Consider the following 288,358-nt stretch of genomic DNA (forward strand, 5'->3'; position numbering starts at 1 on the left):
TATCTAAGGAAAGGTTAACATTGTGTTTTTTCTTTGGAACTTTTAAGTTCCATTTGTGTTCATCGGAATTCCTTTTTTATCAAGGCTGCTGAAAGAAAAGAGGTGGCGTCAGTATTAATACGATGCTCTATGTCTCATTCCTGGCCTCACGACAGAATTTAGACAGTAAGCAGATAAGCATCTTCTCATAAGCGCCTGTGCAGTTTAAAAAAAAAAAAAAAAAACAACAAAAGAAATTCAGACAGAAAGCAGACCCATTGCATAGAGAAGAAATATCTGAGAATAAGGCCCATTTTTTGAGACATGTGACACACAATTTTTTTCCCCCCTCAGAAAACCTCTTTAACAACATCCACAATGTAGCACTGGATTTCAAAGTGCTTCCAGCCACGTTTACAGTTCACAGGCAGCTGCCTTGCACTTGCTGCCAGAGCGGGGTGCGACAGGAGAGCCCATGTCCCCTCCGCCTCTCAGTGCGCCCTTGGCATCCCGCTGGGCCTGCGCCTGCCCGAGACACGAGCTCTGTCCGTCCCCAGCGACGCTCAGGGCAATGACGTATTTGCCAAGGACACCATCTTGACAACGAAGACACGTGCTCCCCCCAGCTGCTGTATTAAAGCTGAGCTGAAATGTTTTTGTGCTTTATAGATTTTTTTTTTTAAATGGATTTTCCCATATAGACACTAACTTCTTTTTACGGAATTTTGTGAGGATACTCAAATTCGCCCTAGGGAGAATTTATTCTATTTACTCAAATGAAAACCAACTGTTTCCCTTGGGAACTTTCTGCAGGTTTCTCCCTAGGATGAAATTCACTATTTTTACATGAACACAAAGTTAACTGTTGCCAAAGTTGCTAGGTTTGTTTGTGTTTTACAAAACAACTGTTTTACATGACAGTAATAAATAGCTTTTATTCCAAGAAAAACAGCAAGCAAATTGAAGAAAATGTGAGAACATATACTTCTAAAATTTTCTAGAGACCAAAAGCACTTCAACTTTCTTATACAGGAATAAATGCATATAACCTCAGAACACTCCTCTCAGAATGCCCTTTGCAGCAACAGGGAAACTAAAGTAAGACAATTTATTAGACCAAAATTTTCCAGAATGATTTAATCTATTTCATGGACTAACAAGGCATAGCCCAGCATCATAATACTACTATTTTTTCTCCCTGTAAACAAAAAAGTGGGTGTCAATAGCCTCCGGGGAAAGAATAGAGGTTTTTCACAGAATTCTAATCGCTGCCACACAGCTGAAATTTCTTACCCATTTGAAAGCACACTAAACTACACCAGTTGCTTTGGCAAGACAACACACAAAGCCAAAGTTACAGGTATTCATGCAGCCACACAAAAATTGCCTCCAAAAAGAGACTAAAGTTGATATTGGGAGAATGGGAAAACATGCAAATCTAGAAGCAACCACACAGCGGTTTTCAGCTTCGGTCATCTCAGCTGGCAGGAGCGCGTGCGCGAGCGCCCGGTTGATGAACGCAATGAGCTTCCCCAGCTCATCAGCCGGCGCAGCCCCAGCGGGGCAGACCCCACGAGCAGAGCAGGGACGCGGCCAGCTGCACACCTGTGGAAGGTCAGCAGTAATTTCGTGTCCACAAAGGCACCGCCCGGGAGGCTGGCAGGTTGTTCTAGGCCCTGTTTCTGCATAGGTTTCAAAGCAGCTCATTCAGAATAGCCACCGCTCATGAGAGGGCTTCACAGACTCATTCTGTGTGAGCAGCTGAGCTGCCGCAGCTTCCCTGCAGTAGAAGACTATGGCAGCAGGAGTCCATCATGGAAACTGAACAAGTTTTCAGCTTTTCAGTACCGTTCCTGGAGCCAAATTTTCAGCATTCATTTCAAGAATTCAGCCCAAGGGAGGGAGTGCCAGACTCCAAGTGCTCCAGTAAAAACTGTTCATGTATTTTTTTGCATAACCTTTTAATGTGAAATCTCTACGTGGACAACAACAGCTCTGCCGCAAGTTGAAAGAGAGCTGCTCTCCATTAGCTGCATCTCAGCATTCTCATTCCTCCGCTCCGAGTCACACACCGCGCCTGCTGGCCACTGGGAGAGAGCCTTGGACCACTGCGGGCGAGGGCTGCCCCAGGGCCTGGCCCCGAGCCCTCCCCATGGCGTGAATTGGCCCCCAGGGAGACACAAGGTCTGCAGGAGCCCATTCCAAAATGCCAAACAAGGGCTGACTTGGTAGTACCTTAAAATTCTGTCTCCCTGCTTAAATTAATCTGATTTTTTTTCATGTTTCAGATTGCAAACATCTGCATTTGCAAGGCTTCTGCTCATACTGAGAAGCATCTTTCTGCCACTTAAGATCTGCATGATATATTTCCTCTACAAAATTCAAACTTTAAAGGCCTTTGCAAACATAATTTGGATAAAAAGATGAGTCAGGATTTTCAGCACTCTAGATAGCAACAGGTTTGTGACTCACCAGCAGGTCGTCTTATGACTGAAGGGCTTTCAGCTTATGGTGCAAGAAAATCTTGCTCCCAGGCCATTTCATACTAATTTAACAGGTTGATTCTGTACATCCACAGTTCCCAGTGGTGAAAGTTGCAAGAACTGAGGTCCAATCTGCACCGGACTTTTAAACTGTGAAGTGCTTTGGGATCCTCCCGAATCAGAGCAGATAGACCGTATCTGATAACATCAACTCCTGAATGTCCTTTCCTCATGCAAAACTACAAAACTTACAATGGAAAAGAACTTTTTCTTCCTACTTTTTCCTTGAACTGTTAAACTGACCTTGTTGCTGAACATCAGTATTTGGCAGACAGGAGGTCAAATAATTTTTCCAGAGCTTTATTTCCCACCTGAAAGGATGTGACAAGCAACAAGTCACATATCGGTCCAGTATTCCCTTGGATATCCAGGAAGTTTGGGAAAGACTCTGAGGGTTCCCAAGGTTAGAAACACAGCCAACAGCAGCATACTGCACATCTTGTCAAAAAGCTCCTAAGCTATACATTTTGCTTTAAAATTATACCCCGATTTTCAAGTTGTAGGACAGTGGTTTCTCTGGAGACAGTTTGGGGGTGTCATACTTTCATCCCTCATTCAGTTCAGAGGAAAGGAAACAAAAGGCAAGGAAAGGATTTTGTTAAATGGCCAAGTCCCCCTTATTCCCATCATATTGCAGAGTCAACTACATCCCATTTCAAAGTGAAAGAAAGGAGATACTGCTGTAAAGTGCACAGACTGAAACCCTGATTTAATATTGGAAAAGGCTAATGTACTTATCGTGGGAAATATAAAAATACAAAGCTTAAAATAGCTCATACAGTGCACTGTAATATGAAATGTGTTCAGATATAAATATATAAAAAAATGTTTTGAAAATACAAATGAGGAGAAACGTACAGATACTGTGTATTCCAAAACTTCTAAATTTTGGTCATTGCATGATTTTTTATCATCGATCCCATATCCAGCAAAATTAGATTTACTGTCCTTGCTTCTTATGAAATTACACAGAGGCTGCTGCTTTATTCCTCTCCAGGACAGTAAAAAGCAATAAAATTCTTGCAGATTTCGACAGCAGGCAATTCAATAAAAGGCTATGTATATTTTATAAGTACAATAAAGACAAGTCTATAGCTGAATTGTAAATGGGTTTTTGTTTGGCTGGTTTGTTTTCTGTTAGCATCCTTGTCAGAGTCTGTTTTCAACACAGGTTGGTCTTCTCAACACACAGCCTTCCCGTTTTGGGGGAGAAGCAGAATGAAATTTATATCTTTATAATGTATTATTTAAGTTTTGCTCAAGGGATTTTGCAGTGTGTGTCTGTTTAAAATTTAAAGGTGCCGTGGAACTCAATACTTTCCTGGTCTTGATTAGTGCTATAAAATTTTACATATAATTTTTGTTACATTGTAAAGCGTATCTATCTTATCATTGTGGCATTCCCTTTTTTATGAGCAAACAATAAATATTTGATACATACATAATTATTTCCTAGATTTGCATCAACACTCAGATTTTTTTTAATTCTGCAACAATATAAGATAACATGGAAATTAATGGATTGGTGTATTTCTGAACAATAGTGCTACAACAGATTTTGTGACAGTGCTTGCCTGCTGAAATATAAAATTTTATACAAATGTAAAACACAAACTTAACAACACGCAAATGAACTGCCCTGCATAATTACAGATGTATAAATTGTTTCTTCTTCCTTGAAGAAAGAAATTTAAAAACTATCAAGAAGCTGACTCAGATTAAAGAGAAAATGTGCTCCCTATTCCCAGTCTCTAGGACAAGGTCTCCAGCACATAAAATCAGTAAGAGGTTCATCTGAGCAGGGACTGTGACACCAAACCCCAAGTTTCCTGGAGAAGGAAACTTTTCTATGCACCTAGATAGAATGTGCAGATACCAGAGGCTGCCCTTCTGAGCAGTTTGCTAGTTTAAGTCTGGCTCATACATCAAGGTACTGACTTTTGTCATCGTATTAGGTTAAATGAGGATACAAACTTTCAGAGTATTTGAACTCTATGGGACAGACCTGAATACATTTTTTCACCATCATTGTGCAGCTAAAGCCGTTGTTGTGCTTACTGTAAGAATTATAAATAAAGGTGTTTTGTTTACCAACAGAAGGTGATGCAGAGTATCTGTCTCAAATGCAAAATAAGTATGCCTTGGAAAGACGCCTATGACAAGGCATCAAATGTCAAGGAAGAATTCCTTTCCAGTTGACTTATTAGAAAATCATATTTCTCATTATAACAGAAAAAGTGCGAAGCCCACCACCTGAAAAATAAATAATTTAAATGAATCACAGCAGGGAGTGTGGAGGAGGAAAAAAACATGCTATCATAAAAAAAGCATTCGAGGGAGAAAAATTATGGTCTCTAAGTTTAGAATGATCAAGACATGAGCGGGGGATAAAAAAGAAAAGAATGAGAGCTATGGGCTTGTCTCAGATTTCTGTTTCCAAATTGTTGGTGATTTGAAACCTACTCCTAGATACCACCCATATCAGACCCAGCACTCAGACCTTGGCAAGTAAGTGCCAACCTCTTCCTAAAATAATTGCAGCCTTCTGCTTTCTGCCAAAACCTAATGATAAAATTCTCCTTTGGCATTGTCATTTTGCTATTTCAAGACATGTAATCTGGTGACTGTATATTTCTATATCTTTGTGACTTTGGTGGTTAAATGTTAGGGGATTTACATCAGAAGTGTTAAACCTAATTGCTTTTCTCCTTTCCAGGTCATTTTTATCTAGTCAAAGCAGATACACCACTAAAAAAACACTGAGCCACAGTGGGTCTATACATGTACTGGCACTTACATACCATGCAGGACAGCAGTGGTTCGGGCCCAGATCCGGGAGATGGGGCTTTGCCGGAACGTCTCACTAACTTGCCCGAAGAAGCAAATAAAACAGAGCAATTGAACATACCCCTTGATAATTACAGGACTCGTTTACAACTTAATTCAATTTTAAAAGCATAATAACCCATAAATGGCATTTTGGCCCACAGCTGATGCACTGGGGGTAAAAAAGAGGACCTGGTGAAAACACGGTGATTGCTTTGAAATTGGGATGTGTCCCACGCCATCCCCCCGGGCAGGGGCTCCGTTTCCTCCCAGGGGTGGTTCTCCCGCTCTCCTCTGAGGGAGGACAGACTGACTGCCAGCGCGGGGACCGGAATGATGTAGACTGGCTACAGTCGCACACTGCACACCCTCTAGTACCATTGCAGGCTGTTTATACAAGTTACAAAAGTCCTGTAGACATAAGAGCTGCTGTCGTTTCAATTGTTCTGGTGCAAACTCACCTTTCCCAAAGATTTCCCCACTAGAGATGTCGTGGTATACCAAGTGCGGGCTGCAGCTGCCCGAAAGACAGCTGTTTCTATTCCCTGTTCAGGCAAAATTTCCTCAGAAGAGAAAAACTTGACTTTTATTAGCAGGCTGCTACAGAACTGTACTCAAAGCTCTCAGCCCTGCCCTGTGACCGAGCAGAGGAATGAAGGAGCCACCGGTGGCATATGGGCAGCGGGCATCCAGCTTCCCAAAGCCTCTGCCCAACCCCTGAAACAGCGGTGCCCATGTCAAAGGTTTTGTATGATGTAAAAAAGTATAATGAAACATTTTCTTAGCTATAGTGTTTTCAGCAGAGGATTTTTAGGCCATAGAAATGCCCCATGTAATGCCCGAGCTCCCACCTCGTGGAACAGCAACTTCCACGAACCTTGCCCAGTCTGCTACTGAGCATCTATCAGAGGCACCACCTGAGCAGGGAGGGTTGTGTGGGTTTGCAGCGGGTCTAAAGTTACTCATTTTCACTGGACCGGTTCTTACAATGATTGGTTCAAATTAATTTGGGGTTTTTATAACCTCTCACAAGTGCACATTTCCAATACTCACAGATGTGGAAACAGGTTGATGCTGGCAGGGTTACACTGAGTTCCTCCTCAGCATCAAGTTTACCTTGTTTGCCTGTAGAGTACTCCACTGCATTAAACAACTTGTATTCGGTGCACCTTAAAAAGCCAGACACAAGAGGACCAGTTCCAAATAGAATGAACTGATAAAGCCATGTCCTAGCAAGAAAAAGGAGGGGAAAATGGGGGGGGGGGGGCAAATAAAAATTCCTATTCTATTAGCCACCACCGGACCATCAGGGTGTACTGTATATAAGACATGAAATTATTTTCTTCAGGGCGCTGATGAAAATGTGGCAGCACAGATCCAGCCTACCAGCTCAATACACCTGCCCTGATATGAATGAAACCTCCCATGCCTCTAACAAGGTGGAAGAGTACATGCTCTTCTTCGTTTCATTTTGTACTTGTACATGAATTGCCTGTCTCCATTGGAAAAGAAATGGATCCTCTGAGATGAAGAACTGTCCATAATGACTGACACCTCCCACCAACGGACACAGCTTCACAGAAGTACATGATTTTTCCCTACCTGGAGTTCAGCCATAGGTCTAAATTCCACTAACAAAAGATGGAAGTAACAGATTTTCAGCACCAATATTCTCTCTCAGTACTGTAAAATAACATCCATGCAACTGCATGCCAGGACACGAAGCCCTAACCCATAAGTCACAGAGTCCAACTTACTCCAGCAATCTATGCCAAGCAAGTAAGAGTTTTAAATCAGACTCCCATCCTGGGAAAATTATTGGGGGTGGGAATATCTTTTTTTTTAATTCTTTTTAAGAAACACTTAAAAAGGATTTGTTTCCAAAATGAGAGAGTTTAATGAGTATTTCCTTTAAAGAGCTAAGCAGTTGGCAGTGCTATTTCACAAAAGGACTATTTCAAGTATTTGGCTTTGGGAATCACAAGCATCACACTTGAAAATAATTTCTTTTGTACAGATAGGTGTTTCTATTTTCCAGTAGTAAAAAGAAATGCTTTACATTATTTTTGGATGGTTTCAAACTAGGCAAAAGCAAAAATTTCCAACTCCTCGATTCAATGTCAAGAGTGGCCAGATGGTGCCACCTGGGAATAAAATAAGGGTCCCCTCAACAGCACAAGCTTCTGGATGGTGCAGCCAAAGCTCTGGGAATGACACCATCTGTGGTATCCTGCTGACCTCGGAGGGCCCTGGAGACGTGTGGGACCATCCAGGCTCAGCACGCGAGCAGCAACCGGGCAACATCTCCAAAGGCTGCTAACAGCACCAACAGCCAACAGGCAAACATTCTTTTAAATTGAGTTCATTCTTCTTAAAAAAACATGAAGAGAGATAAACTTGTGAACCACCTGCAGCCTCCATGCAATTGGTATCCAGGGAATAATCAGTCTGTAAGGTGGGCCAGTCATTTTCTCTCTGCAGAAGATGCTCGGTAAGAGAGAGAGGCCAGCTGAGCTTCCAACCAGATTTTTAGTCGGTATTCTGCTGCGTGCCCTCTCAGCACGCTCATTTAGTAAGCACCAGCAGAAACAAAACCAACTACCAAAAACATCCACAACAAAACCAACCTGGATGGGAATCTGACATATTTATCAAACATCCAACTTCTGAAGCAGATGAACAGTATTAGCACCACATCCGCCAAAATCCGGAGAAAGGAGGGAGGCTGTCAAATATGCGAGCTCCAGTGCCCCCAGCTATGGGCAAAGCTCTTCAGTTGGACCTGTTAACACGAATATCTCACTAATTGAAGCTGCATTTTTGTGTAATACTTTACAATTCTATTATTCCCATGGTAACACTGGTTATAACAACCGCTAGCCTTAGGGCCCTTGTTTGTGATGTAATTAAAATGCAAAGTAAACTTTGACATGCTAGTAATAAACAATAAAATTCTAGCATTTGGTTTGGTATCCATGAGGGGTTTATATTTTTGTCATGGCCGCAGATCCCAAACTGAAGCTTCACTATTTACAGGTGTCTGGAAACACCAGAAAGTGCCAAAAATGGTAAGATACTTGCTTATATTCATGTTTGATCCAAACTTTTATAACCTCAGGAAAAAATAAAAAATATAAAAAATGGTTACTGCTGTTTCCATTTGCTTCCTTTGTAAAACAGAAATCTTGATTTAATAAAATAGCCTTGACCCCACAGCTCTGCTCCTGGAGTCAGTGTGATTACATGGTAGCCGCAGAACTAGCCACGCAAAGGAAATCCAAAATGCTTTTCAGGCCACGCTCACGGTTTATCATAACTGGCAATGCAGGCTGATTTTACCTTTAAAAACATTATTTTTTTCTGAATAAAATGCAGGAGCAGGAAATCAGAAGCAGCTAGCAAAAGTAGCTGTTAATTCCCCAAATCTTCCAAAGTAAATCATTACAGGAGTTCACAGCACAGCAGTTCTGATACTAGCATGAGAAGTGAGTGCTGTCTGTCTTTTAAAAATATAGAATGATTTTGTCCGTATCTCAAATCATAACTGTATATTCCTCATACCACAATGCCCTTCTCCCTCTTGTTCCATCCACTGAGGGTGCTGCAGCCAGCTGCCATGCCTTGCATCCCTTTTTCAACAAATATTTGGGTGAGAACATCCTTTGTTTAGTCATTACTCGGCACTATGGGATCCTGAATCTAACAGGGACTGCCAGCGCTAATTCAGTGTAAATGCTGAGCCAATATAATATTGCAGATCTTGACAGTGTTATGCAAAAGAGCAATGTAGTGCACATTCCTTAAACTTAAAGAAAATACAAGACTGACTGGAAAAGAATCAAGCGGGACAGAGGACAATGCCTTTTTTTTTTAATCATGTTTAAGATTCTGTATCACATAAATGTAGAAAGACAGATTAAAAGAATCTATCTAAAGAAAAGGTTTTAGTAGCTTCCAAATTTATGAGGGAGGAAAAGAGGGTTTGATTTGATACTCTGCGGCACAGTCTCAGAGTTCTACTCCTTAGTTCAGAGCGGTATCAGCCGTAACCCGTTCCAGCTGGCTCTGCAAGGCAACGCAGAGTCAGAGCCCGTTTCAAGGAAAGGATGGGAGAGGAGCCCATCAGGTGAACAATCATTAGCACCTGACTAATTTAGCAGAGAGAGTAGCAGGAGCTTTAGGAATCTCACTGAGGTCCCAGTTTGCAGTATGAACCTGGCATTAGTCAGGGTATCTTGTGAGCAGTGAGATTTGATGGTGTGAGCTCACTGCTGGAGAAGTGTGGTGCTGTTGTGACAAGAGGATGGAGCTTGGCGAGTCAGGTATCAATTGCATTTGTGTTGTTGACTCTTTGCAGAAATCTGACATTTAAAAAGTGGAGGGTTGTTTTTAAAACAAACAGGGTTGTTTTCCTATCCAGACGCTTAGCAAAGAGACCTGGCAGGCCAAGCAAGGTGCAGAGTTAATACCATGGTAGTCCAGAGAGAAATGCCAAAAGTAGTTTGTGAAATCAGTTACAGTGGAAAATAGATTACCCTTGTGGCAGCACTCTGAGGCTGTGCCTGAGCAGCTTGCTTGCCCATAGCGGGTATTGACTCCCATGCCAAGAGCAAACGGAATCCTCTCTCAGCTGGGTGCTGAACAGGCAACAGGGACTGTCAGGGCAGCCCAGGAAGCCTCTCCTGCTCTTTGTGCTGCTGAAGGTTGGGCCGAGTTCTTTTCTGTTGTGAGTTCCCTTCACATTTGCTCTATGCATCATTATCCACTATTTGCAACGCTTCGCACTCCTAACTGTGGGATTGCAGTGTCCTCTACACAGGCCAAAACATTGGCTTCAGTTAGCTGTTTGCCATTTCATCTCTCAGCTACAGTTCTTTTGTCATCTAAAAAGAAATATGGAAGGTGGCATAAACTTGCTCCTTAACAAATTGTTTTCTGCTTGTAAATCAGGAAAGAAGATTTTGCTTCTGTCATCTTGACTGAAAGCAAATCATATCAAAAGAATTCTTGATGGATAGCGTGAGCAGCAAAATACCACCTGGCACTGCTTGGTACACAAGCACATACAAAAGACTTTCTGACAAACAACTCTTTTTCTTCTTGTCTTTGACTAAGAGCTGAAAGTGTTGGCATCTGCAGCCAACATCTGGTATTTGGTGCAGAGAAGCTGATTCACTACCTGTCCGGCAAAACCATAAAACTTGACGTCTTGAGATAATCATCCCCATTAGTTTAATCAGAAAGATTTTTTGGTCAAGCAAACAGCAGAGCAAATAACAGACAACTTTCAGAAGAGATTACAGGGAAAGATAGGAAGCTTCAATTAAAAGCCATTTTAAATGTTACCAGTAGCTTGATAGCCTGTCAAAGGTGGAAGAACCCTTTTCTAATCACACCAGGGCCTGCTTTCTTCATGGGAATTTTCCCTCTGCTGTTAGCATGAAGATTCGGTCCACGAGATGGCCCACCAGCATCAGGGAGCAGTACAGACCCAGCAATTGTCAGCTGTGTGCTCCAAAAATTAAAAAAAAAAAAAAAATGGTGGGGGACAGGCATGATACATGGGTATCATCTGAATCGACACCCTGTATAAACTTACAGGCTTTTAAGGCTTCTTCATATTTATGTTCTGATTTTTAGAAATACTGTAAATCCCACATAAATTGGAAGGGGACTCTAAGAGTCCCCATGGGCCAACCTTGTGTTAGACAAGTGGCAATAAAACTCAAAGTCCAGTGGTAAGATCACAGCATCCTAGCCTTGCCCTTGTGTCTTTAGTCATTTCAGTGCCAAGTTAGGAAAAATGTCCATGTAGCTGGTAACTCTTCAGCGTTTAACTCTGATCCAAGAACTCATTTTTGAGCAATTTCTAAGATTTTAGTGTTAGATAAGGCTAACTATGAAGGTCTGACATAGTGAGGATCTTGTATTTGCCTGCTGTCTATTTCTAAACATCCCTTATAAAACATGAGTTTAATGTGTAAACCTCGCTGATCTGCAGAAAAAAAATGTGGATGGAAAAAATTAATCTAATGCTCTGCATGCTCTTGATCATTCATTGACACTGCAAAATCTATTAGCCTTCCTGCTCCTAGTGTGTTGAAAAAGGGTTTATTGCACCTTCTTTCCTCAATGTCTTTTATTTTGACCTGTCTTCTTGTACTTTGAGATCAAATTGACCTGAGTTTATGGTCTTTTCTATTTTCGCCATTTAGACATTACTTCAACTTTATGAAATTATGTCTTTACTGACAGCCTCCTTTAGTCTACTGTGCAGCCCTGATAGCTTTCTTCTGGTCCAATAGGGCATCTTTAATAACATTCATGCCACCTGGAAACATTTTGCCCTTTTGAGAGTCAATTTTAGTTTCATTTTAACAAGGATTTGGGGGGAGTTTATATATTATTAAAAAAAAAAAAAATCCTCCTGTTACAGTATTTTTTGGCTTTAAAGTTCCTGCAAAAACGTGAAACACAAATACATTTTGGTCTGCGTTACAAACTGTCTCTTTGACAATAATATTCTCACCCCGGTCTCATACACTGCTCATTACTGAGTCGAGAGGCGCATCTCTAGCGGAATACAAGCTGTCTGCTCCACAAAGCAGTAGACAAACTTAGCAAAGCTTAGCAATGGTGTCATATCCTAAGGTGTCATTTACTCAATCTACGTGGTGGTAGGAGGAATCACTAATTGTTTCCTGCTCCTCTCAGCCAAATTTCCATCAGCATGTCGCCTTCACTGTTACCATCCTAATCACCCAGTGAGTAGTACAGTCCTGGTGCTAGATTTTTCCTATTTAGGTTTCAAATTTCAATGTAGGGATTTTATACTTTGTGTTGAGACAGCTCAGTTTATCTGATTTGATCCTAAGCTATTTTTGATATATTCTGTGCTCATCTGTAAGTTCAACAGTTTTCCAAAACACTGTACAATGGCACTGTACAATGTTCCTCTGAGAATTTTTTTCAACCAGGCTTCTAACACAAATGTTCCAGGGTCTCTCCTATACCTTGTTTCACTTGTCCCCATTTTCATCTGTCCATCTTCAGTATTGAGGCTTTCTCCCTCCCCTACCCTGCCATCGCGTTAGAGGCTCTTCTTCTGCAGCAGCAGCAGTCACTGTTTCCTTTTCAAATTTCATCAGAAAATAGGTCTTTCCTCATTCAAAACTTCCTTGGCCTGCTGCTTATCATTCTTATATCTTTCTTAATTTGCTAACGTGTTCTGATAATGACTACAAAGGACAACTAGCTAATTATGTTGTATTAAATATTGGCTTTCCCTTTTCTCATGTTTGTATTAAAGTTCTTATTATTAGGGTTCCTATTAATGTAGGAAGGACATGGGCTTAAACTCTGTGAATGTGCACTATTAGATTTGAAAATACATGCACAGACCGAATTTTGTTCAGATATAGTACTTGATAAAATGGGTATGGTTTCCCTCTCAAAGAACTCATTTAGTGGCTGTGGAACAGCGCGCTCCCGCTGTCTTCCCTTCTGTGTTTTAACATGTTTCTCCTCGAGCCAAGGCAAAGGAAACCTCTCCTGGTTTGGTCTGGGGGGAGTTTTAAGGAGTCGGGGACGAGACCCCCCCAACCCGTGAGCGACGCCGGGGGCGCGATGCTGCGGAGCTCCGGCCCGTGCCCACGGCCGCCGGTGCTTCTCGGCCTTAACGGTACAGTCGGTTTCCGGTTTGGGGCTGTGACGATGCAAACGGGGGGGAGATGGGTCCCCTCGGGCTGGGAGCGCGGGACCCCCCGCGGCGCTCCGCCCACCCGCTTTCCCCCGCCGACCGGCGCGTGCCAGCGGGGGCCGGAGCCCGTTGGAGCCTTTGCCATGGACTCGGATACAAACATCACCGTCTGCTTTCTTTAAAAGAAGACTCATAGTTAAAAACATAACGAACACCGATTCTGGGGAGCTCCGCCCCGAGGGAACCCGGCGCGCTCGCGGCTGCCGCGGGGGGCGGCGCTGGGGCGCCCCCTGCTGGCCCCGCCCGCGCCGCGGGGTGCGCGTGACCGCGGCCGCCAGCGGCGGAGCGGACGGGCTCCGGCAGCAGCGCGGGGGACGGCGGTCCTGCCCCAAACCCCCGGCCGCCCCCGCTCTAAGCTCCCGGAACGGCACCGCCTGAGGGGTATTTGGAAGCCGGCAGCACAAACGTCAACAAATTCGGCTCCGTGACACACAGCTTTACAGACGCACGTAATTGCAATTTCTTATCCTCGAAGACCATTTCGTAAGGAACACCAGGTACTGCGTGTGCAGCTAAGATTAAAATCATCATTATTGCCAGGTAAACTCGGAGAATCTGAACAGCACAAACGTAGAGAGTCACTGCTTAGGCCAGATACCTCCAAGACTGAAAATTGTTTTGCTGGATTTTGACTTGTAAAGAAGACTCTGTCACGTTTGCTTTCTAATAAAGTCGTACTGAATGAGAAAGCTCTGAAACACAAATAAAGTTGCACTAGCCTTGCTTAGCTCACCAGTTGCCTACAGAGAAGCAAGACAAGTCTTTTGCTGCACCCTTAACAGCTGCAAGAAAATGCTATATTCAAACTCCCTTTCTTTCTTTTAGAGCAAGAGTCACAAAGTTTCAGTAGTTTACTTTCCCCAAAATGCCTGGTATTCGGTTGCTTCTCTTACTGTCTTAAGATACTGTCCAAAACTGTACTAAGTTTTTGTTTGGAGGCTTGATTCCTGATAGAAATAGAACAACTAGCTATAGAGTTATGGATTCCCTTAATATGCTGGCGCAATAACGCTATCATGAAGGCCACAGGTTTGTTTGGAGAGTTCAAAGTAAGTCTTTGGTCTGGTTTTACGCTACAAATCGTTCTTGTGGAATCTCGTCTTAATTTTGAAAAGTCCGTATGTGTGTTCGTTGCGTGGCCAGGGGCAGTGAGCAGGCAGAGCCCCACCAGGACAGGGGGATCGAGTACTGCTCTCTGATGGTCCCCTCCCGGTAGTGCCTGCAGCAGCGTCGGAAACACTGGAACGGAGAGCGTCAGTGGAACAAAGAAAAAGGAGGACTCTTCAGGGAAATTTTGTGGTGACAATATTATTCTTATTGACTGCTTATAGTAGAAAATACATCAACTCCCAAATCAAACCATAAAAAGAAAGTCATCTTTCAAGCACTTATGCATTATCACAATCCCCGAGTGGCAAATGCATCTCTTCAGTATACTACATGTGATGCTGGCAACTTTCCTGCTACTTCTTTATTTTCCTGTGCTCGATTTTGCATTAAATTTGCTTTCTGAAGTAAGTGCAGCTAGACGTGAACTGCAGAAACTGAGCCCCCCTCAATCGTTGTCATTAAGGCCAGTTTTCATCCAGGATTCAGTAGATACACTCCGGGTAATATGAGAAATTATACGCAGCACGCTGTACAGGTATTCTCTAAATTCTAGCTTAATATATTCTGGCTTTTGATCACTAAATCAACCTCTCCATTCTGACAGTATAGATAGAACAATGCTTATCTAAGTGTATATACTATACCTTAATACCCAGGCAAAACCAGCAGTACTGTTGAAGGACAGAGTTATTGCCCTTTGTATTTTTTCAATCGTCATACACAAACTTTGCTCAAAGACTCCAAAAGGAAGGTATCTGTTCTTCCTTATATGTTAAGTTTGGAGAATGATCTTAGAAAGCACATTTGCATTTGAATTTCCGTTAAAAAAGGAAGAAAAGAGAAAAGTCCATTAAAAATCAAATGAAAGGTTCCATTCTGAGTTAAATTAGAGCTTCTCCTTCATCATGCGTGAGAGTACTTTTCCTTCATCCTGCTACTTGGAATAAAGCTACGTGTATCTGCTTCCCCCTACTTTTTAAAGCTCTGAGATGAACATTTGCTGAAACCGACAGCATAAGTTACATTCTTGACCAATCTATTGCTTTGAGTCACTGTTTTCCCAATATAGCACTTAGTTACACACCCAATATTGGTTCAAACCCCAATTTTCCGAAGATGCAAAAACAAACGCATCTTTAAACTGATATCGCCAATAAGAGTGTTGACAGCTTGTTCACAGAGTCTGAGAATGCTGTCCCAGGGCAAAGAATGCAACGCCTCTTCCTTACGCCTCTTACATACACTCGTGATGCTGCTGGTACAGCACAGGCACCTGTACATCTGGCACCCACAAAATGTGCCATCACTCCTCTCCTTGCGGCTTGACTCCTGAATGCCTCCTATCTTGCCTTCGAACTCACAGGCACTTTCTCTTCTCAATCTACCTACTGGGCAGAATCCTTAACCTTGCGAAATAATGCAGGGCACCTGCCAGTTTTGCCCACAAGCGCCTTCAGAATGAGCGGAACAGCCGCCCCTGCAGCCCTTTGAGACCACTTTCACAGCCACTGCCTGCCTTGCTGCAGAGGCGAAGCCTGACTCTGCTCTCAGGCTTCATTCTCGTGGCCAGTAGAGCAACAACACACAGTACTTCAGGAGCAGTTCCTGAACCAACTGTTCCCTTAATCCAACTATTTCATCTTTAACAGAATTCTACAAATAATATTGATTTAAATCTCGCATTGAAATAGTTTAGAAAGGAAGGAAAAACTTGAAAAGGGAGGCACTTTACCAGGATGCATCACATCTGTCTGTCATTATGTATCTCACACATACTAGCAGATTGAGGGCAGGCCAAAAAATATATTTCTCCTCTGCCAATATGTAAATGGCACCTCCAGTGTATATAGAGTAACATTACTCTATTTTACACAGAAAAACTTGGAGCTGAGCTTGCTATCCATTCACCTCGTGCTGAATGATTCTGATTCGAGATCATCAGGAAATCAGAAAGGCAAATGCCATGTTAATCCAGAGCGCCAGATTTGAAGAATGTGAAGGATTGAAGGATCTGCTCCAGGATCTTGTCAGGCACAGAGGTGAGACTGACCGGCCTGCATTTCCCCGTGTCTTCCTTTTTAAAAATGGGTGTGAAATTTCCCCTTTTCCAGTCGTCAGGATCTTTTCTGGACTGCCACGACTTCTCAAATATAATGGATAGTGGCTTGGCAACTTCATCTGCCAGTTCCCTCAGGACCCAGGATGCATCTTATCAGGTCTGATAGACTTAAACATAAAATTTTCTTGTGGGTAAATTCCTACAGAGTTGCATATTATAATTTGTTACCCTTTCCTGCAAAGCACATTCACCTGCCAAGGGAAAAAAAAAAAAAAGGGAAGGTGGACGGGCAAAGATTATTGTTCTGCTCCAAAATGTGTCTCCTTTGGTCCTTTTCAAGACATTAGATGGCGTTTGTTCTGTGAGATGTGTAGAGAACCTGCTTTTGGCGGCTCGTTGGGTTGTGCCTCTTTTCTCGTGCAACACAAACAACCTGTTTTAGAGACCTGGTGCTCGTTAAAGAGTTAATGCTTTCCATATTTTTCATCAGAAACTACAGTGCGTATGTTAGTCTCAGCCATGTAACAACATTTTTCAACAACTGAGAAATTTTGATGAAACGATGACGCTCTCTCTCGTTGCTACCGCCAAATGTCAGTTCAGCTTCACGCCTGCGAAGCCGATGCGGGCACGGCGGGGCCGACCCGGGGCCGTGACCGCCCCGCTGCCCCCCGGCGGGCTGCCCCTCCCCGGGGCGGTCAGGCGGGCGCTCAAAAAGCCCCTCCCGCACTCACGCACCGGTCGCGGACGTCACGCCACTGTAAAGAATAGAAATTATCGTTTATTCCCCCTCCAGGGGGTGCCAGGAACAGTCAGGCAGCGCGAACGTTCCCAAGGACCGGCGCTTTTTCTCCCCTTTTATTGCGGTTTCTGGCAACACAAACGGGCAGCGGCGGGGGGGGCGGGGAGGAGGCGGAGCCGGGGAAGAGCCGGGGAAGAGCCCCGCCCCCGGACTACGCCCCCGGCCCGCCCCCTCCGGGGCCGCTCGGAAGGTCAGTCCCCGTGCCGTCATGTGATCGGGATGCGGAAGCTCGCCACAGGAAGTGAGGGGGCTGCTTCCGGTGTCGGGCGGGCTGAGGTGCGGAGGCAGTGCCGGTCGCACGGAGCGCTGAGGCCGGGGTCGCATTCCGGTATGCGAGAGACTCTGAAGCCCGCAGGTGAGACGCTGCCCGCTCACCGCCCGCGGGAGGCCGCACTGCAGCGGGGCCTTGGTTCCGTGGCCCCGCTCTGGGGCGGGGCGGGGCGGCCAGTGAGGCCTTTCCCGTCTCTGCCGCTCCTGGGGGCTCCCACGCCGCTTCCCGGCTCCCCCCGGCGGGCCAAGGAGCCGCGGGAGGCGGGTGCTGGGCGCAGTCCGCTCCGGGCTCGGGTCCAGGCAGAGCCGGTCGGCGGGAGGGGGCCGGCAGCGGGATCTGGTCGGGCCGCGGCCGTGGTGTCACGGGCCCCACGGTGACGTTGTGGGGGGCTGCTGAGGCTAATGTCAGAGATCAATTTCTTCAGAAGCTCTGTGCACGGAGAACTGAAGTAGTTAACTACTAGCACTTTTTCAAGTAATTTTGGTTTTAAGCAATATGTGCCTTGTGTGTTTTGCTCAGTGTTGCAACATGGAGAGTAATTTATTAATTAAACTAGGAAGACATTGTTATAGCTGGGATAAAGAAAATGCAGAAGCAGAATGGATTGTAAAGGGAGAAAGGGAGACCTCTGGAAAAAACAAAGTTTTCTTGACGTGTATGGTTTTACTAATAGAAAATGTTTTAACTTATGTTTCGATGGCTTTGGTCTTCATGAGAATTTAAAATATATGAAAGTCTGCTCTCGCCTGGAATTGTTTTTGTGGTGGCATGCTGAGCCCTAGCTGAAAGATGGCAGTTGAGACTAGCAGTAATTTTGTAAGGTCTATAGACATGTCTCTAAGCTTGGGTTGAATGTATCCTGAAAGCTTGTCTTTTTTTGTAGGTAAGTATTGAAAAAGAGAGTCTTAAATCTGAGAATATTCTGAAGGGAGGTAAAGAACTGCATCTGCATTAAAAAAAAAAAATCTGATTATGTTGCTGTGATTACTTATGGTTACAAATGATTTTCATAAATAACAAGTTAATCTTCCCAGTAGGTTTTCTTCAGAGAAAGAAACTGACTCTCTATAAGAGTGAGATTGATACTGTGCTTCTAGTGAAAAATTAGAAGGAAATTTGCAGAACTGTGACAAAAATCCTTTTAAAAGATGCTGGTTTCAATGTTTACAAGGAGTTTGGCCTTGTATTTATTGAAAAGTCTTGGAGGCTTTCTGACTTCTGTGCTCTTTTCTCTATGGAAACCCTAGCCACCTTTATGGAAGATAACAGTGAATAATCGGTGTTCACCAATGCTCCATATGCTTGTCATCTTTTCCTAGCTCTGAAACTTTGGAGATGGAGCACTGAGGTTTTGGGGCAGTGGGGGAAGAGTTGTCAAGAATATGAGTTGGTGGAGAACAGATCAGGATGGTACGGGATTATGTAATCATGAGCTGCTGATTAAACATTGAGTGATTTACATAATCACTCCTGTGGGGTCTGCGTTTTTAAGCAAACACTGCTGCTTTTCCTGCACTTAACAGTCATACGTTTGTGCCAACGTGCCAGCATTTTAACACAGTGTGCCAAACGAACAGTTTCCTATCGGTGGTTATGTAACTGTATGGAAAGTACTGTCGTTATTGTACAGGCTTTCTGTAGCAAGGATTCATAATTATATTTTGTCAACTCCATATTTCCATAGAAGTACCTTAACTTCAGAGTCCTCCAATTGTTTGTAATGCAAATTCTGATTTTGCACCCTATTAACAAAGTGCTTTAAATTCTGTATGTATACACTACCTGCTAATTTACTAAGTATTCTCTCTCAGGTGTGCAGCCCCATCTGTTAAAACTGTGGCACTTTCCCACTTACGAAAACCAGAACTTGACAGAGGAAAACTGCTTGCTACTCCATGGCTCTTCTGGAATTCCTTTGTATTCAGTTTACACGTTATCAAATTGAAAAGTTGCACAAGTTTAACTGATTCTGGCAGTTAATCTTGGTCTTTTGTAGTTGCATTTAAATTTCTGTCATTATTTGTAATCATAATAATGTGCAAATATATCTCAAATTCAATTTCAAATTTAAAGTAGACATTTTAAAGAATTGTATAGTAATACAGTAGCTTAAATAAGCAGTAGCTTAAAAGACTGTTAACTTTGGAATAAGACTTCTGAATCGTGGGAATACAAATATTAAAATCTGAGCTCTTAACTGAGCTTCTAGCCTATAATTGTTGCATTGTTACAAATATGCAAGGTGTATGAAGAAAAAATTCTGTACAGCAGAGGTGTCACCTTCCTAATTAACATCTTGAATTCTGTAAGGTTTTCCTTAAAGTAAGGAATGTTATAGTAACATCTGAAAAAGCTCAGAATTAAAAGGTTGGATTGTAGTCCTGCAGCTGTACAAGATGTTGCTATTCTGCCTCTCGATTAATAGAGCGATGGGGAAATATCACTACAAGAGTCATAAGCCTCATTCTCACTATTCTTCTATCTGTGCTGCCTTTGTCATTGTGTGAATCAGTATGTTGGCTTTTGAAAACTTCATTTAAAGTGGAATATTTCATAAGAGTACAGTCAGTATTTATTGGGGCATCGATGAGATGATTTTGTTGGCAGTTGAAACACGGAATCTTTCATGTGCTGTTATAAACTCTGGGACATCTTGGAGTGAGAACTCTAGTGCTATAATTTCATCAAATATCTATTTTTGTTATCCTAAACTTATGCTTTAAATGCTTAATCTATCTCAACTGGGTAACGTGCTGTTCGTAGCTCCTGCTATAGTTGGTGAGTTCTCTTGGATAGAATAAACACAACAAAATGTGCTGGCACAGCCATTTGTAGCCTCAGTACAACTTTCAGAAAAGAGAGAAATGAGGTGGGGTAGGAGAAATAGAAGTACAGCAGTGACATAAGTTCCAAAAAATGTTGGGTTGAGTTCCATATAAGTCTGCTCAAGTGTTACTTGTTAAAGAAAATATAGAAATTGTAGAAGGAAATTGAAAGAGCAATACTTTACTAAGCAGGTGTTCTGACTTTTTTTTTTTTTTTTTTTTTTCTTGCAGCACAACACTAAATTTGTAATGAAATGGAGTCTGGGTCAAGCTCTTTTCGAGTGGAATTTCCAGATTTTTCTAGCACCATTTTGCAGAAGTTAAACCAGCAACGCCAGCAAGGACAGTTATGTGATGTGTCCATTGTAGTTCAGGGCCACCTCTTCAGAGCCCATAAGGCTGTTCTTGCAGCTAGTTCACCTTACTTCTGTGATCAGGTTCTCCTAAAAAACAGCAGGCGAATAGTCCTGCCTGATGTGATGAATCCCAGAGTATTTGAAAACATTCTTCTGTCTACCTATACAGGCCGGCTGGTAATGCCTGCTCCAGAAATTGTTAGTTATTTGACAGCAGCAAGCTTCCTTCAGATGTGGCATGTAGTGGATAAATGCACTGAAGTGCTAGAGGGGAATCCAACAGTTCTCTGTCAGAAAATGAACCACGGCAGTGATCATCAGTCCCCGAGCAGTAGTAGTTACAATGGCCTTGTTGAAAACTTTGAACTTGGCTCTGGAGGACAGACGGAATTCCACAAAGTCCAGGAACTAAGGGATGGTGAAAATGAAGAAGAGAGCTCTAAAGATGAACTGTCATGTCAACTGACAGAACATGAGTATCTTCCCAGTAATTCTTCAACAGAACACGATAGACTTAGCACTGGAATGACAAGTCAGGATGGTGAAGAAGGAACTAGTGATAGTGCGGAGTATCAGTATACTAGACCTATGTACAGCAAACCCAGCATAATGTCTCACAAGCGGTGGATCCATGTGAAACCAGAAAGATTTGAACAAGACTGTGAAGGTGTTGATAATCCCTATGATGAACACCAAGTTTCTGAATCCATGAATGCCATTCAGGCAGATCATCCAATCCAGTCTTCAGGTGTTGAAGACTTTCATATAGGTGACAAAAAGATGGAAGCAGAATTTGATGAACAGGCAGATGAAAGTAATTATGATGAACAAGTTGACTTCTATGGCTCTTCTATGGAAGAATTTTCTGGTGAAAGGGCAGATGGAAATTTAAGTGCTCACAGACAGGACCTTATGATGGCAGCAGGCTATGGCGAAGGCATTGAAATGGCTACGGGAATTAAAGAAGAAACATCCCTCACTGGATTCTCGCATGCTGATAAGCTGTATCCTTGTCAGTGTGGTAAAAGCTTCACACACAAAAGTCAGAGAGATCGGCATATGAGTATGCACCTTGGTCTTCGACCTTATGGCTGTGGTGTCTGTGGTAAGAAATTCAAAATGAAACACCATCTTGTAGGCCATATGAAAATTCACACAGGCATAAAACCGTATGAGTGTAACATCTGTGGGAAAAGATTTATGTGGCGGGACAGTTTTCATCGGCATGTGACCTCTTGTACCAAGTCATATCAAGCTTCTAAAACAGAGCAGAGTACTACTGAGATGAACTGAGACATTAGTGCTTACATTTGTTTAGTAGAGTAAGCAAAATAAACTAATTATGCAAATAATGTCTGGTACTTGCTATTGTAAATTCTCAAAAAACTCCCCAAGTTTTAATCATTATGCTGGTGTAAGCTGACCAAACGTTTATTTCATTTTCCACAGTATTACTCCAGGTGTTTGATGTGTGAAGTGCAAATGGTCTGAAAGGTGCTTGCAAAATGAAGTCTGTATGGTCTTTGTGACATTGATTGTAATCACAGCAGTATTTAGAAGCCCTGTTGTTATTTCTAAGTATTCTAAATTCACAGTAAAACCCAGCTCTAAATTGACCCAAATCCTGCAAATACTTACACAAAGCAGGTATTCCAAGTAGCCCTATTTAATGAAAAAGAGAACTAGAGTGATCAAACCAGGTTATATTATTCACATTTTAATGAAAAAAAAATTAGGATTCCACCTCAAACTGAAGACTGCTAACATACGTAACATGCATCATCAGATAGTCTACATCATTAAATAGCCTTTGCTGTATTGCTTAATGAAAGGCTGTGTTAAAGATGGTTTGGCTTTCCTTTATCTGTCTTCCATTTTTTATTCATCTTCAGTAAAACAAATGTTGTCTAACTTTGTGCCGATTTCTATTTAGAGTCTGTAAAGCACTTAAATATAGTTGAGCACTGTATAAATTTCAATCTGTATTAAGTATATTTTGTCTTTGCTCCTCTAGGGTCTAATACTGTATGACTCTTGGCTTGACTTGATTTTGCTTGTTACATCGTGAGAGCTTCTAGAAGAGTGTGTAATAAGTATATCTTGTTTTTAAAAAAAAAAAAAAAAAAAGAAGTAAGATGTAACATTTGAAACTAATCCAAAATAATCAAACATTTAAACTGTAGTTTTCTGTTTTGGATTATTGTGGCTTACTACAGTAGCAAGTACCAAACTCTGGATTTACAAATTGGCTTTTTATTGGTACTAAAACTTCTTTGAGAACTTCTTTCTAGTTTTAGAAACCTGCTTTAGGAAAGTGATTTAGTCATTGGTAGGTATTTATACTTTTAGTTCTTTACTCTTTGAATAGTAAGAACTATAATACAGATTCTTGGTACTGAACTACTGTGACTAGTTACATGTGACCACAAGCAGCCAGAGTTGTTTACCTCTTTAAGTTGCTTGTGGAAAAAAGTAATAAGTATGGTATTTGGATCTATTAATTGTACTGCAGAACATGGTACCGTACTCATGTCTGAAGTCTGGATTTTTGCTGGGAAAGTGGCACTTTTGCCTCATTAGGATGAGGATCTATATCCTGGGCTCTCATTCTTGCAGATAGATGGAGGAGTGTTTGTAGTTCTGAGAGATTCTGCCAGCTCTGCAGGTAGAGTGAATGCATCAATTGTAAAGGTGGCAACAGGATTTGGGGGTTGAAAGCTTAATGCAGCCCTATGCAAAAGCAATTGACCCTTCTTCGTAGTTTACTGAAACATTATAAAATGAAAGGAGCCTTTAGAGCATACATAGACTATAATAGAAAGAGGTGGTGTCCAAGTTCAGTGCTGGTAACGTGGGGGAAAAGTTAGCCAGCATTGAAGGCCTAAGTCTGTCTGGCCCCAGTTTAGGTACTAGATGCTGCAATATGCAGGCTAACATACTTAAACAGATGACCCTGTATGGTGAAGCAAAAACACACAAAGATAATTACTATTTAGATGCTTTTTTTGAACTCCCAGTTACAAATTGTCTTAAGATACAACCAAACTGTATCTTGAACATGAATGTCTGGTACAAGCTGGGGGTTTACTACTCAGTGGGCTGTAATTACTGTAACTTATTTTCTGGCATTCTACTTACAAACTTTAATTTTTTTAAGAGGCTCTTAATTCTTAATCTTCTGATGCTTCGAATATTTTTCATATGGAATTTTGTTAAAACAGATATTCCCAAATATGATGAACCCATTGCTGGCAATGGGCATGCATGGTCAGCACCACAGAGTTCCTATTCTTAGCACTTAATTGAACTCTACAATATACCATGGTGGCCATATATAACCCTTGTAATCAAGGTAACTAAACAGGGATTTGCTCACTAACACTGTAACCTGCTTAATGTATAGAAGCACTTTGTATTTAAAAAAAAAAAAAAAAAAAAACCATAAAACTTTATAAGTATGTTTTTTAAACTTAGAAATTATATTCCCTTTATGGTTTGTTTCCATACTGCTAACACTGTCTTTTTTAATATTAAAAAAAAAAAAAAATTATAATGCTTGCCTGTTTACATGAGTGTAGAGGAAAGGGTTCTTGCACTCAGTGGCCCTATTTTTCCATTCTCCAAGGCCTTACTGCATACAGGGTATCATTTCTGCAAGTACCATCATCCATTTGGGGGAAGGTTTCTCATACTCATTTCAAGAATGATCGTGTATATTACATTAGTTCTCAACCCCTTTCAAATTGTCACTTCAGTGTTGCATGAAAAGGTTAAGGGTACCTCTTCGCATTTAACCATAAAAAAGGCTGGTCAGAAACACCAGGCTGAAAAAAGCAAAACATTATTTCTGGCAAACCCAGACCATCCTACAGAGCTGCCAGCAAAACTGTTTCTTTTACCAGCTTGGAATGACTTTTATATGGGGCACTTCGAAGTTAAACATTACTCCTATTTGCAGTTAGAGTACTTTGAAATAAAGCTTTAAGATAAAATGTACTGCGAGAGACACTTTAAAGGTTTTATAACAGGTACCGTAGATCACATTATAGAACCATGTCCTTTTTTAATGACTTAGCATGAATAGTAACTTTTTAGTATTTGCCTGTTGCTGTTTTACCCCATAGTATGACATGGTCTTGAAAGTCCAACAAATGTTGCTTTACTAATTTTGTAGCACTTGGCTTTCTGATGTTCATTTATATGAAACCAACTGATTGCAGGAAAATACTGATGTGATTGTTATGAGATCTAGTTGAGAGGGTTGATTTAAGGGAAGCTTGCAATACATGTCTAAATTCCTTACTTTTGCTTATCACAGGCAAAACGGTTGGCTTGTGGTGTTTTCCCTGAATTTAATTTATTGCCCTTTGACAAAATTCTAATCACTGATTCAGGTATTGGGGTAAAAAGATAACAAAAAATTACTTAAACACTTAACGGAAGATCTTGACGCCCCCTTCCTCAGGCTCAACTTAAATCTAACACCTCTCCTCCCTGCCTTTCTAGTCTCCCTTTCCCTTGTTTTCACTGGGAGTTGCACTCAGTCTGTGCCTGTTCTTGTCATGAAGGTGACAGATCACACAGGAGGTTGGGCTTATATGCCTACTGGCTCGTCTGACCCTTGTCATTTTGGTGGGTGTCCTCTGCTGCTCTGGGCTGGTCAGTGTCACTGTTAACAGTGGCACAGGGCCATAGTCCCTTTCAGGGATGTGCCTGTTCCAGCCTGGGTCTCGTACGGGCCTTGGTTACTTCAGAGGAGTACCTGCTCTGGCATGGCTTGCCTTTGGGCCAAAGTGCCCTCCAAAGGGAATCTCCTCAGGCATGGAGTTGTTCATCTGTGAGTATCTCTCTATACATGTCCTCAGTGTCTTCTCCATGTGTTTTCCCAAGAGCAGCTCTGCAGTTTCTTTGCATGCGTTTCTTCCCCAGGAGTATCTTCTCCTTATGTTTCTACCTGTGCCTCTTGCTAGCAGCTGCCACTCTTTCTTAAATATGTTTAAGCAGAGGCACTGTACATGCTTCTGGCTGAAGTTTTGGCACTCATTTACGTCAGTTTCAGTGCAGACTAGAACCTGTTTTGACTAGCACCAGGGCAGTTGGCAGCCTCTCACCGCAGGTCACCCTTGCAGCCCCCTGCTACTGAAACCCTGCAATTTATGGCCAATACAGTTGTACGTAGTAAACCAAGATATGCAGATGCAGCTTCTGTCAGGCTTTTAATCTTTGCTAATGGAATGGTCTTGTTCAAGATACAGGAAATTATTTCTTGCTTGTGGGGAGGAAGGAAGCAATCCATATATGTATAAAAAATAGGAATGCATATGTATATGATAAATTTCATTAATTTTCCCTTAAGCTGCTTCACCTTTAATGATATGGCTTAGAAACATTTGTGTGTTTTTATATTGCTCACTGTTGGCTGTAGTAAAGTGAACGTCTTCTGAAAACCAGAATCATTGTACACACAGAAGCCTTTCCAAATTTCCTGCTACTGTGAAGCCATTCATTGTCCTATCGGTGTTAAGAACGCTTAATGATACTACAGCTAAGTTCCTTTTCATTCCATTTTGTAACTAAGATGTTAATTACCATGGAATCTGTGTAACTGACATTCTGGAAAATTCAACTATTAGCAGCGTTAAGATCTTAGGTGTGTATCTGACCCTTTTGAGAAAGGAGGTTCCTATTTCACACATCACTGTTGGGATTTTTTGTTTTGGTTTGTTTTTTAAACATTACCTTGTTTGTTTTATGGGTGAGCGGGTAGAGCCTAGAAGGTACTGTCAGTACAATTTTTGGTCTTAGCTTTTTTTCATCTGAGGTTGAGAAACTTTGCCCCGTACCAAAAGCAAGGCAGATGATCAAAGGCTGATGTATTTGGTTTCTCATTATAAAAAGAATACCTGATGTCCCTGTAGTATTGAGCCTGAAAGAACGGAGGTGTGTCAGATCTTGTAATCTCAACTTTTGCGTTGGTGCCAGAAAGGTGACCTGTCTCTGAATTATGAGAGCCTACAGCAGTATATTGAGTATTTTGCTTTAACAGAATTAGAACCTTTCTTAAAACAACAAAGGAAAGTTGGATTTTTGTCATTTAAATGCTTCATTGGATAGCTAGGCTTCTGTAGCTATAAGCTGTGAACTGTCAGTGCCCTAGGGAGAGATGCTGGAGAACAAAATAGTATATTTTTAATGTGATTAAATTGTAAGTTCTGATTTTTGCTTGAAGCCTGTGTCTGTCGATTGCTGCTCCTTTTTTTTTATTAATCATGGGATTCCATATTTCTTCCGAAAATGTAACTGTTTATGCAAGTCAAGTGAATCTTCCTTAATGAGCTATAAGTTTTTATTCTAAACAAGTCATTTATAATAGTAAATTTGCATATCTTGATATTTTGTGAGCTGTTATGCCTGTATTGCAGAGGTTGGATAGTTTTGTCTTTAAATATTGCTGTCCTAATTGTACAGCATGGTTTTAATTTAATGTTACTGTTCAATATTTTCTTCTTATAGAAGAGTCCCATGCCCTTTTTTGTATAACATGTTTTAATAAATGTTATCTGTCAACTTTGTAAATGTTTTCTTAAGCTTGAATGAAAGGAATGCATGTCTAGTACTAGTATTTAATATTTCACTTTTGCCAAAACTATAAGTGCTCAAACAAAAGTACAAATCCAAAAGTTGTTGATATATAACTTTATTAAATATATAAAGAAAAAGTGTATCTAGTAATGTGTCTTCTTGCAATATTGAGAACATGCCAACCTAGCCTAAGAAAACAGCTGATTTTTATAACACAATAAGCTGAGGAATTTGTGGAATCGGGCCCATTTCTTTGGTGCTTAGGTAATTAGTTCCCATGTTACTTCAAATTTATCAAACAGGTTTTATTATAACTGTTTGGGTTTGGTTTTTTGTTTTTTTTTTTTTTTTGCAGACTGGTGATCTCTTAAAGTTACAATACAGAATGTACAAGCTGATAGGAATATTCCAGAACACACACTTTATAGTAGCAGCAATTGCATGTCCAAAAAGCCTACAGGTAAATTTGAAGTAGGTACAGATAACGTGTAGATCTTGTCCAAGTATGGAAGAAATTTTACACTATGAAAAAGCATTCAAGATTAAGATTCCATTATCTTCCTGTGAGGATTCCTCCTCTCCCTGAATAAATTTAGGTACTTTTACTGAACAATTTACTTGACCAGCCTCCATCTATTCAGCCCTTACGGACCTGTCGTAGCTGATGTGTCTTACTCAGCAGCTTCACACTTGCTATCTAAACAAAAAATGAGCTCACTCTCATTTAAAGCATATTCAGCTAATTCCTGGAGGAATCAGTATTTGCGTACCACACTCCTCCGTCTTCAGCAACTTTAAATGGAATACGGTATGAGCAAATTCATTTCCTGTTGCTGTTGGTTACGCTTACTGAATGCATATAACAACAAGCCCAAAGTATTCTGTTTAGAATTAGTTGTTTGATTTTCTTTTATATGGGTGAACAAATACCATTTGTGCGTCTGTTACTTGTTTATGCCCTGCTCCGGACGCTCCCCGGGCTGCCGCTTTAACGGCCGTTCGACGCCCGACTTGTGACGACTGTCTTCCACACTCTCTATCGGGAGAGAGACACCTCCGGCGGACGAAGCGCGCTGCCCGGGGCCGGGCGGTGGGGATGTGCGGCCGCGGACACCGCTCCGGTGAAGCGGCGCATCGCTGCGAGCGCGCGCGGGACACCCTCGAGCCAACCGTTCGTGTCGGTCGCACGGACAGCGTGCCGCGGGGGACGGCCTCGCCCGCCGCTCGCTGAGGGCGGGGGCTCGCAGCGGCGCCGGGGCCCCTCTCCCGGAGCTCTGGGGGGTGGGACCCCGCGGAACCGGCCCCGGCTTTGGGGGCTGACCGCCGCCATTGTGGGCGCTCTCTGCTGCCGGTACCTCCGGGCGCGTGTGACGGTGCGAAGCGAAACGCGGTGCGAGTTCCTGGAACGGATCTGCCCGTGCGCGCACCGGCACCGCTGTCCCGTGTCTCCGCCGGGCAGCCGCGCTGCACGGGAGTCGGCCGCCTTCCCCGTCCGCGCCGCGGGCCCCGGGATCGGCCGCGGCGGGTCGGGCCCCGCGGGCTGAGCGCCGCCGCCGGGGCGGGCGGGCTCCTGAGGCCCGGCGGGCCCGGCCCGGTGCTGCCCGCCGCTCCCGGGACGCGAGTGGTCACGCCTCCGGCGCGCGTCAGCAGGAAGCGGAAGCGCTGCCAGCGGAATCAGTTCCGGGTGCGAGTGGCTGCGGGAGCGGGCGGGAAGCGGCGGTGGGAGCGGGCAGGAGACGGGCCGGGCCGGGCCGGTTACCCGCCATGTGAGAGACCCTGACAGCGCCAGGTGAGCAGCGGGCGGGCCGGCGCGCCGCAGCGGGCGCTGGCCCCAGGGCCGGCGCGGCGCTCCCGTGCGGGACGGAGGCCGCTCTCTGGGGAGGGGGGTCCGAGCGCCCTGACAGGCCCCGCCCGGGCGGCGGCGGCGGGACGGGCGGGCCGGACGCCGCACGGGGTTTGGCCGCGGGCCTGTGCCGGCAGGCGAGGCCTCGGATCGGCGACCGCCCGGCTGCCGCGGGAGGGGGCGCCGGGAGGGCCGCGGGGCAGCGGCTGTGCTGCCGCCACCGGCCCTGTCAGCTGGGCTCGCTCCGCTCCGGCCTCGTCTCGCCAGGGGCTGTCGCCGCGCGACCCGAGTCCGTGTCTCTGGTGCAGTTTTGGCTCGCCGGTGGGGAGGGCGGGCGTGAGTGTGCAGGGTCTGCTCTTAACCCTGAGGCGGGATAAAAAGCCCGGCACGGCGGGTTGGAGCGGGCGGACACCGGTGCCCGTGGTGGTGCCGTTGCAGAAGTTGTTGGACGCTGCAGCTGCTGTGCCGTTAGAGGAGCTGGAAGTTCTAGTCAAGCCCCAATCTCTGTAATTGAGAAGCCCCTTGAAAATCCCTGCAGGTGTGCGTAGCATACAGAATTGGATTTATTCTGTAATAAACCAAAGTTGAGAGTGAATCTGGAACAAGCTTGAACAGCCTCCGAAACGTTGATATGGGAGAGCCTGGTTACCAGAAAGAAAAGGTGGTGTAATTTAGCTGCACTACAGTTGTTGCATGTCACAGAATTCTCGACACCTGGAATCGGGACGTGCCTGTCCTTCATTGCCTGTCCAATGAGAGCTACAAAACATTCGGTCTACCAGAAGTAATGGATTGGGAAAATGCTATGAAAATGTGTTCTTCAGAGCTACTTTACTGCAGAAAATGTCGCTGATACCTAGAGGATATAGCTACTTCATTGCTTAGAAGAGACATTGGAGCCAAAAAGTTACGGTTTGATGAAGAGTGACTAAAGTTTAAAAAAAAAAAAAAAGAAAAGGTAGATGGATTAAAATGCATAATACTAACCAAGTATTACCTTGGTAGCAAATCATTTATTATGGTCGTAGCAGAAGGTACAAAAGCCCTCTCCCCCTCTTCTCCCTCCCCGCTTCTCAAAGCTTGGGTGTATTGCAGGTCTCATGCTATCAGTTGGGGTTTGTTTATACTGACAGTGGCTTCTGAAAGCCTACATCTCAAAGTTGTCAGATATTCAGAAAATGTGGACAGTAAATATTTAGGATTATATACAGGGCATATTATGAAATTTTTGCACAAACTAAAAGTTTGTGATCATTACTTGTAAGATCTTGCTGGTTTAAAGTGTATGTATCATAAATATGCCCCTTTATTTTATTTATCTGACATAATACTTTTGGCTGATTTTGCCTATTTCCAGTTTACCTTCTAGTAACTTTTTTTTCTGTATTCAGAAATAGATACGTACATGTAACTGCTTTTGTAGCAACTTGACTTATAGAGCCAAAATTTAGAGATTATTTGTATTCAGGTTTCTAAATGTTGGGTGGAACTTTGTTTATGCATCGATATTTGTTTTATTTTTACTCTTTTAATCGCTTCCATACAGGCAAGCAATTGTGAGGAAGACAATCTGAGAATAAGGGACAAAGGTGGCCCTTGGACTTCAGTTTCACAACTGCTTTCTTTGGCTATTTGCTCAAAACAGAGGCCTCTGGGTTTTTTTCTATGAAATGCTAAATATGCAGCTCAAATAATTTCCTTGCTGCACCATACTAAGCATTGAGAATAGGTTTGTTGTTACTGATATTAGCGTGTGTGTATATATATACATACATATAAATTAAAATTAATTGTTTTTAATTTTGATGTTAAAATCATCCAATCCTTCAAGTGGTTTTCTATTCATCATGTTGTGATCATTGGTGAGGTAAAAATAAATCCTTTTCAATTTTTGTTAGACAAATATCTGAATTATTAAAAAATTTTCTGCAAAAAGTGTAGGGGTTTAATGTATCGCTCACCTATGCAAACAATGGGATTGTGTTCTGCAACACTTTAGCAGTGCTTGCCTGGCAGACGAGAGTTTTACTCTCGATTTCACTCTGGATATTTAGTACTTTGAGTAGAGGGTTGCCTCTCTGTCTGCAGAGGAGGAATAATGACATTGACTTTCACTGTAGTGTTCTGATATCTACTGATGAAAGTGAGCAAGAGCCAAGTTTTCTAGAAACTGCATTTCTGCCTGTACTAACTGGCTTCACTTTCTGGGAAAACTGGGGGGTTCCTGCATTTTTATCACATAATGTAATGAAGTTTTAAATTGTTGTGTAGTCTCCACTACAATAACAGACTCTGTATATCAGTCTAAGATAGAAGTGAAGCAGACTCATTTTCAAAGCTGTTTTAAAATGAATAATAAGTGATATGCACCTTTTATTGTATGCTTTACTACAGATGATACACTATTTCAAGTTTTGGCCAAACTGTCTGTATTTCCTTTGATTCCAATGAACAGGGGTTTTAGCATAGTTCAAACTTTCCCAAAACTTAACACACCTTGTGAGTTAAATCCATAGAGTGATTTGTGAGTGGTTAACCTTTGGAGGAATGAGGATTTGAAATACTGTTTTGTTAAGAAAGGAACTAATTGCTTCCAAAACCATTTATTTTTGAGACATGTGGTTGGCTCCATAACTTTTGCATTACTCTTATTAGACTACTAGAAAGGTAGCCTAGTTCTCATTTGGGGATTTTTTGGGTGGCTTTGGAATCAGGGATATATTGTCTATACTGTAGACTGTCAAAAAATGGTACTGAGCTCAACAAAAGTATGGGCAGTGAGTTTATATGCAAACATAGGCTTGTGCTATCTGTTTTTAATCATACTGGCAGTTCTGTTTGCCTGTTAGAGGCAAATCTAACAGAATGGTGTGTTGAACTGAGCTGGAAGGTGTTTTGAGATCACTGTAGGTATAAAACATGCCATAAATATAGTGCATTTTATCCTTTTGGAGAAGCTGCAAACAAAGCAAAACTTCATGCTGCAACAGAAATATTAACAGAATTTTCTGTTGTGCTGTAGCATCTCTTAGAGTCTGCATATCAACTCTTTGTTAAACTTCCATCTGAGTCCATGACAGTCATTTATTTATTCTGAGATACCAACATTTCATGTTTATATGCAGCAACCTCTCTAGTTGTATCACCAGTGTGTCTAAGTTTAAATACATTTGAGTGAGTTTAAAAACAAAGAATACAAATCAACCTAAGCAAAGATTGTTGCTTGATTTATTCTTCTATGGACAATAATGCTGCTAGAATTCAGCTTTGTAATTCTCTGGAAACCAAGAGCTCACAAAAGAAGAGTATAAATAAGAGTGATTTAGGAAATTATCTTGTTTGACATGACAAATACTTGAGCAGCAAGTCCATACTTGGTTAGTGTTCCATTCAAGGGAAGCTTTGAAAGAAAATGCGTGAAACTATCACTTTATGTGGTGGTAAAATTGTAAGTATTTGCTTGACCAATCTTAAAGCCTGTTGCTTTGTGTCATTAATTTCTTTGGGGTTAGTTAACAGTCATGTGCCCGTGAATTACTGCTACAAGATAACATGTAGGAGACCAAATTCAGAAAGACTAAAGTTTTCAACAATTTTTTTCTTACTGTAGTGCTATGATTTGTTTGATAAATGTTAGGTTAAAGAGCTTTTAAATGTTAGTTCTATGTAGTGCATTCAATTTTAGAAAAATCTAGTTAGTACACAAAGACTTATTTTATATATCCCTTCCATTAAGCTCCAAGTGTTTCCTAAAGTATCAAGTGGAAACATTCCCCCAATCATCCTTTCTCTGGTTTAAAGGAGTTGTTTTAAATTTATAAATATATATGTATCTGTATGTCTATGATTTTAGTGCATAAATTACATGGAGAAGTGTGTCATTAGGTATATTTTCTGTCACCAGGAGGATGTCTCTGTCAGTCTGTCGTATAGACCACAAAATAGACTGCGTGGGTGAGCTGAAAATACACAAGGCTCTATTTGTATTATTTATTGTGTGTATTCTGGAAAAACCTTTCATGCCATTGATTTTTAATTCTGTAAAATACAGTAGTACCTGATTATCTCACTTGAGATAAATACAAAATAATTTAGTGTCCTTCATGATCTTTAAAGGGTGGAGAGTTCTTAAGAAAATGGCTGCTCAAATTTAAGAAGAATTGAAGCTAAAACCAATGCTATGTATTTACATAGTACTGCTTATATTATTATAAGTGTGTTGTAGTTCTGCACAAAATTATCTCAATTGTTGGGAGAGTAGATTTTTTTCTTCCTTTTTTTTTTAATGACTGTGATATTAAAATCTGTTTTCTAGCTGTGGGGAAGTTTACCATACTTGAGGGGGCAGATTTTCAGGGAAGCAGCAGTGCAGTGTGTCATGCTACATAAGGCTCTCCTAGGGCACTATATGTTGGCTTTTAAAAGAGAGTATAATACATTACTGTTATGAGAGGTATAAGCTGTTGAAAGATTATATGATCAGTTTCTTCCTTGTTTTCAAAGATTATTTAAAGAGGACTGTCTTAGAAATGCCCCTAGGCTGTGACATAGCTGATAGCAGCTTTCCTTCGGTACAGCTAGCGTTAATTATTGTGGCTGCTGTAATCTGAGGACTAAGGCAAATGCAAACTGAAAGAAGTGAGAGTGATGAAGATTTTTGCCTTAAAACTTCCATGATCACAGCTTATAGGGTTACGTTCCTAAGTTAAAATTCTCCTGAATGATGATATGTTTTTGCAATTATGTCTGAGGTTCTCACAGACGGTGTAGTAAATACCAAATCCTAGCAAAGGCAAGGGAGCGGCACACTGATTTATATGAATACTTGGGGTTTTTTCTTGCTTTTTCTCTGTATCCTGAGTGGTAATGTATGGAGTATCCATCTGTGATGTCACGGAGCACTTTTTTTGTTTTAGTCTTAATTTTCATTATGATCCTCCTAACTTTTCTGTGTATTTCTGTTTTCAGACACATGCTACAACAGTAATGATTTGTAATGTGTGTTTTTTTCCCAAGGAACCCATGTTGCTGAGCTAACTAAAGAAAATGCAAGGGATCTTTTCTCACACCTTTGTATGAGTTAAAATGAGCATAATTTGTATCATTCACCTGTCTATGAGAACGACGAATCATACATCAGTGAGTGAATGAAATTAAACAGGTGCAGACTTAGAAGCAGAAACTAATACGACGTTGGCAGACGCAGAGCTTCGTGTTGTAGTTATATGATGCTTCCCTGCTGCTACTGTATGATGTCAGTAAAATTAAATACCGAATGTGTTTTGTCACCATCTATTCTTGTTTGTTTAAGTAAAATAAGAGCTTTCATAGAATACAATTTTTAAAGTAAGTTTCTTTTGAAATCTAATGAGAAATGTTAAATGCATATCACTCTCATGTTCACAGGTTACTTCAATGAACACTTTTGTTTGAAGACAGGGCAGCGATCCACTGCTAGTAAATTCATGCTATGGCCTACGTTTGCTGTATAAGACCCTGATGAATAAATGTAATGCAGATGCAAAGAGAATTGATACGATTCTTTTGAGTGTGACTGGATCATCTCCTACAGAAATAGGCAGGAGGCTCAACACAGAGTGCTGCTAAGACTCAGTGAACTTAGTGTCCAGTTCTGGCCTGTGCTTTAAAACTAGAGAGGCTTCAGCCAATTTCTTGGGTGCATAGTGTCTATGGAAACCTTTAAACACTTTGATCTACTTATGCAGGAAGGTTAAGAGAACACCTGTTCACAGACAGGTGCCCAGAGGTGGACTTAAATTTTTCAGGACTTTAACCTAACATGACTCTATCCCACAGGCAGGGGTGGAAGCTAAAGCAAGACAAAATGCATTACTTTTTAACAGTGAGAATACCTAGCATTGTTATGAGTTGTCTTAGTTCTCACTACCCCCCAAATGCTTGAGTTTGTATAATACAAGTAAAATTGTCTTAATTCTGAACTATAGAGTGGTCTTGGACCTAAAGAACACAGGTTACCTCTGTGTGTGCTGAAATATCATGGAAGGTACTGGACACATTAAATTTTTTTTCTTCACCTCTCCTAATTCTATAAGGAATTATTATGTGAATTAAAGTAGTTACATTCTAATTGCTTTGGGAAGCAAAGCTTCCTTATGACTGTCTGGTCAATTATCTGGAGATAATTTTTTTCTTTAGAGCGTACAGTGGATGCATTCAAAATTAACTTGCATTTTAGAGTACCTTTCTGCTTCAGTTTAATGCTACTTGCCTCACCCCACAAGAGAAGAGGTTAGGGAGGCATTTCAACTTGGAGGAAGCTGTTATAAAATTGGGGGTTTCTTATTAACCTTTTTGAACTGTAGTGATCTTCCAGGACTTGTTTCAAGAATACTTCAACCATAAGTCATATTGTCTTGAGAGAGCTACTGGCCTGCCAGCATTGATGAATAATTGAGTATTACTATGGTACCCTGCTGAACAATATTTTGGTTAACTACTGGAATTTGATTATGGAACTGCTAACTTCATTCTGTATACAAATAAAATAAAACTTTCTTGTGTATGGGAATATAATCTAAAGATTACTTTTATTTTCTAGATAGTGACATTGGGGATTTATGTGAAGTTTGTTCTTCTTCTAACCATTATTTATCAATAAAGCGTTGCTAGCGGTGCCTGCTTTCCTGATGTGTGTAAGGCCCAGATTTTTCCTCGGGTCTTGCTTTCCCAAATCAATGGAAGAAAGCCGGGGTGCACTAGCACTAACCCCAGCAAAATTACTTCAGTCTCAGTGCTGTTCCTGCTACAGTCCTGCCTACTCCTGAATGTGGTGTTTATTGGCAACCTCATCAGTTCCAGGACCTCTTCAACTGGAGATTTCAGTTTGGCTGAAAGCGAAAGAAGGGTTTCCTTCTGTCAAGTGCTGCTGCTGTTCAAAATTCTTGTTATTTAACCCCAGCTTTCCACAGATATTTTCAAGATCACAGGAAGCATGTGTCTTCAAAGGAAGAAACTAAGGTGGAAAAGTAGTCACAACAAGTGCGTGCTGTAGCTTGTTCACTTTCTTTTTTAAGAGCAGATGGGTATAGAAACTCATTGTCTACTGCTTTTTGGACTGTGTTTTGTGTACTGTATATTCCCTTGTTCCCTATTTCTGCTTTTCACTGCTTATCTGCTACACTGACAGCCAGACTTGCAGACCTTTAACTCCACCATCCACTCCACTCACTACCAGGATTTGTGCTGTTTACTCCTAACATTTTAAGGACAATTAGCTTCTTTGTTTCCCAAAAGAAAGATTAAAGAACTCTGAGAACAAGGATGTAAAATTGCTTATAGATAGAGATATATGTATATGCCTATGGAGATAATTAGGTGTTCTAACAGAGTTGTGATGTGCAAGGATCACTGAGGATCTCTTTCTTCTTGGTGTCCCTCTCTTCCTGGTTCTCATGGTATGTGTTCACGGTCGATTTTCAATGTGTAGCCATGTCCTAGGGAGTGTGAATTCATCTAGAGATGCTAAGATGCCATGATCAAAAGAACATATTTTTTTTTCTCCATGGTAAGGAATAAAATCTCCATCTTCTTTCTACTCAGGTGCTTATCCTTAATTCATTCCTTCTGTCTGGACTAGTGCTAGTGGTGACAGTGTGTATTTTAATATTTTGTCTAGGACTAAATTGTTCTCCATTTTGCTAAGTAAGAGCCCTTAGGGTAGGGGCCACTTTCTATATATGGCAAACTTTCTATATGTTCTAAACACAAAAAAAGGAGTAATGTCTGGTGGGATTTGAGTGAGGCTCGACCAAGATATGGTTCCTTAGCTCGAGGATCCGAAGTGATGCAGGAATGGCAAATTATTGCTGCTGGGGACTGGTCTTGTAGTTTGTACACAGTCCTCAACCTAGGCAACTTGTCAATTCATGTCTCTTCCCCCACTTAGCAAAGAGCAGCTTAATCGGAAATGTCCTGATGTTGCATCTGTGCATAGTTCATAAACCCCACAAAATAAAGGTAGTGACCTATGTTGGGCTTGTCAGGAAGCCTGCTGCCCTGTCAAATGAGAGGGAAGTTGACAAACACGCATCCTAACTGCTGAGACTTCTGTCTTCCCAGCGGAGTGGGTGCATCTGCTAGGGACTTGAACAGTGCTTCAGTGCACAACATGCAGGGGTGCTCAGAATAACAAGGTTAATCTTGCCATTTAGCTACTCCACTGTTAGACTGGGTTTTATTTGTGTGTTGTAGTGTTTGATTTCTGACCTACATCTGACTTGCATAAGCTCACAAGATCTGAGTCATTTTGTAGCTTTGTTCGTTGAATAAAAGAACTATCCCGCCAAAGCTATCTTTGTGTAGATAACTGCGATCATATAACTTCTGTTAACCACCATTTAGCCCTTATTTCCCTCATCAGATGTAAGAGCATAGAAAACGTCTTTTCCCCTGCTTTTACATAGCAACTGTAAAAACTCAAATGAAATCTGGTTTACCCGTTTTAGTCTATGACGCATTAGTAACTTACAGAACATGTTGAGCAACTCTGATAACCTGATTTTGAATGCTCTGTGAGTTTTTGACAGTTTTCTAAATCAGACGTAATTTTAGTCAAGTCAGGAAGCTGGCTGTCTTTTTTCTCTGCTGAAAAGAACTTCCGTTTGTGAAGATTATGAATGTTAGTTTTAAGTGACAGCTGATATAGCTCCAGTTCTTCCTTGTAGGGTTTTTATCATATTCCTACCTGTTGATTTTGTTTTTGGAGTGCCTAAATTTTCATAATTTGATTTAAATTGTTCATATGTCCCATTACAGCATGTAACATAAGACATAAATAAAAAAAAAAATCCACTAGTATGTTGTGATACATTGGACATGCTTCCTGCATCAGAAGTCAATGGATGATGTTGAGATCTGTTTGTTCAATTGGAAAAGCAGGTATGGTGGCAATATTATGTGTTTAGACTTCAGCATTAATAAGAACAAGAATAGCAATAAAAGTCTGAAGATTCATGGGCACTTTATTAGGGGCCCAATCTTGGAAGTGTAAGGCGATGTCTGCTACAGATAAACACTCTCAAGGGGACAAGTGTGTGTGTGCTTTTATGGTAATACTCTATGAAAAAGTGCTTTTCTTTAAATTTTGTTTTGAAATGTATACATTTCTCTAAAGCCTCTTGGAATATCATTTCCCAGTGTGTTGGGCAAGTTTGAGTACCCGTGGATTTTGAGTTAGGTTAGAATTTAAATGTGAAGTCATTCTAGCTAGGAAATCACTGCTGTGTCAGATGAGCTTAAAAGTTCATATCATGGTGTGTGTTTGTTTTGTTTTGCTTTTTAATTAAAATCACAAAAAGAAATTTTAAAAAATTGAAGGTCCATGGGTGGCTCAAACACTTTTCCTTCAAATGCTGCCTCGCATATTGACACAAATTCATTATTATCTGGGAACCTCTGACACACTGGGTAAATAGTTTAGAATTGAGTCCACACTTAAATGTTTCCTTTCACTAGGATTTCATTGGTTTGTGATGTGAATATTGAAAGGTTGATTCTTACTTTTTTTAAATAATTATTGAGATTATTTTCTATGGAGGTAAATGTTTAAACAGAAGTGTCACTGGTGTAGTATATTCATCTCCTCTGAAATAAATTTGACATATGGAATGGTTTTTTTAAAATATTTGTGTGTGTGTGTATGCACACACACATATGCGCCTGTGGCTTTTCTTTAGCAGGGTTTTCAAACTTTATGAAGTATCTTCCAGAAATCATTCTTGGGCAATTTAACAGTGCAGTTCCCTGCAAATATCAATGTAGTATCTGGCTTGGAGACCTACTAAAGGTTCTGAAGTTTTTAACTTGCCTAGTGACTATAAAATGAATATTCTTTTGGGAGGGTGGGGGTGGTGTTCTGCACTTCTTACCAGGGAGTGAAATTGCGAAGTTCCTTCTAGGACATAGACTGTCCCAGGGAGCCTGTAATGTATTATGAGCAATCGCATTGTGAATGTTGCAGAGGGATAATTCAAATTATAGAAATACAAGAAATGGGTAGATTAAGGCTCTACTTTTTGTATTAAGTATTTATACCAGCTGTTTTATTGTAATGCACCTTAAGCCGATCAGTTAGGTGATTTAACTTCAATATGTTCAAGCATTCATTTTTGAAATGGAAAACTCTGTATTCATTCTCAGTTGTAAATCTTCTCATTTTTCTTTCAGATTACTCTTTACATCAGTAGAAATGGACAGCAGCAGTTTCATTCAGTTTGATGTGCCCGAGTACAGCAACACTGTTCTGAGCCAGTTAAACGAACTCCGCTTGCAAGGAAAGCTATGTGACATAATTGTGCATATTCAGGGTCAGCCATTTCGAGCCCATAAAGCTGTCTTAGCTGCCAGTTCTCCGTATTTCCGTGACCATTCAGCATTAAGCACCATGAGTGGCTTATCAATATCAGTTATTAAAAATCCCAATGTTTTTGAACAGTTGCTTTCTTTTTGTTACACTGGAAGGATGTCCTTACAGCTGAAGGACGTTGTTAGTTTTCTAACTGCAGCTAGCTTTCTACAGATGCAGTGCGTCATTGATAAATGCACACAGATACTGGAGAGTATTCATTCAAAGATCAGTGTTGGTGATGTTGACTCTGTCACTGTTGGTGCTGAAGAAAATTCAGAAAATCGCAATGGAGTTAAAGACAGCAGCTACTTTGCCAATCCTCTTGAGATATCTCCCCCCTATTGCTCTCAGGTGCGACAGTCAACAGCAGGCAGCGATCTTAGGATGGAAACTACTCCAGGCAAAACCCTACGTAGTCGTCTGCAAGAAGAAGGGCATTCAGATCGAGGAAGCAGTGGGAGTATCTCTGAATATGAGATTCAGATTGAAGGTGATCATGAGCAAGGAGATCTGATAGTAAGGGAAAGTCAGATTGCAGAGGTGAAAGTTAAAATGGAGAAGTCTGACAGGCCAAGCTGCTCTGATAGCTCTTCCCTTGGTGATGATGGATATCATACTGAAATGGTGGATGGAGAGCAAGTGGTGGCAGTAAATGTTGGTTCCTATGGGTCTGTCTTACAACATGTTTATTCGTTTACCCATGCCTCATCCCAGGCTACAGGTGTGTCTGAAACCTTTGGAAGCCTGAGCAATACGAGTCCTTCAAGGTCAATGCTGAGCTGTTTCAGAGGTGGTCGTGCACGCCAAAAACGGGTATCCACTGGTCACTTGCATAGTGATGTTCAGGGCTTGGTGCAAGGGGCTGACAGTGAATCCTTGGTGAGTAACCCAGGATATGAAAACAGTCCACGGGAAAGAAATACAAGAGGTCATTGGTATCCGTACAATGAGAGGCTAATTTGTATTTACTGTGGAAAGTCTTTCAACCAGAAAGGGAGCCTTGATCGACACATGCGATTGCACATGGGAATAACTCCTTTCGTGTGCAAGTTTTGTGGGAAGAAATATACCCGCAAGGACCAACTTGAGTATCACATTCGTGGTCACACAGATGACAAGCCCTTTCGCTGTGAGATCTGTGGAAAATGTTTTCCTTTCCAGGGTACACTAAACCAGCATTTGCGAAAAAATCACCCTGGGGTAACAGAAGTAAGAAACAGGGTAGAGTCTCCAGACAGAACAGAAGCTTTTGTGGAACAGAAAGGAGATAATGATGCTTCAGCTTCTGAAGCTATGGATTCCAGTATGGAAATTCATGCAATGTCTAACACATCTGATTAAAATATTACATTCTAAGTGCAACACAAACAAGCACATTGCTGGTGTATTTTTTTAAATCTGTTATTCTTTTAGTAATCTTCAGTACAAGTATAACAGCCTTTTAATTTTCCTGACCTTCTGGAAGTCAGTTTGGAATGGTTTCTGGAGAACACTACATAAGTATTCTTTGTTTTTGAAGGAGGCTGGGTTGTTTGGTTTTGCTTTTACTTTTGAAGATGCTCAAAATATAAAAGACAGTGTGCTGGGGAAGGGATAGGAAGAGTCTAGCTGCTAAAGTGTCCCTATTGGTTGATCTGGCAAGACACCAATTCCAGTGGAGAAAGATATTAGGGTAAGATTGGCAGCTCTGGGGGATACACCAAGAATCTGTAATCTCCCTTATTTTATTTCCTAAATCCTGTTGCTGGTAATGAGTTACACAGCAGTGGGGAGAGAGAATATTAGAGCTTTGATTCCTTCCGTGTGTCACGATGAAATCTGTTTGCTTTTACTAACTGGTTTTGGTAGTTAGTCTGATTATATATATAAATTTGCTTTATATATATAAAATGCTTTCACTTTTCCTATTCTGGTTGAGGTGAATGTAAAAAGTATGTCAAGGTTTATACTATGTACGACTTCCAACTGCTAGGTCTCCTCTCTGTTTAGGATCTAGGACTTCAGACTTTGGGAGGATGGTTTTGGTTTTAAAAGAATGTTGTTTGGTTTTCATTTTATTAAACTATTACTTTGTGTGCAAAAGTGAGCAAAGTGAACTACCTTGTTTTAATAGCTTTGCTTTATAACATATGTAAACCAAATGCCATAAATCTATTATATTATGGTTAAATTGTTGAGGGGTTTTGTTAGTTGTCTAGAATGCAAGCTGGACAACCTGTGGTGCTGACCTTTTTATATATATAGAGATAGATATATCTATATATATTAAAAAAAAAAAAAAAAAGGCAAACCTAAAAGTAGCATTGTGGTTTTAAATGTGTTTTTACTGGCCTCAGAATCTACCTTCATTTCGTACTGTAGAACCATACCAGGTAATTAAATTTTTCTTCACTCTTCATGGTTGGTTCAAACCTGAGAGAGATGATGTAGTTTAAACTACAGTATTTCCAAGCAGTGTTTTAATAGGTCTCTTCACAGAGAGCTGTTTTCAGGTGCACATTGACTTCCTACTTAAAGCTCCAAGTGATATGTCAGCACTTGGAATTTGTACTTTTTTTTGTATAAAAACAAATACTCTGTGGGAATTTCGAGCAATATGTCTGTTATTTCATGTGTGAGTATTACAGAGTTGCTATGGCTTCCCTACTATTTTCAGTGGTTGTTTTCTGCATAAAGGAACTACCAACAACTTTAAAAATACTCTAAATCTTTTTGTTTCACCAAATGTTCTGTTTAATATGGTGCTAACTTCCTCATTTAGGTCAGTATAATATATAAAATGTGAAACCTAATGGTAACAGTTAAGCAAAAGAAAAAAAAAAGAAAACCAACAAAATAAAACAAAAACAAACAAACAAAAAACCCCACCCCAAACAAAGAAACCGCAACAACAAAAAAAAAAATGGCTTAAGAGACCTCAAAAGCATGAACTGGCAGACACTACTGTGTAAAATTCTACCTGATGAACAGAATTAAATGAATCATGTGCTTGATTAAAATACAGGTTTTATATAATTGGGCCTTATGTTTGTTAAGCAAATATTGAAAATACATTCGTGAACATGCTGTTTAACCCCTGAAATTTAGAAAATAAAAGCTCATTCCTAAATTACGGGAAAGCAAAAAGGTAGGTTTGCTATCTTGTAAAGCTTTTTTGGCTCCTGTGAAGATGGGGCATATTTGAGCACTAGCTCTATTAAACACACTAGCTCTTAATGTTGTGACAGTCTGCAATAAGAATTAATTTCACTAAATACAGATTTACAGTATAAACTCCGCCTGCTCCGTTGGAGCAGTTTCCATTAAATTGAGTATGTAATTTGCCTCTTTGTCCTAAAATTTAATAAATAAAGAGAAGAGGCAGAGGGTGGGGAGACGTTTCTCTCCTTGAAGCAACAGTAGAACTTTTGTTTCCAGTAAGGGAAAGTATATGTCTGTGTCTAGGGAAGGTAGTCTATATGTTTACCCACTGAAAAACACGTTGGTGTTTCTGATACTGTTTTTTTCCTAAATGTTTGTTTTAAGTAACTAAATGCAAAAAAAAAAAAAAAAAGTGTTTTGATAAATTAAGGTTGGGACATTGGGACATGCAAAATCCAAGAAATGTACAGTTATTCTTAACCCTTTATCTTGGAGCTGTGCTGTGGTGCCTTTGGTGTGACTTTTTCCATGGAAGTATGAGTTGAGGATAGCAGGATATGGGTACTAATTTTATATTTCTTGAATTTCTCTGTGTCACAATCTTACTGTTATTTAAATCTAGTTCTTTGTATTCGTAAATGTGTTAAAATGGTTTGAGTTTACCAAAGAGTGACTTATCCAAAATTGTCTCTGACAAAAGCAAACAAAAAACCAACATCACTTTGATTGTACAGGTTCAGGTTCAAAACATTGCAACGGGACTGTTAAGGGGCAGGAAATGATCGCTTTTTCTACAAAATCACGAGTCAGCATTTTGCAAGTTCTACTTGCTCCTATTCACGTGATAGGCCATTACCCTTCCCACTGCGAGCAGTGTTAATAATTATCAAGCCATAACACAGTACTGTAAAGTTCAGCAGTGCTTCAAAGGATGCATACGTAGGTGAGCATAGAACATCGTCGAGCATTACATTTACACTGACCAAGTGTGTGACTCTGGTAGAAAACGAACTTCAAACCTGGCAACAGCAATTAAATTGTGCCTTGTCACATAACGGTATGCCAGGATTAGCATTGTCATGAAACGCGAAGCATTATCTGATTGAAGTTCATTTCACAAGTCCACCAAAACAGAGTATGCTGTGTTATTTTAAGCGAATTATGGAAGTACTGTACGGTGTCTTGTGTCTGTACAGTTTTAAGTTAGCACAGAGCTGTTACACATTTCATTTACAATAAATGCAGAAGTCAATAAAATATGTGAAGAAATATTTGACAGCAAAATAAATCATGAAATTATATAGGCTGGTTCATAATTGAGTCTCTTCTTAATCTACCTTTTTAATTATAGACAAATGTGAAAGCAGTGACAGTGTCCTTTCCTCTAGATGTTTAACCTATTATGACAAACTGTGAAAATAAAGGATTTTATACCTTTGCTAATGTTTGTGGTTTAAAACAGTTATTTTAGTTTTCTTAATCAGTTATCTTCCATATTATTTCTTTTAAACTTGTAAATACATGTAGAAAATAGCTGTGTAAATACTTAGAGTATATTAAGAGTTCAGTTTGGTCAATAAGGCCTCAAGATTGGCTCTGCTTTTTTAGTGTGAAACCTTTCAATAGCATAAAGGATACTGTCAATTCACTGTTCAGCAGAATATACTGTAGGCCTAAATTGATAATTCTTAATGCAGTCTTCCCAAGCATAACTTCGTGGTTTATGCTGAAGCCTTTGCTTTACTTTTAGACAAAACAATGAGGCCTCTTAATATGTTTAGGCTGAATTATGGGAAGAACAGCAGGAGTAAAATCAAGGGCTGGGAAAAGATTGAATGAGCTTTACCTTTAAATATATATATATATCTTATTTGAATTTTTGTATTAGTTTACTGTGATTCTCTTATTGTCATTTTTCTAAACAGGTTTCACGTGAAACCATTGAAAGGGACTCAAATATGCAACACCTAATCTATTTTCCAAGGGAATTTTACCCTTGAATGGTGCTTTTTGACTGGTCAGGGTTATTTATTAAATTTTATATTTGAAAGTATTTGGGGAATTATGTAAATTCTTTATATGAATCTGTTTATTTCATGAATTGTAAATTTCATAATACTCAGTGATTGAATTGGAAGTTTAGTAAAGTCATTCAAAATGTTCAAAGTTTATAATCTGTGTGCATTTTACATATATTTTAACAAGTGCCAGAATAGTTGTATTTAATATTGTAGATTTAATACTACTTGCACATCCCTGCAACAGCATTAACTTAAGTTACGCAAGTTTACATTTAAAAAAAAAAAAAGCTAAACAAACAAGTAAGAGGGACACGTGTCCCTGTATTTCTTCAGGGGATGTGAAGCTGAGTACCAGCACCTGAGCAGGTTTGCTTCTCGTTCGCGTAAGGGACTCCTGCTGCGGTGGCTGCAGTAAACTGCTGTCTCCCCCATTTACGCGTGTATGAATTCAGCCCTTGGGCTGGTATCGCCAGCGCCCGGCTGCCTGTCTGATTAGAGGTAGAGCTCTTGCACGACTTTAGCAGTGTTTGTTTCTGACTGAAAAAAAAGAGTATTTTTAAATAACTTTTATTTGTATGGTTGTTTTTCATGATAAATAATTGAACAGTTTGAATGACTTGACTTGGTGTCATTATCTTGCAATATAAACCGGTAACCTCACAACTCCACACTTCATCACCATATGAAGTAAATGAAGCTAGCTAAGCTGATGCTGTAACAATTAATAACTTGCCATTAAGGATTATTTTATAGCATGAATTTTAAAATATTTATTCAAATGATATTTTACTCTTGTATTCACTTTGTTTTTAGATTTGTGACATGAATATTTCAGTGCTGCTTTATTTTGTTCTGATGAATTTGTTTCTTGCTTGTAAATTGCTTTTTTTATGGTATAAAGTCAATGGGAGTTGCTGTTTGTAAATTAAAATGCTTCTAGAGCAAATCTATGGTGTCAGTGTCTACGTTTCGATATTTAATTACTAGGGGACTTGCATTTTAGATGCTTTTCCAAAAGCGTTATAAAAAGTGGCAGTTTAATACTCATTACCAACTAGGAATCAAAAATCTTCATAGAGGCGAACTACTCTTGAAGTTTCTCTTTTTTGCCCACATTGCTTGTTTAGTTCTTGTTTAGATCGTTCCAGTTTTGTGCTCCAAAACCTCGTCCAACTGTCGAAGCAAAGAAAAAACCCGGCCGGGTGGTGGCCATCTGTCTCGCACCAAGCCAGAGGCAAGTCCGTTGGTTAGGGAGGTAATGTTTGATTTCCAGAGCAGCGTTTGCATTTCATGTTCTGCCGTAGGTAAGAGTAGAGCTAGCGCTGCTCCCAGCGAGCGTGGGGCGCAGCCCTGCCCCTGCAGGAGTGGCCCGAGGCTGCCGATGGTGCGGCCGATGGCGCAGCCTCCGCTGGTTCCACATCAGCTGGCTGTCGACAGCTCTGTAAGTGCCTTCCTAACGAGCAGCTTCTTGGAGGAGTCAATATGTCCTCAGCCAAGCTGCGTGCGACCGCTGCTTTGCTGAGATAGTCTTATCCTTCCTGGGACAACTGGAATTTTGCAGAAAGAACTTTTGCTTTTACATTCATGAAAACACAGCTGGTACTATTGAGTTTGGATAAAATTTACCAACATTCTTGCCAGTTTTTCATTGCGTCTGAGACATATGCTAGCAAAGACTTCTGTTTTACAACAAAGCTGAATTAAACTGAAATGAGTTTTAAACTCACATGGCAGCAAAGGGTGTGTTCCATAACGCTGGTGCAGCTGCAGGAGATGGTCATCTCCGCCGGCTCTGGGGGTGGGTCAGTCCCCTGAGACCCTGTGGGCAGATTCAGAATGGACTGTTTTGGCAAAACATCTGTTCAAATCCCCTCGCTTGTAGGGTCTGAAAACTCGGGTGATGCAGAACGGGGTAAACAAGACGTGACCCTTAGGAGAGGAATAAGGGTAGTGTTGGTCTTACCTGGAAAGCAGAGAGACAGAACACAGCATACATCTTATGTTCCCCTCCACACCGTTTTGTTTTGGTTTGTTTCGTTTGAGTTGGTAGAATTGTTTCATCTTGTCAGGTGGCCATCGAGGTTAGCAATAAGATGCAGCAAGGTCGTCTCCATGGAACTTGACGCAGTTAACTTCTAGAGCCAAGCTGCTCACCAGTTCCTTCAGAAAACATTTGCGGTTTCCTCCATTATACGTTTCTATCCACAGACCAGTAGTAACAGCAGCTTTAGCTGTTTCCTGTGCAGACTTGTGAGTTGGGAAGAGTGTGAGCTGACAAGATCCTCAACAACTGCGTTATCAACATGGTCGATTCGTTCCCAGCAGGCAGTCTGTGCCCTGACTGCAGGCACAGACACTGGCGCCGTGCGGAGAGTGCTGTTAGGATGCAGGGATGCGGGAGGGGCTGCACCGCAGCATCAGTCACGGCCCCCAGTATCTCTTGGTGGTATCTGCTTGAAGGCAAGTGTAAAGTTTCCTCCTTGCTGCGGCTGGCTGCTTTTTACTCTCTTTAGTCAAGCAAAAAACAAACACGCTCTATCTTATTTACAATACTGTGCAAGTGTAATCTAAGTCATGGAGTTCTAGATAAATTTACCCTTTACAACAGATACTGTTCCTAAGGGCACCAAACTTTTGGGGATCAATGAGGGAAGGGAAAGTAACTCAAGACTTGTTTCTGGTAGAAGTGGTACATGTCTGGTGCTCCTGGAAATGTGGTTTTGGGAAGAATGGGATGTATGTCTGTGCACCATCGCAGCGACGTCCGTGCGTAATGTGTGCAACAGCATCTGGATAGTGTGCCCTATAGCACAAGTGGTACTGTGAATTATAAAAGTAACTTAAATTGTTAACAAAATAAATATTCTTTCCTTTTAATTGCATATTGGTTTTGGTATATTTTAAAATTGTATTACTTTGAAAAGCACAAAATTGTAGTGCTAGCAAAATGCAAATATGCCACTGTGGATAGCAGTAATCTACTGGTCCTGGTCACCTCTCCCTGAATGTAGTGGAGTTTGGCCAAGGGCATTAGAAAAGTTGAACTTTTATGAAAGCTCCTACTTCTATGTCCACTGTGCAAATTGAGCTTTTTTTCCTTGTTACGTAAGAACTATGTGTATAGGAGCTAATTAATAATGCTAAGCAGGCACAAGAGATCTCCCTTTCTGCCAAACACCTTAAGTTCTGTCATCAGAAAAAAAGGGTAAAATGATATCAGGGAGGATCTTCTGTATGATAGGGTGTAACAGAAGGCTTACAAAGGCAGTTCAGGGCTCTGGAAAAGTGTCTGTCTGTGCTGCCATGGTACAGTAAATCAGACTCATGTTTATAAAGACGTGTTCCTATACAGCTTCCCCAGAGGTCTCGTACTGCGTAAAAGAAAAGACAACAGATGCAGACAGGAGAGGAAAAGATAAAAGGGTTTTGGTCACCCACAGCAGACCTTTTCTGGCATTGAAACAAAGGAGGGTCTTGAAGGATGGGGTTTTGAGGCAATTTTGCAGGGCTGATGGAGAATTCATCCGTATGAGGCAGTATCAGTGAAAGTACAAAGGTGCTTGTTTGAAAACATAATAAGCAGGCAAAGGACAGTGACCCTGGCTAGATATAAGTGAAATGTGATGATAAGAAAATAGATATATTGAGGATTGATGGAAAAGCTTTTAAAAATGAAGATGCACAATTGCTTTTGGAAGAGAGAACTTGGGAAAACGATGAAGAGATATGACCAAAGCAACAAGATTAGAAAACTGCCTTTGTAGGTTTAATGAGTCAAAACTCTTCAAGCCAGTCAAATAAATCTGAAATGGTGATGTTATGATCAAATTTTCACACCATGTAAAACACAGCATCTGTCACTTCAAGAGCTATTCATAATACATCAGAAGACTTCTCAGTGTCTGGATAGTCTTTCTTGAGGTTGGTTTCTCTCCTTTTATAGAAAGGAAAAATCTTCTGCTACAAAGACGGGAAGTTCCACTGTGCTCAGATGTGAGATGACATAGGTCAGTCGCCCATGTAAACTGGCTGGCAGCTTCAACGCACCACTTCTTTGTCTATTTTGTCCACATGCAGATGTGGAAATAAGAGAAATTGCAGTGGTGTATATCAGATTATTTTAAGATTTAAAAAATGTCTCCAGACTATCAGAACAATTCTGATATTCTTTGCACTTGACAGTTAGAAATTATTCAGGTTTTTCTTTAACTCCCTTTTTTCTAGCTAACCTTGTGCTGCATTTTGGCTGCATGGGATTCTAACTTAATCTAGTTCTACGTAGGGATACACCATTGGCCTTGGGTAGCTCATATTTGCTTAAAGTTGCAATCCATGGCAATAATTACAGTGCCATAGTACAGTATGTATGGTTAAACTTCAACTAACCTGCTTGTTTAGGGTTTGTCCCTAATAACTTGGAAAATACTTTACGCTATTTCAGCAGATATATACAATAAAAGAATTGTATTGCATAAACTGAAGTAACATTTCCAAAGCACTAATTTGGTAAAGCCTGAAACAGGTTTTCCTCTCAATCGGTTTCAAGCAATGCTGACAGACAAATGCACGTACAAAAAAAAAGTTTGGTTATTGAAACTACTTAATTGTTCATCATTTTAAATAAAAAACATAACTTCTTGATCCAAGATAACACTAAGCCTGGACTGCTTAACAGAACTACTTTCATTTGGTTCATTTTTTCTACTTTTGTACATAGTATAACTTGCTTCCCTGAATCGTGCCTGTAATTTCAGTAGAATAACTATTATAAGCAGGGACTTACCTTTTGGTTTATGCTTTTTTTTTTTTTTTTCTTTTACTCTAGCTATTGTGTATAGATGTTCTTGTAATATAAAGGATGTTGCTCGGCACTGCACTGCTCTATATCTCCTTTGCTGGGAGTTACCATTTACGTAGCAGAGTCAGCAGAAGGAAAGAGCGGCCATTCCCATGCAAAGCCTTATGTGGGGATGGGATAAATACCAGAGGATAGTAGAATTAAAAAGCAACAGTAGAAATCTTGACAGAGGTTCTCTCAAAACCCCTTAAGAGATGCAAAGTTCTGTTACTCTAAATGGAATGTTAATTCTGAATTTAATTACTGACAGTTCATCAATGTCAGTTTGTAGTCATTTGCCCAGGGCCAGTATATCTGGTGCATTTTGATGTTTGCTATTTATAATGCCATTATTAAAGCTATTTATAATAACTTATACTTCCCAGTATCAATACAGGCTGGGGGATGAAGGGGTGGAGAGCAGCCCTGCCGAGAAGGACTTGGGGGCACTGGTGGATGGATGAAAAGCTGGCCATGAGCCTGCAATGTGCACTGGCAGCCCAGCAAGCCAACTGCATCCTGGGCTGCATACCCCGCAGCGTGGCCAGCAGGGTGAGGGGGGGATTGTGCCCCTCTGCTGCGCTCTGCTCTGCTCTGGGGAGACCCCCCCGCAGTGCTGCCTCCAGCTCGGGGGGTCCCCACAGCAGAAGGCCACGGAGCTCTTGGAGCGGGGCCAGAGGAGGCCCCGGAGATGCTGGGAGGGCTGGAGCCCCTCTGCTGGGAGGACAGGCGGGGAGAGGTGGGGGGGTCAGCCTGGAGAAGACAAGGCTCTGCAAAGACCTCAGAGCCACGTCCAGAATAGCTGAGGAGGGACTCTTGATCAGGGAGGGGAGCAATAGCATGAGGGGGAATGTTTTTAAACTGAAAGAGGGGAGATTTAGATTGGATATCAGGAAGAAATTCTTCCCTGTGTGGGCAGTGAGCCCCTGGCGCAGGTTGCCCAGAGCAGCTGTGGCTGCCCCATCCCTGGAGGTGTTCAAGGCCGGGTTGGACAGGGCTGGGAGCAACCTGGGCTGGGGGGAGGTGGCCCTGCCCGGGGCAGGGGGTGGCACTGGATGAGCTTTAAGGTCCCTTCCAACCCAAACCATTCTATGATTCTATGAAATACCTAAATTTTTTCTCATCTTTGCTGGCACATCTGAATTCAGCATCAAGGGAAAAACAGACTCTGAGATTGAATACTTGTTAAAAAGGTGCTGTAAAACACCACTTTTAGCAAAGTGGGAGAGTGAAGACAAGGATTATGTAAAGAAGTTACATTAAGAAAGCTGAGAAAAAAAAAGGTTTAGGTTAAAATAAACCGGTTCTCTTCAACTGATCTACTTTTCACGATGTAAACTTCTTGAAAACAGCTTGAGGTGAAGGTAGAATAACCTATGAACATGACATATCATAGAATTTATTTTCTTTCAGCAATAATCAGGCAGGAAAAATGGAGCCTGATCCCATGGATGCTACATTTCATTAACTATTTGAAATGGCATGTTGTAATTGTACTGCACATGGATTTAGGACAAAATTTAATTGAATATTCAGTCAAATATCAGTTGAACTAAAGACAGAAACATTTCATCAAAATTTTGGGAAATTATATAGATAATAGCATTGTTTAAAGTTACATTATTCGGCTATACATTTTGCCAACCTTTTCAAATAATTCAGTACAGTACAACCCTAAATCTTGTTTCCAATTTTTTTCCACCAGAGGGTGCTGGCCAATTTTTTAAAGTTTACATTACGTAGGGATAATTTAAGGTGCTGTACATAGCCAAAACCTGAAACAGGAACTAAAAAAGAAGTTTCCAATCTTTGTTTATTATGTCACCTTCAACAAGGAGCAGCTGCTGAGTCATTCCATCCTTCACAGGGCAGTGTTTATACCCAGGATTTCAGAGGGTCTCCTGCTGTAATGCACAAGACCTATTCGGCAGTGGACAGTATCACTTTGCAGTACTTAAAGCATCAGTTTGGAAACTCTGACTTAGAATCTCATAATTATTAGGACAAGAAGTAACCAGCTTTCAGATGGGTTTTGCTGAATCCTTGTGGAAATACCAGTAGCCATATGTATACACACATTTATATATATATATATTTTTTTTAGGGGACTGTAGCCCCTGAACTGCTGTTCTGATGTCCTGCCATAGCGATATAGGACAGAGTGGAAAACGTTTCGCCAGAGAATCCTGTACTCTTGCTTTAGTGGGAGCTGACGCTAGAATTTTTAGAGGTAAGTATATGCAGCTTGGCTGTACCAATAGGATAAACTCTAATAAGTGAAGAATAGTCTGTGCCTATGAAATGATTGGAGATCAATATTAAATTAATTCTTCAGCCGTTGGGGAGGTGTAGGGAAAATACCTTTCTGTATAGTGCATTTGGCTTTGATGTGGATATTGGAATCGTGAGTATCAGTATTCACAAGCAGATCCCAAATCTTTGTTTAAAGTTATTTATACAGTTTATTCTCAAAATGAATCTTTCTTTTGGAAAGAAAGCTCATACGTATTTCATCGGGATGCCTGAAGAAGTTTAAACTGCTCTGGGTGTGATGGTCACTGAAGACCTTTAGTAACCGGGAGACTGGAAAGAACCTCTGGACACCCCGCAGCCCCTCCGAGTGACCCCTCCGGCCGTTGTTCTCCCCCGCACCACACTCCGGAGGGGCTGAACCGGGCGCTGCCATCGGGTCCCGCCGAACGCCGCTGCGGCCCCACCGGTTCCCGCACCGCTCCCGGGAGCTGAAGCGTTCAGCGCGTGGCAAATTCAACCGCGCGGAGCCCGGTGGGAACGCTCCCGCTGCCGAGCGTCTCAGGCAGCCGCAGGGCCGTGTCACCGCCGTGCGAGAGGGGGCGGCGGTGGCCGCCAGTGGCACCGGGGGGCACACGCGAAGCCGAGCCCGGGTTTGCTCCGGAGGACTTCGGGATCTGTCGGTTCTTAGGCATTTCGGGAGGGATGAACTCAGACCCGCACCGCAGCGCGCCATGAGCGGACAAAAGAACGGGCGATGCGTTCCCGCGCGCCGCGCCCGTCCCGCCCGAGGCCGCCTCGTCCCGGGGACCCGCCGGCCCCCCCGCCCGGCCCCGCCCGACCCCGCGCACCTGCGGGCGGTGGCGGCTCCTGCGCAGTGGCTGCGCGCTCCCGCCCCGCCCCTCGCCGCGCCCATTGGCCAGCGCTCGCGAGTGCAGCAGCGGTTGGCCGGCGGACCCGTCAGTCCGGCGCGCCCCGGCCCCTCCCCTCGGCCCCCTCGGCCGGACTGGGCCTCGTCCTCGGCGGCGGTGGCGGCGCGTGGGGGTCGGTGCGGCGGGCGGCCTGCGGCGCTGGGGGCGCCCCCTGCCGCGGTGCCGCGGGGGCAGCCGGTGCGACGCCGGGGCAGCCGTGCGCGGACAGGTGAGACGTAGACGGAGCCCCGTGTGCCCGCGGGGCAGGTGGGACCTGGCACGCCTGCCCCGCCCCGCTGCGGGCCCCTCCGCCGCAACGCTCCCTCCCCCCGCCCACCCGCCACCGTCCCCGCTTCGGGCGTGCGCTGCGGGAGGAGCTCTGCGGCGGCGGGCCCGGCCGGAGCCCACCCTCCAGGGCCGCGCCGCGCCGCTTGCGGGGGGCCCGCGGCGTCCGGCCCTCCGGAGCGGCGGCGCGGGGCGCAGCCCGTCTCTGCCGGTGACGGCGACGCTCGGGCCCGGCGCGGCCCGCGGGCAGGTGCGCGGGGCGGGGCGCGTCCTCCGGCGCCGGGCCCCTCCCTGCAGGCGCCGGTCCGCGCTCAGGCTCCGGCGGGGGGCCGGCGGCGGGTGCCCGGGGCCGCCGCGCGGCCTTCCGCCGGCAGGGCAGCCCCCGGACTCGGCCCCTCGCTGGTGCGGGGCACGGACGGCGGCGCTGGCGGTGGGGCCTGCGAGGCGCGGTGGGGGGACGGGACGGGGCCCGCGGCCTTCGGGGCGTCCGCGCTGTGTGGGGCAGCGGCGCAGAGCGAAACCGCCCCGTTTGGCCGCGTCCGCCGCCGGACCGCCGCAGTAAACTTGGAAACTCTGTGCGTGTCGCGGGAATGGCGCCGTGCAGGTGCCGTTACGGAACCTTGCTCGGCTGAGATCCCTTTTCACATCACTCCGGGTAATTTCTGGTCTGGCCTCGGCAGGCTGCGGTGCGCGTACGGCTTTGGCGCGTCGCGGGGAAGGAGCTGCTGCGAAATTCTCAGTTCAACCGCAGCGCGCCTTTTGTCTTCAGCCTCTCGCTCGGAACCCGAGAAAAGGGAACATATGTAGGCCCTTGTCTTTTTTATTGTTGAAGAAAAATATCTGGGTTGGTCCCTCTTGCTGTGTGGAAATACATTCCTTGTCTTAAAGATCTCAGTGTTGAACGTAGCAATCTGTGCCTTTTAAGTCCAACAGATGCTTTTAAAGTCAGAGTTGTTTTCATGTTGAACATTCACGTTGTGCCTAGTAGTTATCCTTCGTGTGTGAGAAGGACAGGGAGGGTGTAATATGGACAGAACTATGTGCGCTTTTTTGTGCACTGTCTGTGTGTTGTCTGTCCTGTGCGATGTAGCACCAGTTTGAAGAAAAATGTTAGAAAACCTCTTATTTTAACCAAGTTATTTTATTCTTTTTTTCTGTTTATTTACCTTATTTTAGTAAAGGGGTGACATCTAGAAATCAAGATGGGCAGTAGTTACGAGCTTTGCTTTTTGTTCCATGTAAACTTTATTTCCAGGCTCTTAGCACATTTCATAACCAAAGTTTACATGTGGATACGATAGTATATTTAAAAGCATTACTAATGAGCACTTTAGAAAGATATTTTAATTTATCGCATATGCAAATATAAAATATCCTTAAAGCAAACATATAGGAAGCACAGCTTTTGTTGGACTACAAGACTGAGAAACATTCTTTAAAAACAGTCTTTAGGTGACCATATTTGCTGTATTTTCTATCCCATTCACTGTTTTCTGTGACTAACAATGATGAAATTGAATTGTGTTTATTTTTAGGTTTTCATTCTCTTTGGTTAAAGTAATGTGTTGTATTGATAGTCAGCAAATGCTCATCTTTTTCAACTGCCAAAACCTGTGGGGTTTTTTTAATTAAACTTTAATTTTCAACAACATTTCTCTGTCCAAAACTTTTATTTTGCACATTTTGGCTCCCATTTTTCATCATACTTGTGGTATTAGCCAATATGGAATGGGGGGATTCAACAAAGTGACCGTTCCATTTAAAAGTCATGCTTTCCAGTCATATGGTACTTGAGAAGATTCACACTTTTCACCAGCAGCTCAGACTGACACTTTCAAAATGGAGGTGTATAGAAGCAAAAATGAATATATAAAAATGGGAGTAGGGGAACTAGGTAGCAATTGTATAAATTGGAATTTTTGAAGTACCATAGATGAAAAAGTAACCAAAGATTTTGGAGCCACTTGTACTTACTGGAGCTCAGGACAGCAAGGAATAATTGGTACCTGTTGTGGACGAAGCTCATCAATATGCTTGTCTATTGCTAGGCAAATTTGGGAAAAACATTAATGTCTGTTTAATTTTTTTTTTTTTTCTGGGAAGAAACAGGGTGTCTTATCAGATAAGAACTATGAAATATTTTTCCAGTTAATAAATGTCAGATGGTATCTCCTAAGGATAAACAATTTGAAAGTCTGAGAACCAGGTTTCTTCTTACATTGCTAGATATGAGTTGAGATCTGTGGCTTGCCAGTCCTGATTTTGAAGACTGAGAATTCTAGTGTTGAGCTAATGAAAGGCAAGTGTTCCATGAAGCTTATTCCTTAATGTTGCCTTGGTTATCCAAATCAAACAAAATAATAGGGGAAAACAGGATGGGCTTTATTTAATAATATGTCGAAGAACAGAAATACTGGGGTAGTTTGGCAACATGGTTCTACAAGAAATTTGTCTTGCTAACCAAACCTTTGTTCTTGTGTGCAACTGTAGGTTTAATTGACCAAGGTGACTAGGTAAAAACTATAAATAAGTTTACTTAATTGAGCACTCTAATACTGTGTGATACTCAGGTTTAGCAAATTACAGCATATTATCCTTTTAGTAACAAACGCAATAAACGGATGGTTTACTGTCTATCCAATTGGTACTAACTGGTTATGGAAGAACCATTTTTTAATAAGAACACATCTACAGGGAGTTACGCTAGGTCTGACAGTGCACAACTTCATCAGTCAGCTGGCAATGCATTTGTTAATGCTGTGGGTAATATCTGTAAATGACATAGATGTTCACATTTTTAACAAGTTGAGACAGTCAATCTGAACAGGGTGAAGTAGACCACTGGACACGCTCTGTACGAGTTTGTGTTAAGGTCAAACAGATTTTATATTGAGGAAGAGGAACTGCAAGCTTTGTTGAAAGCACAAGGGAATGTGTTTTGAGCAGACATTCTGCAAGTGATGCAGGCAGTCAAAATAGGTAAGCAACGCAACAAGAACTCTCAATGCAATGTTACAGCAGAAAAGGATTAATTCTAGCTCTAAATAAATAGTCAAGGAACTAGTGAACAGAATTAGGAAGAAGATTTTAAAGTTCTAAAGTGTTTGGTGAAAATGATACTGGATTATAATGCACAATTTTGATATCTTCCTTTTAAGAAGGAAGGTAAAAGCTCTCAATGCCCCAAAATTAGCATTAAAAATGTTTTAAGAATTTGTGGTGAGAGACTTAAAGAGCAAGATCAGCCTAACTGATTAAATGCAGGATCAAGGGGGGTCTTGAACATGAAAGAGAAGTGTTTGCTGCAGTCAGCCTCTTAAGGATAGGCAAGAGGGATAGCTATGAGAACATCAAAGTGCTCAGAAAAGTGTTGGTAGTGATTTATATGAGAATACCAAAGACCAAATATACGGTGGGTGTATATCTTGAACAGCGTGTGGTGTTCTTCTATCCCCATCCTCAAAAGGATGTGAGAAAATTAGAGGAGCTACAGAGAGGGGCAGTGGGGCAGAGGTGAAGGATGTGGTTGACTTGCAAGGACTAACGTAACCTGACTAGGAGCCCTCAGCCTACAAGGGATGTCTGAGAGAGGGTATGGTATCTTTCTAAAATCATGAATTGTAAAGGTAAACAGGAAAGATTTGTGTTTTACTTGTCACCTTTAATGAAAGAACCAGAGGGTATAAAATAAGATTAACAAAAGCTCGCTTCAGGAGGAGATGTTTTTCACAAAAACATTAGTTTTCTCACAAGCTGCAGACTTTCTCGTTATAAGATGTGGTAGAGGCTCCAAAATTTGAAAAAAAACTTTGTGTATTTGCAAGGCAACTGGATAATTTTGCAAGAGGGATGTCTAGAGGCAGTATTAGGTGCAAAGATTTTTATCTGTGACTTAGGAATAATTCCCTGAACTGCAAATCATGATAGACTGAAAAACATATTTTAAGGAAGTAATGCTACGTGGTTTGCCTCATCTTGTGGTTTTGAGTACATTCTACCTATGAACCAGTGCGGGGTTGGGAAACTGCTGCACAGATTATTAGGTTATCTTGGTACAACTGCTGTTATGTTCAGAGTACAAACAAATGAAACTGAAGCTGAAACACTTTAAATAAGAAATTAAGATGCAGTTCTGGAGCAAGAAAACAGGAGACTTCAGAGCTCACCATTATCTTTCAGGAAAAACATCCCAGGTTCATTTTGAGATAAATTTTTGAGGCCAGCACATAAACAACTGAGTGAAATTTGAAGACCTGTTGCTAAAACTGGAAGATCAGACTAAGTGATTTTAATGATCTCTTACAGCTTAAATTGCTGTGAGTAGAAATTTAGGCATAATAGTGGTGTAACATAGAATCATAGGATATCCTGAGTTTGAAGGCAGCCACGAGGATCATTGAGCCCAACTCCTGACTCCACACAGGGGAATTTAAAAGTAAAACCATACATCTAAGTGTTGTCCGAACGCTTCTTGAACGCCTATGCAAAACTTAGTCTAAGACATTTAGGGTGGGATATGGAACAGTATGCTTAGGTATGCACAGACTCTAGGTTGGACTGAAGTGATGCTGAGGAAAACACGCAGCTCTTAGAATAAGAAATTACTCTAGTCATAGAGTAATGTAAACTGGCAGGAATCACCAAAGATAATCTAGTCCAAATGCCTGCTCAAAGCAGGGCCAGGTTAGAGCTCAGCGTCTATCTGCGTTTTGAATTTCTCTGGGCAACTTCTCCCAATGCCTAAGTATTTTCATTGGGAATATTTTTTTTTCCTCATATGTGATTGGGATTTACCTTCCTGTGAATTGTCTCTTTTGCCTCTAGTCCTTTCATTGCTTGCCTTTGAGAGAAGTCTGGTTATGTCTTCCCTGTGATTTCCTGTTAGGCAGTTGAAGCTAGCAACAAGATCAGTCCTTAGTGTAGTTGCTTTAACAAACCCAGTTTTCTCAGAGCTCAGATGCAAGAGGAGAGGCTTTCTTATTTTTTGTCAATGAAAGCCTAACTTTCAGTTGGCCCTTATATCATATATATTCTGTTTTCTGAGCAATGTGCTAGATATAGTCTTCAGCCAGATTTGTTTTCTGAAACTACGTTAGGATGGCTTTCAAGAAAATTCTCTTACTCTAACACACTAATGCTTGGTTTAATATTACTTTAATACCTCTAGGTTTATCTTATAAGTGCCACTTCCAAGTGACAGAAAATGAATAGCGGAAAGTTTGGGTGGTTTTTTTATACCAGTTAGTGTTTTCAGATTTTAAATGTTGAATAAAAAAAATCTTCAACTGGTATGTGAATGTAGACTCCACTTTTGTGTTTTAGCAAAGTGTAGCTGATCCTTTACCAAAGGAAAGAAGAGTGCTTAAATAGCAGTTAAATTATGTTGCTTTCAATGATTTTCTTTTATGAATACACCTGTTGATTTCATAAGCAATCAGAAATAGATATTCAGAAGTATCACATCTCTTAAGTAAGTACAAGTATTTTTAACTAAGAAAGTAAACTAGTTTAAGTATTAAAAAAAAAGGTGTATTTTCTCATGTTGGGTCTGAAACAATTTCCTATTTTGCAGAAATTTATCCATAATAAACATTTAGATACTCTCTTCTAGAACACATTGCGCCAAAGACATTGAAGAAGATGGAAGGCTAATGGAAGCTTTAATAGTTCCTTTAGCTAATAATATGAAACAAGGATTTTGTGCTATTTTACAGTTAACCTAGGATGTGGTTTGGGATTATCTATTTTTTTTTTTTTCTGATTCCTGTCATTCCTTCATATATGTAGTTCTAGATACTTTCCTTGGCTCAAAGCTTTTCATCAACTGTAGTGGATAACTGGATTATTGTAAAAAAAAAAAAAATATTTTTACTGGGTTTGTTGTGTGAAACACATACTTCAGCTTGGATGTTAGTCTCGTTAGCAGTTGTTCAGTTATTTTGTGGTGAGAAGCAGAGGTCCTCTTTAGTGCAGGTTTCTAAATATTGATGAATTTTTTCCAACAAGAGGCTGTTTTTTTTCCCCTGTTACTGTTTTCATGGACTTCTGTTTGCTGACATCAGGTGGCACGTGTGTCTGTTTCTGGTAAATTCTTTCTGTCTGCCTAATTGATGTCTGTCTTCGATACTAAGTGACCTTTGACTACTAGCAGCATGGGGGAGGTGGAGAAACAGGAAGAATTAATGCTGCCTAATTGAAAAGTTCAGATATGCTGGAGACTGCCAACACAGATTTTGCAAAGACCATTTTTTCAGATGTATCAGAATTTTACTTGGAAAGTTATTTTTCACAACCATTCAGAGTGAAAGAAGTAGATAAAATAGAGCGCACCCACAGACACTCACACAAAGCAAAATCTTAATTGCCAAGGAAGAAATCTGATTGACAAAGCTGAGATGGGATGTGAACATACATCATGTCTGTAATTTTGGTTGAAATACCTAAGTTCTGAATAAATTAGCATCCGCTTGTCATTTTGATTCTTTTATGAACTAGGATCATTTGCTCACGCAGGGAGTGCCTGCTGTATGTATACTCAGAGTTTGGATGAGTTTTGGGTGCATGAAGAGCATATTACTTTTCCAGCAAAAGATAGCTTTCTTTGATGCCAGTAGGAATTACATGTATTTAAAGACTAGAAGATAGTAATTTTTTTAAGTGGAGGTTCCTTGACAATAGGAGGAGAATAGAGACTGTAATAGAGGCGCAGTAGTAACAGCGTGTGATCTGCAGTGATTTTTACCTTTCTCAAAGAAACATGGGATTTAATGGGATTTTCATGTCAGTTTCCACATGAAACTATCTGTCTTTGAGATTGTTTTCTTCTCATTTGATGTATAATTTTCTTAAATATTGGCTGTTATAAAAGTTGGTGTAAGGTGAAAGAGGAGAAAAGGGGAGGGCTATGTCTAAATATCACCGAAGTGAGTTACCTAAATAGTATTTTCTCAGGTTTGTTGCTGATTGTGTTTGGTGGAAGAGCTGTGGTTTAATTTGCTGATACAGAGAAAGAAGAATGATTGTATTTGGGTTCGTGTCCATTCTGCTTTGTTTAGTTAAGTCTTGAGGAGAATGAAATGAGTAGCATTTGCCCTTTATGAAGCATCTTGAAAGAAGTTATTAAAACCAATAGGCAAACCCATATCAACTTGGACGTTGTATTGATTGACAGGGTGAGGAAGAGTTACAGGTACATATTTAGAGAATATTTAATTATGAAATTCCTAATATGTTGCTCTCCCCTCTGTGATGTATTCTTTAGTTCTTTTGAGTTTTGGAATTTGTCACATACCAATGAAACAGTTGAACTCGCCATCAAAGCTGGGAGGGAGAGCTAAGAATAAAAATACCAGAGTGCATGTTTCAGATAAGGAATGCAGAGGTTGAGAAGAACTGAGTTATATAATAAATGTCACCGTAATCCTATTTCCTGTTAATTTACAGGAATGTCATGCTTTTAGACAAGAGAGAAACCTGCTGAATAGCCACAGCTAGACTCAACAATGGACTGATGGTGGTGTGCAGCAAAATGGGTTGAGTGAGTGCAGCACTACCTTACTCCACTGTAAGTATCCAGCTGTAATTAAAGTAACAGGCATTTTCATGTTTTCACTTATGTTTGATACCAGAGGTTACAGAAGTGTCTGTCAATTCTCTTCTGTTTAGAGAACCTAGAGTTGTATTAGAGTCATGATAGTATTATACTGTAATACAGCAGGTATATATTTCTTTTTCTGTGACTGTTGTATTGGGATTCCCTAAAGTATAACTCTCCTAAACATGTATCTTGTCCTTCTAACCTATGCAAGGCAGCAGACTTGCTTGAAGGGTAATGGCTTTTGAGGGAGGACTTCTGCTGGAGAGAGCTGCAGCTCTGTCTTGATGTGGAACAAGATGGTATTGGGTGGGTTTTTTACTATTTGTTCTTTGTTAAGGATGAGTATTGCTTTTGTAGTTACTGTTGCTAACCTAGAAATATTTTTCACTTTGTTCCCTTCAGCATTATGCATCAGTACTTTCTCCCTTTTTTCCTCATTTTACATAGTTATTTTTCAGTTTCTTAGAATTTGCTAAGATGGAGTTTGTGTTCATGTTTCATTTACATGAAGTAGTTGCCAGTTAACATAGGGTAACTATGTTTACATGGTTATAAAAGTTAATTTCCCACCCCCACCCCCCCCAGCTGCCAACAGGCAACCTGCATGAGCTGTTTTTGTAAGGGTGACTGCTGCAGAATATCGAGTGCATGTAGTCTGGACTAAGATAAAGTAATGTAGTGCATCACAAGCAAAACTCCTCAACTGCATTATGGGAAAGAAGTCGCCACTGAAATAGCAATATAGTGTTCTTTCACTGTTCCAGGAAAGTAAGACCAGCAGTTCAAGGACATTACTTCTAAAAAGTGTCAGTGGGAGACTAGACAGGTCTGATAGCCTGCTTGAATTGATGTGTGTATTGCAGTCAAGATGTCTTCACACAATCAGCTGTTTGGAATGAGGATTGCTTCCAGACCAATTCATTGTAAACCAGTCTTCTGAGATGCATGGGTGGATCTCTATGCTAGATTTAGTGTCAAAGTCTAGAGGAAGCCTGAGACAATTGAAACTGGTAGTCTGATGCTCTTGAGGAGTGTCTTAGCTAACTGAACAATCAGCTCTGGGACCTGTACACATAAAACATTCATATTCTTGCACCCAGTGTTTAAAATTTTGGAATGTGCATTTCTCTATTATATCTACATTGGATTTGTTATCTTTCTTTCAAAGACCATCAAGGCATTAAAGGCTTTCTTTATCCAAAATTTTAAGATATGATACTTTCTTTTAACCTCAGCAGGGTCCAAGACACAGCTCTGTTGTGCCACTGTTACCTCCCTCCTATAAACGCACATCTTCACAGCTCTGGGGAGATAGCTTTTTTTTTTTTTTTCCCCTCCTGTATCTGCTACTGCCCTGAAAAACTGCTAGTACTACATACGTGCTACTGCACCTGAAAGCCAATTTGGAGAGGATGAAGCTTTTCTGAAGTTGATGCATATTCTCTGGATAATATATATATATCTATGTGGCTTGTGATGGCCAGCCATATTGCATTCAGTCAACTATAGGGATTCTATCATATGGAATATAAATGTTCTGCTAAAGTAGTTTTTCTGTCATCTAGGAGTATTTGGAAATCAATTAAGAAAATGAAGCGGATTGAATTCTTGGTTTACAGTGTTGGGAAATTATTCAGGTACCTAGATTACCAGCTCTAGTATGTACACTGTTTAAAGCATTCACTGTTGAGTTTACTGTATTGGATGTGGTGATTTCCACTTCTTTATAGTTACTTCCACTAACAGTGCTGCTCTTCCATACTCTTCTCGACTTTTTTTTTTTAAAGGACAGACTTCTATAATTCTGGGCTATGTATTGCTTATTCTTCATCTCTGAACTGTTCCCACAGTATGCAGTTATTTACATGACAAAAGAATTATTTAATCTTTGTATTTGATATCTGTTGCAGACTTTATGTCAGGTTGGCTGTGGACTATTCTTATTTTCTTTTTATTTTCTCATTTCTACTATGTAAGTTTGTGGTTTTTTTTCCGCTAGTCAGGGTTTCCACACACACCCCATTTTCCTATCAACTTTTTACTCCCGGTACCATTTTTGAGATGATGATTTATCTCAGTGGATCTTGAGCAGCATCACTGACTGGCTTCTTTTTGTTTAGATTGAAAATTCCGGATAGTTTTTGTAAAAATTCTAAACCTCTAGTGCATCTGAACGTTGGCATTCAGGCCATCCAAGCTCCTTGACTGTTTTCTGGTGAAGCTAACTTGCTTTTCTTACTTTCTGGCAATTCCGTCATTAGATGACAACTTGTTCTACAGCAGAGGCAGACCGATTCCTCTTTTTTCCTTCACCAGTATGCTGTCACTTTCTCTGCTTTTTTTTACAGGGTCATATTCTCAGATAAGTCATTTTCATGCTGATTTTTCCTGTCCTTCAGGATCTGGTTTTGGCAGTTTTCTACAAACCTTGAGTTTTCTATATAAATTCTTTCCCTTCTCACGTGTGTTTCTTAATCCCCATCTGTACGTATCCCTGGCTCATTTTCCTGATTTCAGATCCTCTCATGCATAAGAAAGTACACATACAAATAACTTTTGTCACATACCTACTTGGGTAAATGTTTTGCAGTTTCTGTTGTATAGTACTTGTTTTCCTTCCTCATTCTGTCATCTCTGTCTCCTCAATAGGTGGTTCCTTCATAGGTCCTGGGATTTAAAGACGAATACAGGAATGTTCGTGTCATTCCTGTAAACTTGCAGACAAGGAACACAATCATGCATCCTTTGTTTGGTAGACTTTAGTGTTTCTGTCAGCTGCTTTTTTTTTTTTTTTTTTTTTTTTCTTTTGGTACAGACTCTATTTTGTGACACCTTCTTGGAAGCAGAACCCATGCAGTTGCAGTGATTGTAAGTCCTATAACCAGTAATGTTCTCTGAGCTCCTCCCTTACGCGTGTGTTTTTGCTGAGTTCTCTGTTGCAGGAGCCTCAGATTTGCAGTTACCTTCTGGAATATGTTAACTGAAATAAGTAGATACTCACACTGTTTAAAGTCTTCATTGTGCTTAAATACTGTCAAAGTAATAAACATCTCTGTACCTTAGTTTCTACATCATTTGTGATCTTTGTTTACCTTTCCGTTGGGACTTCTAACAGTTAAATTCTCTCAGAGTCATCCAAACTCTTTCCTGTGCAGTAAGTCTACTGATTCTGCTCCCTCCTGCCTTCCCACCCCACGTAAGAGAGTGAGCATTCCTCTAATTGAACTGTAGTCCTCTTTGTCAAGGGTATTCAGAATAGGCCTCATCAAATACTCAGAAGTCCCCTACCCAGCAATTTTCTAGTTACCAACCTAAAGGATTCAGACCTGAAGAACTGATTGGTTCTGGATAGCAACGTTTATTTTATTTGCTTAAATGGATAGTCATCAAAGCTTTTGCTTCTGTTTCCCAATTTACTGTTCCTTTTATTTCCTAAGAAATAAAGCTGCCATATTTTTTCAGAACTCAGAAGTGCTCGTGTCACACTGTGATCCTCTTCTGTTCTCTTACATTCTTGCAGTCTGCAAGTCTATCCGTTTCTTGTTTTATGCTGTTCGCTCATGTCCTGATAGCTCTGTATAAGTTCTTGTTTTGTTTGTTCTTGTACTGTGCCTCACACAAAGACTCTTGTTCCTTGGTCAGTGATGAAAGGTCCTTAGAACTATTGTAAATCTTCCTCTGCCACCACAGTGCTCAGCATTAGTTTAATGAAAAAATGGGAGGGGGAGGAAAAGGGAATTTGTTTCATCCATTTGTCTTCAGTTAAGGCACTCTTCACTTTTGTCCTGCCTTTTTCCCCCCTCCTTACTGGTTATTTGTTGGCTGCTGTGATACTGTGGAAAAGCACACTGCACTGCACCAGGAAGAGCGTGGCTAGCAGGTTGTAGGATGTGATCCATCCTCTTTGCTCAGTACTGGTGAGGCGATATCTGGAGTGCTGTGTCCAGTTCTGGGCTCCCTAGTTCAAGGAAGTTACTGGATTTACTGGAAAGAGTCCAACAAAGACCCCCAAATATGATTAAGGGACTGGAGCATCTTTCCTATGAGGAGAGGTTGAGAGAGCTAAGGCTGCATAGCCTGGGAAAGAGAAGGCTCAGGGGAGATTTCACCAACATAGAAATACCCGAGGAGAGGATGTAAAGGGGATGGAGCCAGAATCTTCTGAGTGGTACCCAGTGAATGGAAGAGGCAATAGGCACAAATTAAAATAGAATGGAATACGTGGAAAACACATGGAATTCCACCTAAACACAAGAAAACACTTACTGTGAGACTGGAACAGGTTGCACAGAGAAGTTGCATCATCCAAGGAGATAATCAAAACCCAACTGGACATGGTCCTGGGCAACCTGCCCTGCTTGAGCAGAGGCATCGGACTATACAATCTCAAGAGGGACCTTCCACCTTCGGTGATTCTGTGAAAAGGTGGTTACTAAGATTGTGGGTATTGCAGAGTCTGAGAAAGACAGCAGGCTTTCTAAACTGACTTCATGCAGGTGAAGCGATGAAGGAACATGGCAATAGTTGTGGTGAATAACTCTTTGTGCTAAAGAAGGAATATTTATCACAGTCCTACATGAACATCTTGGTCATTGGAGTATAGGTTAAATCACCGGCAACGTAGTAATCACTGCCTCCTACACTTTGCACATCTCTTTCAAAATATTTGCTTTTTCAGCCAAAATTATTTGACAAAATTAATAAAAGTATGAAAGTATTTTGGTATGATGGAAACTGAGGGGTAAATTATTGTCTAGCGCTGAGTAAATTCTGTTCTTCTGGGCTTAGGACAGTACAGTGCAATCTAGCATTGTCTGTGAACCACGTCACATCAACAAAGTTGTGACACTTATTTCCATTATTTTTCTAAGGGATGCTGTAAAATAGGTTCTTGGAGTAATTGCATCAAAAACCTAAAACATAGAAAGCACTTTCTTCCATTTTCATTTCTTAATCTGTCAAAGATGAGTAAATATTCTTTTCTGAGTTACAATTACATATTAAAGCAAAAAATTTAAGACATTTTGCAAACAGGCCTGTAATAAGTTGAGAATCACTGCCACCTAGTGGAACGTTTAAAACTTTGAAGTATTCTAAAACTTGATTAAATAAATAAGGTTTGGAGATGTGGGTCCCCAGGTTTTTACGGTTGAGACAGAATGAGAGATTCCAAGTGGCAGCAAAAGATACTGGGTTTCTTTTTTTTGGAGTAGCTTATAGTCATTATTCTCCATTTAAGAAAGGCAATTTTTTTATTTTCCTTCTTTATTTATAGTAGAACATGTGAGATACTCCTGCTGACTTCCAACATTTGAATAAAAAACCAGCTTATTATTAATGGAACACTCAGAAGCCGCAAAGGCCGTTATGCTTTTGTGGCAAGTACTGCAAATACTAGTCCTTACTAGTTCTCCTCTGCAATATAGTTTTTCTATACCATTTCAAAATATGTTAATGATGTTTAGTGTGACAGGCAGGGTGTCTTCTAATCTTGAGATTGGTGCTAATTATGAAACTTCAGCTAGTTTTGCTGAGAAATTTAAATCGGAATGCAATGTTTGACAAGAAATTACTGCTTTACTTGAGAGGCATTTTTGTCAGTTGCACAATGAAAATGGAAAGCTCGGTTTGCAGAAGCAGAAAATACGTTCCAGATGCCAATAACTTACCATAATGCAGCTTTTATCTAATTTGGGGAGGAGAATCTGCAACACTAGGGTATGGAGTGTCACACCAGTCAAGCTAAAGGAGGGCTTAAGTCACCTTGCCATGCTTAAGTCACCCACCAGCAAATCTGTGTTGGTATGACAAATTAACGAACTGTTTACTGGTTCCCCCTTTTCTTACGGATGTTTACTGCAGAGTCTGGGCTTTGCAGTGACAATTTCATTTTGTCAGTGCTGCTGGAACTTGCCAAGTATAGTTGTGTACTGTTCTTAGCAGCTTTTGTTGCTCAAGAAAGTGATTTTCAGCATTACAGTTTTTGTTGATATGTGTCCTGTCATAATCTAATTAATAAATTGTGAAAACAGGAGAGGACTCTGGTAATAAGCGCTGGTGTTATCTATACTGTATGTGATAAAACTTCCTCAAATTCTCATTCGGTCTTGTTGTAGGGTGTTGTTTTGCATTTTTATTTAAACAAGTAGGTAAATTCAACCTTGATGTAAAGATTTCCAGACATGGGTAAAATTCCACAGTCTATGCTGAGTTCTTCAAACAGTTTCTAATTATTAGAACCCTGAAATGTATTTCTTGTCTTAATTTGTCTAGGTATCCAGCCTGAGATCTTTCTTGGCAGGATGTCACTGTGTGATGTTTCTTTTTCATACAAGTAGTGTTGATCATAGCATTACTTTACTTCTTGATGCATTAATGATGGTAGAGGCAGCAGAATGGAGAGCGGAGAAGAACCACTTCATAGTTGACTTTGCAAGTTAACTATGTAAGTTATTTTGAAAATCCAGGATTTGGGCTGTTGTAGGGCAACCTGGCTATGACAAAGGAGTCTGTGGCAGTCTAATGTAACGTGTGACTAGTCAAGTAGAGCATATCATAAGAGCATGACCTGATCTTTGTATCCTGTTTTTAACCTACTGTTAGCTATAATTCAAATCAGTATTCATAAAACCCAAGGAGTTTGGGACCTGGATTCTGAAGTTGTTTCTCAAACTCATCACAGCAGCTGCTTCTCTCCTCATGATAGAACTCATTTTAGTGTACGTGCACTAGAGGGGTGGAAGTAGGAGAGTTGAGGCAATTTTAGTAAATCAACTTCGAATCTGCTTTTTCATGAGTTGGGCTTCGTTCCTTGGCAGCTATCGGGAGGTGCTGTGAGAATCAGTTTTTCAGCCTGTTTGCTCAGGAATGATGCACATTATTGAATAATATTATTTTATTTCAGTGATTTCAGTTTGTGGTCATCTAAATCTGTGGGGTTAACACATAGTTAATCTGCAGACTTTTAATAATATTTATAGTGGTTTGGTTAAAATCCTATTTCAATCTATTGAAGACTGACAGGTCTAGTGATCCTAAATCTGGGACACACTTTGCCAGTTCTGCTCAACTTCTGTATTTGTGCTGGTAGTATAACAGTGACTGGTATAAGTTGCTGCGCTAAACTTTAGAATCCTGTTTCCCTTCAAGAAATGTGTGTATCGTCATTGGATCTTGACACAGCCCAATATAAGGATTTATGTACTAAATTATAAATATTCTATTGCATTTTCATTATTAGTCATTAACTATGGTAAGGAATTTCTCAGAAAATAATGTGCATGAAACTACCAAATTGTTCATAGCATATTTTATCTATAGGTGGTACTGTTGTCTAAAGCATAATGAAATATATTAGAGACTTTATGGTGAAACAGATACTGAAAATACACAAGGCAGTTTTTGCTTAGGAAGATCTTTGGTCATATAAATTTAATGGATTTTTAATCTTCTGTAGCCTAATTGCTTTTTTATTACTAAACTGTTAGTAGGCAATTATTATTTAAATCCAGGCTTTTGAATACTTTGGAATTTTTCACGTTGTACAAAATGGCCACCAAGGTCTAATGTTGAATTATTTCAAAAGGACTTTTGAAATGAAAAGACTTTTGTCATATAAAGCATTGTGAGTACTTAGACAACTCAGCGGTCCAGTTTGTGCATGCAGTGTGTTGTGAAAGGGCTCAGAATGGCATACAAAAGATTGTTATTTTCTGAAGGAAGTAGGGTTCGGATGGATCATTTCTGCCTTTACTGTGGGAATTTTTCCTCTCCGTTTTGCAGAAACCATATATGAGGGGATGAGAAATGGGGTTTGAGAGGTGATACATGACTGGACAGGGGCACTCAGGAAAGAGAAGACATGATGCAGTGTTTGAATGTACTAAACTTTTGGGAGGGGATGCTGTCAGTCAGTAATAAAATGGTTTTACACCAGTGTTGCCCGGTGCTTCTGAGGTTTGTGCATTAACTTAATTATCCACATAGCACTCAGCAGCTGCTTCTTTGGAAGATTTAAAGAAATTCTCCTCTAGAAATCCCTCCAGACTGGCTCACTGTGTCACTGCAATGACAAACAGCTGTAAATTCCTCAGACTCAGAAGGATTTGGAAAATTTACTTTTTTTTGTTTTTAATATTAAAATGATGGTACTAAACAAAAGAAACTTAGTGGGGGAGAGGGGAGCAGGTATGTAAATATTTAGATATGGAGAAAAAAGCAACACATGATTTTTAGATGCCTTGATGCTAGTTGCCTTTTTTCTCTGTGTTTAGCAATAACACAAAAAGATGGGACTTTCCCCCCCCCTCCCTCTTATGAGCCTCTGGGCTGAAGCTGGATGGGATGTAGATGGTGATACGCATTTCACATCAGTGGCTGAATGCAAGCACAGGGGCACAATTATAACCACATGATTGTTTCATCCTGTTTTGATAATGCAGTCCCATTTTCCTCTTCCAGTACGTTAACTGTGCTAACATACTCTCATTTGTACTCTACACCCACAGCATCTGAGTATGACTTTGTTCATGGTTCATCAAGGAAAGAAACATGCTAATGGTGAACATCTGGAGGAATAGTTTCGGAGTGAAGAAAGAGGAAAATGAGTGCAATGATAAAAAATAATTCAGAATTTAATATGGAGCTCTATATGGTCTATTGTAAATGTGTCCTTAGGTTGTGGCAATTGCCAATGAAGTGGAACAGTATATTGTTGATCTTGCTGGAGACAGAAAGCAAGGTTCTTCCCGTATTCTTTATTCCCTTGTCATGGCTAATGACAGCGAACCATTCTGGTGTTTGATACAAAATTCTGGAAGGCATGTCCTGTGAGGAGCAGCTGAGGACTCTGGGTTTATGTAGTTTGGGGAGAAAGAGGCTGAGGGGCAACCTCATTGCTCTGCAGCTTCCAGAGGAGGGGACGTAGAGAGGGAGGTGTTGAGCTCTTCTCCCTGGGATCCAGGGACAGAGCATGTGGGAATTGTTCCAACATTGAGTCAAGGGAGGTTCAGACTAGATATTAGGAAGCATTTCTTTACCAAGAGGGTGGTCAAACCCTGGAACGGGCTTCCTAGAGAGGTGGTTGATGCCCCACGCCTGTCCGTGTTTGAGGCATTTGGACCATGCTTTAACTTTTGGTCATCCCTGAAGTGGTAAGGCAGTCGGACTAGATGGTCATTGTAGGTTCCTTCCAATTGAAATACTCTATTCTAAATTTATTTTTTTTAAAAAAACCAGCTACTAACTTTTGGTTGTGACCAAGTTTAACAGTGCCCAAACGGGGCCCTAGTGTTCTTTGTCTCAACTGAAGCAGTTGTGCAGCTAATTTAAGCTTAAGAAAGAACAGTTAACTTTTGGTAGAATACTGAAGTATATTTTCTTAAAAGCACGCTGCAGCTGGCAGCTCGTGAATCAGTGTGATACTAGGAAAACCATAATGAACTAATGAAAGTAGTAAGTAAATGGGGTTTGAAATCAGCTAAGACAGTTAGCTTTTGGAGCCCAGAATGGCCGTACCAGGTCTGATCAAAAGCCTGTCTAGCTCAATGTTTTTTCCTCCAACAAGAAAATCAATAAGAATGATGGTCACCAGTGCTTGCTAACATGGTTATTCTCATATTTGCCAAGAGCAGTGTGAACAGTTAGTAACTTCCCCAGATTCCTCTGCTAGCTTTCAGAAATTAGGGCACAGGGATTTCCTTGGCCAGAGGTGGTATCTGTGCTTAGAAGTTTTTTAGTGACTTTCTTGTGAGTTGGATAACTAGTAATGGGAATGAACTTATGCTCATTGTAACTGGATTACATGCATATTGCTAACAGAAATGGAAAATTTGGGTTTCTGCTTTCAGAGAATGTCACTTCTGTGCCATCAATGACAAAATTTAACAAATGCTGTTAAAATAGTGGCTATAGTAGTTTCTTTTGTGCTCAGCTTTGATGGTGGTCTTTTGTTTTTTGATTATTTTTTTTTCCAGTTTAGTTGTTCTTGCACTGTCTTCACTTTTGCTTCAGAGAGAACTACATATCTAAATGGGTTTGTTAAGTTGGCAAAGAAGAACAGACAACCTCTGGTGGTATGTATGTTTGTATCCTGATTTATCCACTTCACTTTTGGCAATCTATGAATGAGATCTGCTGTAATGTACCTGTGAACCTTCTGTATAAGATAAAGATAAGGTGTTTTCTTTGTTTTCTTTTTTTTTAGCAATGTTTGTATAATGCATCATTTTAATGATTAACCTGAGCAAGTTGACAGAATTTTTAAGAAACAAAAGCTGTGAAAAGAATTATATGTCATTTTGATGACTCTTACCTTTTATTGCCAACATATTGGACCTTTGATAATTTTCAGAATTTCAACAACTTCTTTTTAATCTTGTTGGAGTGAAATATTGCAAGTATGGGGGAGCAGCTTTTCTATTAATTATTTTTAATATCTTTCTGTATGTAGTCGGACAACCTTTTGTTACAGTACCTCTTGTGTTAGCAGGTGTGGAAATACTTCAAATCTCCAGGTCATTTCATAAGACTAAAAAGTGTTTCTTGGATTTGACTTGAAAGGATAATTGCTCCCTATGACTTTCCTCAAGGCAGCAAAAAAAGTGGGGGCGTAGGGAACTATTTTTTCATAGGAGATGTGAATCTTTGAGAGAGCTACGCACGTAGGAAAAAACAGTGCATTTTTAACGCTTATGTTGTATTTGAAACCTTTGGGGTGAAAAATCTATTTTGGTCCTTTTTAGAATGAAAGTATCTAACCTTGCAAGCTTTTTCTATGTACTAGATGTTGAAAGGCAAAAATATGTTAGTGCTTTTGGTCTCAGATAATAAAGCACTTTTGTCTCCTTTTGGTTTAGTGAATGTTAAAACTTGGAGTAAAACTGAGCTTGGACGGGGTACAAGATCACATATGGGATTTTTCTTTCCCCTTTCAGAGCGTTTTTGAGCCCCCGCACACTGGAAGGCCTAGTCAGAAAGGCGGCGAAGGAGGAGACGAGAATATTTTTGTGGCCTTGATGTAAATGCCACGTTTTAAAGAAATTACATCATGAAAATTGCTTTCCACTTCAGTATCTCTAAGGACTATTAACAGGAGCAACTCCAGACCTAGAAATACTTTGCCGTCTATTAGTGCTTAAAATATCAGTTAATTTTATCAGGACACAAGATAAAGGAAATTGCTTCTTGACTAGTTTAACTGAGGAGATTCTGGCGTTGTTTGAAACATTTACTGGTTTGTTCTGTGCATGCCCATGAGGCGGTGTAAGGACTCATAGGGATGACAGGTGGGGTGAAGGCCTTGTCTTTCTCAAGGCAGTAAAATAAGAAGTTATTTTTGTCCTCAGCTGCTTGCTTTTCCAGTGCATTCCTGTTCACATGACCAGGGGTACCCGGGGGCGGCAGTGTCCCCAGTGGCATGTTGGAGCTGCCGCCGGCTGTGTGGGGAGCACGCGCGGGGCTCTGGTGGCCATTACCATGGGGAGCTGTGGAACAACCGCGCTGTTGGTTTGCTTGTTTAAAGTGAATCGGAGCTTGAGCTGACTTGGTAGTTCTGTAATCAGTCCTTGGTCAGTCTGTGCACATGCTCATAGCTGTCTCTGAAAAATTTTACTCGCCGTCTAGTAGCAGTACGCTTAAACTGTGTGTGTGTGTGTAAAGTTCTTTCTTTTGATGAGACAGGTGTTTGGATTCAGCAGTCTCTTCTGTGCAGTCCTGCGGGTCTCAACCATGTCAGCTTTTCTGTGCCCATCTCGGCAAGCTTTCCCTTAAGGTTGCCTTTTGACTCTCAGATCTGAATCGCACAAAGCGTCGCCATCCTGACAAAGTGAGGGGCAGACCCTGCACTATGGCCTTCTCTGTGAGGAAGGCCAGCAATGGGTCACGTTGAACATCATGACTTCAGTAAGGCTTGCAAACGCCCGCCACTGTCCCCTTGTCACTTCATCAGCCATTTCGTTGTAGCCCTAAGGGTCTGTTAATGTATTCCCAGAAGATCGTTTACGACATAAGAGCAGTCTTAGATTTGAGATTATGTGGACTCTGATTCATGATTTAATGAACATAAACTTCAAATACATCATTATGATGTATTAGATGACAAAATTTTCAGTGGTTAAGATAAGAGCATAACGTGTTCAACGTTTAACTGAAGGACTTTGGCAGGTGCTGTGTCATGGAGCTAATTGTTGTTGTACCATTAATGAAAGGGCAGCTTTAACCTGTTAAGCTGCTAGTTAGAATGGATGCCCAAAATGGGCTCAATACGGTATCTATGTGAAACATGTTTTTGCTGAGAGTAGAGTTTGAATTTTGGTTCTGTCTTTTACTTCATTTCAGATAAATACAGAGAAAGCTTGTCTCCAAACAGTGTCTTCTATAGGAACAATGAATTAATTATTAAGTTTTGCAGCAATAGTCAGAGGTCCGATGTGAGGGAGGGATCAGCCATGTCCATTGGTGACAGTTTTTTAAGTGACCTGAAAAAGCCTTCGGGGCGATTTTCTGAATTAGCCAGTTGTATGGTCAGATTTTTCTTTGCTGTGTAGATTTGAAAATAAAGTTGTTTAGGATTCCCTTCATTTCCCCTTACATAAAATTTTGACCAAAAGGAATGTTTTTGTGCCTGGAAGTATCTATCGTCATTGGGTAAGTGATTTTACTTAAAAATGTGTGCGATTCTTTTATGAGCACCCTTGCTATCTGAATTAAGTCTAAATCATGTCAGTTGTTCTCATTTTAGTTGTGCCTATTTATATACAAATGTTATTTTTTCTGAATGAGAAGCAACTTAATTAGACTTGTGGAGTTATATATCCACCTGTGTCTATATGGTACCTGTCCTTTAGTGTGTAATAATTATCATATGTCCAAGAAGACAAAATCTGATTTCCTGATACCAGGGAGATAAATATTTATAAATACTTAATAATTATCTTTGTTTAATACTCAGGAATATGCTGTCTCGTAATTATTTGTGCTTTATTTCAAGATTGATGGTTCTTATAGGTACGAGTTGTGATCAATAGCTTTGTTAATTCAGGACTGCAATATGAGGGGCGGTGGGTGTTTTTGTTTTGTTTAGTTTTTCTCAGTTTTCATTAAGCAGTTTGTATTCTGGAATGGATTATTTGACCCAAGTGGGCAGAAGCAGCTTCTTTGTGGTACCACGTACTCATTTTTTTTGCAGTCCAGTCTTTTGGTTTCTGGAGGAAGCTTAAGGTGTATTACGTATGTGGAATCCAAAGCCAATTTGGGACTGCATACATCTGCTTAATGTAGTTTGGAAAAAGTCTCACTTCGGACAGCGCTGTTGCTGGATTAGCCGAGGTCCTTGAGATTCATCCTTCCAACTAAGAAGGATGATGTTGGCTGCTTCTCTTCTCTGGAAAACTTCTGTTCTTTGGGGCCTGACACGACGCTTTGAGGCGCACCTGTCTACTGATATTAGCTGAGGCCTAAGCAGATGCAAATAGGATTTGTGCATTGGAAAGGTACAGTGGGGCTTAAATCACCAGTTATGAGATGAATTCAAGTGATGAGCAGGGCAGAGTGAGGAAGCATCTTTTTTTTTAGTCAGTGAATAGCTTGGATTTCTTATTTTAAAATATGTTATGGTAACCGACAGTTTATGGATGAATACCACCTAGCATGAACTTCATATAAAACCTAATTCAACATAAATGAGAAATAATACACTTCCCCTCCCTGCATTTCTTGAGTTGATTGGAAGTGGGGATAAGGACTTGTCATGGGTTTAGCAATATTCAGTTACACTCCTTCACAGTTGGTACCTGAAGGAGAAAAGAGAATCTAGCTCCTAAGAACATCTTGTTTCTGAAATTCTTTTCTCTGAGAAAGAGCAGTGAAATCTCTTTTATTGTTGGGGGTTTTAAATTTTATTATTTATTTGCACAAAAACGTTTGCTTTGCAGGAATTCTGTTTTCATCATGTTGTCATACTGGTGCTGGATGAGCTGAAACTTCCTGTGTCTTGGGGAGAGCATGTACAAAAGGAATGACCTCATGGCCAATGTGATCGTCACCTCCACCACTCCAGAGGTACAGTACCTTGGCTCTTGTTAGCTCCTGTATCAAAATGGAAATTTTGACTTGTTTCAACTTTCACAGGAGCCCTTTCCACTACCATTTATGTCTGTCCTTTTTCTTATCAACAGCGCAGTATTTAACAACAGAATAGTTTTAGAACACTCCGTGGTTCTGGGTGTTCACAACCTATTTTTTTATTGTTGCTGATGATGGTTACTCATTTAGATTAGTTTAAATAGCATTTTTGATCTGCAACTCTGTAACTTACAGAAGCTGTTTGAGTTAAGAGCAATGTAACGTACCATCTAAATGGAGGCAGTCAAAAATACTCCAGTTGAATTTTTTTTCAATTTACTAGTCTACAAGTAAGCAAGTGCTCTGTAAGATTTTGTTCATTTTAACCCCTTGTAGCCTTTGGAGACCAGGCAGCTCTGTTGTGATGTTTCCAAAAACTACCTAGTTCTGTGTTGAGCTGCTGCCTGTGTTTGGAGGTCCAGGGCAGTCAGCTGAGGGAATTAGTCACTCTACTCATTTTTTCTGTTTTTTTTACTTTCATATAATAGTATAGTGAAATATTATAAATCAGCTATAGCAAAGCTTGCCCAGTAAAGCACACATTGTAAATGTATGTTTGGAGATACTTTTTGCTTTTTTAAAAGGGTAACATTTTGATGAAATTCTTCCCTGGTTGAAAAATTCTACTTCTTCATCTCTTAAGGAAGCTGAAGAGCTGTGTGAATCAAGTTTTTCCATTGTAGTGGTGCCTTTTGCATGCCCAACTTGATCCTATCAAAGCAGCTGAAACAAATCAGCTGTGAGCTCATCTTTAAAAATCGTATAATAAAACAAAAATACGTAATACAGCTGTGACCTGCAGAAGATCATTTTCTCAGACGTAGTATAAATGCCCTAAGACTAACAAAAGTAGTTTTTTATTCTCTTAAGATGGGGGACATTTTGAATTGGGCACGTAAACACACAATTTTGAAATTCCTCTTCAAAATAATTTAAAAAAGACTTTCACACACCATTTTCTCAGAACAGAAATATCTGTCGTAGATCAGAGCATAAGAAGTCTCCAGGGTCGTCAAACCAAAGATTCTTCTAATGCATTATTGTGCCTCTGATAGTGGCCAACAGCAAATGCCTGAAGAATGGCACAAGAGCAGTGCAAGCACAAGAAACATCCTGGCCACAGCTGTTTGCAACCCAGGGACTTCCTGATGGGAAAGTCCTGTTTCCTATCGCTCAGTATATTTGTCTTCCATAAATTTACCTGGTTTAGCTGTTTTTCACAGAATAGTCAGGGTTGGATGGGACCTCTGGAGATCATCTAGTCCAACCTGCCTGCCAGAGCAGGGTCATCTACAACAGGTTGCACAGGACAGCGTCCAGGTGGGTTTTGAACGTCTCCAGAGTGGGAGACTCCACAACCTCTCTGGGCAGCCTGTTCCAGCGCTCCACTACCCTCAAAGTGAAGAAGTTCCTCCTCATGTTAAGATGGAACTTCCTATGTTCAAGCTTGTGCCCATTACCCCTCGTCCTATCAATGGGCACCACTGAAAAAAGACTCCTCCCATCCCTCTGGCATCCTCCCTTTAAGTATTTGAAAGCATTAATAAGATCCCCCCTCGTTTTTCTTTTCTCTAGACTAAAGAGACCCAAGTTCCTCAGCCTTTCCTCATATGAAAGATGTTCTAATCCCCTAATCATCTTCGTAGCCCTTTGCTGGACCCTCTCCAGCAGATCCCTGTCTGTCTTGAACTGGGGAGCCCAGAACTGGATGCAGTACTCCAGATGGGGCCTCACCAGGGCAGAGTAGAGGGGGAGGATGACCTCCCTTGACCTGCTGGCCACACTCTTTTTGATGCACCCCAGGATGCCATTGGCCCTCTTGGCCGCCAGGGCACATTGCTGGTTCATGGTCATCCTGTTGTCCACCAGGACTCCCAGGACCCTTTCCACAGAGCTGCTCTCCAGGAGGTCAGCCCCCAACCTGTACTGATGCGTGGGGTTATTCCTCCCCAGATGCAGTACCCTACATTTACCCTTGTTGAATTTCATTGTTCCTCCCTGCCCAACTCTCCAGCCTGTCCAGCTTAACTGTATGCTGTGTGAGGACCTGTATCCTCTTATTCATCTAAAATCCATCTCTAATTTTAACTGATGACCTGGTGGTAGATGAAGCAAAGAGAGACCATTCCTATCTTTCCTCTCCCTTACTTTGTTGGTTACTGTACTTCCTCCCCACAACCCACTGCCCCTTTTCCAGGTTGAAGATTTCTAGCATGGCCAGTCTGTCTTTGTAAAGAAGCCATTCCATACCTGGGATCATCCTTGTTGCCTTGTTCTGAAACTTTTCCAGCCCTTTGATAGCCTGTGTAAGACAGAGAATAATACTGCATATGTATTCCAAGTTTGGGTGTACCATGGATTCATAAAGGAGCATATTGATAGTCTTATGTATTTTCTCCTCACCTTTTCCAGAATTACCAAATCTTGTGAAGTCCCTTTTCAGTTTTTCGTTGTCAGGTTTTGGTTTTTGTTTTACCACATTGAATAAATAAAATGAAGATCCATAGTCATCAACAAATTGTCACCTCATTGTTCACTGTTGAATAGGGTTGTTGAATATATGATAATCATCACTTATCCATGTGTAATTCTCTGCTGATTCACATATTCTCAGTGCTTGTAACTACTGTCTTCTAATTATTTATTGTTGCAAGGATAGTCTCTGTGCTAGGGCTGCATAGTTTCCTTAAGGTCTTTAGAGTGAGGGACTACGTCAAAAATCTTTTGGAAGTCCAACAAGGTTGTGTTAATCATGTTCCTTTACCCACATGTCTGTAGACACCGAGGCAGCACTTCTCTTTCTAAATACTAACTTGGCGATTTCCCGATACAGCATACCCGTCTGTGTTTCTACTAGTTCCCCTTTGTTCTCTTCTTGGGTTTGCCCAGTAGAAATGTCAGGCTTCCTATCAGTATTTTCCCATATACTTTGTAAGGAAAAAAACCCACCAGCATCTGATTTACCACCTTCTAGTTCTTTGCAATCAAGTCAGTTTTAAGTGAGAATTACAAGTCACAGTGTTAAGATGCCAAAACATCTTGTTTTGACAACAGTGTTCTAGCAAACAAGTAACTTCAGTAAGGTAAGGGCTTAAGTTTTAACATGCATATATTTTTATTTAATATGTAGTTTTAAGATAAGAAATAGAAAAGTAATGCTATTATTATTATTATTACATCGCATTATTCCTGAAGAAAGGAAAATGAGCCACAAGTGCATGCACCTGAGCCCAAGGACAGAAACTTCAAAAGGAAGGCAAGGCACCAATTTTTAAGACAAGACACAGTACTGTTCTACAGTATGCTGGAGCTAACATTGGGTTAAATTTCAGTATGTGTCAGTTTTTCATTTTTTATAATGTTATGGGTTGAGCAGCATGATTTGGATCTACCCACTCTTTACCTTGCCTATTTAATGTAAAAATTTCCATTGAGTATGAATCTTCAAAATCCCAACACATTTCCTTTTGTGTGACAGCTCTTTTATCTAGTCTGTAATTTTAAAAATGGCTTTCCAAAGCTGGAAATACTATAGAGCTAAAATTGTACGTCACTCTAGTTTGTGCAGAAGAAAGTTAGTTGGAAACAATTGTGAACTGTGCTGACCTAAATTTTAGAATTCAGTGTCTGAAGCTTTTTGAAGTTCATACATTTTCTTGTCATTTCTTAATATTTTTACACGTTTGTTTTCTGAAATTTACATGAAATTCATCATTCTGCAGATAAGCCTACTAATTTTTTCTTTGTAGGGTAGTAGCAGCTCAGATTCTCTGGAAGGGCGAAGTTCAGATTATGCCAATAAAAGCTACGATGCAGTTGTATTTGATGTGTTGAAAGTAACTCCTGAGGAGTTTGCTGTAAGTAGAAATGTTATTTTTGCCTTTAAGCTTGTATAATATTCAGGGTTTGCAGGATATTAAAAAATACAGAAATTTCTTTCTTAAGGTAAAATATTTTAAATGAACTACCAATGTTCTCAGAAAGAAATTTTTGATTACATAAACTTTAACAAAATAAACATGTCTTGGGATTTAATCATTCAGTACTGACCTGACACAGCATATTTGTTTTTCTGTGTAAAACCATTTGAATTTTTTCTAGTGTTTTAGAAGACCCTAGCATAGGTTTCAAGATGTTAGTTATCCACAGTCTGATTCATTTTTTTTAATTGAAACCACAAATACTCATCTTTTCTGCCGAAACATCAGTTTCTCGGAAAACTAATTTTTTTTAGAAGCAGGAAAGAAGCTTGTAGAGAGGAAACAATTTACATTCCTTGATAACAAGTTTTCAGTACTAAACTGAAAGCAGAACTGCAGTTTTGGCAAAAGTCCAATACAGTTGTTATGCTCAGCCCCTTGTTTTTAACTTAATGTTAACTTGCTGGGGCTCAGGAAGGAGTCAGGATGAAAACCAAGTTCAATGTTTTCATTAATATTCTCGGCATCAAAATGATGTTTCCCTCATGGGGCATAAGGTCATTTAATACCTGTTCACAAAAGAGTCTATGAAGAGTCTATGCCTACGTTATTCCTGTAAGTTTGTCACTTTGGAACAAATCCTGATGTTTATTTTTTAGCACGAATACAGAGTACACAGATGAGAGCTGCTGTTAGGTAAAAATATAAAATACCTGGTTGGCGAATCTGCATCAACTCGGTTAAAAAAATGGTGTGATGCTTTTGCTCCTGTTGGTCCAAGTTCAGATGATCCGTGGCCAAGGATTACCTTCAGAAATGAACAGAGCCACAGTTTAGACAGGTCTATAAAATCACACAAAAATAGAGATGTCTGATTTCATCAGAGGTGCCTGAATATTAAGCCCATAGACAGCCCAGAACATAGTGTGCAGTCTACACCAGCAAAAGTGAATTTGTGGCGATCTCAGAACTGTATTTATAAAATGATCAAGTCAAGGTAAAGTTGCTTGTAACTTGCCAGTTACAACTCATCAGTTTTATATTATGTTCATAATTCCTACTGCTGTTGGTTTGTGATGGAAGCTTGTTGATGGGGGTCTGGATTTAACGGTACACTTTAAAAATATGCACATATGTGTCCACACACACCCCTTATGTCATTGTAACATACCTTTTAACTCTGAAATAGTCTGGGTTTACTGTAGTTAGTACAACTGGGTTAGTGGACATCAGGGCAGAAATCTGTAGTAGATGGGATTGCTGTATTGAATATAAATATTTAGAGAAAGGGAATGGAGCCAAGTTAAGTTCACTTCCAAATTTTGTGTGTTGTATGTTGTGTGTTGTATTCCTTTTTTAAAATTTAGAAGCAGTAGAGGAGAAATTCCCTGGTGGTAATCATCTATATAACCAAAAGATCAGCAGCTTCTCAATACTACTTAAATTTGTTTTAACCTTGTTAGTGATTTTTATTGAACCCATATCTTGTTGAAACGATTAATAATTCTCACTGAAAACTTTTTTTATTAATGTCACATAATATGGCTTATAGTAAGCTTTTTGAAGCTTCCGCTTTACATCTTATTAGGAGACAGTCAAGTTGCAAACAGTCATTTGTGACTGCAGTTTTCCTAGGAGCAGAGGGAGATCTTAATTACATCTGAATTTGTAAATACCCAAACATTACTCAGAAGTATAGATTGCAAAATTGAGTGCTGCTAAGAATGTTCAGCTAGGGCTTTGTGACACAGTCTTTGACTTGACATAATATAAAAGCAAGAAATAGTTAGATGGAAAGTTCATGGAAGGAAATTTTTTTCACATCTATCAAATTTTATGGGCCTCATTAACTTTCCTAGGCTCATGTCTGAGCAATCATACTAATAGTAGAAACCTTATTAAAATTATATTTAGATAGTTATCATTCTTAATTGGTGGAATCAAATGAGCACTTCAAGAAGGGATTAGCAAGTTTTTGCTGTTTTGGGTTCAGCATAACAAAATCGCCAACGGAGAAACTTTGCTGGGGAAAGACCCAAAGAAGTGTTCTTTGTTACACATTAGATCATGCAAATTACAAAATTCAAAGCTTTGTAGTACATAATATACGCTCACAGTATAATCGAAGTACCTATTGGTTAAACATAATTTACTTAACTTCCAAATGTATAGTGTCATTCAATCACTGAAGCAATTCAAATATCTTATCACTCGTATGCTACAAATGTTCTATAAACGCTTTTTTCAAAATCTTTGGCTTTGAAACAGCATTACAATGTCTTATCAGAACATACTTATCAGTGACTGAAAATCTGTGTATGACCCCTTTAGAGCATATTCCAATCACAACTAATTAACACACCAAATGCTTTCTTGCCTTTAAACCCAGTGAATGTAAAATGTACATTGGTCTCTGTGTGAAAGGCAAGTAATTCTTCCTGCCGTTTCTGTTCTGTCGATAAAGGGTCAAACAGTAAGACCCTGAAACACGGGTTTTTCCTCTTAGACTGCTGCAGGTACTGAAAACTGTCCCTTGGTTACAGCCAGAAATGTCAGAGAATGTAACGCCATGCCACCCCTGAGGGTGGTGGAGGTCCTGATAGTGGAGTGCCAGCCTGGGCAGCGCCGCCCCCGTTCGGGACTGGCCAGGGCTGGTCTGTGGAGAAACGGTGATTGTGTGGTTTGTAGTTACTAAAGGACAGATGTAAATATATGATTGTTAGCTCTTCGTATTATATTATTTAATTTTTTATCTATATTGCAGAGCCAGATTACGTTGATGGATATGCCAGTATTTAAAGCTATACAGCCTGAGGTAGGTTTTCTTAAACTATCCATTTACATCTTTGAAATTCAGTGTCTGAGGAAATGTAACCGTTTAAATAATGTTTTTTCATTCAAAAATGCTCAACTTCTTGTACTGCGTTAATATTCTTCTAGGCTCATTCCTTACTAGCGCTGTGAATCTGTAACCCAGCCTGATTTACTTTGATTTGTCATTGGTTGCCAAAAGAGATGACTATGCTTTTCTGGGAGTCTCCCTGTCCTGCATTGTGTCGAGTGTTTCTTCAGGAAAATTTATCACATGTCAAACTTCTCTACTCTCCCTTCTGCTCCTGTTTTTCAGTTCACATCTGATTTCAGAGTTTGACTTATGTCTTTAGTTATAACCTGTATTTTAGGCTGCGTGAGCTGCTTGGTAAACTTTTTAATTTGTACTGTCATGTTTAAGGTTCAGTTCTGAGGGAATAAATAAGCCCAATCCCTTAAAAGTTAAGATAGTAGTGTGCTTTAATGTTTTAAACTTTTAAGAAAGACACAGAAAAAACTTGAGGCCTGTTGAGAAAAAGCAATTGAAGTTAACATAGATATTTGAAAATCAGAAATAAGAACTTCGAAAATAGAGCATGAAGGTAGTTATCAGAATATGTTAAATTTGCATAAAAGTGATGCGTTATCTCTGTTTTGATGAAATAAATTTATTTTCTGCAAAAGATACAAGAATTGTGTGTTTCCAGCTTCAAGTTCTTTAAGGCCATGTCCGTAGATCCATTATGGTTTTTCATCTTCTTGTGCCTAGGTGGAATATGATTAACACATAAAGGGGAAAAAAAGCCCTGTAATATTAGCGGAACTGAATTTTTAACAACATCAGAACAGTCAGTCCAGTTTAGAAGGTTCTTAGTAGAAGCTCAATTCACCTAACTTGGTCACTAACAAAACAATTCGTTGTATATTACAGTGGTTCAGAGAGAATAGCAGCTTTGTATTTTGAGGAAGCATAGGAAGGAAAATAAGAATTCATCTATTTAGTGTTTGGACTTCCTGTCAGATAAATTAATTTTGTTTCAAGAACACCAAGACAGTTTTGTAGCTGAAAACACTTTTCATGCTTCTGAAATTACATGTCTTCTCCAGGCAATCGGGGAGTCTTTACTGTGGGGAAAAAATGTCAAATGAACAATGAAATAATGAATTTTGTGTTTGGGGGAAGAGCAAAAACAGAGTTTTTTTTTTCTTCAGGTTTTAGTCTTTAACATGACCTTATGCATGGATGGAAAGACTTAAGACTTGGCAGCCAGAGCTGTAAAATCGTATCTCAAACACACAAACATCCTTTAAACCTAGCACTTGCTGAGGCTTTTTTCTGCTTTTCAATTGAGCTGTTACTAAAAAACCCGTCTGCACGTTACTTTGCAAGAGTTCAGTAAGCAGACATCTCATTAATAATTCTGATTAACAATTCTCTGTAACTATGCTTACATTCTAGATTTCTGTGTAACTTTATTTAGTTGTTTGGGTTTGGGGTTTTTTTTTTCCCAAAGTCATGGAAATTGCAATCTCCACAAATTTCAGGGTTTTCTTGCACACTTGATTGGAAAGTTTCTTGTGACTGTGCATTGAGGAAATTGCCTGCATCCTTCCATAACAAAAGATGAATTGTAATGCTAGAACACAGTATATTTTACCAGTATAAAAAAAAAAAATCAGCAGGGACTTGTTACTTACTCTTATCAACCTACCTATTCAGTCCAAATTTTAAAGCTAGTCAAATGATTTTACCACGCACGGGATTTTCCATTGTTGCTTGCTAGCCCTCTGGCAACTGCTTAATATCCTTAGGTTACTGACCTCTTCCACTTGCGAGACAAATGTAAATTTTGCTGTCCCTAGTAGAATGGCTGAGATTTTTCCACATAAACATGTAATTTCCGGACCCTTAAGACGAGACGTGCACCCGTCATGTGGAGAATTGGTGTCTTGACGGATGTGAATTGGCATTTTTATCCACAGAAGGCTTAAATGCTGGAAGACGGGAATACAAAATATGTTTGGAACTGGAAATGCTTTTCCTGGTGCTCACACTGGAACACAGAGACCTCTGCACCTCAAGAGCGTGTTCTGTTTATCAGAATGTACAAAGTACTTTTCAGAGGCAGAGTTCTCCTTTGATGACTCTCTGCCTTTTCATGTGAAGGCGTCAGAAGTTAATAGTGTACATTTGGAAAGTTGAATGGCATTTTGATTGAAACTGAAATTTGTGGTTCTAAAAACAGAAGAGTGATTTAGAACTGGTGTTATGGAGAACTCGTTTCCAGTATGTATGTATCTACCACTTGTCAGATCTGAATATAAAGACGGTATAGATACGTGGTGACTTGAATCTGTAGTTAGAAAGGGCCAGGCTTTCTAAATATATTGGGAACCGCCCGAAATAACTATTGGAAAATGGACACTTTCTTTCTGGCTAAATCAAATTTGTAGCTATAATTTCAATTTTCTTTTGATGCATAATTTAATACAGTTTATTGAAGGAGAAAATCATTAATCTGCTTTTCACCTCTTCTGTTTGTTTTATACTTTCCACAGGGATTTCTACTATTTATTTTGCAGTTTAGGTGAAATGTTGTTTTTTGCCATAGAGAACTGGCATTTTATCATGCATTGAAATTGATTAGTTGTGGTTACGGGTATACTACAGAATTTGTGATTATTTTTTTTTTTTTTTTTCTTACTATTTTGAACTGGGTTGGCTTTGAAGTAGTTACTGTAATGAAAGAGCATTCAAAAAATTGGTTCATATACTGTGACTGAACTATGCAGCCTACTGGCAAATTTTTGTTTTATTAGCACCAAAGTACTGGTCTGTATTTTTAAGTACGTGCCATGTTTCAGTCAAGTCTGGCTCAACTCTTATAGCTTAAAAAACAGCCAAAAAAAAATCAAAACCCAAAATAAAACAAAGAGTTCTAACCCCAACCTTCTGACCAGAAGACCAGATGTAAGACTGTTACTGTTCAGCCTTTTTCAAAGGATAGATTCTCTCGGTCTGAGTATCATGTACAGAGATTTCAGGTTTTTTAAAATTAGTTTGTAACTGCTGTAAAAAATAACTTTCCAATTCCAAAATTGTGTTCTTCAAATGCTTTAGATCTCACATTTTAATTAAAAAAAAAAAAAAAAAAAAAAAAAATGAATATGCTAAGCTGTAGTGTATTCATGGAAGTTTTACTAACTGTAATGAGGATGACATTTGGGAATAATAGCTATGTTACTAGCTCTAATTGCACAGCTGAATTTTGTACTCTTTACTTCTAATATTGCTTATTGATATGTTTTACTTCATTTTTGAACCATATAAAATTATATACTAGTCGTTACTCCTGTGTCTGCTGATTTTCTCGTATGAGTGAACGCTGGACCAAAATAATCAATGCAGAATGAAACTTCAGCGATGTCAGTTGTGGCTGATTGCTTAGTCTCTCTATATCTGAATATTAATAATGATGTCTATATCAGGAGAACATATGAATCACATCATTTATGTACATCAGGAAAACACAGAAGTGTTTGGTTAGACTAGTTGTCATCAAATTGGTGCCTTGGATTGGTTTTTGCACTTACCTGATAGATGCTTGTGTCATGCATCAGTTTTTACGCTTTTTAAATGTTTTTAAACATTACTGTTTTCTAAGGAGATTTTTAAATGTGTTTCCTAGGAACTAGCCAGCTGTGGATGGAATAAAAAAGAAAAACATATCCTCGCTCCAAATATTGTTGCCTTTACTAGGAGGTTTAACCAGGTAAATGTTTTGATTACTGTGATGAACAGGTACTGTTTGACAGTTGTCTTCGAGTACAACGTTAAATAGAACTAGTCCTGTGAATTAGAATTTAATAATATTTTTCTAAACAAAGATTAAGATTTTTAAATGGCAGTTTCTGTTCTCAGTTGTTTTGTCCACATTTTTTTGTTTTTCCTCTAGACCATTAGTTCCTAATAATTTTTGCTGATGTGTCATGGTGCAATGTTAGCAATTATTTTCCTTATTTTTGTGTTTCACCTGATCATTTAGTTATCTTTGTGTTGCCTCACTGCTCTACCTACTTATTATATCCAGTGGTAATGCTTTTGGGTAATTGCAGCTATACAGATGAGAATTCATGGGATCAGAACTTTCTTCTTTCCTTACTCTGTCTTCTTCCTGGAGCATAACGAAAACTTACAAATATTTCATCTAATAAAGTCCTTTTTTTGTAAATAAATTCAGTTATATGTGTTTACTTTATAGGTCAGTTTTTGGGTTGTACGAGAAATATTAACAGCACAGACCTTAAAAATAAGGGCAGAAATATTGAGCCATTTTGTGAAAATAGCTAAAGTAAGTGCAAATTTCTTGTACTGTCATTCAAAATCTTATTTCCTTTTTATTTGTTTCTGCACTACTCCTATGAACTGTTGTTGGATTACTGAGGGTAACGTTCTTTTTTAGCATATCTGCTATGTTGTACTGTGTGAATAAGATAACGGTATGACTTCTATTGTTTTTACTTGGTTAAATAAAACTACCCAGTTCCACGTGACTCGTCTTGTATCTTTGCCTAACAAGTTTAAAAGTGGTTTGTCTCGTTGATGGCCAGCTACGTGCTGCCAGCACTGAACATGGTTGTTGTCCTGGTTTGAGGTAAAACAGAATCAATTTTCTTTTCAGTAATTTTACTTTCCAGTTATTTTATTTTTTGTTTAAGCCTCTTCTGACTGAAATTAACAGGACGTTTTTCAGACAGTGTCCGCTTCTAGCAGATAAGGTCTGATGTTTATAGTTAATACCAAGGAATAGTATGCAAAGAGACTCCTGCTTATACTTATTGCTGTAACACCAAAGGCCAGCTAACTTTGTGTGCCCCGTTGGAGGGTCAGAAGAGGAAAAGCATAGTGGGGTCCCACCTGCAGGGAGGAGCGGACAGGACGAGCAACCCAAACCTGACCAACGGGGTATTCCATCCCATCTGCCTCATGCTCAGTATAAAAGCTGAGGCATCAAAGGGTCAGCCTCTTTCTTCAATGGCCGGTGTCCAAGGAGGACTGTCTGTTCTTCTGCCTTTGATCCCAATCCATGCATTCCTGAATCCAGATCTGGAATCCAGTTCCCGTCCATTGCTGAGTCCAGTCTGGGACTTTGCCACTGCCTGCTGGTGACATGATTGTCATCCTGAGAGCTTGATCCGCCTTTGTATATATTGTGTATATTTCATTATTTTTCTTATTGATATTATCATATTTTCCACTTATTATTGATATTTCATTGAAGTAGTTTTAGTTTTCAGTTGTTTCAGTTATTTTCTCTCCCTTCTCTTCTGCGAAGGGAGAGAGAGGTTAAAGAGAGCATCTGTCATTCGTTTAGTGGCCAGCCCGGCCCAAACCATGACAGCTGTAAACTGTTCTGTTTTTTTGTTTCCCCTCATTCAAACTTAACTTTTATGAAAAGAAATCTCTTGCTTCTAAAACAGCTATTGTGAGACTTGTATTCCTACTTTAAACCAGCAACTACGTGTTACAAGTTCTACTGTTAAAGCTCAGTTATTTTAATGAGTTTGAGCACTGCATTTTACAAGTCATTCTTAACACTTTTAAAAAATATATTTATTTGAAAAAGTATTTTTCTGTTTCCTGACCTGTGGTCATTCTATTTTATATGACCCTGTGTGACCCTTACTAATATTAGTAAGAAGACAGCACTTGGATCAAAGGCCTGAGTGCTAATCTTGCACATGTGAAATTGTGTGTGTGTAGGTAATTAGAATAATGTTTTCCATGTAATAAGAAATAAATCTTTTTGGTATTGTGAATATTTCCGAAACATTTACTTAGCAGTTTTGTGCTTATGCAGAAGAGAATGTATCTGAATAAGTTCCTGGGACAAATATGTAATCCAAGTTCAAGCAGAATGGTCAATTTGGACGTGCTAGATTGTTCTTAGAAATAAGAGTCTGGGTTTTTACCCCCCTTGCAAAAAGGAGAACACTGTCCTCTTTTTTTTCTTTTTTTTTCCCCTTTCCTTCTCTTCCCTCAATAAAATCCAGATCTCAACTTCTCCTGAGCAATGAGTTAATCGATCACTCAAGGATGAATCCAGCCTCTTTAAGATTTAGAAAGAAGCTACATGACAGCAGTTTTCGTTTTTCTAAATTTCTGGAAGTATGTTGCAGGAAACTTTATCATCTAAGACAGCTTTATTCCAAAGTAGTATCTCTCTTTGAGATAAATGTGTTTTGAGTAATTGTCAACAGAGTGAATTTAAAGTACATTGAGTTGAGAAAAGTGTATCCTGTAAAACAGATTACAAAATAAAAAGTTGTATTAAATCTGAAAGGGTCATCAGCATCTTTAATGTTTTGTGGCTTGATTAAATTTTTAATTTCCAAAATTATACTCATTTTCAAGACTAATGCATCAAATAATGTTTTCATATTTTCTGTTCCTGAAAGAACAGCCTCAGAAAATAACAAATTCTAATTAAATACAGTTTGTATTCTCACAACTGAGATGTCTATTGTCTTGAGGGGTCTATTTGGAAAATTTGCAACTCTTAAGAATTTTGCACATTGACAGCATTGGGTAATGTTGTCTCCAGTCATTGATGAAAACTTTTTATTTTCTTAATGAAAAAAATTTTGTATTTTATTAATGCAGCTTTGATTAATCCTGCTTCCCTTTTCGATGTCCTAAAAGTTATTATTCCCTTTTTTCAGAAGCTTTTAGAACTGAATAACCTTCATTCTCTTATGTCCGTGGTGTCAGCACTGCAAAGTGCGCCTATCTTCAGACTGACCAAAACCTGGGCTGTAAGTTATTCCTTGACCGTTGTCTTTTCTGTCTTGTTTGAATTGTGAGGTTTTCTGAGCTCCTCTGAATTGTGGAATTACGTGCTCTGGAAGAAGATCCATTTATATGCTTGTTTTTGTGGTACCATCGTAGAAGAAGTAGTGATCTGTTACATGTTTTGTGAAAGTAGATTTTAAATGGCTGCATATTTTTAAACAATCTTTTTTCCTGTAAGAGTTTCCTGTTTTCCTGTCTGTTCTAGATGCCACTGATTATATGCTCAAGAGGACTTGAGTTGTTAAGTAATCTTAGAAGACCCTCATATAGGAAGTGTGTCAATATCCCATTATTCAAGTCATTAATACATTGCCTAAAAGGAAAGGAAGAAAAAAAAAAACACTATTGCAAGTATAGAGGCATTAGTTCTGTGATTATTGCACAATGCATTTCAGTTTTCATTTATTTTAGAAATTGAAAGCATTGATAATTCCATTTTCAGAAATTTGCTCTCTTGAGGGCAGAATTTGTCATTTAAATTTAGTGTAAATTTTGCTATTTCTTTTAAGTGGAATACACAATTATAATGTAGTCCTGCTGTATGTAACCTTTACATATACAAAATATTTGGTAATTCTCATTAAATTAGCATTCCACCCAGCATGGATCACATTAACTGTTCAGAACTGATACATAAGCATGGCTGTACTTAACTCTTTCACCTAAGTTTATTATGTCTTTAAAATGCCTGTAACTTTTTTTATGGTTTGATTGCTCAGAATCAGGCTATAGGCTAATAAAGGTGTAAGTGCCTGCTGTTTTGAGCAGCTTGACCAAGTTGGAACTGAAATAGGGAAAATAATCACTCTCTGTAGGCACAGTAGTTCAGAAATACAATACAGTGCAGAGTTAGGGCCTGAAGGAATTCTGTACTGTTCAGAAAGAGAACAGCAAAATTATTCTGAAATCTTTTCACTCTTGCACCTTTTATGTTACTTTATATTCTGCACTGTTATTTAACTGTGATGAGGTGCGCGCTGTTGCAGAGTTGCAAAGGACCTCGGGGCTCCCATTGACAGTGCTGTCTTAGTGATGACTGCTGTCAAGCCCTTCCTCTTCTGAGCAAGACTGAATGAAGCCGTTAACTCATGCATATCCATTGCAGTATTTCTTGTAACAACGGGCGGACTCACGGTTCTCTAGGGACAGAACAGCAAGGTTTATGAGCTCTGTAGTGCAAGAGTTGGAATTTTACAGAGGAAGAGGCATATTAAGAAACATTCTATGGAACAGCTGTCTGTCATCAGAAAGTACAACTGCAAAAGCCAGTGTACAGTGCTGTAATTCTCCACTCCCTCTGAGTTAATTGGCTTTTAAAATAATCTCAAAAATATTGCTGACGTTTCCAAAACCAGCTGAAATATGGAATGCGTTTTTATAGCTACAGTTATGTATTTTGTGTTTACCTTTCAATCTTCTGTCACTATAGGATCTTTTACGTTGCTAAATATTCTTTTGATTTTTCTGTATTAAGTCCATTAGTAGAAAACAGACAAGTTTCATAGTGATTTAGTTTCCTTATGCTTTTTTCAAAAAGGTTTTGTCATACTTTTAATAATGCACTGTTGAAATGACATGATTTGCATTTATTTAGAGCATTTTCCATTGCTATTTCTACTTTCAAATTCAAAAGGATTTTTAGCAATTCTGATAAACTATGAGAATGTTGGTGACTGTATAATAACAACATATTTTTCTTCTAAAAATTTAGTATTGTTGAGGTTATTCAAAACATTGAGGTAGTGATGTAGATTCTTGATAAACTATTCAGAAACAACAATCATATTTGTTCATAGCTTAGACATATGCCAAGTTACTTTTTTTTTCTTTCTTAACAGGTAGCACGTTTACAAATATTAAAATTTTATTATCTCCTTTATTTTTTTCTATATAGCTTTTGAATCGCAAAGACAAGACCACCTTTGAGAAGTTAGACTATTTACTGTCTAAGGAAGATAATTATAAAAGGACACGAGAGTACATCAGAAGCTTAAAAATGGTTCCTACTATTCCATATTTAGGTGAGTGTGAATAATTACCTTATTTATCTGTAGCTCATTTTGACTGGCAAGCACTAATGTAGCTTGTTGTGCACCTGAAGAACACTATATAGACAGTAGGATTCACTTCATTTCTCACTTAGAAAAATTAGATCTGGTGGAGATGTTTAAGCTATACACTCTCTAGGATCTCTGACTTGTAGAAGTTTTGTGCATTACTGACATCTTTAACTACAAGTATGTCTTTGTTTACTGTCCTTTTCGTGTATTCGGAATTTATAAGAGCATTGGGTTTCAGAAGTGTCTTTTGAGTACAGCATTGAGCACAAGACCCCAGTGTCATAGCTTTCAGTTTTGCTGGACTGTTTTCAGATACTGTAGTTGTTGTTTTGTGTCAGTTTCTTGTAAGTGCTTTGAAGAGATACAAACTGAACAGTCAATTCAGGTGACTGACTCGTCCTTTCAGTATTGCCTTGCATTATTCGTGTAGACACACTATGTCATTATTTCCTCAACAGCTCTTTTAATTCGCAGTTCCTGCCCATTACTGAACTGTGCTAGCATTCCCGAGAAACACTGCAAAAACCAGATTCCTGTTAAACAAGGTCATTCAGACACTGGAATGTCTTTCTAGTCATGTATTTTTAAAAAAAAAAAGTTAATCTAAGAAGTACTTAACCATGTCTTTTGTAAGCTGTATAATAGAAAAAATAAGATAATTTATTGTAATTATTTTCTAGTGCTCAATAAAAGACAAAGTCCATGTATGCAAAGCATGGTTCTGGTGAAGTAATTGTTTTCAATGTTCCGTAAATATGACTTCCAGAAAAAATATATTTTAAAAAAAATCTTAAGTCTGTAATTTCCATCACAGATATTCAGTAAAGTCACTAACGTTTGAAAAAGTTATAAGCAATAGAATACCCATAAAGAGGTGTCTTAAACGTTTTAAAGTATTGGTATAATCACAAACTCCACTTCTAATGCAGCTTTTTTCCTCCTCTGACATCATCTGCCTTGTGCTTCAGCCACATGAACTCCGCAAAATCAAATGTGAAATATACCTTTACCTAAAGTTCTAGGAATAACTGTTATTCCTGACATAGGGATTCCAGTTAATGATCTACAATTACAGCCACACATATGAGAAGAAAATTTTAAGTGTTCTAGGAATGATATATAACAGTTCTTGGAGAACCGTGTTGTATTCCTGGAATGCTTCTCATCGTTGTGATACTTCTTACTCAGCGTAAGCCAACCTGACACATTCATAGAATTTAAAAGAGCTATATGAGGAAAACTCTTTACTTTTTGCATAGGCTTTTTAGCACCACAGACTTTTTTGTAGTCTGAAAGTGTTCAGGGGACTACAAAAAAATCCCCTTTCATTGGATGTGTAAGCGCTCAAACCAATTAGTAGCTTAATGTAGTTTGCAGTAGGCTTTTGAGAATCTCCATCCCTTTGGCTTTTTCATTGTTTATTCTGTTTATTTAGTGCATATTCTTTAGCAGAAATCCATGGCACATGGTAAGGGTTTGAAGGTAGTTTTTTGTTTGGGATTTTTGGTAAAGGCCCACCCCTTAAGAAAGGGGTGTAGATCCGTAAAGGTAAGATCCTTTCCAAATTGTCATTTGCAGAACTGCTTTTGTTCTTTACCAAGAGACAAACAGTCTCTAACAGAGAAGAAAAAAGATGCACCAAGCTTTGTTCACAAATATGTTGTCAGGGACAGCCGGATTTAAAAGCTGAAAATGCAGTTTATTAGGTTAATATGTAGAGGATATGAACAATTGCTGGGAATGTTTCACTTATTGTATTTGTATCTGTGAAGTGGAAGACTGGTATAAATTCAGGACTGTAACATTTTCATGCATTTATATACTATTTGTAAACAGCTGTCCTGCCAGTTAGTCTATTAAGCTGTCTTCATTCTTCTTTGAAAAAATTAACTTTGAATTTGGTTTGATTTGTCAAGGTTAAAATAAAATGCTGTATATTTTCTGCTGATCTTCTCCTTAAGGTTGTTTGCGTAAGTCGAAAAAGGCTGTGTCTACATGACACCAGGGCTCACCTCCATTTATTTCAAGCATGTTCAAAATTGTCATCTGGACAGACTTTCCGTATCATGCAACCTCTTTGCATTAAGCCTTTCTGCATGACAGCAGTTTTGCTAGTGGTTACAGTTGATGGTTGCTTTTGTATTGATTTTGTGTTTGTGCTACTTTTTGTCTGGGTTTTTTTTTGGCTGAAGAATAGAAGTCTTGGTGTCTTTAATGACCACTGAAAGCAGAATTCTTTCTTTCTTGTGGGGCTTTCTCGTTACATGTGCATAAAACATAACTTATTCTTAATCTGCATCTGTAATGAACAGTAAGTCTGGGGAGCATCTATCTGGACGTTTGAGGGGAAACAAGGTCGTGGGGTTTGTGATTATCCTTGAAGAATTTATATAGTGATAGGGACCATATGTTCTGCATTGATGAGATACATGCCTGATAAGGATTGTCCCAGGTACCTCCAGCATCAACTGTAGCGCCGCTGTGAGCATTCTAATAGTTTCTTAGATGTAACTTGTTTTCTGTTTATGTTGTGCAGTTGGCGTACACCGACAAGGCCTGTAAGGTTCTCACCCTTGGATCCCTGAGGTTAGGTGGTCCTGTGGCCTGAGGGAAGATTTTGGAAAGCTTTAATGGTAGCTAAGCTAGGTCTTAAGCCCCGGAGTTTATTACACAACATGAACACGTGGTAGAAGAATTTTAAACACCTTTTCTGCAGAAAGTTGGAATGATTGCCTAAAATTTGTGCTAGGTCTACAAGAAATAAGTAAGAATTTTAAATTTTTTTTTTTTTTTTTCATAAAGTTAAAAAATTGGGTCTATATGCTTTCTTTCAGTCTCAGAAACAGTTTTTGGTGATGGTAGTAAGTATGAGACATGTGAAGACTATGCACTGAATTATAGAGAAAAATTTATTTGGAGACTTTGGTATATGGCCACAACAAAACCAGACCCCCAAAACCAGAAGTCTGAACAAGAGACTGTGTCTTCACAAGCATATAGGTGTTTAACAGCCTGCAGATAGTATCTAAGAGTAAGACACACAAGTATTTCTGAAAACCTGCCTAAATGATCCTTTTACTCATACGTTTTTCTTCTCTGCTGTCCTGAAGCATTAGACTATCTATTAGATCAAGAAAGCGTGCAAATCATATTTTCAAGTACGGCTTTCAACAAAGACAAAACATAAGGTTCTGTCATTGGTATAACTTGGAGATTTTGAAAAATCTGTCCAATTTGCACATACCAAGCAGACCTCTTAGGAAAATAAAAAACAGGAAAGGGTATCCATGAACACTTTTATATACATAAGAGAAGAGGTGTACAGACTTTTGGAATGAGTATTTCTCTCAGGTGCTAAATAAATATATGTATAGTTCAACTTGATGATATACTGAAAAGAGAGACCTACAGTTAAAATGCTGTCCAGTGTTGATAATCTCCTTTTCTTTTGTGACATGTACAAAGTAGCCATTTGATGAACTGGGTTTTTTGTCAGTATTTCACCTGGGAATATTTCTGCACACAGGTGGTTGTTAGTGAATGTAGTCATAGAATCATTTAGGTTGGAAAAGACCTTTAAGGTCATCGAGTCCAACCGTTAACCCAGCACTGCCAAGTCCACCACTAAACCATGTCCCTCAGCACCACATCTACATGTCTTTTTCAATGCTCCCAGGGATGGTGACTCACCCACTTCCCTGGGCAGCCTGTTCCAATGCCTGGTAACCCTTTTGGTGCAGAAATTTTTCCTAATATCCAATCTAAACCTCCAAGTGGTTTTGAGACTTTGTGTACTCTCTGGCTTGCTTGATCTCCACAGGCAGCACCAGACCTACTATCCTGTCAGAGTGGGGCATTTGTGACTTTAAGGTTTACCAGTGGGAAAATGGAGGTTTGGTTTGTGTCAAATCCTTCACTTTGCTACTAAGATGGTAAACAAAGAACTCTGGAAGTAGCAAAACCTTTTCAAATAGGACACCCAAAAGGGCATCCACAGATTACATACACTTGCTGCACTGCGTTTTTCTTTTATCTTGGAAGTTCTGATTCAGATTAAATCTGAATCCGGGAAAAAAAAAAAAATCAGAATTCAGAAAAGATTAAAAAAAAAAAAAAGGCAGAAGAGCTTAGGACATTTTTGGTTTATTTTGTGAAAAAACTACGTTACATGTTCATGTAACAGATTATTTTCTGGCTTTATTAGTAATTTAGGATGATGCTAAGCTGGAGCTAAAAAAGGTAAATGTTTTTAAATCACTGAACCTGGAAAACTAGAGCCTGTTCTGCATAGGTTTCCTGGGCCAGAATCAGTGTCTTTGTATCAGTGACCCTCAATGGATTCCTCTTCCGTGAACTCACGCACTCTCTCTTTAAGCACTGTAAACTCTGTGTGTCTACAGCACTCAGCTGGGAAGGATTTCCTCAGCTCTGTCCAGTACCACATTCTTTTGCTGGATTTGAACATGGCATTTTCCACCTTCGCTAGGTAAACCCTACCTTGTTCTTTACACAACTTCTTGAGGCTACTTCTGACATTATGGACTTCAGTCATTATCTCTGTTATCTTCACACTAAATCTTCAGTTATCTGTCTTCCAAAAGGAAGAGTCCATGGATTACTTGATCATGCCGTGCACAGATGCCACTTGGCGTCCTTGACAGTCTTCTGTGGCAGCGTTTCAGTTCTGTATCCTTTTTTAGGGGAAGAGAGTGCACATGGACTACACATAAAATTCAAGATAAAAGGGCATGTTAGATTTATACAGTGACTTCAGAAAGTTGTTGTGTTTTGCTTAGTAATGCCTAACATTCTGTTAGGTCAAAATTTAGTAGCAATAAAAAAAGCAGGTTGTTTTCAGGAACTGTGTATTGTAATCCCGAGATCTTGCCTTTATTAGCAATTATTTGATCTTCTCATTTTGTATGGAAATCTGGGACTTCTTTTTTTCCCTGGTATGTGTCACTGTCTGTAGATTTTTCATCTTCTGTCTTATTGTCCAAGCAGTCTGTCTCATAAATCCTTCTGCAGTTCCTCTCAGTCAGCCCTTCTCTTTGCTCCCCTCAATTAGTTAATATCATCAGCAGATTTTTGCTCCATTGTTCACTCCCATTTTCAGGTCACTTATGAATATGTTGAACAGCATGAGTCCCAGCACAAATTCCTGTGGATAACAGTCAGCACTGCTTGTGTAAAATATTTTTTTGTTAAATAAGTTTCACGGCCATCCCTAATAGCTGTACTTAAAGTGTTGAAAATTGAAATAATTCCAGGTTTTGAAGGAATGTTTAGCTTATCAAAAGAGAATATTCAAAGGGGATTTTTTTCAGTGAATAAATATCTTCTTGGAGGAGACAATATGGAACAGTTTTTTTTAATCTGTCTGCTTAGGTGAACAAGTAGACTAGTAGATCTACGTTAGAAGTAAATAGGGAACAACACTGAATGAGAGTGACGCAGTCTCTGAAGATTTGCAGAGTTCATGGGGCTTCCGTTTCATGCTGTAGAGCCTCTTGTCTCTCACTGCAAGACAGTTAGTTATGCGATATCAGTTCTCATTTCATCTGGGGCAGTCTGAGATATGCAGGGGAACGTGCTGGGGAGTTACACAACTGCTTGACCAAATACTCTGGTTTATAGAACTGGCTCACAGCCTTGTGTAAGAAATGCTTTAGTACTATCCAGTTACCAGGATATCACTCCAAGCCAATTTTAATTAAATTTTAAATCAAAGTATGTCTGAAATGGACAAAAGTCTTACAAGCCTAATAAAAGACATAGGTAATGACAATGAAAGGAAAAAACCTGCATGTTACTGAGTTACAGGGTTGAATCTGAAATTGCTGCTGGTGTCTAGCCAACTTCCTTTAGACTTCTTATCCTCGTGCATATGTTGTACCTCAGGTTTTGTACATCATAGAGAGCCTCTCCCTGGTGATTGCGAAAGACTAAGCAGTGTTGCTGCTCTGTTAAAGTAAGGGTTTCCCTTCTGCATAAGAGGTGCAGTTGAACCTTTGTGTAACCAGATGAATACAGGAGACAACTACTGTTATGTTTACAACCTCAAGCTATAATATGAGAGATTAATATACTCCTTATTATGTTTAAAACTACTGTGTTAAAACATCCAACAGTTGTTTTCTGTTCAGACAGATCTCCCAAGTTTAAAAAGAAAAAGAGAGAGAGAAAAGGAAAAAAATCATGAGATTGGCAAGGCTGTGGCCTGGAGTGTTGGAAGCCTTTAGCCACGGTGTGATCTAAGGAAAAATAGCAGTCGCATTGTCTTGAAAATTCATGGGTGCAGTGACTAGCTACGGCTTTTTCCTGTCTTCACTGTAGGTGATCTTTTAGGTTGTATCTCTGTGTTATAGAAAGGAGAAAGATGGATATGTTCTGTTACAATCTACAAATTTCACTGAGTTGTGCTGTTTTGTTGTGTTGTTTTTCTCCTTGGAATGTAACAGTGGGGATAATGCTGAAAACTATGAATGATAATAGAACAGTGTCAGGAAGGAACTCTTACGAAATATGTGTATGAGAGAATAATCAGTTGTCTTCTGAAGTAACTTAAATCTTGTGAGATAGTCTGTTGTCTAAATGCTATAGGTGGAGCCCCACTGTTTAGTTCCTGATAAACAGATGGTGTATTAGTTAATGGCATTTTCTTTACTGTTCTGAAAAAGGTAGAGATATTTCAAAAAATCAGAAGAGTAAGCTAAGCTTTTAGGAGGTTTGCAGTTGCAGGACTACTTCTACAGTACTCTTTGAAATGAAGGAGTAGTACAGAAGAATTGAAGCTGTTAGAACTCTTCTCCATTGTGCTGTAATTCTCTCCTGTATAAACGCACTTCGTGCTTTTTGCGAATAATAGGAAAATGGTTTGTATGTGATTTTTAGACAGCATAGTGTTATCAGAAATGTACTTCTTTGGGGAGTGATGAAACAATAATGTAACTGAAAGAATTGGAAATAATTAGAGAAACAAGAGAAAAACTAAGACCTTTCACAGTTTATAGTAGTGAAATGGTGGATCTAGTGCAAACTGATTTCTGTTGTGTGAATCTGAAAGAAATAGGCATAGTGAAATTTTGCAAATCTGTGATTCTGCCAATGTACTTGCCAATACCTTCACCGTATAAGTTCCAAATCCCCTGTTTAATTTTTTATGTGCCTGCCTCTGGGTTTGTTTGAAATTATTTTATGCAAATTTTGTGGGAAAAAAAAAAAAAAAAAGGAAGCTATGTTAAACATCGGGATGTGGGTTATGGTTTGGGGTTTTTTTTGTGTTTTGTTTTTTGTTGGTTTGGTTTTAATATTCTAGAGGGCTTATCTGACCAAGCCTTGGCTAAATTATGAAATAGTGATATGGTTCTTACTGTTGTCCTACTTCAGTTGTCTTTGCTGAACTTTGCTGAGCCAAGCAAAGTTCCAATCAGTAAATACCTTCCCTGAATAGAATCTGTGTAGTAACGTAGACAGCTTTTTCCAGTCCCTCTAATTTCTAAATCTGTATGTTTAAAACGTTGCCCTACAACACTTCTGCAAAGTATTTTATTATGATGTAAATATGACTTTTTAAATATGGTAGGAACTAACTCATTAGGTACAACTGGACATAGATTCTTGTTCATTTGGACCTTGTTTTCTGCATCCTTTCCTCTCCCTCCTACCTACCTCCAATTGGTTTGAACATGTCAGATATCCTCAGCTCTTCTTTGTCAGCCAGCTAAGCCACAGTTCTTGTTGTGAACATCACTCTTGGCCAATGATACAACAGCACAATCTTTTATTCTCTCCTTCGTTTTCTGTTCTCCAACTTTTTTTTTTTTGCCAGCAAATTTGTTAAATCTAAGTGTAGATACACCAAGCTTTCTTGTTCTACCCACACTGCCCTATCACCCAAAATCCTGGTTCTTTTCTCTATTTTAGGGCTTTTGACACTGTTTACCACAATCATCAGTGACTAAATTGTAGTTTGGTATGGACTAGGTAAGTGGGTAGCGAGGTGGACCGAAAACTGGCAGAACTGCAGGGCTCAAAGGGTTGTAATGAGCAGCATGAAGTCCAGCTGGACACCGTTGGCCAGTGGTGTGCCTCAGGGCTCAATATTATAGAGTCTGATATTGTTTGATATCTTTACTAATAACCTGGGCAATGAAACACAGTGTGCCCTCAGCACATGGAAAATAGCATCTGCGAGTACTATCATATGAGCTGCAAGTGTGGAGAAGAATGAAATCCCTATGATGAAGCATTCTTTAAAAGGCTTTTTCTTCCTCCTCCTTTTCCTGGGAGGAAGGGTGTAGCACAGATAGTCTCATTTAAGAACTTAGCTTGCTTAAGTTCTTTTCTCAGATGTGGTATCTCCAGAATTAAAACACGTCTTCATACACCGACTTTTGTGCACTATGTTTTTTTTAATTACATGGACAAGACTCTAGGTAAATCACTCGTCTTTTCAGTAGAAAGGTTAAGGAATATGGTTGTTTTAAGAAAAGACTGTCAGCCTCGACATGGGTTTAAAGCCTGTCGTGGGTGTATACCGAGGAGATGTCTCTGTAGCCATACCTCCTGCTACAGAAAAGCACCTGTAATAGCTTGTGTAGCCAGTGCCCTGTTCTTGAGATCTGCACAATGGATACCCAAAGTTCTCTGCATTCCTTCACCAAGCCAAGCATGAAGTAGCACTTGGAAGAGTATCTTGAATTTGCTATCTTCATAAAGCTCATGATAGTCTTTTTCATGCAGCCTGTGAGTGTAGGGAGGTAATGTACCTAGTGACCCATGTTTTAAAAGCGCACAAACACTCCAGAGTAGGTAGCTACCAGTAGTGTGAAGTTCTTCCAAACCAATACACGTGGCTAACGCATTGTTTGGTTTTCTGCCCCGGTATCTTAGTCTGTGGGTTCTGTGTTGTGCTCTATCTGGATGTGCTGTGCTGCCGTGTTACCAAAGGATCACAAGAAGAGGGTGGTGTGTGAACGTGACCTAAGGATATTGTTATGCTAAAGTATTTTTAGGAAGCTTTGATCACTTATTTATAGACATATAACAAGTTGAACGTGTATACACACCACGCACATTGAAGAACTCATAAGTGACTCTTCTAAGGTAGGTGTGAGTCTACTGTGTGTGTTTTCTTCTAACAAAACTAGTGGTTAGTTGTTGTAGATGTCAGCAGGTATTTTACTGCCTTAATGCTACAATCCTAATTGTTAGAGCACTGTGCCCGGGCTGTAGAGCCAGTAGATGCACTTAACATTTCTTACCTAAAACTTAGTTGTTTTCCAGAGTCCAGTAGATAAACCAGTGCAAGATAAAGCTTGAATACGGTTTGAAAATTTTGGGGTTTTCATATGACCTACAAAAAGTTCTTCCTCCTTGAAAAGTATGGAAATCTAGTATTTTTCTCAGCTGACAGTTGCTGTGCTTTTGATGTTGCAGTATTTAGACACTTCACACAGGTTAACAGTAGTTGGTGTATCAGAGTTGATTTGAGTCATGAGGCCAGAGAAGTGTGAAATTAATTATCTGTTCTTTGCTATGATTAATCTGAACTAAAACAGGATGGAATCTGAACATGTCAAAATAACATTTGTTGCTTTATTAAAGGATTACAATATTGCCGGGATAATCTAATGAATTAAAAAAACTACTTTCAGTTATATACAACACATGCTACATGACACGTCAGTTTAATGCACATCATACTGTAGTAAGGAAGTGATGAGGTAATAAGGGGAAAAGTGCAAGAACATGCACACAGACACACAGTAATATCTTACAGCCTTACTGAAAAATATATTGAACTTCTAGAGGCTTTCACTCTCCCTCTTATTATTGCATCCTTTATTTTCTTTATTCATTATATTATTGCATTCTTTAACTTATATTTTTTGTATTAGTTGCTGTTTTGAAATGGGTGTTATAACAATCTGTTCTAGAAATCTACCTCAGAAGAGTATTAGAATTATCCAAGTCTGTATTTCATAGTTGTGACTGACCTCTAAATATAGATGAGTAAATCTATTTAATAATTTGACAGTAATAAGTTATAATTGTGAAATATGGTACATATAACTTCTCTTGGCTACAGGTAACTTCTTTATGTAATTTTCATCTACTGGCAAGGACATTAAATGGCTTATGTATTGGTATCCATCGTTTGCCTGCAAAGTTGGAGAGTCCCTTTAGTTTATATCCAGCAGTTTCTGATTACAGGGGCTACGCAGCAGGTAATGACTGAAGTCAGGTATAAAATACCGTGACAGTTGTGTAGTATAACATGTTGGCTATACAGCACGTTATATCTGTTGTAGATCTGGATCATTGTCCATATGCAGGTAGTTACTTCATTTTGGTAAGAAAAATCGTTAGTGTTTTTAATCTAAAATATTTGAATGGAATGTGAATTCTAATTTATATGAGCAGGTTATTAAAATGCTCAAAGTGAAGGGGAAAGACTGGATTTATCACAACAATAATTGTTTGAGTATCTGCTCTCAAAATCAAATTACATAGTACTAACTTTATTCATGTCAGTTAACAAAGATTAAATTAGAATACTCACACTAATGTACATATACCAGCTACACAGTTCAAAGGATGTGTTTTCCTGTGTCAAATGATTGCTCATAACAACAATAATAATAATAAAACTCTTGCTGTACAGTTTGTAATATTTCCTGTATTTGAGAATATTTATACATAATATAACATACAAAAATATTTAAATGTTGCGGCAGTATTTTTACCATCCAGACTTAATTTACAGGGAATAAAACCCAGAAAATTTATCTACAGTCCATCTAAACTGCCACTTCTAAAAGGCTTCATATAACTACTTTTAGTACCAAGAGGGGTTCTGAATGTTATGTCATTTCAGTTCCTTTTTTTTTTTTCTGCTTTTTTTTTCCTGGAGTGATTCTTGAAAATACAATATACAAGCCCTCACATCTCAGCAATAAATGTACAATATCTTACATTCCTCATTTTTTAAAAGATAATTCCAGCTAATAACATCATAGCCTTATGTGATTTTTAGAACAAGAAAGCAAACCAAGAGAAGAATTGTTTCAGTGGAATGTGTTGGGATTAGGTCTTATCATCATAACAACTTTCTTTAGTGAATATGATCCTCCCCGGAATTCAGCCCAGTAAACACCATCCTGATACCGGCTGCGGTAGTGTCCTCCACGATACCAAACTCCATTGAGATTTGAATGAGCACATGCATTGTACCACCATCCTCCCTTCTGGTAATGGGCACAATTGCCTGCAAAAGAAAGCTCCAATTCAGTCTTAGGAGCAAATGAAAAGCCTTATAGCAAGCAAGCAAGCTAAGCACAAAACAATTTATTTTAACTGTGTGTTTAACATGTAGATGCCATGTGGTACAAGGTGAATTTAGGTTTCTTCGGGAACCAGCTCTGTAGTTAGGTTCTACAGATAGATTCATTAAAGTTACCCTCCCTTGATGGAAAATTTGTTTGCATTACTGTCTCAAATAACCCCCTATAGCATATTTTACAGACCCTTGTTTCATGTAAATGACAAATATTTCAGTGAGAGTTTTTGTTTCAGTGTTAGTACATACAAGCATTGATACATCAGTTTGTGCTTCATAAGTTACTCATTGACAAATCTCTAAAAATGTAATTTATTTTTTGTGTGTGTGTATCACCATAAATATTTTTCCTTTTTAAAAAAAGAAGGAAAAGAAAAGGGGGGGGGGGGGGGGGAAGCAAGGCGACTGAAAGGGACTCTGACTCTGTACCTGTGTATACGTCATGATCCCGGTCCAGCGTGGTGAACTGTTTACCATTGTGCCAAGTGAAAGAATCTCCTGCATTGCCATTGTAGCGTCCCAGTCTCAACTTGTAGTATTCGCTTTCTGGCTCCAGTCTGAAGCTAGCGTACTCAGCAAATACTTTTCGACCTGACCAGTCTTCCATTGTTATGAGCAGTTTGTAGTTGCCTTGGTTTGTTAACCAATAAATATTTTCTAATCCGAGCCAATATTCTCCATCTATATTACCAAATCCTTGCTGTAAAGGAAGCAAGAGAAGCGTGTTAATATTATGCATCTGTTTTAGTGGTAAATCTGAGTGTATTCTTAAGTAGAAAACCACAGTAACTTATTTTATAGAGACTTCCCCTTCTGGAAGGGTGAACACACAGGTTTCTTTTCAAGTAAGCTGTTGGCCAGACTCTAAAATCACCCTTTGATTTAACTTTACTAGTAATTTTTAGAGGGTGGAAAACATTGAACTGCTCACTTGTCCTAACCTTGTATGTCTCCCAGTTCCTGAAAAAGTTGACAGACCCATCCAGCCGTCTCTGGATGACTGTCCAGCCACCAGGGTCATGCCGTTGATCACACCAGACCTGCATAAGCCGGTTCGTGTTTTCTGGTTTTACAAGATAGATGGAGCTTGTATCATGGCCATCTTCTAATGCTTGTAGACAGTCTCTCCAGGGCCCTGTATCAAAACAGAAGGACTCTGCATCAAAATGCAGTTGAGGAGATCTTCAATGCAGGGCGGTATTTGAATTGGTAGCTTTTTACAGTAGATTTGCTTCTGCTGACTAGTACTTTTGTTTTTCCTCTTACTGAAGGTACAGTGTCCACAAAGTGTTTTCAAACAGATTCATTTGTAAGTTAGTTTCTGCAACATTTCACAATGAATTACTGATAAAGGTAGATCTCTTTATTTATTTTATTTTATTTAAGGCAACTGCACTTATGAGATTGATTATATCTTCAAAGAAACTAAATATGAATGACTCCATAGACAAGTATTAATATTAAATTTCCTTTAGAAAACAAAATGGTAAGTTTGATTTTGTTTCTGCCTTGGAGAAAATCAGCTTTTTAGATCTCCAAAAATGTCATTGGCTCTGACATTGACAATGGACCTGGCAACATAAATTAAGAATGTAGGTGTTACTGTTGTCACCTTAATAAATGATAACACAAAATATAAAGTAAGATTTGTAACATGGAGTACCCACTTATATAGTGAGAGAAATTGTAGATAAATGAGAAGACTTTTAAAATACTTTGCATTTACAGAAATTACAGATAATGCTCTCCTATTTTCTGAAAGAGACTGCATTTTTCCTTGAGGTTGGTAGAGTCCATAAAGAGCTTACTCTTTTTGAAAGTATCTTACATTCATGATTTTTAAAGAAATTTTATCCAATAGGAAGTTGGATTGAATTTTGATGAGTCTGAGAAATTTAGATCTAAACGATTTAGGAGTCTGTGGTGATATCTGCAGATAGACTCCCCCAGCTGGTTTGCTGCTATTCTCATGTCATCTTGTTATCTAAACAGAAGAGTGATGTCAACAAGAATCCTCAGGATTAGAGACCCTTGACTGACTTACACACACACAGAAAAGGAGGAAGGTTTGTCAGATCTTCTCATGAGGAGTCTTACTGAAGCATATGACGCTATCGAGTAATTTATCTTTTAAATTATTTCATTTCATCTACCCTTTTTCATAATTCACTGTCCAGTGCTGGTAATAGTAGAGCTACCCTTGTACTCAGTAAATGAGTTAGTGATAAATTAGTTTATAGAAGCAACCTCAGTGTCTTGGGGGGTTGGCGTTATTTTGCTCTTTTTAACTAGTTAATCAAAAAGTCAGTGTACCAGGAGGCAATCCAAGTTTTTGGTCTGTGGCCATGCTGTGTTGTTCTTGTTTCCTTAGTCATATTCACAGACTGTAGCTAGAGTGCTGCTTCTAAGCCCCTTCTCCATTTCTGTTGTGGCTAACCGCTCAGATTTCTGGCAATTTAGATGTAGAGAGGTGGAAATGTAATGAATGCTGGTAATTCAAATTGTTCTTGTTTATTTTATCACAATGTGGACGGAGTGGCACTAAAAACAAAGAACAACATCTAAGTTCAAAGTCAAAGTCATTATTGAAGAAACTCCTAAGATAGTCAACCACAGGTCCTTGATCTTGTCTTCATAAAAATGAATATATAGCAGTAGCAGTATATAATGTAGTATTTACAGCTTTCATGGAATCACGGAATTTTCAGAGTTGGAAGGGACCTCTAGAGATCATCCATTCCAACTCCCCTGCTAAAGCAGGATTGCCCAGAGCACATCACTCAGGACTGCATCCAGGCGGGTCTTGAAAACCTCCAGAGAAGGGGACTCCACAACCTCCCTGGGCAGCCTGTTCCAGTGCTCTGTCACCCTCACCATTAAGAAGTGTTTCCGTGTATTTAAACGGAACTTCCTGTGTTCTAACTTGTGCCCGTTACTCCTCGTCTTGTCCCTGGGAACCATTGAAAAGAGCCTGGCTCCATCCTCCTTCAGCCCACTCTTTAGATACTTGTAAGCATTAATAAGGTCTCCCCTCAGCCCTCTCTTCTCCAGGCTAAAGAGTCGCAGCGCTCTCAGCCTTTCCTCATAAGGGAGATGCTCCAAGCCCTTAATCATCTTAGTTGCTCTTCACTGGACTCGCTCCAGCAGTTCCCTGTCCCTTTCTAATCTTTCTAATCTTGCAGTTTCTTTCTAGGCAGCCTGGCAACAGTGCTCTACAGCATGACTCTTTTCTCTGAAAGTGCTTTAAGATGAAGATAAACTATTACAAATAGTTCAAAGCAGAGTTTGCTACTACTCTTCCATGACAGGTGTTTTTTTTGTCAGATAGTAACTTTCCAAAATTTTGACTAAGGTGTGTAGCCTGAGCTTTGTCATTTGGCATCAGAAATGAAAGGGAAGATAACTGCCCCCCCCCCAGATCTCTGTAAGACACCATGATTAACTCTGCCTGATGAAAAAAATACTCAATACTCAAAAATACTCAAGGATTTTTATGTTTATTTATGTCAGGCTTTTCTTTGTATTTTGCAGCAGCTTAATTTAAACAACTTGACTAAAAAACCTGGTTCAGTGCTTTCTGGAAATAAATATGGACTGCGTGTCAACCAGAATTCTATCTGCATAGGCACTGAGCCCTTCAAATATCTCTAAAAGTGATACAAAATTGGCATTACAAAAACCAAGTTGATTCTTATTCAGGGGGATTGGATGATGATACATGATTCAGATTTGTTTGCTGCTTGTTCTGCTGTTGTTAGCATGTTTTCTACCAGTTAGTGGAATTTGGGGTTTGAGGGTTGTTTTTGTTTTTTTTTTTTTTTTTTCTCAATGTCACATTTGCCACCTTTCATTCCTCCCTCACATACTAAAGCAATTTTTGTTGAGAGATTACACAGTTCTTAATTGCTTCATATTCAGTTTCCTTTAGAAGTCCTGGGGAAGGTGCTTTCCTTTTTGTAGTTTGATAGTATTCACTTCTTTCATTGGCTTTATAACCTCTTCTACCAACATTTCAGTTTGAGGAAAATCCTGCAGAGTATCCTCCTTGCCACTACCCTAGTCAACACAGGAACCTCCAAGTGTCCCCTCATTGAATAGTCACATCAAAATTAATTTCGATTTTTCTACTGTTGCCTTGATTTCTGAGTATATCTTTTTACCTTTTCGTATAACTTTTAGTCAGGCTTCCTGTTCCTGATGTGTTAGAAATCAGATTTATTATGTCTTTTTTTCCTTTTGCTAGTCATTCTTACAATTTTAATGTGTCTGAGTGTCTGATTTAACCTGGCAGAGTATGTTCTTTTCTCATTTCCTCATTTGGACATGACTTTAGTACTACTTTGAATTATGTTGTCTTTCTTAACAATACTGCTTTTACCAAGCTGCTTAACCATGACAAGATTTCCTAGACCTCTCAAAATCTTTTTTTTTTTTATTTTTGATGGATGGATGGATAGTTCTGAATTTCCAATATGGTATCTTCAAGTAGTCTCTCTGGTACTTGAAAACATTTTACCTTTCCAGCTATCACTTTTAGTTGTGCATTGGTATTATAATATTCTGCTATCTTGTGTCCTTTGTGTTTCCCAAGTTTCTGATAGGCTATTATATCAAATCTTGCTAAAACCCCAGCTTTCTAGTTCTTGTATTTTTATTTTGGTTTTGTGGTGGTGATGGTGGTGTTGGTTGGTTGGTTGGGTTTTTTTTGTTTGTTTGTTTAAGAGATAATAGTTGTTTAGAAGCATATATATGTTTGGCTTGCCCTTGCATATATATATACTGGCCTAATATTTCTGTGCCCTGTTTAAACAACCTGTTTTGCAGATTACATTTCAGCATTTCTTACTTGAATTTTGTCCACTGCTCCTAGCAAAAGATTTTACTTGCTGGTACAAAATCTGCATTGCTGCACCTAAAGGATATATCAGTTTAAACCATCTGCCTCATTAAGCCATAATTATCAGTATGAATATATTGTCTGTCTGTCTTATGTTATTGTGTATGTTTATTTTTGTATACTAGTAATGCCTTTTTTGAAAAAGTGTGTGACCATATAAAATTAGCATACACTGTATGTTAATATTGCGTTAACCTTAGCATTGCTGTTTGCTGTTTATTATTTAACTATTTAACTTTATTTTTTTATAATGAGCACAGGATTAAAATGTTAACTTGCAAGTTTTATGTGGTAGAGTATAATAAATTGGTTTGTGTGCATGTTCTTATAGGAATAGTATCTTCTGTAGCAATTGCACAAGAAAACATACATTTCATAATTGGTATAACTGGCTACTAAATCCTTTGTTCCCAGAAAAAGATTTGTTGGGTAAATCAAATTTATTCTGGTTTCAAGTTCAGCTTTCATTTGTTTTGACTACTGTCATCTTCCAATGTTGCACTAGGAAATCTATACACAGGAGACTATTTTGATAAGCTGTTCACGTCAGTCTGTTTCATACAGAAAATGTAGCAGTGCTTCACGTAATAGTGTTTGTCCTGTGGCATGTAGAATTCTACGCTCTAATAAATTGCTGTTTCAGATCTACTTGAATTATTGACTAATAATTTAAATATAATTGACTAATGTGGGCTAAACTTTTTGCTCTTATAAACTAAAACCCATTGTAGGCAAACCACATCTGCTTTTTGCATTGGCATATTAAAGCTTGTATTTGATGAGCATTAATGCATGCAAAGTCGTTGGGGTTTGTTGTGTCATACCGCTACACCCCTACTCAGTTGTACATTTAAATCACACTACACAGTAAATTTATAGTAGCAGGAAGGGAAAGACAATTCAGACATGACAGAGAAATACTTCTAAATAACTGTCTTGTTTTAGATCATACTCATAAGAATGTGTTGATCTCAAGTCCCTTCCTTTGAGTGTAGGCATAGGGATCTAGTGTCTCAGTACTGAATAATGTCATTACAGGAAGGTTCACTGCTCTGAAGATTTTTAAATTGTAAGTAACTTATGAAGTAGGTTGTTTCAAAAATACTCATGTAGAAAAAAGATGAGCACTTTATTTTAAGACAAGTGATGTGTATAGAACTCTCTGTAAGTTGATTAAATTAATTCCTGTGGCAGTTCTTATGCTCTCCAATTCAGATTCCTGGATTTTGACTGAGGTAAATGTGACTGCCAGTCATATTATTGATTGGCCAGCAATAACAGTTACTGTGTGACCGTCCCATGTGTGTCATCGTCGTCCCCCCCTCCCCTTTTTTTTTTTAAACTTCCCCTATAGCGTATATGCTGCTCTTAGGAGAAAAGGAAAGTTCTTTTACTAGGTCTGTTTCGGTAATTAAGTGTTTCTATAATAATAAAATGTAAATCTTCCTTCTGAAGTATTAGCGTACTTTACAAGCGAAGGTCATCTTATCTTTCCTTGCAAAAGTGAGAGCATCCTGACTTGCAGTACCTTTATAATCTGAACAGTGCCTGTTCACTGGCAGAAACACATTCAATTACAACAGTACTCTTGTAGTACTGGATGTATACGATGGAGACATAGCTGTATAATGAAGAGACCACACATTTATGTTACATAAAGACCAGAATAGATTTTGGTAACTGATTGTGTGAGATGTATTGTATTGTTTTGGCCTTGCACCTATCTATGCCAAGTTGAAGAATGTGAAATAAGTTTTTAAAATTGTCTGTAATCTGGCTAACTAAAACCACATGATTACTCTTCCCAACCACGTCTTTTTGTCTTGCAGCTCCTGAATGTCTGTCTTCTACAGTCATTAATTCTGTTTGGATTCTTACAGAATTTCTCTAATAATTTTTTATTTCTTGACCTTAACTTGAACAATGAAGTTGTACTAAAAGAGTATTTTGTCATTTTTATTTTTTTTTAACATGTAATTAAAAAAAAAAAAAGGTGGGAGGGAGCAGGCTAGGATTATCATAGAGTGTTTTGGGTGGGAAGGGACCTTTAAAGGCCATATAGCCCATCCCCCCCACCATAAGCAGGGACATCTTCATCTAGAGCAGGTTGCTCGGAGCCTCGTCAAGCCTGATCTGGGATGTTTCCAGGGATGGGGCATCTATCACCTCTCTGGGCAACCTGGGCTAGTGTCTCACCACCTTCAGCATAAAACATTTCTGCATTATACCTAAGTCTGAATCTTTTAGTTCAAAACTATTGCCCCTTGTCTTATCACTACAGGCCCTATTAAAAACTCCCTCCCCAGCTCTTCTGGAGCCCCTTTAGGCACTGGAGGGGGCTCTGAGGTCTCCCCAGAGCCTTCTCTTCTCCAGGCTGACCCCCCCCAACTCTCCCAGCCTGTCCTCCCAGCAGAGGGGCTGCAGCCCTCCCAGCATCTCCGGGGCCTCCTCTGGCCCTGCTCCAATAGCTCCATGTAATTGCTCTTATGAATTAGAGATTCACCTAATTCTGCTTTGCACTGATATTTTCACACTGCATGATGTTTTGCAGAAATGAGGTGTCGTATTTCAAGCTCTTCCTTATGTCGTTTATGGATTTGGTGGGACTCAGTAATCGTACATAGTGCTTCATGGGGAACTGGAAGCTTGGATCCACATACCTTTTAATTAATTTAAAATCATTAATACAAATGAAAAGGAAATATGAGATTTGTTTTAAAAAAGTGAAGTAACCTAAGTCTCGCTTTCTATGCAGTTTGTGTGCATAATTAACATAAAAGTTGTTTGGTTTTTGACACTTGTTGCCTGCCTCTTCCAGTGACTTACCAACTTCCAGCTATCTCTCAGTCAGGAGAAGAATACAGCAGATAAAAAATATATAGCAAGTTTTTGGAATTTGGCAGGGATAGGTTTCTCTTAGATACTTAAAATATGGAAAGCAAAAAAATGCAGGATATATTACATCTGAACCTAGTATGTAGGGAAGAACTGATTGAAAACGTGAAATGGAAAGCAGTGTAGGTGATCTTGATCATGAAATAATGGAGGCCACAGTTCTTAGGAAAGTGAAAAGCAAAACAAAGAAAATTAAATATAACAGGCTTCAGCGAATTCGGAGAGCATGCAGAGAAAATGCTTTAGACAGTCCAAGCAAAGAGTTTACAAGTTTGTTAAAGAGTCTCTGAGGACATTGCAGTGGATTTTGCCATTGTAGAACGCAGCTGGGGAAAATGGGCCGAAGCTGGCTTGGCTAAAACATGACCTTTCTAGTAGCTTTGAAAACATGAAGAAAGCTCAGACAAAGTAAATGGCAGCTCAGAGTATTAGGCATGGCTGGTTGCTTGTGGGGTTTGTTTTTAACAAAACAACAAAAAAAAACAGTGTGGACAAAATGTACAAAATCAAATAAGGCTACTGAGAGTGGTAAGACTGTAGTAAGTTTATGATCAAGGGAGAATACTGGTCTGCTGTGTTGTGAGGAAGGAGAGCTGTCAACATATTAAACTGAGAAGGCATTTAATATTTTTCTTCCATTTTGCTTGAGTTTTCATTGCACAGGTTGGCTGTGATCAGATGGTTAGTACAGCCAGCAGCTCTGGCAAAGGTTGAGAACTCAAGACACAGTACAGAAAGGAGTGGATAAAATACAGGTAGATTTTTTTTTTTTTTTTTTCCCAGTGGCTGCGCAGTTGTGGTGGTGGTGGGTTTTGTTTGTTTTGTGGGGAGGAGGGTGTGTTTTTTATGGGCTTTTCTTAATTCATTACAGACACCTGGCTGAAGCATCACTTACGGCGTTAATTGTGGGGAGGGGTTTTGTTTGAGAGGTGTTTTGTGAGTGGAGAACGTTCTGGAGGATGAGTAAAAGGTATTACATGTTCCTTGCCCAAAAAGAAAGGTGGGGAGAGGAGAAGAGGATACCCTGAAAATAAAAAGTTAAATAGCTTAACTTCAGTTGTTGGAAATTTGCTTGAACAAATCAAACTGCTGTAAATGAGAAAACAAGAAGAGAAATTAATATTATAATGGATTTGTGCAGAAGAAATGTGAAACTTCTTTTTTTTTTTCCTGATAAGTTATGTATATAAGGGAGACGTAGCAGATGTCAAATCTTGTCTTAGAATCATGGACTTTGAAAGGGACCTCTGGAGAACAACAAAAAATAGCTGGAGAAGCAGCACTTCTCCAGGGTGCTTCACCTAGCGGTTCTACAGGGTTGCAAGTTGGTCATGAGTCAATGTTCTACTTTGCAAAAAAGGAAAATGCTAAATGAGGCTAGATCAACAAAAGTACGATGCACATGAATTAACTTTTCTGTTCAGCTGTGGTGAAGGCTCAGCTCCAGTTTGGTTACTTAAAAGCATAAGGAGGATGTGGACCAATTAATGAGTTTTCAGAAGAGTATAACTGGGAAGGGAAAGGTCTTAAAAGAATGCTTGAAAGATATTTCACTTACAGAAAGATAGGGAAATACTGTACTAAGCTTGAACCTACTTTGAGATCAAAGTCAAAATGTAGTTATTAAAGAGGCCATCCTGTAGTGTATTGCTCCAGAGAAATTGTAATAGACCTGATTTTCTCCTGATTTTTTTTTTTTTTTTTTTTAACATGGAACATTAGAATCATAGTTTTGGCTGAGGTTCTACATGCCACAGTACACGGTTTGGTGAGTTCATCTCTGGCAATATTGTGAAATAACTGCTTTGTAGCAAAGTGTGTTAGAGATTGTGCTTTAGACTGAAACACCTGCTCAAGTTTCTTTTGTTGTGGCTATTTCCATGGAGAAAGAAGTCCTTTTTTCCCCCTTTTTAAAATGTTGCATTGTTTGATAATTCTAAACAGTCTGACGATGTCATTTGGAATATGTTGCAAATAGCCTTGAAATGTATTCTGAGTGCAGTGCCTTAGTCTGTCTCAAGTGTTAGTTTCAGATGTCTGTGGGTCCCCTATCATTTTTCTGAGGCAAGTACGTGCTGTCCACGCACTGAGCAGACTTCTCTTGTATGGGACTCATAATATTCGAACTATGTTTTTAAAATACATGAGACCGTAGGTGATACTGGATTCTTTACCTGTTATTTCTTTATCATGTAGAACAATTGATCTCTAATGTGATTTCAGATGCCTCTAATCTTTCTTATGGCAGAATTCTTAGGACTCGTAATGTGGGCTGTATAATAACCCTTACTATTCCACCACTTGCTTCCCTTTGCTCCTGACTTGGAGCGTAAGTGCCCTGTGTGAGGTACCGAGCAGATACGTATTACTTTGAGTTACACAAGTACAAAAATTACCACATGCTTGATCAACAAACTTGTAATAACTTTATAAATGTTTACACAGAATGTCTCAAACCCCTTCAGATGCCATGAAGTATAGCGGTTCTGTCTAGGGCACAAGTAAATAAAATTTAGATGATTGACTGTTGATTAGTAAGATTTTTCTACAGTGCCTTTATCTCATACATCTTATAAAAATGGTGGGTTTGTCTTGGCAAAGTAACATGAGAAATATCTGTGGGGCTAGTGTGTCTGAATCTTAGACATTCAGAATTCATTTCTTTGCTTTCTTTCTGTGCTTGTACTACAACATGTATATTAAAAATGCACAAGATAAATACACAGACAACATCAGATCTGAGAAATCTCAATTAGTTCAAAATAATTCTTTTGTATTTATTTTTCTAAATAAATAAAGTCTGTCTGCATTTCTGGTACTGCAATTAAAATGTTGCCCACTGCATATTAGCCTAAACTAATGTAGACACATCAATAATACTACTTACCAGATGGCTTATCTGTTGAAGTCGGAATACTAGTAACTGCAGGCATGGTTGGTAAGGTAGGTGGCAGGACCTTTAAGTTCTGATCACTCTGAATCTCGTTAGTAGATATCTGGTTAATAATGCGATTGTAAGTAGGAGGCTGGTACACTTTATTTGGTGGCTGTGGAGTTTGTGGCAGTGGCTTTATGGATGGCATTCTTTGACAGTGTTCTTCCAGTTGGGCAATTATTAATGACTGATTATTGGCAATTGACATCAAATGTTGGTACTTGTGCTCCAAGTCTTTGTATTTGCTTGCAAGTTGCAACATATCTGCAGTTTGGTTCAAAATCTTATTCTCAAGTTGAGAAAGTTCTAAGGCGTTGTCACGTTTTCGGATAATTTCATGTAGTAACTGCATATAGAGTTGCGTGACACGAGAATTCATATTTCTGCTCTCTTTTCTTAACAGTTTAACCTCATTAACAATCCCGCCATCCACCTCAACCAGTTGCTGGAGAGTTTCTATTTGTCTCTTTTGTTTAAGAAGTTCATTGTTAAGTAACTGTAATTCTTGTTTGTTTACCCTGTTTTCAAGTAGAACTTCAGGCTCCTTAGAATTAACACAAATGGCACCTGTCACTCTCTGTTGAGGTACAATAAAGGTGTAAGTGCATTTGTCCTGTGTGTCACTGGAACGCTTATATCTGTTCATATAAATGAATTCTTGTTCTGTTTCCTCATCATTGCTGTCAAGTTCCTGTGTTTTGCTTGCAGTAGCTCCCACAGCAGCTATTAGCATTAAACAGATGAATCTTGTTGTCGTCATGATCCTCTAGTTCTGGTCAAATATTCTTCTGCAAAGAACTTTTTAAAATCTGTTTTAAAATAAATTTAACAGTAAGTAACAGATAGGAAATCAATGCAAACTTACAACTCATAATCTGTTCTAAAACTTGTAAATATTACATAGTAACTAGTGTGTCTGCGTACAAATGAGAGATTTTTCAAGTCCAGCTTGAATTTGTGTTGGCTCAAGGGGACATCATTGGGAGTAGTTGTATCAGGCTATGGCCAGAACTGTAGTTACTCGTTGCTAGTTTATCTAAAGCCTGCTAAGAACCAGAAGAAACTAAGTAATAAATACCACGATTTGAAGAGTCCTTTCTTCCAGGCAAGTACCAGAAGGGTTTCCGAGATTGGTGTTTTCACTTAAATATGAATTACATTTTCATTTCTTACAGTTACAAATATAACCTCTAAATGTAAACAGAATGTAAGTTAACATGTGCTGTTAAAAGTTCTAAAAGTATCAAATAGCTCATTTGCAACATTTTATAACTGCATGTATATTGCAGGAGATACAGCTTAGATGAAATGTAACGATTTTACTTTAGTCAGCAGTATTGAACCCTATAGGTTGGTGTGTTTTTTTTTTTTTTAAATGGAAAAACTTAGCTCTACATTAGTCCTTAATAATCAGAAATTAAAAACTCTACTGCCCAAATATCATAGACAGTAAAATTATTGGTTTTCCAGACCAGTAGAATTTACAACTGTGACTTTACAATTGTGACTTTCACTGGAGACATTGTCTTTACACTCAGCCGGGTCATTTCCTGTCATAGTCTCTTCTCGGAAGGAGAAAGCCACATGCGTACGTGCTTGGTGGGCAAAGATGACCCCCGGCTATTAAAATTATCTACTAGTGTTTATTGACATACTGCAACTACCCTTTTGGTGAAGTTACACTAACTTAGTTCTCAGAGCAGATTCATATTCAAGGTGGAAATTTGAGGCCATCGCAATCTCTTAAAAAAATAAGTCAATACCAGAACTTTATAGGTAACAGTCATTTTGGAAACATGAGCTTAGCACTGTCACTACTGCCAGGAATGTTCTGGTCACAAATCACTCTCGTGTCAGCTGCATGAACAGCACTTTGATATCGTGTATTTCATAACAGCTTTTTGTTGTTGAATTTTAATAGGCACGTGTATATATAACCTTGTTTTCTTATTAAAATGGCAGGAAAAAATGCAGTACGGAGCTTTTTCCGTGCGTAAAGCCTGCTTGATGCTTTTTAAGACCAAGGTGGTGTTACCACCGTATTTTTCTTTGCTTGTAAGGCATTGCACACAGAATAACCATTCAGTGTTTAAATAACTGTCACCTTACTGCTTGGTCATCTTTATATGATGAACTTTTTTCAATGACAAGAAATTATGATAGTAACAGCTGTGAGAAACTGGAATGAGTCCAGCTGAGCGCAGCCCACATGGATAGCTAGAGGCTGGCAGATGTGATGTATGAGGAGCAGCAGAAAGAGCGAGGTTTGTTTAGCCTCCAGAAGAGAAGGTGAAGGAGACATCTTACTGCTGTCTTCAACTACTTAGGTGTTTGTAGAGAAGATGGATTCTTTTTGGAAGTGCGCAGTGAAAGTATAATGGTCAATGGATACAAATTGCCTCAGGAAAAATTCATTTTGGGTTTTAGAAAAAAAAGAATTTCACAATGAGGGTGACCAAGGACTGAAGCAATCACCCACATAGGTGAGGGAATTTCCATTCCTGGAAATACATAAAGTTTTGATTTAGGCAAGGCTCCGAGCAGCCTAATCTGATGTTGAAATTAGCCTTGCTTTGTAAGACGAAGGTGAGGTCCCATCCAATCTGAATTGTTCTATGATTCTAGGCAGCTGCTAGATTTAAGAATTTAAGAATTTAAGAAAATTTTTTTAGAGGTTCAAGATAATTATGGATATGCATGCTTACACAATTAGTCATACTGAGAAGAGATATGTTGTCAGTCATTCCCATTTTTTTGTTCTTTTGAAATAAACCACAGAAGTTTCTGTAAATGCTTCTGCACGTGATCAAGACTTGATCCTTCTTAAAGTTTTTGGATATACATTTTTGTCTCAGTTTCTTATTTGGAATAAACTCATTTTTATTTTGCAAATGGAAAGGAACTGTGCTTTATTCAACTTTCCAAGAATCTTGAAAACTTGTCAGATAGAAGTTTGGAGTTTGACATGGTTTCTGTAAGTAAAGGAATGTTATTTGGATCCCTGGAAAACAGGGAACATAAATTCACCCCAGACAGCTTTAACTTGCATAATCAGCATTTGCACAGCAGGTCACACTTGGAAACCCTGGCGGTTTTCCAGGCCTCATATTTCTGCACAGATGGACTGTTTTTGCAAATGTCTCTTGCATATAGGTGTAAAATGGGGTTTATTTCACTGTTTGAATTGAAATATCTACACCCCCCCCCCAAACCTGTAATTATTGAGATCACTGAGAAGAAACTAATTTTTTCCTGAGAGTTCACCTGTATCTTTGTTACAGCATCTCATGTCTTTAATTGAGCACAGGATTTGGGGTGCACAATCTTTTCCAGGCTGAAGAAATACAGAGCAACATACAACAGTTGGATTTTTTTCTCTGTTTTTCTAAGAACTGTTTAAGAAAAAAATGGAACAAGGTTCATCAGCCTCATCTTAACATATCCGCTCAAATATCTTTCAAAATACAATAGAGTATTTCAGTTGGAAGGGACCTAGAATGACCATCTAGTCCAACTGCCTGACCACTTCAGGGCTGACCAAAAGTGAAGGCATGGTCCAGATGCCTCAAACACGGACAGGCGTGGGGCATCAACCACCTCTCTAGGAAGCCCGTTCCAGGGTTTGACCACAGTTTGCAGAAGGTCAGCCATTCAGTGAATGACATCAGCATGATTAGGCCATGCTGAAATGCTTCTCTCTCATGACCCTGCCTGCATGTCACCTTTCCTGAGTTCTTCCTATAAGAAAAAACGTTGGAAAGAAAAGTACGTTGGTAGGAGAATGCTCCTGTACAAATAGAAACAAGAATCATACTGTCTTCAGATGTCCATCTTCCTGTAGAGTCTGTGTATGAAGTGATCTCTTAAGTCTTTTATTGTCTGTGCTTGTTCAGTTAAAAAAAATGCGTTCAGAATGAGGCCTATTTGTTGCATATTGTGATGGACTGCATAACATAAATGGCATTTCTTCTTTTCTGCAGCTGGATTCAAATGACGTTCACAACAACATGCTTGTTTGAACAACTCTCGATGATTAATCTTTCAGGGAGAAAAAAGCTTGCTGGGGGAAGTGGGGACGGAAGCCAGAGAAACAATTCTAAGGAAGGATTTAATGCTTTTTAGTATCTTCCTCTTATTTTTGAGTAGGAGAACATCAGATTCTTAGGACATCAGAATTCCTTCCCATGAGAAAGGAAGATCTTATTTATTTGATGTCTAGCACACTAGCTTTCCGTTTTCTCCTGTTGCAGTTTTGCCAAATAATTGCTCATACTCTTTGTACTTAATTAGTGCCATTGCTTGCTGATCACTCAGTTTTTCCTGTTTTGGTGGCTCAGCCCCCCTCTTCCTCTCTCCCAGTAGCCCCTCTGCAGTGCAATGGGAGGGAACTATATTACTGGGGCCATATTTGGCACCAGTGCAAAATTCCACTTAGATAGCTGTAGACTTTTCAACCTTGCCATTGCACAAAACTACATTATATAAAAGCATGCTTGCCAGTTTGGTGCAAATTCTCTTAATTACTGGAAATACGGGATGTCTGCCTTTATAACTTCAACAAACCAGCATACAAACAAAAAATGGGACAAGTGAAAGAAGCACACTTAAAAAGAAGGATATGTGTCATTTTGACTAAAAATCAAATAGAACTTCTACTTAGAAAATGTATGGAAGTTTGAAGTAATTTAATTTCTAGAGTCTGGCTGTTCAAGACTTGTATACTCATAAAAGCACTTTTGATGGGAGTTGAGTTGGGACAAATTTGCACTAGTGCAGATGCACCTAAAACCAATTTTATGTATGTTGACCTTACTTGGCAGTGTATATATTATTTTACTCAGGCAAAATATTTTTTTTCTGTTTGTCTTTTGCCAGTATAACTGCATCTGTATGAAAACTTTTGGTGGCATTGTTGTGTGGGTTATAATTATTTTTCATGCTCTAGGCCAGCATAGGCGCTTTGGTTAAAATTTCAGTTTGGAGACCAACTGTTGGCCTATCTATGTATACAACTGGAAATGGGTAATAATAAGTTGGTTTGTGTGCTCATTCATTGTTTGCCGAACTGAGGATGTTCCCATGATCTGGTGAAAAAAAGAGGAAGTAAACTTTCTGAAAGGAATATCAGATGTTTCAACATTTGATTGTTTTTTCCTGTCCCTTAAAAGGGAAAAAGTAAATAAAATCTTTCTTTGGCTTTACTTTGAAATATTTTTCTGTCCTGTACTCTGCCATGCTTATATGGGACTTTTGGTTAATCAAATCATATTACTTTTTGATTGTTACAAATTTCTTGACATTTATACGTAATATTTCAACAAGATTTGAGAATTTTACTGTCTAAAATTATACAAGTGTTTCATATCCTACAGTTTAATCACTGTCATGATGCTGAAATGATAAAGGTAAACATATTTCTATGTGCAAAGTGTTACTGTTTGTCAAATGTTTACTTTTTTTTTTAATCGGCTGACCTTAAGAGGAAGCATTAAAGGGTATCAATGTCAGCACTTTGGCCTTTTTTTTTTAAGCTACTTAAAACAAAATACACGTTTCATTGTGGATATTCCAACATGTATACCTCTTTTCATTATTTGTTGTTTCTGATGCCGTGCTTCAGAGGATCTCATTCTTCCAAAATAGACTGGTTAACTATCTCTTTCAGGTTTTATGAAATATTTTACCTGTCCTTGGGATTTTGAGAACAAAGGTATGTTTCCATCAGATGAAAAATACGACTTGTAATAACATAATAAAGCATCATTAAGCTTATTTGAAAATGCTACCAGTAGCCTTTCAACGCTATGACTGTGTTTTGTTGGATGAAGTTTGTTCGTAAAAAAGACATTTGCAGTATTACTCTGGAAGGAAAGGTGTCTGGAAGCCTTAGATAGGTTGATATATTGTCAACACTGTTGCGTCGAGATCTAAAGTGGGTTCACCACTTTGAGTCTTTCAGCCATTGAGGCTCTGGCATCTTGTCTCTGGGAGTTTATACTATGTTCTTTTTACACCTGCGCTTTTCAGTGTTCTGCAGAAAAAGAGCTGAGACCACAGGAAGGCCACTGGATGGTGGCTGAGCGCTGAACTTCATTGTGCTTTACTTTGGATTACAAGTCAGTTCAAGGAGGAAACGTTTTGAAATTTTAAGGAAGACATCACCTGTACCATAGCGTTTTGGAGAAATACAAAAGCAAAATAATGATCTGCCTAAGTCTTGTGTGGAAAACCGTAACTGAGATAAATGTGGAAAATTATTGTCTGGATTTCATACCAGAATATAAATTTTGTATCTTAAATTGCATTGGTATGGGTTACTCCTACAGATGAGGAATGTAAAAGAATGTAGTAGGTAAAAGCAGTGGAGTTGCTTCTTGCTGGTGCTCTTGTTTTCCTGTATCTCGAAAACTGTAACTAAGCCGGAGGACTGTAGGTGTGAAAGTGTGATGCACTGAGCTATCTAAATGCAGGTTTTGTACAAGTGTTAGGTGACACTGTGTCTTGCCTTGGACACCGCTTTACAGAGAAGGCGATGTTCTGTGCTAAAACCAAGATGTTACACAAAGGGATTTCTGGGGACTTCAGTAACTATTTGAATTGCAGCATACTTGAATTTATTGCAAAGATAATCTAATTAAGAAAAACACACTACCAATTTAGTTTGAGGAGCTGACTCAAGCTCTGACTTAAGGGCTTATAGTCTAGAGGCTGAATCGTTGAGTGTGTGCAGGTCTAACATACCAGAATTGAATGCACCGTAATTAAACTGATGATTCAGAGCCTTTCAGAAATACCCAGATAGATGAAAAAATGCATATATAAGGATGATGAGATACGTACTTTTTGCACAACGCTGATATTTTCTGACATTTCCCTGTATGGTTGTTTCGACTTAGAAGAAGAAAGTAGCAGTGATACCTACATACAGATGAATTTGGTTTGCTATGCTAAATCACTCTGTTACAAAATCCAGTTCTGTGGGTTAATCAGCTCTTGTGTGCTGGTTATATTTAATATAATGAGGCTGGTAGTCATTTGATGGCTGGCTTTTCCTACGTACCTTACATGCTATGGCATCTTTTGTGCAAATTCCTCAAGCATTTAGACATATAAATGAAGGCACATTCACAAAAGGCGTAGTGTTAGCTCTTACAGCATTTATTCTTGAAAAGATAAACTATTTTATTTGATCATGAATTCACACATAGGTTGATAATTGTTCATTCTAAAGAAGAAACATGAAAAACTAGCATCAAATCTTCACTGTTTCTTAAATACTTATGTCTAATATTAAAAGGGGGTTTTAGAGTAGTGCAGTTTTACATTGTCAATGGATTGTAAAAGCAAACGGAGCAAGGGTGTCAGAAACTTAAAATCCTATTATAAAAAGATCAGAGGGTTTAGTTTTGGGTTTTTTTGTTAACAAACATTAGTTTTTGCTTCTGCAGAGTCCTTTGATAGCCAGTGCTTGTGAACTTAAAAGATTTCACAAGACCATTGTGATAAGAGAGATAAGCATGAATTTTCTGAAGCTGCTTGCTTTCTTAGTCCCTACCCCTTTTCTCAGAGCTCATGCTCTGTTCTTACTCCTTCTCCCAAACGTTCTCTTGCATGGAATTGTATTGATTCATCCTCTCAAATTTTCAGGTGGTCTTCATATTTAATGTGATTTATTAATTTTTGCTCTTTTCTAAGGAGAGGGACTTCCACTGGTACAGGTTTTCTTTTAGAATTAACTCATGTAGTTTGATTTTTATTATTATTTTTTTTTAGATGAAGAGTACTGCTGTGAAAAAAATGAACTTTTTTTTTTTTTTCAGTTCCGTAAAAGGAAACAGCAATTCACAGTGAAAATACAGCACGGTAGTATGCATGCCACATGTATTAGGAAAAGCTTTAAAGTTTTGTTTGAAGTTTTAAAGTAAATGTAATAGGGGATAGGGAAGGGCTGACACATAATAGCATGCAGTTTCAATTATGGAAACATGATGTAAAACTAAGTTGAAAAATTTAACTCCAGACTTATGGGGGGAATGATTTTTGGGTTTTTGCCGCTAGTTACTTGATTCCATTGTACACAGTTCCATCCTGACAGAAACCATTAATTGCTTTAGATACTTTTATTATAATGCGTTCTGTACTCAGCTTTTCTGTCCACTTAAAATTGTGGTGAAATTTTGGTTCAAGCACTGGTTCATTTTTCTTAAAAGGAAATCCTTTTTTCACGGAGGGGAATGGATGGCTGAAGAGATTCTAAAGAATGAAAGTATCTTAATTAGCTCTTGGATAACTTTTCTTTTTAAATACTATCAAGTGTTGCAAGAAACTTAAAAAGATTATGTATCTTTTGCTGCCGTGTAACTTTTTTTCAAGTTTTGGCAAAAGATAGCTTTTTGAGTTACAAGAAGTACAAATTTTCCTTCTGGATTACCAAGAATTTTAGTCATGTTGTTTGTGGATTGTTCTTTGTGCTTTACTGAAGTTCTGTCATAGATATGGAATGTAATTACTGAAAGAGAGCACTGCTTTTGTTACTTCCCTTAACAGTGGCCTCACCTTATTTTCACTTAATCCAATCACTACCAAAAAGTGCTCATACTGTGCCTGCCTATATGTGAGCATGCACATCGTACACAATAGCCCTTAAACAGATTGACAGTTTAATAAACGTGACTCATTTTGCCCACAGAGAGATCATATAGCAAATATTTCGTGCTTACACAAAGGTACTCATAAATGCGAGGTTCTGTTTGAAATGAAATTTCTGTGAAATCTTTCGAATATTTATTGTATGGACTCTGTTAAAGTTCCAGGAACTTTCTATCTCCTTGATCGAACACGACTGTAAGAAAGGCTAAATGGACATTTCGTAATTTTTAATACAGGTACTCCTTTGGAAAAGTTACCACAGAAATTAGCGTGTCCTAGAAAGTTTGGTGAAAGGCGTATGCGTTTTCGGCGCGTTTGAGGAAGCGCGGAGCCCAAAGTTACATGCAGAATTACAGACGGTAAAAGAAAGATTTCATATTCTTGTGAGTAACGGCAGAAGGCTTTTCCCTGCCCGGCGCCGCACCGCTCTCTTTCGCTACCCCGCTCCCTTTCTCCAGCCGCCGCGGGGAACGCGGGGCTCCGCGCGGTGACCCCTCCGCCGCCGCCCGCGCTTACCCGCTCGGCGCCGCCTCGGCCCCGGCCCGCTGCTCCCGCCTCGGCCGCCGCATCGCCCCGCGCCGCCGGCGCGCGCTGTGCCGGGGCTCGGCCGGGGAAGGGCGCGGGGGCGCGCGCGGCTCGCGCTCCGCCCCGCCGCGGCTCCTCTCGGTGGCGCTCCCCGCGCGCGCCCGCAGCCTCTGGTCGGGCGGCGGCTGCAGCGGCCGTGTACGAACTGCCGCTCCTTTGTGGCAGACGTACACCGCGCCGGGGGAAAAAAGGCGAGAGGGGAAAAAAAAAAAAAAAAAAAAAAAAGCAAGGCTGCAGCGAGCGGAGCCGTTCTGGTTGGACGAGCGGCCTCCCCCCGCCCACCGCACCGGGGAGCGGCGGCCGCCCGCGGGCCCCGCCGCAGGCCGCGGGGCGGACCGGGCCCGGGGGGGGCCGGGGGTCCCTCGGGGGCCGGGCCAGGGGCCGGTGTCTCCCACGGGACCTTCCCGGCCGTCGCGGGCGGCCCTGCGAACGCCGCGCCCGGCCGAGGGCCGAGCGGGGGCGGGTAACTGGCGGTAGTCCGAAGTGAGGGCTGCGGATGGGGTACGTGCGGGAGCGGTGATCGTCAGAGTGAGGAGGAGGTTCTGGAGGCCGCGGTCGAGGAATGCGGCTTTGGGCTTCCCGATCGGAGGAGATGCTGCAGTGTGTAGCTGCGGAGGGTTCGGCCCCAAAATGTCGGGGGGGGGGGGGGGGGGGGGGGGGGGGGCGGGGAGCGCGCTCCCGCCGAGTCCTCTCGCAGAGAGTGTACCCATCCGGAGAGACGGAGCGTGTTCGGTCGCGGACACTGACGGGGTCTCGGCTGGTTTGTACTGACCGCTCCTCTTTACCGTTAAAAGAGAGAAACAAAGCCAGGCTGCTTCGTTCAGAGTAGCGCTGTATTCTCTGGTTTTACCGCTTTTTAGGTCATTTCTATCAGGAAAAAGCATGTTCCCAGAAATAAAGGAAAACAGCGTTGCCCAAATTCAAGCAAGCTCTAAAAATCATCTAGTGCGGATTGAGAGTCCATAATTCGGCTGAACACCAGTGTATTTTGTAAAGCTTGCTTGGTACTCGTGTTAGTAATCCAAAGCATGTTTCTCCTTTGATTGCTGTTAATTCTTACTATTTCCCTAGAACCTTTCTAAAAATTTGCTTCGACAGAATTTTCTGTGTGTATAATACTTTTGGGTATTAGCTGTCTCCTCTGGTTTTAAAAAAGATTGCTTGAATTAATGTAAAATTTGTCTTTTAGATGTATTTGTAACTTGCTGGGAAACTTGCGAAGAAATTATCAGAATTAAAAGTGAAACTTAACAATATGTTCATTTTTTAAGCTACTTTTTATCAACAGTTCAGCAAACCAAACTCTTATTTCACTGCTATCGTATATCATAGCCATATTTAGAAAGCTGTGCCATGTTGAAATAATGTATTTGTTTGTAGTTTTTCAAGGAGTTTTAAAGATCTTTGAATTTTGCAGAAACCAGGGAAGCCGATATGAGAACGCTTAGATGAATCAAAGGACAAATAAAGAGGTTTAAAGATACTGGATTAAAACAAGCTCTATTTCTGTTCAAGTTGAAACATGGACCAATAGTGCCTGTTCTAATAATAAATGTTTTCCATCATAAAAGCGAATGTCTACATTGTTGGATAAAACATGTCTAAAGATACTGCACTGGTAATCCAGGAGGCCTTAGACTTCTTAATTTTCTTGTACCTTCTCTGTATAAGTGGCCCAGGATTCCTGCAGGGAATGTTCGCACCTCTTATTAGTTACTGTCACTATGTTATCATTATTTTCCAATTTAACTCAAAAGCTTACTCCTTTCTATATCCGGAGAGAGAACACACAAAACTAGCGATGACTAAAGCAATCATTTCAATGCTATTAAGTAGTGTAGTCTGGATATTTGGGACTAAAGCGGTCCAAAGCTTTTCCAGTTGTCCTAAACCACAACACCAGTGCACTCGTTTTATACTGGAAAAAGTGGTTTAATTGAACCTGAATGTGATAATTCTGTTCATTTTTGACAGATTTAGCAATAGGCCCATTATATTTTCCTTCAGCTTGCCTGTGATTCACACTCCTTCATTTCCAGGGTGCCTTCTCAGCCCACAGACACAAGAGCTGCTCCAGGGAGAGAAGTGGGGAGCAGAGGAGTGAATGGAGCTATTGAGGTGGCAGTTCTCTGTGCTGATCAGTTTCTCAAATTCCTGACGGCTTGCAGAGCTAGGAAGGTGATTCCCTACCTAGATTCCTACTTGAGTTGGGTCTTTCATTTTAAAATGAACACATTCAGATTCTTTGCTTTTGTAGAAAAATACAGTTTTCTAACTTGGTGTTAAGCCCCAAGGTTCTTGGAAATACAGGATTTCTCAAGGATAAAACTCTTTATTTAGGACCATATGTATAGATTATCCGTAATCGCTTTTAAACTCTTTAACATATGCTTAAGCTCCATTGATTTTAGGGCACTTAAATAGGTGCAGTTAAATGCCTTAAAATTTTACCCAATGAAGGAGACTAAATAGAGACTTTTTTAGTCATTATTGTGCTCTTACAGATAATTGTGTTATAAATAAAAATATTTGAAAGATCATAAATAGCCAAACCCTATTTCTTCGATTGTCCTCTTTTCTGAACAAGAAACGACATATTATTACACAGATCAACTTTCTGGTTAACTGCTGAGTGCTACTTTGTCTTTTTAAAGCTGTCTAAATAGCCTGATCCTGGAAACTTTTGCATATGGGTCATTCGAAATTGCGTATGGCAAAGCTTTCTTATTTCTTCAGTTTGTTGCAGTTTTATCTGTTGGGAGATATAAAGTTGTGCCAATTGGATAGGTGTCAGGGAGCTTTTATTTGGATGCACCAGGTGTTCGTAAGATATCTGAATTACATGTGTGGGTTACACTAGGTGTCAGCCCTTTGGGAAGGATTGAAGAGAAAAATGGGATTAGCCTTCCTGGGGGCATTCTGCTTGGAATGGGAATGCCTTTTCCTTGGATTTTAATACTGTGAAGTGGAGTTCATTGCTTTTGTTAAAGGCTTTAGGCTGAATGACGTGATTTTCAAAATGTTTCGTGGTTGTTCCATGTGCTCTTCATACCAAGAATCTCAAGAGACCAGCTTATATTTGAACCCATGATTGGAGAACTACGGTTCCTACTAATAGCAGGATACTAATAGCCAGTTATTTCTGGCTGTGAAAGCTGACAGTTGTCTTCACCAGAGTAATTCAGTCAGCAAGGAGTGGTCTAATGTTAGACTTGGCTTTGAGAAAGAGTGAAAATACTGTAAAACAGCTGGTCATGGAAGTTAACTTTGAGTCAGCGATCAGAAGCTCAAGGTAAACAAAATAGATAAGAATGCACCAATCTTAAAAAGGCAAACTTTGAGAAATCAAGCTGAGTAGTTTTTCAGACAGTGTACGGTTCAGTTGCTGAATTCGTTTGCCACAGGATCTTTTGAAACCAAAAATTACAAAAAATAAAGAAGCGTGTGTGGCGGAATAGCAGGAAGAAGAAAAAGTGGACAGATTCAGAGAAGAAACATTGTAAAGAAAAAATACCACCCAAACTTAAACACAAAAGTGTTTATACAATAACTATCTAAGGAAGTCCCTAAACCACAGCTCACTGCTGACAGGAAGCTACATCTGGAAAACAACTACTTTACCTTTGCCTTTTTCCTATATTCTTTTTTGAAGCATTCTCTGCTCTCTGACACTGGATGAGATGCGTTTTAAAACGTTGAAATGAATCACTATTATAACATTAAATCTTCTGTAATATTTTTTTTCCTGATCCATGGGAAAAGCATTAGGAAATAGTTGGGTTTTGGGGAAAAATGAAAAAAAAAAAAAATTGACAGTACTCTTGAGAATATCTGATATGTTCAAAAGAAAAGCTTTGCTAGGAATCTTCAGACAGCTTCAGCATTTTTTAGGCTGTTTCAGTGGATAAGAGAATGATTCGCACCAGTCAGAGGTGATTTGGGGCTTAAATTCCTGAACATAATTCTAGCTGAATCACTGGTAACTTTTTCTTTCACAGACTGATATCCTGTTTTCAAAATTGCTTGATTTATGCCCCACTTATTTGTCTGTTTTTCTATATTAGGCTTCATTGCTACAGTGACAAAGGTGGAATGATTAGTTCCAGTGATCCATTAGGGTGAGGTTCTTCAGGAAACACCATGAGATTGTTTCCTTCTTTGTGTTTTGGGATGGCTGAGTATGAAGCAATGATAATATTTTCTTTCTTTCATTAAACATAGACAAGAGGAATGGCTGAAAGTGAGTTCGTTGAGTTAAACAGGTTCCCTGGTTTTCCAGGTGATAGTGACTTTCTGAGAAATCTCAAATGTTTGCAGACACTCTTAAGTGGCCTTTTGGATTAGCAGCCCTGCTGCTTTTGAGCTCTTGTCTTATGAGGTCACCAGTGTGCTCGAGTGAAGGAGAGCAAAACTTGCCGGCCATCTGAGGAAAGGCTGAGAGAATTGGGTTTGTTCAGCCTTGAGAAAAGAAGGCTCAGGGGAGACCTTATCACCACATTCCTGTATTTAAAGGGTGACTACAAAGAAGATGGGGATGCCCTTTTCACAAGGAGTCACATGGAAAAGATGAGGGGTAATGGGTATGAGTTAATCCTGGGGAGATTCTGATTGGACGCAAGAGGAAAATTTGTCACAATGAGAGCTATCAGCCATCGGAATAATCCCCCCAGGGAAGCAGTGGATTCCCCAACGTTGGACACTTTTAAGATTCAGCTGGACAGGGTGCTGGGCCATCTTGTCTAGACCGTGCTTTGCCAAGAAAGGTTGGACCAAATGATCTTTGAGGTCCCTTCCAACCTGGGATTCTGAGGGTGTATGAAAACTATAGAGATCAGTGACAATTGTCGTTTGCATGAGGTGCAATGTGGTGGCAGGCTGCTCAGTTGAGGATTTGATATATCAAAAGGTAAGAAAGAATGGCTTTTAGGAATTTGTTTTTGTTTTCTGTGAAGCGCTTTAGATCAGCTGTCAGACTGAAAAGTCAGTTCACTGAAATTGTGCTACTTTCATTTCCTTTAAAACTTGTGAATTTTTAACCATGCTGAAATGTCCCTGTAGAAGCGCTAGTGTTTCCAGCTGTCTCTGCCAAGCGTTAGAAAATGCTTGTCATATTGAGTCACTGTTATATCAGGACTGATGTTACCCATTAGTTTAGTTTAAAGTCTCTTTGGAGAACAAGACTCTGTACAAATAAACGCTGCCATGGTAGACCTGAGAAACCGTGGGACGGTTAATTCGGTTTGAAAGGGAGAGTCTGTATCTGTAACACTCACAGAAGTAACACCACTGCAATTAAAAGCATTAGCGCTTTTGTTAGTGATGTAGCTTCTTCCACAGAAAGACTATTTCTGTTCCTTTATTTCTAGAAAAAAATCCCAAACTGTATACAACAATGTTAAATACAAAAAAATGAAGTGCAGTTTAATGGTTTAGGTTAGCAGAGTGCTCTGTCTGAGATAAATGTTTCAGCGTTGAGCTCTTGGTTAAAAAAGTAAATTACAATTATTCTTAGCAAATTATTAGCAATTATTATTAGCAAATGAAGCTCAGGAAAAGAAAAACTTCTGTCTAAAACTACTTAGTGAATTAAACTCAATTCACAAATAGTCTGGGGCATACTAAAATGATGTTTTTTACTAATTTATTATTTGGTGAAAAATAATTAATCCGGCCCAGACTTACTCTGTCTTATTTAATGTTTGTTAATATTTAAAAGAATTTAAGATTTAAATTGAATGGTTTGAGACATACACTTATGTTGTGCTTTGGTTTTGTTCTTAATCTTTGTCTTTATGACTCAGGACACAAAATAGATATGACTGAGAAAGAAAAACGTAAGCATTATACAATCTCATTTGTGGATAGAGCTATAAGGAACAGGCTGTTGTCACACACTTGGATGACGGAAAAGGCTGATTCTTTCTAAACTCATCCAAGAACTAGAATGCTCACAGCTTGCAGTTTACCAGCTTTCTCAGAGAAAACTTCAGTGAAAAAAAAGTCAATTTTTTTCTGTTTGATACTGCAGTGAATCTTCAGTAAGGTGCCTTATATCTGTTTTCCCTTCTTCTGTTTATTTATCCTGATCTTTCACTTTTAACATATCATACCACTGCAGTATAGCATCTGGTATAAGATACTTTTGAATCTCTCAAAGTAATTACAGATCTTAATTTCAGAATGTACAAACGTATGCAGGTTGTTAGGGTAGAGTGAATGAGCAAAAATGCTTAGTCGAAAGGAAGCGAGCTATTACATGGCCTGGAAAGGATTTGTGTGTTTTAACTGTGAATCTTTTGTTAATAGAGTTTTCTAAAGACTGATGTACTTACTAAAAATATTTTATTATAGAGGCAATAAAAGACAAGAAAAAAGCTCTTCTTGTACTAATGACTGTATGAAACAGGTATGGGCTTCAGGCTTAAATATCAGGTGGTTGTATGAATATGTCCTCATTACTTATAGAGCTCATTAGTGGGACGGTTCTAACGTCGGAACTAAGTCAGGTCTGGATACACGATACACTTTGTGTGGCCATAGTAAAACCAGAAACAATTTATGAACCACCCAAGTGAGTACCTCGAGGAAGCCGTTTTGGTAAAATGTATAATTATTGTTTTGATGCATCTTTTTTGCTTATCTAAGTATCTGTTAAATGTCGGTTTTCGTTGATACTGATTACAGCTTTTTTGTAACAAAACACATACACTTTATTAAAAGATGCACATTTCTTATTCTTAGACTCCAAAAACTGAGGGGGAAGTTTGTTGTGGGATTGGATTTTTGACTAACCTATACCTCTGGAGTGAAAGGGGTAGACTAGTATTTAATTTCCTACTTAGGTTCTTTTTAGTGCTCTTTCTGTAAATTTTTGTAAAGAATTTTGATTCCTTTGTGATGCACACATCAAAAGTAAAATTAATTTCACTGTTATGAAAGAATATGTTCTTGTATTGTGCAGCTATTTTGTTTGCTTATGCTGAATTGATTCCCCACAGCATACTAAAGTTTTACCTAAATATGCATTTTACAAATAGCATTTCTCACCTTCATATTGCTATAAAAAGTACAGTATTTAGTAAGGGCATAACCTGCTAAAATATCTGTCCCCGTTGGTATTCTCTGTTCAGGTTTTTGTCAGGATGCGTGTAGCGCAGTACGCAGGCCAGTTCCATAGCCACATCAGCGAGTTCGAGGGGATAGGAAAAAACCCCACAGAAAACGGGGCCTCCGGAGGTTCAGCCTCCTCCTCAGTAGGGGCTGAGTAAGGACTGGATGAGGTTACTCGGGACGTTGTCCAGCTGAGTTTTGTAAACCTTCAGAGATGGGGATTCACATTGATTTCTGCGCAGTGGTGTGGTGCTTGACCCCACAAAAAAAAAAAAAAGTAAGTGATTTTTTTGGGGTGGTTGGTTTTTGTGTGTTATTCCTTTTCCCTGTTCTAAAGGGCATTCGCACTGGTGCAGCTTGTGTCAGTTGCTCCTTGTCCCGTCACTGTGCATCTCTGAGAAAAATCTGTCACTGTTCTCTGCAGCTGCCCCGCACGCTCCCGTTTGCCAGGGAGGTGCCTGGAGTTGCCCCTGCGCCGCGGCCCCTCTGCCCTCCGCTCCGCGCTGCCGCGAGTCCCGTGCGAGGGAGACAGGAGAAACTTCTCGTTAAAACCATACTGAAAATTAACGGCGTTCTGTCTGGTTGCCACCTCTGTGCTCTCAGTAAGATTGCATTTTATAAGAAAGCGTGCAACTAAGCAGCGTTTCCTGCACACTGCGTGTTATAATCTACCTTAAAACTAAGGTTAAAATTGTAATGCTGCTTTCTTAACTCTCTAGCCATCTATGACTTTTACTTTTCTCCTCGTAGGTCAGATGAGGGATATCTAAAGAGTTGATGCATTTGAGTTATCAGCTAAGGCTTAGGTAGTGCTGCAGCTCCTGAGAAGGTGGTGTGGTCCGAACCATTTCTCTTTTTCGGGAGCTGGTGATTGTTATTTCTTTTTTTAGGTATAGAGGAGCCAAAAGAAACAGGGCAGTATAGGAGGTGGTCTTGGCAGAGGGTGGAATTAAAAGATGTACCAGCGCTAGAATTTTGTTTTGATTTTTGTTGAACAACACTTGATATTAAAGGTGCTCCTGCCTCCCCAGGGACTTGTTTAGGAATAACATAGTTGCTCATAATATCCCGTTGTTGACACCATGGCTTGTGAGTGGAACTGCTTTTGTAGTCATGCACATACTATAGTCATGACAGTGTAGTTTCCATTACTATTGTTACCCATTTTTAAAAAATGTATTTGCCATTACTGTGTGGGTGGGAACAAATCCTTTATTACTTTATGGAAGTATTGTCTTTCTTAAAATATAGTTATAAACTGATTTTAGATTCTGTTCTGACAGAGGTAACACACTACAATGATTTTTACTTTTTTTTTTTAGTAATTGTACGTAATACCATTTGTTGTTTGCAATTACATCTTCTTGTTTGCCATGAGCTAAAATAATTTTCAGAACGTTCACTCCAATTATTGAATTATTTGGGGTTTTGTGTTTGATTAGTAGACATAGAGTTGTATTTTAGGGTTACACTATGCATAGCTGTTCATTGACACAGATTTTGAACCCATGAAGTATGTGTGCCTGAATGATCCCTAAGTTTTATTCAAGTGAATGCTGTCTACACCAAAAACTTACTGAAGTGGTTATTCCGGCAAACATCTCAATTTGGATGTGATCATTCTTGAGGAATGCTGGGTCTGTAACGGACTATCTGTTCCAGAGTAAATATTCCAAAATAGTTTGTCTATGCTTTCCAGGTATAGACAAGCCCAGAGCTTTAATGTGGCCCTCCAGTACTGTTTTCTGATTCCGAAACCAGAAAAGAGATAAATTAACGTTTGTATAGTAAGCATATGCATGATTATTGAAAGCAGAAGTTAGTTAGAAGTTAGTTTGTTTCAATAAGAAGTTACGTATGATCTAGAAACAGCCCGGTGCAGAATATTTTTGGAGTTTTGTTTGACATATTGCTATTTCAAGTCAAAAAATAACACTGCTCAGCCTCGTTATAGTTCTGCCTTTGTGCGTGTGTGGTACTGCTGCTGTGTCAGAACACGGAGCGCTGGCGTCAGACGGCGGTGATAAACCTGCTCATAATCCCACTTTGACTTCCCTGTGAGTGATCCCGTTCACTTGGCCACTGTGCCGGCAAGATGTATTATGGATCACATGTTGTTGCCTTGGCAAAGACTTGTCTTCAGTTTTTAGAGTACTCCAAGTCCTACCAAGGTTAACCAGTACATACATTTGGTTTTGTAGAAAATTTTTCCAGCCCTTAGTCCATGGAAAATATCCAGTCGTCTTGAAACCAGTGATACCACAAAACTGTTGGCTTTTCTGACTATGAGCTAATCTCCTAAGAATGGTGTCTTTGGTTTTACAGACTGCCGACTGTAGTGATTTGGACTTTCTGCCACTTAGTTAATTGATAAGTTGCTTCGTCTCTGTCCTCTGCTTTATTTAGTATGATGAAACCACACTACTGTATGTGGGAAAAGGCTTTCATAAATATAGCTGACTACAGACTGGAAACATATTTTTGTGTCTTCTGGTTTTCCTATCAAATTAGTGTCATCATTCAACTTTTGGGGAGAAAAAAGGGAAAATAATTACTTTCCATAGGTTCCCTTCTGTTATGTGTGCCAGTTACTGCGTGTCTTGTGGACACTGCTTCCTGCGCTAAAGGAATGCTCTGTACCCAAACATCTGTTCCACTGCAGCGTACGTGGGCTCAGGGGCTTCTGGGCTGTGAATATCTTTAGAAAGTGTACGTGATGATAAGTAGGGAACTAAATTTGTTCATTAAAACATTTAACTTTTTTTTTCTCCTTTTATAGCATGTTTGTAGTTGTCACAGTAACAATACAATTTACGAAACAAATGTGGAAGATTATTATAGTACTTGATCAAAATGTTAAGTAAGAATAACAAATTGAAGTCCCCAGGCTAATCTGAAATACTTCCCCATCAACTAATTATTCTTTGTTGCAAAGTAGTGAATGTCTGACTAACAAAAATACCATACAGCAGCTGTTTCCTAACATATTTGCATTTGCAGGTTTGCACAGACACTTAGCAGAGCACTATGCACCAAAGTATATGTCAGGTGTACAGTAGTGGTGTGCTTTACCACTTAATTTTGGGTTTGTTGGCCCTACTATTTCATAGGATGGTTTTATAACCATTACAAAAAAGAGAAAAAAAAAAGAAAAAAAAAGATACAATTGAGAATGATGCAAGTTTTCAATCTTTATCTGCACTGATTTTTTAGGATCAGTTTTGCAACAGTGTGTATTTGTGAGACAGTTTTAGGTACTGTAAGTTTTGGATTACACCTTGTGCCTGCAAATTGTCGTAAGCCCCCAAAAGAGATTTAAAATTCTGAATTGTTAAGAATAAACGATGATGATGATGCTTCTGCAGGCTGCACATTGTTGCATATGTTCTATAAGGAACTTAAATCTCACTTTTGTTGCCTTCTCAGTCATAATATTTATTTTCATGAGGTCTTTCTGATAGAGAAATGCTCTCTCTCACTAAGCTCGTGGAAAATACAGGATAACAATAACTTGCCCGGGTTAAAGAAATCTGTGACAGAACAGAAAATTTGAACCCAGATTTTTTGACTTCCAGACAAATGCCTTAAAAAACAGATTTCCATTTGTTTCTGCTACTGCAGTTTAAAGTAATACCATCCCAGCTTTTCTCATTGGTGTAACTTTGCACATGTGATTTACTGGACTGAAAGAATTTTGTCTTTCTTAGCATATTATGTCAGTCTTTCTTTAACGAGGAACAAATCACACACCATAGCTGTTCATGAAAATTTTAAAGCTTACGTGCTTGAGCTGAGGTTCATCAGAATTGGGTGGTGCTGAATAACCACTGATTTCAGAAGGCTTGAGATTATTTTTCTTAAGAGCGTTTTGTTAGTATCCATCAACTCCAAGTATGCTGATTTATTATCTGCCTCAGTGCTATCTCCTCTTTCTCAGAAGCCTTGTGTATCGAATAAAGAAATAATAGGAGAAACTTAACTGTGAATCAAGACACAAATATACAGTCTTAGGTTTGCGTCCTGCGCAACACTGCAGGTCTTCATAAATACTTTTTCAACAAAGTTTAGCCTTGGAAGTTGTTGTCTGGTGGATGGAGCAGTCAAAATGCACAATCTGGGTGGCACTGACTACTGCATTTCAAGGCCACTTTTTTGTTGTACTTCAGTTTCTCTGTCTTTAAACTGTCAGTAATATTACTGCTTTGTTTGAGCTCTGCAATAAAATTTAAGAGCTGGGTATTATAGTTCTTTTTGCCAATTAAAAAATAATCAGTCCCCTTTACACAGTGTGATTTCCATTGATAAACTAGGTTCTGGATTATTTGTCCGTGCTTTCCCTTGGTCTGTGTTATTATTTCCATGATACCATAAACTAATTAATACTGTGTTGTCCGCATACAATATCCAGCTGCAAAATTAGTTCTAGTAACAATGGAGAAAAGTCAGTATCATTGGAAAATGTTTTGCCTGTGGAAGCAGCTGCCCATGAGCTCACCCTCTGGAAAATATCCTGATGGCTTCACATCTTAGAGAGCTTTTTTCAGTGCACAGTAGCACAAATGTAAGCCAAGGTTTGAAAAGCTAGTGCTGTGTGTTTTCTTTGGCATATGGCAACCCTGAGCCTTTCCTTTGAGAAGCAGGTCTTAAAGTCTTTTGCTGAAGGGAATGATTTTGTGATTCCTCTGAGCAAAATAAACTGATTTTCATCTGTTCCTATTATCACATCATATATATATATATAAGAGTTCAGAATGCCACTGCCCAGATGAAGGCTGGTAACACTAAAAAAAAAAATCACAAAAAAATAATCATCCTGCTTGCTTTAAAAGGAGGGAGGGAGGGAGAGGACACCACTGAAAAGCTGTAGCTTGATGTGTATTTACAAAGAATATGTTCTGTTACGTTCAAGCCTGGTACATTCAGTTTATTTTTTTATTGGCACACATCAGTTTGGTTTCTTTCTTCCTGCACTCCACTACTCACAAAAAGCCCACCTCCTTACACTTTTATTTGGGATTTACAGGACCTGTGCTAACACACCCCCCATCCTTTTTGTTGCTCATGTGTCTCATCGGTCCTTATCTCTGTGTTTTCCTGGAAAGTGTACTGCTTGTCCTGAGGAAATGCTTACGACTACTGTTAGAGATTGAGAGGGTGTTTATACCCTTGATACCACTGAGAATAGCTGCAAACTTGCTCAAAATAGCTAGAAAGTAGCCTTGAATCAGGCTGCCATAAGGCTTGTTGCAGCATAGAGGCTCAGCAAGTAGAATTTTTACAGTCTTTAACTACATTTTGATGTGCCATTTGACAAGAGGGGACAGTGGAGAGCTGCTATATGGAATCTAAATGTAGGTGGGGTCTCTGGGTCATAGAGAAATTTTGGTAACTTGGTCTGGTTTTACTCAGCATCGGACTGCTACGGAGCTGTTCCCATACTGGGGAAATCGGGGTTCTTTCCTTCATTCTGGTGTGTAAGGTGCCGGTCCATGTTGGCACTATGTAAAAGTTAGTAACTCTCGTGTGTTGGAGGGTGGGTGAAGCAGCTCCCAGTATGGTTCCACCCCTTGTAATAGGTAAGTTCAGAAGAGCTGAAAATAGTAATCGGGGCTTGGGAGGTGCTTTCCCCCCCCTAAAATGTAAGTAACACTGGGATATGGAAACAAAGCAGATATAAGCAGGACCGAGGTGCTGCTTATGTTTCTCTAGTATGACATGTGAAATCTAATATGAGATGTGAAATCTACTATGAGGTGTAACAAATGGGTATGTGTACCCATAACTTTCACAAGAATAAGAAAGGGCGACGGAAGAGCAGGTGTTGCTAATCTTGACAAACCTGTAGGAAATTGTCCTCTAAACAGATGAAGTCTTTTTTTTTTTCTTTTTCCTTTCTTTTTCTTTGCTTGTATATATACTGTTTTAATCAAGGGGTTCTTATAAACAGCAAAGACCAGTCAGATCCAAACAAGAAAACAGAGAGCGAGAGAATGGAATGAGCATACAGGAGAGGGACAAGCTGTGTTCAGGCCACACTGGGGAAAACCGTGTGTCCAAAGGAGAGATTATTTCTTGTAGGTTATTTTTTTTAATAGTCAAGCTCAGGTCATTCAATGGGTTACTTATGGGCTAGACATACGTGCAGTTCACTCACTCACTGACTTGGCAGAGACTGTGAGTTTTCCTGCAAAGCTGAGGAAATACGGGGATGTGGAAGCTAGGCAACATGGAAGGAATGGAAAGAATAATGCTGTAGGATTTTTAACATGAAGGTGGCAGCCAGCAGCAGCAACCATCAGAAATAACTCTTGTTGTAGTCATCAGTAGGCAATCTATTGGGGAATTACCTGTGAACTTAGATTTAAAATACTGTCCACGATAATGCATAAATGTACAAAACTAACCATGCTGACCTTTTCAGCTAATATTCTAAAGTGAAACTCTAATTTTCTCCAGTTTCCAAGCATGTGGACGGAGACAAAAATATACTGCTGTAGGTAACAGAACTCTTCTCAAAGAACACAGAGAAAGCAAACTGAAGCACTCCTTCTTCCTTTAAACATCACTCATCTTTTGGCTTGGGAGATTATTGTATTTGAGAGAAGCAGCAGCAGCATGCTTCATCCATAGGTCCAGAACCCCAAACTACTATAATGGAGGCTATTTTAGTTGGAAAATAGAACAAATAAAACGGTTATTGAAAACATACATAACTTTTAAGGATACACAGATCTGTCTTTCTAGAGATAGAAATGTGTAGAGATGGAAAGGAAGACAAATTCAGAATGGTTTTTAGAAGGTACTTTTTGGGAGCAAGCAATAAATACCTGAGGTTGCGCTTAAGCTAAAAGCATTAAGGTAGTCTGAGTCGTGTGAACCTCTCCTTTATAACCTATATGCATATCTATATTATTTCTTCAAGAGAGATCATTTTTAATATGGGAAGACATTTTTTTAAAGGACTGGTCTGGGCCAGTGAAGGAGGTGAGACTAAAACTTGACATGTTTTCTAAGCATCTTTTTTCTTTGTTTTCACTCCAGTGTGACTGGAAATTCCAGTTGGTTTGTATGTTGTTCTGTTGTTAATCCAACTCTCTGCCACTCCTTTATAAGGACTAACCATCCTTTTTGGGTTTGGTGGGGTTATCAAATTACCTTTGGCCACTGGAACACTCTCTTAATCTGTTGTGTCAGTGGGTCCGACAGGGATATGGTCGTTTCTTAGTTCGATTGGTGGGGGCTGGAGAGGCAGTTCAGTCATGGCCTTATGGTTTCCTAGCAAAGCATTAACAGTTCATAACGAACTGAGTTTGTTCTTGCTTATCGCTGCCTCTGTGTCTGTTTCTTCATTTTTCAGTGGCAGTTCATAGAATTTCTTCACCCGTTCCTTCCTAAGCAGTAGAAGGATTTTCCAGAATGCATGAATAAATAAAAATTAAAGAAATTATGTAGGCACTTGGAGCCTGGCTAATGCTGGACATAATCCAGTGTGACCCAGTGAGCCACTTATTTGTCAAGGTGGCAGAGATCGGAAGAAACAGGTATGTAGCAAGCACAGCACTAGTGAAACAGTCTTGCAAGGGATTTCCATAAAGTATTCCTAAGTCTCAGAGCAGAAACATTAATGGAGGTCTTCCAGGCAGCAGTTGAGGTATGCAAAATTCCACAGCAAGACTGAATCTGACCTATAAAACTATGTAGTAGTGAAGTATGGGGTGCATTCAACATGTGAGATTTTGCTCATGCAGATACTCAGTAGTTACTGAAATCTAACAAAATTGCCAGGTCTGTCTTTTTTTTTTCATCAGCTGTAAAGAAGAAAACCTTAGTAAGCCACATGGCTTTTTCTAAATTTGCAAGACTATTGCTGGTGGTCTGTAACTTATAACTCTACACGACAGTAGTGAGATATTACTGGAGAACACATAAGAACATTTTAATTTCAGGAAAGAATTTCTGTTTTCCCAGATGGAAATCTTATTTCCAGGGTTTGGGTTTTTTTTTTTTAATCTGAGTAAGTTTGAGGCATACTTACTACCAGGAGATTACGTGAGAATAATTTGTTTTCACTGCACAAACTTAATACACTTCTAAAGATCTGATTATTATAAGTAATTATCGCAAGCATACTGAAATTCTCTCAGGAGTGTGTTGCTTAGGTGCGCTGCCTGCATTTCATTGCAGTGGCTTTCCTTCCCTTTTAAAGAATTGCTCTTGACTAGCATAGTTGCATCTTCTGTTGTTTTAATAGGTGGAATTTATTGAGAAAATGTAATGTTCTAAAGCTAGAAGAGTGAAAGTGAGCCAGCTAGGTATTTTCCTGAAACTAAGAGTGCTCTTTACAAGGCAGGGCAAGAAAACGTGGGGCGGAGGGGGAGTCATTGATTATAAACATGCACAAAAACCAGTATGGAAAATCTTATGTGGAAATACGGTAGATTTTTATGCTGCACAAGTTATTTTCCTGCTCAAAAGAATGTTCCTTTCTTTGTTATGCAACAAAGAAACACTAACTTCCCTGCACAGCTCATAGAATAGTTTAGGAATATATTAAATTAAAGTCTGCCTTTTAGTTGACCCTAAATGTTTGAGCAATCCTTTAACAGAAAATCAGACTGAGATAATGTTTTTGACACGCTGTAGCACTAGCGGCAGTGATCCCTGAATGGAGCACATACAGTGATTTCCATTCATTCTGTTTGAATATAGTGTTCATAGCAGACTCGGTACATTTTGTACAGCATTTTCTCCCCGCATTCATAAAGGGTTTCCCTTCCAGGACTACTGGGGTCAGTAAAAGTTTTGTGAATGACATCTAAGACTAGGAGGTTATGCTGTTCCTCTTTTTAATGAAATTACAGCGCCAAAAAACAGCAGCACTTAAGCAGGCAAAGATGTCTGTGATGCTTGTTTTTTCTGCTGTGTGTCATCTTATAGCAAATTTTCTGAATACTGACTTATGAAAAGTATTTAATCTGTATATCGTGCATTCTTTCAAAAGATACTGCATTTACTAACCCTCCTTCTCAAGCTCTGGAAGTAAAAATTATCTCTTTCAAGGAAACAATTTGGGATTTATATATTAGGAGCCTTCAGGCAGGCTTCAACAGAGGTGGAAGAGCAAATAGCACAGGAATGTCAAGTCTCTGAGACCTCCTGGCGATCAGGTACTGGGAATGAGTTCCAAGACTTGGACAATCTGTAATAACTTGCAGTCTGAGCAAAATACGCTTACACAGAAACCTTTTCTCTAATGGGTATTTTGGTTTGGGCTGCTTGCTAACTTAAGAGGAACTGAATACATCCTTTGAATGTATTTTCCGAACTGGAGTAACACTGTGAACTGGCAATGCTCTTGTACTCCGCACATACAGAAATTGTGCAAAGATGTTCCTGAGAAGCTATGGTGGTTTTTGGAAAGGATAAAATGTGTCGGGTTCCGCCCTCCCTGCAGAGTCTCACAGGCAGATTCTGTGCCCGAGAGCATCCTGCACGTGCCCGGGAGCGCTGCGGTGTTGTTACAGTCACAACACATTTCTTCTGCAGAACTGGAATCGTGTCATGCGTTCCTGAGGAAGTTCTCGGCTGAGTTTGGCGGGTGGAACGGAAAACCAACAGCCAACAATCAGGAAGGCACCATTAGTGCTTACTTAGGCCAGAGAATTTTGATAGTAGGTTGCTTACGTGCGCCTGATACGGGATTTGCTGAAAAGCCGGAAATGTTTGTGTGTGTCAAGTTCTCAGGCTGACTTACCTTTTTCTTATTGAAAAGGGTTTGTGAAGCTGATTTAATTTTCTATTTTATGTTGTTGGTCAGGACATGCAATTTTTCTGCTCTTACTCAGTTTTTTAAACTGGTAATTTTAATGCTGTAGAAGAACCTGTGTCAGGTTCTGGATTTCACCCATCAATCAGATGAAAAATTTTTTGTTCTGTCCGTTAGAGTGTGTTAGTGCATTTACTTCTGCGCAATAGAATTTCCTGTTTGTTAGTCTCCTGATTTTATTTGGGTCAAAATGAAGGACAGTTCTCCAGCCCTGTGAGTCTAATTCATTATTTTTACTACACGTTTTGTTGTCGGGGAGGGGCAGCTTATTAAGAAGACGAGCCATATTCTTCTCAGAGGTGCACAGCGAAAGGACAAGAGGCAGTAGTCACCAGTTGTAACATGGGAAATTACAACTGGATATAAACAAAAAGAAAAAATTACTGTTAGAATGGTTAAGGAGCACTGGATTAAGTTAATCCTAGTCTCCATCCCTAAGATTGTAAGGCTCTTAGCAACCTTTTCCAGCTTTTGTGTCGCCCTGCTTTGAGCGGGAGAGTGGACTAGATTGACCTCTGCAGGTCCCTTCTGACCTCAGTTATCCTGTGATTGTTCATGCCAGCACAAAGCGCACATAAAATGCCGCCAGATTGGAATTCTGAGATTCTAATTCTTCTCTAAAAAAATACCATTGTGGTGTTGTGAAAAGGTCTTAGAGAGTTTATAGATGTAACGTGTTTTTACAAACACGTATCTCATCATTCTTCTTTTCTAAGCTTGAATTTCACCCACCTTCTTTGCAGACTGAGATCAGAAAAGGAATTATGTATGTGAATTAATAATAGTATGAAGAAAAAATAAATGTTATTGGGATAGAACTTTAATTTTGGGAATTCTGGTAGTGTTATCAAAAATCATTTTATCTAGTTAGTCCAGAAAGAGTGACGTTGTCACTCCCAGGAAATACTGATTTTTACTTGAAACAATTAGTATTTGTGTAATATTTAGCTAATAGTAAAACATTATCTTCCACAGATCACTCAGTAACTCCTGGTACATTCGGTGGTTTGCAAACACATAGAGCGCACTTCTTAATGCAGTCCCTAACGTATACATAGGGGACTAATACAGTCTTTTGTTTCTTTAATCTACTACTTTTCTTCTACCAGTTGAATTTGCACCCAAAAAAGCGTAAAACCGAGACTTACATCAGGTTACCTTTCTGGGATCACAATACTGTGTTTGGGCTCTTAGAGGTTTTAGTTTGGTTTTGATTTCTTCTGTGATTTGGAGGAAGGTGTTTTGGGGGATGTTTTGGGAGGATGTGGATGTTGAGTCAGACTTCTGTGACACTATTCATAGCTATTCTGATATTAATGTTTGTGTTCTGTGATGTTCTAAGATGTTTTTCTGTAGTTCACAGGGATTGAAAAGTGTAAGCCTTAGTTTATTGTGGCAAGTGTCAGAAAGCGTATTCTGACAGTACTGTTGCTGAACCATTAGAAGGATATGTGAAAGGAATGATAAGGTGAGATGTTGAAAAAGCTGCAGTTTACAAAGCTGTCTCAAAGGATCATGCATTACAGTTGCCATGTGCTGTTTCCAGTGGATTCTGTCTCAATAGAAACTCTCTACAGCGTAGTTTCAGAATGATTCTATTTCACACCTAACAGAAGATTAGAATATTTCTACTTAGCTTGTTTTTAAATAAAAAATGTTTTTGATGAAACATAGTTTGTTGCTAACTAACGTTCGACATCGATAGCCATGAAATTTTAAGATAAGCAGAGAAAGGGCTTGGTAAGAGTGGGTTTTAATAGAGCTTTGTCTCAAAACAGGTAGGTAATATCTAGCTACAAAATGTAGTTTGACCATGTTTGTATTGACGCAAAAAAATTGATTAATGTGTCTCCACCGTTAGCTAGCAGTTGTCTTCATATGATGTGTGAAAATCAGATAAAGGACTGCTGCCTCCACTGGTCTGAGCTTTCACACTGTCTGGACCCCTTAGTGGAATCATAGCAAGTGACAGACATTGTTGCGCACAGAGGTTTTCATTTGTTTGGTTTTTTTTTTAATTCGTATGGAATCATTAAGCTTTGAGATGCAAAAAGATTTAGTCCTGCTAGAACTTAGTTACATTTTGCTTTAAGCTGACTGTGAAAACTGTTTTCCTCTTTGAAATGCACATCCAGCAGAATCTGACCCGCACTTCGTTTTGTCAGTAGAAGTAAGAATATTGAAGACTGTATAGAAAAGATTTCTGCTGTAAGTGGTATTACAGTATTTGGGTTGCATCCACCTCATTATTATTTATCACTACTGGCAATGGCTTTGTGTTTGTGTAAATTTTGTATAAATTGCTTGCAAACCTGTGTTCAAAGTTACATGATTACAAAATTAAGCACTTTGTATTTCCTGCAGATTGATTGTGCAGTAATGGGATGTTTTTTAATTAAAAAAAGTAAAACCTACGTTAAGAATGGATGAAGCTGCACTTTCTTTCTTGTATTGTGTAGTTTGGGTATGTCTGGCTGTCTCATGGCTCCATGAAGAGGCAAAGGAACAGCAAGTCTGCTTTACACGGTGATTGCTCTCACTTACTTGAGGAGGTCTTAGTCACAGAGTGTCCATGTGGCCAAGGGCACACTGAAGATGTCGAAGTGTATTGTTATAACTCTGCCTCAGCCCACTAACTATTCCGCTTCCCTAAGCGATGAAGTACTGCGCATTACAACTTTATTCATTCCTTTGATCTGCGCCCAAGGCCCGATCAAAAAAGAGCATAGCTAGAAATCTAAAATAAATTTTACACACGTGCTCAGAGCCTTGCACTCCTTCCCTGCATTCATACCACTGAAATACTAAAACTGAAGAAAGCATCCTCACAAAAGGCAAGTGTTACTCTTCCTCAACTTCATTTAAATGCATTCAATTAGTTACTGAAGTAAGTAGATGAGCCTTGTATTACGCTTTCGTGATAGCTTTCATGAGCTTTGCAAGACTGTGTTGCAGGATTATCTTTCCATTTTCCAGAGTTAAAAACTAAAACTTCCGAGGCAATTTCAGTGATGGTTCAGTTGTCCCAGACTTGAGGATTGTATATTGTATGTACTTCCCAGCCAATATTTTTCCCTTGGTTTGTGATTGCTTTCTAACTGTTCTAGGGCTGTAACAGAAGACCACTACAAATCATAACAGTACATGTGAAACCGAATGACGTGCGTTGATAAAACGCAGTTGGGTACCATGCAGGAAATGTTCTGCTGTATCACGAATTCATTTCAGCCTTAAGCCTGCCTTTTGCTTTCTTACATATTTCTAAACATAAAGTACCATACAACAGAGAGTAACTCTGCAAAATACCTGCCTGCAAACATTGGATATAGGTATATTTTTGATGATGAAGATAGCTGACATCTTGCCACACGTGACTTTCTGTATATAATGTGCTTCTTTACCAACCAAAAAAGCCAGTGCTTTGGAAAAGTACACTATAAATAAGAACAGTCAGCATTTTTGGCAACTACAATAATCACCGTCTTTCCATATTTACTGAGAAATCCGGGCCTAGGCAAATAACTATGCCATTTTTTTTCAATTAAGAAATTCATAAATAAAAACCTTTTCCTTACGCTTTTTTAAATCGTCACATAATCAAAACCTCAATGTCATCTCCTGTTGTCTTCCAGCAAGTGCAGCCTGGAGCCTCAGCCAAAACACGCTGTAATATCTCAATGTAGTAGATAGCGGCAGACGCAGAAGGCGCCACAGTGCAGTGCTGGACTCCCTTCCTGGTGGCCGGAGGCAGCGGCGCAGACTGCTCGCTCCTGGTCAGCGGCCCGTGGCAGCTGCCACTCTTCTTTTAGCTCCTTGTTACGGCCCTGCGAGTTGCTCATACTCAACATCAGCCTGGATAAGTGCACAGGAGCAAAATCTTTTCTGTCCTTTTTTAAGAGGTGTCATAGAACTCAAGCACCAATTGTGAAATTTTTCAACATGCAAATCCCAAACTCTCCTTCGTTTAATGGGCCCAGACCACAGTGGGGACAAATAGTTGCTGGCTGTTATATTTGTTAAAAATTGGGCAACTATTTTCGTTTCAAACACTAGACCAATTGGTTGATTCATTTGTTTGTTTCAGGAATTTATCTCTTGGATTTAATCTACATTGATTCTGCATATCCCGCTTCAGGCAGCATTATGGAGAATGAACAAAGATCTAATCAAATGAACAATATTCTCCGAATAATAGCTGATCTGCAAGTCTCCTGTAACTATGGTTCGTAAGTTTTATTATACCTATTAAGCCTTAACTAAAATGTCTTTAGTGCAACGTTGTGAAAGCAGGTTTTGGCCCTGTGTAAAGGCAACACGAGGCTGACGCTGGTAGAGTTGAATGCTAGTAAGTGGTGTAGCTTCCACTTCTGTGCAGTTTAATCTTACTGGTAAATTAGGCAAATAAGCATGTGTTCTAAATTACAAGAGCATAACAGAAGGTGTGCAGAGCTTACTGCTACACATGGACTACAAATGACGTGCCTTCAAGTACAGCTATTGCATTTGGGTTATATTCTGTTTCCACTAAAGGGAGTCAGAGAGAATTATCTTAATGTCTTTCCTTTCCTTTGCAGTAGACATGATGTCTCTGGAGTGTAGAACGTGTTAATTTCATTATCGTTTTATGGTTAATATCCTTATGACATGTTTACAATACAAAATACAACTATTTCAATCTATACAACAGTTGTTAAATTGTATGATTAGCTTTTCCACATACCTCACTTGTTGGAGGCTGCTTCTTTTTGTTACCAAGATTTTACTGTAAAATTCATTTCTGCAATTCTAGCCTGGTAGCGAAGCCTTATTTTGTGGTCTTGACAAATATTCAGTGTACTGTTGGTGGCCTAGCGTGACTTTTCATTGCTTAAACATGAAACAAGCTGGAAAACTTGAGAGCAGCTGTACAGTTCAATAAGTTCAGAACATTTATATGCTATGGTTTCGGAGAGTTTTGAACAGAAAAAAATTAAATGTTAGATTGTGATAAAATGGGGTGAGAAATTACTTGTATATGCTTAAGTGTCCAGCCCTTGTCCTTTGTTATTAACTTTACATACTTTATAATACCAAAGTTAAAGGTAGGGGCTAGGCATTATAATGATTCTGAATAGCTAGATTATTCAGCTATCATGTTCTTATTGTGAGTTTCATTTTGTGTTTGAATACTTTGAATGACAATTTCCTTTCCTGTTCCTTTCCTTTTTACAGTTTTGGTGGCTTCGTGCATTGCTATGTGTTAATTTTGAGTGCTTTTGTTAAAATGAGAATGAAAATTAAAATCTGGCCTCGAAGAAACAATATTCTGGAATAATGGGTGCCTTTGAAAGAGTTGTCTTTATGAAAGCATAAAAGTTAAGTTAGATACTACAAGACATGTTCCTGTCCATGGACCAGGCAACAAAGGATTTTTCTGGCATTCTGAGTTTAGTGTCGTTCTTGGTATTCAGCATTGTAATTTTTAAGTCTCTTCACTTCACGTTCATATGAGAATCACTAACAGCCATGGCTGCAGGCTTTAATTTCCCCCAAAACAGTGAGCACAAAATTCAAGCAGGGTTTGCCACAAATAAGTATTTTCCACTTGTGAGGTGGCGTATAATGAAATCTTCTAGCTTCCATGGTGATGAAAGGCAGCTGTGTTCTTTAACAACTGAGCATCGCTTTTGCTCAATCAAATCTTTAACATCTTCTTAAAGTCAAAGTAATATTTCTGCTTGTTTTATTCTTTAGGAAGGTTCAGATTCTCTGTTTCTGTTAAGATAACCATGAGAACCAGGAAAAAAAAAAAAAAAAAAAGAAAAATTCATTTTGAATGACATGAATGTTTGGGGTTTTTTTTTTTTTGAACACTCCACAGATCATCTTATGATACTGCCCCATGTGCAAAAGTATTTGAAGTCTGTCCGTTACATTGAAGAACTCCAGAAATTTGTAGAAGATGACAATTATAAGTAAGTAGTGTTCTTTTCTTCAGGTTTTGGGGAACTTAACGGAAAGATCACTTGGCTGTTAGCTTGATTCAGTGTTGAACAAAACCCCATTGGCTGAAGATGTTGTGAGGTTTGTCTGGTGTTCTTAATATTTTATTACTGGAGCTGGTAATACCAAGATGCCTGAGTAAAATTCAGAATGACAGTCTTCCTTCATGAATCCAACCAGATTTCCAGAATGAAATATCTCTGTAAAAGTTAAAAGCAGATGAAAATCTAGTCTTTATTCTAGTACGTGGTGGTTGCATTCTGGGAATTTTGTTCAGGAGCTCTAAAGCCATTGCCAAGGTGTTCAAGATTGACTCTATGCTATTGTAAACAATACATTAAAAACACCATCCAATTTCAAATTACTATTTTTAATAAGCTGGTACTTAAGAAATAAAACTGACAATTTTGGGGATTTAAGCATGTTAAAGCAATGCTTATGAAAGAGGTGGAGAAGAGTCAACTCCCACAATGTTGTGACATTGACAGCAGACAGCACATTGGTCAGTGTGTGAATGTGCTCCATTTAAAGGAGATAATAATCCCTGGCCAATAATTCTGAACGAACTAGCACATTAAATCATAAGTTTAGCAGCCAAGGTTTTAAATAACTCAACCAAGGTAGGTGCAATGCTATATAATTAGTGACTGACAAATATAATACCTCTATTTAGGTGAGCAGACTTAAAAGTATTCAAGGCAACCGGATGCTCAGTAACGTGATGGTGGTATAAAGGATTTTAGAATATGTTTTGGAGAATAAGGTTGCTAATGAACTTCTTTAAAACCAATCTTGTTACCAGCTTTAATAAATACTTCAGTTAAGAACTTTGTCTCAAAGCTCGTGTGTACTTAGACCGTACGCTGATAAAACAGTGTTGGAAGGGTTCATCAAAGTAGAAGATGATTTGAATATCACAAAAGAAGAATCGGATGGCCTGATGACTAAAATGATAGCGATGCAAAAATCAAAATGTTACATATTTATTCTAACAATAATTATGGTGTTGATTAGTAGATGTCTGTCAGAAATGAGATACAGCCATGAAAAGAGAAATTCATCCCTACTGGCTATCAAATATAGTGTTTCTTTAAAAAATTAAATTGTTAATACTGCTTCAAAAGGAGCTGGTGAGACCTTATGTGGAGTACTGTAAGCAGTTCTGGCCATCCATGCTTAGAGTGGGTTTAAAAAAATTCTGGTGCAACCGGGTGAATGAAGTCTGTCTTGTAACACCAGACTTAAAGAAATAGGTTTGGCTTTAGCCTACAAAAGCAGAGGTTTAGCTGATAGAATCATCACATGTAAACACAATTAGGAGAAAATAGGGAGGATAAAGAGCAATTTAAACTAAATTGTACTGGTAGCACAAGGATAAATGAATACAAAAATTTAGAAGCGAAATGTTGAAGAATGGTTCCCAACCATCAGAGTGATGGAATTCTGGAACAGCGTCTTAATCAGAGTAGCAAGATTAATAGTTAAAAGAGTTTAAGTTGAAACTTGATCAGTCAGTGAAATGAGAGCTACCAGTTAGTGTTTGTGAAAGGAAAGGAGCAAATTCAGTGAATCAGAAGACTGTAATAACAGTGTGGAGTCATGTCCTTGTAAGCATAAAGAATGACCTACCCTAACCATTCCTCATTTCTCTGCAGTGACGGCCAGTATTGCGGGCATACAGATGCCAAATGCTACTGAGACAGTTCAGGAAAAAAAAAGGTGTCACTGTAACAGAGACAAAACCCCGCATGTCTGAGCATAGCATGAGTCAAGCGATTTCTCTTTTCGATTTTGAACTGAAGTGCAGTTGGTGATAACTCCCTCTGCCAAAGCTGTTCCACTTAGCTCTGGTTCGGGCCACTGTGCATACAGCACTATTCCTCAGCCAAATCTCGCAATACAGATTCTTTCACATTTTTCTCTCAGTTTTCCCTAATGGATCTTCAGTTTCATAGCATTTTCTGGTCCTGTGCCAGAACAAGCTGTAAGCATTAAAAACACAGAGTGCACTAAGTTTTTATACTGGGAAAGAGTCTTCTCTCTCTTTCTCTTCCCAGTGACCACTCTTTTTGGGCCAGGCACAGCATTAGTGTACTCCAAAGAGATGTATGCTTGACCTTTGGCAGGGAGAACAGAACTATCTCACTACCAGGCTGTCGGGGAGAGCAGCTTAGATAGTTGCCCTAAAATGCATTGGCAGGATTCCAACACGCATTTCGCCAAATGAGAACCTCAATTACACTGACAAGGAAAATTTGGCAGCCACTTTATATAAACAAAGCTTTTCTCTACAATTTTTTGTGCCAGCCCAATTGCTTGCTTTAGGTCCCTGCTTGTCAGCAAATAAGAACACTCCAGAAAAACCCTGACAATGATGTTATATCCTAAAAATAATAAATCTTTCTCACTCAGCCCACGTACTGTTTTCTGCAGAAGCTGAGAAATTATAACATCTGCTAGTTGCAAGACTAAGGGGGCAAAAATAGGACCTAAAGCATCAGGATTCCTTCTAGATATACCCAAAATGTATTGCTAATCATTGTTATCTCAGGGCATCACTGGCAGCCAGTGGGCTGCAGAGATACCATGGTACAGCTGCTGCAGGATCTTCCTCCTCCTCCAGGAGTGCAAGAAGTGATCTGAGGAGAGTGCTTGTCCCCAGGTATGCAGTTTTCCCCTGAGCTAGACAGCATTATCCAAACATTGTGGCACCATGCCACATTCTTTCCTAACCTGCCATGCCTTGCAGCAGTTCCAAAACTTTTTTTTTTGCTGATCTTTTGGTATCGTTAGGTCAGGTCTGGTATTCTCCACAGTCATTCTTTGAGTAAAGTCAGTTTAGGAGTGTTATTTCTATTATTTTATCTGGACAGGACAGTCAGGATTGGAATCCCATTCTGTAGGCTGCTATGTATACATATGATTTGGTTCTTCAGGGCATGTTCAGCAAGACACTGATATTCCAATATACCAGTAAGGTGCTTTACAGAAAGATCAGCTCAAATTTAGATTGACATGAGTAGGGTGCTGTGGGAAAGCATCCAAGATAAATTAATAGGCAATCAAAACATTATACTGACTCCTAACAATGATGGTGCTATAAAAGTGCCAGCTGCACCATATTGTTTTTAGTCTTATAGTAACAGGAATTGTATTGCAGGTGCTTAAAATATTAGTACTTACAACAGTGAACCTTGGCCACAGTCCATCTTAAATAGGTCTCCCAGGCAGCTGTATTCCCTGGACCTTTTTCACCAAGAATTGTTGTCAAAGGCAGGGGTAGGGGGAGAACTTCACTGTTCGTCTGAGATTTGTAGTGATCCAGTGGCCATATCGATCGACAGCTGTAGTTGTGACTTGGCTGCCTCTTCCACAGGACGTTCTCAGGGACAGTGAAGCTTCCAGAGACTGTTGGACCTACTGTTTAAGTGCTACAGAGGCAGCCCAGAATGGTCCAGATACATCAGACCCATTTTGCTTTGTACACAAATACTGGTCGGAAATGCCCTGAGTGACATCTTTGAGGACGGCACTGCTTTACTGCAGCTTAGATCTTCCTTGCCTTGAGAAAGATGAATAAGTTTCGTTCAGCCTCCTTGCAGAGCAGCTAAATTGCTTGTTCGTGTAAGGCTATTCTCTGTCTTTATTCCATTGCGTAATATCAGGAGAACTGAGTATAAAAGTAGCTTTACTGTCCCAGCAGTAGTTTAATCCTGTACTGGAGAGCATACTCCCATGAAACAGAACCATGGTCAAGACTAGCTACCTGTTTTGTTTTCTGCGTTATCTTAGGTTCCTCTTTTTCTGCTTGTCAGGAATGTCACTCTTGACTGAGCTATATGGCAGCAGTCAGTAGCAGTGTTATTTAAGACTGGGTTGGGATAGAGGTCCAGCTTACTTGACGGAGTGTACCAGCCCTAACACGTTCCTGAACACATTTGGAGTATCAGCCTTTAAAAAAAAAAAAAAAAAAAAGGAAATTGTTTGTATCATCTTTTTGGCATCCAAGAACAAAACCTTCACATACCCTTCCCGTGCCTTGTTCTTCGAAGGCTTTGTCTGAATTCCCAAAGGTAAAATCGGTGGTTTGTTAATTCAGTAAATCTCTGTGATGTTTTTTTTCCTAGAGATTTTACTTCTAGTTTTCATTTCACCTTAGATTGTTAATACTAACTCCTCAGGTTTGGAATTTCAGTTTCTAATGGGACGTTTCTGACACTGGTATCTAGGATCTATCCTGGCATGTCTCTTAGCTGAACTCCTGCTGTATAATTTTGGAATGTTGAAATTTCCTATGTCAGCACTTAGACCTTTCACTAAGACTAGGCTTCCTCACCATGGTAAAGCCAAGATTTTGGTTTTGAAAAGAATTCCTGAAAAAAAAAGTTATAACAGTGCTGTAATATTGGATGAATATAGTGACTTGTAAGATGAATTTCTGATCATATGCAGGTGCAAACACAAAAAAGAGAATGTCTTTACTAGTGAGATGAGCATGCGTGTGCATGCATGTAACCTGTGCTTCACAGTGGAAATTGCAGTGTCAAAGTAACTGCAAAAATGAATGTGGGTGGTGATAAACAAGCCAAGACTGGTTCAGACCATACTGACTGTCAGTATCTCTTCTTTGAAATAAAAATAGGTTTGATTGTTTCCAGCCTTCCGGGGGAGAGAGGGAAGAGGAGAGAAGGTGTCCAGGAATGTCATCTCACTGTCAGAATATATTCCCTTTTGCCACAGTTTTTGTTAAACATGTCAGCATGAGTATTTCATATTTACCAAAACTCAAATTTAGGCTAAGACTTATTTGTTGTTCTTTTCATACATCCCGTATTTTCCTAAGTAGAAGAGCCAAGTTGCAATTTTGCTATTTTGAAAACATTGCAGAATTCTGGCATTGTTGAAGTCAATGACCAAACTGTCAGAGACTTAAGCAAGGGCTAAGATTTCAGAGTGTACTTGAACATAACCAATCAGGTAAACAATATTATTTAACGTTACATTTTCCGGAGAGTTGACCAGTGGAGAGTGATGTAATCTCATTTGATAGCACTGAAGACTCACTTGTTGCTGTCGGTGAACACACACTACACGTGCTTTCTAGATTGTGTCACGATACCGTGCCTCTTTCTAAAACCTTGTTAAACGCATGAAGTTGTTAGGTCTTACTTTCTGCTGTTATCTTCCCCTTTTCTTCTTTACAAGAATACTTTTAAACAGAAAGAGAGAAATAGTACAGTACAAGTAGTTGCACGGAAGTTGATCTTACTCGCTTTTGTCAGGTGTTCTGGTCGCCGCAGAAGGCGTAAGTACTCTTGGCTTAAACCTGGTGGCAGGTCATGGCACTGCCCCTTACGTACAGATTCACAGGCAGTATTTCAAACATGTAAGAGTTGTATGGGGTCTTGGAGCTTGATACACAGGAAGCTAATTAAGTTGACAGAAAATGTAAAGGTGGATAAGTGGTTTGCGGCCCCCTCACGTACGTGAGGTAGTCTTGCTGCAACTGCTCTGAAAAATACCTTATTCTGTAAATAGTTACCTGAAATGATAATGCTTAATGAGCACGATTCAGTTCAGCGTGCTTAAGAATAAGAGTCTAGTCTGTAATACTTACATACAGATTTAAATTCCTTTTAGTCTAACAAAGCGAGAAATTTTCAGGAGGAATGCGATACAAGTCGCATTGTTGTAAAAGGGAGAAGCTGTTTGCTCACGTGGACTGAATTGCAGCCATATCTTTAGATGATGGGCTTATTAGACAAGTGCTTCCACAGTGACCAGATAAATTGTGGCTGTTGCCACAGGGTGCTACTAAAACTGAACGATTTATTTGATAACAGGATAAAGAAAGAGCATCAGAGATGAGTTCCTCAAAGCTGGCAGAAACTAAAACACACGGTTGTCACACATGGCAAGGATGGGCAACAGCTCCCTTGTACAGACAGAAACAGAAGACAGAGATGAGCAATTGCGGAGCAGTGAGGGGTTTGCAGGAGGAGGGTTGTCTGCCTCTCTTTGGAGATCACCTGTTATGTGAAACAAGTTGAAATGAGTGTTCCGTTTTGCATAAGGACTTTGGGTCATCCAATATGAGCTAACCCAGTATAATGAGCTTAATACCCAAATTTCTCAATGTCTGTAAACAGCACAGTTCTGCAGGAGATTCTTGAAACCAAGATATTTTTTTTTAAAAAAAAAAAGCTTTCTGCACAAAAATCAAACTCACAGCATGGGAACAATAAACCTCTAATATAGTGAGGAACAGATCAGCCTCAAAAAGGAACAAAGGAGTAACTGCTGTGCAAGGGATGCAACTGGAACATTCCAACAGGAAGACACATTCACACAGTAGGGCCCTAATTACAGGGAAAGACTTCATTAAGTTTTTTTGCCCTTTTTCCTTACTGACAGGAATTCCCATGCGATTAACATTCGAATTGTGCACTGAGTTATATTACTGTAACTTTCTCATTGTTGGCTTCTAGGAGACACATGTTCCACTTCCTGGTCACGGAAGTCGTGTTGACAGAAAGAAAAGAAAGTCTGGAAAGGAATGATTCATTGCCTACTTGAAATACTTTACTTTGGATGTTAAAAGAATCTAGTATTATCAGAAGAATAGGAATTCTAAAACATGAAAAGGGACCATAGGTTTGTTAACTAACTTCACACTAAAACATAGTTGACAGTGTTTGAATACTGCGGAGAATGGACTGGAAGGTATTCCCCATAAAACTTATGTACATGAAAGACAAAGGTAGTAAGGAAAGTGACTGTGAAGCCATACCTGATATTTTGAAATGCGGTCATAGGTTCCTCCACCCACCCCTTTGCATGTTTTTATCTAAAGTTGAAAAGACTTTCACTGGTGTTTGTATACAGCGGAGTACTGCAGTCTGTAGCTTGAAACCGTCACAACGTTGTGTGTCTTTAATGCTGTGCAGTGGCAGCAGTTATTTCCTTTGGTTTTATGCCATTTCCAGTAGAATTTACTGAACATTGTAGTCCTCCATACTTTTTTGTCAAACTGGTACAGAACAAAGGACCCGTGAATGTCAAGTTAAGAGTGCGTAAACTTGAGGGGTGGCAGAAGTCGTATCCACTGGAAGGAAAAGACGTGTTGGAGTGCTGAGAAAAGGGAACAGTGAGTGCATTGTGAAACACAGAGTGAGGCAGAGAAGCTTATAACATTATAACGTTCTTCTAATTATCTTCTTTTACTGTTAAGTGTTGATCACTTTACCCACTTATGCTCCTTTTCTGTAGGCCATAGTAACTAATATTTCTTAATAGCTATTTCTGACTGCACGTTTCCACATGGTAACAGAATAAATTCACTTTTGATGCACAGAGGGAATAAAATGTTTGCTATTAGATTTGTATCTAAATTTACTAACTTTTGGAGGGTTTTTTTTCAGGTTGAAAAATGAAACTATATGAACTTATATTTTTACACTGATAGGGAGTATAAAATATCAATTTCCATTTCTGTTTTCATAGACTTCCCTCACAGTTTCTTTCTTGGATGTAAGAGGTAGCAATTTACTTTAAAAAAGGTATTGTTTTGTTACATAACAAAATAAATAACTGCACTTCCAACAAAGTAAAATTCCTGCTTACCACTTCCAAAATAATTGCTTTCTTCAGTTTCTTTAAAATTTTATTGAGAAAATGTTTTTGTTAATGTCTCTAAAAATTTGTTTTTCCAGATTATCATTAAGAATTGAGCCAGGTAACAGCTCTCCTCGACTGGTTTCCTCCAAAGAAGATCTTGCAGGTATAAAACATCATTTGAAAATTTGAGTAAGGAAATAATTTTACTTACAGAAATCCTCCACTGAAGTATATGGGAAAACCCATTTTATATCAGAGGAGTTTTGGAGGAATTAATCAGTTTCAAATATGGGCTTTTATTGCAATTACAGAATTGTCTTGTAAGGGCTGTCAGAGAATTGATCCCTTTCCATGCGTATGCCCAGTTTCAGAACATCCTTGGTCCAGAATGCTGCCGCTCTAATAGTTGTAAAGGATCTGATTTTATTGCAAATTTCTACACAGCCAGCTTGTACTTGGGTTAGCATGTCCTTTTTCTTAAATAATTTTCTTCCTTTATGATATTCACCCTTGGAGATTCTTACAATAACAAATTATATCCTATATGTCAAGATTGATTTCACACATATCAGCATTCATTTGACTAGGCAAAACAAATCCATTGATCTTAAATGAATGAAAACAATTTGATTTCAGAAGTAAGACTTAATTTGCAGAGATTTTAGAGAAGGAATGTACTGATATTTGCCTTTCTGGAGAACAGGTTTACCTGTATGGCAAAGAGGAGCGTTTTTAAGATGATTTATTAGTAGGTTTCACATTTTTAATATGTAGCACAAAACCTATTGGACTTTCTCTGCTGTGATTAAAACCCCAGCTACAGCACATTAAGTCTAAAATTAATCCCAGGAATTGACCAGTGCAAATTGCCAAGGTTGTCAGTATCGATACCAAGTCTCCCGCTACCCTGTTACCATATCAGAGTCTACTGAGTGACCACGATTCACGGTAGGAGCATTTGTCCAGAAGCCAGACCTGGTCATTCAGAGGTGTCGTCAGTAAAGATCACTGATTTGTATACAAGCAATTGCAGTTTGAGGGATAGCACAGGGTGTTTGTTAACATTGGAACAGAAATTAGATTGTGTGATTTTTTTTTTTTTTTTAGAAATGTTTGCATTTTCATTATTATTTAATAAGTGAAGAAGGAAGAGTGCTCATTCAGTACAAACGAATCACTGCAGTGAATAACAAAGAAAGTTCTCCTTTCAGGTTTCTGTGTGAACTGACACATAAATTTGAGACAATTTCATTGTCTAAGGCGGGAGGACAAAACGTTTGTAAAAGCTTTTAGCAACAGCTAAAAACTACAGTACCATCCCTAAACTGATCAAAACAAACCTGCTGTACCAAGACAATTTATTTCAATGAACAGACTAAACAAACATCGGACTATGTGAAATGTACTTACTACTGTACTTACTACTATAGGAGTCATTATCTCAAAAGGTGTTCTATTTTAATCTCTTAAACCCGAATGGCCAATTTTGTGTCTCATTATGTTAAACCATGTGTGAATGTAAAAAACCCAAGGGGTCCAGACCACATCTGATAGGTGATTTCATTTGGCATTCAAAATGTCTTTTCTTCTCACCAAATGAGAGAGAGTCAAAGCCAATGAAAGAAAGAAAAAGGAACACGCTAAATATGAAAGGAGAAAAATAAATATGGGTGTTTTTCCTCCGCCTCTCAGCTCTTGGCGTTGGCTGCTGCGAAACCCTTTCTAAGCGTCAAATGGCCCGTCGTTTGTAGGGACCCTCTCGTTTGTCTTGGGATCATGAACGCTATTCCCATAGTCGGGTAAACATTTGATGCGGTCTTCAGTCCATACAGTTCTAAGGAAAAAGGAATAAAAGCTACAGAAATAATAATTTGGAAGAGAACGTTTCTTCAGGAAAGCGCTCTCCCCCTCCCCTCTCAGCGCTCACTAGTATTAATTGCTGTGTAAAATATAAGTCGTTCACAGCCTAGGTAAGTTCAAAGGGGGTTCTTAGAATCATAGTATGGTTTGAGTTGGAAGGGACTTTAGAGATCATCCAGTCCCACACCCCTGCCCCGAGCAGGGCACCTTCCACTAGACCGGGTTGCTCCAAGCCCTGTCCAGCCTGGCCTGGAGTAGGGACGGGGCAGCCACAGCTTCTCCGGGCAACCGGAGTATGTGATCGTGTGGTATCTGGCAGTATTAGGAGAGGGCGAGCTTTCCCCTCTGAACCTGCAGTGCCCCTATATGCTCTGTAAGGTTGATTTATTCAGCGTGAGAGTTAACGTGACAACTAGAAGCCAAGCCCCGCGTCGTTCCTATTGCTTCATTCTTCTGTTAGTATTTCCTTCGAAAGCTTAACACACTTGTGGGCTGCTGTATTTCTTGCTCAACTAGAGAGCTCTCGCTTGATGGCAGTTAGACAACGAATGCCAGCAGCATTTTGTAATACCCACGTGAATTTTTCAGTGACCCGCACCTATGCGGCTGCAAAAATGCTACTAAAGGGAATCCAGTGTACTTTATTAAAAAAAATAATTAATTTCTGGAGAAGGTTAGTTAAGTAAGTTAGCATGAATTCAAACTGAAGTTTAACTAAGCATGAAGGCAATAATTTATTGTTTATTTCACAACATTAATAAATAGAATATAGCCATATAGCCTTGAATAATTCCAAGCTAAAGTACTCAAATATCAATAATGAGATATGTGACCATGGAGATTTAAAAATAGCACATACAAAGGTATTTGAGTCAACTTTATTTGGATTTAAATTGTAGTTTGAGATTATTTCCACTTCAGCCATTGTGTGCCGGGGGTAAATCCTTTGCAGTCAGCAAACTGTAATGATAAGAGATGATCTCAAAATAGCTTAGGCAGTAGTTTCATGTTCCAGTCAATAGTTTAAGGCATAGGAGTCTGAGTATAGTGATTTTATGGTAAAATAAAGGTTCTTGGCCCATAAGGACAAGTCATCAGTTCAGTTCTCCTGATAGTCAAAAAGTTAATATGTTACTAATAGCAATAAGTCTAGTTGAGTTCTGCCTGTGACATACTGCCTTGCTTACAGGTTGCCGTGTGTTTCCAAATGTGGAGAAAAACCATGATGTTGTGGTGTTAATTCCAAACTCTGTAATTGACTTAAGCGCAGGAAATAGCATCGTCTTCATGTCCTAAAGTGTAATTACTTGCCTTGATGATGGAAATGGATTTTACTTCCCAGCATTTTGACTTTATCTTCGACCCAACTTCAGTTTTCTCTCGTTCAAAAGAAGATTAACAGTATACTCTAGGCAGGGACATTGTGGGTTTCTCTTTTTCCCCCTTAAAGTACCTTTGTGAGTGTGAGGCTCAATAAAAACAGTTAAATCCTTCAGTATTTCTGTTTGCAAAGTACTGGAGAAAACCATGTGTCCATTTTCCACTCTGGTTGCCAACTGGTTTTCCAGTAAATTCGAACAGGAGGCAGACATCTGATTAAAGTGAATGTCTCACAACAAGCTATGTTTGGTATATTAGTGGCTAGGATGGTCTCATTTAATTGCCAAATGCTTATATAATTGTGAATAGTGCTTTCACAGCAAGATTTCATGCCTTCCATAACGCTGCAGAGATTCTTGTCTCTTGCAAGTAGCATTTAAAAAGGAGCTTTAAACAGCTTAATTGTATGCTTTCAGGAACTCCGTGATTCACACAACTTCCTTGGCAGCAACTTAAGTCTGTTCATTCTGCCTTGCTATGGTTTGGGAGAGAGAATGTAGCTGGAGAGCGTGTAGCATGCTAACTGTTCGCAGTTTCCAGTTGCATTAGCTGTAAAAGACATCTGTGTTCCTGCAGGGCTGGCTAGGAGGTGCCCAGCGGTTATGGTACAGCTATTAGACAGGTTGTTTTGGAAGGTATAACTCAATACACTTTCCCAGAACAAAAGAAAAGATTTGATGTAACATATGGTAAATAAGTTAGCCTTCTAAGCAACTGAAGTTTCTCAGAATTTGCACACCAAGTGTAGCTCAGTATAGAAAACTTTGTGCGTGTTCTTTGTCATCCTCACGTTATTTTGAAAAGTTCAGGGTGCAGTGCTAATTAGAATATTGAAAATGGTTACTTGTCTGAAATTTCCATGTTTATCCTGTCTTGGAAAGCAATATAAAAAGATGAAATTATGTTAAAATAATTAGCTTACCCAGAAAATTATATCTAATACTAAGTGACTCAAAGACTGGTCTTTACGGTTCTGTGATTTTTAACGAACCCCTTCATCAAAGTTAGCACTTAGAAGTCCTTTTTAGCAACAGCCAGGCCTCAGCTGTGGGCAGCCCTTGTTGCTGGCTTTGTTATGCAATAGTCAGGGATGGACCCTCACCCCCTTCTGTTTTTTTCCAAGCAGGTCTTGGTATAATTCTTGAGAGGAGAATAAGTGGACCAGAGGTTTTATGTTACCACCCTACCGGGAATCTGGAGTATTCTCTTCTTTGTTATTGGGGTAAAATTCAGCCCATTGTGCTGAGTCCGTTCAGCTGTTGGAATTGCTAAAGAACTTTTAGTATTTATTTTAATTAATTAGAAGCAGTAGGTTTATCGGATGTAAAGTATGTGATATGTAGGAGTTAAAAATGTAGAAATAGATGGAAGAAAGACTGGGATGTTTGCATATTTGTAACCCTCTGGAAGTAGGTATACTACACTGGTGATGTCTGTACAGCAGTCCCAGCATTTTAGGATAAAAAACCCGCACACCATTATTTTCCATGTAAACACGGAGTTGACATTTAGTTTTGCCATTTGTTTTACTGGTTGCTGTGGCAACTAATAAATAGTTTGTGCTAAGTGCTTTAGCAGCCAATCGTTCTGTGGAAGTGAGGATTGTCTAATCCTCCTGCAAGTGCTTGGTTGTTGCTTCGTGTGCGTGGTGTCTGCTTTTCTTATACTGTACTTAAGGGAGAAATGGAAGAACTAAGTTTTCTTCACAGAAGTTTACAGACCATCGAGAAAACTCTGCTCTTCGGTTTCAAACTTGTAGGTGTTTCCAACCTCTTCCTCTGTAATACTTCCCTACAAATTTTTACAACTCATTTGAATATTTTTGAAAAAAATCAATACCAGACAAATGTGTGGGATTCACATGCTGTTATCAACCACTAAATCCAGCCAGAATTAGTGTGCTGTGGTTTTTTTCTTAACAGACCAAAGCTTCACAAAAATTGAAGAATATTCTGTCAAAGCAAATACAAAGTTATCAGGGAGAGAATGATCATGCTCATTTTTTAACTTTATCACTTTCTATTACTTTCTGTGACTTCCTTACCAAACAAGTCTCTTTAATATCCTAGTTTACTGGTGCTTATTTTAACTACCAAGCTATTACTCCCTAGGAATGTTAGGAACATACAACAAAGCCAGAGGACAAGGGGCTTTTCTGCTCCTTTTTTTTTCTTTCTTTCTCTCTTTCTTTCTCTTTCTTTCTCTCTTTCTTTCTCTCTTTCTTTCTCTCTTTCTCTCTTTCTTTCTCTCTTTCTTTCTCTCTTTCTTTCTCTCTTTCTTTCTCTCTTTCTTTCTCTCTTTCTTTCTCTCTTTCTTTCTCTCTTTCTTTCTCTCTTTCTTTCTCTCTTTCTTTCTCTCTTTCTTTCTCTCTTCAGAACAGTCACCTGAAATGCTTTCTGCAAAAAGTTGTTTTTTTTTTGATGGATTGGTTAATGTATTTAGTTGAACCCAAACTTCAGAGTTTCCCTGCAGCTGTGCTCTCACCGTGGGTATGTCTTCACAGCCGTATGGATGTCATCCAAGCTCATGAACTACCATGCAGATCCAGCTGCAAGAAATTCAGCATTTTTGCTGAAGTGTAAGTCAAGGTTTTGCACATTCCACTGGTGCAGTAGAAGTAACACAAATGCTGACAATTAGTGATTCCATAAAAGTAACACCTGAAATTAAAAGTATCACCTCTGTTCAGGAAGCTTTTGAAGGAAATATTCTCAAGTGTGCTTGCCGTGCAGTCAGTAAACATTAGAAGTATTTATAATGTAATACTGTAAATAATAATAATAATAATGTAAATAAATATATTGCATTCTAAGTACATTAGAAATATGGCTAGTTGTACTTGATAGAGTGGCACAGACAAAAGTGCCCTGGGTTTCTGGTGCACTTGTCTGGTTTGCTGTTGCTGTTGTCCTTGCTAACTGTATTAAACTTGTGATCTTGCCTTTACTGTAATTTCATCTTTCACTACATTATTAACATATTTCTACAGTCCTACTTTTGGAGATACTGAATTGAGTACTACTGGGCAAACTGCTCTAGGATCCATTTGGTATGGATATCTTCATATATTAACATCAGCAAAATGTAAACAGGTTAGCAGGATGTTCTTTATACATATTGGAAGTAGAAGGCACTTGAGAAAGTTGTGGTTCATCTGGACTGTCAGTGAAAGAAAAACAGTCAGAGAAGAAAAGGACAGTGCAGCAAAGCCAGACAGTTTATTTGCAGCAATCTTAATCGTGATTTCTACTGAATGTTTCCCTAGATTTAATGTATTCTTCTTAAATGCAAAATTGAAAGAGAATGAGGATTTGTGGAAGATTAAAAATATATAGTCCGGAATGAAATAGTGAATTCATCTTTTTATTACTATGATATTTCCAGATTAGAAAGTCTCGATTGCCAAAGTAGACAGACTTATACTCTATACCAATTATTGTCCTTAGGGGAAAAAAAAAAAAAAAAAAAGGCACTGCAGAATAAGGTTTCCAAATTACTTTTTATAAATGTATCTGTACCTTTTGCTGTTATGTAGAGTGGAGGTGGAGAGTAGAATAGGACGCTAATTACAGCAACAGGGATCACGTGGCAGAAATACAAAATCCTATTTATGTTCCCTTTACTCCCAGGGCATAGTATTAGAAGTAGTTCATAGTCCTTTTGAAAAAAAAAAAAAAAAAAGGAGTACTTTCATTTAATAACCAAAATCATCTTCCTGACCTCTGCAACTACAGGCCTTTGCATACTGATTCCAGAGAGAACAGGCAGACTTCAATTTGTCTGACCTCCTCTCCTCTCCTCTCCTCTCCTCTCCTCTCCTCTCCTCTCCTCTCCTCTCCTCTCCTCTCCTCTCCTCTCCTCTCCTCTCCTCTCCTCTCCTCGGGCGCTTGGGGGAGCACAGAGAGGTGCAGCCAAAGGCTTTTGATTCTTGTTCTTAGTTTGCTGTTGTCTGAGGAGCAGCCATAATAGGCGTCTCTCTGTCTCTTGCATGTTGTATGCATTAATAGGCTTTAGGTGAATTGTAAAGTAATACTCTGAAAATTAAAACTATGCTTTTACAATAGCCATCGTTCTAGATTTTTTTTTTTGTGCATCCTTGGTTCTGTGCACAAAATTCTTCTTAAATTCTTTATTGTGTGTTTTGGAAGTAGGTCTTTCTATTTGAAAGTTCTAATTATCACCCACTGACTTTGGTTACAATGGCAACAGAACAGTAAAAATTTACAGCGAAGATTTAACTAGAGAGTCTGTGGCTTGGAATGTCTTTTTTAAGTTTTAGAAACAGAGCTGGTAAGTATCGGTTTTACTTCTTAGCTGCTCACCAAAAAATAGTAAACAGTTTTTTCCTGAAAAATCACTCTGTTTTTCAGCATATAATAGGCAACTCATTTTCAGTTTTCTGTTTGGATGCCTAGTATTGGTTTATTGATAGATTTTTAGTGGAGAAAAATTGTGAACTGTAACTCCTTCACCCGGTTGCTTTTTTTTTTTTTTTTTTTAAAAGCTCTGGAGACTGTAAATGTTCACATGTTCTACTGAAGGATTGCAAAAGTAACATTCATTTATAACATTTGAAGGATTATTCATGGAAAAATTATGCAAAGGAAAAAACAGTGAGATCCTTTGGGATATGTGTAAACTTTTCCAAATGTTCTTGCCACAGATCTCTGAACAGCACGCAGCTCACTGATGAAGTTGTCTCACGTTCCCTAACGCAAACAAATTTTTAATAATGTTTTAATATTTTTATACATTATTTTTGTGCATGTCAGCATAGTCTTGAAAATGATGCTGAGAAATAATGAAAACCAAACTAACCCTTGTTCATGCCAGCTGACTGGAAAATCCTACTAAGAGTGCTTTGTCTCCATGAAAGGCAAAATAACAGAATAGCAATCATGGTAACAGTATGCACTAGGAATGGAGCCAGGGGAGTGAAGAGGAGAGTTAGCAGTAGCAGATGACTTCACTTATTGGAAAAAAAGAGGCAAAATAACTCGATCTCAAATGAATTTAAATATTGGAATTCTGTTATCAGCAGTATCAGGCATAGCTTCCCCAGCTAATTGCTCAGCAGTCTGGTATGTCCATAAACATCCCTTGATCTGTGCAGTTTTCATCAGTATCTCACCGCTTGCCCTCTTTGGCATCCTTCTTGGCACAGGCTTTCCCGTCTCTTACCCCTTTACAGAAATGAGGTCATCTCCCCTGTGCCCCATCGCTCTCCCTGACACCCTCTGCGCCCCAGATGTCTTCTGAACTGGCACCCTGCAGCACAGGTCCTGTCTAAGGAGAACTCGGAACTTCACAGTTCTTCTCCATCAACATTTGACAGCAGAGCAGATGCAAAGACTTTGTAAAGGTTTTTAAGCTCAGATTCTTCTTACCTTAGTGCAGGGTTAACAGAGCCGAACTGTATATATCTCCTTCTCTCAGCGTGCAGATGAGGAAGGTGCAGAATTACATATAAAATGGCCACTCCAGACAGAGTAATACCAGCACAGCTGATACTTCCGTCTTCACCTTATCCCACGAAGCATTCTGTTTTCTGTCATCAGGATCTTCACTGAAGGCACCTAACTAGTAATCAGAATAAGTCCGTTACCTCCTTTCACAGGACTGATGAAGGCAATTGTGATTGCCGTGTGTGATAGCAAGGAAGCCAGACTGGAACTGTTGGCTTAAGTTTTGAGGCTTCTATACCTCTGTCCACAAATTCTGTCACCCTTGACACATCTCACCTTAACCAGGCAGTATTTTAACCTGAACTGAAGACTGACTCTGTGATCTTAGTTTCAGTCTGAGATACGCAGTCCATTCAAACACATTACATCATTTTTTTTTAATCAAACTTTTTCTGTTCTGAAGCTGTCTGGGTAATAAAAGCTCTTGCTAAAATCAAGTTATAATGATCAATCTTTAAATATTTTTGTGTTGTATTCGTATTAGTGCAAAGTTCACTTCGTGCTTCCTAAATAGGGGGTCTGATTTCCAAAAAAAAGGGAGTGTGGAGTGAAAACTCCCAAAGAGCTATTTTTGTTGGTAGACAACATCTCTTATTTTTTGTAGGTTCTGATAGTGATAACATTTGAACCTATAAATACTTTGAAATACCTTGAGTCAAATCCAGCTGACTTTGATTTTGTAATGGCTTGATTGTGTCAAGACTTGTTTTGCTGTTCTTTCTCTAGATAAAGTAGTTTTGGTGTGGTCTCCATGCTTTGTTTCAATGAACATTGACTTAGAATCAAATTAATCAAATAGTCTTACTGCTTTCAGCTCTGTGACTCTTGACGCTGAGAAACTTAAAGCTTTAAACTTGTATGTATTAGAAAATTTCACAGTTATTTTGACATGTGGCATAGCGTCTGTGTGAAAAAGCACTGCACCGTACTGGTACTCATTTAGGGCTGTGCTTTGAGATTGCTGCTCTTTTACAGGCTGTAGTTTCAGCAGTTTGTTAAACAATATTTCAGTAGCTCTCAGTGAACTATAATGTCATCCACTTAAAAGGACTTAATGTGAATCAGGATTTAGAACTGGCACCAGAGAGAAAGAGCTGAATGACACAACAGGAAGCAATAGAACACTGAACCAATCCTGCAGCCAGATCCAGGGACAAGTAGTGACTTAATGCATTGCTAGGTGTGATGGTGATCTCAGAGTGGCCTCATTAACACTGAGGTTTATGCTGAGTTTCAGACTAAACTCTTGCTGATACATGCTTATGATTTTCAGGAAAATCCTCTTTCAGCTGCCACTATCTTCATACTGGGTCTCAAGTCCAATATATTTTAAGCTTCTTAGCAGGTAGTAAACACCTCAGTAGTCCTAAGTATTTTTCTGCTCACAGGTTGAAAAATGTCTGACGGAAAGGCACTACAAACAAAGCATGTAGAGAGAAATCCTTTTTGTGAACCTAGTTCATCAGAAGGGCTGGAGGTTTTAAAATGAAAGAACTTGTAATCATTTCTGAAACTTCTAAATGCATTTAGTTTATCTCTGCATAAATTTTAAGAATTTGTAATGAAAACTTGCAGTAAAAGACTCCAGTGAAATATATGTTCTTGCTAGTAAAGCCACAGTCAGGATTTTCAGACCTAATGGTGAAGTACTAATTCAAACAGTTTTTACACTAAACTAGTGACCACCTAATTTTGCTCGGACTCATACTTTTTATATTCTAAATTGTGCATAGCCTCCATGGCAGAAGAGGAGGATGAACCCTATTGTCTTTAGGGAAAAAGCTTCCAATGTCCTCTTACAGCCCAAATGCAACAAAAATTTTAATTTAAAATGCAGCAGAACATTGTCCTCAGCCCTCTTCTGACCTCCCAGGCTTATGGTTCTGGTTGAATCTCTGGATCAACTAATGATTAAAAGCGCACTTTTTTAAAACTGCACATGGCCCTTAAACATAAAAAACTTCTCTGAATCTGCACGTGCCAGTGGCTGGTGCTCCTGGTGTCACGTTTGACAAATTCTCTATGGTGTGACGGTAGCAAAGACAGGAAGGCAAAAGTGCCGTCCTGTATGAGATGGTCTATAGGAATAAGGTAGAAAAAGTGAAATCTCAGCTGTTTATTGTGAAGCCAGGAATAGCCTGGCATTCCCTGAGGATGATACGCCATGTTGTTCTCCACTGTATTGCAAAGTTCACTGCCAGCCTTTTGCAAGCAGCATCAAGGAACTGGAACAAGAACAGCTTGTCCATGTTTTCTCATAAAACCTGTGAAATGAGAGGAAGAGTAATTGCAATGAGACATCTCTAGAGTTCAGAGATGATTGAGAAGTATCGCATCTGTCTGGCCATTAGATACGTGAAAAGCCCCTGCTTTCTCTTACATGCTCAAGCTGTGAGTCAGTATGAGCAGATAGTTTACAGTTTATTCACAACATGGAGTTGTGAACAAAATTCAAAACACGTGTGAGCATTCCTGCTCACACCCGAAGTACAAACTGACTTTATGGCTCTGCATATTACACTTTGGCACGTCCAGCTGTTGTAAGGGTGCCAAGACTTGTTGTAGGAGTTCATTGTTAAAAGTATGTGCAAAGCTGTTTTTAAAATTGCTTCCAGACAGTTCAAGAATATAGAGGTGAATTCATAACAGAAATAGATGGTGTAACCTTAATGCTCAAGAAACAGTTCTTCAGAAATGGTGCCTCTTGGTTATCTGTAACAATTTGTTTTTATCAGTGGCTAAACGCACCAGCCCATGAAATTTCTGGGTTTTGCATCAGTTCAGTGTTAAATGATCTCTGCCTTTCAGGTCCGTCTGATGTGTCAGCAATTATGAAATTCAGCAGGAGACCCACGTGTCCTGATGCCTCAGTAGCAGCAAGTCTACCTACACCTCCAGTACCAAGGCACAGGAAGAGTCACAGCCTGGGAAACAAGTGGGTGCTGCAGGCTGTCTCGCGCTCAGACAATTTCATGCATCACAAAGGTTTAAGATAGCAGCAGAACACTCTGGTATTTGTCAACACTCTGGTATTTGTCCCTTCCATTTCTTGTATTGCAAGAGTGCTTCAGGCTTTACTGTTTATTCTCTAGGCTTTCTCTTGACACTTTATTGTTATTATACTGACTCTATTCTCTGCTCGTGCCAGACGTTGGCAGTACTTGAAAGCTGTGCATCCACTTTGGTCTGTGGATTCCTGGTGTGCATAACTGATTTTTTTTTCCTTTTGATTTTTAAACATCTTATAATTTTCCTTAGATGTATTACAAGCTGCTTGGCACACCTTAGCATTCAGGAAAGGTGTGACCTTTTGCACTGTTTTGCCTGGGTAATACGGATTTCTCCACCCAGCTAAGTGAGAGCACCCGCTTCCCAGTTAAGGTTTTGACATCTACCAGGTTTCACAGTTAGGGAAGATGAAGTTCATGTGACTCCTCCAGGATCGTAGAGCATTGAGCTTAGTGAAGGACCACTAAGCAGGGGCTTAGCTGGAGTCTGCTCTTTCGTTTTTCTACCTTTGCCTCCACCCAGGGTGTTCAGTTTTTGTACGGAGAGGTGTCGAAAAGCTTACAACTGGCCATCTGCAGAAATTTAGTAGTTGTTACTTACAGAGACCCCTAAAATCTGAACTTTGTTTTGGTAGTGGAGGAGCGTGTGTGCAGCAGAGGGAAAGAGGAGCAGTACCATCTGACCGCCCGCTGCCTCATGACCTGCGGACAGGGCAAGGTCGGGGTGGACGTGCGGGCGGCCCAGGGCTGCTGTTCCCTGCGGTGCGAGGGGTTTCGCCTTCTCTCTCCCCTTTTCCAGCATGATGTGTCAGCTCAGCGTGGTGGAGAGCAAAAGCGCCACCTTCCCGACGGAGAGGCCGCGCCACCTCCTGGATGACAGCGTCCTGGAGCCCCACAGCCCGGCCCGCGGCCACCCCCTGGGCACCCTCCTCGCCAACGGCCTTTCCAGAGGTAGAGTGGGGGGCTGGCAGCCCTGCGCCCCCAAAGCCGCGGAGGTACCCCACGGTAGGGAGTGAGGAGCATCGTTAGCTCCTGGGCAGAGGCTGGTCCCTTTCGTGGAAGAGGGTAGATCAGAGCTGCTGCGCGGCTGCCCGGTCGGCTTTGTCTCAGCTTTGCTCAGTTACCTGCTGATGGTTTGTGTAAAAGTGGCGTGAAGGAAGATTTTCTCTGTATGTGCTCTGGATTTGACACAGAGAGTTTGTCAGCTTTCACCAGGAAAAAATAAAAGTGCTACAGAAAAGTGGATGTGTATTTTGAAAGTTACCTTTTCACAAAGAAAACTTTAATTTTAATGATATATTTTAGAAGACGGGAGAATAGTTTAGCTGTGCTCTCGGAGGCTTCAAAAGAAACGTAAAATGAACTTGTGAAAGAGAATGATGACAATTACATGATGGTATCATAATTAATAAAATACCTATTATAATACAAACAAACTGATCAAGAGTCTGTGTTCTAAGCATGAGAAAGCCACCTTTTAAGTGACTCAGGCTACTTCTAGAATAGGAGGTAGACTGTGAAGGATAGCAGGTTACTTGACCAAGAAGAGTTTGAGACTGAGATGATCTTTGAACTTTGGAAATTACAGGCACAGCTCACTGTGTTATACTGAGCATTAGAAGATCAGTCCTGGGCAAATTAAAACTGTGAGCTAAATAGCTGTGCCAGGGAAGGAGGGACAAATCGGTCGTGGGCTTGGAGGAGAAATAGGGACTATTGTTGTGAATACCATCGTATTGACGTGTTACGGCTCCTAACAGCAGCTTACAGCTGGCGTATCCTCTCTTACAGGTGTGCTTGCTTGTTGAAAACAAACAATGATATCGTGTCTAATAACTTTAATTGATTTACAGATGTTATGTAGAAATACTGTCTTACAGAGTAACTGGATTTTGTGTTCCTGAAGTGGCCAGCTTTTGAAGGAAAAGCAGCATAATGAAAATTAATGTAACATGTAGATGTCTGGTATTTAAATGCAACGATAACAATGACTTGGTTCACCAGTGAGATATTATAAATGAGAAGGCTCATGTAAGCCTCTTCCAATTTTAAGTTCTACCATGAATTCTAAAGGCTTCAATTTTAAAACATGAATTGAGTAAGCAATTTCCATGGTACTATAAAAAGATTATTCTGGTGATCCACATTCACTGGCTTTGCATTTTCCCTTGGGTGGTTTTCTTACTCCTTCTCTGTACTACTCTTTTTCTAGATAGCAGTGAAAGCTCAGAATTTAGTGAGGAGCTGCCGTCAGGGCTTGAAAGGTGAGTTAGTCTTCATGTACACTCACTGAGCACTCTACAGACTTAGCTAAGAAGTTTATGAATGATCCCTAACGTAGGTAAGCCCTAAATCAACAGTTATTTTTATCAAATTATTGATTAGTTAGGGGAAAATGGCAAACTTCTTGTAATCAAGCACTGTAAAGTTACTGTGTTTTTCTTCCTGTGGACCTGAAAAGATTGGGAACTATCTCTGTCATGTTTACCAAACCCTATCTGTTGAAGTCTCAGACTAGAATTTCCCTCATCAGATATTTGCATTCACGAACAGGGGTCGTTTATATGCCACGCTGGGGCCTAACTGGAGGGTACCAATCCGGAATTCTCCTAGGAGTCGAAGCTGTGTCTACAGGTACAGTTCAGGGTCTGCCTTGCTCAGTTCATGGTGCTAAACTCTCATTTGGGTCTCTACACTTTCCTAGCGTAATGTATTTTGTGTCCAAAGTATCCTTGTATGACTGTAGCAACTCATGGGAGTCTTTCCCTCCTGCTTCTCAAAATTCCTGTTGATGCTAAGGCAGAGGTATGGCCCATTCAGATGAAATTCATTTTAGCTATTGATTTAACTAATTATATCTGGCTTCCATATTGCAGAAAACTATTGCTTGCTTTGGGTTTTATGACATTACAGAAGCAGGTTTGTCATGAAGGCCATCTTTGCCTTCTGTGGCAAATAGTGATGTTAGAAGGATACCTTCTTGACCCTTTCTCACAATTTATTTCCTGATTTGAAGGACAGCTACCCATAGCATCTGTTTGGGTCAGAGAGCTGTAGTATGATGTGTTGATTTTGTACAGTAAAGAGGTGTTACCTCAGACCCCAAGTAAGAGAGGGAACATCTGCGATGCCATATGTAGCAGGCACTCCCAATGTTGCTAGTCACTAACACATGGACTTTTCAGAAACAGGTGATCCATTTGCAGCCCGAAGAGAGATAACATGGAAAATTATATATAGTTAGCAGGATAAAAATCATTCATTGCATCCATACCTGACTGGGACTTGATAAATTCTGTGGTAGTGGGAAATTAAGAATTATATATGAACAGTAAAGAAAATACGGCCCTGAAACAGAATTCTGCAGATACTGAGATTTAGTTGGAATTTAAATCCAGTTAGTTTTTATTTTGTATAGTTTAGTTTGCTTCAGCTGTTGTAGAAGTGTTGATCTAATGTGTAAATGTAAGTATAACTGTTTTACTTTAGTCAGTAAAATCTGATAGCAGTGCAAGCTAGAAGTTAGACAGGAATAAAAGTGCATACATTATAAATAAGTAAAGGAATAAATTTTCGAACAGTATTTCAGCTATTATACCTGTTTCTGGAAAATACACTCATAACATGTCCATGGTAGATTTGCTTCAAAAATGTATGCAAGCTAGAAATATAAAATATAAGAAGATAAAAATGTGAAAAGCCTATGAAATCCCAAAGAAGAATTATTCCCTAAAATACATTTCTTATATTTATCTGCTGTCAAGTCATTCTAATGCTTGTGTTCACTCTTCCTTTTCTGGAATCTTCTGCTGCTTCCATCAGAAAACTAGAATTGGCAAGAATACACATTAGCACAGACAAGGCAATTCCATTTATTCAAAGAAGATGCACCTGCCAGTTTGAAGTGCTGTTCTTGCATAGGTGGTGTTGCTGTGTATATCACCTTCACTAGCGTGTATTTATATGACACCGTCATACTCGTTCATCGACAGAATAGTGTTCCTTTCGCAACTGAATAGTAGATCATACACATGTCCTTTTCCTTGTATTCATTATTAGATGCAATTTAGTTGGCTCTGGTAAACTGAACTGGCCCTTATAAGAATATCAGGACTGTGATAACATGGCAATGAAGAGAGGTTAGCAGCAGATAATTCTAACAGATCATCATCTACCAATCAGTCTTTGGTTGTTAGTTTCTTAATGGCTGTTTACATTTCTACCTTAGCCCGTACTTGGGTTCTTTCAGTACGTGGGGAGCTCTATGTTCATCCTGGGAAATGAAAAAAGATTTTAATCACTGTACAATAAATTATTTGGCATTGTTGTCTAGTTTTCCCAACTTTTTTCCAATTAACTAAGGTAATTTCCAACATTCTTTTTTGATAGCTAAAGTTTATTTTAAGATAAAATTACATTTGTGGGAGCTCTTACTGCCAAAATGTTAAGCCGTACGTTAAATAGAAAATTGCCTGTTTCCCTTTGACTTTGGGTCTCAATATTTATTCTGTTTTGTTATATTTTTCCATGTCTAAGACCCCAGAATAGAACCTTTTGTTGATTTACTATTTTTCAAAGGTCCTGGTTCCTATTTGTCTAGGTTTGGAAAATAGGTATTAGAGTCAAGTGTCAGATGATACAACATATGTAAGGCAATGCAGGAAAAATTTATTTAGAGCTAAATTACATTGCTTGCTTCTTGTCCCTATTTGTCTCCTCAAGTACATATGGCAATGTGTTGTCTCTCCAGCCCAACAGGGGCCTGCAGCTGCGCATTAGGTAGTTCCACAGGAGTCGTTACCATGGAAGGACCGCTAAGAAGAAAAACATTACTCAAAGAAGGCAAGAAACCTACTGTAAGTGATTCTAATTCTGATTCTTCCTGTGATTCTAATTCAGTAGTGGCTGGTTTCATTTCCAGGATTAGATTAAAACTGCGGCTTGATACCACGCACAAAACAGTGCTCCTTATTAATAATTGTAAAATTATTTTCTGTTTGAAGTTTTTATGGGGTTATGACAAGGTTGTGACCTTTGTATGTCGTTTGCAGCAGTTTTGCTTCTCCCTGCATTTGCATGTCTCTAGGTTGTGACAGCAGAGCAAGAGTAAAGCAGCTCTATCAATCAGCATGCATTTCTGTGAGAGCAGGAATTTAGTGTTGTGGTGAAATAGGAAGGCTGCGGGGCATCCACCCGTAGCACCAAAGTCATGGTAATTCATACTTAGCCTGAATTCACAGGTTTCACATGGTTCTGGTCCTACACATTTGATAATTTTTTGTTTTCTGTGGAGTTCATTGATATTTTTTATGTGCAGCCCTACTGTTCAGTGCTAAAAGATTTGAAGAATTGCAGAGATGTCATGTCATTAAATTTATTGATCAAATGCAGAAGTCTAAGATCTGTCCCGTAGAAGGCAGCACACTATTTTGTTGTGAAGCAATCAGTCCTGATATATTTATGAAATACCCAAGTAAGATGGATTGTATTCACAGCCAGCCATCCAAATTTGAGTAGCTGGGCTGATTTATACCAGGAGACAGTCTTTATCTAACTCTCCATTCCTTGCTTCTGAAATTAACTTTGGCAGTACTTGGACTTGCTTGTGAAAAGATTTTTGAAATGTCGGAGATATGCAGGGTTTTTCCTATTTTTTTTTCCTTTCTGATTCAGCTCTCCTCATGGAGTAGGTACTGGGTTATGCTTTCGGGATCAACTCTTCTGTACTTTGGAGCAAAATCTTTAAGAGGCACTGAAAGAAAACATGTAAGTCTTAAATTTGTTCTAAAAACTTATGAATTGCGTATTCATAAGCAGATCTGGAAGGGTGTTTGAAGTGTACTTGCTGTTCCAGGCTAAGCCATATGTCTGCACAACTTTTACAGTCAAAAGGTAATCCCTAGTACAGTCTCAGCTGTGTCTGACTTGTCTGTCTCTTCCAGTTTAAATCTACACCTGGTAAAAAAGTCTCCATTGTGGGCTGGATGGTGGCGCTGCCTGATGACCCTGAGCATCCTGATATTTTCCAGCTGAATAACCCTGACAAAGGTAGATGTTGCAGAATGGACATTGCCTGCATTATATTTCTATGACAGGAAGTAGATTAATTTCTATGAATGAGTTTGTCGATTACAGAACTTGCAGTGGCACTCAGATAAAAGGATGAAGAGGGAGATGTTCAATATAGAATTTTCAAGGGAGGGTACAAATGAAATTGAATGTATTTCTGTAATATGCTGTGGTGCCTACAGAGGTCTTGCTGTATCTTGACAGTTACTATAAGTTTCACAGAAATTGCCTGACCAATATGAGATTGCTGCATGTCTATGTGCTGCGTACCCCAAGCTCCAAGTTTCTGAATGGCTTTATTAAAATTGGTCAATACCAAATCTTGACTTCCACCGAGGCCTATTAAAATATTATGAAAATTCTTCAAACATGAAACCATGTACCAAAAAAAGCGTTTTTAATAGTTAATTTTGAAGTGCAATAACTCTTCTGCCTTGATTAAACATCAAGAACTTCAGAAGATCAGAAAGCCCCTAGAGTTATTTTGCACTTTGAGTGGCTACATAAAGATTTTTGAGGCTTCCTTCCCTTTTCACATTTTCAGCTTTGGTGCTGAATGGATTTGCATCTGCTGTGTGAAATGCATCTCCTGGGTGTTGACTAAAATGCACAAAGTATTTGATTGCAAGAAACAATTTGCAAAATAATGAGGCATAGAGGAAACTTGCAATAGGATATTGAAGAAAGCTAAGTTCACAAATACCAAAAATGTGCATAAGAAGTTTGACAGTAACCACAACAGTCTCAATGGGAAGAAAGCCAGGAGTAAATTGGATGCGACCTAAGTGGTCTTTTCTGTGGCTGTAATTCAGCCTCTCTGCCTGTACAGTTCTCCTAGCTTTGCAGGCCACAATATGTTCTCAAACTCCTTTCACCCAAGGATTGTTGGATAAAATGCCTTACATGGTCTCTGTTATATGAGCAACATCCTGTTTGACTATTCGAGGTGCAAATTAATTTAACGGTTTACTTCAGGACTTTGATTTCTGCACAGAAATTAGAATCCCTTGAAACCACAACCACGTGTCTGTCTGCTAATGCAGAGCCTTTGATTTTCTTATTTTTGTAGGCAATGTTTACAAGTTCCAGACTGGTTCAAGGTTTCATGCAATATTATGGCATAAGCATTTGGATGATGCATGCAAAAGCAACAAGCCTCAGGTAAGGTGGTGAAACTTACTTCTGCCCACTTTTTCATATTTTCCAGAAAATCCTTACTCAAAAAGATACGTCTCTTCAACCTGTGTGCACACGTAGTCCTGTGGGAACAGGCGTAACTCTTCATTTTGTACATTGAGCCAGTTTTTCAATAGGAGGAATAAAAAACTATTTAAAACTACAGGATTTCCACCAAATCAGGATTTGTGCAGGTCTAGATGTAGGTTTGGTTACCTTAACAGCATATAACCTCTACGCTTACTGCTTCAAGTGAGGTAACCCCATCCCTATGTCAGAAGGGGCTCTCTCATGGACAAAGAAAGCAAACATGCTAGCATTTACAGAGCGTTATGACTGGGTCTGTAAGTGCCGTTGAAGAGAGCGTCCTATAAAATGTTATGTTTGTCCTTTATTTAGCAGCCTCATTCTTCTCTTATGGAAAATGTTCATTCTTAAAAGGATTTCCAAAGGTTATTTTAATAGGATGCCGATCAATATAGGACCTAAAACAGGATGCAGCTTGAGAAGCTTCCTTACACACACACATTCTACCCATGCATGCTGATGACTTATTAGAATACTTTGGCTGGATTTGGTCCATGAATAGAAAAATCATCTGAGTCTTTATCTTTCCTTTCAGTTATGGGGTTATCCCTCTTTTGGGCCTGTTTGGGATTGATTACGCTTTTCGCGTTGGATCATAAATTATTAGCCCACTCTATTTTGTAACCCTGCAGTTTCCAAATGCTGTAATAGGCTCAGGAGGATTATACTGCTGAATAATTTACATTCTCTTCCAGGTACCTGCTAACCTAATGTCATTCGAATAATTTGCTCTCCTGCCTGGTGCAACTTCAAGTGCCAAACTGAAGAAACAGGCTATTGTTCTTTAAGGAGGAAGAGGAGTATGGTTTTCCTGACATGAGCCAGCCACAAGTATTTCGGCACTTTCCTGTGTAACTTGAAAGTGGTTCTGACACAGCTTTTAAAAGCAGAAGGTGAATGTTGTCCTTAGGACCAGGTATAGTCTCATGCACTGAGTGAACGCAGACAAGTTAGATTGACAGAAGATTAATCCTGACTCCTGCAGGATTCTAGAGCCCTCAACTTTTTGTGGTCAGAGACTGCCATGAACTGATGTTTGACCACAAACTAGGCATCGTATCTTCTGCCTATTCTTTTTTAAATGGTTCTTTTTATTGTTAAGCTGCTTTGTGTGACTGAAGAATATTTGGCCCATGTTGGGTTTCAATTCTTTCTAATGCACAGAATGATAGACAGTGTTAACTTGCTGCAAAGTGTCAGTTAGAATAGAAAATTGTGGAACAACATTTTTATAATCTAAGTGCACTGAGTTGCTTGGCAATGTGGCTGCCTCAGATTTTGTATCAAATCTCTGGACAATTCTGCTGTTCACATTTGAGCTATTTGGGAAAAATGTATTTTGGCACAGGACAGCTGGGTTTTTTTTTCATTCAGTTATGTTACTCAGGAATGCCCTGACAATGGATTTAAGGCTGTTTAAATTTATGTTGTGCGGAAGGTTGTCTTTCATTCTCTTACTAGTGGCATAGTTGCTTGCAGGTTTGGTTTTTTCTTCAGTCTGAGCATTGTTCATCTTAAATCCCTTGGTACAGGGGAGCAGGTAATCGGTGTTCCCTATCCCACGGCCCTGGCTCCTCAGAATGAATCTGTGTCATTGTTTCTGTTCTGTCTTTCTGTGGATGACTCGGCTCCACTCAATTCTACTACATGATGCACCTTTATGACATACAGTACTGGCGTATGATGCTGCTGTTATGAAATCGTGATGGCAATGAAAGCTAGGCAAGGCTGTCTGACAGTGGAGCAAGTACAGGAAGCTTCCACGCCAGTGTCTAGAGAACAACAGTAAAAAAAAGAACGTAACTGAACCTCCTCCTCTGACAGAACTTTCTCCACTTCCAGGGCTGTACCCCTGCTGTGCCCTAGAACCGCCGTGATCAGAGTTCTTTTCTGTTCCCATGCTAAGTACAGCACTTTTTCTGTTTGAAACTCTTTTGCCATAAGGCATCAGTATTCAGACATTATCAATCACCAGAAAACCTCTTCTGAGAATCCTAAGATTGCGTAGAGCAGAAATTTGCGAGCCAACCTCTAGCTTACAAACCATGCAACAAATGGAAGTCAGTTTAATTGAGCAGAGCCTGTATTAGAACAAGCTCCCTGGCATTAGGAGTATTTATGCTGGGGACTTGCATGTTTTTCTAAATTTTGGTTTTGAAAATTCTCCAACAACCACCACAAAAAAATACATGTATTGTTAAATGTAGGTCACCTGTAACTTTTGTGTTATTTTAATTATTCATGTTATAATCGTGAGAATGAAGCCTAACACATAGCGGTTTTTCAAGAAAACCAGTTCCGGACAACAACTGCATTAGATCCTGGGACGTGTGAAAGTGTATGTGAAGTTGAGATTTTATGCTGTCATTTGGTACCATTTGCTGCCATCTGGTACTTTTAATGTGAATTGAAAGCCGCTATTGAAATACAACATACTGCGTATCAGTACTGATTAATACAGCCTTTTCACAAAAATGTCACAAACCGTACAAGATGCCATCCATCAAAGAGAATAACTGCAATATTTGTGTAGAAATAAACATTTTCTCAGAATTACTATTTTCAGAATTGTGAAGATATAAAATGTATGTAGGCAATATTATTAATTTATTAACGTGCAATTTTGATGTAGTTCAGTGCCAAAATGCATGTTTTTCCAAATAGCACTAAAATGAGGCGAAGAAAGTAGTTTTCAAATTGCAACTTACTTGTCACATTACAGTGTAAACTAATTTCAACATTTTGGTTTGTTTTGCGTGAAAACTGTTGCACTATTTTTGGCTGTATTTTCCAGCAGTCCACTGCATGCCGTTTGTGTAAGGATTCTTTCTATAATTGTTGTGAAATGTCTCACCCATAATAACCCTGGTGTTGGAATCTAGGTTTTTGGCAAAGTATTTTGTTACCTCAGTCTTGTATCAAGTTGCTGTATTTTTCAGTTTGTTACATTGATAATGATTGTTTCACTAATTAAATACTTTAATGTTAAAAAAAAGTTTGTTTACTTCAACAGCGATTGCATTTAGTTGTAAGTTTAAAAATGTGCAGAGTATGTATGCTGTTAATAAAATATTCTGAAAAAGAATAGCAGAGGTATAGAAGGAACATTTTAGCTCAAAGGCAGCAAGCATGTTTTATTTGTGAATGAATGATACATACAGTTGAACAGACTTCATAGTGCACAGTCTGTAGCCATTTATCAGTATAAATACAGCAGAATCCAGACTTCTAACAGAAAAACTCTCCAAATTTGCAGTTCTTTCAAGTGGGATTTGGCAAGTCCAAAGAAGTAGAGACGAACCTATCCTATTGTTTTCCTAAGAAGTGTATTTTATCACTGCCAAACTTGCATGTTGATTTGGATAGCAAGGTGGATTTCTTTGCACTTACCATTAGATTTTATTTACATGCTTGGATTCTCAACACCACCCACTGAAATCAACAGGAAAAAATCCTCTTCCATCCCCTAATAAAATGATCTGCCCTGCATTACACAGTATGTCAGTGTAGACATCTGTAATAACATCTTCTGGTGTTAAAATCTGACATTTCCTTTCTTATTTCAGTGATGAAGTCAAGGTTCAGTCAGAACCTTGAAACGCTGAGCACAGCTGACAGGGATAGCCTGGCGGTCAGATGTTCAGTAGAACTTGCTCTTGGACAAGATCGATGTGGAAATGTTGACCAGTGTCCGTCTTCTTTGATAACTTCTCTTCTTATATGTATCCTTCTCTCCATCCCCATGTGTAACAAACCAGGAAAGGAAGGCAAGAGACGGGCATGACTGAGTCGAGTCCTGCGGGTCACACTGAAGGGAAGAGATGCGCAGGCAGTGGTCACAGGGACGAGTGTCCTGGGAAGAGCACAGGGACAGTGCCCGGGTGTGCGGGGATGGGGTCAGGAAGGCGCAGCTGGAGCGGAACTTTGCAAGGGACGCAAATAATAACAAGAAGGGCTTCTACAGGTATGTCAGCCAGAAAAGGAAGGTCAAGGAAAGCACAACCTGCTGATGAGCAAGGCTGCCAAACTCGTAACGACAGACAAGGAGAAGGCTCAGGGGACTCAACAATTGACAGCTAAATCCCACGTCCAAAGTGGGGAGGGGGAAGTAAAAGCAATTGTGGATAAAAAACAAGAACTAGAACTTGAATTGACTATTTTCCCATGTTGTTTTCCATGTTAATGCTCTTATGAAAAAAAAAAAAAACTACTTCACTCTAAAATATTCTTTCTCTTAGTTTTCTAATAGACAGCATGTTAGTAATGGCAAATGGTTTCCAATACAAAAATAGGAATAGCAGTAAGCATTTGAAAAGCTTTGGTGCAAGACGATGACTGATGATGCAGCCCTACTTTTCTGTATATTGTCATCTTTTCTATGCAAATACCACTTTCATAGTGGTAGTCCTTCTTAGCTACTAGTGAGCTAATGACAAAATGCATGTTTGAATTTTATTGGTTAATTGAGGAGGCAGTATTAGAAGTTTTTAAAGCAGATGAGGAGACATCTGCAGAACTGAGTAACTTTAAACTTTGTGAGCATATTACAAAAACTATTCTGCACAAAAAGTTTGGTGGTGCGTGTGGTCCCAGTGAAGGGTCACAGTATTCACACAAAGTCCTACTGAAATGAACTGCTGATTTAGAACTGCGGTTTGAGACTTGACATCTTAAGTGGCAAAAGCAATTTATATTAAAGGTAATCTCAGCCACCTAAACAAGTGAAAAGGTCATTCTTTTCAAACCTCTTTTCCTAGATAGTGTTGAATACCGTAGGACCCTGCTAGGCTCTGAAAACATTTTCTTTGTGACTTGGGAATCAGGACGCAGAGATTACTCCTACCCAATACAAAAGAATGCAGTCTGAATTTGTGTTTGCAGAACCTTTTTAGGAAAAAGAGGGGAAAGGATAACTGTAGTTATACAAGCTTCCGAGAATACCAAAAGATAAAAAATGTGCGTGAAATTTCACTAACATAAAATTCCTTCCAGATCCAATTGTAGAATAAAATACAATAAAGTTCAGAGTGAGGAGGTGTAAGAGACTATCTCCATTTTTTCCAAACCTCTGTGGAAAGTCAGATCTTCATACTAAAGTTTGAAGTATCAAAACAGTAACTATTGTGTTTAAGAGAATACAGTTCAATACAAAACATTACTTCTTTTTTTTGCAAATCACTGAAAGTCTGCTTTTTTGTGTGTGTCTTTTATTTTAGAGAAAGTGAAGAGAAGACTGAGTGTAAAGGTCTGCTAAGTTCCAAATTGTGAAATTCAGCAATGATACACTGTGGAAAAAAACATACTTGTGCTGTTCTTGCGTGTATTCTTATTTTTACAAGCATTTTAATCTGCTCCTGGAAAGATCCTCAGCTACGGAATAACATAACTAGAAAAATCTTCCCCCAGGACCAAACTGCCAGTCCAGCAGGTGAGCTTTTTAGGGGAAAACCTGCTCAAAATGTCATAACAGCATTAAAAGATAACAGAACTTTTATTATATCCCCATACTTTGATGACAGAGAAAGCAAAGTCACGCGTGTGATTGGGATTGTTCACCATGAAGATGTAAAACAGCTATACTGCTGGTTCTGCTGTCAGCCTGCTGGAACGATATATGTATCAAAAGCAAAAATTGATGTGCACTCAGATAGATTTGGATTCCCTTATGGTGCAGCAGATATCCTTTGTTTGGAACCCGAAAACTGTGATCCAACAGACGTATCCATTCATCAGTCTCCACATGGAAATACTGACCAGCTGCCAAGGTTTGAAATTAGAAACCGCAAAGCCGAGACAGTTTCTGTTGACTTCACTGTATGCATCTCTGCCATGTTCGGAAATTACAACAACTTCTTGCAGTTTATACAGAGTGTAGAAATGTACAAGATTCTTGGGGTACAGAAAGTGGTGATCTATAAGAACAACTGCAGCCATCTGATGGAGAAAGTCTTGAAGTTTTATTTGGAAGAGGGAACCGCAGAGGTAATTCCCTGGCCAAGAAACGCACACCTCAAGGTTTCTTCTTGTTGTGGTTTAACCCCAGCCAGCAATTAGAAACATGCAGCTGTTCACTCACACTGCTTCCCCCACCTGCTCTGAAGCAGGGGAGCAGGGAGAGAGTTAAAAAAAAGGAGGCGAAAAGGAGAAAAAAAAAAAACAACTGGTAGGTTGAGTTAAGGACAGTTTGATAGAAACAATGACAGAAAAGGAAAAATAACAATAATAATAATAATAACAACACGGGTCACTCTTGCCACCGGGTGAGTTGGCACTGTCCTGAGCAGTGATTGCAGATTCCTGTACACGGCTACCCCACATTTATCACAGAATCACAGAATTATCAGAGTTGGAAGGGACCTCTAGAGATCATCTAGTCCAACTCCTCTGCTAAAGCAGGATTGCCTAGAGCACATTACTCAGGACTGCATCCAGGCGGGTCTTGAAAATCTCCAGGGAAGGGGACTCCACAACCTCCCTGGGCAGCCTGTTCCAGTGCTCTGTCACCCTCACCGTAAAGAAGTGTTTCCGTGTATTTGAACGGAACTTCCTGTGTTCTAACTTGTGCCCATTGCCCCTCGTCCTGTTACTTGGAACCATTGAAAAGAGCCTGGCTCCATCCTCCTTCAACCCACCCTTTAGATACTTGTACGCCATAATAAGGTCTCCCCTCAGCCTTCTCTTCTCCAGGCTAAAGAGTCCCAGCTCTCTCAGCCTTTCCTCATAAGGCAGATGCTCCAAGCCCTTAATCATCTTAGTTGCCCTTCGCTGGACTCGCTCCAGCAGTTCCCTGTCCCTCTTGAACTGGGGAGCCCAAAATTGGACACAGTATTCCAGTTGTGGCCTCACCAGTGCAGAGTAGAGGGGGAGAATGATCTCCCTCGACCTACTGGCCACACTCTTCCCTATGCAGCCCAGGATTCCATTGGCTTTTTTGGCGACAAGGGCACATTGCTCGGCCATGGATAATTTACTGTCTACCACAACCCCCAGATCCTTCTCCTCCGAGCTACTTCCCAGCAGGTCCGCCCCTAACCTGTACTGGTGCCCAGCATTCTTCCTCCCCAGGTGCAGGACCTTGCACTTGCTTTTGTTGAACCTCATTAGGTTCTTCTCTGCCCAGCGAGATATACTGAGCGTGATGTCTATGGTATGGAATATTCCTTTGGCCGTTCCATTTTTCTGTCTGTTCTTCTATGGGAGACTGAAAAAAGTCCTTGAATAGTGTAAATATCATCTAGCAATGACAAAAAATAATAGGTACTATTGACATTCCTTTCACTGCAATAACTAGAAAGAAAATGAACTCTTTCCCAGCTGAAACCAAGAGACTTCTAAATGGCACTTCATGCAAAATGGAACACACATTGGCTACTATGGACAAATCACAGCTCTAAATGACTGTTTATACCGGAACATGCGGAGGAGCAAGTTTGTGGTTCTTAGCGATGCTGATGAAATAATTCTTCCCCTTAAACACCCAGACTGGAAAGCAATGATGAGCAGTCTTCACCCAGAGACTGGTGTTTTCCTCTTTGAGAACCACATCTTCCCAGAAACCGTATCCACTCATGTGTTCAACATTTCCTCCTGGAATACTGTGCCGGGTGTTAACATATTACAGCATGTTCACAGAGAGCCTGACAGGAAAGATGTAATCAATCCCAAGAAAATGATAATTGATCCACGAAAGGTGATTCAGACTTCAGTCCACTCTGTCCTACGTGCTTTTGGGAAGAGTGTGAATGTTCCCATGGATGTTGCCCTCGTTTATCACTGTCGGGTGCCCCTTCAGGGAAACCTTCCCAGAGAATCCCTCATCAGGGATACAACACTGTGGAGATATAACTCATCACTAATCGTGAATGTTAACAAGGTGCTAAAACAAACCGTACTGTAAGCTCAGAAGTGAAACCTCGGTTATAAGGAGGGAAAGCGGAGAGTTACCAGACAACACAATTTAAAGGCCACAGGAAAATCTCTTCCATGTGAAGTTTACATCTTACAGAGATTCAGGAGAACAGCCCTTTTGTGTACTGAGAAAAAGTAAATGCAGTTGATTGTGAAATGAATCAAGGTAGCTAGGGAAGAGATTTTTCAAAACTGAAAAATTTATTTGATCCAAGAAGGGTGATTGAGGCCTCAGTCCACTGTTTTCTAGACATGTTTGCACGTGGTTGGGAAGAGCCTGATTACATTGGTTTATATGTCTTTGCAGGCAATTGGTGTGACCTACCTCTTATCAGAGATACATCTCTTTGGAGTTATATTATCCGTGTTTGGCTCTGAAAGTTAACTATGTTGGGTATGCTACAATTTTAAGTGCAGTAATGAAATTTAAAGGTGTTGCAATAGGCATTTAATGATATGTTCTCCTCAACACTACATGCATTAGGTATTTAAGATCATCTGTTACTCACAGGAACAACGTTCTGTGTTTTATGGCCTTCACTGCTAGAAAAAATCACACCATAGAACTCGTACAAATGCCGCCAATGTATTTCGTTGTAGGAGTGATTCAGCTAGCGGTCGCTGTCTCCAAAAAGTAAAAGTACTGGTGTAAACGACTGGACTTTATTGTTATGCAATTATCAAATTTCCCTTTACTTTTTTAAAAATTGGTTTACAGTTTGCTCGTGTTTCTCTGTTTTACACAAGTTAATTGGACGAAGAGGCCGTTAAACGCCGGGGTCGAGCGCAGAGACCTCCTCCAGCGAAGCACTGCGCTCTCCGTTGCGGCGGCGCTGCGCTTCGCCGCCTGCGGAGCGTCTTCCCGGGGCGCCGCGGGGGGTCCCGGCGCGGGGTCGCGGCTCCGCGGCGCTACCCCGCCCGCCTCCTGCGCGGGGCCTCCCCGACAAACGCCCCGGAGAACCGGCGGCGACCATCGCCGTTCGCCCGGAGCGCCGGGGCTGGGAGAGCGGCCGGTCCCGGGGAGCGCGGCTCGCCGCGGGCTTCCCGCCGCCCCCGGCCGGCTCCCCGCACCCTCCCGGCGCAGCCGAGACGCGCGGGGCGGCAGCGGAACGGCCCGGTGCGCCGGGACCGCGGCCCCGGCCAGCCGTGCGTGGGGGTGCGGAGCGGCCGCCCGGGGCCGTGGGGTCTCCCGCAGCCGCCGCCGGTGACAGGGACTAGGACCGCTGCCCTCCTCGCGCCGGGAGAGGCAGAGCGGGGTTGGGAGGGCACCGGCACCGGCACCAAGCACCGGCGTGTTCCTCTGGGCAAACTGGTGGGACCAAGGAGGGCGCCGGGCTGCGGCTCCGGCTCGGGGTCCTGTGAGCAGCATTGCTTGCGGAAGAGTCTCGGCGGGGTCGGGATTTTATCTCCACTCAAGAAATAGCAAATAAGGCGGTGGTCAGCTGTAGAGTTATTTCTCGGTACTGGTGCTAACCACATAATGGTAAGTTAAAGGTATACATTAACTGTACAACCCAAGTTGTGCAAGTCTGCATCTGGATACACTCCAAGCCTGGAGTTTATTTTAGATTTCAAGAACACATAACTTCTCGACAGAATGGTTTCAGCATGCGTTGTGGGTTAACCCAGGTAGGCAGCTAAGCTCCACGCGGCCGCCCACTCCCTCCTCCCTGCTGTGGGATGGATGGGGAAGAGAATTGGAAGGGCAAAAGTGAGAAGATTTGTGGGTTGAAGATAAAGACAATCTAAGAGGTAAAGCAAAGCTGCACACGCAAGCAAAGCGAAATAAGGAATTAATTCACCACTTCCCATCAGCAGGCAGGTTTTTAGCCATTTCCCAGAAAGCAGGGCTCCATCACGTGTAATGGTGACTTGGGAAGACAAATGCCATAATGCCGCACGTCTCCCCCTTCCACCTTCTTCCCCCAGCTTTTATTGCTGAGCACGATGTCACTGGTACGGGGTATCCCTTGGTCAGTTGGGGTCAGCTGTCCCAGCTGTGTCCCCTCCCAACTTCTTGTGCAGCCCTACTCCTGGGATGGGGACGGTGGGAGCAGCATGGGAAACAGAGGTGGTCTTGGCACTGTCTAAGTACTGGTCAACAGTAACTAAAACATCAGTGTATTTTAAACACTGTTTTGGTCACAAATCCGAAACACAGCACCCTATGAGCTACTAAGAAGAAAATTAACTCTGTCCCAGCTAAAATAAGTACAGTGTGAAAAACGAAAAGTTGAAATAAGTCTTTTAAATGTTGTCAAGCAATTCTTATTTTGCTTGATCTATTTCTTTTCAAAGGACACAAAGTCTAATTGTTTACAATAGGAGAAATTTGGCTTAGGGATATACAGCAGGTTATAACAGAGAAGTTTATGACTGTGCAGGGAAATGCATGGTTTGTCAGTTCTAATGGCACAAATTAAGTATATGGCGACACTCTATATTGGTCTGTCTTACCTTCTTTGTATTTAGAATAGAAATGGCCATCTTAATTTTTTAAAGTAATATTTTACAAATAGTGGAACAATACTGCCCTCAGTTTAATCCTTCAAACAATATGCTTAGAACTTTGGATTATATAGGAAAGGAAGGACACTGGTGTTTCACAGTCTTTCTGAAAAAGATAAGCTATCAAAAGATTAGCAGCGGACAATCTAGGTAAAGATGGTAAATGATTGTTAGTCTTGGGATTTTTTATTTCTATTTTTATTTAAGCACCAATGGTCTGTGGTGTTACTTTTGGTGAAAACCATAAGGCAGAGGATGGAGAACAACTTCTTCCAAAAATACTAAATTAATAAGGCTACTTGTTATTGGTGGCTTTTTAGTTAGACCCTGAATAAACCAAGGATTAGGCTATTTATTGTTCCTCTGCCACTGAAGCTAATACTGCATACTAGTGACTGAAACTTTGCAGTCACCTCTCATCAGTTTCCCCCCATCCTCATCCTAGATCGGGAGATAAAGTAATAAGCTGAGAGTTATCAAAAAAATAAACACAAGGTAGACATTGTGAAGATACTGAAATGAACAGCATAAAAGATATTCAGCTGTGTCAATGCAAATAAAACAAATTACAAAGGAAGGCCACAATGTAGAGAACGTGGAAGAGATTAAGAATCACCTAGGAATAGCTCTTGAACTAAATTATCACTTTGTCCTACCTTTTAGTAAGAACAATGCTAATTGTGGAGGGTTAAAGGAAGATGACAGAAAAGAAGGTCTGAAAATGTAAGTTGTACAGCAAAGGTAAAAATGATATTCTAGTTGGGACATGATACTGAATAACTTCCGTTCCAAAATTCTAAGATGACAAAGCTACTGAAGAACCTATAATGGGTGTTAAATAAAAGTTTCATGAACATGCTTGTACAATGTGGCAAAAGAAAGTTTGAGCTGTTCCTTAGGTTAGGAAGAGAAAAAAAAGATCATCTAAGTATACGCAAGTTTGTAAGTGCAATCTTGGTCACATGCAAGGTTTTAGAGCACATTTTAGGACTACCACAAAAGAAATAAGGAGAAATGTGACTAATTTAAGCAACCTGGTCTAGTGGGAGGTGTCCCCGCCCACAGCAGGGAGGTTGGAACTAGATGATCTTTAAAGGTCCGGTCCAGCCCAAAACGTTTGATGATTCTATGATTCTAACTGGGGCAAGAGCTCTTTGATATTACCTTGCTGCAGAAGAAAACACATTGTGTAACTGCACTTGGCTGAAAGACTGCATAGATGTATTAATCTTCGGCTGATGACAAGCTCAGATGTATCTGTGCAATGTGATACATCTGCAAAAAATACAATCCTAGCCTAGAAAGAAAATTTCCAGCAATGATGAGGGCTTATCACTGTCATGTACAAATGGACAACATTTCTGGTCTCCTGGGCTAGAGATTAATTGAAATTGGGCCAGCTGCACAGAAGCAACCGATCAAGGAAAAGTGTTTCTCATGAGGTGGTATTAGAGCAGCCTGTCTTGTTTAATGAAAAAGTAGCAGATATGAAGACCAGGAACTGATGTGACTGCAGTCTGTGAATGCAATAGGGAGGAAGAAAGGCTTTTTACTATTAAGGGGAATACTGAAAAAGAATAAATGGTTGCAAAGTAGCCATTGATGCTGTTAGCTAAATATAGTATTAAAACAAACCTGCATAACTTGTATTCATGTTCTACTTGAATAGTAATTAAAATTAAAAGACACAAACCCTGAATGAATTATTGTTGTTATTGTTTTACTATAAAATAAACTTTTAAATATACTGGAAACATATTTTTGAAGTTAAAATTTGCCAAGTACTCTCTGTAGTGAGGAAATATATACGTAATATTCCTAATTAATCTGACTTTATGTATTGTCTGACTACATACCTTTTCTGTTAATTTCAGAGGATCAAAATTAATGAATTACGTGTTGGAAAACCATGAATTTCACTCCTCAAATAATTACATCTTTATTTTCTTTAAGATTCTGTGTTCTGATGTGTCTTGAGTTCTATATTTTTCTCTTTTTCTCTGCTTCTAGAACCAACTGTTGTTTCAGATCTTCCCCACAGTTTCCCATCAGAATCTGTATTTACCTATTTTAATTAGGGCTATAGTATGTTACTAAAGAAATGATTGCCCAAGAAATACAGATACATAGAATGTTTCCCTAGTTCTCTTTAAGTGTGTGGGCGAACTGCAGATATAGCAACATGCAGGATTAATTTCCAGAAGGAAACTTTAAGTAGCCTTAAAAAAAATCACCCCAGCGCCTAGGTTCGATTTGCTTCAACAACTCCACACTCAAATTTGTATTTAAATTAAGTTCTTGGGAGGCAACCCTATGCTTTGCTCAAGAGAAGGAAAACTTGTTTTTCTGGTAGGTGTGGCTGCTCTTACTGACATTAAAGAACACCAACCATCCAAAATAAAATGAGTCGGCAAGTGTCTTGGGTATCGTACCAGCATTTTCTTTCTTCAGTATTGTTCTGTATTGAACAACTCTTGCAATTTATCTTTAAAATATTTAAGTATTTATCTGGTTAGGATAAACAATTTGTAGATTATATCTTAGCAAAAAATAAATGGAAGCCTGAACAGAACTTCACTCAGTTGTCTGCTTTAAAAGGTACGTTTTCTCTTTCAGATGTTCACTGTTCAAAACACAGTTGAAAAGTTATATTTTTTTTATCGTTCATTATTTATAGCTAGCAAAAGCCAAAGAAATAACAAATAATAAATAAGTTGTATTATTTAATGTTGACATGTTTTGATATTTCTTTAGTAAAAACTACTTATTCTGTAAGGCTGAACAATATTTTAAGTCATAAATAGATTAAACTGAGGAAAAAATGTTAAATGTGACCTACTGTATGTTGTAACAATGTTAAAATATGTAACAACCTGGGAATAAGAATGCTCAGGGGAAACCTTTTGTCTGACTTCAGAATGTTTAGTAAAAAGACTTACAAACTTGGAGTTCTCAGTCACAAATCTCCAGCAGAATGTTGTATGACAGTAGCAGGCTCTCACCATGTATTTGCAGTTCTGCTCTAAATTTTAAGGACTTGCGGGGGGGGGCTCCCTTTCTGAGACAGAAGAGTCGGTGCTGTCTGCTGCTGCTGTTCTGCTTTGTGCCTCATGTGATGTAGTGAGATTTCTGGTGCCCTGTGGCTGTTCTAGTCTGTAAACCAATTTCTTGGTAGCTGGGAAAGGCTGCTATAAATCATATCAGCCTTGGCAATTGGGGCATTTTAAGGGGTATGTTGTGACCATAGTTCTCCTTACTTTGGTTTTTCAGAAAAGAGCAATTGCAAAAATATTGCACATCATTATTCTGAAGGTGTGGACAATTATTTTTTGCCTAAACTCAGTTGAGATTCAGAAGCTAGATTTTACTGGTTGGAAAATACTGTGTTTAAGCAGAAAACCAAACCCTAGGAGAATTTTTCAAGCCAATCAGTGAAGTTGCCAGTGAATTTAGGCACTTTCAAAGTTATGAAGCTGCTGAGTATGATACCTTGATCAAAACTATGGATTTAGGTTCTTTCTAGTTTTGTATATTTCCTACTTTTGTTTGAAAATGTTAGTTTTCTTTTCCATCACAAAACAGTATTGAGATGCAGAATTTCAAAATAGCTTTACACAATGTGTGAAATAATTATAAAAAAAAAAAGTATGAAATATTAGGTTTAATTATTATTTTAGAATAGACTAACTAATATGCTTTGGAAGAAATATTGTTAGATATATAGCATATGCATACTCTCTGAAGATACAGATTACTAAGTACTTAAGCAAGTTATTTTATTAAGAATCTTGAGAAGTAAATGAAAGGACAAGAAATAGGAGACTATTCCAGTTTCTGCTACACCTGTGACACTGCTACACATTTTAGTTATAAAATATATATCTAGAAATCTGAGTCTTTTAATTATATGATTTTCTTTCTCAGCAGCTGGCTTTGTGCAGCAATGACATGCCTACTAGAAACATTTTCTTCGACTTGTGCAATAAAATCAGTTTATTCCATCTTGGCATCTTACCTCACACTTTTTGCTGGCAGTCAGGGACACTCTTCTACCAGTCCAGTTTTCTTATCTAACATGAATTTGATTAATCTGGGGCACTCTTCTTCCAAGAATCTCTGCGGTACAAGCAGGCCCTTGAAGAGACTTGCTGTTACCTCAATGCTTATGGGTCATATCTGGATGCCTAAAAATGAATTTGTAGAGGAAACTTTAATCTGAGCTCCACTTGCAGAAGTTACTGCTTGAGGGTGCCGTGAGCTCCCTGTCAGGCACTAACACTCGCTAGCACACGAGTGCTGCTAAAGGCTTTGGCCATCCGGGTGCTCAGGGACACCTCTCTGTTCCTGCAGCAGCAAGAGTTTAAGACCTGACCCCCCAAACTGTGCCTGGATCTGAGCCAGCACCAATGCAGGCTGAGAGGGCACAGATCTCCAGCAAGCATAAGATGAGGTGACGTTCCCTGCAAGCCCTGCCTTGTACAGTGCTGGGTAGGGCAGAGCTGATAACTGAGAATGTTTTGTACCCCTAGAGATTTCACCTGTCTCCTGCTGAATTGTGCGAATTGACCTTCCTCTGTATGTATTGTCTTATCTGTGGTGAACTGCAAGTTAGGGAATTTATACATTAGAGATTGTAGCTGGACCATCATGTGCAATCCCCAATTGCCATGTTTTTTATGAACTTGATTAATTCTGTATACATTTAATCTATATATCTGCCCCTACCTCGTCTGTGTGAAGTCCAGTTGAGGTTTTTTTGGTGTATAATTTACATATACACTGTGTAGGGGAGGAAAAAAAAGGTTTGTTTTGATTTAAAAATTAATGCCTAATTATTTATTGGATGTTCTAAAACTTGGATTATAGAAAATAATGCATAATGGCTCCGTGTTCTCCTGTATATAGGTCTCTCTCATGTTCTCTCACAGAACCCTCCATGTACAGAAATTGTAACACATCTGACATATAGAGGCATTCAGAGTGTCACATATAGCATTGTCCATACCATTAATGTGTTCTGTGATTGATTTTTCATAAAAGCACAGTAGCTGGATCTCTGATTTAAGTTAGTGCAGAGTGATAGAGATTTGCCCCCCATCTTGTTTGCGAAATTCTTGAGCAATGATCATGAGTCAATATTATCTCATACCACATGTTTTCTTTTCTGCAGATGTGGCGGTAAAGTACAAGGACAAAGAAATTTGCATCCACATTTTAATACATTCAAAATGTTGTGTGGTGGGAAAAAATCTTACTTTGCTGCAGCTGTGTGCATTATTACTCTAACTTCCACAGTCACACTTTCTTATCTCAGGTTACAGAGACTTTCTCACCTACCAAAAATAATTCAAGAAGGTAGCAGATGTAGAGGGAAAATTACCAATAGCACAATAACAGCATTAAAAGATAACAGAACTTTTATTATATCCCCATACTTTGATGACAGAGAAAGCAAAGTCACGCGTGTGATTGGGATTGTTCACCATGAAGATGTAAAACAACTATACTGCTGGTTCTGCTGTCAGCCTGCTGGAACGATATATGTATCAAAAGCAAAAATTGATGTGCACTCAGATAGATTTGGATTCCCTTATGGTGCAGCAGACATCCTTTGTTTGGAACCCGAAAACTGTGATCCAACAGACGTATCCATTCATCAGTCTCCACATGGAAATACTGACCAGCTGCCAAGGTTTGAAATTAGAAACCGCAAAGCCGAGACAGTTTCTGTTGACTTCACTGTATGCATCTCTGCCATGTTCGGAAATTACAACAACGTCTTGCAGTTTATACAGAGTGTAGAAATGTACAAGATTCTTGGGGTACAGAAAGTGGTGATCTATAAGAACAACTGCAGCCATCTGATGGAGAAAGTCTTGAAGTTTTATTTGGAAGAGGGAACTGTAGAGATAATTCCCTGGCCAATAAACACACACCTCAAGGTTTCTTCTAAATGGCACTTCATGCAAGATGGAACACACATTGGCTACTATGGACAAATCACAGCTCTAAATGACTGTTTATACCGGAACATGCGGAGGAGCAAGTTTGTGGTTCTTAGCGATGCTGATGAAATAATTCTTCCCCTTAAACACCCAGACTGGAAAGCAATGATGAGCAGTCTTCAGGAGGAAAACCCAGAGACTGGTGTTTTCCTCTTTGAGAACCACATCTTCCCAGAAACCGTATCCACTCATGTGTTCAACATTTCCTCCTGGAATACTGTGCCGGGTGTTAACATATTACAGCATGTTCACAGAGAGCCTGACAGGAAAGATGTAATCAATCCCAAGAAAATGATAATTGATCCACGAAAGGTGATTCAGACTTCAGTCCACTCTGTCCTACGTGCTTTTGGGAAGAGTGTGAATGTTCCCATGGATGTTGCCCTCGTTTATCACTGTCGGGTGCCCCTTCAGGGAAACCTTCCCAGAGAATCCCTCATCAGGGATACAACACTGTGGAGATATAACTCATCACTAATCGTGAATGTTAACAAGGTGCTAAAAAAAACCGTACTGTAAGCTCAGAAGTGAAACCTCGGTTATAAGGAGGGAAAGCGGAGAGTTACCAGACAACACAATTTAAAGGCCACAGGAAAATCTCTTCCATGTGAAGTTTACATCTTACAGAGATTCGGGAGAACAGCCCTTTTGTGTACTGAGAAAAAGTAAATGCAGTTGATTTGTGAACTCAGACACAGTACCTTGTAAGAGTCCACAGTGATCAAGTGCTGGTTAAGAATTGGGTTCGTCAGGTACAGCCTCTACTGCAACTTTGGAAGATGTGAGAGCAGAGGCATAGAGAGAAAATAGCTCTTTTAGATGCCTATAACTAGGAAAGGTTATTAGTCAAGGCCCTGGAAGTGACCATGCAGAAATTAGGAAGTTAATGTACTGATATCCAGCTTTCTCTTTTTCTTTATATATATCTTTATATATGTTTATATAAAGATATATATATATCTTTATATATGTTTTATCTGTAAACAATGAACCTGTAAACTACCTGAAGAAGGAATGACTTGATCTCTGGTTATTCGTATGTCTGAAGTACTTGGTGGATAAAAAAATATAGCTGTGCTTAGTGGTGCCTATTAAAAGATGGCTTTGGGAAAGCATCTCCCAGATGAAGAGCTGCACTGGTATTAACAGTGTGACTCAAAATCACAGAGGGAGGATGAGAAACCACACCAGCCGTAGCACTGGGACAGTCACTTGTTAGAGGTATTTCTTAAGGAAAACAGGAATTTGTAGCAGAGCCATGAGTCTTTTAATGATACCAAGGATCAATGCAGATGGTATTACCTCTTCTGGAAAATGTAAAATGAGTTTGTTTTCAATTAAAAAAGAATGCAGTATTTCTCAACTGCTTCAAATAATGCCAAATGCTATACAAGTTTTTCAACCTATGTACAAATAATACAATTACAGTCATTAGTATTAAAGGCAACGTTGCTTAATTCTTGCAGTTTGCATGTCACTGTTTGGGTACAAAATTTGTATGCACCAAGTTGAGTAAAAGGTAAACAAATGTACCATGAAAATAATTGATCAAAATCTACCAGTTTCAATTGTAAAAAAATGAACCACTTATATTCTTGGAAATAGCGTTTATTAAAATGGTGATGTATTGTAACACTAAACATAGCTGTTGGGGTTTTGCTGATCCAAATGACTGTTCAACTGGGGTTTTGAAACATGTAAGTGTAAGAAGGGTGATCCTCTTTTGTTACCCACAGCTATTCTGAATTACTTAATCAATAAGTGCTGAGTCACGTTGGAAAGCTTTAAAACAGAGGCAAGGGATACAGATTGATGTTGAAGAAAAAGAGAATCCTGTGAACTGAAAAGAAGGCTATTTCCAGGTGGAAAGATGGACAGATGAACAACTACTTACGATATGTAATAGTTTGGGTTTTTTTTTTTCTGGCCTTGAAGCCTCATAGCAAACTGTTTCTTCCTTTACAAAATTTGGACATCAGGTGGATTTTACTCCTTTATGTGATGGGTAAGTTGAATTACGTTCTTTCCTTATGTAGCTGCAAGGGTACAAAAGCTGCATCTTTTCCAACCTCTGTCTAAACATAGTGCTGAGTAATTATTAACTTCTGCTCAAGGGTCAGATGGAAAGCAAAGCAAACATTTACTCAGTGTAGTTTCATAATTTCAGTCATATTTTTTCTGTTTGCTGAGCCCCCAAAGCTATGTGCGTTGTACTGATGTGGCAATGTATAGAACCTTAGGGACATCTGGGGACAGTGACAGTCTGGCACTTTGGTGTGTGACAGAGAGAAGTGTGTGTGAGGGTGGGTATGTTTGTTTGGTTTTTTTTTTTAATTTCTACACCAGTGCTGTGTTTTCATTCCTTCATCTGTTTTGTGGTGGCACATACCTATGCCCTTAAGGAGCTCTGTCATTAGTGGATTAGTACCATTAGCTAGCAAATGTCCAGGTGGAACTTTTACTTGGAAGTCTTTAAGAGACAATCTGTAAATAACTGTTTGCTAATTGTATTTATAATAATCGTCAGCTGCTATGTAACAGGCTAAATCTTCATTTACAAAACTAAAAAGGTAGAAGAGCAGTGTAGTATGTATCGGGTGCTTTTCTGCTTGCATATTCTGGGACAATGCAGAAAAAGAGAATTTAGATTTCTTAATTTGTTTAAAATTTTCTGAAACTTGTGAAATATTTGTGGCAGAATCCCTTTCCAACTACCACTTCACAGCTTTTAACAAACTGTAGTATTTGCTTCACAGTGGCAGCAGCATCTCCCTAAGTCTCGTGTCAACAAACTCCGGCAGCTGTATTAACATCAAAGGGTTCTGCTGCAGTGCTACTACCTTGCTTGGCAAGAGGTCCATTTAGAATTTTAGACTTGTGTAGTTTAGAAAGTGCATCTGGAAGTCCAACTCCCTGCCCAAAGCAGGGTAAGGTAGCATAGTTTGTTCAGGACTTTGTCTAGGTAAGCTGGACACACAGTCTCTCTGGGCAACCTGTTCCAGTCTTCAACTACCCTCACAGTGAAGAAGAGCTAGTTGGAATTTCTCTTGCTGCTATTTGTGACCATTGGCCCTTGTCCTGCTGCATGATGCCGAGATGAGTCTGACTGTCCTCTCTATACCTTCTTATTAGGTAGCTGGAGACAGTAGCAGTGCTTCCCCCCCCTTCCCCCCCTCCATTCTCTCTGGAAAGCTGAATTTGGCTCTTGCTGTTTCTGACATCTTGTGCTCCGCCTCCCTGTCCATCTCTGTGGCCTCTCATGGGACTTGCTTCAGTGCACCAGTCTATTTTGTACTGGGGAACTCAAAATTGAACTCAGATGTGGCCTTGAGCACAGAACAGGGGTGAAGAAACCCTTGCCTTGAACTCCTAGCTATGTGCTTGTTAAGTACAGCTCAGTATGCAGTTCGCCTTCTTGGTCCCGGGGGCATATTGCTGAATCCTGTTCAACTTGCTGTCCAACAGCAAATTGTCCTTTCTTGTAAAGCCATTTTCCATCTTGTTGGCTCCAAACTGACTGTTGTGTGGGGTGATTGTGTCAGGATTTGTCAGGTGCAGGATGGTGCATTTGCTTTGGTTAAACTTCATGAGATTTCTGTCAGCCCACTTGTCTGCTTTTTTGAGGACCCTCAGAACAGCGTTCCCTGTTCTCTTGCATATTGACTGCTTCCCCTTCCCCTACAAATTATTATTGTTGGAAACTTGCTGAGAGTGGACTCTGCATCATAAAGTAGTTAACCAATTTATAGACCCTTAAGAACACTTCCGTTAAGTGGTTACCAGTCAGATGTTGTATCACTGATGACCATGTTTTGAGCTTGGCAGGCCAGACCATTTTCCATTCATCTTGCAGTCCATATTTCACGGATTTGGGTACAAGGCCATTTCTGGCATGTTCCTGTCTAAGCTCCTGCTGCGAAGTAATCTTTCAAATCTGATGCAATATTTTATAGGTGGCCCATTATCACGTGGCTCCTTTAGAGTAAGTTGAGTTACTGCACACATCATACACAGTATAGTTACTCCCACGTTAAGAATGACGAGAACTGAGTTTCAAGTTATTGAACGCTTTCTGTTTCATGTAAGTTTTCTTCACTTTTGAGTAAGACAGCAAAAGCTCTAAGATTTGTGCCTCAGTCAGTGTGGTTTGAATTGAGGGCTGTGAATTTGGCTTCCAATTGATAAAATTCTTGACTACAACACATTTTCAAAGTTAGTTTGTGTGAATAAAGGTGGAAAACCAAGTACTTAAGCCTTGTGCTCAAGAGACTGCACCACTGTGACTTCATGCCATTTCTACCACATCACTCAAATACTGATTCTTGCATACGAAAACTCCCCTTTCATTGGTGCAATTCATAACATGTACGTTTGGGAACTTTGGCCTTCCTTCAGTACTAAGTATAAAATTATGTCTCCTTGGATAGTGGGAAGGAAAAAAAATCATACTAACAATAGTAACGCTAGGCAGTTTTATCTTTTCAAGGACATGAGCCAGTCTTCATGAAAACTCATGTTTTCAAGTTGTATAAAAAAAATATTAAAAAATAAAAAAATAGACATTAAGGGGAGATTTTATTGTAAGGGAGGAAGGAGAGGAAACCAACCTAAAGTGTTTCTAAAGCATGTGATGTCATAGATACAGCTTTTAAGTACATGTCAAAACCACAAAAGTATGTGGATATGTATTTGCTTATTTGCTACTCAGTAGTTAACTCATGGGTACACCAGGTCTCCTACAATGATCAAAGCAAAAGACCTTTTTCTACTCCTATGCTTTTCTTCAGACTTTTGAGATTATTTTTTCCCCAGAGATGTAGCACTCACTGTTATTTGCCCTTGCTTTCCAAATTTAGATGTAGCAACTACTTTAAGTGCGTGATTATATTAACTGCAACTTTTGGAAAAGGTGAATGGCTGCTCTGCTAGACATCATTTAATGTAAGAGAGTGACTCTTGCTGTAGAGATTGAACATTAACTTCCCATTCATTGTATTTCTACCTTCCTGTGAACTAAATTATTTCTCACACAAACTACATGAAATATGGACTATAAAATACTGATCAATCCATTCTGAGTTACCATCAGCAAATATGATGAATACTGTCAGAGGTCCTCTAAGGTTAATTGCAATGGCAAGCTCTATCAGATAGATGAAAAGTTGTCTCATTCCCCCTGAGGAGAGATATTGACATGTTCCCAAATTTAAACAAATTATTATTGTTAGCATCTGATCCTAGTTAAAGGATCCATTTGATTCTTCTATTTCAAAAGCTAAGTATTTAAAGCTATCATAAGGAAAAAACATTTTGAAGAGAATGATACTGGAAAGGGCTTGCTATCTTCTCATTTGAGTTAAGCAGTCATGCACTGCAACCAGTATTTGCTGTTACATGTACAAAAGCCTATGGTTCTGAAATAGTAGCTTCACCTTCTGTTTCAATAACAAAAAATAGGTCAGAAGTCAGGTCAAGCCCTACTTCATTTCAGATTCGATGGTGGATTTGAATGGTTTAAATGTGACAAACTATGCTTCAGAGCCTGAATAGGTATGCTTAAACACAAGTACAAACAAAACTTTGTGGTGAATACTGTTAGCATGCTGTATTGCATTATGTCCAAAACAACCCATTCCCAAATGCCCAAATAAAAGTAAATGATTGTGCATTGCATGATGATACCATTCGGTGTGCAACTTTGGTTCATGCAAAGTCTCATTTTATGGACACTGCTGATAGTCCATATATTCCTGAAGATTCTGCATACGTGAGCTTTTCAGCCGTGTTCTTTCCATAACACCAAATGGATACTATGGTCTGGCATACTGGTGGCAAAAACCAAGCCCATATCATTTTGGCCATTTAGTCCGTTTAACCAAGACATTTCACCAGCCAAAAAGCTTGAACCTCGCTTTGACTTTCTATACTCTGGTAGAGGCCAGCGGCTTATCAGTTTTTCTGTCCTCAAGTCCATTATATACAGGTATCTGTTATCAAACAGTAGAGCAAATATCTCTCCAAAGCCCAACAAGGACACATTTGAGAAGTCAGGAGGTTTGATAACCCTAGAAGACAAGACAACATTGTTAGAAACTCTGTCATGATGTAGTCATGAACCTGTATTACTAAAACAAATCCTTATGTCTGTAGAAAATAAGTGTCTAAACTCATGATTCTGAAAGCCGTTAGAAAGAACTGGATGCAAATTTTTCAAACTAAGCAACTGAACACTTAGCTGCAGTCAGGCCTGTGGTTTCAGTTCTGGCTTTGTGCATTCAGGACAGACCCTTCAGAACATAAGTAAAGGTCAGGGTTTGGAAGGGATTCTGCGCAGCACACGGGGGGGGGGGGGGGGGGGGAGGGAATAAAAAAAAAAAGTCTTGTTTCCAGATACACATAAAAGATCAAATGTACTTGTGTTTTACACTAAATTTCCATAGGGATTTCATGCTTCAACATCTTTAAATTAAAAGGTAAAACCTCTAATTATTCTTTTGTCCACTCTTTTAAAAGCTGGAAATAAAACGCAGAAATGCCTTTTTGTGATAAGAAGATAAGATAAATCATTCAAGATTGGTCCTTAACAGAATGCTGTTTCACTCACACTGAGTATAAATTATGCATCTTAATCTTAGGGAGAAATAAAAGTATTTGTTAATTCCCCTACACCTTCAGGGTATTTTTGCCTTAATAAATAAAACTTGGAACAGAAATTAAAAAGAGTAAGTTTTCCACAACTGAACGAGCACTTGATCATTGTGTTACATAAAGCACAGAACTGAGGCACAAAAAGGAGATGAAAAAATCCGTTCTCAGCAATAAGAGAACATCTTTCTCATTTGAAAGATGGAAGGGTAAACTAAGAGGTGAAATTACTCAGTTATTCTTACTGACAAGAAGCACTTTTGGAGTAGATCTTCCTTTGGTAGATACACTACAGATATTCGGGACATTTCAATTGAGTCTGCTAACAGTTCTAAAATGCGATTTTTTTCTTTAATAAGTTACAATCTTTGATGCCACCATTTCTAACAGATACAGATTTGTTCTTTTTATGGAAACAGAATGCCATCCTTATCCTTTAGTGCAATCTGATAGATTTCATAGCATTATTGAGAATGACGAATAAGTAGTGTTATACGGAACAAGAGTCTTTTTAATTTCTTGTCCCATCAAAGGACCCCAGAAATGGCCACCTGGCTCTCTGTAGAGCAGTCTCCATGGCAACATTAACTTAGTCAGTACAGTTTCACATTCACAACATTATTCTCATACTAAATCCAAAACACAGCACTATACCAGCTACTAGGAAGAAAATTAACTCTATCCCAGCCGAAACCAGAACACAACTACAGCACTGCAGTCTGATTTAAGTCTATATTGAAACTCTTCAGCTTACGGAATGAAAATATGAAAGAGGACTAGTTTGTGGCCAGAAACTAAAACAATAATTAAATTATTCATATTAACAGATGATAAATTAGAATTAAACCTGGCAATATGTGTAAAGTAAGATGTTTACAAAATTTTTATCAAGATTGTTTTGGCCTACCTCTGAAGTTATTAAAATTAATACATTCTGCTTCTGATTTACTTAAAGAAGTCTGAGTCTTAACCTGAAAGACTTACCTGAGAATATCATAGCTGGCAAAGTCCCACTGGTATAATCCTAGTGCTGAACTGCACACTATGTATTTCCCATCAAAGTGCAGTCTGGGCTGTAGGGAGATGCTGCGATCTTCAGAAACAGACAGTGTTTTTAAGCACTTGCAGTTTATTTCCCTTCCAATAGGCCAAATCTACAACAGTTTAAGACCATAAAATGTTCACATTATAAATCGTTACACAAATAGAGCAAGCCTTACAGTCTCTCTTTAAGCATCCGGTAAACATGTACATGTGTTTTCTCTCCTTTAGGTAGGAACATCAGTACTTCTAAGTGACTTGTCTTACAGTATTGTTGCAGTGTTGTTTCTAGCCTAAAAAATCCAAGTGAAAATGGCTGCTTTAAAGAACGGCAAAAAATCAACCATCCAATTGGACAGAAATGTAAGAATGTTTCAGGAGCTGGGACTGTTTAGTTTGAGGAGGAGGAGACTGAGAGGAGACCTCATCACTCTCTACAACTATTTGAACGGACACTGTAGAGAGGTTGGTGCTGGTCTCTTCTCACAGGTAATTAATGACAGAACAAGAGGGAATGGCTTCAAGCTCCAACAGGGTAGATTTAGACTGAACATTAGGAAGGAATTTTTCACAGAAAGAGTGGTCGGGCATTGGAATAGACTGACCAGGGAGGTGGTTGAGTCACCATCCCTGAATGTGTTTAAGAGACGTTTAGATGTGGTGTTGGGGGATATGGTGTAGGGGAGACCTTTGTAGAGTAGGGTAGACGGTTGGACTCAATGATCCCAAGGGTGTCTTCCAACCTAGACAATTCTATGATTCTATGATTCAGTTATGAAGTGCTTCCACAGTCACAAACTATTTATGGCACTCTCCAACCCAAAAGTCCCCAACAGTAACAGTACTTGCAGTTATGTGCTTCACTGTCAAGTTAGCACATTAGGCACGCACTGAAAGTATTTATTTCTTTGTATTACCATTCATGTAGAGCTATCATTTAAATCTGAACATGAAGGAAAGCATTGAAAAGTTAGCTTCCAAAGAATTGCATGTTTTGTATGCAACTCTACAAGTGGGGAATATGGAGGAAAATAAAGTCTTATATTATTTGTAAATTTCAGCAAAGCACTCAAGCATTTTATTTCACTGAGTATTGAAACGATACATGTATGATATATGGTACATACCTTGATTTCATACTTATCTGCACTTAGAAGGATAAAATCCCCAGGACTATGCATAAGAGATTTGACTTTGCACTTCTGCAAAACTACCTGTAATTGAAGGATGTAATGATTTATGTTGATGCTGTTAAATAACCGAACTTTTATTTGCATTTTTCACTTCCTTGACAACCTGTATACTGTACTCGTGTATAAAGACAATACAAATACTTTTAGCAACTGAAGGGAAACTAAAGTTTACACTCTTATTTCCTACTAGTGACAACTTGCTGTATTGATAAGTGAACATATGTACTTCACCTCTAGATTGACCCCCCCCACCAAGTTCTGAAATACTCGGAAGAAAAATACTCAGAACAACTTTCATGCTCAGATTTTGGTTATCAAGATCATTAGTTTTTCTACATAATTTTTAAAGTAGCTTTCTTTCAGAACCATTGTTTATATTCATTCTTTGAATCAAACACTGATTCCTGATATTATGCCAGCTGCTTTGAAATAAAAATATCTTCAATGGTCTGAAAGGTTTAATTATAGCTTCTTCAAGTATCTTTTCTGATGAAATGTTATTTTGCAGTATTTCCTGATGTTCTTCAGATTCAGATACATAGTTTAGGATTAGGAAATAGAAATTTAGAACATTTTACAAACTTATGGCAAGTAAGTGTTTTGCAAGATTAATTAAAAATCAATATTCCCACCTTAGTGACCCATTCTGTGTGTCCAGTAAGGGTATTCAGGCACGTTCCTGTTGATAAGGCCCATACTTTCACAGTGAAGTCTGCAGAGCCACTGACCAGAATATCAAGTTCATCATTGTAATCCACACTAAAAACTACAAGCAAAGAGGGTACTAAATAAGGAATACCAGTCTGTATGCATGTGATTTTCTGTAAGTGAGACACTAACTAGATCATATAGACTCTAAAATCATATGCTACTACAGCTTTAACTGTTGATCTTGAACAGTATACGTGAATTATTGCTCTGGATTCCTAAAAATTTTGCATTGCAAAATTGCTGATTTTTGCCCAAAGTAGGAGCATGTACATCAGTGGTTCCTTTATGGTTGGATTATGGCAAAGTGTAACTTTTTTTTTAAAAAAAGTTCCCATTTTAAGAGTTCTAGTAAGTCATTTCCAGCAGGATTAGTACATGTGATGCATCTCATTACTCACAGGAGAGCAGACCTACGGCTGAGTTGAGGATATTTTGCAGTAGAGGATAGAGAAGTTAATTATGACAGAAATACAGATTCTCAGGTTCTACTGTGTTCTTTGCTGTAAGCCCATCTCCAGTCTAGGGATATAAAGAACTGCTGTTGCCACATGCTCCCTGCTACCTAGGTTTTGTGTCTTTTTGGTAGACTCAAAAGTAGTGAATAACCATGGCATTTAGTATTATTTCCGTGCAACTGCAAAACACTACGTGGTTAAGCTTTGGCATTAATCAAGGGCAGACAGATTTAGATCTGTTCTGGCCACTTCCCCACCACCACCCCAAAAGGTGACTTGGGACAGAGCCTAAAAAAACCCCACTATTGTGCAAAGAGCTAACTTACATCATCATCAAAAAAATTATAATTTGCTACTTGACTGGTGAAATTACAATTTGTAAAGTCCAACGTACCTGCACCAGTATGTCCTCTAAAATGCTGTGTCTTTGCCCCAGAGCTCCATTCCCAACAGGCTACTGTGTTATCAAAAGATCCTGTTACAAGCTTTTGTTCATCAAACTTCACTGCAGCACAAGTGTGTGTCTGGATACCATATATGCACTGACCTGTGCTTACATCCCACAGTTTTGCAGACAAGTCATCTGATCCTAGAATATAAAAGAACAGGGTAATTGAAAGCAAAGAGTAAATAATATTTCCAATCCTATACTGGTCTTCCATGTCTGTCTTAAATAGAGTATTTTAATGGAATCGCAGAATGGTTAGGGTTGGAACAGACCTCTGGAGGTCAACTCTTCCAACCCCCCTACTCAAGCAGGGCCACCTAGAGCCAGTTGCCCAGGACCATGACCAGATGGTTTTGAGTATGTCCAAGGATGGATGCTCCACAATACCCCTGGGAAACGTGTGCTCAATCACTCGCACCATAAAAATGTGCTTTAGAGGGAACCTCCCGTGTTTCAGTTTGTGTCTACTGCCTCTTGTCCTGTCACTGGGCACCACTGAAAAGAGCTTGACTTCATCTTCTTTGCACCCTTGCTTCAGTTATTTACATACATAGATAAGATCCTCCCTGAGCCCTCTCTTCTTTAGGATAGAAAGTCCCAGCTCTCTCAGCCTTTCTCCATGAGAGATGCTCCAGTCTCTTAATCATCTTCACAGCCCTTTGTTGGACTTGCCAGTGTGCCCATGTCTCTCTTGTACTGAGGAGCCCAGAACTGGACACAGTACTCCAGGTGTGGCCTCACCAGTGCTGCATGGAGGAGAAGGAGCACCTCCCTCAACCTGCTGGCAACATTCCTGCTAATGCAGCCCAGGATACCACTAGCCTACTTTGCAGCAAGAGCATGTTGGTGGCTCATGTTCAACTTTGTGTCCACCAGGACCTGTGGGTCCTTTTCTGCCAGACTGCTTTCCAGCTGGATGGCCCCCAGCGTATACTGGTGCCATAGAGTTGTTCCTCCTCAGATGCAGGGCTTTGCACTTCTCCTTGTTGAACTTTTTCTCATTAAATAGTACTTCCAAGCTGTTGGAATGGGGAATAAGCCCTAATTTTAAGTCTCAGCAAAGCCTCTTGTTTTCATGTTAATTAAGCTACTAGATGTCTGGCCTTCCATTTTCTTCATATCCTTTTAGCACCTTCCATAGATTCCACCACTGCCTCTGATTGACAGTGTCTACTGAAATAGACACATGGAAATTTTACATGATATGTCACTCTCGGGTTTGCAGAGCCACTGACTATACTGCAAGCTTTAGTTTGTTTCAGGTAGGAAAGGAGTCCACAAAATCTCAAAGGACAGCAGATGAATACCAGGACCCATCACCTGACAGTTTCCTTTCTCTCCCCCAAAGTTTTTTTTTTTGTTTGGTTTGGGTGGGTTTTTTTTTTTGGTTGTTTTTTTTTTTTTTTTAAACTCATAACAGTAAGTCCAGACTTCTGGCTTCAGAGAGCAGAATAAAACCCTGGACCCTTAAACTTGTTTTTCCTAGTGGTTTCAGCACAGAAGCATGCCACTTTTCAGAAAGTTTTGACAATGATGCTTCCTGTGTATTTACATTCCTCGCTGAGTAGGGAAGTGAAGGACCGGGTAGAGTCCGGGTGTTGGTTTCTAATAATCATCTTAATGTACCAACAAACGTGGGAGTACTTAGCCAGTATTCCAAACTTATCCTATAGCATTGTCATCTCAAGTGATTGGGAAATCCTTGGAATATGCTCTGACAGCAGTCCACTGTAACTTTGTTACTATTCTTTCATACTGAAGGTTTCATATTTCTTCTGGCTTTATTTTTAAGTTCAAACGTAAATCTTGAAGTCTACCGTCTTTGGGGAGGAAGCTAAAATTATCATTACAATGTGCAAGTCAGACTAGTAGCGAGGTTAAATCTAGTTTACAGGTCTTCATATAAGCACTTAAGAACTGAAAGTGCTTACCGACTGTATCAGAGAAACTGTCTTGTTTCAAGGAAGAAGACAGACTTTTCTTGCCACACCATGGGAGACTGCAGTGATCACATAGCCCAAACAAGGTCCTTTTAACTGGAAGTTATCCTCCAAGAGGATAACTAACATAGCTGTACTTCTCAAATGGTCTTACTAATCTGAAGCATGATACCTGCTGTCACTGTTTAGGTTTTTTTTTAACCAACAAAGAAATTGGTCTCCCTGTTTTCATATTAAATTGACTAATAAGTTTATTAGTGTGCCAGGTGTTTTAGAAACTGAAAAAAAAAAAAAGTCATTTTGAATCATCTTAAACTGCATTAGGACTACGAAAATAATCTGTCTGGTAAATGAAAAGCAAATTGTTGTTAATCATACGGGGGGTGGGGGCAGAAAACAAAGAATTGTAAGACTCCAAGTTTTCTGTCCTTCCTACCTGTACACAGAAGTCCGTCTTTATAGTAAAGTGCATACACTCTGGCACTGTGTCCAATTAAAGAGGATGTCTCAAAGGCTTCGTGGTCCTTCAGTTGCTTCATCCTTAAAATAGCCTTTAGGTAAACCTTCTTCCAATGTAGAGGATCCTGAACAGAGTCATCTATTTGCCAACCCAAATTCTTACACGCAGTCTGCCACACCTCTGTACAGGCACTTATAACCTTATTCCACTGCTTAGAGACGAGGCAACACGTGAGTAAGGTCTGAGGATCAAGCCATTTTAACAGATAAAAACTAAGTTCCAATGGAAGAAGTTTGAGGAAGTCCCTCTTGAGGAGAATCTCTAGATTATTGGAGAGGTGCCTGAGCTGGACTGCTCCACTCAAGCTAATCAGGTGATCCAGAGTTTCATTTTTCTGCAAGTCCGTCAGAGAAAGAAATGTAATAGAAATGTTATCAAGCCATGCTTCAAAGTCCTTTTTCTCCATAAGGTTATGGAAAAATTTACCTGTGATACATCAAAATACTGTATTAGTTCCGTTCAGAAAACAAAGTAAGCATCACATCTTTATTACCGGTACATCAGTATTCCAAATGGCATGTTAACACATAGACTGAAGTGACCAAATGCATTTTAAAATATTCATTAGGTTAGGACTAAGAATTTGCGTGTACTTTGAACTATCATTTGTCCTGCATCAGGCTTAGAAGTAAATTGTATGGAGCTAGTGAATGTTAGCAATCATTATTAATGTTAACATCTTTCTTGTTCTAGGTTAAGACTTTTGAATTCTGAATCCAATAAGGTAAGGGTTAGCTTAAGTTTTAAACCTATTATAGCAAATAAACACTGTTTTACAGTTTACTCATGGAATATACTGATAAAGGGAAGAAATCAAAGCATATCAGCAGAGTGGTAAGCTAGTTACTGACAGAACTTATTCATACCTTTGTCCTGAACTATTTTAAACACAAAGCAGGCAACTGTAGTTTTTCTTAAAGAAGATACAGAGAGATGTCTGAAAAACTGTTTTGAAGGATATGTCAGCCATCTTTCTTTTTCGTTTGTGTAAAGGCTGGAGATTGTACTGGTCTAGTATCAGTTTTGACATGTTTGCATTGCTTTGACCTAAACGTTTAGCTTTTCTTTTTATTTTTAATTCCTGGTGCGGTTTCCTATTTTTTCAGTTTATTTCCAATGAAAAGAACTAACTGTGAAACTGAAGGTTTGAAATACTACCTCCTGAACTAGGCAATCTGTATGCATTTATGCTATCCTGACGCATCTCAAGTTCCTACAATAAGCTTGGACAAGTGATTACCATGATAAGCATCAGGCAAACAGTTAAAAAGCTGCAATTATTTATTTTCCCTGGAAGATCCAATTCCATTAATTAGACAACTGGCTGAATTTAATTCATAGAAGCTCCCAAACCCAAAGAATCGAGGAATCTGAGTGGGAGTCAATTCTGTGCAGACATTTTACCTTCATAGAGTAAAATCTCAGAGTACACCTCTTAACATGGCATAGTAGTACAGAAAAGTACAGTCTGCGAAAGGCCACACATGGCAAGCAATTGTTGCTAAAAACACAAGAAGGCACTGAGTGTCAAACGCACGGAAACAGCTGCTCCTATCAAGTCACAAGTTCGTACAGTAACTTTTACTGCTGACAGCACTTACCATCTTTCCTCAGCACATACGGTAGAGAATATATTTGCTGTTCTAACAGGCATGTGTTCTCTTTAAAATAAGCAAACATTTCTAACAGGCTCCCTATGAATAAAAAATAGGTGAGCTCTACGGCGTTTCTTGTATTCAATACACGAAGTTAATACTGCAACCAAGAGCTGCTCTGAGGCCCCGAAACCGGTGCTCAGAGCCCGGGGCTCTTCTCTGGCTGTCACCCAGCGAGCCCACCGCTCCCCCCGCCCGCTCCCATGTACCTCCGCACGCAACAACCACGGCGAGGGCCGCAGGCTTCCCGCGCCGCTGCCGCCGGCGCCGCTCGCCCGACTCCCGTGGGCCGCGGCGCTCACCTCAGGTAGCGGCCCGGCGCGGAGCGTCCTTCGACGGGCAGCCGACGCGGCTCGCGCGGCCCCCCGGAGCCCGGCGCGTGCTGGGGCTTCCCTGCGGCCATCGCTCCCACAGAGAGACGGGCTCCCAGCGCTTCCGCGGCCCGCACGGCGGCCTGCGGGCACCCGCGTCAGGGGGTCGCACTCGGACGGGACTGGGCGCCTCCGGCGGGGAGGGAAAGGGAGGGGAGGCGCAGGGCGAGCACCGCGCCGCAGCCCCTGCGCCGGGTGAACCGGCGGCACTGGGTGGACAGCGCTGCCCAGACCCCGCCGCGCTCCGTGGTCGGGCAGTTTCCGGCGCACGCCCTAGACGTCATCACCCCGCTGCCGCACTCCAGCCGTTTCCGTCCGGGCCCGAGTCTCGCAGCGCCGGCGCGGCACCGCGCTTGGGGGCCGGTCGGGTCCGGCTCGGTCCTGCCTCGCCGCCCGTCCCGCCCCAGCCGCCCGTCCCCGCTGCCCGTACGGCCCGGGCGGAGGTCGGCTGCCCGCTGCCCGCTGCCCGCTGGCCGTGCCGAGGCGCTCCACGCATGCCGGGCATGGCTGCGGAAGAGTCGCGCTGCCTGCTGAGTTACCCCGCCGCGGACTCCTGCCCGAGGTGAGTGGGGGCGCCGCGACCCGCCGCTCTGGCGGGCTCAGGGACAGCGCTGACTGCCGCGGAGCCTGGTCGCGGCCAGCCCCGCGTTACCGGCCCCGATGAGGGGGCGGCGTGATTCTTGTCGGCCTCTTCTGCTTCAGAGTGCAGAACAAGAAGCTGTACCTGGCCACGTTCGCCGCTGTCCTGGGACCGCTCAGCTTCGGCTTCGTGCTAGGCTACAGCTCGCCTGTTATTCCAGAGTTGAGGAAAATCAACGATCCTAAATTGAGACTGGACAGCAGCCAAGCCTCGTGGTTTGGGGTAAGTCTCTGTATGATGCATTGCCGATAGGTGATTTCACTTGAAAGCATAGGTCCAAGAAGGTGCTGCTTATATGATGGGGGTCTTAACTCTTAAAAATTAGGGTAAATGCAGATGTTAATAATGAAATCCAGTGGTTTTGTTTAAACTCAGTAATTGATTCCATTTTTTCCTAACAGTGCTGTTATGCTCTGATAACTCTGTTATTAGTGTATACTAATAAATGCCCCTATTGTTTGAACCTATTCTTGATGCTAAAATGTCTTCTAACCATTCTCGTGTTTCTCAGTTGAACCTGCTAAGGGACCACAAAAAATAAACTTTTTACTAAATTAGTGCAGTCCATCAGCATGGGGAATATTTGCTTCTTGGATACAGGCTGGACTTCAGGTTAGTCAGGATAACAAAATTTTCAGGGCTTTAAAACAACTTGAAAGGCCTGTTTGTGAATGGACAGCTTTGTAGACAGGTTAAGAAAGAGCTACCACTGTTTTTTTTCCTTCATTGAAAGAACTTTGTATGTAATATGAAAATTACTTGCAGTTCAATTGTGGTGAGTAGTGCTTCTTGACTATGTTTTGATTAAGAAGTTAGTGTTTATTTTGGTTTTCTAAACATCTGTGTACTCTTGCACATTTTTTTTAGAAGCTGCTACTTTTCAAGATTTTAAAAGAAATTCCTATCTGTTATTTATTTTTGTATTTATTTATATATATGTATATTTTTTTACTGTTTTTTGAAGTCAGTAGTAACATTAGGAGCTGCTGCTGGAGGAATACTAGGAGGCTACCTTGTGGATAAAGTTGGGAGAAAGCTGAGTCTAATGTTGTGCTCAATACCATATGTTTTTGGATATATAGTTATTATATCTGCTCAGAATGTTTGGATGCTTTATTTTGGACGAATGCTGACAGGCTTAGCCAGTGGAATTACTTCACTTGTTGTTCCGGTAAGTAAGATGTTGTTCCAGGTATGTGTGCATGTGTGGTTGCTTTTTTGTTTGTGGGGTTTTTGTTGCTTTTTCCATAGCAGTACTGTAGGTGGTTTGGGTGAAGTAATTGAATAACTGTTGTCAAGGCAGTTTGTGGATTTAGAAGAAACTGATTTTTATAGAATTATATTTTGTTTGGTTTTAATAATGAAAAAAATACGAATAAAACAAATTCTGTTTCTCCTAGTGGAACTTCTGTGCTATGCATTCCTCATATGGTGATGTGATCTTTCAGATTACTACTCTCTTATTTGATTGCTTCTGTTAATGTTCTACTATAGTCTAGTAATATTTTTCTCTTAAAATTCCTCATATATAACATTAGGGGGCAGTTAGTTTTGTTTGGTTGTTTTTGTTTTTCCCCATTACCAACTGCTTCTAATAGTTTTATATTTCACCAAACTCCTTGGTTTTGCAAATTAACTATGGCTGCTTATTCATCCTGGAGAAATGCCAAATAGTGCCTTCTGATTCCATTTAACTGTTGTCTTCTGAATATTAACTTTTCCCATGCATTCAGGAATATATGTGCAGTAGGGAAATGGAGATAATTCATTCTGTTGTTGTTTGTCTGCTCTGGTATTATTTGACCTTTTGGATCTAGCTGAGCAGGTACTAGTGTGAAATAAACCATCTAGAATTCAAGTTTGTTTCTTTTCTGGTGATTCCAGCATTTCTAGCGTTTGAAGTGAGATGCAAACTAAAAATCAAAGGATAAGAAGCACTCATAATGAAGTATGGAATAAATGCTTGTTCTTTATCAATCTAGATGGTTATAAAATTAAAATCTAAAAAAGATTCAGGGTGGTAGGGTCTAAATAATAATCTCGTGCAACTTCCTTTGTAGTTGGAAGCTTGGTTGCTTAGTCTGTTGTGTTAATTCTTTGGAGGAATTCTGCCTGCTTTGCAAATGACTGCTTTCTCTTTGTTTCATGGAGCCAAGCTCTAAGCTCCCCTGTGTAAAAGCCCTAACCCACAGCCAACAGTAAAAGATCTATGTGACTGCAGTGATGAGGGAGGAGACTGTCATATGTAATACCAAATTTTTGTACCTCTAAATTGTTCTTGAAACAAGGATTACTTATTTTCCTTCCAGAAAAAGTAAAAACTGTGACTTTAGAAAGGATTGTATGTATAAATACAAGGGATTTCTTTTTAATATATACAGCTAAACTGTACCTTTTGACTTGGGGTTAATATATTAAAAAATAGCTGGGAAGTTTAGGTTTGATCCCAAATATTGGATGAGGTGTGATGCTGTATCAAGATAAGCTGTCAGTTTTGAACTTCATGGAGAATGAGATAATTTGCACTCTTTACATTGAATAAAAAATTTAAAACTTTCATTGCAAACAGTTTTATATGTGGCTTGGATTACGTGTTTATGCAAAGACTGTTCCAAGCTCTAGACTGCTTTGTGATGATGCATTTCTTGTTGAACATGGCTAACAAAAGAAGCTCTTACTAATACAAGTCTATTCACCTTTGGGATAATGATACTACATCAACAGTATTCTGACTTAGGTCCTCCCTTTTTTACAGGGTTTTTCATGATGCCAATATACATTTCTGAGATGGGTCTTTTATACTGACTCCATTTTATTGAGGCTTTTTTGAAGGAAGGGAGTTACTAGGAAATACAGCTATGTTTTTTTTTCAGAAATTAATTACTTATCAAGTCCTTGATCCAAAATTGGATAGAAATGATTATTAGATGCTTTCTCCCTATGTTTTAGGTGTATATATCAGAAGTATCTCATCCTAAAGTCCGTGGTATGCTTGGATCTTGTGTTCAGTTGATGGTGGTGACTGGCATACTGGGAGCCTATGTTGCAGGTATTGGGGTTAGGGATCTAGGTTTCAAAAAAGAATTAATACATGTAATGAAATAACTACACTGAAAAATTGAAAATGTATGTTAATTTGTTTGTACAACTAATTGATGTTCATAGTCCTCTTTCTTTCCTTTTTGGTACCCAGGAATAATACTAAAATGGCGCTGGCTGGCAGTATTGTGTTCTTTTCCATCCTGCATAATGCTATTGTTCATGTCCTTCATGCCTGAAACACCAAGATTTCTACTGAATCAGAACAAACGCTCAGAGGCCATAGCTTCTTTGCACTTTCTGCGGGGACCACATGCAGACCATGCATTGGAGTGTAGGCAGATTGAAGCTAGCGTTCAGGAGGAGGTGATGAGAATCTGCTTTAGTCTTAAAAAACTTCTTGTATGGACATAACATCTGAAAGCATATAGTGTAATTAAAAGGGTTTTACCAAAGCTTGGTTAATAGCCTTTTCTACAAATGGTGGTCCAAACCTGTTCCCTCATACAAATGTGTCCTGGTTCCGGCAAGGATGGGGTTAATTTCCAAGGAGCCGGCAGGGGAGGCACGTATTCCATACCACGTGACCCATGCCCCATTATAAAAGGAGCTAGCCGGGGCGGGGGAGTTAGTTGCCACTCGGGGGCGGGTTGCGGCGGTGCGGGTCCGGTCGGTGCGCTTCGCGGTGGTACTGTAATCGCGTTCTTGTATTCCTTTACCGGTGTTATTGTTTTTCTTTCTTTCTTTTCTTTCTTTTTCCCTTTGTCTGTTCTGTTAAATTATAATATTTCAACCCACGAGTTTTGCCCTTTTCTGCTGATTTTTCCCACGGCTGTGGGAGTCGAGTGAGCAGCTGCGTGGTTCTCTGTTGCTGGCTGAGGCCAAACCACGACAAAATGATACTCAAGAAGCAAGTGAGATTCTTTGAATCTTTTTCCTCTACCTTTCAGCTGCAGCGGCTATCACCATTGGCTGCCATCAGTGTACATGAGTAGCAGTCAGGCTCATGATCTTGTTAATTATATGACAACTATCTAGTTTTTTGTGTGCTTAAATAGGCAGGTCTAATCGTTGACGTTCAGTTTCTGCAAGCTGCAGATTCATTCATGTTAACTTTCTCTACAAAGTACTGTCAATTTCTGTCTCTAGAACCTGAGAAAAGGGGAAAAATGCTTTTCTGCAGTTCTCTGATATCTTCAAATGTAAACACTTTTACTGCTAAGGCAGTTAGTTTTGCTAAAGGAGGGGTGGGAAACTTTCTGAGTTTGAACAGATTGAAATGTTCTGAGGTTTTTTGTTAGTGATGGTTTTGTTTTTTGAATTAAAAGATGAAATTTTTTACTAAATCGTTGCTTAATCTTTTTAACAGGGACTGAATCTTTCTGAATTTAAGAACCCCTCAATCTACAGGCCACTTCTTATTGGTGTGGCTCTAATGTTCTTCCAGCAAGTAACAGGCATCAATGCAGTTATGTTTTATGCGGAAACTATCTTTGAAGATGCAAACTTCAAGGTAATCAGGGCGTGTTTCCAAACCGAAAAATGGCTATAATAGTTTCAGCTTAGTCGGTGCTATAATAAGTCTGAAATACATAACAAACTGACTTGATAATGATCCTGCCTGTGTCATAAATGACATGGTTTGGGTTTTAGTGGGCTATTTTGATTTGGATTCTAGATATCCTCTTGACTGTGTTACTGTGGCATACCTGAATGTTCTGGCTTTTTTTTTCAGGTGGGAAGTATGTTGTATTTTGCTGGTCTGAAACTTTGATACTGATAGAAATTCCTATTATAGTCATCTTCCTATATAAATATTTTTTATTAGAGTTGCAAATGCAGTGTTTCAGAGAAAGTGAAACTCTAGGGAGTAGTTGTGGCTTATTTTAAAGTTAATAAAGAGACCTGTATGCTGTTTCCCCCCACTATTAATTTGTGGCATAGTTTGTCTTCTTTCAGATTCAAGAAACAAATACATTTGTAATGCTTGATAAGTGATCCTCTTAGCAGCCTGAAATAGCAAATTCTCCCTACCTCTTATTTTATTTCAGGACAGCAGAATGGCTTCTGTTGTTGTGGGTTCCATACAAGTATGTTTCACTGCTGTGGCTGCACTTATCATAGATAGAACTGGACGAAAAGTGCTGCTCTACATATCTGGTAAAACAGTTACTGAATTTTGTTCAGTAAGAAAAATTACTATATATGGTAACAAAAAGTGTCTTTATTGTTGGGGGAATTAAGTATTGCAATTTACGCATTTTAAAGTGGTTTGGTTTATATTTATAATATGAACTATAGACTTTAACTTGATATAAAACTTGAAGAGGTAACTATACGTTGTAGGAACCCTTTGGAACCACATACAGCTATTTTTTTTTGTCTTCTTACCAGGCCAGTTTTTATTTTGAAATAGCTATGTCACTGAGATAGTTATTACTACTGTGGTAATTCTTCTGCTTAATAAGATTCAATGTTGTGATACATTCTCACACCCAAGTTGTCAACAAATGGCTATTTCAAAGTAATTTCTCTATGGCTGCTGCTACTTTCATGGCGCATTGTGGCGTTCAGTTATACCAAGACTGTGGTTAAAAATTTTAACTTTACAAGTAAACGTGCTAAAGAAATTCTGTTTGCTACAATTGTGCTGCACACTCAGTAGTAATGACTGCTGTCAAGATTACATTGTTTGGCTAGTCTTTAGAATGCTTGTCTAGCATCTTTCACTTCTCAAGGCCAGTGGTTATTTCCAAGAACAGTATCTTTTAAGAAACACTTCTGTGAGGGCCTGCATATCTTATATTTGGCTGACCAACTATGTTCTGTCTCTCAGAAGAATACACAAGTGGCAACCAGTGACAACTTGGTTATTGCTTACTTTTCAGGGATAATCATGGCTCTCAGTACTGCATTGTTTGGGCTTTACTTTAAAATAGTCCTTCCAGATCAAAATAACTCATCAAATCCTGATGTATGGTTCACTCTAAATTCAGCATCCCCAGGACCAGAAAGCAGTATATCCTGGCTTGCAGTAGTGAGCCTAGGGTTCTTTGTTGCTGGTAAGTGGAACTGGATTCTAAGTAGTCATTACACAAAACTCAAATGTTTTGATGAATGTGCCAATTTTGTTCCATTTTGTAACATTATTCATAGAATCATATAGAATGATTTAGGTTGGAAGGGACCTTAAAGACCGTCTAGTTCCAACCCTCTGCCCTGGGCAGGGACACCTTCCACTAAACCAGGTTGCTCCAAGCCCCGTCCAATCTGGCCTTGAACACTTCCAGGGATGGGGCAGCCGCAGGTTCTGGGCCAGTGCCTCACCACCCTCATAGTGAAAAATGTCTTCCTGATCTCTAATCTAAAGCTCCCTTCTTCCAGTTTGAAGCCATTACCCCTCATCCTATCACTAAATGCCCTTGCAAAAAGTCCTTCTCCAGCTTTCTTGTAGGTGCCCTTCAGATACTGGAAAGCTGCTATAAGGTCTCCTCAGAGCCTTCTCTTCTCCAGGCTGAATTATTCATGAATGGAAGTGAGCTATGTCTTTCACAGACCTTTTCAGTGTATAATACAAACTTAGGTTGAGCGTTCACAACCCTGGTGATAAAGCTAGCAACTTAGTTAAGCCAGTTCCCTGGAAAATGAATTTATAACTTCTTGGGCTAATAGTAAGAAGTAATTGCTCAGGTTAAACTGCTGTACAGTGGTGGAAACAAGTGTCTTTGTTAGTGTCTGATCCACACTAAATTCTGCAATGGTACAAGGCAGCAGCAGTTAGAAACAAGGTCAGTTTTTAAGCTTACCACTTCAGAGATTTTGTGGGAAGAAGATCTGCTTGTTAAGAATATTCTTGTAATTAATTTGATGTAAAATGCACTCACGTTTATCATGCTGCCCTAAAATAACTTATTCTCTTTCCTTCTGGTAGAGGTACTGTTTTACTAGCATCAACTAAGAATCTAGAGGGAAAACTGCATCCCCCTTACTTGTCTAACTTGGGCATCATTCAGTCTTCCCATTAATATATACTTAATTTGCATTTATTCTCTTCTGTTTCTAATTGTAGGTTTTGCCCTTGGCTGGGGTCCTGTTCCATGGCTGGTCATATCTGAAATCTTCCCACTTAAAGCTAGAGGCATATCGAGTGGTGCTTGCGTGTTAACAAACTGGGTTATGGCCTTCTTGATAACCAAAGAATTTAATGATTTTATAGTAAGCATCATACATTACAATCTGAAGTTTCTTACAGTAGGGAAATTTATTAAAGATGCTCCTGAGAGAGCCTGGAGCTACAGTCTTCTCTAGCAATACAGAACTGTAGTTGTACAGTAGTGAGCTGTAATAATGCATTTTTTGTTGTTTCCTCCCCCTCAGGGTTTCTTAACATCTTATGGCACGTTCTGGCTCTTCTCTGCCCTCTGCTGTCTCAATGTAACTTTTACAGCCTTTTGTGTTCCTGAAACAAAAGGACAGACCCTGGAACAAATTGAGGCCTACTTCAGAAGATCTTAAGCTTAAGGCTTTTTATATTGGTATGAAACCTTCGTATCATGAATTATGGTGCTACGGTTGAAACTAACTGCATCATGTGGCAAACATCTTAGTTACTAAATTTGCCATGAAATGATTTCAATGAATTTTGTAAAATCCAAAATCTGTTTTTCAAAAAAATACCTGCACGCACTTCTGCATACTCCCTTTAGTAAATCTGCCTTGTGTGCATCTTGGACACGTTCTTTTTCTTAAGATTCCTGTGTTCTTTTCACCTGGTGCAGACTGACTGTAATGGCCAAGTAAGAATGTTAAATATACTGGCCAGTATCTTTTTTCTAAGATGTAAATTAAGATCTAATTTCGTAAATAAATAAATTAAATTTCCTTGCTGCACTTTACCTTTTTCTTATGGCGTGTGCTACAGTGACGAAGTGAATCATGTAGCCTGGCTAATTTCAGACTGTAGTACTTTACCTTTGTGTTGCTGCTACTATTTCTGGGATGCGTGACCACGGAATGAGTCTTGGTCCCAATTGCAGGTGAATGCTTGGCTTTCATGGGTGTTAGTATTAAGTTGGCATTATTTTTCCTATGGCTGTCAAGTTTGCTAGGAATGCACTTAAATCACAAGAAGGGTTGTAGCTCTTTGGAGAATGCATTTAAATCACAAGAAGGGTTGTAGCTCTTGGGAGAATGTATTTTAGAATACAGGGAAGAACACTGCTTTTTCAAAAGCAATTACAAGGTCTTGGAGACAGCGAGAATATACTCTTAGCCAGAAGAGGAGAAAAACTGTCTTTTGTAGTGTTAATTTAAGGGGTAAAGATCTCCAACTGGAGCAGGTCTCTCAAAGTCTAAAAGATGCCTGGATTATAGTTCTTGTCAAAGATGGGCAGTGCTTAAGACACAAACGCCAATCTCACAGGTACGATATAGCACTTAAACGAATGACATCTCTGAAACAAGTTCTAGAGAACTCAAATGGAAACAGTAATCCAGAACTGTCTGAAATAGTGTACTATCTATCTCCTGTCTTTTTAATTTCTTGTCTGATGAACCAAATTTGGGAAAGGCATTAGTTCTGGAAGTGTGAAAGAACGAACTGAGGTCAAATTTATGATTTATTACATATGAAGGAATAAATCGTCTGTTATTCCTTCCCAAAAGTGATAAATCACACTTAAAACAGTTCCAGCTGTGATAGGACTATTTCTATTTGGATGTCACGTCTAAAACACAAATCATACACACTGTCACATGACATTTAAAAACAATGGTAATACATTGGCATTTAAGACAAGTGGTAGATAAAGAATTTTTGATCACAAATGTAGCAACAGTCTTAGCGATATGCAACTATTAAATTACAAAGCAGTCTGCTAACATTCAAAGACTTAGTTAAAACTGACATTCCAGTTGGTAACACTTTTTGCATAAACCTTTAGAGACATAACATTTTCCATTCAACCAGATAAATACCTAATAGAGCTATAAATAAATATGCAGTAAATAATTTCTTAAATTATGTCATCAAATCATGTGCGAATATCATGGTTTCCAGTAGCAAGCAGGACGTGGTCAATTGTAGGTCAGCAACAAAGTGAAGCAGCGGGGCAGTATACAGCCTGGTGAAGTTGCTGCGCTCAACTAGTAAGGGTAAAAACACTTGCTAACCTGCATGCAAGTACAGATGCTTGCTGCATACTGTCACGTGAGCTTTCCCCTATGGTTAATACTAGGTTCTCAGGGTATAATTTATTCCTCCACAAAATCAGGCTAAGCCTATCTGAGAACATACTGCTTTAACAGAATGAGCAAGCACTGTGCATATGAACCACGACAAAAAATTGTTAATGACAATAGCATGGTACTAATTTTCACACATATGGCAACAAAAGTGGTTCTGAAATACCTTATCACTTGCTGATGGGATTTCCCCACCCCCGCCCCTTGTCAAATCACATTACTTTAGATTCCTATATATGCTAAGGACTTTTAATCCCTTAAACCTTGTGGTAGAATTTACAAATATACACACATATATATGTATATACATATATATGTATATATATTAAAAAACAAATCCAAACCAAAAATATATATATCTCAAATGCAGATGAAGCCAACAGCTCTGTGAGAGCTGCTGCACCTGCAAGCACAAATTATAGATCTACACCTTTAGGAAAACATGCATGAGCTTGAATCTGTGACTTGGTCAAATATACACAGAACAACAAAAAATAAATGTCAGGAGGAGCAACTTTGACCATATGTAACTGGTTATGAACTAGTGTTACATTTCACCTGTCCCCTGCCCCATTAAGACCTGTTTAAATATTCATTCAGTTGACTTGGCCTAATACTGAAAAAAAAAAAAAAAATTTTACTTTGAATCTACCAGTCAATTACAAATGTTTGCACATGTATAGAAAAAGTCACACAAAGGCTGAGAGCAAACCTGCTGTTCATTCTGGGTGCCACTTGCGTCCTCTATGTTATGAACTGCAAAAACCAAAACCAGCAAAAAAAGCTCAAACACCAAACAAAAGCCCACCCCAGCCCCAAAGCCCAAGAACCCAACCCAACCAACCAAAACAAAAAAAACCCACACCCCAGCCCCAAACCAGGAAAGGCCAGTGATCAGAACAGGCCCTACTTGTTCCTCACAAACCAAGAAACTGAAGGTATCCATACATCGTTCAACCTGGAGTCCAAATCTCTCGCTACCATGAATAGCACCTAGCCCTTTCAAACTGCATGAGGGTCTATCTCTCCTTAGAAGGAAGAGTTTTGTTACTTTCAAACAGTTATAAAATTTATGCGTACTACATTGCCACTAGAAGAACAAACTGGACAAAAATGACTGTTAGTCTGCAACAGTTCCTAAAGCCTAAACTCTACAGACCTTGGGAAGGGTGCATCAAAGCCTCAGCTATACAAGCTGCATATTATGTGTATGAAAGGATTAACTTAGTTTGTGTGTCTCGAGCTCTTGAGGCCTAGTCACACTTCAAAGCTGCAGTGCTGGTTTACATGCATGCTGTAATGGAAATGCAGGAGAAAGATAGCTCAAAATGTTGCACCCTCATTTTGGACAGGCAAAACGCAAGGACATGGCACTGAACAACCTGACACTGATGCTGCTTTGAATGGAGGTGTGTGGGTGTGGGTACTGGGATAGATGATCTGCAGTGGTTGCTTCCAACCTCAATTATTCTGTGATGCCATGCATCATTACCCATGCTGGTGAGGAGGCACAAGTACATTCTAAATTAACTGCCTGTACAGTCTAATGCTTGCACCAAAGTAAATGACATCCCTATAACTTAGTCAGACTAAGGCACAGGGCTGAAGTGGTGACAATACCATTAGCCCGAAGGGGTTAAGCGCCCTGCCTCCTCCAACAAACCCACTATGTTCAGACAGAAAACATTTCTTACAGAAACTTCTCTGTTATGAGAGTCCAGAACGTCTGGACTCAGTTCAGTTGAGCTTAGCTTGATAGCAGGTGTTCACCTTGGTGACAATTCTTCCTTTATGGAAAGAATTTCTTCCATCCATCTGTAGCAAGATTTTTCTGTATTCCTCTCTATGAGAGCAACACCCATCTTTGGTGTTGCTGTAGCTTCAAAGATAATCTTTTCTCTCATCCATGAGATCATCAGCCAACACCTGGAATGCAGGCTAAAGGCAGCTTTAACATAAAATGTGAAAGTAGGAAGGTTGGACATGGCTACAATTTGTGCCCAAGACTACTTTCTAAGTTTTAATGAGTAGATACATGCACATGCTGGAAAAGCAGAAGGGAACCAACACGGCTCTAAGGCTGGAGTGAACGTCCATCCCAGAAGCCTTCCAACAAGCCTTGTCATCTGACAGCAGTCTGAAGTAGGAGAGGTTGCATAGATGCATAAAAACCTTGCCCTTTATAAATGATGCAGAAATGATGCAGCCGCCAGCTGGCTTTTGTTTTGATTTTAATTAGCAGTCTGAATGGTATGGATCGAAGACAATATTTTGAGAGAAACAATGGCTGGAAGCTAGTTCAGACAATGCCAACTCATCACATTAAGAGGCATGGAACTCATGGCGGTCTGATGAGACTGCTGAGAGCCCAGAGAAACCATGTCCTTGTACAGTGGATATTTGTCCAGTTGTGCCAGCAATTTCACATTATTGTGAGATATTTTGTCTTTTGATACAACAAATGTAATAAAGATCTTCATAGAATTTAGTTCTTGTGGCTTGTGTCAAACAAAATTGGAACATTATTACCATGTTCTCTGCCTTCTACCTATACTCTGGGCTGCTCTCATACAGTAAGTAGGTAATAATCTACATATACATGACCCTAAAGCCTCAGCTACCATCTCTAGGTGTCATATAAACCAAACTAATGTTGCCTGATCCCTCTCAACTTCTTCTGCTAGGTCTACTATTATCCCCACATGCCTGCAAGGCACGCTGATTAATTACAGAAGCAAAAACTCAAGAAACGGCAGCCTTGTTAAGGCACTTACTGCATAAATTAGTAATGAAGACAGGCAATTCTTTTCCAAGGCTCAGATCCTTCCTTTCCTATACGAGCAGTAGTCTGTTAGGTCTGGTAGTTCCCATTGTGATCTATGTAACAGCTTGCACCTGACCCATTAAGTCAAGCTACAGCATAAAATTCAGGTGGGAGTGTGGGAGAGGCAGTTGCTGGGCTTCCGTCATTGAACTATACCGACATTCTGTTCCAGAGGAGTACCATGAAGCTAGTCCGATCTCGTTTTGTCTAGATTAAGCAATCAAATTTAATCTGGACTCTTTATAGTCCTTTTGGTGTTTGTTAGTATTTGCTGGATGTCATCAATGCCATGATCTTACAGGCAGACCATTGAAGGTTCTCACACTCATACAATCTCTTACTTTATGGCAATACTTTATAGCCACTGCTGTGATTCTGGTTAAAGGAACTCACTCTTTCTTTATGGCCCCTCCTTTTTATCATCAAGTCTTGGTTGTGATGCAAATGCCACATCTATATGCATCCTGCCTGCCACAGAATCCTAGAATGGTTTGGGTTGGAAGCGACCTTGAAGTTCCACCGGCCTGGCATTGGCAGGGACACCTCCCACTAGAGCAGGTTGCTCCAAGCCCCATCCAACCACAGCCAGTGGTCAAGCTTTCCTCATTCTCCTTGATCTCACTAATGCTCCATCTCTAAGGCTTTAAAATCTCCACATACTGCTTCAATTGCTATCGAACTATGGTTTACTCATGTTAAATCATGCTAGAATAGCACAAATGAACATCTGCAGTATATTTAAAATCTGATATCCTAACAGTGCAAAGCAACATTTCCAGTTAAAATTGTATTTTAACTAAAGCTCCAGTTTTGCAACACACTGGTACAGTCTTCAAAAACACCCACATAACCAAAACGAAATACTATATCAAGAAATCTGTTTATGGAAAAAGGTGGTGCTTTTGCTTTCCAAAAATATCTAAGTGCAAGCAGTGCTCCCTAAAGTGCATTCGGTAAGTCCACAGAAGTGTTTACAACTTCCAGGAGAATAAGCACCACATGATACTTTCAGATTGATTTTTTTAAACCTTAGCTGCCCAGATAAATAGGACAGGGTAAATTAACACAATCTCTAGAAATAACATTCCCAAAAAGTGTTATAAGCTCTTGCAAAGACTTTGAGCTGGCACTTCCTTTTAAATGCCTATTAAGGTTCATTGCCACACATCTGTGGGTGCAAAAATACTAAAATAATAGTAGCCACTGGTTAGTACTGCTTCTGCTCCTGGATTAATTACTGTTGAAAATATTGCTTCTTTCCTTGATCAGCCACTTCAGTTGAGATTAAGAAATGATCCTTTCAGATAAGGCCTTGCATCTTTTCTTAGGTGTATATACGATAAATGGGGCAAAAAATACTTTGCAAAAACAGTTTTACATTCAGACAGACCAAAGCAAAAGGCACATATCTCCAGATGGTCATACTTGGACAGATAGTGAAATCATGAAACATGAATAGTATTACAAAATAAATTCAAGGATACAGAAATATTTCTACATATAGAACAAGAAATACTTCCTAATAAAGCTAAAATCGTCAAAGCCTGGAAGCATCATGCTTTCATGAAACAAAACAAACCCAAACAAAACAAAACCCTTTCAAAATACTGTTTAAAATTTATTTTTGGCATTGAGGAAAGGGTTAAAAAATAATCAAACTTTAAACATGAAACCCTGTCTTTTAATATAACAAAAGATCTAAGATGACTATTTCATCATAGAAAACTACTGGCTTCTTAGCAGTGAAATTTCAGTCTGGATCCAGTTAGAAAAATATGATTATCTGGAATAATGACTTACACTGTTGATGCAAGAGCAGACAATATCTAATGCCGATACCCGCATAGGAATCTCTGTGTAGTCAGGAACAAAAACAGGGGTTGGCTCTTTTGCCTATAATGGGAAAATCTGTAGGTGTACCACAATAACAGTTTTCAAGTAGATGGAGAAATACGGTTGTTTGGTTTGTTTTTTTTTTTTTTTACTTCCAATACTTAAGGAATATTTTGAAAGTATATTTTCTACAGAAAGTCTCTCTGCTCAAGGATTCTTAATGCCAAAACCGTTTTCAAGTTTCTCTAAAAAAAACTGCATGGACAGGCCAGAGCAAAGAAAGCAGCACCTTCATATCTTACCTGATCTTTACAGAATATCCTTGATTCTTCAGTGAACATACCACAGCTGCATCATTTCAAGGACAGACTGCAATGTTTGGAAAGACCTTGCCTGCAAGCCTTGTTGTTTTGTTTTGTTTGTTTTTTTAAAGACTGAAAAACCAAAAGGAATGATTTATGTTATAAAATTCCTCTTCCCACATGACAAACACTGTTGTAAAACAACTCATGATAGTAATAACAGCTATTAACTTAGCTGAATGTCATTCGGATACTTCAAATTATAAGAAGCTCAGAACAAGTAATATTTTTTATTTACTTTCGTTTCAGCCTAAATCTTTCATTGATTACCTACTCTTAGAATGCCACAAAAAGTAACAGTTCATTAACTGAGAAAAGAAAACATACCTATGTCAAAGATATAAGCATCACCAAATCAGGCTGAGCTAGCCAGAACAACATGGGTTCTATAAAGATTAATCACCAATACTTCCAGCCACGTTTTACCACTAGAAGCAGTGTTTGTGACATTTCCATAGAGCTCACAGAGTTGTAAGAAAATGTGAAGTACGGAAGAAAGGTTTTCAGACTGTCTTCACTTCAAGTCAATGATGTCTTCATCATACAAAGAAATCAGCTGAAATGGATAGCTAGATGGTGAGCTCTCCTCCCTGTTAGCTAAAGTATTGGGATCTGAACTAGTGGAAAGATGACGTCCTTCAGAATAGCTTTCAAAAGAGCTTGAGATTATCCTGCAAAGAGGAAGACAAAAGTTACTACAAAAATGCACAGATCAGGGCAAGTACAATCAATGGCTATTTCTAGGTTCAATCAAGTTATCCTAAAGACAGAGGAGACCATTAGAACTGAGTTTCTCTCTGTTTCACTCTCCTGAAAATCATTAAAATGCAATGTTAATGAAGCCCCCTGCCCAAATAATTTCCAAATAGTTAAATAAATCAAATATGGTTTTATATTGCAGTAGATTTTTTGTTTGTGTTGTTAATCTCAGTCTACTGTATCTTGGCTGAATTCTGCCACTACTCTACACAAACACAGATTGTGAAATCACTGAAAACAAGAGAATGGCAGTGGGGTCAGGTAAGCAGAGCCAAACAGACAAATGCTATGGTGTTCCTTTGCAAAATTTAGAGCATAGGAAGAAAACAGCAAGCAAGCCTGCACAGTGCAGATCTAGTAGTCCATATTGTAATGACAGGCTCAACTGCAGCAGGTCCCCACAAAATACCACTTAGTCTTGCTTTGCTCATTAACATGTCTTTAGCAAAAAGTATAATCGTTTCAGTACTTATAGTATTCAAATATTCTAACACACACACTAGCATGAAATTCACATTGGTCTACATACAGAGGTATCAGTAAGCTGCGGGCCAACTGAGATATGCATGAACAGGTTGAAAAACAATCAGTTCTGAAAACATTTACAGTCTAACTTAGGTTCTTTTCTAAAAGCCACTGTATTTACCTGTCACTGCTGGTTGATCTTACTGCTCCCTGCTTGGGGTCTGACTGTCTTCGAGGAACCTTTTTTTGCTTCTGTGCACTTTCTGTCTTGGATATAGGCTCATCCAAGAGGCCTTAATAAAGGAATAAAAGACTTAATACTCTCAACAGAAAATAAAGTATTCATGAAAATGTTAAGGTAGCTGTTGCTGGTTTCCATTATTAACCAGTTTCTGCCTAGGTTAGCATGTGGTCACTTTATATGTGATCAGACGCTAGCTAGACTATTTGCAAATCATGTTTTCTCACAGTTTCACTTGTTCGTTTATACTACTTATTTATGAATACTGGTTGCGTGCTGCAAATCTGACTGTGATGGTCCCAAGATTAGACATTACATACTTGGCAATTGATATGTACACTGAGGAATGAGGAGAGTTTACCCAGCAATTCTTTACGTGTTCTGCTTGCAATTTCTTTAATTTCCATACGAGACAAGGATAGCGAATGAGTAACTGGAAGAGAGGCAATGCCACTGGATGTTGTAGTAGTGATGACCTTGGGAACCAAAGGTGACTTCAGAGGTCGTTCAATGCTTCGCCCAACCAGATTACTGAGAGGAATTTTGTACAGGTTTTTGCATGGAACTTCACCTGAAACACAGAAGGAAAAAAAGAATGTTACACTTTCAGAATAGAATAATTTCTTAATATTTCCAAACAAAAAGTTATACAGAAAAGTTATACTCATCATGCTGCGTGCTTTTAAACCCAAATAAGAAAGATCTTCCTTGCCCCAGAGATCTTTCAATATAAGCAGACTAGGAGGAGGAAGAAACGCAAACACATTGTCCAGACTTGCATTTGACTTGGAGAGAAAAAAAATAACTCTTGGCAATATGATGAATCAGCAGTGGAACCAGGAAGTAAATTTACATGTCCTGAAGCTGGTATTCTGACTATTACACTATGACTCTGCACTCTGTGCAATATTCCCCTTGTATTTTAATATGTTGCAAGTATATTGGAGCCTCGATCCCAAATGGTTTAAATTATGGCTTCTCTTCTTAGGTGACATAAAATACCACATGTTTTCCTAATTCCTAGCAATAAAACCCAACAACTTGCCATCAAATAGCACTGCTTTTTAAAAACTGAAATTGTGATTCCTCCTTTCCCTTTCTTCCAACAGTGCAGCAGCAGTTTTGAGGAAAATATCCATACATCTTGCATTATGTAGTTCATGTTCCCTTGCTTATCCATTATTGTTCCCCTATAGACTGACTGTTCACAGATCATGTTACACTAAATTGACTATGCAAACTCTTTTGAGGGTAGAGCTTCTTACTTTTGGTTCACAAAAGAGCTTTAACCATCCAGTGACAGTTTAGCTTTTCTTAAACGAAAGGAATGGTGTACGTGAAATCTTAAGTTTTCCCATAATTTTATACCTCTTTTTGCATATTGCCAAAGATTCATCAAGCTACTGAAGCTTAATTCCTCCCCTCCTACAGAAATGATTTCTTCAAAACAGTGCTACCATGCAATCGGAAGAGATACTGTGAGGCAAAAGCTCAGGTGCTTCATATCTGTGGATAAACAGAAAAACTCTATTTTCCAGACTTTCACCTAGGAACTTGAAATTTTTTACCCGACCAATTGCATTGTACTAAAGATCAGCTGCACTTAGATGTGACAGCTGCCGGAATGATCATAGATCATTATTCAAGCTGCCTGGAAACCATGTTACCTTCTAGAGAAGAAAGAGGACATTCTGGCATTTCATAAGCTGTTGGTGTTTGAGGAGAACTCCTTGAACTCATTTCTTTAGAGCTACTGTCAGATGATCCACTTACTGCAGCCGTAGCTTTAAAATAAATATCTGACTGAAATGACAAATAAGTTATCGTTAGTCCAGCAAGACTTATTCAAATGTTTGTCCACTATGTTCTATTGCCACTATTGCTGTATTGCTGCTAAGTGAACTAGGGTTGGTCATGGAAAGTGAGGGAACATCTGTTAATGTTGAGAATAGCATTTGCCCCATAAACAGTGATATATCTCAGATCTGCATTAGTGTGAGCAATAAAGGACAGTGAGATCAATTCTAATTCTCTTTATACTTGATATAAACTAAGAGCACACAGATGAACAGTTACCACAGATCAAGTAGTACATGTTTCAGTTTTGGTTTGTTTGGTTTTTGGCTACAACAACTTCTTATGTGAATTAGATCCCAACCTCTCACAGAAACAGTCAAACATGATTTTCCTGTTTCTTACCCTTGATGCTACAAGTTGAAGCTCAGGCACAACCGCTGTGTGGACTAAGTTCCCATTCACCACTAATCGGATCTCAATGGAATCAGTAGTGAAGGCAAGGATATAAGGAAAAGCACAGACTACAACGAAACAAAAATTATTTGGCAAGGAAAAATGGTTAATGTAAATGTTTCTTGGATGCTCCATGAAAACTGTTCTTGAGTATCATCTGACCTCTTCTGGCATCTCCCTTTCCTATGAAAAGGGTTGTCTAACATACTGATGGACACTGAGCTACATCAAGCCTTAAGAAAACCTCACTCTCCACGCCTGGCAGAACGTAGAGAAAGGAAAAAAAGTTCAGCAAAGAAGGAATAACTTGGCACCAAGGCTCGACTTTTTAAAATTGTCATTTGCAGAAACTTAGCTAAAATTGCATCATGAATGTAACTTGCTTATTCCTAGCACACACACTGTAATTCCACTAGCAGCCAAGTGCAAGCCTAAATGGTAATGAAAAAAACAGCCATCTAGTAAAAAGAGATATTTTCTTACCAACAGCATAAGGAACTTGATTCCAGCTGAAGTGGAAGTCATAAGCTGATGGCTGGATCAGTGGACAACCTCCATTGAAAGGATATACCTTTCTGTATTGGCAAACATCTGTAACAAAAAAGAAGCATCCATCACCTTAGACTGCAAGTGACAAAACCCAACTTTATAGGCAGATTTTGCAGAAGTGTGGGCATTATACACATAATCAAGCATTTATGTAGAAGTCCCTCTATATCTAAACAGATAAGGGAAACGTGCTTCCTCTGTGAATATGGCATTTGAAAGATCAAAATAAAAGACCTACATTTTAATAAGTTGTCATATTTCACAAAGTATTACCCTGTTTCAACAGCTATCGGTTCCTTACTTTGTCTATGGATAGAGGAATAGGCAAGAAAAATTCAGAAAGCAATGTCAGCAGAACTGTACCTCTCTGTCAGTAAGAACTGCCCTTCAAGCAGCACCATGCTAACACAGTTTATGTTCTTCAAAGACTGTTACACACGCAGGATACCACAGACACCAATGAAAAAAGAATTACATATGCAGATTGAGGTATTACCATTTTCGGTCTTCCCTAAATACTTACAGTTATAACACAACAGTAGACCAGCTTCACCATCTTCATATACATCAATAGCTGCAACAAAATTAACCTGCAATGACAATGGGAAAGGGTAATGAACAGGCAGAGGATACTGAGGTTATTACAACCAGGTTGTGACTAACAAGCAATACAATCGGTTGGGAGAATGCACATCTACAGAAAAAAGAAAAAAACAAGGGGTGGAGAAGTCATTTTTCAAATGCAGCCTCTTTTGTGAATTATTTTCAGGATGCTCTCAGGATGAAAATCAATTTCTTTTTTATTCAATTCTGTACAGTACTGAATATTCAATACCACACAGAGTATAAAGCAGAAAAAATTACATAACTTATTTGGCAATATAAATGTTGGGAAATGGGGCAATTTCAGGGCAGCTGTGAATCAACATGATATGCTAAAAATAAAAATTCTTTTCAAAAAGTGAAATTTAAAAAGCTCCATTGCATATGAGCAAGAAATCAGGCAAGGGAAGAAGGAGACCTGCATGGTTGAGCACAGAACTTCTAAAAAAGCTCAAGTGAAAGAAGGAGGTTTACAGTACATGGAAGAAGGGACCGACCACTTGGGAAGAGTACAAGAATGCTGTCAGAGTATGCAGGGATGTAACGAGAAAAGCCAAGGCGACCTTGGAATTAAATCTGGCAAGGGATGTCAAGGTCAACAGGAAGGGTTTCTTCAAGTACATTGGAGGCAAAAGGACAACTAGGGAAAATGTGGGCCCGCTGTTGAATGAGGCAGGTGCTATGGTGACAGATGATGCATAGAAGGCGGAGTTGCTGAATGCCTTCTTTGCTTCAGTCTTCACTGCTCGGGCCAGTCCTCAGGGGTCCCCGACTTTGCAGGTAACAGAGAAAGTCTGGAAGAAGGAAGACTTTCCCTTGGTTGATGAGGATCAAGTTAGAGATCGATTAAGTAAACTGGGTTTCCACTAGTCCATGGGTCCTGATGGGATGCACCTGCAAGTGCTGAGGGAGCTGGCAGAAGTGATTGCTGGGCCGCTCTCCATCATCTTTGAAATGTCCTGTAGAACAGGCAAGGTTCCTGAGGACTGGAGGAAAGCCAATGTCACTCCAGTCTTCAAAAAGGGCAAGAAGGATGACCTGGGAAACTACAGGCCAGTCCGCCTCACCTCCACCCCTGGAAAGATGATGGAACAGCTTGTTCTGGGTGTCATCTCAAAGCATCTGGAGGAAAAGAAGGTTATCAGAAGTAGTCAGCATGGATTCACTAAGGGGAAGTCATGTCTGACTAATCTGATAGCCTTCTATGATGGCATGACTGAATGGATAGATGAGGGGATGGCAGTGAATGTTGTCTACCTTGACTTCAGCAAGGCTTTCGACACCATCTCCCACATCATCCTCATAAGCAAGCTTGGGAAGTGTAGGCTAGATGAATGGACAGTGTGGTGGATTGAACAGTGGCTGGCAGACAGAGTTCAGAGGGTTGTGGCTAGTGGTGCAGAGTCTACTTGGAGGTCAATAACAAGTGGTGTTCCCCAGGGGTCAGTACTGGGTCCAGTCCTGTTCAATATATTCATCAATGTCATGGATGAAGGGATAGAGTGTACCATCAGCAAGTTTGCTGATGACACAAAACTGGGAGGGGTGGCTGACACACCGGAAAGCTGTGCCACCATACAGCGTGACATGGACAGGCTGGAAAGTTGGGCAGAGAGAAACCTTATGAAATTCAACAAAGGTAAGTGTAAGGTACTGCATCCGGGGAGGAATAACCCCATGCAGCAGTACTGGTCAGGGGCTGACCTGCTGGAGAGCAGCTCTGTGGAAAGGGACCTGGGAATCCTGGTGGACAATAGGATGACCATGAGCCAGCAATGTGCCTTTGTGGCCAAGAAGGCCAATGGCATGCTGGGGTTCATCAAGAAGAGTGTGGCCAGTAGATCGAGGGAGGTCATCCTCTCCCTCTACTCTGCCCTGGTGAGGCCACACTTGAAGTAGTGTGGCCAGTTCTGGGCTCCCCGGTTCAAGGACAGGGAACTGCTGGAGAGGGTCCAGCAAAGGGCTACAAAGATGATTAGGGGACTGGAACATCTTTCTTATGAGGAAAGGCTGAGGGACTTGGGTCATTTTAGTCTGGAGGAGAGAAGACTGAGGGGGGATCTTATCAATGCTTACAAATACTTAAAGGGAGGGTGCCAGGAGGATGGGACCAGTCTTTTTTCAGTGGTGCCCAGTGATAGGACAAGACATAACAGGCACAAACTTGAACATAGGAAGTTCCATCTTAACATGAGGAGCAACTTCTTTACTTTGAGAGTGGCAGAGCACTGGAACAGGCTGCCCAGAGAGGTTGTGGACTCTCTGACTCTGGAGACATTCTAAACCCACCTGGATGCCATCCTGTCCAACCTGCTCTAGATGTACCTGCTCTGGCAGGGGGTTGAACTAGATGATCTCCAGACGTCCCTTCCAACCCCTACCATTCTCTGATTCTGTGATATCGTGACTAGCAGAAAGATCAGATGCACCGAATACTGGTTCAAAACCACTAACACTTACAGAGGTCGATAGGGATTTACTTAAGGATTACTGAATACACCGAATTTAGAAACTGAGAACCAATGCTGGATAAACCACAATATTTTTCACATAGCATAGGCTACATAAATTCTTATATTTCAACTCTGTATTTGTCTTTTACATTTAGATTAAAAAACCCAAGCCAGCCATAAAAAGTAAGGTATCAGTTCAGGAAACAAGACCTTATGAGTGAAATACGTAGGATTACATTAGACAAATGCTTCCCAGACCACAACACTTACTACTTGGGCAGGGAGAGGGCTTGGAGACCAATTCCACGAAGAGTGGTTCTTTGACTTCCCTTTGTACAATAAGCTAGATGTTCATCTCTTGAGTTAAGATTACTGTATAGGTCAAGAACTGTTAAACAGACTTGGAAGTTTATATTTCTATACCAAACGCATTTTGACCCATCCTTTATAGTGATTGAAATCCACTTCTGCTCTGTTACCCATGGAAATAATTTGGTGTCCCATTTCAACATCACAAAAATCACTGGTCAGCTCATATTAATTGTCTGCTTTGTGTTCTCAAAGAAAATAAGGATTCCTGGGGAGAAAAGGAATGGGGGGTAGTGTTGCTGGTATACTTCTCCATCCCCATTCTTTACTTGTAGTTCCTCCTCATCCAGATTAAGACAGGTTTCGGTCTTACACTGCCTACCCCATGCTAGAGGTACCAAACCTCTTCATCATCAGATCTGAATAAAAATATAGATGATTTAAAAAGAAAATAACCTATCAACAAGAACAATCAAATAAAAAGAGTAGTCTCATCTCATTATGAGGAAAAGAGTCAGTTTAAAACAACAACAAAAAAGATTAACTGTGCAAAATTTTCCATTTTTTTGTCTAAAGCTATACATCCACAGCCATATTTAGAAACAATGAAAATTATCTGATTTTCAGAGACGCTGAAGACCATTATCTCGCCAGCAGCGGGAAATACTGGAGATCTTTCTGAAAATCAGGACATTTTCTTAAATCCCAACCCTATGTTTCCTAGTTAGAAAGATTCAGTTAATTTATTAGTTGACTGGGCAGCAGTTTCTTAAATTGAACTAAAAGCTACGTGTAAATATTTTAGCCTTAGTATATGCAAATAGGCAAATCTGAATGAGATACTGGTGACCAAGAACCAAAGTTATTTTGCTGCAATTTCTTAAACAATAAAACATTGAGAGAGAACATAAAACATTTTTGTTCTGAACTTAAAAAAAAGCAAAAAGCAAACTATAGACTATGGAGAAAAATGAACTTACGCTGACAGTGATATTCCAGAGCCTGAAACACAGTCTCTTTCATAACATGTCATATCTTGTAACTACCTCTATTGGGAGTGATTATTACCACCTATCCCAAAAGGAACAAATACCAAGTGCCCTAAAACAGAGGTTATAGCAGTGAAAAATAAGAGAGATGAGGATCTCCACAAATTACACTCCCAGGAGATCAGCATAGGATGCACCAAGTCAGTAAGAAATTATGTGTGGTTCTGCAAGAAAATAGTTTCAATGATGACAAATTACCTTGTTTGTTTCAACATGATGCAATCTATAGGACTCCCCCGTACTCTCATTAACTAAATCAAACTGATGCCGATATGCCACACAGATCATATTGTCACTGTCTCCAGTAGGACCATCCACCAGCGTCATAACCACTGGAGGGTCAGAAAGGCATATTTCCTACAATGTAAATAATACAATTATTCTCTTTTTCAAGCTCCTACTGTGGTTGCTGCAGGTACTTCATGAGTATAAAGGAATGTGCTCTAAGTACATAAACGTGATAAAGAACAAGCAGAAACTTAATTAAAACAATCTGAAAGACTTCTTTGGCATATATATGATGCAACTCCATCATATGGCTTCTCACTTTTATTTGTCTGGAGGTTCAGGAAGATAAAAATGCATGCTCTTTGTCTTTCCTACCCCCCCAGCTGAGTGCTGCCCAGTCTGTTAAGGTAATTAGTGATTAGATTACACATACCCGGATGTACTGGAACTCCTCTACTGGAGATTCAGGTGACGATAGCAGAGAACTGCTGGTTAAACTGTTGCACGGGTTATATTTCTTCGTGACGAGAAGTAGTTTGTTCCGAATAGCCACAACAATCCTCAGTTCACTGCCATGGTGAGTATTAATGGCATACAAATGGCAGCCTGAGGAAATAATGCTGTAAATTTTAAGTGTTTGGGGCAGGGTCTACTTTTTTTTTGTTCTGTGTTTGTATGATGATTAGTACAATGGGGCTCTGATGCATGATTTAGCAACACAGAATTACAAACCTCCCAACAGGGTAACATTAACTTCTAGAAAAAGACAAAAGGCTATGACTCTTTTGAAACCTATTTTTCCCCTTACTCCTTTTGCAAGTAAAGGCTAAATACATGGGGGTTCACTATTCTGCAGGTTCCAGCTTTCCAAAGCAGCTTGCTTCTGAAGACCAGAAAATGTTTGTCTACTAAAATAATCAGCAACACCCAAACTAATCTAAGTACTACTATTTAAAGGAGATTTGCCAGTGTTCCTCCACCTTAAAATGCCCTTTATTTCAGTCCCGTATCCCTGCATAATTCTTCTCATACCCTTCAATCCTGAAAGCAACATTATCTGTTTTTCTCTAGAGCTCTTAATCAGCAGTGATTGCCAAGTTAACATGGTATTTACAAAGTTCTAAAACGTCATGCTGGACTATACCAGACTTATCTTCACATATAAGCTTAAAGAACTTTGAATTGACTGTCCAGAGGAAAAAAAAACAAACCAAAGGTGAACACCTACAACTGACTCAAGGGAGCTAATAAAGCCCCTGGCAACTACAGGCATCATACCACAGTGGATGTTTTTAACACAGGATAATAAAATCACCTTTTGTTCTCTCCAGTTTATTTTCTTTGCAGTCATATTTGCTCCTTATCATTTGCTTTGTTTCTATATCTTTTTGAACAGCACTGAGTCTGAAGACAAGGAGACGAGAGTCTTTCCCTGAAGCATGAAGAGAGCCAGGAAACAAGAAGTTAAAAAAAGATGGTGGTACTTTGAAATTAATACTTCTGAAGAGAAGCAGCAGCTAACAAACAGAACAAAGATAAACAAAGCATAGTGCTTCTTTGGGGACGTGCCCCAACGTCATACAAGACTGCTTATGAACTCTCTAGGCTTTACAATTCTTGTAACCAATCCCTTCAGTTCAGTAGCTGAGTTTCCCCTTGGGTGGTGCTGCAACAAAGAATGATACAAGAGCTTCAAAACAGTGAAATGTGTGCTAATTTGCAAATATACAAAATTTTCCAAGACAGAGAAAATATAATAAACTACCAGGCAAGAGGAAAAGGGTTAACTTTAAAAGCTGGAACCATCCAGCTGAGTAGCTGATAACTGGATCCTTAACAGAGTTTGAAACCCTTTAGGATGCAGACTGGTTTTGCTTATTAGTTCTTCAAAGGTAGGCAAGTTAGGTTCAAGGCATATTCCAACTGCAAAAATAATCTTAGTGTTTCCCACTAGGATAGATATGAGTGGAATCTATAACTGCTAAATTTAAAACAAATAAATAAATGAGGCACTGCTACTTGTAGTTGGGAAATAAGTGACTTAAGAGTAGTTTCTTATCATGCAAGCAAGGCAAGATTTTCTGACAAAGACGGACTCTTTTACTAGACTAGCTGGTATGGCTGGAAAAATTAAGTATGCTATCAGACTATATTTGAAGTGTCATGAATTGTCGCTAGCAATACTTGTTCTGTTACCCCCAAATGCCTGCTTACATCTCTCTCCTCAGGTTTAACCGAACAGTACACCATTTTCACAATTAAATGTAATCGTCTTTTCTAGAAGCTTCACAAACAGCTTTTCAGATCCTCAGAAATGTCACCCACCCTTCAGGTGTCTTGAGAGAGAACTGCAAATGGCTCTCAGGTAGTTTGAGCCAGTTTTCTGCAAGGTCCTAGGGTGAACTTCATCAGGTGCAGCCAAATTGGGCAACTCCCAGTGATACCAAAGGAACAATGTTTTACCCTTGTAAACCCTTGCACCCTTGTAACTTCAGCCAATATTGAACAAACAGACATAATGTGGTAAAAAGCAATAAACCAATCATATTTATAATTATTTTTTTTCCTGTGTTGCATATAAAGATCCTGTTCTTGCTTTGTGTATTTTCACTTTGTGAAATTCAATCACAGACTATTGGGTTAAAAGTACCTCATTGAAAAAGTGCACATTTTATGAATATTTAATGCTTCCAAATGAGACAAAAAAGGAAACATTGTCAGTCCAAACAACATGTAAGTTCTTTTATACCAGAACCTTCAAGAAAATCCATTCTATAGCACTAGGATGTGGTAACAGTTAACAGAATAAATACCAATAAAATACATTTGGTAAAACAATGACAGCATAAGTAATTTCCCCCACATTTTTGCACAACTGAATAAACATATAATTCAGTCAAGGAGATTTCCAAAGAGTACTGAGTTCCTACAGCGGCTGAAGAAAGACAATATGACCAGTTTCGGGCTTGCCTTAAAGGAAGCATGAATGAAGACTTAAGAGACTTCCCCTCGCCAACCTTTTAGAAAATAGCAACAGTTGCTGCACGTGCTCCCTTATTCTAAATGAGGCATCTAATAGACTTGCCACTATTAGACACGACTGCCTTATGCAACATACTACCCAGCACCAGCCACATTCATATGAGAATCAAAGAACAGTGACCTCTCCTACCTTTGTCTGTTCGGGCAATCAAAAGATCCAGAGTTTCCAACACATGCATCTGCTTTATTTGGAGAGTTTTATCAAATACTTGGACTGATGGTTGACCATCTAAAAAAGAAACACACATAATTATTCAAATTCCTGCTAAAATTTGCTAGTCATTGGGTTTGACCTATTTCTTTCTTGTAATAAGCAACTTGTTTTTTTCTTACGAAAATGAAAAAACCTGCACAAAGCTGCTACACATACCACAGCATCATAGCCAATACTTCCTCATGGGAGAGGTTTATCATCGCCACGGATCAGATTATGCAACTGAAGCCTAAAAGGGACCTTCATTTGGAAAGTTTGAGAATTATCACTGAGAACTAACTTCATTCCCTCGGTCCCGCCGCCTTATGTGGCACGCACAAGATAAGGGGTCAAATTAGCAATATCATTGCTATGGAAGAAGCAGGCTTTCATTGTCACATAAGCCTTTGGCTTCATGCTCACTATCATCAAGGGCTAAGAAATCCAGACAAGCCATTTAAATGCTCCTTGAGCTTGGATTTGACTTCATATGTCTTTTCAGATGGTCAAGAAAACAACACCTGAAATAACAAAACATTCAGAAATCTGCACTAACATCGGGTCCCCAATATGGTGGGTGCAGAGAGAGTTTTTGATACTGGTTACATAAATGCAATAAATTTCCTTGAATTGATACCTAACCCTGTAGGTGAAGACCTACCAACACCTGGACAGAGCTTATGAACACACATTTTCAAGAAAATGGTCAGATACATAAAAATTGACACAAAAACACTGGATCATTTACTAACCATCTATTAACAAGATGCCAGCATCTGTAGAAACCAGCAAGGACTGGCCCCAAGAATCTGCACAGACAACCTCATGAGGAAAATTACTGCAGAAAGATTGAGATTCCCAAGGCTATGAAGTAACATAAGGGATATATATTAAGCACACCAATAAATACAGATCATACAGACATAGAATGTGATGGACAATGGCGAGTAATAACATGTAAATGCTTTTGGAAGGATACATTTCCAAACAGTATATTTTTTGAATTCGAAATATCGAAATTTATTTAATTTTCTTGTAGAGGAAATACTCTCCATATTAATTAGGTTTGGAGACTAATAAGTGTAAGATACATTCCTGAAACACTGGAATTAAAACACATGCAGCTGACACAGTGCAATTCTGGAAATACTCAATATGTATTTTATTTAAAAAAAAACACTATAGACTTAAAACATACATAACACTATGCAATATGCAATTTGCTTACATTTTATGGCTCAGTTTGTGATGTTTAGTCACTAGCACATGGTACAGTCAAAACTGCCTTTCTGCCAAATTGTTCTTTCATCATGTGTTCTCTGTACCTACCTCCCAGAGTCTGCCCCTCCTCCCCCAATTGAAATATTAGCTGAAGTCTCTAAAATTCTAGAAGCACTTCTGAAGCTTCTGTATATAAGATGCATGCAGAAGAGTGTAGTTTGCATCTTTAGCTCCCTAATGCCCTTGAACAAAATCTGGTTCTACAGGAAATAAAAACACAACTGACTTTTGTTTTACACTTGATGCAGAAGTTAAAATAAAACATAACTGCATATGGAAAATGGCATTTTCACCAAACACTCTCAAATATAAAAATATCCACGCTTGCTTTAACTTGAGAAGTGCTTCTGTCTCCAGGCTCATCCTTTATTAATTCAATATTGGCTGCAGAATCACTAAGAAGCCACTAAACATTTCATCTTTGCTGCTACAGTATCTAATTACAAAAGTAAATAAATAGTATGCAGACCTGATATGCAATGCCATAGTCGATAACCTTTAGTTTTTTCATAACTCTCCTCAGACAGACAGGTCCACTCACCTCTTTTTTACAAAAGCTTGTGGTTGCCAAGTTAACTGCGGCATCCCCTTTCACAGTGGTTTTCAATTTCAATGCCTAATACAAACAGATGTTTTATTTAAATTGAGTTTTTGTCAGCAAGACCCAAGCTTAAGACTATGAAGAGAGGACAATTTAGGACTACAAAATAACTCCAGTTTGGAATTCCTATCACATTTTAAGTAATTAGGAAAGAAGCAGAATTTTGTATACCCTGAACAAAACCTATGCCAAGGACACACAGTCACAGTCTCACAAATTCTTCAACTAGAAGTAAAGAGAAGTGAGCTGATTCTGAAAGGGTTAAGCACTCTAGATAAATACTGTATAAACATAGTTTGAGTGAGAAACCTAAACAGACCCTGTGTATCCTATATACCTGCATTGCTAACCTTTACAGCAGCGGTCCTATAAAGTGATGACACATGCATTCTTTGATGCAAAGTTTAGAAATTACCTAAAGCAATTTTACTTCCGTAAAGTTTGCCTACCATCATGCACAGTCTCTGTGAAATGGCAGTAATCAGCTGCATGCAACATTTTCACATTTGCATTAATCATGGCTGTCAGCTTACAGAGACACACAAAACACTTCATTGCATTAACATTTTAATTTCACCCCACCAGTCAGTAGAGATCATCTTGAAAATAAATAAGATTTAAACATACTGCTGAACCAGTCGCCAGTGAACTTTCTTTACCTTCTAAAAACTCAACTGACTATAACTAAGAGACAGACGCATTCATAGTTTGGCAAGAATGATTACAAGCTACTTGGAAGGCATGTTGAAATGTGTCCAAGCCTACAGTTTGTAACTTAGAGGAAAGTTCTTTTAGGGAAGGGAAAGATTTAAATGTGAAAATAACCTCCAAGAAAAACACAAACAAACAGGTATCTATAAATTTTTAACCCACATATTGGGTTTCTCTTCAATGAAGACCGTGCCAGGGATGGACGTCTTGTTTTAAGAAATGGGTCCCAACTAGATTTGTTATGTGAGTGTCTTATGAGCATTTAACTTGGGGGTAGTGGAGGGGATCAAGCTTACAGGTTTCTATGCTTTCAATAACCATGTTTTTCTTTAACTTCTGTAATTAGTAAACTTGGGGAATAAATCACTGGTTACTTCTGTCTGAATATTACAAACACATTCACGTTTCTTTTTTTTTCTTTCAAACACCTGCCTCTAGAGTGACTAGCTATTTTAAGGTTGTTGGGGAAAGGGTGGGCAAACCACAGAGGAGTAGACTTTGCAGCCCTGCCAATACAAGCTTTAACAGCCCTGAGATTCTTTTGCACCAGCACTCAACCACTTAGCTCCATTCTCTACCTTTAACCAGATCTAGAACTTCTCAGACTCTTCCACTCTTTAGCTTACTCAGATAAAAAAATGAGAGAGAAGGGAGGAGGTGTGCATTTCAAGGGCAGGGGGGGAAGTTTTTTGTTTTGTTTCATTTTTTCGTGTTTTGGTTTCCTGCTCTTTTAACTCATGCCGAGTTAAATCAGCTGAGAAAAGAGGCATTCTTAAGATAAGCAGCAGAAGCACGTCACCAGTCCAGGATGAAGAAGAGACAAGCAGGAAGGGACAGGGGAACTGATGAGCATAGACACTGCCTTTTTCTGCTGCAATGAACTGTCAGATCAAACCAGACTATCTAAATCATTAGGAAGTTTTACTCCTCACTGATTCTAAACATCAATAAGCCCATAGAAGATTGGAGTCATCGTCTGGTATGTTCAAAGATGTGTGGCAACCTCTGATTTAGCAGAAAGACTGTTGAAACTTCTTTCTGGCTAAAGTGGGGTAAATAATTTCTAAGAAATTCATTCTTAAGAGAACACATAGAGGAAATCCATGAAAGACTGTTCTCCAAAGCACAGAAAAAGAAAGCATGCTCTTCTGCTTGGAGGCTGAAAGCATCTGCTGCACAAAGCAGGGAAAGATCTTTTAGCTTTGATCCTAAAGTGTGATTTTTCCAGCCTTCCTTTAGCTTATGTATTTTATAAATATTTGTAATTGTGTTGTACACCTTAGGTGTTACAGTTAAATACTTCTATTCATATTTTACCTTAACATAGCTTAAACTAACGCAATACTAGAAAACTATTTCTGATTACAGAGAACTGCATTAAGTCCTAACATAACTCTGCAAGCTAATCAAATTTTAACAAAATGGGTGACACGGTCTTTGTAAACATAGGGGCATACATCTTAAATTGATCCTACCTGACCAAGTCGGACAAACTCTGCTTGCCGAGCTTCCTCCTTTTTCCGTGTTGATTTTGGCGACTCTGGTAACACATCACTGAAGGACCTTCTATTGAGCATGTTCTAAAACAGAAAACGTTTCTTTTTTAAACTGAACCAAAAGTTTTCACAGTCTTTTAATCTGAGTTAAGTTAGTGTGACAGCATTTAAATTTCCTGTCCTTTTTTGGATATTTTCCTGTAGTGACGAATCTAACTGTGTAGCATCTCAGGGAACAGAAATTACAACTCTTCCAATCCTTGAGTGCTTTACTTTCCAATTTGTCATAGTTTATCACTCTCACATTCTATACATTCATAACAAAGACTGCAGACATTAATATACGGACAAAAAAAGGTTAAGCAAATCTATTGACCGGCCTGGCTAAGCAGGGAGCTAGTGTTGCAGCTTAGGGAAAAAAAGAGGATATATGGCCTTTGGAAGGAAGGGCAGGCCGCTCAGGAGGACTACAAAGAGGTAGTGAAGCAATGTAGGGAAAAAATCAGAAGGGCCAAAGCTCAGCTAGAACTAAACCTGGCTTCTGTTGTCAAGGACAACAAAAAAAGTTTCTATAAATATATTAGCAATAAAAAGAGGACCAAGGATAATATCTGTCCTCTAGTAGATGGGGCTGGTAACGTAGTAACCAAGGATGAGGAAAAGGCTGAGGTACTTAATGCCGTCTTTGCCTCAGTCTTCAGCAGTAGGACCAGTTGTTCCTTGAGTTCCCCGACCCCTGAGCTAGAATACAGGGATGGGGAGCAGAATGAAGCCCCTGTAATCCAAAGGGAAATGGTGAGGGACCTGCTTCAGCACCTGGAGGTGCACAAATCTATGGGGCCGGATGGGATCCATCCAAGGGTACTGAAGGAGCTGGTGGAAGTGCTCACCAGGCCACTCTGCATCATTTACGAACAGTCCTGGATAACTGGGGAGGTCCCAGCTGACTGGAGGTTGGCAAATGTGACACCCATCCATAAGAAGGGCCGGAAGGAGGATCCAGGGAACTACAGGCCAGTCAGTCTGACATTGGTGCCTGGGAAGGTCATGGAGCAGATCATCCTCAGTGCCATCACACGGCACATGCAAGAGAACAGGGTGATCAGGCCCAGTCAGCATGGGTTTGTGAAAGGCAGGTCATGCCTGTCAAACCTGATCTCCTTCTATGACAAGGTGACCCACTTAGTGGACGAGGGAAAAGCTGTGGATGTTATTTACCTGGATTTTTGCAAGGCTTTTGACACCGTTTCCCATAGCATTCTCCTGGAGAAACTGGCTGCTCATGGCCTGGACAGGTGTACTCTTCGCTGGGTAAAAAACTGGCTGGATGGCCGTAACCAGAGAGTGGTGGTAAATGGAGTTAAATCCAGTTGGTGTCCAGTCACAAGTGGTGTCCCCCAGGGATCGGTGCTGGGGCCCGTTCTTTTTAATATCTTTATCAATGATCTGGATGAGGGGATCGAATGCACCCTCAGTAAGTTCGCAGACGACACTAAACTAGGGAGGCGTGTTGATCTGCTTGAGGATAGATTGGCTCTGCAGAGGGATCTGGACAGATGGGCTGAGGCCAATGGTATGAGGTTCAACAAGGCCAAGTGTTGGGTCCTGCACTCGGGTCACAACAACCCCATGCAGCGCTACAGACTGGGGGCGGAGTGGCTCGAAAGCTGCCTGGCAGAAAAGGACCTGGGGGTGTTGGTGGACAGCCGGCTGAGTATGAGCCAGCAGTGTGCCCAGGCAGCCAAGAAGGCCAACACCATCCTGGCCTGCATCAGGAATAGTGTGGTGAGCCGGACTAGGGAAGTAATCATCCCCCTGTACTCGGCACTGGTGAGGCCTCACCTTGAGTACTGTGTTCAGTTTTGGGCCCCTCACTACAAGAAGGACATTGAGGTGTTGGAGCGTGTCCAGAGAAGGGCTACAAAGCTGGTGAAGGGTCTGGAGGACAAACCTTATGAGGAACGACTGAGGGATCTGGGGTTCTTTAGCCTGGAGAAGAGGAGGCTGAGGGGAGACCTTATCACCCTCTACAACTACCTGAAAGGAGGTTTTCGAGAGATGGGAGCTGACCTCTTCTCCCTGGTGACAAGTGATAGGACAAGAGGAAATGGGTTCAAGTTATGTCAGGGCAGGTTTAGATTGGATATTAGGAAGCATTTTTTCACTGAAAGGGTTATTAAACATTGGAATAGGCTGCCCAGAGAGGTGGTGGATTCACCATCCCTGGAGGTGTTTAAGAAAAGGGTAGATGAGGTGCTCAGGGACATGGTTTAGAAGTGGTGGTGTTTTTATCAGGGTAGGTTAACGGTTGGACTTGATGATCTTAAAGGTCCCTTCCAACCTCACTAATTCTATGATTCTATTTAGCTAAGAGACATAAACAGTGGGAACAAAATAGTACCTCATTAATTTTACAAGTATTGAACTTCTTTTAGTTAGTTAAGAATGACCTTAAGAGTAAGTCTTCACCATCTAAAGTGAAGTTATCTCATTGTTACCCAAGTGTAAAAATCCAAAGTTACACGTAATGGAATGAGTAAGTGCAGTTTTTATGGTGACGAGACTAATACCTGTATTTGCAGAGCCTAAATTTCCTATTCCCTTGCTGCAGGTAAACTTATACAAAGTATGACATTGTTATGCTTCTCCTCACACCTGGTTTAAACAAACGCATGAAGAGTCCCACCCCGAAAGGACTATTTGTCAACTTTCATATAACTGTAAAACAAGTTAAATGACAATTGGTATTTAGCGTAGGATTCTCATTAGGATTTCTTTTAAAGCAACAGAACATTCAGTTGACCTGTGAGAACAGGAGAGCACACATGAGCGATGCAGAGACTTCTGACTTACATTTACCTTGTGTAGATCAGGCATCAGGTCTTGGTATAAAGAGCGGATCAGCATGTCTAGAGTGCGTTGACGTTTCTGAGAAAATGTTGGGGTTTCCAAGGTGGCTTTTTCCCCATTTATTACTAAAATATTATGGAAAAGAAGATACATTACCTAAATGAACTTCGACAACTTCCACTGATTCCAGTTTGCCTCTCTACAAAAATATCTGGTTTTGCCTTAGTAACTTAGAATTGCCTCCTTTTTGCATGTTTTTTAGTGAATAATCATCCCTTAAGCTTAAAGGAGAAAAATTAATAATAGGAGAATTCTACAAGGCCTCCCAATGGCCTCCTACCTAATAAAAAAAATTAAAAACAAAACGCTCATCAATTTAAGTTCTAACCCAATTTCAGTATGCAAAATGATTTATTAGTCAAGTTCCTGTCAGGTAAGCACCTAATTGTAATCATCATGATCAGTTCTCAAAGATCTCTTTCTCACTGATTTAGAAGGGTGAGTAAGGGTTAATGAAAACTGGAACTGAATAATTACAGAATTTAAAAGTTCTTGAAGGTGCTGAAAGGCACCTATGCAGCATGCATTCAAAAAACCTTGTGTTTTCAGGTTTTCAGAGCTGTTTACCTAACACTTTCTATTACTAAATACTGAAAAGCATTATATGTCCTTTCAGATCTCCAAGTCCTTTAAGAAAATGCAAAGCTAAATTCTGCAAATGTAAAAGTCAGTTTGTCTCTAGTAGCCTGAGAAGCATAATTGCATAGAAATTCAGTTTGTTGTTAATCTGACTGGAACAGTTTGATGGAACTACACTACAGCTACACTACAGATTTGAAAAAAAATTCTATACAGAACAGAAGCATACAAAAGAAAATGTGTTTACATTTTAAGCATCACAAATCTCAATTTATTAAAGCAATTATTTAAAAAGTGTTTCTAGCAAAAGAAAAACTGACTTACATTTCACTAACACAAAATCCCTGAATTCCTGGTGATTTGTAAACACAGATGGGGATGGAAGGGGAGGTCCAAAGAGAGGAACACTTTCTTCAGAAAATATTTTCAGCCTATTGAAAGAACAAATCTTTACCTATATTGAAAGTCACATTCAAAACCCACTGTTTTTACAGACACTGTTTAAACCAGAAGGAAGAACTGGGAACTGTTATCTGGGTATGTCTTAGGTAAGAACTCCCCCGGGTCTAACAAAAAATGTTCACTTGGAGTTATTCACTTGAGCAAAATTCAGCTTCCTTTACGCAAACTAACACTGTGACACTAACAATTACAACAGAACTTTGCAGTTCTACTCATAGAACAATGCTATTAGTGGCACTAGCAAAAACTAGTCTTTTTCAAAAAAGCTGTAAAAGAACAATTCTTCATGTACAAAATATGTTCTCGTTATAGATTTCCATCTTACCTACGCATTCACCACAAACATTAAATATTTGGTTCTTTCTGAATAACAATGGTGTACTACAGCTGAATCTGTATCTTGGGAATAGCGATTTCATTTTCACTGAGGAAGAAAGAGTCTGAATGACTTCCATGACAGCTGGATCTGTTGAGCTCTTTTGATCCGTAAGGAATTCGGCATAGCAAGAATAAATGGCAGGTACAAAATCCGTGCATACAACATGCTCAGCAAGCTGTAGCTTCTTTAAGGTAAGTAATCATTCCTTGGTATTTCAAGTGACAGTCTGAACAATTTTCTTCACTGTAAGATAGCAGTCAGACAAAGATCTTCCAAGCGGCATGAGCAGCTGACACAGGCTGCAGCAAGTTAAGTGGTAAAATTATAGATTCAACCCATCTCTACTGTTATACAAACCACAGTTAGAATTTGCTTGCTCAAAAAAACAGCAGTGATTGACTGGTATTGAGTCCAATAGGTTCTAATGGATTCATCTTTCATTTTCATGAAAGCTTAGAAACTGCACACACAACCTGAAATGCAGTATTACCTTTGCATGAATATTGATCACTCTAATACTGGTTTCACAGATTTGAGACACAATTTCAGAGACACTATCTTATTCCACCCAGAAAAAAAAGTAATTATTTATCACTACACAGGGTGTGGAATGTTTCTTGGCTAGAGCAGAATGAGTTAAGATGAGGAAAACCACAACAAAACTGACCAGAACAATAGACTTCGAGTGACATAAAATATAGTCATTCTAAGCAGAAATTCATTGTCAGACCTCACAGTGGCATTGCATATGAAACAAGGAAAATTCTTCTCAAAAGCCTAGAATATCCCCTGTTTCTTTTGACTGAAATTTTGGCCACTTGGAAGACTGTCTTCACCAAAAAATAACAGAAGGAAGCAGAGTCCCATGCGGGCCTAAGGTGAAGGGACAGAAAGAAATGTAATTAGGCCAAGCTGAAATATATAATAATGTATTAAGCCTGCGATATAGGGTAAAAATACTGCATGGTGTGCTCCATGGGAAGATGTGTTAAGACTGGCAGCATGAAGCAACTAAGGAATAAGATGGACTGATCTAGTAAAAGCAATCAGTTATTAAGAGCAAGAGACAAATTTATCTTATTTACTCCTACTTGTTTTTTTCCCAAATAGCAATGTAAAAAAAGCATTTACCATAGCTAGCCCATCTACTGACTATTAGCTTACAATTAGGACAACATTCACTTCTTAAAGGCTAATGAGGTATATATGCCCAGGTTTCTGTCCCAAAACAAGAAGAAAAGAAGGAAAGAAGTAACTGAGCTTTCACTGCACACTGGAATCACGAACAGATTTCACCGCACACTGGAACAAATCACAGATTTGGCAATGCTAAAAAGCAGAATCTATGAGGACAATAAATTGTAAAAGAAAATGCGAGAAGGTGCTCACAAAATCTTAGAGCAAAATAAAACTACTCCTTTTTTAACTGCACTACAGACATTTTCCAAAGCAAACCTTAGCTTTAAATAGGAGGGGGGGGAACCCCATACACAAATTGAAGTATCACACTGTTGAATTCTTCTCTGGAGCTAAATTTAATGGCATGATGGAGAAACATAGCAATATAATTTTTTCTCAACTTACTGAATCAAGATTTAAGGTTTTTAGCTATATTGAAAAAGAACATTATTTATAGTGAAAAATTATTTTGAGATGTACTTGTCCATATATATAACCCCCCTGTGGATATATATGCACCTCAAACACTCAAGTTTGTAGACTTTCAACTCCTGCACCTATTTAGCATATATGTGCTTTGTCTCATCTCATACTCCACATCAAGAGCAACAAGGATGGTGTGAACCTTATCCTCCAGCATGCTGCAAAATAAAGATTCCCAAATATTAAGGGACTTGAAGAAAAAGGTAGGACAGGAAAAGCACACAAATTTATCAGCAAGCTCTCTTGAAGATATCTAGTTAATATTAAGTCATTTTCTTCTTGCATTCACATTCTTGTGCATTTCCACATTTGCACTGCAGATGATTTCAGGTAACATTCATAAATGAGTACCTGTAGTTGCAGTTGCGCAAAAACCACCAAACTCTTACGGCTAACAATTAAGTTTTGTAGCTAGGCAAGAAGGCTTAGTCAGTCCTCTATCTTTGAGATACAAAAACTTCCAGTAACCTATACTGCAGCAAGCAGAACAGATTCTTAGATGACTGTGAAGATTGCTCAGCCTACGAAGGATAAAAGACTTCCAAAGCAAGCCAGAATTTACATACATTGCAATGGTTGGAACCATGTGATTGGATCTCAGCAGCAGCTTCTGAAACCACGGACCACTGCTAGTACCAGTGGTCTGTACTGTGCATTGAAGGAGAGGCTAAAAGAACACCTTCTACACTTGTACTACATCTCTTAGCTGTCAAAGTGATATGGGCTGTTCAAAAAAAGCACTAGTGCCAGGTTATCGGTTACAGGGATATTGTGGGTCTCTTTCAGAATCTGCCTGAGTCCTCAGAGTTATAGAATTGTCAAGGAAGAAGGAAGCAAAACTAATCTACCTAAGGACCCTGTATTCCTGGGAGCCATTTCCAAGTTCAGTTTCTTTCTGTCCACTACAAGCTAACTAGTAGTTCACCCCAAAGGAGCAGACCCAATGCTGTCAACCTTCAGCTTTGTCCTGCAAATGTGGGGTAGAATGATTTGAAAACAGTTTAAAATTTCGCCAAATAACAACTGATCTCATGCAGGCTCACACAGCCATTAGAAACTTGCATTCAAAGCCTAACACATTGACTTCCTCCTTCCATCTTGCAAAGTTTTTAGCTTTGAGTGTTGTAGACATACACACATACATTTCAGTTTGAGGCACAATTTTCGTTTCATGCCCTGAAATTTCCTTTCTAGTGCTGGATAAACCAAACATTTTGGTTTCCTAATACAAATTCTTTAGCCATGAGAGACTTCAGCAACTGAGCTGGCAGTGATTTCAAACCTAACCAATCCCCTCCTCAGGCACATATCCAAAAGAGAACGTAATTCTCCCATTTCTTTTTGACCTAGTCTAAGTACTAAATGACTTATCATACTTTCCATAGAAGAGGGGTCACTACAGACACTGCTAGCACTTTGTAAAGCAGGAATTGCAGTGGCACGTCTACATCCTATACTGAGAACTGCAGCACACGCTGTTAGCTAAAATGTGGCTCTTTTATTTCTCTACTGCTTATTTGGTTCAAGCCCAAGGTGAATCCCTCCCATGGGCTCAGACAATGACGTCCCACTGCCCCTCTGCTTTTCCAAGATGGACAGATATCTTTGGCATCCCACAACTAATCTCAAAACAATACTTGGGATTAACTATTTGTTTAAAACCACTTTGTCCATTAAAGCCTAGACACGGGGCTGCAGAAATGCGTGCTTTTCAGACTCTGGTGAGACCTAAGAGACTCAGACTCGGACAGCATATGCCTCCAAGTGTGAGGGTCCCAAGACTAACTGAAAAACAGATGAAGAACACATTATTTACCAGCAAAATTCCACTAGGTTTTAAGTACGTCATGTCCAACTGTACAAATACTCCATTAAGATCCCTAAAAATGAACTGGTTTGCTTAGCTACAACCAAAACCCAAACCTGTAAGGATCCACAGTCCATGGCTATCACAACACCACATCTAATTAACTTTTATCATACGTGTAGTTCACTATGTCATTGATCTCACCAGATCAGAATGTTCCAGGAATATCTTCCAACATTTTGTTACATTTCATCTAAATAGTAGTTTTGTTTTGCCCCCTTAGCTTATGCCTGTTCCAGAATTTCATTTTTCTGATGGTTAGAAACATGCAACTTATTCATAGCCAGTTTATAGCCATCCACATCCAGGTCCATATTACTCTTCAGCTTCATATGTTCATTTGGCTTCCTGGCATACAGACCGGTGGAGAATACAAAACATTTTCCCGTTATCTCTAAACCATCAGAAATACAGTGTGAAGTTATTTGTTACAATCAGCACCTACCTGTAACTATCATTCTGCTTATTATATCTCACTAAGGCAAAAATATCTGCCATGCAGTTAAGGAAGTTAATCCAGTACTAATGAAACTCACATGAATTTTAATACACTTTTTTTTTTCCTGCAGCAGATCACAGATTTAATAAAGGTTAAATACATTACTCAAGGTAAATATATAAAATATACTAGACTATACATATCTTACTGTTTATAAAGGAGGTCCCATACAAAATTTTATTGTGTTTGATCAACAATTTTAAAAATTCAGGTAGTACCACAAAGACAGACTTCTTGCCATTATATGAAGCATAAAATGTGCTATATAGTTTTGTGTGTGTGTTTGATAGACTTGTGATTAAAAATTCTCTTAGTTGATAAAAAAGTACTGATTCTGAACTTCACTTATACCACAACTTCAATTGAAGATTTCAATGGAATAATTTAGCTAACAGAATTATAAGAAAATAGATAGGATGATTTAAAGGGCAAGTACACAAAAATATATTAGTAGTCTTGATTCATAACTTTGGGAAAATCTGGGAAAAAAAGATCAGAGAAATCCTTATGGTTACCTTGCAAGGTATTTTTATGGAATCAACTAGAGGCTTCTTGCTTTGATAGATTTCCTTAACACTGTCTCTAAGTTTTCAGCCCTTACAAACAGTGCCAAAGAAAGTGTAAGTCCAAATAACTTCATTGGCTGTATGGGTTTGTTCCAGATAGAATTAAGAGACCTTTGCCAATAGCTGTGATCAGCACTATCGGAGACTGCACAATAAAAAAGCCTTACGATAGCATTCAATTATTTCAATGCAAGCATTCAGTGCTATTTAAGCTGCTTGAGGGTATATTGCTTTCTCTTCAGCTGCGATTCCAAAAGGGGCACAGATCTGTAGGCCCTGAGTCATACCTGACAGACCTGTACAGACATTTCAGCTACACTGGGACATCTAAATTGGTGCTGGATGCCTTTATTTGGGTAACGCAGTCCTACACCACAGATGATATGTAGAAACATTTACAGCAGCTATCACTGCTGTACAGGACAGCACAGTGGGATATCCGTACGCTAATTTTTCCCATTGTAGAAGTAACAAAAAAGGGGTGCTATAGTATGTAAGAAAGTAAGTACAAAGTGCTAGTGCAGATTCAATGAGCTTTGAGATTTACCACATCTGACATAGATCGGTGTCAAACCCCAGTTTTCTTGAGGACATCTTTATCCCTGGCTACTGTTAAGTGAAAATATCAGGAAGGTGATATGACTCCATTGGCCAGCTGTGGATTACTTAAAATGACCTAAATGATAACACATCCTTATGGATTTAGGGCACATATGCCCCTCCAACTCATTATGACACCAAGGACAGTTGAACCTCAAAATGTTTGTCAAAAATCAAAAGAGTGGGGTGTATGAATTACACCATTACAAGTCCTCTTAACAGCAATAAGGCAATTATTGCTTTTTTATTAATGCTGACACTCTGATGAAGAAGTACACTGACTTGGTAAACTTTTGTTATTAAAAATATTTAGGTTCCTCTAATATCTAAAGATTTTTTTTTTTTTTTAAGGAATTCTTTTTGTTCTAGTCACTCCTTTCATTTAGAGTAAAAGAGGTTAATATTAAGAGCTTAAATCTAAAAAGTAAGACCAGCCATGGACGAAACTAGCAAGAAAGTTCCAACAACAGTTAGTCAGCCTGACAACTAGATTCAGAAGTCATAAACTTTGCGATCATTTTTAAAAACTCAGCAACAAAACATGGATAGAAATAAGAGTTTTCTTCTTTTCATCCATTCTTCTTCATTCCATTCCACCTAGCCTCAGAGATGCCAGATCAGGATCTATGGACCCTTAGTGTGACCCCATGATAATCCCAAGCAATTGGCAGCTGGTTTTTGGAATCATATGGTCTTCACAATGTTTTCAAATGAAAGTTTGAAAAACACAGGCTGCCAAAAATATGGAGAATATGTGGTTATTGTCTGAAAGACCTGAGAAACACTGATGTAAAATACATAAAAACCTAAAATAAATAGCATCTAAACATTAAAAGGCAATATTCAGTAGTTAACGCTAAATTAATACACATCACTAACAGAAATATTTTTATGAATTTATATTTTATGAAAATGTATAAAATAATTTGTGAAGTGATCCAAATAAATGCCTTTAATAAAAATATGATTTAAAAAAAACACATTCTTGCTTTGACCTTATCTTCTAAGTGATTCAACATAAAAATTGTTTTATGAGATTCCTAGTCAAGCAGTTGAAGGTAAAGAATGCAAGAATGCAACTGTCTTTCTAAAATAGTTTTCACTTCCATAAACAGTATGCAGAAAGGACTTAAGGTAGAATTAAAAGTAATATCGATCTTTAAAAAAAAACAAACGAAAACCACAACACTAGGAAATACAAGGAAAAAGATACGTGTAAAATGAGAGCGAATCATGGATGGCTTGAACGCTGGAGAAGACTCTTCACCTTCCTGAAATACGATAGTGACAATGTCATTTCCAATATGTCGCTTCCTTTCTACCTGGAAAAAAAATAAAGGAAAAACAAAGGAAAAAAAAAAAGAGAATAAAAAAACAAACAAACAAACAGACAGACAGACACAATGACTTAAAAGACATAAATAAATACCTCAACAATTCTGTGAGAGAATGGTAAAACAACATTCCTAAACTGCAAACAGAAAAATTATGGTCAATATGGCTGAAGCCAATATAAAATTATTATTACTTAACTATAAGCAAGTAAACCTAGCAATGCCGTGGTACACACACAAGGCAGCTGCTAAAACAGCAGCTATTGCATGCTTTTAAGTTAGCAAAGCACTCATAATTCCATAATTTCCATAATTAATATTCAAAAAATGGGCACAAAACACCTAGCATTCCAAAGAAGCAAATCCACCACTTGAAATAAAAGGAAAAAATCCCTGATGCTGAGTTATTCTTTAAAAACAATAAATGTCCTGATTGGCCTCTGGTTTCTGCTGTGATCTTGTCATCAATCCAAGGCAAAAGCATGAGAAAACTGACATGGAAATAAAAAAAGGACAATATAACTATATAATCTAATTATATTATTAAAATAATACATAATATATAATTATTGATTAAATAAGAAAATAGTAAAACAAGTAATTTGCAAGTAATTTTAGGTAAATCATTATGGATGTATGATTTATAGGTAAACATGAAGTGTAAAGTATTTTTTTCACCATATAATAAATAGAAAGGCTCAAGCAATGGATGACAGCACATTTGATCAAGTACCCAAGAACCCACCTAGTTAATCTATGACAGGGCATCAACAGTGCTTTAGAGGAAATACACAAAGCTTTTACATGCTCACATGGGGAATTTCTTTCAAGCTACATGAATAGCTACCTGAGTACGAGTTGTGCGTTACATAGGTGAGCATTCTGACAATTCACACACAAGTCTAATTTCCAACCTTCCTAAATTCTTTGAGGTAATAATAATTGCAGCAGCAAAGCTCTACAACTCATTTGAATAACAGAATACTCAATCACTTCTCAGTCAATCAATTTTGACCTTCTTCGCAACTGTCTTTCGTGCCGTAACAGAGATGATATGATGCATTATCTTCTAACAAACATTATGACATTTTCAGCATTAGGTATAATATTGAGGAAAAAAATATAGCAAAGGTCTTAACACTTACATTTCAAAAATATTAACAGGAAAAAAAAAAACAACCAAAAGACACAAAAAAAAAACCAACCAAGAGAGAGAACCATGTACCTGCTGCTTGTTCTCTCTAGAATATGGTAGCATGGTTGAAACATGGAACATAATTTCATGCCCTTGAAAAACTGTATAGATGGAACAGGTTCCTGTTGTATCATCTGCAGGGAAATACAACATTGTCAGCAGGAATATGTCCTTTAAGTTTTCTAAAGATCAAAAGATATTTTAGGTCCTTCTACCAAACCTTCTTTAGTCATCCTTGTTTCTGATTAATTTTAGAAAATCTCCATGCTGCACGTTTTATGTGGGTCCAAATCTAAGTTTGCAACCTAATCTGCATATTGACACATTTAAAACCTATGACGTCCTTCACCTAACCTCCTGAAATCACACACGGTTCTTCAACCCATGACGCCCTCCTATCATGAAGCAGGTTTACCTATCAGGTTATTCTTCACCTCACTCCAATATAAAATTGAACTGTTCACCTTGAAAATACAGGTCATACAAATATTTTTCTTCAACTACATTCCATACCAGTGATTTAAGATAACCTGACTTTTTCCTGGTAAAGCAGAGGATTTAGCATGCACACAAGGAAGTCTGTTTTGGGACTGTATTATTTCTACAATATATACAATGTGCGCATGCAATAAGCAAAAGCATTTATATTGCAGCCTTTATATTTTTTGCTTCAGATGAGTTCTTACTTTTAGTGTCCAGTCCTCCTCTGTAGCCTGTCCAGCCTTTCAAAGTAATTGTGTCACCCAAGAGACGCAAAAATCTTTGAAAGCTTTCACTTCCGATTTCTACATGTGGGAGAGAGAAACATTACAAGAGAAAAGCACATGTAGTAATAGAATACCTATAAAAAAAAAAAAATCAAAATACAGGAAAAAACAAAATACAGGAGGACCAAAGTTTCAGCTGAATTAGTTTCTCCTCATGTCATCCAAGCCTTCTACCTTTACAGAAACAGCACCCCAGCCTTGCAGAATAGGCATCATCACGTGACATTAACAGTGACCTATTTTGCTAACTCCAAGATGCTGTTCAAGTGCATAGAAGAATGTGATCATGCTGCAAAAATGTAAGAGTGAAAGAACTAGAAACAATAGTGACTTTTTGCAGGTAACGAGTTGCCTCCTTCAACTGCTTCCTTTTTCTAAATCTTACATTGTACAGTCTACTTCTAGAAAAGAAATTTCAATATATTCCAAGTTGTAATAGTAGGTTTCCTGCAGCAACCCTTTATAGAAATAGAAGATTCTACGCTACAATTTTTCCCCCAACATGAACATGAAAACCTATCAAAACTACTGTTCACATAACCACCACCTCCCTTCTGGCTTCCACATGTAGGCACTATCCTATACTTTTTTTATTTGGATGAATAAAACAATTAAGAAAAAGATTAAAAACTCACCATTGCTGAACATTTCATCATCTGTAAGCTGCCCATCCTTAGCATAGAGGACTCCAAATTTAAAATTCACAGATCCCTGAGAAATAAAACCAAATATTATATGATAAAGTAACCAAACAAAAGACCTAACATAAAGTTTTCTCTCAGGACTTTCATATACGTACCTTTGTATACATCCTACTCATGGGAGTATACATTTCATACTAACTCCATTACATGTTCAAGTAGCAGATAGTTAATAATTTACCTTTGATCATAGATTATGAATTTTATTATATACTAAGTTGGTGATCTATTAATATGATATATTAAGATGGTATGTAAAATTATTTTTTATCTCATATGTTGCAAAGAAATACTACATTTTTTTACTGCAATACGCAACTGATGTCTAAATTGTCACAAGCATGTCAGTGGAAATATTTCAAGTACAAAGCTATATTCGCTGAACAGGTCTGTGAGCTAGTAGGTGGTAAGTTTACGTTTACCTCTTGCTCTTCAAGAACCAATAAATCCTGTAAACAAAACAATATCTTTAGCACACTGGTATTAAAGATAACACAAACAAAACTGTAACAGTTGTATATTTAAGTTTTGTTTTGAAGTGGGAAGTTCAACTGATAAAGACAGTTTACTTTGTAGTATCATATAACCCTACTCATTGTTACTATCCTGCTACTGAAAACCAAACTAGTAGCATTTATACTTAATGACTTATTTTTCCAGAAAATCATAAAGAAAAACAATCAAACAAAAAAATAAGTCACCTCCTACCTTTTGTATCTCAGGATGAAAAATTTCCCTTGGGCTCTTCTCAAATTTGTCAAGATTCATAGCACTGAAACACAAATGAAATACTGCTTTATAAAAGGGCAAGTAATGTTCCAACATTGAATCACTAACCAGTTTCCAGTTCAAACTGGTTACAAAAGGAATTCTTCAAAGAGTCTCTCTTACATGGAATGTTTTGTGGAATAGCCACTTCTTTCCCACAATACTAACCTCCAAGACTTCCTAAAATTCTTTTGGATTTTAAAAACAGAAGTTAGTAAGACCCTGCATGGAGATCAGGTTTAAATTTATCATATTTACTTATAAAGCACAGTGCTTTATTCCATCACCCTTCACTTTGGCTTTATACATAATCATTGTTAGTATTTTAGGAGGACTCAATAACCTATTCTATTTTGTAAGCTTTTCTTCTCTCTCTTTTAAAATAATTCAAGGCAAGTCAAATGAAAAATGAGCAGTTCAGCATCAAATTCACACACCAAAGATCCACAAACAGAAAAAAAAGTATTTAAATAAGAAGCAAGATCAGCTGCCTCCATAAACAGAAATATCTAATTTATAGCATTTTTCCTAACTCGTATTTCTGCATTTACTATTATTTTTGCCCAATTTTTCCCCCCAGCATCAATTTATAGAACCACGCAGCATGTCACAGAGTGCCGAAGGCAGTCTGGGGCACAGCGAACAAATAAGGTCAGATCTGATGCACCTTTCCATCCTTGCTTATGCTAGATCACAATTCAGACAGCGTTTGCTTTAGTTCCTTTTGAAAGGGATTAAAATGTTCCAATTAATTAGAAAAAACAGGTTTATTAATGTAACCAAAATTCTTTGAGACAGTTTGTAGATTCACCCTGGCTGTAAGCACGGTGAAATGCCAAAGGAATATCAATCAGGCCTGAGGAAAGGCGCAAGGACTGTAAAAGCAAAAGAACAGTCAGGGAAGAGATTCTAGTCCAATCCCAAGTGGGCAAAAGGAGATGGCATTTATCCAGCTGATCACAGGTGGAACAGACTCTAGGAGAAAGGGGGAACAAGGTCTGAAATAAGCCTGCATTTTCCTCTGTAAAATACCAGAGCATTACAGGATGGGACACATGCGGGCGTTCCAGCAATAGTTATGACCCGAGCTAACAGAAGACAAAGTTTCAACACTCTCGGATACCCGATCAAAAATATGTATGTGAGTGAGAGTGGAGGGAGATGCTGGGTCAGAAAGGGATGTTAGGAAGAGATATTTCAGCGATCGGTGGGCAGACAGGGAAGATCAGGCGCTTGTACAGGCACAGCATGCTGTGCTGACAACTAGGAACGCTACTCAAGCCATTGCTGAAGGAGTTAGAAGAGGGGACTTAGCTCATCTTGATGAAGAAGATGAAAGAGATATCAAGTGTTTTCAACTCACCATCTTAACACTCCAAACCAGAGCCACAGCCCAGGAAATCAGAATTAAGAAGTGAGGCTCAATGGCCTGCTAGCCTCCCTGACAAATTCAGTGGTCTGGGACTTCTCAGAAATCTTGTGCAGTTGTAGGAAAATCCAGATCTGGTGGTACTGACTTAAAATCACAACACATGCCCTGTTCTCCTCTCACATCAGCACTGGCAGTATTATCCCGTGGATCGGCTTCAACCAAGCAAGAGACATTTGCTTGTACTCTAAAAGGTTTTGAAGACCTGCAGACTGCCCATTTATCTGGTACACACAACCTGTTCAGTAAACAAAGGCACTTTTTATGGGTTTCTAGAGGAGGTAAAAGCCTCACAGAAGATGCATTTGAAGATGTTGTCAGTGAGAGATTTGAGAAAACATACCACATGATTAGACTGTAAAAACTGCAGATTAAATTTGACTGAACGCTTTGCAAACAGGTGCTCTGACATTTCAGCTGATTATAATGTTGAAAAAAATAGAAATGGTATTGGACTTGCTTGCTTTATATTCTCTGCTGCCACAAAAGAGGCAGGACAGAGTACAAGCATGCCCATACAGACTCTGCCTGGGGAAAGCAATTTTCTTGGCTTCACTGACAGTGTGAATAACACATCAGTAGTGAGACTTACATGAAGACAATCAACAGAAGAAATAATTCTTGGTTTCTTCCCTGTTCACTTCCTCCTGCTAGGGCCACATAATAACCACCTCTCTAGTCAAACTCTGCTGTTCCTTACGTCTGTTTATTGTCTTTCTAATTTAAAAAGATATTTCTTCTCAATCACTGCAGTTCCACTTAGCACCTGTTTTCCAATTAACTTGAAAATAGTCCCTCTGCTGAATAAAAAGTGCTAAGAATTTTTCTCCATTTAAAGTTGTCACTTTGTCTATTCCAAAACAGGCTTTAAAATCACTTTTTGCTGCCTTCAATGATTAAGATTTGCAAACCTGTTTTTACTGCTTTTTATAAATCTTTCATAAAAACCATACAACACAAGCTCTGAATTACAGGAAAAAGGCATACAGACAAATATGTTAATTGATACCTTATTGGTAAACACATACCTTAATATAGATTTCACCGATAATGTTTTTGTGGGACTATAAGGGAGACATATTTTCTGAGTACCCTACAAAGAAAAAAAAGCTAGGAGATATTACAGGACACACTGACTTTTTCTGTATATTCAGATAGGAATATTAATAAAAACAATTCAGTAAAAAAACCCCAAACAAAACTGTACTAGTTTTACTTAGCCATATTTACTGGGGGGGGGGGAGAAGAAAAACTGAATATGAAAAGTCATCACTTAGTTTTCACTACCTTGGAATGTGGTATGAGGGCTGCTGAAACTAGCAGACATTACAAACTATTTATTTTAAAAAATATTTAAAAAACAGTGAACCATGCATGCATACAGGTAAGTTTTAAATCAGTTGTTTGGATAAAAGGGTCTTATGGAATGTTAAGTGAAAAAAAAAAAATCATTAAACAATATTAGTGAAACCAGTATCACACTTACCTATTTTCTTAGTTGTATAAAAAAATCCTAAAAGCACTATAAAGTCATTGCCTAAATTTATCGCAGGATATAATCAAGAATAATTTAGGCTACATTTCTAAAAATAACACACAGTTGCAGGTAAAAACAATTAAAAAATATCTGTCAATATAGATTTATGTCAGAAAGTTTAGTATAATGCTATCTACAAAGATAGTTTAGTTTTATCTACTATGGTAGAATTATATGTTCTTATTGTAGAAAATGAAAAGTAAGTACTAAATACTGAAATTCTGAAGAAAGCAAAAAAGTGTATGATAAACATAACCAAAACAAACAAGCAAACAAAAAAAAAAGTCAGAGCAGCAGTTAAATATTTGTTTCTTACTGTTTTTCTCCAAAGTATTGAATGGTATTGAGGAATGCGCTGATTATTTTGGTCAGACAGTACTACAGACAGAAAGAAAGGGTTCTTCTCTGCATCTGTACCTACATAATTTTGATGAACTGTTAAGGAAAAACCAAGAGGCATTATCAACCATAAGGAAGACACGCATTCCTGCTCGCGGCACGCACACACAGGCGTGCACGCAGACACACACGTGTATAAATGTGTAAATACATGCATTCATATGTAAAAATATATATTTATCTACATAAATAACTATGTACTTATACACAGTTGTGTAAAAAAAACCCCAAGAGACAGGTACAGCCTTCAAGGCCAAGAAAGGTTCCAAAACATCCCTTTTGGGTAGCAGGGGTTCCACTGTTTACAGAAACCCAACCGCTATCTTCAGATTAAAAATACATGAAACAAGAACTTGTTTTCTGTACAGACAGAAAATATATTAATACTAAATTAATATGATACTTTTTTCCATATTTAAATATATAGCATATATGTAAATTGCATATTTAAATATATAGCAATTTCCATATTTAAATATATAGCAATTCAAAGCTACATTGCATTTTCATTTATCAAAACTTCAACCCATTAGCAAAACCATAATTACCTTTCCCTAAAAAATATTTGAAATACCATCTTGTATGATATTCTGGGTTTTCTAAATGCACGTCCGTTCTGTGCCATGTACCTGGAGTACAGTCTGTATTCTGAAACAGAATTGGGAGACTGTTAGATTAAATGCCAAGTAAAAAAAAAGGAGAACATAATATAGGCAAAAGCCAATCAAGAGTGGCTGATCCACCAGAAGAGTTTTAGCTGTATACATTTTTTTAAAAAGCAAAGAATTATTCTGAAGTCAGTTCTTGTGCAGCTGAAATTAAAATTTCTCCCTCTCCTCTTCTTTTTTTCTCTTTTCTTTCTAAGTAACTGCAGTCTTTTCCTATTGTACCACCATTATGGGTAATAGCTTAATATTGAACTGAAAAGACCGTATTTCAACGTGGAATTTGGAGACCAGTGTTTTTAAAACAAAAATAAATTAACAAACAGAATTCTGTCTCCAGGTTTCAGTTTCTCAGTTCTTCCCAAAATAATCCTTGAGGACTCCTTGCTAGATCAGAGCACGCTCTGGAAGTTCTTCAGTGTTGGTTCTGCATTGGCTGGTTAAGGTACATTTCCAAACATCCCTCAAGTCATTTTGCACTAAGAATTAACATAAGGAGTGAAAAAACCATTCTCCATATCCATTCATCATGTGGCCACTCAGAAAATTTTTCTGCAATACAAGCTAATCAGTTTTTGAACTGCGTGAAACCGAACAAAAAAAAAAACAGTGTACAGAACATGACCCCAGAGATTCGATGCAGAATAGTTAGATTGTTTTAAATTCTGCACCCAGTGCTGTGGAAACATATGATCAGTAATAGTTTACTGTCAATATTAGTTCAATATAAGCTTACCAAGACCCTATGTATATTTCAAGAATATGAGGTCTTCTTTCTTTCAATATTAAGATGATATTTATAGCTAAAAAAGTTTTGCAAAGGAAGATAAAAATAAAGATAAGTATCTAAGTGTCACTGGAGTGCCTACAGGGACAAACGAGTTTAACAGCACAGGAATCTGGAGGGAATGACACTCTCGGGCTCAGCTTCTTTTTCTCGTATTTAAAGATAAGCATAGCTGCCAAAAGACAACTAAGGGCGAAAAAAATGAAGCTACAATCTCATCACTCCAAGAAATAAACTTAAAAGTATGAAGGTCAGCTTGAACATAGTAGTATCACCAGGACACGAATAGAAAGTTATGAACTAGAGACTGCAAAGCGTTACTCAGAGGATAAGATGGGTATTTTTCTTCTAACATGGTCAGGTAAGCAAAATGTTACCAAAAGTAAATGAAATACCAGCTTTCCCCTTAGAAAATTAAATTGTGGAGACTGCATATTCTTGAAAGAAAAGCTAAGCTAGACTTTGAGGGGGGGAAAACCACCATCTCCCTCCTCTTCAATTCTTAAGGAAGTCCTCTTCCTTAGTAATTGACTGCAAATACATCTTTCAGTAGTGAAGAATAACTGAAGCTGAATTATTTTTTCAGCTTTTTATGACTATTTTTAGCCACTTACCTCACCAGAGGAGCCGTTTTCCACGCGGAACCGTCCAGCTCTTTGAATAGCTCCATCAGCATCACTAGATATAAGCTATAAGAGAGTTTAAGATAGAGGTTCTAGTTCCAAAAATAGCCACATGATCAGGAATCAAAGTTTGCTATGGTTACTTCTCCTCCCAGGCATCATATGACTACCCACAGAGAAGGGATCAGGACAGCTACTACTAATTTCACTACAGATTTGGAACAACCCAATTCTAACTCTAAGGAGGCACAAGCAGGAGAGCCAATCACTCTTTTGGTAGACCCCAGTACTAATCAGAAATTCTCCTGTCTCAGATTTTGGCTGTGCCAACACACATAATGCCTACAGAAGGACTTGTCCACTTCCCAGAAATTGATCTTGAAGCTTGCTCTTTTCAAAACAATGGGTCTTACAGACATGATGATCCTTGTCCTCTCAGCCTTGCTATGCCTAAAATCCTACTTGTTGGCAGTATTACTGGGACTAGCAGTCTTTTACTGCATTTTATTTACTGATGTTTTCAGGAGACAGAGAGCAGCAAGAATCTCCAAACATAATACTCAGTGATGATACTGAACAACATAAGGTACAGGAGATGTCCTGGTCTGCTTCCAGCATTAATATCAGAAAATACGGCTTCTTTCCAGCTGAAGCCTTCAATAGTTTCATAACACTCTGGAAAGACTCCCTGGTCTTTTTATAAGGGAATCAAGGGATTCTCAGAACACTGAAACTGGTTTTGCTGTTAAAAAACCTCTTGAGAACGCAATAAAACATAGGATAACACGACAATTCTGATGTGTGGAGCAACGCTGCTTAGGATCCCTACAAGAGAAGAGGAGGAGAATGCTGCCAATGATATTGCATGTTACTCCTCAAAACTGTAAAAAAATGAGATTGTCATATATCATACCAAACTTAAGAAAAAGTATCTGAAGAACAATAATGCAATGGTACATCATTCCTTGCTTCCCTCTAGCAATCCATGTTATTCTAGGATAATACTTTCTCCCTTTACTTGGTGGAATAGTTATCACAGCATTTCAAAGTTGTCTTTGCTCCTTGCTTTGAAGCGTTCTGAGGCAATGTCAGGAATAAACTAACATGGCAAAAAATCTGACACATCCTGGTGCCTTGTATAAATTGTAAAAGAAATTATATGGACAACTGGTCATATTAAACCAGTGGAAAAGACATAGGAAAAAAATGTTTAGGACAGAGACAAAATGATTGTGTTGTAATAAATAAAAGGTGGAAATAATTGAGCAATTGAGATGCTGCTATGGAAAATATTAAACAAGAAAGATTCAATATTAAACATTTAGAAATTTGAAAGGGCAATGAGCACCTTTATATGTTTGTATTCCAAAATATAAAAAGACACACTTTCATAAAATACTAGTAGAATTTTAAGAAAACCAATCAAAAGACAAGACCATTTGTGTGAGCTTACTTTATAATCACCAATAAATTTTTCTTTTCTGGCTAAAGAATCTAAGTACTAGTAATGAAAGAGCCTCTTAGCAGAAAGCCGTTCACTTGCTTTTTTGATTAAAACACCACATCTAATGTGTGGAATGTATGGGAAGAAAAGAAAGATACTTGGTGTTCTTGTAATGCAACTTCCAGCAACTAAGCCACCAATTTATACCCAATTTACATACATATTAATAAATATACTCTCCAAGAACTTTAAATTACAACTATAGCTAGTAGAAAATTAGTGATTTCTTCCCACAGTAAGACAGCTGGAGTTCAGTTTCTTTACCCCTCACCACTTTTGTTTTCCTACTGTAAGTTTATGTAATTTCATTATGGCCTTGTATACAGAGTGACATTATTTTAACTGCTGACATACTGCTATTTTCAGAGCTGAGATAAATTTATATATGAGAAAAATGAAGTGCCAACTTAATATGTGAATTCGAAGAAAATGCAGAATAACTGGCAGATTTTAGGGAACAGTGTTCACTATCCTTGTTCAGACTAGTTATTTTCATTTTAAACCCTCTCCCACTACTCTGAGGCATGTACACATAAAATAAGAAACATATATATGTACACACATAAGCACGCACACAGTTTTTAATTCACATAATTGCAAGTACGTCATCAACCACCATCCTAATATTTTGCAATCTTCAGCTTATAAGAGGAAGAAAGGCTCAATTTCCATCTGGGGTAAACACAGTATTTACGTAACACTTCCTGTCCCGTTATGAAATATTCATAAATAAGGTAGTAAAAATATTTCCTAGCACAGATCTAATACATCTATTCTGAAGTCTCTTTTTATTACCCTGTAACTTTCAAGTCCAGCTTAGAAAGCACATTTTCCAAACTAGATGAAATTTTTTACCTAGAAATGAAAAGGATTTGAGCTCTGCATTATAAGCTGCTAAAATCAAAGGACAGGCTATGTAAACTTACAAGCTCCACAGATCCATAATGCTTTCTGCTAAACTCTCCACGTCTGCAACCCAGATCTTCAGAGACAGAGCTGGAATAGAAATGCTTCATCAGTGTACACAAGTCAACTAGCCTTAGATGTCCTGCAACACTATACCCTGCCATTAACAAATACCATTCCTGCTGAACAAGGTTTGCAGTGCATAAACTCATTACTGCAAGGAACACTCCTTACAATGTGCACAACCTCTAGCAGCCATTGCGGTCTGACTTTTGTATTACCCCCAAAGGAAAAGAAATGTCTGTGTCCTGACTGGAAGCAAAAGCTATGATTAAATTAAATATTTAGTCATGATGCGATCAGAGTTCCAAAGCAGGTGGTGATTTCAAACCACATTTGAAACCTACAGTAAAAATGTCTTGAATAGGACAACTGCACTATGCTCAATAAGCTCACCCTTAGTACGTTGCTAGTGTGTTGTTCGGGATTTTTTTAACTAAATTACTTTAATTCAAAAGCGTAAGGAAAGAAAAGCATTTCATCGGTTCCCTCCCCAACCCTAACAAAGATAAAATTGTCAAGCAAGCAAAAGTAATCCCAAAATGCGAACTTCAAAATCTACATGCATTATCATGTATAATCTCATACCATCATGTCTCATTACGCACATCATTACATGTTTCATGAGGTCAAAACACATAGCAAACATCTCCTCTAACTATAAACACTAAGCCTCCTGCCTTTGCAACAGGGATATACATGTTACAAATACAAGCTAAATAAAGATTTAGATGCAAATTTAACATAAATCTTGATTACCCTGTCTGTACCAGGGCTAGCAGCTCAATCCCTCCATCATATTCCAAACACCCTTCAGTCAGCAGTAATGAAAATAAAGTAATTTAATTTTAATGGGAAAAGCCCAAACCAAGCAAAACAATAAGAGACCTTCCATCCAGCAACAAGAAATTAAATTTTCTCAGAATTGTCAGTACTGTAAAATGCAATGTTATATCAATAAATAGAAGAAATAACTAATTTTTAATGCAACATCCTCATACATGCTTTTTGCCTGTAGGAGATACTGCAACAATGGACTCCAAAACATTTTAATCTTTAGACAGCTTTTCTATCTGGATTTGTATTTATAAGTACTTAAAATTTATTAAACAAGATTCATATTTCTGAGTTCTGTCCACTTGGATTCCATGTCTTCAACCAAGGAGAAGCAATACAAACGAGACATATCTAATAAAACTTTAAAATTCCCCAAAATAATTCTAGTGTTTGCTTCCAGTATGTAAACTACGCAAGAAGGATAATAACACTACAATAATGTAATTTTTAATGACCCACACACTGAAGCAGGAATGTTAGCTGTTGCAACAACAGAGCTGCCTTTCTAACTTCATGTGAAAAACCTTCCGATGACACCATTGCGTCTGGTAACGTACACCCTGTACCTTCTCAGTGAGTTGCCTTTCGCACACACACATCTATACTGACCCCAAGTAAAAAGGACCATGTACAGCCAGTTTTCAGTATACTGAAGGGAGTGAAGCCATGATCTGTGTTCTGACGCCTACGGGGGCACGCACATACGTGCCACTGCAGCAGTAACATGAGTGACTTGAGGAACACTGCCTACAAGAACTGAGGTTAATCCACATTAGATGCAATTTCTACAAGCTCCAACACAATCACTCAGTTGGAAGTGTTGTAGCCTAAACACAAATACAATGATTTAAGTTTTTAGCTTGTGGTTGCCTGCACATTGAACTTATGTTTGACTAAGGACAGTTATTAATCTTAGCTTTGCTGAGAATCGGCATGAAATACCTTCCAGGAAAACAGTAAGTTCCCGTATCAGGAAATCTGCACAGTACAGATGGAAAAAGTCTGTGACACAAGAAGAAATTGGGCTTGGGTCCTGATCTAAGAGCCCTTGTCATCAAAGCAGCTACAATTCGATCTTACTTACAATGTGCTGTTTGTCGACATCAGTATTTCAGAGCCTTACCATACTTGAGACCAAAAAAATAAATGTTAAAGCTTGCACTTCAAACGGCTTGTACTCTAACTGAAAGTAACAACAATAACTCCTCCTTTTTCCCCACAGCAGGACAAAAAGTAGAGGGAGACACAATGAGAAGAGAAATAGTATTAAAAGCTTAGAGCTACATAAATTACAAAGTAGCCACAACAAGTCAGTTCCAGTGAGTAAGGCTACTTCAGGTTGCTACCTGAAAAAAGCATGCCCCGAAGATGGAATTTTCAAAGTTTGTGGCAGTACATCTCTCTCTACCTTTTCACATTTGTGACACTGAGAATTTTCAGAGCCTCATCAACTGGACAAAGATGAAACAATCTTAATGGAGACCAACAGAAGAAACCGCTTTTAAGTCAGTAAGTCTCAGCATCCCAAAGTAGGTTCAAATCTTAAGCGATCACACTCCTCAAGGACTTCATGTCCAACACTTTCATACACCCACCACTACCACTGCTGGACCCATGAGTGAACCTTGCCATGCAACACTGCCACGTTGTTGCACAGAAGTTGTAGCACACCACACCACTTAGAGCTCCTTCTGAGCCTGCTACACAGAGAAGATGGCCCAGAGCAGAGAAAGGACTGAATGTACCTGTGAGCTGCACACCGAAAATAACTTCTGTTACAGTTACTTCTACTTTATGTGGATTTGTAGCAATAATTGACATGCTCATTCAAAATGTCTTTGGAAAGTCTCTTTTCACCCTACTCCTACATGCCATTTACAAGGAAATCATGCATGTTTTGCATTTTATTGCAAATGCATCATCTCCTTCCATCTTTCCATCATCTGAAGGGAAGTATTAAAAAGAAAAACAAACTTTACTTCAGTATGGTTTGCAGTAAAGAAAAATTTTGAAGCTATTACTTGTGAGTTCTCATCTTTTCTTTCAGAAGGAAACACACATAAATCTGGCTAACAAATTTTCTCTGCAGTTACTAAGACTGGGTAACATAAAACTATTTCAATATTAGCATCTATACAGACAAAAATAAAGACATCAGATTTTATTTCCCCTTCCAAGAGTTACCAAGTTCAGTTTTGTACGGGCTGAAAGCAATCTTTTGCCTCTTCACACATTTCTGAGAGGTCAGACAAAACCTAAAAAGTAGTAATGCATCAAATGCAACTTTTAGAGTTCCTACATTTTGACATACACATGAAATTTAGCAGATGCTTCATGGAACAGATGGAATGCCTCTTTTGCAATATATTCTAAGGTATTGGGGGGGGTTCTTTTTTTTTTTTTAAATAACAAAAAATCAGGTAATCGTGGTAGTGCTAGCATTTTCTGTGTGTGCTACTTTTGTTCTACAAAATTCATTTTTGCAGCTAGGTGTGCTAGTTGCCTTAGAAACCACTGTAAAAGCAATTCCGATCAATGAACATTTGTCACCATCAGTACTGGTAGCAGAATGTTATGGAAACAGCAGTCAAGAGAGATTTTGCTGTCACTGAGCTCTGAAATTCAGTCTTTGATCAAATGAAGAAATGTATGTAAGATGACAATTCAAGGAGTTCATTAAAAAAATAAAATAAATAAATCCAACAACAGTCACTAGCACAGTAAGTCTTTTCAAGTCTTGGGAAACCCAGGTCACAATTCTGTGTGTCTGACATCTGGACAACCCCAAACACCATAATGCAAATTAGAAAGTCACCACAAAGAGCATACAGCCTACTGGGCTTTGAATGGAACCATCTCCACCTGGATAATTTTTAGAGACTTTCATCAGTCATGCGATAGCTCCACAAAGCAGGAGAAAAAGCAAGCTGATGTTTATAAAACCGAACTACTTTCTCCCTTGTGGCAAAGCTAACCTCAAAATGCATGAAACTAGAGGAAAATGTCGTCTCGTGAATTACCTGCCTGATAAACCCAGGGAGTTATGAAGGCATTTTGGAACTGTCTGCATACACACAAACTAAGTCCCATACTGTAATTCAGTGATTTTTCAGCTGAGTGAAGGTCAAACTCTATCAGGAAAAGTACACTGAGATGTATTAATGCTGCAGAGATAACAAAGTCGGTAGCTAACAAAAAGCTTTAAAAAATACAATATGAAAAGAGTATTCAGAACCAAATTGTATAACTAAGAAATGAATCATCAAATGGTTTGGGTCAGAAGGGACCTTTAAAGGCCATCTAGTTCAACCCCCTGCCATGAGCAGAGATGTCTTCAACTAGACCATGTTGCTCAGATCCCCGTCCAACTTGACCTGGAACATTTCCAGGGATGGGGCATCCACCACCCCTTTGGGCAACCTGGACCAGTGTTTCACCACCGTCAGCATAAAACATTTCTTCCTTACATGTAGTCTAAATCTACCCTCTTTTAGTTTAAAACCATTGCCCCTTGTCCTGTTGCAACAGGCCCTGCTAAAAAGTCTGTCCCCATCCTTCTTATAAGCACCCTTTAAGTACTGAAAGGCCGCAATAAGGTCTCCCCAGAGCCTTCTCTTCTCCAGGCTGAACACCCCCAACTCTCTCAGCCTGTCCTCACAGAAGAGGGGCTCCAGCCTTCGGACCATCTTCATGGCCTCCTCTGGACTCGCTCCAACAGGTCCATGTCCTTCTCCTGTTGGGGGCCCCAGAGCAGAACTGCAGGGGGGTCTCCCCAGAGCAGAGCAGAGGGGCAGAATCCCCTTCCTCGCCCTGCTGGCCATGCTGCTGGGGATGCAGACCAGGATGCAGTTGGCTTCGTGGGCTGCCAGTGCACATTGCCGGCTCACGGCCAGCTTTTCAGCCACCAGTGCCCCCAAGTCCTTCTCAGCAGGGCTGCTCTCCATCCCTTCATCCCCTAGCCTGTATGGATACCAAGGGTTGCCCTGACCCAGGCACAGGATCCTGCACCTGGCCTTGTCGAACCTCATGAGGTTCACATGTGTCCACTTCTTGAGCTTGTCCAGGTCCCTCCAGATGGCATCCCGTCCCTCAGATGTGTCAACCACACCACTCAACTTGGCGTCATCTGCAAACTTGCTGAGGGTGCACTTGATCCCACTGTCTATGTCATCGATAAAGATATTAAACAGTACTGGTCCCAATACGGACCCCTGAGGGACACCACTTGTCACCGATCTCCGTCTGGACATTGAGCCATTGTCCAGTACTCTCTGGATGCAACCATCCAACCAATTCTGCATCCGCTAAACAGTCCACCCATCAAATCTATATCTCTCCAATTTAGAGAGAAGGATGTTGTGGGGGACCCTGTCAAAGGCCTTACAGAAGTCCAGATAGATGATATAGGTATATCACACATGAGTGCACTAATGTAACAAACTACTGGGCTATTGAGTTAAAGGAGGACATCACAGGAAAGCCATTAATTTAAAACTACAAAAAGTCAAAACGTATGTTAAGGTATATGTCTGGCAGCCCAGCTAAACAGCCTGGAAAGTAATGTCTGAAACATGGTGGCGCAATTAAGAGCCGACCACATAACCTTAGTTAAGATCAGACCAGTGTAAGATCATTAAGATACATCCCAACAATGACTACAGCAGTAACATTTCCCAACCAGAGAGTCACAACAAGACAAAAAACAATGTGAGGTGCAGAGTAAGTTTGGGTTCTACCACACAAATCTTTTTTTTTCCTGAACATGGAAAAGATGATTGTCATCCGCACTCTGTCAGGTGTACTCAACATTGCTTCTAGCAAAGTTCTGGAGGCCAATGAGCCCAAGGAAAGATTCACCATAAATATTCCCTGATGTCCATGAGTGAGAGGATGTTGGAGGAGAACATCTGATCCACAAACTTATGGTTTACCTGCACTTGAAAATACAAAGCTCTTCACAACTGGTATGATGTCTACAAAACCATATTCTCTATCACATTAATATATATTGTCTATTCCAGATTCTCAAAAAAAAAAAAAACTTTTTATCTAAACAATCCCAGTATGGGTATTAGATTATTTTGGTTTTAGCATTTCCATAATGGCAAGCCATAAAATAGCTGCCTTGAGGAGGCACTCCAACATTTTACATTTCATCAGCTTTGCTGGCCACAGAATGATGGGTAGCAGGGCTGTTTCAGTTGTCACTGCATGACAGACACAGTGATAAGCATGCAGACAGTAGCCAACAGCAGCATACATAAAATAACAAGGAGACAGCACTGTCACATTCTGCAATGAAACTGGCAGAGGCTTCACACCATTGTTCATCAGGTCTTGAGAGGAGTTACCACAATACCACAGCCAGCCTCCAGTGCAATCCCGTGGTTGGACACCTACGGTGACACAGGTGAAAAAGAAAGATGTGATATCTATGCATGCCTTGTAAAGTGAACCCAGAGGACTTTGTTCCAGCCCAAATACCTAAGATCTGTCTTTACTAAGGGTACAGAGATTCACAGATGCAGCGAGACTGGGTATATTCATCAAATGATGCAGAGGAGAACACCAAGAGCAAGCAAGTTTAATGGGAGAAATAATCCACTTTCTTAGACCACACGATATAGATGGAAAACACAAACAAGATCAGAAAAAGCATAAAGAACAGCCTGTGCCCCTGAAAAGTTTATGCTCCTACCCTCTCCACAAACTACATTCCAATAATTTAAAGAAATACATTGTCTTACCAGAAACCACACCCTTTGTTATCAAAAGCATTTTTCTGACACCATTCTTGCTATTTAAAAAACAGAAGTATATCTGAGTAAACTGTTGATTTAAAAAATAGTGTTTTAATGTTAATATTCTTATCCATTTGCATCCCAATTCAAAGTACCTAAAACATACCTAACTTTCAAGCATGCTACCAGTCCTTTTAAAAATCAGAACTGTGTCCAATGCTAATTTCTGCTTCTTCTCAACCTAACTACTTCATATCACGCTTTTACTTCATGCCATACTTGTCATCTGCTTTGTATCAAGCACTTAAAGCAGAATCTCACATCAACATAAATGCTACACAGACAATCTCATGAAAGTTAAGCATCTTAGCCTCAATTTATGCATAGGTAAGATTTACATTATCAAGGTATTTGCATAAATGCACATATTACTCAATGAATTCTGGCCTGCTCTGTTCTTTGGCTTTCCATTATTGGTTACCACCAAGATTTTTACTCATCAGTTCTCTGACATGTCGCATCATCTAATTTAAAAAATATGCTGTGATTAATATTAGCTTTTATTAATTTTCTTCATTGGATTACACCCTTCCTCAGTCCTGACCTGATCTACATCAGAAAAACACTGTTGCTCCCGTTATAACAGTTTTAAAATAGTTTTCATCCCATTAAGATGAACTGCCAGCACTGAAATACTTACGTGGTTTACCAGTGGCTCAGACCAGTTTGGCTTAATAATTTAAAATTTCACTATATTGCAATGTGTTTTAATACAGATGAGCCTTTATCCACATGAAAAAAACCCATCTTATACACATTTGTACAGCACCCAAGGTATACCCTACTTCCCTCTCCCATCTGTTTGGGAACACGGGTGCTGCGGTATAAATGTACAGTGATGAGGGAGAGCAGAGGACCAGCTTCCTCCCATTTCAGCAGAAGCTCCTGCAAACTTCAGCAGACTTGGAAGTCGAACAACAGAGCAAGTTTAAGAATATTTGCTAATCTAAACGTAGGCGTGTATTTTTAGGATCCTAGTGTCTTTGTCTTTCAGGAGTTTGGCACTGGACAGCATTTGGCCTAGAGGGCAGCGGCAGAAGGGGGCGAGTTCGCAGACAGCATCGGTGTGACCACAGCGACACAGCCCGCACGCGCCTGGGGCTCGCCGCCCTCCTGACGGCCCAGACCTCCGCCCGCCACTATCGGCGCATCTCTCTCCGTTGAGGAGGCCGACTCAGCAGACGGGCCGTCGCGGCCGCGGAACACGCTGCGGGGCCGGTCCCGAGGACGCTCGCCCGGGCCCCGCCCGCGCCACCCGCAGCGGCCCCCGAGGGAGGCGGCCGCGCCCCCAGAACCCCCGCCGCTCCACTGACCGAGGGCCGCCCGGCCGCCCCTCCGCGCGGCAGCCTCCTGCGCCGCCGCTGCGGCGGCTCCTCCAGCCCCGCGGTCGGTGGAAGCACAGCACCGCCTCTCCACCACAGACAGCGCGGGCCCGCGCCGCGCCCCGCCCGAGCCCGGCCCCCGCCTCCCTGACTCCGGTACCGCTGAGTGAGGCCGAGGAAGCGGGTGGAGGCCGCCTCTGCGCTGCTCAGCTCCATGCGGGCGGCCGGTCGCAGGCCTCGCTCTGCCAGCGTCGCTCCCGCCGCTCCGTCCCGCGCGGGAGAGGCGACGGGCGCCCCGCGCGCACATCCCGCTGCCCCGGCGCGCGGCCGCCGCGCGCCCCCCCCCGGCCCGCGAGCCACTCAGGCGGCGCGCCGGCCGCTGGCAGGGCCCGCCGGGAGCTGTAGTCCCGGGCGAGCGGGCAAGCGGCGCGGCCCCGGCCCGGCCCCGCGCCCCCGGAACCGGGAGCCCGGGCCGGTAGTGCCCATCGCAAGCAGCGGCTCGGTGGGCGCGGCGCGGTAGGGGAGCCAGCTCCCGCCGAGCCGTTATCTCGGAGCCGGTCGCTATTTAATAGGAGCACAACGCTCTGCCAGCTCTCCATCCACCTGCGGTCCCCGCTGCGTTCCAGAACTCGGGATTAACGCGACCACCGTTGCACCGGTAAAGGCACCCGGCAGGGGCAGGACTCAGGAACAACCACAAAACCACGGATGAAACGCAAAGAGCAAATTTATTCTCGATACCTCACAAACCGGGGCATCTCCGAAGCAGAGCCGGGCAGAGGCACGCAGGCGGGAACACGCACCGTGGAGCTCGTCCTTGCTAGAGAGTGTTTTTGAGAGAGGGAGTCCTTGTTAGCCAGAGTCCGAACCTGCTGGTGGGTTCACACAGACACAGTTTTCCACTGCGCTGTCACCTTTCTCACAGCAGGGCAGGAGTCTCAAGCCTGTCGACAGGCGCCTCCGAGTCCATCTCCGGCCTCTGTTATCTAAACACAGCTGTTCCGCTTGTCAAGCATACAAGACTAAACACCAATTAGTGCAATACATGTGTTTCTCAACACCTCAGGTGCGGGCCATTTCAGCGTGTTTACAGTCTTCCTTGCTGATCTCTTACTTTCCCATGGGCACATAAAATGTTTCAACCTGTTCACCTACAGCTCAGCATCTTTAGAAGTGCAGTGATCTCCCAGACTGATATTCTCTGTCATGCTCAATCACAATGGGCCAGCAGGGTTAAACCTTACCAGGGAAGGAATCACAGCTCAGTGCAGTACTATTTCTTTAGCAAAGTCAAAAAGTCAGACTGCACATGGGCAGAGTCTTTGTCTTGCTAGGCTGGCACCAGCCCACTTCATTGCAATCGAGTCCTAAACAATCTTCACCTGTGTGACTTTAAAAGTCTAACATATAACAAAACAGCAGCACTTTCAAGTGTGTGAAGCTCTTCCCTCTGTGTTGTCCTGTGACACACACTATTGTTCTCTACCTTTTCAGGATGCAAACACAGTCTATGCTTGTCATGTGACAGGGGTACTGGAGCAAGATTTGAACCGCTGCATTGGGAATCAAAGCATGGCAAGGTGACGGAAAGTATTTGACTGTGTGAGGATGTATTTTAAAACTTTTTAGTAGGACCAATATTACAATCAGCTATTATAACTAAAGATGAGCCAATGTTTTACTAAAGTAACAGCTTATGTCTTGAGTAACCATAACCTGGATGACTGTATTCTGTTTATACAAATTTCTTCAGTAATTTCAATTGCTTGTATGTTTTGTAATGAACCGCATTACTGTGTATTATTAAATACAGCAGCCATCCATGTAGTAAACCACAATGAGTGTTTGTGTACATATTCTTATCTTTCTTTACAAAAATTATTACAAAATAGTAACTTCAGGTAATATATTAAAACTCTACTTGAGGTTTGAAAGTAATGAAAAGCTTCCCTAGCATTAAAAGACAGTTCAATTTCCAGAATTCATATAATTCTGGGTCTCTGCTTATTCTGTCAGCCACTAGAAAATGAAGAGTGACACAAGAGGGCAAAGGACACCCATTATGCAGTAGAAGCCACCAAAGAACAACTTTTAATTAATGCTGATCTGGGCTGGACTCAAGCTGGTGATGTACTGCTACGGAGTTTTGTCAATCATTAGCCTTGCCTTGAAGAATTCAGACAACATAGAATACTAAAGCTTATTAGAGTTAAGACCCATTTGGATCTTCTATAAGTGAAGTTTCCAACATGTCGACTCCTGGGGATAGCTTCCCAATGGAGCTTCTGGAAGCAATTCTAAGTGAGTCTGCACCCTCCACCAGTTAGTTACTTCTATGTCACAGCATCACCCTTTGCTGTCAATTCTGCCATTGTGCTTGAGGAGTCACACTATCAGCTCCTCAATAAAGTAACTTGGGCTTAAAAAAAAAAAAGGTCTTTAAAAAACGGTAGGGAGAGACTCTTTTTGGTTAACCAGGGAATTAACAGGATACAGTTGGATTGTGAGTTTAATGATTGATTGATTTGAGCAAAGAGCATGCATGAATGAAGTGACAAAATGTGTTTGGAACCCAGCATAGTATTATTCTGAACCTCACATCATCCCGTAGGACCACCTGCAAGTTACATGTCCCACAGCTGCCCAGTTTGGCAAACAGCACCTCAGGTCCGAATCAAAAAATCATACCCATGCACCCAGTCTTTCTCCAAAACCTGGCTGTTATTCCTAGAGAAGCGTATCTCTGTACACAGGCAGTTGATGGCCGCATCTAAGTCTGCAAAATAACGCTCAATGAGCAAACTTTAAATATGCCTTTTTATTTATTTATTTATTTATTTATTTATCCCCAGTGCTAAAATACAGTGAGACTTCTATGCAACTCTTGGAGTAACATCTCTTCACACATTCTCCTGTACACTGCCTTTTTCCTCATACAGATAACTAGCATTTCATAGTTCTTCCAGCTAGAAATAATGCCATCAAATTTAAATCAGAAATATTTAACAATTTGGGGAATAATCTTCTTTCATTAACTATATTATTGTGCTTTTACTCAATGCTAAATGTATGGACAAGGGTCAATCTCCTACAGTCTGTCCCCCGACAAATCCTCAAAACTGACAGGAGATACGAATCTGTATCTTAGCAACTACATCTTTGTTTTTCAAAATTAAATCTAAAAAACCCTATGTCTACAGGCAAGAAACTCCCAGAAGATAACTTGTTAATTACTGCAAACAATATTTTGCACTAGTTAACTCTATCACTAAATATTGTTTGTGATTTTGAAGGATTATCTCCCATGCATGGAAACCACCTCCAGTTTTAGAAATCAATGAAAATAATTTATTTTAGCCCAGTAAAATAAGACACTGTAATTTGTTTGTAGACTACCTGTATAGAGCTCATTACATCATAAGTTAAATGTCCAAACACAAATCCAACCATGTGCCACCTGAAAGTAAATTTCAACTAATAACACTGTAAACTCAAAGCTAACTGCTTATATATGAAGAAATACCCTAACAAACATAAGTATGCATACCTACATACCTACTTAACCTAGTAACTTAAAAGGAACTTCTATACTAAAGAAACAAAAATCTTTATTGAAACAAATACCAACAATAACCCCTACTCAGTATTTTGCTCTCAACCACAACTTTCCTTCTCTCTAAATATCTGGATTGCTTTACAAGATTGCCAAAAATGAGGCTTGTTCCTCATTTCTCTTGTTCCTTCAGAAGAACCTACTTCCATGGAAATAATGAAACCGAAAGAACCTTCCACTAAAAGTATTTAATTTCCACTTTAATGCCATTGTCATTTACCTCATTCCTCTTCCCTTCTGTGCACTAGGTATGAAACAGAGTTAATATGAATACATGCACTCATTCAAACTTACGTATTTGCTCTGTGGTGCCCCTTTGTCATCCTGAAGAATACTAACTTTTAAAACACAAACAGTCTTTCAAACAGCAAAGAAACATACTTCTGCATAGATCTTAGCAATTGCAACAACTTCTCAGTCAATTGCTTTCTAAGTATGTCTCTTGAAATGGAAAGCCTGAAAAAGTTCTGGGCCTGTCTTATGCCATACTGAAGTCTAACAGTGTGCTAAAATTCCAGCCAGGATGGAATGCAAGCACAGAGCCTCTGCATGAAAAAGAGCCACAAAAATTTAAGTTTGAAGTTTGTTTTTTTTTTTAAATGTTTGAAAAAAAAAAAAAAAAAAAAAGCATTTCTGTAGCATGCAATAACTTCAATGCTGCAATAAATCTTGAACACGATAAAAACCACAATTTGTTACACCAAGGGCTGCCTCCCTTACAACATGCCGCAATTCTTTTCCCATTTTCTCAAACAACAAGCACACAAAGATGGAAATGAGAAAGGTAGTAGCAAATTAAGAAAATGTGAGTGTCTAAAAAGGTATGAGTGTCTAAAAATGAGTGTCTAAAAATGAGTGTCTAAAGAGGTATGCTGCAAATGCACTGGCTTGGACGCTGTCCAGCTAAAATTTGGGATTCCTGTTGGCAGCTTTTAGCAATGACAGATGTTTCTAGTATTCTGTTGCAGGATGCAGCATGTCTCTGCAGTAAGAGGCTGGCAAACAAACAGCAGAACTGCCATAGCTTTATTTTATCAGCAGAATCTGCTGATTCTGTGTCAAGTTCCATACTTCCCCCAAATGAAAAAAAAAAAAACCTACAACATAATAAATAAAAATGGATTTTATAAACATATGTACTGAGAAAGAAAGAGAGAATATTTAAAGGAAGGGACAGACAAAAAAAGCCTACAGCCTATGACTTACAAAGAAGAAAGTCCGAGAAACAGAATTATGGGAATATTAAGAAAAAGAAGTTATTCGCTGGAAAAGATACAGGATGGTAATAAACCTGAAGGTTCATCAAAATGAACCTCTACTTTCTTTGTTTAACTTCCAGAATTACATCTCCCCTAATCTGCTTCCACCTTTATAATAGCATGGGTCATTCACGTCCATTTTATATGGATTATATAAAGACCAAAGAGCAAAATTCACCAGACGTGATGTCTGTACCGACAGTGATTTCAAATAGGGCTATTCTTCTCTCAAAACAAGGATTCTTTATCATTACTTTTGTTAAGGCATTACAAAACAAGTTTATTTTCAAGCAAACTTCAGGACAGATGAGATCCCCAACACCCTGCAGACAAGGAATATACTTCTAAAATTACTGCAGACTCTTAGACAGGAATAGAGGTGGTCTGTTTCAGCCTGACAAGTAACACTACAATTAAAGTTTCAAAACAACTTTATCAATCAATTTTATCTCCTTGACTTTCCCAAAAGACCAAAACCTCACTTTTAGTAACACTTCAGAAGGATGAACTTTCGCTTTATAGAAAAAACATTTTGTAACTCTCCACTGGTGATCTCTCTCTCATGTTCTCCTGAAGCACGCGGTACAAAGTACTCAGATAACGTACAACGATCCAAAGAGAGAAGGTATGTTTGATTTCATTTATTAGACGAAATCAAAACCACTCGTATTTTTCACAACTGGAGTTTGGGTGGGTTTTTTAAATGTTTGTAAAAGCAGTAATGAGGTCATGAGAACCCTGGGCACATACAGGACTAGAGTAAGATGGCTCAAATTCTACGTAAGTCCACATAGGCAGCGTTTTCTATCATCTCCTTGGTTTTGAACCTTCAAATGTATTTAGCCAGTTAGGGACTTAGGTAGAATTCAGGTCACTCTAATCTTGACCAGAGATTAGAGGTCTGCATTACCTTCCATCCAGACAAAAACATTTCTAGTGCTCAGCCAAACCTTTACTCACCATTACTACTTCCAAGCTTTCCCCTTTACACTATGCATTCAACGAACCTGTACAGACCTGAAGTGCACAGCCTGGGCAAGTTTGAGATTCTACATCCAGTGTAGCATAGTTGCCAACTCTGAAGGCTTTCAAAGGCCAAAGTCCAGCCTGCTTGCAAAACCACCATACAGAATGGCAGACAAAGTACTTCAAGTAAGCTCTTAAACTATATATAGACATATATGCATTTGCTTGGTGATAAAATGGATTAAGACCTTAAAAATTACAACCATCGGCGCAGAGGAAGTAGGAAAATAGTTTATACTTAGCAAAAGAGAATTCCAGAAAAACCTACAGCAGTAGCAAGGCAAGAGACCCAGAAGGAGTAGACCCTCAGCTGCTTCTTACTACCCTGCTGTGCACTGATCATTTAATGGATTGTAAAGGTAGAACATCATTTCAGTCATCTGAAGAGAATTTTCTGCAGAAAGTACACCTATTCAGTATGCCTGCGAGTAGCAGAAACTAGTCAGTTCCAAGACAGCCAAGCAGGTAGGTCAGACTTGCTGTGCAATGCTGCTCTCAAGTCACGATGCCACGCCAGAATGACTTCCATTCGCACTATGTGACTAAAACAGTGGGCATGCATGGCAACTTGCCTGCCAGATGAAAAGCGATGGGAGTTCACATATCTAGACAGCGCTGTAACTGAATACTGAGGAAAAGCCAGTCATCACAGTTTGTGCAGAGATGAAATACTAAAATAAAAATTTTACTTAAAAGTAAGAAGCTAGAAGCCCCACAATATTATTCTCTGAAGTGTGGTCAGCATCACATTTGACACCAAGCAGACAGGCAGAATCTAAGCATGCAGTGGAGAATTTGGTATAGGAATGACAGTTCTGGCTTACTAGAAATGGGGGAAAAGTTCTTGTAATGACACAGCTGATGCAGAGAAGGGTAAAAATCCAATTAAAATCCAGTAAAGCAAATAAATCCCAAATCATAATGCTGTTAGGAAAAAAACAAGAACCAGGGGCAACTCCAACACAGTGATAAAGCTTCAATGAATATTTTTAAGAAGGTTAATGCACAAAATGTCTAATTTACTCCAACTCGAACCATTCTATGATTCTATGATTTTTATGGAGAAACAAAACATGACCACTAAACTGTATTTCTTGGGGGGGGGGGGGAAGGTATATTACAAAGCTCGAACTAAAGTAATTATCTTCTAAAATGCACTGGAAACTACACAAGATTGATTGAACTAGCTATTTTTGTGGGTAACTGGCTGAGCCAGCCATTTCCATAAAACCAATTATTCTCAGTAATTAAAATACTTTAAATACCTCAGCAAAGCATTGGATCAAGAAAAAAAAAATACCGTTTTTTAAGAAATCAACAGAACACCTCACTTTGACAAATACTCTACATTTCCCAAACGGAACAATTAATTTGTACAGTTCGTAGTACAGTTCTGAATTATTTTTAAGGCAAAATTAAAGGACAATAATTTCTTTTCCCACAGGCTGAACTTTCTTACATCTCCCAGAACACGGGCGCGTGCCTATCTGTACAATACACAAAGACGTAAGTACAATCGAATATATACAGAACACAGATGTCGACAAAAGAAAACGCAGCCTTATCAAGGGCTGGAGGTTCACCCAGACCTCACTCGAAGAGTTCGTCAGAGACGTTCTGGTTCTTGATTTATTTAAGATAAATCTCTGAAGGCGTTTTCTGCTTCCTCCCGTTTCAGGGCCACCGCCAGCTCGGGCAAGCCGCTGCCGAGGGACGAGGAGAACGCGCCCCCCGGGCAGCCCGGCCGAGGGCCCGCCCGCCTCTGCCAGCCCGCGGCCTGCAGCGGCGCCGGCTCCCGGCCCCCCCCCCGCCGGTCTAGCGCCGGCTTCTCTCGGCCGCGGCCGAGCCGCGTAGTTACCAGAGGGCTCTCAGAGGCGCCCGGCACCAGCAGCAGCTGGCGGCGAAGCTGCCCGGCGCACCCGAGAAGGGCATGGGGACGCCCTCCGGCCGCGGCGCGCCCCTTCCCCGCGCCCCCGCCGCTGCAGCGCGGCGCCCGGGCCGCCCGCGGGCCGCTGCGGCGCAACAGGCCGAGGCGGCGGAGCTCCGACCCGCGCCGTTGCTGGGTCCTAGAGCCCGCGGGCGCACGGCGCAGCGTTGTCTGTGGGGCGGATCGGGAGAGGCAGGCGAAGCCCCGCGTCTGTCATCGTCCTGGTAACGGCCGGTTTCCCGTTAGCTCAGTCCCTCTGGTGTCTGGAGTTCACAGAGGCCGGAGTTTCTGTCTTGTCTGGGCTGGACACAGCCTTCTGAGCGGTCTGAAGGTCTGATTGCAAACACCGGGTGCTCTGGCTGTTAGACGCCAGCATGTGCTGCGAGGAAGGACCGGGGCTCCACTCAGTGCTGAAGCATAAATGGAGTAGGGGTGACAGAGGGCTTGGGATGTGGTGCTGGGTAGGCAGGTGTCCTGGTTCTCCCGTGGGTGACAGCCACGCTTCTGCTGACAGCACGCTGAACGGGTGGCACTAGGGCGCAGTGACAAGTGACCCCCTGGCTTTCCTTCTCCAGCTTGTGGCAAATGAGAGCTGAGAGATGACTGCTGGTTCCTTCTTTCTGTGTTGGGCGCGTGTGTTTTCATGCCAAGTAAGAGAAATTCTTCTAGCATTGCAGTCTGTGCCATGGTTTCTCTGACTACCACCATCTACTGAAGGATGGAGTTAGCAGGGTACCTATGTGAGCCTGATGGTCTTTGAGGACTATGTGACATCCTGGTAATGAAATGGAGCTGGAAGAGGTGACCAAAGCAGCGTAGAGTCAATCTTAAGTTTGAGAACAGCTATGGGCCTCAGAGTAGGGGATAGTTCTGCGAGGCTGAGCAGTCGCCTGGCTGCTCGGTAACTGCTCCTGCCTCTTGCAAGTGCTGACATGTAGCCTTGCACTGAAGGGAGCACAGGGATCACAGTTGGGAGCGCTGTCAAGGTCTGTGGGCAGCCATGGAGGACAAGCTCAGACTTGCACCCCTGGCACAGCTAAGCCCTGTGGCTGCGTTGCACAGGAAGAAGGCTGGACGGGTGGAAGGTGGTTGTGACCAGTTGGGGATCATAGAATCACAGAGTGGTTTAGGTTGGAAAGGACCATAAAGATCAGATAGCTCCACGCCCCTGCCCTGGGCAGAGACACCTTCCACCAGCCTAGGTTGCTCCAAGCCCCGTCCAACCTGGCCTTGAACACCTCCAGGGATGGGGCAGCCACAGCTTCTCTGGGTAACCTGTGCCAGGGGCTCACCGCCCGCACAGGAAAGAATTTCTTCCAAATGGCTATTTTTGGTAACCGTAACTTTTCAGGAAATTCAGGGTTGTGTGTGGCAAAACCGTTCCCTCTGTCTAGGTCCCCACTCCATAAACATCCGTGTCGAGGCTGTTGTTCCCCACTCTGGGTATTACGACGGTGGTGCTGCGATACTTAGACCTAAGAGACGGGTTTTTTTAAACGTTTCTTTTTTTTTTTTTACATTTAAAAAGAGGCAACTGAGTGTTAGCAGGGTTTTACTGCCAATCTTGAGACGGGGTGCTCTGAAGTTCTTGATTTCTGTGTGGCTGTCAGTGGCGCGTTTCCCCGGCGGTTCAGTAGCATCTCTCCTGGGCGAGGCAGCTGGCCAGATGTCCCTCCTGACTGTGCAGCACCCGAAAACCCCCCGAGTCAAATTATAGCTGTGCATTTTGGAGATGGATAGTTTAACGGTAGGGATTGACAGCTGGGCAAGTTCATTTAGAGACAAAGGAAAGTAAAATATTTTTATAGTATAAGTATTTTTACTGGAAAGTGAGAGAGCTATATATCTACAAGCATGTGTGCACCTTTTCAGCATAAAGTGAGCTTTGTTCTTTCTTGTTCATTGCACTCTTCAGAGTTTCACCCTTCCCTTTCAGCTGTACTGACCCAGCAAGGTGTGCAGCAGCAGCAGCAGCAGCAGCGGTGGCGGCGCGAGGGCTGTAGCTGTTTGAGGGGGTCCGTCGCGTCGATTCTGGTCGCGGCCCAGCCCTGTGTGGCAGCTTGGCAGGGGGATGCCCCCGCAGCAGCGCCGTGAGGAAGGGAGGAGGCGTTTCCCAGGGCCAGCCAGAGGGTTTACCGTCGTGCTCGGAACCTGTTCAGAGTGGCACCAATTAGTCTTAATACTGACTGGAAGAGTTCCAGCTGCTCTGGCTTTGAAAGGCTGCGCTGTATTTCACGCTGAGCTGTTTCCCTGGCATCCTCCTGTAGCTCAGCTGCTGTCCCGTCCCTCGGCGTGAGGGAATTCCTCTGCTTTCTTCTGCGCTCTTTGTTAATCTGCTGAAATATAATTGGGGCTTTTTGTGTTTCAGGTGTCTGGTTGTCCGGGTCTGGCGACGCTCAGTAGACCCCCCCCTGCCCAGGTTTGCCTGCCGGAGGTTGAGTGCCCTGAGGGGACGGGACCAGCCCTGGGTGCGGTGGCTTTGTGCCTTTTTTTGGGGTGAATAAAAAGGGGTGTGTGTGTCTGTGTGGGTGATGATGTCATTTGGGGCAACCCAAGGTCCCCGGGGGAGGGGGGGCGACGGCGACGATGTGGCGGAGGAGCAGGTGAGTGGGGGATTGGGGGGTCACGCAGGGGTCGCAGTCCCATAATGTCTGAAAATTCATAGGGGAGATTAAAACCCATTAAAACCTGTAAATATGGGCATGAGGCATTGAAACAGAGAAAAATCTCTCATTGTTACTGTATGTTGATAAATGAATATTCATTTATGTATGTCGAAAGAGTTGAAAATAAAAGCCTACTCTAAAAAATTTCTCCTCTATTCTATAAAGGAATTTTAGACTATAAAAAAATTCATCCCACGATCTGTTTCGGCCATTATCTTTCTCTCTCTGCCGGGCTCCCCATCCCTCTGCTTTAATCGCCGTGTCTGTGCCCTTCAGCTCCTGGAGGTTTTCTGGTGTTTCCCGGGTTTATCTTTACCCTAAATATATGTATGTATGTTTGAATGGACACATAAGCGAGCTGTCTGTGTTCTATAAGGTTTTTGAAAGGCTTTCTTTGCATTTTTGTGGAAAGTTTTTGAAAACTCGCCACCCGTTTGTAACCTCTATAGGAAGGTGTAAAAGCGCTTTGAAGAGCTGCTGCCCCGGCCCCGCCTCCCAGCCCCCCTCGGCCCCGCCTTCCGCCCACTTCGGCCCCTCCTCTCGACCACCCGAGCCCCGCCTCCCACGTGTCTCGGCTCCGCCTCACGCCTCGTTTTGGCTCTACCGCTCGGCCTCCCGCCCCGCCTCGTTCTCGCCGCTGCTGCCCCCGCGTGGCCGAAACGCGGTACTGCAGCGCCGCCGCATCCCCGGCGGCGGTGGAGGGAGGGGAGGGGGCAAGGAGCACCGGGGAGCCGAGCGAGCCCCTTCGCCCGTGGCGGGGGTGTCTCCTGCCCGCTGGCGGCCCGGGGGTGGCGAGGCGGCAGGCTTCAAACTGCCCGCTGCGGCAGCCGGCTCCGGGCAGCTCCCGGGAGTTACCCGAGCGCTGGCGGAAGGCAAGAGGGGAGGCAGGCGAGCCCTCGCGCCGGCGCAGCGGCTGGTGCCCGACGAGCTGCGGGGGCTCCGTCCCCCCTCGAAGCCCCAGGGAGCGCTGCGGGGGGGCCGGGCTGCGCAACCGGTTTATTTAGTGTTGTGGCACACAAATCTCTAAAGTTTTTAAGAAGCAAAACCCGGGTTTTCATGAATTTCCCCCCTCCCCCCTCCTTCGTGGGGCCCGGTCTCGCCTCCCCGTCGCCCCGGCAACGGCCCCGCGCCGCCGCAGGTGCCGCTTCCCCATGGCAACCGCCCTGGGGCGAGTGGGCGGGAACGCTTTCAAAAGCCGCTGCCCCGGCCCCGCATCCCCACCCGCCTCGGCCCCGCCTACAAGGCCGCTTCAGCACCGCCTACTGCAGGCTGCAGCCCCGCCTCCCCGCCCACACCGGTCCCGCCTCCCGCCTGCCTGTGCCCGCCTCCAGCCCCTACTCAGCCCCGCCTCCCGAGCTCCCCGGCTCCGCCTCCTACTTTTCCTGGCCCCGCCTCTGACGCATATCGGCCCCGCCTTCCCGCCTCGCTTCGGCTCCGCCTCTCGCCCCTCCCCATCCCCATCTCCCGCCCACCTCGGACCCGCCTCCCAGCCCCCCTCGGCCCCGCCTTCCGCCCACTTCGGCCCCTCCTCTCGACCACCCGAGCCCCGCCTCCCACGTGTCTCGGCTCCGCCTCACGCCTCGTTTTGGCTCTACCGCTCGGCCTCCCGCCCCGCCTCGTTCTCGCCGCTGCTGCCCCCGCGTGGCCGAAACGCGGTACTGCAGCGCCGCCGCATCCCCGGCGGCGGTGGAGGGAGGGGAGGGGGCAAGGAGCACCGGGGAGCCGAGCGAGCCCCTTCGCCCGTGGCGGGGGTGTCTCCTGCCCGCTGGCGGCCCGGGGGTGGCGAGGCGGCAGGCTTCAAACTGCCCGCTGCGGCAGCCGGCTCCGGGCAGCTCCCGGGAGTTACCCGAGCGCTGGCGGAAGGCAAGAGGGGAGGCAGGCGAGCCCTCGCGCCGGCGCAGCGGCTGGTGCCCGACGAGCTGCGGGGGCTCCGTCCCCCCTCGAAGCCCCAGGGAGCGCTGCGGGGGGGCCGGGCTGCGCAACCGGTTTATTTAGTGTTGTGGCACACAAATCTCTAAAGTTTTTAAGAAGCAAAACCCGGGTTTTCATGAATTTCCCCCCTCCCCCCTCCTTCGTGGGGCCCGGTCTCGCCTCCCCGTCGCCCCGGCAACGGCCCCGCGCCGCCGCAGGTGCCGCTTCCCCATGGCAACCGCCCTGGGGCGAGTGGGCGGGAACGCTTTCAAAAGCCGCTGCCCCGGCCCCGCATCCCCACCCGCCTCGGCCCCGCCTACAAGGCCGCTTCAGCACCGCCTACTGCAGGCTGCAGCCCCGCCTCCCCGCCCACACCGGTCCCGCCTCCCGCCTGCCTGTGCCCCGCCTCCAGCCCCTACTCAGCCCCGCCTCCCGAGCTCCCCGGCTCCGCCTCCTACTTTTCCTGGCCCCGCCTCTGACGCATATCGGCCCCGCCTTCCCGCCTCGCTTCGGCTCCGCCTCTCGCCCCTCCCCATCCCCATCTCCCGCCCACCTCGGACCCGCCTCCCAGCCCCCCTCGGCCCCGCCTTCCGCCCACTTCGGCCCCTCCTCTCGACCACCCGAGCCCCGCCTCCCACGTGTCTCGGCTCCGCCTCACGCCTCGTTTTGGCTCTACCGCTCGGCCTCCCGCCCCGCCTCGTTCTCGCCGCTGCTGCCCCCGCGTGGCCGAAACGCGGTACTGCAGCGCCGCCGCATCCCCGGCGGCGGTGGAGGGAGGGGAGGGGGCAAGGAGCACCGGGGAGCCGAGCGAGCCCCTTCGCCCGTGGCGGGGGTGTCTCCTGCCCGCTGGCGGCCCGGGGGTGGCGAGGCGGCAGGCTTCAAACTGCCCGCTGCGGCAGCCGGCTCCGGGCAGCTCCCGGGAGTTACCCGAGCGCTGGTGGAAGGCAAGAGGGGAGGCAGGCGAGCCCTCGCGCCGGCGCAGCGGCTGGTGCCCGACGAGCTGCGGGGGCTCCGTCCCCCCTCGAAGCCCCAGGGAGCGCTGCGGGGGGGCCGGGCTGCGCAACCGGTTTATTTAGTGTTGTGGCACACAAATCTCTAAAGTTTTTAAGAAGCAAAACACGGGTTTTCATGAATTTCCCCCCTCCCCCTCCTTCGTGGGGCCGGTCTCACCTCCCCGTCGCCCCGGCAACGGCCCCGCGCCGCCGCAGGTGCCGCTTCCCCATGGCAACCGCCCTGGGGCGAGTGGGCGGGAACGCTTTCAAAAGCCGCTGCCCCGGCCCCGCATCCCCACCCGCCTCGGCCCCGCCTACAAGGCCGCCTCAGCACCGCCTACTGCAGGCTGCAGCCCCGCCTCCCCGCCCACACCGGTCCCGCCTCCCGCCTGCCTGTGCCCGCCTCCAGCCCCTACTCAGCCCCGCCTCCCGAGCTCCCCGGCTCCGCCTCCTACTTTTCCTGGCCCCGCCTCTGACGCATATCGGCCCCGCCTTCCCGCCTCGCTTCGGCTCCGCCTCTCGCCCCTCCCCATCCCCATCTCCCGCCCACCTCGGACCCGCCTCCCAGCCCGCTTCAGCCCCGCCTTCTGCCCACTTCGGCCCCTCCTCTCGACCACCCGAGCCCCGCCTCCCACCTGTCTCGCCTCCGCCTCCGCCTCACGCCCCGCCTCGCGCCTCGTTTTCGCTCTACCTCCCGCCCCCACTCGGTCCGGCCTCCCGCCCCGCCTCGTTCTCGCCGCTGCTGCCCCCGCGTGGCCGAAACGCGGTACTGCAGCGCCGCCCCCGCACGGGCTGTTACCGGGCGCCATCCCCGGCGGCGCGGGGGTGGGGCAGCAGCACCGGGGAGGCGAGTGAGCCCCTTCGCCGGGGGCGGGGGTGTCTCCTGCCCGCTGGCGGCGCGGGGGTGGTGGGGCGGCAAGCTTCAAACTGCCCGCTGCGGCAGGCTGCCGGTCCGCCAGAGGCGAACCGGCTCCGGGCAGCCCCCGGGAGTTACCCGAGAGCTGACGAAAGGCGAGAGGGGAAGAAGACGGGCACCCCCGCCGGGCGCAGAGCCCCGGCGCCTCCCGAGGTCGCCGGACCTCCCCCGGAGTCTCCCCCGTCACCTCTAGGACCGCGTCCCCCCCGCAGAGGCTGGCCCTCGCGCCGGCGCAGCGGCCGCTGCCCGCCGAGCTGTTGGAGCCCCATCCCCCCTCGAAGTGCCTGGCCCCAGGGAGCGCTGGGGCGGGGGGGGCGGCGGGCTGCGCAACCGGTTTATTTCGTGCTGCGGCACACAAACCTCTCAAGTTTATAAGAAGCAAAGGCCGGGTTGTGGTGAATTCCCGCCCCTCCTTCGTCAGGCCCGGCCGCACCTCCCCGTCGCCCCGGCAACGGCCCCGCGCCGCCGCAGGTGCCTCTTCACCATGGTAACCGCTCCGGGGCGGAGGGGCGGGAGGGAGGGCCAATCACAGCGCGGGCGCCCCGCTTCGATTGGTCGGATCGCGTCGTCGGGGTGGGACGCGGTGCAGATTGACGCCATAGCAGACCAGTGGAGCGAGGGTCCAAGGAATGGTTACGGACGGCGGCCAATGGGCGCGCGGCGTGGGCGGGCCGTCGTGGGCTCTCCGGAAGCGGAGGGGACTGGCGGAAAATGGCGCCCAGTTCGAAGTCGGAGCGGCGCAGCCCGGGGGGAAAGGGAGGCCCTCGTGGCCGCCGCGAGCACGTCGTGAGGCAGCTGGAGCGCGTGAAGGTGAGCGGGGGGGCAGAAGGGGGGGGCACTGTAGGCTCGGAGCGGGGGTGGCTGGGCCCGGCTCCCCGCGGGGTCCCTTCGGCCTGGGGCGTTTGGGCTGCGGGGCTGGTGGTGCCGGAGAACTAAAGGCCGAAAGGGCGATAGTGAAGCGGTGCCCGGGCCGTGCTAGCGCTGCCCCGCAGCGCGGTGGGGTCGGGCCCTCCGCACTTGCCCAGCGCTCCCCAAAAGCGTCTGTGGGCCCTGGGGGTGGCGGGCTGTAGGGTGGCTGCGCTGGCCCCGGCCCTCAGCACGGCCCGCGGGGGCTGCCGAGGGGGTGAGGAAGCAGAGAGGGTGAGCCGGTTTGGGGCCCGAAACGGAGAGCAGGTCTTCTGCCCCGGGGGCTGGAAAGCAGGCTCCCGGGGCAGGTTTGGGGCTCAGAAACAGATGGAGTTGTGTCGCTTTGGGCTGAGGAGCAGGGGTGCAGCCCTGCGTTTTTGGGGCTTGAGAACGGGCCCAGCAGCTGAGGTTTGGAGCTCAGAAACAGGCACTAAAGGAGCTGGTTTGGGGGCCAAGAGCGGCCTCCAGTTTGGCTGGTTTTGAAGGGGCAGGGGAAGGCAGAGAGGGGCGGGAGGGCGTTGGGACCCGCGAGGGAAAGCAAGGGGGTGGGCAGGGTACGTGGACCCTCCCCGGAGGTGGGGATCTGGTCCCGTGGGACCCCCGAGTTCAGGAGGCCGGCGTGCAGCAGGCTGAACTCGGTGTCTCTGGGGGGAAAGGCGCTTTTCAGACCCGGCACGCCCTCTCCTCTCTGAATCCAGCTCTTCTTTGGACATTGCGTAGCATCGTTATTAAGTAGTTAATCATAGAAACGTATCGATATTTATACTGTGTAGAGCCATGGTGTTTAACCCTAATGCTCAGGTCAGGACGGTGATTGGTTGATGACCTGGTCAAAAGCCCAGTCTGTTGCAAACAGCTGGAGCTCGTAAGGAGGAGCTGACATCAGCTGGAGCTCCAGTGCAGAGCCAGGGCTTCAGTTAGCCAGGGCTTGGCAAGCAGGAGCCGGAGGCAGATGGGGTGTCCTCTGCCCGGAGCATGCGTTAGCGGCAAGACTCCCGGCAGCAGTAATGAGCAGGAGCTGCAATTAGCCGCATCGTGTGTTGGCTGCAGCACCCGCCGGACGCAGGCCGGGCTGTCCCGAGCAAGGAGCCACGAGCAGAGGGGAGGCGAGTGGTCCTTCTGTCGGCGCGGAGTCCGGCCTCTTGCCGGGGGGTTAAAACCGCGCCAGGCACCTGTCTGGGCCCCACTCCCCAGGGCAGAGGAGGGGTGGGAGTCCCCCGGCTTGTGCCCGTTGTCTGGCTGTGACAAACAGGGTCATTTCTCGCCTCCTCTTTTCCCAGTGTCCCCTTGTGCGTCCCGGGAAGAAAATCCTGCAGGGTTGATTCCACCGGCTGCTCAGGTAATGGCAGGCGTGGGGCTGGGGGAGCGGGGAGGCATGTTTGCGAGTTCAGTGTGCGCGAGTGGGTGTGCTGAACTCCATGTCTGAGGGGGTTTCTGGAGGGAACCCTCTCGTCTTCAAGTCCAGCTCTTATTTGTATGCTGTTTAGTTATTAAGTAATTAGTCATACAAACTAGTTCATATTTATACCATGTACAGCTGTGGTGTTTAATCACAGTACTCAAGTTATGATGGTGATTGAAGTACGCCCTTGTCAAAAGCCCAGACTGTTGCAAGTAGCTGGAGCTTGTCAGGAAAAGGAGCGGCCGGGCGAAGGCTGGGCTGTCCCCAGCGAGGAGCCACAAGCAGGGGGGAGGCGAGTGGTCCTTCTGCTGGCGGGGAGCCTGGCCTCTTCCCTGGGGGGTTAAATCCCCGCCTGGCTCCTCTCTGGGCCCTGCTCCCGAGGGCAGAGGTGGGCTGGGGGTCCCCCGGCTTGTCCCTGTGGGCTGGCTGTGACAAACAGGGTAACTTCTCGCCTCTTCTTTTCCCAGTGTCCCCTTGCGTGTCCTGGGGAGAAAATCCTGCGGGGTTGATTCCGTTGGATGCTCAGGTACGTGTGGGGCTGGGGGAACAGGGAGAAATGTTTGCGAGTTCAGGGGTGCTACAGGTGCTCCACGTCAAACCCTCAAAAAAGGCAAATCTGCTGCCAACGCAGAAAAGCTGATGCAAAATTGCAGTGAACAGAGCGTGCCTCCTTCCCGAATTGGTGTCTGGGTAGTTAGGAATGTCTTCCTTTTGGGTAAAAGAGCAAATTTTATTCTAGGATAAACTAAGAGCTGCCCAATATCTTCTTTAGGGTCCAGTGTTTCTCTTCTGTTTGTTCGTGCTAATTTTATGGGTAAGTTGGAAATAGCCTTTTGTTTTTCTCCGCGTAACTGAATTGTTATGAGTCTGTGGTGTTAGTATGGTTAATTTTGGAGCACCTAGGTGCCAGTAGAAATGTAGTGAATGAAACATGATGTAAACTGATGTTTCCCTTGATTTTTATTTGACTCTTTTTGTTCTTCGATTGTTGATGGCGTGTTTTTCTGTGGCTCAACCCGCATTCTGTTCCATGGAGCCTTCAATCTAGGACTTTGAAGTAAAAAAAAAAAAAAGGTTGTCCTTCCAGAAAAGGAGTAGTTCAGCGGATTGAGGTGTTTACTCAGGGGGTTTATTAAGTACATGGTCAGCATTAAAGCTGAATTTCACTCAATGGTGCACCTGCTGGTGTTCCCTTTCATTAATTTCCTCCCAGCACCCTTGTGGGTGGGATTTCTTTGGTTTGTTTTGTGTGGGGGTGTGGGCATGTGTGTGGTTTCCAAAGCAGAGCGCAGTGTTGCCTGGTGGCAGCCTGCAGAGCTCCTTTGCTCTCTGACCTCCCCTTTTTGACTCCTCTCTCATGGCTGTAACTTTCTTTTGGCTAATTTGAGCAGAGCAAGGAAGTTATTGCCTGCGTAAATGTGCTGGTAATACCAGGAAGGGAAGTGCTTGAATTGGTAGTGAAAAACTTGGCTACAGGTAGGATTTCTGAAGGAATAACAACAGCAGCAGGAAGCAAATAGCGAGTTCCCCCAAAATTGTGTGTGTCAAACACATCAAAGTTTTATTGCCAAATGTTCTTTGGCAGTACATTCCTGTTGCGTTAAAGGACAAAGTAATTTGGCAGAAAATAAACCCTGTTGTGTTCCAGCCTGTCAGAAGGGCTGGGGGTGGCTAGGCTTAAATTCTGAGAGATGTCCAATTCGGCATTAAAAGTCCAGTCACACTCAATATGTATATTGAACTATCACGATTACAGATGCACTAATAACATCATACACAATTCATTCTAGTTGCGTTCCATGAACTAGTATGGCCTCACTTAAGGAATTGGGTCGTGTGCACTATGAACTCTCATGGCTGGATTGGTGAAAAGTGTAGTTTATTGAAGCAACAGATACACAAGATCTTTTAGATTGCCGGTGATAGTTACTGTCTGCAAACCACGTGCAAATAATAAAGAAGTTAGTAATATAGCCTGGCCACAAATGCGCTAAGTTATAAAACAACTCTATAGAGATTTCTAAGCGTTTGGTATAGCCAAGTGTTCAAATCTTACTCACAGGCGTCCTTATGGGGGAGAAGAGAGGCTCAGCCCGTCGACTGATCCCAGAAGTCAGGGGTGGTCAGCAATGGTATTTCCCCAACCGTGTTGGTATCTTCCCTGACATCCCTCCTATCTCAAGCTAATTTAATACTATTTTCTACCTTTCAGGTGGAGCTTGATGGACTCTAGTCATACATACTTTTGTTATGATTGGTGTAAAATTCTTTCGTTTCACTTTTAAAGGTATAGACTATGAAAAATTCAGAGCACAGACTCCATGAGGAGCAGTCGCACCTTGGAGGCGGGTAGCTTTTGGGATGGAGGTGTGTTTTGGTCATTATAATGACATTATAATGAGCAAAGCTCACCCAAAGGATAGCATTTTGTCAAAAAATGACAGATCATTGGCTCAGGGTAACAATTAGGCAGCTTATCAGTTCCACAAGACCTTCAAGGGTTCCATTTGACCCTCGAGTTCCCATTTTATCACAGAGTTTGGCTGCAGTGTCTCCGATCTGCTCCATCCTCTGCACCATTTTTCTCTTAGAGTTAATGCACCAGACTCCTCCAATGTCGTTAACGTTTAAGGTCACCTCAGGAAACTGTGAAATGTATCCTTTGCACACCAGCTGCACTCTGCCCCTGGAGGTTTTGTCGATGCTGTACTTTTCTTCAAAATGTGACTATAACTTAATTTCTAAGTCACCTCCAGTAATTATCCCACAGTTCCAAGTGGCTATTTTTGGTAAAAGTAAACTTTCAGGTAACTCAGGGTTGTGTGGGGCAAAACCTTTCCCTCTACCCATGTGTCCTGCTCTGTAAATGTCCAGCAGCAGGGCTGTTGTTCCCTACCCTCAGTATTGCCACAGTGGTGCTGCGATATTTAGACCTAAGAGACAGGTTTTGGAAGGGAAGGAGAATGCCTATTTTCTGTAAGGGCTGCGAAGGCTGACCCTTTTCTCTGTCTGCTGCTTTCGTGCACGTGAGATGAGGCTGTTTTATTTTTCTCCCTTGTTCCTGGTCTAAGTATCTCTGAAGCCGCTGCTGCTGCAGGTTTGCAATTTGCGTTACTACTTTTTTGTGGAGTTGTCGTTGTGGATGACTTCTGCTGTGGCTGGTGTCAAGAGGTGGCTTTCAGTTCAAAGCTTCAGAAATGGCATCCCTTGAAACCAGCGTCAGTGAACCTGATCCTGCGCGTGCGGCTGCGCTCGCAGGGATGCTCGGGGGCTCCTTGTGCAAAGAGCGAGGTGTCTGTGGGTGCCGGCAGGGTCGCCCTGGGGTCTGGGTGCGTGCCATACTCCTGCTTTGGGGAGATGGCAGAGAGCATGTGCCCGGAAAGGCCGAGGGCAGTCGAAAGCTGGCAGGGACCCTGAGCAGGTTTGGTGGCGCAACGGCAGTTTTAAAAGCTCTTGACCGTCTGGAGAAAGAGCCTGGAAAAAATCATTGCCTTTTTGGCAAGAGGCAGTTCAGTGGGCCGGTGGGTTGCTGTACCCTTTAACAAAAATCTTCACCTCGGTCCGTCTAGGGTGAGGAAACCTTGGCTGTACGTAGGCTTGAGGCAACATACGTGTGTGTGTGTGTCTGTCACCTGCGTGCAGCTGGGAAGGTGGCTGTAGTGCAACTAAAGCTGCTGGTGAGTCAACAAAAGGCAGGGTTGTCTAAAACATGCAAGAGCTCTCATGGCCTGCACCAAGAAGCGTCCCAAAGGTGATGACAAATACTTTTTCCTCTGCTCAGCTGTCGTTTTGGCAAACCTTTAGGGAAGAAGGCAGCTTGACATTCCTACCCGGCTTTGCGTTCACGGGTTTTTTCCTCTCTCGGCAGATTGTCAACGGCCAGCCTTTCTCCACGGTCGCCCTTTCTTCTGCCGTGACGGTACGGGACAGACGGAAAGGATCCAGAGTGGTCTGTGAGGACCAGGTACATCTCCCATGCATGTCTGTGTTTTTCCCGAAGGTCCTTCTTGTGCGGAATCTGAAGTTAATGTGAAGGATGTGCCAACTCTCCTCTTGTAGTTTTTCTATGAAATGTTTGACCACAAATACTAAAACCAAGGTGTGTTCTGGAGCATGTTATGCCCATGCAAAGCTTGCTTCCCTCCGCTTATTTTCTCTTCCCGAAAGCGTAATCTTCTCTTTCTGTGCACTTACCGTTAACTGGGACTGTGAAAATAATGTTGTACTAAAAGAGGGAAGAAAGTGTTCATAAGGATTCAGGTGTTCCGAAGAAATAGACTTTGTTTTCATTATAAAAGCTATATGCTTTTTCGGTCAACAAGTTTTTCAAATATCTTCCAGTGGTATTGGAAAACTATACGGAGATACTAGCCTGTGTACAAAAAGCAGTCGAGGTCAGGGAAGAGACATGGACAAAGCAGGACAAATCGGCGTGGCCTCTGTGTGTTTTCTGGGTTTTTCCAGGAAGCATTACAGCCTTGTAACTGGTGACAGCGAGTCCCGATGTGGTTTTCGTGAGTTATTGCTTCTGTAACGTCCTTGTTTGGCAACAAGATTTTGCACTCTCTTTTGAAAAAAAAAAAAAAAAACCAAACAAAAAACAAACCCAAAACAAAAAAACAACAGGAAAAAGTCAATTTCCTTCCCAAGGCCGAAGCACAGCCCATCTTCCGAATTTGATGGCATCGCAGGTCTTTGGGTTCTCAGTTGTAACAGGTGAGATGTCATAACAACATATTCCTCTGAACGTTCAGCACAGCCAAAAGCATCAGCCCATCTGCTGGTCCTTTTTGGTAGCCTTATGGATTGCAGGACCGAGGATTTGATCCCCCCTCCTCCCTCCCCAGTAAAACCACGTGGGGGATTTTTTATCTTGCTGATTTTTCTATCCTTAACTGAAGTTTAAAAAAGGTTAAAATTGTATAATTTACAAACTGATTTGCATTGCTTTAACTGCAGCTGCCAAATGGCTGTAGCATACAATGTATTAGATGTACTTAAGGCAGTTAGGTATTTGTTCTAAAGCTTTAAAAACGGGGATTTAAAAAAAATGTAAAAAAAGAAAATATTTAAAAAGAGGCAACCGAATGTTAGCAGGGTTTTATTGCCAATATTTAGATGGAGTGCTCTGAAGGTCTTGATTTCTGTCTGGCTGTCAGCAGCATGTTTTCCTGGCGGTTCAGTAGCATCTCTCCTGGACAGGGCAGCTGGCCAGATGTCCCTCTGAACTGTGCAGCACCCAAAAGCCCCTGAGTCAAATTATAGCTGTGTATTTTGGAGATGGACAGTTTAATGGTATCAACTGACAGCTGGGCAAGTTCAATTAGTGCCAAAGGCATGTCAAATACCTTCACAGTGTCAGTTTTTTTATTAGAGATAGATATATCTATCTATAAGCGTATGTGCACCTTTTCAGCATGAAGCGAATGACTGAGCTTTGTTCTTTCTTGTTCATTGCTCTCTTCAGAGTTTTACCCTGCCCTTTCGGATCTATCATCCCAGCAAGGTGTGCAGCAGCAGCAGTGGTGCGAGAGCTGTAGCTGTTTGAGGGGGTCCGTTGCGTCGACTCTGGTCACAGCACAGTCCTGTGTAACAGCCTGGCAGGGAGAGGTCCTCGCAGCAGCACCATGAGGAAGGGAGGAGGCGTTTCTCAGGGCCAGCCCGAGGGTTTACTGTCGTGCTTGGAACGTGTTCAGAGTGGCACCGATTAGTCTTAATACTGACTGGAAGAGTTCCTGTCACTCTGGCTTTGAAAGGCCATGCTGTATTTGCTGCTGAGCTGTTTCTGTGAAGTCCTTTAGGTCAGCTGCTGTCCCATCCCTTGGTCTGAGGGAATTCCTCTGATTTCATATGTGCTCTTTGTTAATCATCTGCTGAAATATAATTGGGGCTTTTTGTTTTTCAGGTGTCTTGCCATATGGGTCTGGTGACGCTCAACAGACATCCCCCCTGCCCAGGTTTGCCTGCTGGTGGTTGAGCGCCCTGAGGGGACAGGGCCAGCCCTGGGTCTGGTGGCTTTGTGCCTTTTGTGTGTGTGTGGGAATAAAAAGGGGTGTGTGTGAGTCAGTGTTGGTGATGATGTCATTTGGGGCAGCCCAGGGTGACAATTATGCGGTGGAGGAGCAGGTGAGTGGGGGATGGAGGGGGGGGTGGTGTCATGTGGGCGTTGCCCCAAAAGAGGTGGGGCGTTGCCCCAAAAGAGGTGGGGCGTTGCCCCAAAAGAGGTGGGTCATAGCCCCAAAATGTCTGACAATTCATTTGGGGATTAAAAAACATGAAACCCTGTAACTATATGCATGAGGCATTGAAATAGAGAAAAATCTCTAATTTTATATATATTGATGGATAATATTTATGTATATTAAAGGAGTTCAAAATAAAAACCTGTATCTCTAACCATTCTGTGATTCTGTCTTACATAAAGGATTTTAGAATATAAAAAAGATTTTGTAAAGTTACTTATAAAAAGATATTAGTGTCAAAATATTTTTAAACAGGTAGTTAATTAGATGTTCTATATAATAAGTGTTAATATATCATTTGGAATAGATATGTCTAAATAGGTGTTCTATATAAGAGGAAACAGATAATATATATTCCCTAAATATATATGTGTAAATGGATACATAATTGTAAATGCCTACACATATATAATGTTTTTAAAATGCAAAGAATGCCTCTTTGTAGAAAGGATTTAAAATCTTGCCCTCCCTCTAGTCTCTGTTGAAGTGGCCATGCACACAGAGCGGGAGCTGCTGCCACCGCCCAAAAATATGCCACCACCACTCCCGATTCTGGGTCTGCGTGGAACAAACCGGGCTGAGACCGGCCAGTACTCATCACCCTGATGAGCGCTCAGAACCAGAGAATGAATAGGGCGCTGCCGCTCGCCTGGGAGCCGCGCATGCGCAGTGGCGCCCGCGGCGCTGCCGCCCGGCCACCGAAAGTCGGCTGTGCAGCTCGGGCGCATGCGCGGCCTCCTAGAGGCCGGACCGGCACCGAGCGCTCGGCGACCGAGGGCCAAGCGGCGGCGGGGCTCCCGCGGTCTCCTCGCCACCTGGAGCGGCCTCTGCGCCACCCTCCCGCAGCGACGGCCTTCTCGCCCGGCCCCAAGAGCGGCCAGCAGCGCTCCGGTACCGCCTGTACACACGCTCCTGAGCCGTGCGGAAGTGCCCGTCAGTCCTCCGGAAATTGATCCCTATTGTCCCGCGGTCCTCCAGCATACCGGAAGTGCCCGTCAGTCCTCCGGAAATAGATCTCTATGGTCCCGCGGTCCTCCAGCACACCGGAAGTTCCCTTCAGTCCTCCGGAAATGGATCTCTATGATCCCGCGGTCCTCCAGCACACCGGAAGTGCCAGTCAGTCCTCCGGAAATTGATCTCTATTGTCCCGCGGTCTTCCAGCACACCGGAAGTGCCCGTCAGTCCTCCGGAAATAGATCTCTATGGTCCCGCGGTCCTCCAGCACACCGGAAGTTCCCTTCAGTCCTCCGGAAATGAATCTCTATGATCCCGCGGTCCTCCAGCACACCGGAAGTGCCAGTCAGTCCTCCGGAAATTGATCTCTATTGTCCCGCGGTCTTCCAGCACACCGGAAGTGCCCGTCAGTCCTCCGGAAATAGATCTCTATGGTCCCGCGGTCCTCCAGCACACCGGAAGTTCCCTTCAGTCCTCCGGAAATGAATCTCTATGATCCCGCGGTCCTCCAGCACACCGGAAGTGCCAGTCAGTCCTCCGGAAATTGATCTCTATGGCCCCATGGTCCTCCAGCATACCGGAAGTGCCCGTCAGTCATGGCTGTCCCACTCCCCGTGCCTGTCCTGTTTTTAGCGTCTTGTTTTCTGGCTCCCTGTCCCACACCTCTTATCTATGTCCCTCTGTCCTTCCTCCTGCTTTCCTCTTGCCTTTACTCCCTCTGTCCTGCTGCGTTTCGGCACTGAGCCTTGTAGCCAGCTCACTGCCGGGATTTCTTACGTA

General features: G+C 40.5%; 9 protein-coding genes and 1 long non-coding RNA gene across 11 annotated transcripts; 7 read left to right on the top strand and 3 right to left on the bottom strand.

The window, feature by feature from the left end:
• Positions 1–17,343: 17,343 nt before the first annotated feature.
• ZBTB43 (zinc finger and BTB domain containing 43) lies at positions 17,344–21,871 on the top strand. The gene is made up of 2 exons (XM_082492663.1): positions 17,344–17,433; positions 20,406–21,871. The coding sequence occupies exon 2, from the start codon at positions 20,429–20,431 to the stop codon at positions 21,821–21,823; it is 1,395 nt and encodes a 464-aa protein (XP_082348789.1). The 5' UTR covers positions 17,344–17,433; positions 20,406–20,428; the 3' UTR covers positions 21,824–21,871.
• Positions 21,872–28,808: 6,937 nt separating this feature from the next.
• ZBTB34 (zinc finger and BTB domain containing 34) lies at positions 28,809–41,278 on the top strand. The gene is made up of 2 exons (XM_082492785.1): positions 28,809–28,901; positions 39,162–41,278. The coding sequence occupies exon 2, from the start codon at positions 39,184–39,186 to the stop codon at positions 40,681–40,683; it is 1,500 nt and encodes a 499-aa protein (XP_082348911.1). The 5' UTR covers positions 28,809–28,901; positions 39,162–39,183; the 3' UTR covers positions 40,684–41,278.
• Positions 41,279–52,642: 11,364 nt separating this feature from the next.
• On the top strand, positions 52,643–174,022 carry RALGPS1 (Ral GEF with PH domain and SH3 binding motif 1). Its single transcript, XM_082492608.1, has 21 exons — positions 52,643–52,731; positions 60,231–60,351; positions 74,316–74,442; positions 78,255–78,362; positions 81,190–81,240; positions 84,926–85,009; positions 85,499–85,588; positions 87,960–88,052; positions 89,984–90,110; positions 142,475–142,612; positions 144,251–144,344; positions 152,085–152,152; positions 163,503–163,629; positions 164,502–164,653; positions 165,915–165,966; positions 166,256–166,336; positions 168,453–168,558; positions 169,376–169,468; positions 169,645–169,750; positions 170,841–170,932; positions 171,730–174,022. The coding sequence occupies exons 3-21, from the start codon at positions 74,386–74,388 to the stop codon at positions 171,757–171,759; spliced, it is 1,749 nt and encodes a 582-aa protein (XP_082348734.1). The 5' UTR covers positions 52,643–52,731; positions 60,231–60,351; positions 74,316–74,385; the 3' UTR covers positions 171,760–174,022.
• On the bottom strand, positions 99,730–121,470 carry ANGPTL2 (angiopoietin like 2). Its single transcript, XM_082492848.1, has 5 exons — positions 121,386–121,470; positions 112,173–113,029; positions 102,435–102,628; positions 101,923–102,193; positions 99,730–101,421 (listed from the first exon to the last, which is right to left on the bottom strand). The coding sequence occupies exons 2-5, from the start codon at positions 112,978–112,980 to the stop codon at positions 101,222–101,224; spliced, it is 1,473 nt and encodes a 490-aa protein (XP_082348974.1). The 5' UTR covers positions 112,981–113,029; positions 121,386–121,470; the 3' UTR covers positions 99,730–101,221.
• An 833-nt stretch (positions 174,023–174,855) lies between the features above and the next one.
• Positions 174,856–178,931, top strand: LOC309679292 (uncharacterized protein; the record flags this gene model as incomplete). The annotated part of the gene is made up of 3 exons (XM_082492570.1): positions 174,856–174,998; positions 176,374–177,080; positions 178,423–178,931. The coding sequence occupies 3 exons, from the start codon at positions 174,856–174,858 to the stop codon at positions 178,929–178,931; spliced, it is 1,359 nt and encodes a 452-aa protein (XP_082348696.1).
• A 7,747-nt stretch (positions 178,932–186,678) lies between these two features.
• LOC309679293 (uncharacterized protein) lies at positions 186,679–187,974 on the top strand (the record flags this gene model as incomplete). Its single annotated transcript, XM_082492571.1, has 1 exon — positions 186,679–187,974. The coding sequence occupies one exon, from the start codon at positions 186,679–186,681 to the stop codon at positions 187,972–187,974; it is 1,296 nt and encodes a 431-aa protein (XP_082348697.1).
• Positions 187,975–193,045: 5,071 nt separating this feature from the next.
• FBXW2 (F-box and WD repeat domain containing 2) lies at positions 193,046–202,476 on the bottom strand. 2 transcript variants are annotated; one of them, XM_082492480.1, is made up of 7 exons: positions 202,366–202,476; positions 200,325–200,834; positions 197,895–198,089; positions 196,967–197,100; positions 196,269–196,355; positions 195,085–195,254; positions 193,046–193,520 (listed from the first exon to the last, which is right to left on the bottom strand). In XM_082492480.1, exons 2-7 carry the CDS (start codon positions 200,812–200,814, stop codon positions 193,232–193,234), a joined length of 1,365 nt encoding a protein of 454 aa, XP_082348606.1. In that variant the 5' UTR covers positions 200,815–200,834; positions 202,366–202,476; the 3' UTR covers positions 193,046–193,231. The 2 variants fall into 2 exon arrangements, with proteins under 2 accessions (XP_082348606.1, XP_082348607.1); XM_082492481.1 differs by lacking the exon at positions 202,366–202,476 and having other exon boundaries at positions 200,325–201,055.
• Positions 202,477–202,937: 461 nt separating this feature from the next.
• Positions 202,938–211,106, top strand: SLC2A8 (solute carrier family 2 member 8; the record flags this gene model as incomplete). The annotated part of the gene is made up of 10 exons (XM_082492572.1): positions 202,938–202,996; positions 203,101–203,296; positions 204,039–204,245; positions 206,024–206,123; positions 206,268–206,479; positions 207,483–207,626; positions 208,165–208,273; positions 209,002–209,175; positions 210,183–210,328; positions 210,491–211,106. The coding sequence occupies 10 exons, from the start codon at positions 202,938–202,940 to the stop codon at positions 210,626–210,628; spliced, it is 1,485 nt and encodes a 494-aa protein (XP_082348698.1). The 3' UTR covers positions 210,629–211,106.
• A 6,170-nt stretch (positions 211,107–217,276) lies between these two features.
• GARNL3 (GTPase activating Rap/RanGAP domain like 3) lies at positions 217,277–263,980 on the bottom strand (the record flags this gene model as incomplete). Its single annotated transcript, XM_082492786.1, has 30 exons — positions 217,277–217,447; positions 217,703–218,046; positions 218,781–218,892; positions 219,202–219,411; positions 220,508–220,643; positions 221,040–221,158; positions 221,574–221,681; positions 222,163–222,229; positions 226,252–226,410; positions 226,715–226,887; positions 227,597–227,713; positions 229,454–229,552; positions 230,269–230,380; positions 231,339–231,413; positions 233,585–233,689; positions 236,465–236,580; positions 237,419–237,525; positions 241,910–241,955; positions 244,343–244,451; positions 245,689–245,792; positions 246,345–246,443; positions 247,061–247,136; positions 247,549–247,575; positions 247,835–247,898; positions 250,352–250,416; positions 251,177–251,295; positions 251,808–251,907; positions 253,326–253,400; positions 255,765–255,834; positions 263,925–263,980. The coding sequence occupies 29 exons, from the start codon at positions 263,978–263,980 to the stop codon at positions 217,890–217,892; spliced, it is 2,982 nt and encodes a 993-aa protein (XP_082348912.1). The 3' UTR covers positions 217,277–217,447; positions 217,703–217,889.
• Positions 263,981–278,775: 14,795 nt separating this feature from the next.
• Positions 278,776–286,469, top strand: LOC309679251. Its single transcript, XR_014269822.1, has 5 exons — positions 278,776–278,884; positions 280,261–280,319; positions 280,850–280,908; positions 284,251–284,346; positions 286,288–286,469. It is a non-coding gene; the product is annotated as an uncharacterized lncRNA (long non-coding RNA).
• The last annotated feature ends 1,889 nt before the right edge of the window (positions 286,470–288,358 follow it).

This window comes from Vanellus vanellus, assembly GCF_965231255.1.
Source record: "Vanellus vanellus genome assembly, chromosome: 18".
Taxonomy (NCBI): Eukaryota; Metazoa; Chordata; class Aves; order Charadriiformes; family Charadriidae; genus Vanellus; species Vanellus vanellus.

Bases quoted from the DNA above. Each gene is read 5' to 3' on its own strand.
- ZBTB43 (XM_082492663.1), top strand. From the start codon at position 20,429: ATGGAGTCTGGGTCAAGCTCTTTTCGAGTGGAATTTCCAGATTTTTCT.
- ZBTB34 (XM_082492785.1), top strand. From the start codon at position 39,184: ATGGACAGCAGCAGTTTCATTCAGTTTGATGTGCCCGAGTACAGCAAC.
- RALGPS1 (XM_082492608.1), top strand. From the start codon at position 74,386: ATGTACAAAAGGAATGACCTCATGGCCAATGTGATCGTCACCTCCACC. The intron at 144,345-152,084 runs GTAAGTAGTGTT...TTGTTTTTCCAG, and splicing joins GTAGAAGATGACAATTATAA to ATTATCATTAAGAATTGAGC. The intron at 170,933-171,729 runs GTAAGGTGGTGA...ATTCTCTTCCAG, and splicing joins GCAAAAGCAACAAGCCTCAG to GTACCTGCTAACCTAATGTC.
- ANGPTL2 (XM_082492848.1), bottom strand. From the start codon at position 112,980: ATGACGACAACAAGATTCATCTGTTTAATGCTAATAGCTGCTGTGGGA. The intron at 102,629-112,172 runs GTAAGTAGTATT...GTTTTGATACAG, and splicing joins TTCAACAGATAAGCCATCTG to GGCCCTGGAGAGACTGTCTA. The intron at 101,422-101,922 runs GTACAGAGTCAG...TTTCTTTTGCAG, and splicing joins GGATCATGACGTATACACAG to GCAATTGTGCCCATTACCAG.
- FBXW2 (XM_082492480.1), bottom strand. From the start codon at position 200,814: ATGGAGAAAAAGGACTTTGAAGCATGGCTTGATAACATTTCTATTACA. The intron at 198,090-200,324 runs GTAGGAAGGACA...TTTATATTCTAG, and splicing joins AGACGGACTTCTGTGTACAG to GATCAGATGACTTGTCTGCA. The intron at 197,101-197,894 runs GTACGTTGGACT...CTTTGCTTGTAG, and splicing joins TAGAGGACATACTGGTGCAG to TTTTTAGTGTGGATTACAAT.